Source organism: Excalfactoria chinensis, chromosome 2 (assembly GCF_039878825.1).
Source record: "Excalfactoria chinensis isolate bCotChi1 chromosome 2, bCotChi1.hap2, whole genome shotgun sequence".
In the NCBI taxonomy this organism is placed as follows: domain Eukaryota; kingdom Metazoa; phylum Chordata; class Aves; order Galliformes; family Phasianidae; genus Excalfactoria; species Excalfactoria chinensis.
Genome location: NC_092826.1, coordinates 76,780,355 through 77,032,382, shown reverse-complemented (window position 1 = coordinate 77,032,382; position 252,028 = coordinate 76,780,355). Strand labels below are relative to the sequence as shown.

Here is a 252,028-nt window from a genome sequence, read left to right as displayed (position 1 = left end):
GCTATTGTGAGAGCCCTCGTTTTTATATGCACAGAGTCGCGAAGGTCAGAAAATACATCTAAGCTCATCCAGTCGGACCACCAACCCTTCCCCACCATGCCCACTAACCATTCACCTCAGCTCCACATCCACACGTTCCTTGAACGCCTCCAGGGATGGGGACTCCGCCTGTGCCACTGCTTCACCGCTCTTTTTCACACAATTTAAAGCCATTACCTCTCTTTCTATCACTGTTACTCGGCATAAGATGCTGTCCCTTTCCCTTCCCACCCCCACCCCGTAGCCAGAACCTCCTTCCAGGTCACAGAGAGCGATAAGGTCTCCCCTGAGCCTCCTCCAGACTGAGCAATCCCAGTTCCCTCAGCCACTCCCCATCAGACTTGTGCTCCACGCCCTACACAGCTTCATTGCCCTTCTCTGAAAGCGCTCCAGGGCCTCAATGTCTTTCTTGTAGTGAGGGGCCCAAAACTGAACTCAAGGTGCGGCCTCGCCTGTGCTGAGTACAGAATGTATCGCTGCTGTTACAGCATCATGCAGCTTTCTGTCTGATTTGGCAGTACGGAAAAAAACAAACAGGGAGTATTAATAGAAGAAAGCATGGCAAAATGCCCTTAGGGACAGTTGGTCCTGAAACAGCACGCTGGATTCACCCTCATTTTGCCCCTTTTGTTACCAACTGTTGTGACCAGAGGTGATGGAGAGCTTAGAATTACACCATTAGGCATTAGTCAATAAGCAGAAAGTTGTGGTGCCTCTTGCTCCAGTTCCCACATGTTTAGAGAAAGAGTATATTTGGAAACAGACTGAAGCCCATGGCTTGCAGAACACCACAGCGAAGAATGAAACGTGTTTTAATTAGAATTATGCAAAACAGCATCCCTAAACTGTTTACAGGAAAGAAAAGTATGAGCAGTCAGTGCTAACACCCTTATCTATCTGTCCAGAAGCTGATTGTGCTGCAATGAAAGAGCCTATTTATTAACCAAGTAAATGTCATGCAGATTATGATAATCTTGCATGCATCATTCAGACTTGCCACAGAGCATCGGGCTACTCTTAAATGTTGCTTACAGACTAAACCATATCCCATATCCGTGTGGTTAGTCCATGGCATTTCGTTTAAAAACACAATAAACTTTAAGGTACGATATGTTACGCTTCTACTTTCCTAATGGCCATTTTGTCCTCTTCTAGTAACACAAATGGACTTGAACCTGAAGCAGCAAAGCTTTCCTCTTTCATTATAGTTACGGATAGCAGAGAGTGGGAAATTGTTTGAGTCCCACCACATCATCCCAGGTTGTTAGCAGTTCTCTGTCAGTCCCAGGACAAGGAAGGTGAATAAACCCGCAATAAAGTCCATAAGCCCATTTTATCCTTCTTTATTTTACACTGTTCTCTCTCCCCTGCTTAGGGCCTGATGGGCTCACGAATCATTCCAAATCCTTGCAGTTATTAGTCAGAGCAGTTATAATAATACCCCAGAATAATATTTTCTCACATTGTCATTGTGAAATAGTAATTCTAGAATTACAGTAATTCTAGTCACGTTGTTACATTGGTTTTTGTTCCCTCACACCTCCCCCCCCCCAAAGAAATTACTGTGACTATCGTAGCAGATATGCCAAACTGGAATCACTGAATGCACCAAAACAAGGCTCAAGGTTTCTGCTTAATTGGAATGTAGTTTTTTTTCTATCTGAATAATATGTACCGGATCAGAATTAAATGGATGCCGAAAGTAACGTTTCTTATGCTTGAAAAAACCGTGATTCAAATGAAATGCAATAGTTCCAAACAGGCGACACTGCAGAGAGGCAAAAATGAATTTAGTTTTGGTAGAAGGGGATAAAGGGAGTGAAAGTCTGCTGATTCATTCCTGAGTCCAAAAAGGTGGGATAAATAGTGTGCACATGAAGGTTATGGTTGAAAGTACGCTCACCAAGTCTAGAAAATACCTGAGCTTGTGCCTACATCCATCCCAATTTGTGATAGTTCCCAAGCTGATACTTATTATTTAAAGAAACTTAAGAATCAGATTAACTCAGCTCTTCTTCGTTTCCCTTTTTCTAATGGTTTAAATTGCGATTCTTGAGGAAAACAGATTTGAAAGACAGGAGAAGGAAAAGCAGGAAAGCAAATAGTGTGAAAAGGGGAAAAGAAAATGAAGAGCGTGGAAGTATTTCTGTAGTTCAAGGAGATGGTAGCAAGAAGAGTTGGGACAAACTGAAATGAGAACTGAAACTCTGAGTGTCCGGGGGAAATGAAAGTGAAACTCAGGGCTGTGAGTGGAAGAAACAAGCAGTGGGGAAATGCATGACTACTGATGTGATAAGCTGACCTTGACAGGTCTTAGCCTGATTTTCATAGTGGCCTGTTAGAGGAGATGAGAGAAGGAACTGTGACATTGTGTGATACACAGCGTAGTCTCGAGGGAAAACAAGGGCAAACCTCTCAAAGCAGCTCAGCTGGTCATGGTGTGGTACACACAGAAGGAATAACGTAATTAGAGCAGGAAATACAGATCTCTCATAGAGGTCTGAGCAGTTTTGCTCACTTGTGATTTGTCACCTACCTTATGACAGATGGCATTTTTTGAGTATCCTACCCTTCATGGAACAGGCGTTCGTTACCATTTAGCTGTGAAAACAGGAATAAGAAAGCCTCGAGAACACGATCATTTGTAATCCACTGAAAACAAAGCCCAACAAATCAACAGGTTATTACTTTCTTTTTTCTCATTGCATAGATTTTGAATGCTTGAGCTCATCTGTTCTTTCCTGTATCCTCTTTTTCAGCGTGAGCTGAACGAGCTTATATTCCCCTGTACATAACAAGCACACATGGGATTTAATGTCTTGGCATAATGCAGTCTGACTGTACGTGGAAGGCTTAGGATATCTGCAACACCTCTGAGGTTGGCTCCCTCAATCAAGAAACAACTTGACGGAACAAATGGTGGCATTTACTTCGCTGTATTCCCAGCTACACTGTTTGTAGCCTAGTTACGTTTTCAATAATAGAAGGATACATTTAAGTGCTCATTTTAATTACGGATCCTCTAAATCTGAGATCATATTCCTCTCGAAATAAAACCAGCACTGGCAGGACATTTTATTACTTAAGATTAGTCGTGTTGGATGGACCATGGCGCGTTATAAGGCAGTTTTGAAAGCTAAAGTTATGTTTAAAAATGACTTTTTTTCCCCTATACACACGTGGAATGAAGACAGGTGCTGCTACGACTTAATATGACCAGTGAAATGCAAATGACCCTTCGTCCTAATCATGTTTGCATCCCATGCAGGAACGAACACAAGGTTTTAAATGTGGTTTCAATCACTCACACGTCGTTTTTAGTTTCAAGTTACTGAAAAATACATTCGGTGTAGGCAGAGGGTGTGTCCCTGGGATTAACATGGTTATGAAAGACAATTTCTGAAGTCAAAGTCGGTTACTGATTTGCAAAGGTCACCTGTCCCAGGCCTCTGTGGCAAGCTGGCTAATAAAGGTACTGTTACGAAACACAGTCACAAATTTCAGTTCACCAGTCAAGGAAAGCTGAACCGAGGCTGCAACCCCTTTTCTTTATCTAACTATCGAAGGTGAATTATTACTATTTTAAACTGGATGTTGATCTGAAATGTATGAAAGATTGAAACGTTACGAAACTACAAAGATTTCAGCTTATGTGTAGATGGCTACTTACCTGCACGGGGTTACAACCCATGGTACAAATGACAGTCCACGCTGGTTTACTAGTCTCTGTGTAAAATGGTAAATGACAGCTAACAAGAGAACTTAGGGAGACTGAAGAACACAGCAGCATTGGGATATTTGTATCTGTTGGCTCTTCGATCCAGCAGTTTCTCTAATGGAAATTCTCACTGTGGCTTCACTGCCACAGATCACAGGCTGTGCTGATTTAGATCACGATGATTTCAAGCAAGTACAAACTGTGCCAGAACTGGAATTTGCAGAGAAAACTGCCTAACGTAGGTGAGAATTCATCCCGGGGAGAACAAACACAATTTCCAAAAGCATTCAGCTTTGGGCTTTCCCATTTTGCAGAGGACAGTGGAGAAATGCCAGTTAGTGTGGGAAATAGCAGGAGAGCCCCATTGCTGTAAGCTTTCACAATGCACGTGGACAATCTGCACACACAGTTCAGCCAAGGCTGAGGTTTTGCTGTCATGGGAAGTCCTATTGAAACCATTCAAGCACATGCCTAAATCAGCCCCTGTTCTAGTTAGCAGCAGACTACATCCTTAAGAGTAAAGCAGTGAAATTTAAACACCTACGCATAAAATAAAAGACCGAGGCCACCTTAAACATCTGATCACAGTTAATTGAAATCTGTTCTCAAATGAGGGCCTGCAGGAGGAATGTAGGTGCGGCTCAGACATGCTAGAGCCCAAGCACGAGGCCTGCTTGGTGTTAGTCATGTACATGATAATTATGTGTGCATTTAGGACCCGGGAATCAAACTCCCCTGAGAGATTTATTGGCTAGATTATTTCATCACCACTAGGCTTGTGCCAGCAGGAGAAAACTCCTGGTTAGACCATAAGGAACTTCTGTGTGCACCAAACGTCCTTCAGAACAAAACCTCATCAGTATGAACTCAAAGGTTCTTGGAAAAGAAGCATTATATCCTGACCTTTAAAATGTGCAGTCACGGTTAGAAAGACCAATTGATGCCAGCATGAGCTGCAGAAGAGTCATGAGTCATTTGTGAAATTTCTGCTGCAGAAGGAACACATTATCCCTTCCCTCTGCTGGTAGTGCCAGTCTCTTGCTGTCTTAGGAGCCCCATCTGCTGCTGCCCAAATTAGACACATAGCTCTCACCATCACTGTGCAAAACAGTCGCTGTCAGTGCTCAGAGCATGGCATTCTACACAGCCTGAGCATCTTAGCTACAGCCAGGGAAACCCCTCTCCTGCCACGTGTGGTTTACGTCCCATAGGAGGCCTCAAGAAAAGAACGGCTCCTGCAACTACCAGAGCTGATTTCTCAACACTGGGACTTTGCAGGTTTTAGCCAGCAAGCCAGGCTGTACAACAAGATGAGAGATCTTCCTTCAGGCTGGGAGCTGCCATCATTTCACAGTATTACTTGAGGTGTGGAGCAGTCAGTTGTTACTGCTCGCTTGACTCCAGCTCTGCACACTTCAGCTGGCTCAGGGCACACCGCTGTTGCTGTTGAAAAGAACCTCAAGCTTCAGCTGACCTCGGTGCACCACTGCTGTTTGAATCCACAGCTTACATCAACCTGAAAATAATTCAAGAATGCTTGCCAGGCCAGACATTACACACTGCCATTCAGTTAAAGTAGGTTGTGAAAAATACAGAAATCCAAAGAAGAAACCCTCACTTTCTCCATGCTGTCTCCTTCAATATACGTGTTTACGTTGAGAAGTTCATAGTTCAAATGATCAGTCCTTGAATACTTTCATGTTTGCTCTCTGGGGACATCAGGTGTAAATCCACACTACTAACTTCTCTATTTGGCAATCCTCTTGAAAACAGAACAAAGAATTGGAAATCTCTTGATGAGTAGATGTTTCATGCTGGAGATGCTTCTCAGTTTCTAATTCTGAAGGATGAGTAGGCTGCACTGAAATAACGATGCTTGTGTAAGCTTTTTAAGTCTGATATGTATTTATTAGGACTTCGCAGCACATAAGTGGGATGGCTTACAATCTGGGATATTCGAGGGAAAGCAGCACAAAAATCATTCTGGTAAAAAAAATAATAATTAAAAAAAAATAAAGGAAATCAATAAAAAAAAAGATAGAGTTGATACCTTCTAAGGTATCATGGAATATCCCAAGTTGGAAGAGACCCACAGGAATCATCAAGTCCATCTTCTGGCTCCACACGGCACCAATCAAAATTCCAACCCTATGTTTGAGAGCATTGTCCAAATGCTCCTTGAACTCCAGCACCTGGGGCCATGCCCACTGCTCTCTGGTGAAGGACCTTTTCCTGTCATCCAACATGACCCACCCCTGATGCAGCCCCATGCTGTTCCCTATCACCAGAGCACAGGGATCTGTGCAGCCCCTCCGCTCTCCCTGTGGGGAGCTGCAGGTTGCCATGAGGCCTCCTCTCAGCCTTGTCCTGTTGAGCTGAACAAACCAAAGCACTTCAGCTGTTCCAGGGCAGGGCAGAGCAGAGTTTGAGCATATGTGTACCTCAAACTTACTTGCATGTAAAAGTGATGATGCTTGTACTTTGCTTAGCAGAAAGAGACATTTCAAGTGGTTGAAGCCCAAAGCCTCACTCATTTCCTTTATCCTCAGTTATAGACTATCCTTAATAATTGAAGACAAGTGAAGGGCCATCAATGTACGCCATTTCACCCTGCCTCTATTCCATCCCTACCTCAAGGGATGTTTTTAACAGGATATAATTATCATCCACAACCATCTACTAACTCTTGAAAATAATAGGCTAGTCATCCTTGTTTTCTCTAGAATATATTGAATGAGCAATCAGTATTTCAAAGAGAAACAGTGTTTTTTTTGGTTGCTTCCCCTCCACACCCCCCAGTGTGGAAAGTATTACAGGCTCTGAAAAATCTAGAAAGCCTGGCTAAAGAAGGATTGGTCAAGGGCTTTAATAACTAATGGTTTTAATTTATTATTATTATTTGTCAAAAGTACTCTTAGCATCTTCCTCTCCATTAAGCTAATCCCAGGTTTACTGACTTTATCCCTTTTTCTCCCCTTTATTTCATTTGGTACATAACTACTCTTACTCCTTAAATACTTACCATTACATACCAACGTGATGCCTTTTGATGGTCTTTGAAGGGCATTCCTTTAATAAATCTTAGCCCAGATGATGTTTCCTTGCTGTGACTTGTACCAGATATCTTGGTCCCTCCAGTTTCAGCCTCAGTGTAACTTAAGAACAACCCTGAAGTGGGCTAGAGAACAGCTATGCCAGTTGACTGTAAGAGGCCCATTTTGGTACTGAGGAGAGCCCAGACCTGCGTTTGAAGAAGGCTGATACCCCGGGGTGCAATTCAATGCACATCTACGCACAGCAGTGACCAGCTTTTGCAGGTCTCAGGGGGCTCCATTGCCTCCTGTCACTATAACCTTTCTGCTCCTGCAATGTTGGCCAAACAAGGTTGCTCGGTATCCCCTCCCCAGAGGTGATAAGATCCACCTGCTGCAAGAGGAGACATCATCTATAGAAGCCAGGCTGCTGAAAGGACAACAATGGATGAGGCCTGCACTGCTTCCAAGATGGACAGTAATGCTTCTTCCAGAGCTGGCTGGCTCAGGACTGGCATGGACTAATATGTTTGCCAGAGGTCTCTATTCAAGAGCTTCCTTTCCTTCCACCCTACACCTGAACCATCCGTTTTGGAGGTAAACTCACCTGTCTGTGACTGATCCTTCCTCTATATTTGTGCAGTGACCAAGGCATTGATCAGGGCCTCTAGAGAGTAATAACATACAAAATGAAATAGTAATTACGAAATTCTCTCTTAGTCGGGGACACATTTTGCTTTTGTATCTTTAATATGCCTGGTGTACATTGAGATGCTAAATGAATAACAAACTGTAATACATTGAGTTTGCCTAGGGATGATGAAAAAGCCCCAGCGATAGAAAGCTTAAATTGGAAAATGCTGTGAACACGCAGTCCACAGCTCAGCTTTCTTATCTGACTTGACAACGAGCTTTATCGCTTCCTAGAGAAAAGGTGGAAAAATCAATTAAACCACCTGAATTATGCTGCTGAAACCTTTTTGTGGGATCCCTAAAAAGGCACCCCAGCTCCTTGGGAAGGGATGTTCTGTACCAGGATTTTAAATCCTTTCACAGTTTAGTGTTTTACCAATTTAATTGGTAGTCTGCATTGGAAACTAGCTGCAAGACAGTTTGGCCCAATTCTTTTTTTCTTTTCCTTTCCCATTTCTCCAGGGATCATCATTCATCAGCTTCTGTTTAAATGCTTCAAAAACAAAAAAATACCCCCAAACCCTTTGAAACGTGAACGCCTAGCTTCGATATGTAGCTTAAACCCAGCATCTTATCAACTCCAAGGGGTTCCCAAGTCCATAAATACCTCTGAAAACACACTCTGGCTAGTTTTAAATTTATGCTGTCCAAAGAGCTCAGGTTTTTTAAGCACTTCAAGAGCACAGTAATGAACGCAAGACAAAAGCCAAAGCAATGTGACAGATATGAGAATTTCAAAGTGGGAGTGCCAGAAACGTGAACATGTCTTCTCTTTTTAAAGCTCACAATCATAGAGAAAAAATAAATCTGCCGAAGCCGATTTGAGACATACAGCCTAACGAGAGGTTTCCTCTCACCAGAGCTCTGAAAATACTTTGGCTTCTTTTGCCATCTGCCAAGTGCTTTTCCGACACTGTTTACTTAATCTTAACCCTCTCCTGGGGGACCATTAAGAAATTACCGAGTTCTTTTCCAAGGTGCAGAAATTGAAATAAACATATTTAAGCCTCATCATTTAAGAATTTATCCCCAGCAGATGTAATCTTTTCAGCAATTCCATCTTCAGGAGTGATGGCTGAAGGAAGCAACTGGAGAGGACAAGAAACAGGAGGTTCCAAAGGAAGCAAACAGGTCTGTATTCCTAACCTGCATTGCTTGACCCCGTGAAGAGTCAATATGAAGAACCCTTGTATAGACCCGTACCCATATAAAAAGGAGTTTAAAATGAAAACAAAACAATTGGAGCAGTCAGAACTTCCAACAAAATGTATCTGCACTGAAAAAAAACATTGTTTTGCCAAAGCTCAAGTGACACGTAGTTATATATTGTGATGAAATCCTTGGTGATGTCTGAAAACTGGCATTATCTTCCTACTGTCAAACAAGTTGTAGGGACAAATAAGCCATCGGGATTTTTCAGTCTTGCAATAGATGCTTCAACTCAGTTCTGTTGCGCATAAAAAATGGTTACCTAGGATGACAGCAAGAGCTGCACCAACCCTGCTCTGATATGTCCTTCCTTTTCCTACTTCATTTAGGTTCAGGCAGGTTCAGGCTGCTTTCTTTAACTTTGTAATTATAGTTTTGCATCCATTACTTTTCTGCTTCACACTTTAAACTGTCTCATCATTGGATAAACTTTATGTTGAGGCAAAGCAAGCATTTGGCTAGGACTGGAATTATGCTTGTTCCTCCTCTGATTTACACCAAACTGTAAAGGACATGAATCCTAAAGGTTTTCTAATCTCCAGGCTTGGGCCAGTGTTGTCCACTTTCGAGCTATTACTAGCTATACCCTAGGGACCTCTACAAGGTCAAAACTTGCTCTTTGTAGAGACCACCAAGCAGACATCACAGTCATAATATTAATTAGATACTACATTTGAGTTTACTTAATCTGGCAACTTATTTGGTGCAGACCTCATCTCCTATTACACATACTTTGAACTACTCAGTCTCTGTTTTCAGTGTTCTTTGCTTAAATCCAAGCAAATCCAGCGTCTTTCCTGAATCCCAGCCCACCCGTGATACAGAACTATAAAAAACTTTAAATATTTTCATTATTGCTCCCTTTCCAAAGAAACAGAGGAACGTAGATGTGTACCATACTTGTATGTGCTAACACTCAAAGAAGTTGTCCTGCTCTACTTAAACAGCTGCAGAGGCAGTTTCTTGGTTTGGATTAGTAACTTATGTGCAGACATCCTTAGAGGTGCCCACTCCCTCTTGGTTGGCATCATACCACCACCTGTATCCTTCTCTGAACCACCCCTTCCACTTGCTGGCAGCAAGGGATGCAGCACAGCAGCAACATGGTGGGGTTCAGAAGCAGATGGTAGGACAGTGAAGTGCTCTCTGGTGCCCAGTAGACACGTCCCACACACCAGGAACAAAAGTAAACAGAGTGGTTGCAAAAAGGCCATGGATATATCCCATGGAGATGGAGGGTGAAAAACACACAAGGCAATGAGGTACAATGTAAAAACAGAGGAAATTAAGCAATCTTATAGCTTGGCATAGTGTCACAAAGGTGTTGTGTCCCCATCACTGGTTTTCACAGGTTTAGCCGTGCAACATGAACAGCAGCAACCATTTTGTGCTCATGTTGCTTACTTCTAGACCAGTTATTAACTAGTGTAAGTGCAATTGGTACAAAAAAGTAGTTTGCTGATCCCATAACAGCACCCAGAAAGAAAGGATGTGTTCATGTAAGACCTTATAGAACCACAGAATATCCTCAGTTGGAAGGGACCCATGAGGATCATCAAGTCCAGCTCCCAGCTCCACACAGGACCACCCAAAATCCAAACCCTATCTCTGAGAGTGCTGTACAAACACTCCTTGAGCTCCAACATCTGCCTGGCAGAAAGCCATGTCTTCTGTGTCCTCTGTGGCCTCTCCAGCTGCAGGAACCAACCCACCCTGATTCTGGGCTGCAATGTGTACCCTAGATTCCTACTGGTGTCTGGTGTCAGCAGGGAGCAAACCTGTGGGAGACGTGCCCAGGGGAGAAGAACTGCACAGCTTGGAGATGGAGCTCCAGGGAGGAAGTAGGCAGGCTGAGGGACATCAGGAAATTGTAATGGATCAACTGGTGGGATTATGCTCTACCATCCCTGAGGCAGATGTTTCGTCTGTTCACAATACAAGAAATGAAGAATCCCCTACCTTCTGCTGCTAGACGGGAGGGGACCTGAGAGACAGACAGGAATGAAAGCAGATGTCTGCCTGGGACAGCAGGAAAATCCTCTCCATACCTACCTCACCCTCCGAGGTGTCTTTATACAAGGTACAAGGATGTGGAACTCAATAGATGGGCAAACAATCATGTGAATGAAGATCCATCTAGGTTGGAAGGGTCACGCAGGGTCCTCCGTCAGACTGTCCTCTGTACCATGACTACCTCTGTCAAGAAAAAAAAGAAGAGTTGTGGTCACAAGTGACTCTATTCTGAGGGAAGCAGGGAGAGAGACTTTACTGAGAAGTTCATTATTATGGTATGTCCCACTGATTATTACCCACTATCTGGAGAAGTCCCGATCAATTGGAAGCCAGTAAATGTTGTCCCACTTTTCAAGAATGGCAAGAAGAAAATCTCCAGCAATTACACGCCTCTCGGTCTCACTTCATTGCCTAGAAAATTATAAGGTTATTCTGGGAGTTACTGGAAAACACCTGGAAACAATGAAGTCATTGGTCACAGCTGTGTTCACAAGGGGAAAGTCCTGTTTATTGAACTTAGCCTCTTTTTATGACAGTGCTACCCACTTAATTGACCAAGGGAAGCCTGTTAGTACAATCTTTTTGGATCTCAGCAAAGCTTTTATACTGTTTGTCACAGTATCCTTCTGGAAAAATGGTCCAGCATACAATTAGACAAAACCAGAATGTGATGGGTGAACAATTGGCTGACAGGTCGGGCTCAGAGGGCTATAGTAAGTGAGCTTACATCAGGCTGGTGACCAGTCGCTGGCAGGGCTCCATTTCAGGGCCAGTTCTCTTTAATTTTGTTCTGAAAAGGACACAGGCATCCAACGTACACTAAGCAAGTCCATGGACAGCACTAAGCTGGCAGGAGCTGTTAGCTGTTACCTGCCTTGCTGAGAGATCCTGATAGATTAGGGAGCTGAGCAAACAGCTCTGTAACTCTTAGAGTTCAAGGAGCTTTTGGACAACACCGTCAGACAGTTTGATTTTTGTGCTGTCCTGTGTGGAGGCAGGACTTGGAGTCGATGATCCACACGGGTCCCTTCAACTTGGGATATTCTATGAATGCAGTGAACAAAGATGGCTAAGGATAGGTGGTGGAATTCAAGTGAAGAAATGTTCTCCTGCTTGCCATAGCAATAAACCATCTGGCAGAAGCATAAAGAAGCCTTACAGGATGTGACACAGACAGGCTAACTCCACTCTTGGTAACAACAGCAGCACAAGTATGTCTGTACAGGCTGAGGATCAGGACAGGTGGGTGCTGACCCTGCTCCAGTGAACCCCACAGGGCCTGGCGCTGGAGTGGACACCATGTGAAGGAACATGGCAGGTCTTTCATGGCACAGCCTGAGTGCCCTCCAGGAAGTGGGCTCAGGCCCTGGCCTGGATGGAGGAGATTCTCACTGCAGGACAGGCTGGGGAGAAACTCCAAGCTTGCTGGACAACAGCTAAAATAAATGAGCAGCTTTTTGGTTCTTTTTTTCCCTCCCTCCCTATCTCTGAGGAAGAATCTCTGCCTGTTGCTTTTAATTAGCCAAATCATGGCCCTCATTGTATTCTACAGCTCATTAAGTACTAGCAGTCCGCCTCAGACATTACAAGGAAATTACAGAGCCAGACTTGCTAAGGCTCCTTCCAATCAGAAGAACACACCTCCCCAAATCACATTTCTGTTTCATCCAAGCTCATTTGTTTTCTCTTTTGCAGTACACCTTTCTAGTAATAACTAAGGACTTCCACATAACAGTGCTTTTATCATGATAAATAAGGATATAAAATACATGAAAATCAAGAGGCAGACAGACCTCTGTTACCAGGGCTAGTGACCTCTCACTCTTATGTCCAGGACAGCTGAGTACTATGTAGGTTTTCTTCAAGATACCTTTCAAAATGTCTTAATATTTTCCTATCAAACCACAAAGGCCGCACATTCCTGCAATGGAAGATCCTCTCCCTGACAGGGCCGAATGAGATTTTGCTTATAAACGTGGCACATGTCACTGTCGTAATTCTTCCCCTACATAATGATTTATCTGTCTATTGGAGGCAGTTGTAGGACAGGCTGCAGTTCAAACACAGCACGTTACAGAAACAGGCCGTGTCTTCCCACACTCATCATATTTTTTCCTCACCCCGTTGTTGCTCTAAAAATATTATAGCTCTGCACCCATCTACACCATTCCTACTAGAGCACACAATTACATACATAAAGCACAGGAAGAACCACTGAACGAAAGGCATCCATGTTTGAAACCTGTCTTGAAATCTTACTGTATCCACAAAAAGGGTTGCTAATGAGGAGATTTCAGCTACTGGCACTCACCTTAAGTGTTTAATTACAGCCTTTGAGATCTCAAGCGAGGATGAAGGTTCCATTATACTCAGCACAAACAGAACAAAAGGATGGCTTGCATGCAGCTCGAGTGTAAGGCCGGACACAGCGGTCAGTCAATGGGGAAAAGCACAGAGGCAATGAAGAGATATTCATCAGTGCCAGATGTCCCGATCTCAGTGTCCTGGTGGCTTAGCCGTCCTCATTTCTTTCTATCAGCATCATAACAACACAGGGTGCTTTGAGGTGGCCAGCGAGACAAGGTAAGAAAACAGCCTGACGCGTGCCTTCTTCAGTAAGGAAAGCAGCATTTGGATAAGACCTGATGGTGCTCATTTCATGGGCTGCTCCAGAAAGTGGAGGCAGCAGCACTTATGGGGATGCCAGCTTGACCATTTTGTTGGGGACAGGGCTGATGTGGCTGAGCATGAGCACAGGAGATGGCAGAGGGAGGGAAAAAGCAGTTCTGAACCAAGATCAAGGAAGACAGAGAGTTTGTCAGTCTCTCATGAAAAACAAACACACTCCTTGCTCTCTTTTCCTTCAAAATACCAAGTCTCCATGAGAAAATACAGTTTCTTTTATAAAACCACCACTGTGCTGTTTGGCAGTTTTAGCCCCATCCGAGTCCTGTTAAGAACTGGACCACGTGCTTCCTGTTAAAGAACATCACCTTGGAAGATAAACTCTGTTTCAGTGCCTGCATTCAGCGAGGTAAATTCATAGGTCTTGCGGGGTAGCAGATGCAAGACCTCTGCTATGCTGCCCACTGATTTACCAGGTCTGCAAACAAGATACCGACCTGTCAATTAAATACATTTCAATTTCATTTTCTTCAAGGCAGAAAAAACAAAAGGAACGTCGTCGTCCTCCTCCCCTCCCCAGAACAGACTTTTGGTGCCTGAACGTCTGGCTGTTCATTTTCAAAATCTGCTTTTATTTATCCTCTGGTTTGCATTGATCTCTAGTGATAAACATGCCAGCTGAGAGACTTTAATTCTAACAAGGCAGTCCTTCCCTCTGCCAAAAGTGATTGGGTTTCTTCTCTGGATGGCACTCAGAAGCCTTAAGTTCAGTTGAAATACATCTCAATGCAAAGGGTTATAACCAAATTAAGTACAGCTTCGCTCTCAATTACTCTGTATCATTTTTAAAATGACCTTCAGAGTTTATTCTCAGTCAGGTTTGTGGACAGCACGTTTTGCTTTCTGAAACGCGATGCAAGTTTCTCACCACACCTTCATGTACCACAAAGCCTCCTCCTCTTCCCTCAGCCTGCCTTCCCGCCTCACCCTCCTTGGCCAAGCACCTCCTGCTCTCTCTCTCCTCTCACTTTCCATTGCTGTTTCTGTATCCAAATGCTCAGGCATCAGCCTGTTGGCACAGTCACCTCCACATGCTCACAGGTCCTTAGCATGTGGTAGAAGACCTTTATCCTGCAGCTGGAGCCTGCAGGCTGCTGGGTTGCTGCTCAGAAGCCCCACACCTGATCTGTATGAAGTGAAAATTAACTTCTCAAGGCCTTAAAAAAAAGAAGAAGACCAGCCCATCTCCTCCTTTCTGCTGCTGCTGAATCCCTTTCTCTGCATTCTCTGGTTTGTTTTCCTCCTAGCCTCTCTCTATGTGTATGTACCTGCATGTAGCCATCCCCATGCCCCACTAATGAAACAACCCGCAGGCTCAGTGGCTGAAATGGCTCAGTGCTGCACACCGTAGTGTGTCATATTTGCGATATGGCACTTTTCATTTTGATGCTGGGAACAGGGAGCCCACGTATGAGAGCTCCCACATTTGCATACTGATACTTCTGAGTGTTCACACTGGGACCTCTGAATTTCCCACCTGACTGAGGCCTACGAAGCGTGTGCGCATGCACAAAGGCAACTCTTGCTGTGAATGTATTTCTACGTGGGGTTTCCCCAGTTTCTCACTTCTCTGTCTGCTGTAATGCAACCTCCGAACCCAGTTAAGACAGGGGGTCAAGTAGCCCAGCATATAAAGCAGTAAGCCATATAAGCACTGATTGTGCTTCACAAAGTCAGGAACTATTTGAGGGTCATTATCTAGCAAAGACCCAGTCCTTATTGAGGAGTTGGTAGTTTGGACCATGCAGGGAATGAGGACTCTTGCAGCTCTATTACAATTATTATCTAATAGCTAATATAATTAGTAGCTTAAATCGAATAAATTTCAAACAGTAACGGTGAATTAATGCATCTGTATATAAGGTTCAATATCTTATGTAAAAAAAAATACCTATTTTTAAAGGATATAGCATTTTACTTTTACTAAGAAATTCAAATTTCATTGCAGAAATTCAATTGTAATGTATTGGTAAAAACCCATCAAGAAAAGCTATGCAATTACTATGAACATGCTCCTGAAATTCCTGTGACACCACCAATTGTTTCAGTTTTAGAAGGGAAATGTGTTCAGTTCACAACTTGACCTTCTCTGCTTCTGGCCACTTAACACCAACATGTGAATGTCACTCGATCAGGGTTAATGGGGCTTTCTGTATGCAAATTCACAGGGCTCAAGTAAGAAAGTGAGAGTGCACCCAGCCAGGAGCACTTGAGCAGCACAGGGGAGAGCTGAAGCCCAAAGGCTTGATGCCAGCAGAGGCTGGGCATAACAGGGGTCACTGGCCCCTGGATAGTGAGGATCTGAACAGGGCATCCTGAGCTCAGCTCACGTGGGAGGGCAGCTGCTCCCCATCATGTTCCTGAGGAGGAGCAGGAGGATGTGGAAGCAGACGGACATTGTTTAGCTTGGCCGTCCTTGCCTCCCACTGCAGCCGCTCTCTGAGCTGCCTCCTTTCCCTGGCTGCATCCAGGCGTTCCCACAGTAAGCCCGGTCTGGGCATGGGATGCTTGTGTTCAGCTATTGCTTTGGGTGTAACACAAGTTTTCCTGAGGAGTTCAAGTCCATACTTCAAACCCTTTACAGCTTTGGCCAGACAGGAGCAGGTTTCCCTGGCAAGGCTGTTAGTGGCTGTCCAGCATCCAGCCCTCCTCCTTGCCGAGTGGTGGAGAGGCAGAAGGTGCGAGAGCTCTTCACAAAAACCCACAAGAATCCCATGGTGGAAAGCATTCAGCAGCTGGAAACACGGGATTCAAGCCAGTTGCCCTGGATGTGAAAACAGTCACCTAGTTTCATACCCTCCCTTGTGTCTGTTTGTATGGCCTTGTGGCACAGGTGGGCTGGCATCAGCCCCACTCCACAGAGAGAAGTAGATAGTGATATCCAAAAGCGTACAGCAGATCAGTGAGCCACATTCAAAACAAACACACATAAATCCATAGAATAAAAGAAAAGCACATTTGTCTGTAGCAATGTTTTCCTAGGATCGCTGTGTGAGCTGTGACTCCAGCTGATGATTTCAGGTCTGTGCGCAGACAGTGGATTCACAGCAAGCCTTCATTTCCTGCTGAACCTCATCATGGAGAGATGCTTGGACAGAAGGAAGCAGCTCGGATACCAGCTACCTGGCCTTAAATGGGCTTCCTCTATTTCTTGTTTCACAGTGATTTAAGACTTTGGAGTTTCATAACAATTGGCTCGTAACTTGTTTTATGTAAGTCACCACGTCTCCACCTCATGTGAGAGATGCAGAAGACTCCTTAATGGTCTGTCTTACCCTTCCTGAAAGGTAGAAAGGAGGAGGGAAAAGTATTTTGCCCCGTTAAAAAACAAAACAAAACAAAAAAACTCACAGCCTCTTAAAATAACATTTCATAACATATTAAACAATTGGTAGATTCCCACTCTTGTTCCAAATCCCACCCAGACAGCACCTGTATATATGCAAACCTGTGAGATGATGCAGCAACAGAACCAATACAGATTCTCATCAGCAGTGGCTCTGAACTATCTGGGGAAACATATGTCAGGATCACTCCTAGGGCAAGCAGCCCTGGCTGCTCTGCTCTTTTCATTACCAGAAAGGAGTTTGATGGCAGAAGAGGGAGCTATGCTTTTATCGTTTGTCGCACAGATCCCCCAAGCACTGTTTTGTGTAGCTGTCCTCATTAGGTTATGTGCAGAGACATCGTATCACTTGGCTTAACTGCATCTTCCAGCAGCAGAAATATGCCTGTAGGACAGAAGCCATAACTTCATTAGCTCAGCCAGCAGAGGGAACTGCTAATCAGCACTAATTGCTCACACAGGTCTTAAGTGCATCCTGTCCAGTCTGGTAAACACCTAAGAAGTCATCATTCTTCTCACATTTGCTGTGCATCAGGCCATGCCGGTGCCTGAACACCCTCCACAGTGCCCCTGCTGCCCTCCTCTCCCCTCACCTTCACCTCACACTTGAGGCGTGACGAGCTGTGGAGCCAGCTCTGCACAATGACATTTCTGTGTCTCTGATCGCTTGAGAAGTCAGCCAAGCTGAAATCCTGGCTAAAACATGCCATGTCCTTTTCCTCATCCCTCCTGTACTGCTCCTTCCCCTAATGCATTTGGTGACCCAGCAGTTCTCACTCAGCTGAAATTCTGCAGAGCCAGAAGCAGATCTGACATACGTGTCAGAGGACATGGCCTGGTGATGGGACTCTGTAGGCCGGGCAGATGGCTGGATTTCAGGATCATACAGGTCTTCTCCAACCTGGATGGTTCTATGATAACAGCGTGCAGCTGGGCTGCCAAGCTGGTGCCATAGCAGCCCCAACTCCATGGAGCTCCGTGCCACTCCATTCCCTTCATGCAGAGCAGAGCAAAGAGAAGGTGTTGATGGGTTGGGCATCCAGCCTGCTGCATGCAAATAAAGCCAGCGGGGAGCTCTGTTTGGAAGAATATAATGAATTAACCTGGAATTGGGCCAGGATTCAAGTAACACTAATTAGGGCTTTAAAATTAACGCAATACTAAGCACCTGCTTCCCTCAGTGGTGAGAAAGGTTCCCTGAAAAGGTGTTGTGCCTGATTTGTGCTTTGACAGCCTTAGGAGGGAGGGTGCTTTTACTACCTGAATTAATTGCTCAGAGCTCTCTTTGAGACCTCACGTGGAGTCGGAGCCTTTGTAGGAGGGAGGGAGGTGCAGGAGAGCAGCAGAGTGATGCTCCCGTTGGACTATGGCAGCACCTAAGGGTGCTGTAGATCCACTGTAATTCTCCTCATAATGTAGCCATGCTTAGCTTAGGAGTTTTCCACTCTTTTTCCTCCGCAGCTTATTTAAACAAAACGTGCTTCAGCTGCTCCTTTTCTAGCTTGGATTTTTTTTTACTATTATTTTTTTTATTTATATATATTTTTGTATCTTTTGTCCTGCAAAAAATTGCTAAGGATGGCCACGTGCTCCAAAAATCCCTTCACAGCTCTTCAGAGATCCCTTCCTTGGTGGGAATCAGCCCTGGGCAGCTTAGTTCTGGGCAGCCAGTTACAGCACTTGCCATCCTCGCACTTGTTGATGCTATTTCAGTGCCTTCGTCTGCAACATCTGGTTGCCTTAGATACATGAGGTAACTACGGCAACTAGATATTACAGGGAGAGGGATGAGAAATGCATCAACACTGCTGAATTTGGCAGGGTCTAAAATAGCTTCGCTGTGAGGCAGGGTAGGAGGTCCGGCAGCACGGGGCAGCCACTCCGCTGGCCTGAGAGCATCAGCAATGCTGGGGATGCTCAGAGAGCGGTGCCCAGCAAAGGGAGGAGTTGGGAGCTGCACATTTCCTCCCCAGTTTTCTAAGTGAGTGGAAGTAGAGGAGGTGGAAGGATTGTAGTGAGCAAGATTGCTGTAAACCTGAACATGTTCGCATCCCAAATGCCTCTGCTTTAATGGTGCCGTGGTGGCAACGTAATGCTGCAAAGCAGATCCTAAAAGGGCGCACAGTTGTCACTTGCTGATTATTTTGAAGCTTTGTGGAATAATTAGTTGATACGTGAGAAGGTGAGCAGCTCTCGGGCTGTGCGTGGCGGGCTGTAGTCATGCAGGCGGTTGCTAAAGTGCACTGAAACACCCCCGTGGCCTCTCTGCTCCAGACAGCAGGGAGGAGTGGGTGTTCTCAGAGCGAACCACCGAGATTGCCAGAGACGTGTTTATGCCCAAAGTGTCTGTCTGACTCTTGATGGTTTTTTTTTTGGTTCCAGGAAAAGCTTTCTTAATAAATCCATGTGAAAATTTGGATCTGTGCGCTGCGTGGATATCCTTCACCAGGATTATTCCTACACAAAAATCTGCTCTATGTGGTTAGGAGAAATCCTTCGTTTCTTACTTGACTCGGTATTGGGAAACAGAAGGAAGCCAGCACTGTGGTCTGATGCGTGTCATTACAAACACCTGTTGTTGAGTTGGGTTGGGGTGCTCAGACAGTTCACCAGCACCAGCCCTGCAAATGGAAGTCATCCCTCATTAACACCGGCGACATCACCTTCAGCCACAAAGGGTGCTGCTATATTATGTTGCTTGCACATGAAACCTGAGTGTCTAAAACAGAAGGTTCCCCCCTTCTCACCTTGGCACTCCGAGTAAAGTCTGCATGGACTTTTCCTTAGGACATCTTCCTCATTACACAGGTTGGTTGGTAATGAACATAAAGCCATACTTCTCCTGGTAAAGTGCCCTCTAGGAATTCTTTGCTATTATCTTTGGAGACATGAACTAGTTAGATGAACAGAAATTAAATTCGGTGTCAGTAAATGTAAAGTAATCCAGGCTGGAGGCGTAATGGGAGCATTTCAAGCACCTTAAGGGCTCTAAATTAACTGCCTCGGTTTCATGAAGTGACCCAGGTGGCAATGAAGAGCTAAACAGGCAATCAGAAACGTTGACAAGACATTACGAAGTTTAAAGAGTGGGCCAAAAGATAGAAAAAAGAACAGATTTAAAGACATTTCAAGCAACCAGGCATTAGGCAGACCCAGGAATAATACTGTGTATTCACTGCTTGATGGATTTCACAGAAGGTATCATCACAAGGCCTTGGGGAAGTTCTTAAACGCAACAAATATGAAACCTTCCCAACCAAAGAGATTTGAAGGAGTGAGACTGCATGCCCTGCGAGGCAGAGAAGTAGGAGAGGTCCTGAAGGTGACAGTGGGCAATGAGAAATGATGAGGAGAAGAGAGATCAGGGGCTTCTTGTTTTCCTCCTTTGCAGAACAAGGGGATATTCAGCAGATTGGTAGATGGGAAGTGCACACAGAAAAAAGGAAGTACCTTCTCATAAACCTTGCAGTGTAAATCCCTGGAGATGGCTGAGAAGGAGGTTACCTGGCCATCCTTTCCTCTTTGGTACCTGCAGCACAGTCCCACACGCTGGCTCCTTGGTAACCCCACATCACAGTCTGACTTCTTAACTTGAAGCCAGGATGAAACTGGCCATGTAGCAAGGTACATGAGCTCTGGCAGCTCTGCTCCGCTTAGCTGTGGAGCTGAAAGCCGCCGGCAGAGGTGTAGTAACAAATATGTGATGATTAAGGGCTGTAGCTGCTGGCTCAATGAATGTAGGTCAGAGCTGCAAAACCTTAATCTAGAGAGGAAGTATGAATGTCAAAAACAATCAGATTCATGCAGGATTGCAAGTTGTGTGGGTAGCCTGCACCCTCAGAGCTCACCCAAATGAACTGACAGAGGATCTATCTGTTCTCAAGCAGATGTGAATGGACTGAGCAGCACGGCCTTCGGCACACACACTGACCTCGACAGGTACTTTGTGAAGGTTACAAATGTCTTCCATTACAAATGTCTTCCATTCATCTCACAGCACATGGCCTGGACCTTTCAACAGTGGTGCAGCAAACAGACTTCTGCTTTATAAGGCCTTTATGAGAGCATTTTTCCTGACACGTGCCAAACTTCATATGTGATTCCGTCACATAACCAGCACAGCTGGGTGCAGAACATCTAGTGATTTCAAAGGGGATGTCATGCTTGGGCAGCTTGCACAACCTGGGAACCCTGAGCTACACACAAAGTCTTTGGTCCTGTGTCAGCCTTAATATGGGATAAGCTGCTCTAATCAGACACCCACTCAGGGAGGGAAAAAAGAGCCTTTGAGTCTTGCTCTTTGCAGACATGTATCTTTCTCACTGTTAATCTGAAAAGTGACATTGATTATCTTCTCTGTGTGGTGCCATCATTGCTTCATTTATATGTATTGAGGTCTACAGCAAAAACTTTTGTGAAAAGAGCCATCAATTTCAGACAAGACTTGAAAACTGGCATGGGGAAAGGAAGAAAAAGATCCACGTCTATTCAAAACTTAGGGAGAATTTGACATGGTTGTACCCTACTGGGATGAAGGACTATGAGCTCTCTCAAGGAACAAGTTGATGTAACAGTTACGTTTATGGCCTCAAGTTGCCCCAGGAGGGATTCAGGTTGGACGTTAGGAAGAATCTCTTCTGAGAAAGAGTGGTGACGGGTTGGAACAGGCTGCACAGGGAGGTGATGGAGTCACCATCCTTGGAGGTGTAGATGTGGCATTGAGGAACATGGTTAGTGGGTACGGTGGGGATGGGTCAGTGGTTGGACTAGATGGCCCTAGTGGCCTTTTCCAACCTGAATGGTTCTATGATTAAGTAAGGTTTTTCATTAAGTAGGTTTTTCTCTTCATAGTGCCCCTACACGGTGATTTGAACACTGTTCTCACCTTTGGTCATTCCCTGATATCAAGGACATTAAGCTCTGTTTTTGTCTATTGAGGCAAAAGCGTAGCCTTGTTTTGCATGATGGGACCTGGCCTTTGTAGGAATAGATTATGGTTTGAACTCAAGGAAGGCAACCGGTTTGTTTATTTCTAACCTAGAAGGTGACACAAGCAGAACTGTAAATACTCCCAATAACCTCTTTTGATTCAAGGAGGTCTGCAGTGGTTCCTGCAGACTGCACAAAACAGCCCATGTATCAGAGCATGAGTGTGGTTGTCGCTCAGGTGGCTCCCATGCAAACGTGCCCCATTCCAGAAGCCCATAAACACTGTAAGTTGGGACCGGTTCTGTTAGTGATTGGGATGATGCTGGTTCATTGAGGGGCGGTTTGCTGTATGTAAAAGAAGACTAAGGGATAATCTGCTCTGAAACCAAGCGCTGTGTAACCTCAGCTTTGCTCAGCTATTTTAAAATCGATCCTAAGCAAAACCAAGTCGTGTCTGTGGTGTTTTCAATCAGCTTTGAATCTGAACACAAGTGTTCTACCTGTACCTGACGCTGTGGTAGCTGCTCACGCAAGGGAAGTCCATAAGGCTATCAATCACTCGGCTTCCAATCGTTGCTTTAAAAAAGTACATTTTTACAGTAGCTGTGTCACATCTACGTGCTATTTTTTAATCTCAGTAAGTCGTCTTTGCTCACAAATCAACCACCGTAGATCAACGCTTTTTTTTTAGACTCTGAAGTGGAAAAATGCACACAAGGACACTCCACCTCTCATACTGTAAATGTCATCATTCAGACTCCGCAGATGTTATGGATGGTATTCCATAAGTTGAATTGTTTTCGTTGTATCGAGTGAGAGTTGCTTTCTCTTCGGGGAAGGATGCACAGGTTGGACTTGGTGAGTGAAACTATTTCCACATTGTAATTTTCCATACAGTCTATTACAGGGTTCCTTCTTCTCTTTTAAGTCTCCCCTTCCTCCCCACACACACATATACAGAATTTCTGCTCTCAGAGGCAGCTCAGAAATGAGAAGACATCGAGGAAAGGATTTCAAAAGGAGGCAGCTCTCGCCCCAGCAGAACAAGAGCCAGACAGATAAGAACACTTTAATACCAGCACAAAACAGTCTTTGACTTCAAAGGTTTAGTTTCTAGCTGGCACAAGATGGATAAAACCAATCATTTCCTCCTCAGATTTTGTTTTCTCCTAATTGAATGTCTGCTATTGCAAAGCGTGCTGCTGAATGGCACTCAGTGCTGCCTGCAGCCCAGATCGCAGAGCTCCTGATAAAACAACCGCATGCATTGTGTGCATGCAGCCCAAGGTCCCACTGACTCTGACAGCGAGTGAGATCTCTTTTGGAGACCATCAGCATCTGTGAGGGTGGTGAGACAATGGAACTGGTTGCCCAGAGAGGCTGTGGATGCTCCTTCCCTGGAGGCATTCAAGGTCGGGCTGGATTGGGCTTTGAGCAACCTGGTGTAGGGAGGTGACCCTGCCTATAGCAGGGGGTTGGGACGAGAGGATCCCCGCCAACCCAAACCATTCCTGTGCAGGCGCTGCCCCGGGGCTCCACCTAGCGGCGCCGGTGCCGGCGGGAGAGGAGACAGGATGTGCGCGGCACTGCAATCGCAGAGATGGAGGTTTCCTTTTGCTCTGTTTTATTTAAGGTCCCCAAACCTGAAGAGTCCTTCTGGGCAGCCTCACAGCCCGAAGCGATGGGATCACCCCGACGGCCGGGGAGGGACTGCATAGTGGATGCCAGCCTGGAGGAGAGAACTAACACCCCGTGTGTGCACATGGATGGGGCTGTTAGGGATGTTAATGCATCATGGAATCACAGAATCACTAAAGTTGGAAAAGACCACCCAAAAGGTGACCCAGTCCAGCCATCAGCCCTATACCAACACCATGCCCACTAACCATGTCCCATAGCCTGCTTATTTCAACACAGCCCTATGGGGGTCTTGCATGCTTTGGCGCACAGCTCATAAGCAACCCTGCATGGTGCTGCTGCTGCTCAGGACAGCAAGCACATACCTCAACACATTCCACGCACACGGCCTGCGGGGAACACGCACTGCACGGGGACTTCTGTGCTTCCACATTGATCACATTGCTCAAACATGAGACTGAGTCACCCACCGCACTGACAGCCACGACCTTTGTATCCGCACCCGAAAAAAAAGGAATGGTGAGCTTCAGAGAGGGAAAGAAAACTAGTAGGAAAAAAAAGAGGGAAAAAAAAGAAGCAAAAAAAAAAGAAGGCCAAGCTAAGCACCGCTTTGCTGTTTGAAACACAGACAGCTGCAGGTTAAGGAAGTTGCTGTCAGTGGGTTTGTTTGCTGCGCCCACGTGAGCTATGGGGGCTCCCATCAGCAGCACCACAGTCCCTGCAGCAGCCGTGTTCTGGGCACAGTGAGGCAGAGCAGAGCTGCGTGCATCCGTCTGGTAGAAGGCTCACACGGGTTTCATCCGGTCACACCTTTACCTTACAGCAGTCCTGCCCTCCTGCAGCAGAAAAGGACTGTGAGGGGGCAAAATGGTGGCAGTACAGCGATGCTCGCTGTAAGTGTAACATCTCAGCAAAACACAAGGATCCAAGAGCTATCAGATCTTCAAAGCTCCTTAAAACAGTCAGCGGCAAAGAACTCGTGACTCTGTATTCCCCACGTTCAGTCTCTCCCTAAAGAATAAGAATATTAAGCTGATTTCTAATTTTTATTAATCAAAAGCACCAGCTGCAGTATTTACTACAGAGCAGATAAAAGTGTAACGCAGTGGAGACCCAGGTGAGACCTGATAAAGAAGACAGCTCTGGAAAGGAAAGGCTGTGGCAGTGTCTACATGTGGCAGGCTGACCTGGCTCACACGATCCGAGCACTGAAGCAGATTTACTTCCATGCATCTCTCTATGCCATCCATGCAACATCCTTCCAAACAAAAGAAACAGCTCCTTGCAGTGACCGTTCGGGTAAATGACGATGATGAGCTGGATGAGCTTGTGACTTGCAGAGAAGCGCTGCCTGCCCAGCAGACCTGTCGGCTCCACAGGGTGAGGATGAAAGGAGTGGGGCTGCACTGCAGGACGCCTTTAGCAGCAGCCCACTGCGGAGATGATTAGAGCCACTTGCATCCATCCCACTCCGCAGTGCTCTCAGAGGGCGTTCTCAGGAGGAAGTTTGGCTGCACACCAGCGAGCAGCTGCATTTTTAAGTGGACGCCCCTGGTAAAGGACTGCTTTCCACATTACAGAGAGAGCTCTGCCATCTGTTGTCTGGCTCATTTATCACCAACTAAGCTTGCAAAAAGCCCAGCGAGGAACTGAAATGATGCAAAAAGCAAATGTCCTTAGGGAAACGGTGCTATGTGTTCCCCACAGGGAGCGGGAACTTCTGTACTTCAGGATACTAAACGAGAGAAATAAATGCTAGAAAGAATCAAAAGCAGAGAAGGTAGAGGAAACGAGCTGCTTCATAAAGACTAAGTAATTAAGAACTTTAATGTCTGGCCCGCGTGCTGAAAAACACCTCCTAAATCCTCATTTAAGGAGCTTCAAACAACTGAGACTTCACTGAAATGGCCCGCCATTAAAATCTGGTGCAGATCAATAGGAAAAGCCTATTAGGGCTGTGGTTTCTGCATCTGAAACGGCTGGTCATCCGTGCTGCCCTGTGATTTTGTCTCTCCTGCAGCTGCCTATGACCTTTGTTTCTCTGATGCTGATTTTTTGAGAGGCACAGATGGAAATCTGAGCCACCTGCTGGCTGCTGAGCTCCTTCCCCAACAGAGAGGGGGAGCAGCTCTATATGGGCTTCACCTGGTGTCAAGCACTGGGGGTGGCAAAGTCAAAGTGGTGCTGCCACCTGCTCTGCCTCCCTGAAGGGTGAAACGTGCACAGAAACCAGCATGGTTGAAGAGTGAGCTGCTGAGAGAACTCGGCTGCAGAAAGGAGTGTAAGAGGTATGGGAGAGGGAACAGGCTCCCAAAGGAGACAAGTGCTGCTGAGGCACGCTGAGATGCAGACAGAAGCCCAGCCGGAGCCCAGACCTCCAAGAGATGTCAAGAGTAGCAAGGAGGTAGTAACGTACTGTATGCATGCTGTCACAAAGGTCCAGGAACAGGCAGTCAGGTTAATTACAGACGACAAAATAGGAAGGTTTTCTTTCAGGCCTTCTTTGCCCTCCTCTCCATGAGTACAGTCAGCCTCGCAGGCCTCTCCTGAAGCAATGAGAATGCAAATGGTGAACTCTGACAGGGGAAGAGGTCTGGGTTAGCTGAGACAGGCATTAGCTTCTCTCAGTCTTCTTGGAAACAACTTTAATGAGAATCTGCTCCATAATTTTTCCAGGGACTCAAGTGAGGCTGACTCATCTGTAATTTCCCAAATCTTTCTTTGCACTTGTAGTAGATGGGTGTAACATATGCCCTATTCCAGTCATCTGGGACTTCCCCTGTCACAAATGTCGAAGCGTGGCTTCGCAGTGACATCGTCCAGCCCTCTAAGCCCCCTCAGACACGCGCTGCCATGTCCCACTGACTTGAACTCAGCTTGTACGAGTGGTCCTGGCACTCCTGAGCTTCTTCAGCCTCCTTGGCAGCTTTCCTTAGGAACAATCTCCCAGTAACTGGGTGCAGTTTCCCTGAAATGGGGTGCAGTTCTGTGTATGGACACCAGCACTGGTAGCCACCAACAGCTTTGACACCCCGCAGAAGGCAAAACCAGGCAAGCGCTTATAGAATTGAGAGCAAGGGGAAATGCAGCTGCTAAGGAGAGGACCCTCGTGGTGTGACTTCTGAGGGTGCCATCACTGGGTGGTAGCAGAAGTCCCCAAGGGTATGCAATAAACCTGCACACTGCCCATCACCAGCCACTACATTGCCTCGTAGAAGGGGTTTGAAGGCGTAACAAAGACTGCAAATAATGTTTACTCAGCTTAAGTAAATCATCCCATATACAGTGGAGCTGGAAAGGAAATATGAAGTATGAAAAACCCTTTAAGAATGGGAAAAAAGATTTTTTCCTGCACTATCTCCTCTGGAAGGGATGCCACATGCAATCAGCAGTGCCATCTCAACAGCAGCAGTTCCTCCTCTTGGCTCGAGGGGGAAATGCTGCTCTTTGATTTGTCCCTCACAGCATTTTGCTGATGTGGACTCAGCAATCGCATGTAAAGAAACACTTTTTTCACTATGTGAACCGTTTGGATAGACTAGAACTACAGGGAGCTGTGTGAATGCGTCTTCCCTACACCGATCTTCCTACTCAACAAGATGACTGACAGTGCAGCACAGAGGCAGAGTAAACTCATATGGCAGAGCTCTGGGAGAAATAATTCATTGTATAGAAACAACTCACTCTTCATTCTAGACAGCACAAAGGAAGAGGTGGAAAGGAGAGACACAATCCCATGGCAACCTTTCACTCTGAAATAGAGCTTATTGCTTTTGGTGCTGGGCATCCAGGTGCCCACTATGCCACTATGGTCTCAAGCAGTCTGATTTTCCAAGAGATACATGAATGCATGTTGCAGACATTCCGCATCCTGGGGAGGCAGCGGGTGAGAATCCCCCATGAGACCAAATTCTGCCTGACAGAGCTCTCCCAGGTCCACATTTGCAAGTGAGAGTGCTGCCCTGGGCAGACTGTGGGGAGCGTGTGCCTTTCAGGTCAGGGGGAAAGACCCCCAGTGGACCAGAAGTATCCCCAGGCTACCCTAAAGGGTGAGAGCCATCCAGAAGGAGGCTGAGAATACCAATTTGTAAAGCTCAGAGCAGTGCAGCCTTCCTCGCCAAAACCTCAGGCGACGTGGTCAAATACACTTCCATCTTACGGTGGCTATAATTAAGTGTCTATTAAGAACACATATATTAGATGCTCCAGAAATACCTTTTCCACACAAAGAATTTGCAGCAACTTACCGTGTCTGCTGGCATGTGCTGACAGAAAGGAACTCTCCAAACGCTGTGGATGGATGGTTTTTAAGGCTAATCTGAATGGCTAAAACAACAGTTCTATTGAAATACCTGATGAGCGTAAAGGCAGCCTGCAGCGGGGTTCCCTCTTGTAACAGACACAGTGGTGTAGTTGCTGAGGTACCGTCGCTATGGTAAGGAGACCTGAAGGAAGGGAATGGGCAGGTAGAAATGTCAACACTTTAGCAATGCTCCTCCCAGGTGTGCAGTCCCCTCACAGAGCGATTTCTCACCTGTGTCTGAATGTGCAGCAAAGCACAGATTAACAGCAGTTCTTGTGCATTCTGATCTTAATCCCATACTGATTTTCAATGGGGATATGAGTGGCTGATCCAGTGCCCTTGAGCACAAGCCCACTCCTCGTTTTCCAATGGTAATACAAAGGAAACATATTAATATATATATAATATATAATATTATATATATATATATTACGAAAGCCTATCCAGGAATGTTTTTATATTAACAATTTTATTTTTGTAAAAATGAGCAAGGGCAAATAATAACATATTTGATTCTTTCCGTTAATTCAAATCTTCACTCGTTCTCAAATAGGCCTTAAGATTCGTATCACCATTAGTTATGTGTATTACAATAGCAGCCAGAAGCCTCCAAGTTAGTGCCCGACGCACAAGGCCCCGTTGTACAAAGACATGTTAAACACCAGCCCTTGCTCCAAGCTGACAATGTGTGTGAAGTCACAAAGGTACAGAAGCCCCTTTTGGGGTCCAGGCCTAAGCAGCCAGGCAGAGACCTGAGGAACATGCGGCGCACTGCTAACTGTGATTGGGCTTCTTCACTTTTGCATAGACTCTGGAGGAAGACCAAGAATTGGACCTTTCTATGTGTTGTGTTTCCCATAAGGGAGCAGCCACAGTGCTGTGATACCGATGACTCTTTCCTTCATGCTTCCTGTTGATCCCAGTTTCAAAACCCACATGGACCATGGCATGAACCTGATGTGCAGTTCTGCTTCCTTGTCCCTACTGCATCAGTGCCTGGAGGATACAGACACAGGCCTGAAGAGGCTACAGCGAGGTGGTTACAGGATCCAGCAGGTAGCACAGAACAGTACCACAGAAAGGGCAGACTCAATTGCACACCTCCTTCAAAGAGGAAGAGCCTGTGGCCATCACTGAATGGCACAGCCTTCCTGCCTGGCTGAGCCTCAGGCCAGACGGCCTGCTTTCTTGAAGGCCACACAAAGGTGAAAGGGAGTCAAATTGGTTACATGCCCCCTGCCCCAGCAACCCAAGAGAGTCTCGCACAACTACGCTGAGCTTTCCACCCCAGCTATATAAACAATACAGAATTATTCTCCTGAGAGATGAGGGAGGCTAAAGCCATCCTTTTGTCCTGTGGATGAGAAGTTCACCATGACAGTGTTAGCTTCACGGGTTCTCTTCACCCTCAGAGCAGTTAACAGAGCAGCTATGCCATAAGCCTCTCAGCTTTACCACCTTTCTAGAGAGGAGCCCTCCGTGCGGAGATCTTTTCTGTCAGAGCAGCTCAGAACACACTTGACCAGAGATCCCTTCACTCTGGTAGGAAACAAGCACTGATCTTCCTATACATTCAGACTGAAGAAGGGCTCCTGCAACACTTGCACATGCAAGAGAACATCAGAAAATAACCCCTAGTCAGGAAACGTAAAACATACCACGATTTCTTCTTGGGGGTTCCCTGAGGCTCTTTTCCTTTCACCTTTCCACAGTGGCTGGTGGAGGAGGCTGAAGGATACAGGATCTGAATCAAAGCCAACTGAGTAGCTGACACTCCACTAACAACTGCTGTTACTCTTTGAATCCAGTCCCTTGGTCCTACAGCTCTAAGTGTGACAGTGGTTACGCTGATTTCAGCTCAGACAGGCTGAGCTCTGGAAATCGTTTCATGCTGCCTAAATAAAGCGCTGCTTATTAATGAAACTATCAGTGGGAATGACAAATTTCTGGGGGCAGATGAAGGAACATGTGCCTGACCCTGACCAAATTCTCCACCTTCAGGCACTCTCTCCCTCTCCTGCCACTTGGGAAATGTCTGCAGCTAGCTGTCCTAGGTCCTTCCTCCACCCGCTAGCCATTCTGTAGCTTCATGTCATTGACAAGATTTGTGCAACAGAGCACCAGGCACACACCGCTCACCTTCAGCTTAAGGGGCTTGCGTTCCTCTGAGGAGATGTAGTAAGGTGGCGGTGAATCAGGGTTCAAAACTATAAATGCTTCTTGTTCAGGATTAATCTGATACACTTTCAAGGCATATCAGTGCTAATTTGCCTGTTATTGTAACCCAAGGCAGTGCTATACTCACTCACACCCACAAGTTAGCAAGGGGCAGACAAGGATCTTGACTGTTGTGCTGGTTTAGGACCGGAGCTCCAGTTCCATTTTGATAGGAAGGGCTGGAGCCACCTACTCCATCCCTACCTTGCCAGGTGGGCACCAAGCTCAGCAGCAGAGGTGACCATTGCTTCCTTCCCCCATGGGAGGTATCGAGGAAGACTGAGGTCCCAGTGAAAGGGATAACCTACAGAGCTACTACATTCCCACCCAGTTAAAAAAAAAGCAACACCTTGGCCTGGAGCCCCTTCCCGCACACTGCCCCTCTCCAGGAGGGGACAACTGGTGATCCACGTCCTCCCTCTTGCCGAGTCCCCCAGACTGAGGGGTTTCTCTCAGCTGTCCCTCGCTGCTGTTTGGGAGAATCATGGAGAACTTGCCACCCTGTTGAGGAGACAGGCGGCCCGCAGGGCCTGGCCTCCCAATCCCAAGTCTCCTGGGGGACCCCAGGGCCAGCAACACTCTCAGAAGAAACGAATCTGTCCCAACAACTGGGATTTGGGGACGACCCCCTTGAGGGATAGTGTCTCACGTCAGTTCAACACCTTCTCTGAACTGTGCCCCAGCCTGCCCTCCTCTTGCACAGGTGGTGAGGCATCGCTGCGTCGGGCCAGGCTTGGCACTGGGGCTGTGTGGTGCCGTGTCCCTCCACTGCCCACTGGGATGGTGGCATGCAGCTCAGCACACTTCTCCTTGTAGTGCTGAGCATTGCCGGCGAAGGTCTCACAGCGGCTGGAGTTCTCCTCCTGCACTGGGCTGCTGACGTTCTCCTCGGCTGCCCCCGAAGCTGCAGCTCCCTCCTGGGAGTTTTGGCTAAGATAGACAACGATGATGTCTCCCTTGAAATTCATTACTTGTCCGCTGGAAATAAACGTGGAGTTACTGTTTCCAGTCACATTTCCTGGGGAAGGAGGGGGGAGAAAAGAAGACATGCATGATTAATATTTTCTCTCATGAGGAGGATGTTTAGCATGGTGAATTCAATCCGCTGTGATAGCTCTGCTTTTGTTCCATGATTTTTCCCTCGTGACACAGGGATGCTCTCGTAATCAATGCCTTCCATGGGGCTTTCTCATGACTTCCATTTGTGCCTCCTCAGGATGAAGCCTGTTGCTCCAGGGGGGCTGTCTGGGGCTTCTGGAAAAGCTGTCTCTATATACCACACTCCCACAAGCAAGAAAGCATGATAACCTCACCTTCACCTTAGAAAGGAAACAGCTATTAGCATGTTGTTTTCCCCCTTGGTAAGCCATCAGTCCTACCGTGTGGACAAATCAGCAGGTTTAATCAATAAATGCTGGAAGACTTAACGTCAGGCCATGCGGTCACAGTGCCCACATGGAATGGAGCTTATAAGATTACTGTTCACACACCACTGCTAGATCAGCAGAGCTGAGTGAAGACCTCATACGTTACCCAACTGAGCTTGGGCAGTACTGGAGCATCTAACAGGTCCTCTCAAGTAATCCTACTTCTTTCAGCTAAACCATCACACTCCTGGCTCTTCGCTTTCTTTCCAAGCACTGCCGATTAACACAAGGTGTCAATCGAGCACTTTCCACAGGGAATTTCCCTCCTAGCTTTTTCCCCTGTGTTCAGCCTAATTGCTTGCCACCAACACAACTCTGTTAGGCACCATGGGGATACACCAGTACCTGTTTGCCTTTACACGGATTGCCTTTCACTCATAAAAGGTACTGTAAAAGTTCACCTGAGCTCAGTACAAAATCAAGAAGAGTAAATGGACACAGGAACTCCCTGTGTCGCACTAGGAAATGTGCTTCCAATCAGAAAAGCATAAAGGATGCCCTCAGAGGATAAGTGAAGGCATTGCTCCCTGCAACATTTCAGCTTTTCGATCTCTTGATGATGTTAACTAGAAAGACAAATTTCTGTGGTAATTATTCACTAGGAATGGGAACAATGCATGTGATTAATTTCCTCAGAGCCATCTGATGTTGCTTCTTGTAGCTGAACTGGGATGGTGTGGGCTCTGAATGTGAAGGCTCTGCAAAGCCATCCCTAGCCATGAGTCACCAAAGTCCTCCACCACTCATGCCTTACGCTGAAGTCCTACACAAGGTCTGAGGTGGCCGTGATCCAAAGTTCCACATTCTGACTGCTTCCAGGCTCTGGGGGATCTGGAGAGGTTTTTGAAGGCTCATATCAATTGCTATCCATGAAGCCTGGAATGGTACCTGTCCAGAGGTTTCCTTTGGTGCTCTAAGCTTATTTCACAGCAGGGGCAGATGTTGCAATTTCTGTTGTCATTCTGAGTACTAAGAAACTAAAATCAAAAGTTCATGGAATTACCCACATCATTCTTCTTCCCATTTTTTCATCCACCCACTTTCACACAGTTCTGCCTTAGCACAACTGCATCCAAAGTGGTTGCTGGAAGAAGCTTTATTATGCACACATATTTATTCCACCTGGGCATTTCACAAGGCCCAGCAAAATGGGTGATCAGCACCACAGCTCCATCGGCAGCCCCAGCATGAGCTGAGGAGTGACACACCAGGGCACCACCACTCCACAGGCAGGCAAGGCCACTCAGCAAGGGACATCAGCTCCGTGCTGACTAAACCCACACTCTTTCACTGCCTACAGCTCAGCCAGTACCTCCAGGCAGTTACACCAAGGCTGGGGTGAACTAGGAACTCCGTATCTATGCTCAGGTTTCACCAGGTATCACTACAGCAAGTACACAGCCAAAGGTACTGACACAGTGAAAATCATATATAAACAATTGTGGTGCAGAGCGAAGATGGCATTTGCAAGCGCGTCACTTAAACCTGCTTGCCCTCATGTTCCTTTATTCTCTCTTCCTCTTCTCGAGCGACTCAGAAAGCAAAGCAGCACTTCTGCAGTGCCAGAGATGACTTGAGTTTCAGTAGTACCCCAGAGTCACCTTCCACAGAAACAAAATCCATGTTCTCTTTGCTACCTCTGAATTTCGTACACATCCAGCAGCGAAACTGCTTAAAGATTTCAGGAAACTGAAGCAGCAGCAGGAGTGCCCGCTCTTAGAAAGATCACTGCACACTCTGAGATTCCCGCACAGCACTGTATGTTTAGGAGGGAAGGGCCTTCAAAATTTCACTTGCGGGTCTTGAAAGTGTCACTTTTGGTCTCTGGCACTCTGACAAGAATGTCTGTGTAAGAAACGTTAAGGCATGATGTGGTTTTAAAGCAGGGCAACTGCTTATGATCGCTGTGTGTATTACAGTAACGCTGAGATGTCCCAGACAAAACTAAGGTCCCATTACGCTTGGCAGTGCACAGGCAAATAAAAACAGGGCATCGGTCTTCAGGAGATTATCATCTTGAATGACTAATTGGATACGACAAAAAGATTGCAGGCTTTTAATAACGAAGAAAAGAGACGGAAGTTTCATCCAGAAAAGGCTCATAACTTCCCGCCTTCAGTGGTTTTTATCCCGGCTTCCATTTAACTATTTTGCTGTATTCACTGAATTAGTAACTTAGGAGCCAAGCAGTAAACTGGATGCATCGGTGTTTCAAAGTTTAGAGACCGAGTGCTTATATTTGGAGAAAAAACATCAATTTGAAATTATTTTTAGGTCAATCACAAAATTCAATTATTTTTTGTTCATATTATACATACATATATATATTTATATATATAATTTCTAATGGATAAACACACACACACATATATATAAATTTGAAATGAAGAGGAAGAGCTAAAAGCAAAAGAGATCGTGGTCTCTCAGACCCAACTGTGACCACCAGGTTACAGCTCCAACCAGCTTCATGGACCACCACGTGATTGTAACTGGACCACATCCTAATGGCAAGGACAAAAATACACGCGCAGGCTGCAGAATGGAAAAACGCCCTTCGGAGTTATGCATCTCTTCTCACCTCAGCCTTTCGGTCACTACTCTCTCCTCTTTCTAAGTCTTCTCCTACAGAGATCCCTCACAGTGCTCATGCTACATGTGAAATTCACTATAAAAAATGAGCTTCCTCTTTCAGCTCTATCTTTCAGATTAGCTTCAGGGCAACTAAGAGAAAAAGCATCACTCTGTTCTTCCCTTCTCTCAGCTCAGACCTTCTGAATAATACTGAATTATTCAGAAGAAATTAGCACCAAAGTTAGCCCTACACGACTGTGTACAAGCCAAGCCTAATGGGCTTACCGGATGCTGGAGGGAGGTCTGAAGTGCTGCTGTTTGTCCCTGAAGTGCTTCTGTTTGTGTTCTGGTACTTTGCGTTGGTACCATCAGAACATGCATCTTCCATACCATGGTCACTTGCTAGAGGGCTCTGACCAGCAGAGAGAAAATTCAAGCCGCAGGTGCACTGTGTGTAGCATCCAGTTTCTGGGGAGGTGGAGGCACCATCGACTGCAGCACAGCAGGGTCTGCTCTCCTTTCTGGGAGTCTCCCTATATGAGATGCCACACCTCACACAGATCTTCTCTGAGTCACGGTTCATTGCAAAACAATCTGTGTCTTTGCTGTCAATTTCCTTTGGGCAACCGTGGGAACGCTGGCAAGATTTCTGGAGATATTTGTCCATGGTGGTGTGTACACCATCTGCATCGGAGGAAGGGTCGGAGCCCTGAGGGATGGACACATCCTCTGTGCTCCCGATCCCTGAAAAGCACTGATTTAAGCTATCGTTCTCCCCTATCTCCACTGGTTCTGAAAACAATGACAAAGTTTTACTGTCAGGTTGACTCAGTAAAGGTAAATAATCGGCAGTATTGAGATCTTTATCCATATATTCATCTTCCGTGGGAACGGGGGAGAAATGGTCATCATTGGTCTCAGTCCCCACGGAGATCTCTTGGAGGGTGCCCCCAGCCCTGCAAGGCGCCGTGCCTGGGCTGCCATGCCTGCACGAGGAGTGACCACAGGGTGAGCTCCCAGGGGCAGGGGAGCCAGCAGGGCCCAGGAGATGCATGTCTTCAGAGAGCTGCGGGATGGTGGTGCTCGTTATATTTACAGTAACGTATGCATCTCTAGATGGCTCCTGAAAGAAAGTTGAAATAAAACTGTATTTAATAAAGAAACTGGCTGAAGCTTATTTTCTGAACGATGAAGAAGCAGACATGTCTGAGTGCTTCCTCAGTGTGGAGCTCGTGGGATTGAATGGCATTGCTGAACTCGATAAAACTTAATTTCGGATAATCCAGTTGGCTAGCTCTTAAGAAGCATAGAATCATCTTGGTTGGAAAAGACCTTCAAGATCACCAAGCCCAACCATCAACCAGTCAAGAGGGCACCTGAGAATCTAGAAGAGCTGCTGGATTCTGCTGTTTCTTGTGGACACTGGTTAGAGCTACCTAACTGCTTAAAAGGTTGGTAACTCCCCTGAATAATCTACGTCTTTGAAGGGCTGTTGATCTGTGAAGACCTCACTGTGAGCAAAATCTCTATTAGTAATAACAGAATAGCTATAGAAGTAATAACTGATTCAAATACTGGATTGATGCAGAGATGGGCTAGAAAAATAGAAGACAGACAACGTTGCTTTAACCTCCAAAACTTTCAGACAACAAATGCAAACGCCTGTGACATCTCTTTGCCAGTAGTTTTACAGTTAAGTTATATTTTTGGCTGAAGCTCCATAAAAAAATAAAGGTTTGGGAAATACTTCAAGGGTTCCCTTCAGTTCCTGCCAGTCATGCGTAATGATGGGTATTTGGGAACCGCTACCTTTCATATCTAGCATCTGTTCCCTTCCTCCACAGTGGAGGACACAAAGCAAATGCTGCCAGCCACTAATTGCTGTTGATTCACTCCTCTGTCCCAGAGGATCCGAGCAGCTGCCAGTGCAGGACATTGCAAGAACACTTATGAGACAAAAGAGTAACTGCCTGCTCAAAAAGTTGCTGGGTTTGTTTTCTTTTTCGTAGCAATGAGATGTTACCACATCTAATCTAGACAGAGCTCTTAGACTGGCAGGTGGGGCAATGGAAGAGCATACACCTGGGAGCTCAGGGGGACCTCAGTCCATGTCCCTGGTGTCAATCAGACAGTGCATATGCATGTGAATCCACGCTCCCAACCAAGAGTTTCAAGAAAGGCCATCTGGGGCTGTTTCAGAGCAAAACCCTTTGGAAGGTCATATGCTCTTCACACACAAGGTTTTCAGTGACTGACAGAATTAAAGGGCCTTGTGGCCATTTCCTTTAGCTGATGGCTCCGTTCTTAGTTCCTTATGTGTTCAGCATTCTTGGTGCTGTTTCAAATCTAAGTCTCCCTCCCATGAGGACTCTGGTATGTAAAAACGTGCAACTCAAGTTAAGCTTTTCCCAGCCTTAGAATTCAGAAAGGCTGTCTCCTAGGTGGGAGTCTCAGGTGTTCACTGACTTGGGTTCACATTCAACTTTCTCTTCTTATGGATATTTAATCATCACAGAGACTGTTACCACTGTTAAAACTGGCTGAAACCAGAGAGCAGGTTCAGAAGCTATTTGAGAATGGTGATTTCATAAGCCTCACATTTACAGAAAAACAGAGTAAAAAAGACAAAGCTGTAAGTGGCTTTTGAGAAGCTCAAAACTCATTTTCTAGCCAAAGACTAACAAGAAGTCTAAAGTAAAGAGGGGGTGTCAGGAATGCTTTGAGGAAAGCATAAAACAGAGGGAAAAATCTTAGTGCCGCTGACTTTACCTTTGTTCCTTTTATCTGGCTGCACACCTCGTTAGCCCAATTCTGTAGATCTGCTGTAGGGAAAACAAAGGAGTAGCTGTAACACAGAGAAGGCACTGAAACTAGTCACAGACCTAAACACCCACAGTCATTCATGACCCATAATATTATAGTAAATGAAAACCAGCAAGACCGCTTTTTCTGACTGTTCAAGTGTCCCAGCATCAGGCTAGCTGAGGATTCATTCTAACTGGAACAAGGATGTATTTCTGTGGAACAAATGTTTCCAGTCTCCTAAGATAGATCACATTCAACTGTGTTCCACATCAAATGGGGTTTCTTTCCTCGTCACATGTCACCACACTATGACTGGCCTGATACCGACCCACTTGGAACTGTGCATTCTATTTCAAGATAAGTCACATGGATGGCACAAAGACCATTCCCAGACAGGAGTGAGGAGACCAGAGAGAAGAGGGTAAGCCACTGAAACCACGGGATGGCAGGCTCAAGTACAGTGTGCTCCACTTGACAGAGATGTACTTAATTAGGAAACACAGCTTATCAAAGTATCTCCTACGGAAAAGCTTCAAGACAAATCATGCTTTAAAGCTGTTTTATAGTGTTAGCAATTCTTCTTGCTTTCTATTTATGCATTCAGGAGATTGTGCAGGGCTTAAGTTCTGCTTTAAGCTTGTACTGTATTTTTGTATATCTGAAGATAGATAAGCCACTTAGCCCCTGTCACTTCCCAGCAATGATTCTGTACCTCTGATGTTAGGTCTGCATGTTTACAATCAGTCCCCAAGCAGGCAGAGTTTCTTCCTGAGCCTGCAAGTCTCTGGGACTCTAATTAGAAGGATCTACTGCGCAAAGGCAATGAAAGACTGTCACTGCAGAGCAGCAGGTCAATAGGAACATTAAGTAAAGAGCACTCTCCCCTAACCTGCTCTGCATCATAAGTATTTGCTTTGCAAGGAGAGTCACCATTTCCTTCAGCCCATCCCAGGAATTCCAGATTTAGCACAACCCATGTTTAGTGTGGTAAAGACAGCATATTTCTAAAACATGGGCTGAAAAATACCTTACAAGGGTTTCTGCCTTCCCTTCCACTGCTCCCAAAAGATTTCATAGATTTCTGGGGCTTGGGAAAGGAGATCAAGGGAAAAAATACAGTAGGAAATGCTTTCCATGTTTAGGGGAAGAAAACAGAAAATGAGGAGAACATTAAGACTATGTTCTTAACTGTGAAGACCCAGATCTTAACACAGATTTGAGTAACTGAAGGAGATTTTTCTGTCCTATTCACAATATATTAAAAATCCAATGTTATCCAGTGTATAATTGCTAGATTTAAAAAGAAAATATATACATATACTATTTAAGCTACTCCTCCTAGTATTCTGCTAAAAACATTGCCTCTATCACATTTTAAAATACAAATCAGTCTTGAAGTCTACATTTTAACCTATCCAAATGTGGGGATTAGGGGAGGAAAGAAAGCAAGGAGAAGGAGGCAGGAGGTGGTGAAGTCTCTCCCTGCTTCCCTTTGGCCATGGGCTCTGCTATGCCAGGCAGCACAGAGTTACCATGCTGATACAAAATCCCCCATTCCCCATCATACATGTTGTGGCTACATCCACCCTCAAGGCGCTCAACTCCCTGGCACAGTTGGCTGCAGGCAGAAGCTGAGCAAGATGCATTATGCATAGGTGTAATACACTCCCTGCCTATAGGAAAGATTTTCAAGCCTGGCTTTGTGCTAGTCAAGACATCCATATGGACAGGAATTCAAAAAAAGCTCCTGAGTTTCACATCTTGGTGGGTACCCATGAAAACAGAGTACACAAAGGGACACGCGGCTGTCACATTCATACATAACATTAGCTATCACGTACCTGTCAGCTTTTTTCCCTTATTCTTGTAGTATACGATGAAGATGACAATGCCAATTAGTGCCACAAAAAATGAGATGACAATCAACACATACAAGATCTTGTTTGTTCCTGTAAGGTGTAAGAAAGATAATCCCATCAACATGTTGCTGTTCTCAGCAGTATCACAACCCTCGCTCCTGTCACCTGCTTTTCCACAGGAGAGCCATTTTACTCTTCCTAATTGATTTTCAGTTTCTATAACAAGGACCACAGCTCTAGCGCTTATGGAGTTCTGCCACAACCAGTCTCATTAAAGGTAAATGGTACAGAGCCATCTCACTATTTACTGCCTGAGAAAGGTGTGACTCAGCCACACTCCTCTAAAAATCCTCTTGAATCCACCAGCAGACTATGGGCTGTGCTTGCTCTGCCTCAAGATGAGAGGGACACATAGCTTGTGGAAGCTACAGACTTCAGCCAGCAAAATTTTGCCTTCATCTAAGAACCTCTGCATGCCTCCTGGGATAGAGAAGAGGGCAACTGGCAAGCAGAGAGAGCTGAGAACATCAGGCACTGCTATAAAGGAGACACGAGGAGAAGTTGGTGGCTTTTAAACAGTTCACACATACAGAAACTGGCAGGCTGACAAATGAAAGAGCAGTAAAGGTGATGGAAAAATCATGGATGCATAATAGCAACACTGCTCACCATGAAGCTTCAGAGAGAGGTGTGAAGCACTGCTTAGCACTAGGCAAAGGCCCTCGAGCTGCTAGGCTTCAAGAAGTCATTAAAGGTAAGATTTCGCAAGAGCTCTGTCTTGGTCTACAGCTGCTTCCCATTGACTCATCCACAGTGGGAAAGGAGTTAAGTCAGCCAAAAACTCTAGTAAACATATACTCCTCCTCCCTGCTACTTTCTAATAGATAAGCTCTATGAGGACACATACCATATTCCGGTTGCTCAGTCATCTTCTGCTTTGTACAAACTGCATCAGACTTATCAGTCCCAGGGACTATTTCTGCCAATCCCAGAGCTGAGCAGCTAAAAAGGAAAGACAAAGAAGCTAGAATCCCAAAGAAGGAGCTCATCGTGGCTCCTACACTTATGCAGAGTAATACTTTCTGTTGTAAAGTACTCTTGCATTTCTCCATCCTGAAGCTCAGACACCTTTATCTTCACCTATGCCAACTCAACAGTTGTTGTCCTCGCTGTCTTTCTCCCAACCCAAAAAGACTTGTGATCCAGCATGCGAATGCCCTTATTGCTATCCTACCAACCAACATCTCTATACATGCCACTGAGAAGCAGAGACACTCCACTGAAAAGTGTGTTTTCTCAAGCTTCTCACTGCCTTGTGGCCATAATAAGCTTTTTGGAAGGCAAAGTAACTTACTTGGTCCAGGATTTACACTCATCAGTGGATGAAGCAACCTCTGAGAAGTAGCCTCTGGGACACGGCATACAGTGTGTGTCCTTGTCTTGTTGCACTGTGTGTAGCAGAGGAAGAAAAACACAACAGCTGAGTTTATGTGAGTTCTTTCCAAGCGAAGGGAAGGTGACTATGCTCCCACACCCTCCCACTCCACCCCCATCCCAAAAGCTTCTCTAAGGATAGAAAGATCTAAAATCATATTAAACCAACAGTGACGGTCACACATAGACATAAAGAAGTGCTCAGGTGAGATAAGCACATTCCCCTGCACGGTCAGAATAAAAAATGACCGGGCACCATTTCCAGCTATTGCAAAATAACGCACTGTTCTCACATGTATCTGCTTCCACTAACTTCCTCTTGTCAATGCTACAACACAGGCAGTGACGTTAACTTGTGTTGTCACTTTTGTGAAGCCACAGTAAACGAAGTGCTGTATCAGGGTTTGCTAGATTGCAAGGAAAACACCACCACTCTGCTCCAGGCCCATGCAGCATTTTGTCCTCTACTGCTCTACTGTGTGCTGAATTTTTGGTGGTCGTTATGCTTGGTACAGCTGTTTCCAGCATCCATTACAGCGCTGAACTTAACCATCTCCATTTTCCACCCACAAAATACCTGCATTTTGCTTGAACTAAATTACCTGCATGGACTAAATTACATGTTTGTAATAAGTTTTTGCATTGCATGTCACCTAAAGCAAGGAATACTTGCGCTATCTTAAAGGTGTTTATTGCTTTTAACTCATAACATCACAGAATGGCAAAACAGCCATTCGATAAAAACTGATTTCAAACCTGACCTCAGCAACAACAACCACCAGTGGACCACTTCTTTGAACCGGGGGGAAATGCATAAACTAATGATCCACACTCAGGCACCTCAGCAAACATTAGAAATGCACTGAAGACCTTGCCATTATTGCCATGCCCATGTTAAAGCTGGCAAACCTCACTTGATCCAAGATTTTACTTTAACTACAAAGGCAGAAGCCTTTCATATGCACATAGTCCTGGAGAGCTGTACACAGTAGTAATGCTCTGAGATTCTACAGTATCTCACAATGCACACGATGCAGACCAGAGCTGGATATTTCATTTGTATGTCCCCTCTCTGTATCTTACCAGGATGCCCAATTCCAAACCCCGGAGCACAAATGGTGTTTCTCTGACAGCAGTCACAGTCCTCGTCCCAGTGGTAACCTGTGGTACAGGCACACTGCCGCTGGAACGTGCTGTTTCCCGGGTTCACCTCTTTCAAAGCTTTTCCTAGACAAGAAAGCAGATGGCAGTAAATAACAAGCCTTGAGTTCATAAACATCATGTTCTACCTATTTGCTTTGCTTGAATGCCAGAGGTGAAACCATTCGCGTTAGAGAAATCTTTCAAGAAGCGTGGGAGGCTCTTGATCAGCATGGGGCACCTCACTGATTGGGCTCCTGAGCAATACTATTCCTCATAGCAGAAAATAAACAAAGCTTTTGCAAGAGTTAGACAAGGGCAGAAGTGAGTGCAAAGTATGCTGGGCAAAAGGACAGCCATTAATATCCAAGTCACAGGGAGTGAACGGCCTGACTGAAGATAATCTTATCAGGATCATGAAGACTATAGCTGCAGTGTTCAGCAGAGCATAGAAGCAAAACTCTCTGGTGTCTGGGGACTTCCCCATCCACCAGGGTCTTGTGCAAGCTCAGCCTTCATTGCCACGTATCCAAAAGGAGCATATTCCCTAGTCCACTTGCCCATCTCATTCTTCACTAATTTGGATTAAAAGGTTCTTCATTATGAATAGCTCACCTTGATCACATATTTTATGTAGCAAGCATTTATCTTCTTCGTTCCAGACATCCATATACTCGTTCGGGCCACACGGCTGGCACACGCTATCAGAAGTCTCAGTGCATTTAGCAGACATATACTTTCCTGTGAAGGAGACAAGGACAAGCAGATAATCTGCAAGCTGCACACCATTTCTCTGTGCACAGGGAAAATGAGATGGGCCAACACTGCTGCACTACTGGGGACAACCGTTTCATTCCCACTCATTTCCTCACTCAGCTGACAAATCAGAGTGGCACTGTGAAGCTCATGACATGGGAGCAATCCCATGTACATGCATGAAGACCAAGCTACTTTACACCATGTGCAGTAGTAAAATGTTATCCCAACAAAAAAATTGCTATGGCTTTAGCTGAGGTCAGTGGGACCGCTTCTACACTAGAAGGCACTTGTGGGCCTGAAATTACACATTTGCAAGGGTATGTGCAAATAGATTGGCGGAGTGATGAGAGCAAGTCGCCCTATTGACTTCCACAGCTGTTTCTAGGAAGCTTTCTGATTACCGAGGCAGTACAGCCCAGTACTCACACACCTGGCTCACACTTCTTGCAGCACCGTCCAGAGTATTCATAGTGTTGTTCACTTTCACATGGCTGAGTGCTTTGTAGTGACAACTGGAGAGGGGAAAAGACAGAGAGGACATGAGACTCAATATATACCAGAAAAGCTTCAGAGCTACCTCTTCACAATGTTGACAGAGAGAAGGAAAAATTTCCTCCAGTGTAGCATTTTGGGTAGCTGACCAATAAAGCATAACACAACAATGATGACCTCTTCATAGAAAACAACATGTATGCGCAGGGACTTGCGATACAGCCAGGTGCTAAATCAATAATATCACCATCTGACAATTGTCACAAACGTTGAGCATGCTATTTAACGTGTTTTGTGGTGTGTGTTTTTTATACAATACTCTATCATTTTGAACCTATGACCTCAAAACAGTTGTAAAAAAAAAAAAAAAAAGGAAAAAGAAAATAGATGTTGACATAATTCTGTAGTCCCTTCCACATATACGGCCTCAGATCAAGACCTGGGCCACTGACAGCTTTAAAATATGGTATTTGGCGAACAAATACAGTGAATTATTTACACCCTTTGAAAAGAAGAAGTTCTCGGCTTCCCACCGGAATACACAACAGTCCTGGCTAGTCCCACAAAATGCCGGGCCTTAATTCTCCAGCTTTTTATGGCTCCCAAGCTGTTCTGTAGAGGTGACCTCATTTAACTGAGGCAGCCATCCACCGAGGCGATACAAACTAAGCCGACAGCCTTCTTTCCTCTCCAAATCCTAAAAATCCAACACAACCGATCCCAAACTAACCAGGTGAAAGTGCTACACGTGAGGCCTTCACTTTGGGATTCTCCTGGCACTGGTGCTCCAGCCAACCTCCACATCTTACATCCAGTTGTTGATCTTCCAATTGGTCAAATGACTCCAAATCAGCTCATAGCAAGGAATTCATTACTCATTACAGCTAACCGCCGCTACTGAAATCTCATTTACTTGATTTTTTACTTGGAGAAAGCTGCACCAGGACTTCTGCTGCTGCTCAGCAAGAGTTTTTGTTGTCTAATAGTGTACAAAAGTACTATGCCTGCTGATAATTGGTTTTATTCCACTACTGAGTGTCTTCCCCTGTTTTCCTCCATGTCTTTCCCTCTCCTCTTTCCTCCTTATCTAATCACATCCACTGCAATATCTTGAATAGAAACTATTTTTCTCCGAGCACCTTGACAACTTCTAATGCTGGGAACAGGTCTAGTGACTTAAAAATGACCAAACAGGAACACCACCTCCTGGCTTGGAGTTTGAGCCATGAGTTGGCCCATGACTTGTAAACACAAAACTATGCCTGAAACAGAGTAAGTATCTCAAGTCAGAGCTTTTGAGTTTTGATGCTTTCACTGGTTATAAACACCTTATAGCCATTTTTTTTTAATCACAACAACAATCCCACGTGATATTAATCTTTTGTCTTATTGCTTTCTTGCCTCTTTCTTTGCACTCATAAGCAGTATCCTGCTTTTTGATTAGATCATATGTTTTTAGGAGCAAAGATTGCATTTCATGTTTGCACAGCACCATGCACAAAAGGGTCACCGACCCTATGTGACATAAATAAGTTCTTCCATACTCCTAAAAGCTTCTGTTCTGTTTTATTCCTGATAGCCACCTTGTTCATCTTCCCGATTACCTGGACAACAACCAGTGCTGGTGAAGTAACAGGTGGTCTAGGAACAGAAAGCTGGCCAGGCTGGCAGCTGAATGGTGATGCTGCTCAGCACCCCAGGAGACACTCTGAAAATGCTCCAGCAATCCAAGGAGCTAAAAACAAGCTCAGCAGAATGGGGCTCGTGCTACACTGCTGAACTGAGCAGCAGAGAGAAAAGATCTTGAGCAATCAATTCCTATTCCCAGCAGTCTGAAGCGGCAAGAAAAGCAGTGAGGCCAAGGATGGATCCAGCCACTTGCTTTATCAACAGAATGTTCTTTTCTTCCTCGTTTGCCCCAGATTGAAAGTTCCTCTTTATAAGAAAAGGCTAAAAACTGAAGTGTCAAACAAGGGCAAAGTTGTCCCGTTTAAGGAAGGATATGCAAATCTGCTGAAGGGCATTCAGCAGAAGGGTTTGGAATAATTTCTGAGAACCAACACTCATCCTGAACAGAACAAACAACCCAACCTCCTCTGCGCGGAGGCCAGCAGCATATGCTAATTGCTCACTACCTTTTGTAAACTGCTTTGGACCTTCCTGCTCTGTAGCACGAAGAGGGCTATTATTGCAACATACTCCCAGCTGCAGCTGCGTAAATCTAAGCTCTGTGTCAATAAGCATTCTCCTCTGTGACTGCGTCCTTCCCCTTTTCAGACAAGGCAACGCATTTACAAAGCTGCAATATTCCCTTCTTTCATTTATCTCAATGAAATAAAGACAAAGCTATCAGTGTCCATTTGCTAACTCCCTTGTGAGCTCACAAAGGTGAGAGATGCCAGCCAGACACGGACTGGCTGGACCTGCTGAGCGTGAAAGCAGAGCATGGAGAGGATGGGAAGGGAAACAACAGAACCTTCACATGGTTCATTGGGTAGATCCAGTGGTCACGAAACCTTTTGTTAACAGAGCCCCATTGAAGTTAGGTAGTTCCATGTTCAATCATCTGCTAGAGGACTGCAGTGCACTGTCAAACAGGACATCAGCTTTCTGTAGGGTGCAAGAATCCAATACTAAGAAGCACATGTATCCAATACATTCCCAGCCACAATGTCCATCCGAGATAGGGAAGTGCAATTCACTTCATAGAGGATGAACTCAGGCCTAGAGACCAGATGGCTTCAAAAGGTGACAGGAAATTAGTGGCAAAGCAGGAAATGGAAACAAGTCTCCAAAGTCTTAAGCTTGCCCTGTAAACCCTAGGACACCCTTCCTCTCATCAGGCAAGGGTGATTTTGACATCATGGGGCTCTTTAGTGAAGGGGTCTTTCTCTCAATTGATTTTGGGCAGCATGTTCTAAGGGTCCTTAGAAGGAGGGCTGGACTAGAAGAACTCTGGAGGTCCTTTCCATCCTCAGCCATACTGTGATAAACACTTCCTCGGAAGAGTAATACAAGAATACCCAGCAGGCGAAGAATCCAGAGAAAAAGGAAAAAAAACCAACAACAAATGTCCTCTGGGCTCAGTGGATTGTCAAAGGCTGTTTGGTAAAGCATGCCAACACCTGCTTACCTTCAAGCACATGAGTAGCACCACTGACTTCCTTGGAGAAACATGCGTGCTCCTGTCAAGGTTTGCAGGAGGACTGTTACAGTGCCAAGCTCTTTTTTCCACCTATTTGTTGAAAAGAATGCTAAGCAAGAGTGTGCTTGTGCTTGTAGGGTCAGAGAACTTCAATGAGTCAGCTACAAAGCACAACCATGTTACTCAGACCTTGAAAAAACACACACACAGGTGCTTCTGAAAGGGGAACCAGCAGCATTCAGATTCCTGTCCTCAGGCTTACGGAAATATTTATTCTCGGTGCTGTTGAGCAATCGGATGAGAGCAGAAGCTGTGTGTCATGGATGCTAAAATTACTTTCTCACTCAGATGAATATTCAGAGAAGATAAAGTTGCACGGGCCTCTTTCTTTTAAAAGAAAAAATCTGGAAGAACAAGCTCGGGGGTTTCCACAGCCTTTTTCCCATGTCATTTCTGAACAAGAACCTGAGGCCTTAATGGGGACTGCTCATTAGCGATTATCTTAGTTTAGAAAAGCTGAGACGTAAATGGACACGCCAAGGCCTAACTACCTCAGGATGACACCTTTGTGCTCGGTGTGGTTGATTCTGGAGAGCATTCAAGACGTCCGTCATCATTTCACTGAACAAAGCACATTCTTTCTCCATTTAGTACTGCAGACCCGAAGTACCTGTGGGAGAGCAAACTCAGGTGGCTCCTGCCTTGCACACCGCTTGTTTGGTGAACTCTGGGACATGAACGTACCCATATGACTTGCTTTTGAGATTCTTAGCCACACTTGCTTTACAACTATAATAACTCTATGGCTCCCTGGGCTTTATCTGCCTTTGTCAATAGGGCTGAGCTCTGACCAACAGTTTCTCGGGTAACCTGAAGTAGACCCTGCAGCCTCAGCACCTCGGCCTTCAAGCAGGGACAGGCTTCCCTGCCGATATAAAAAAATGAAATTAGGACAGCACGCAAGTCACCACCACACAATTCCAGTTATTCACTTGCAGGTCTGTAATTCAACACAAAAATGTCAGATTGTGAATGAAATGCTTTTGGTGATGTCAACTTTCCAGTGACCAGTAAACCACATCACAAAACTACCATCACGTGGTAAAATATAGCCGGGAAATGGCAACGGCTACCGACTAAATATTATTTCAGTCTTAAAAATAGGTCTTTGAAACCCTGCTAGAGCTTGAATACCTACGGAGACCATAATGAACACGAAGAATAAAACAGATAATAAAGAGATTAAGAGAAAAATGTAACTTGCAACCAGAAAGTGGATAAGCAGTGGTCAAAGCCCAATCCTGACTATTCGCATTGCCTTTTGGTTTTCACGTGTGGCAGAAAGCAAACATCTGAGCAGCAGGTCATGCTCCATGGATGGGGAAGGACCAGCAGTCAGCGCTGCTTTGAGTGGGCAGACCATGCAAAGAAGTGCCACACAGACCACACTGGCAGCAGCATGCTGAGAACCTCAGGGATAGCAGATGGGAGATGGCCGAGAAGATAGATGGCAGGGCTGAAAGCAGCCAACTGAGCACGTCCATCACACAGCTTTCTTCTGCAGGCTGAAAAATCGCCATCACATGCACAGCAGTGGTCATCCAGTTTCAAAGTCATCTCCACACAACAAGCTCCAGGCTTGGACCTCTGTGTATGGTGATGTGTGTCTGTCAACACAGGGCAAACCTGAATGCCTCAGCTTGCAGGTCCTTGCTGCCACAGTCACTCAAAGACCGGCAGCTACTAGGTAGGGTGCTTTAAAGATGAATCAGAGAGCAGAAACCCAAAAGCCAACCAAACCAAAATATTTAACAAAGAAGGTTGGTAGCAACACGGCAGTCCCTAACAAGCAGGAATAAGAACGTCAGAGTAAGGACATAACCAAAGCTTTGACGTGCTTGTGAGAAGAACTGCGAGGTCTCCCTTCTAAGTGAAACAGGTGCAACAGCACCGCTTACAAGGAGAGCTCAGCAGTCTCAGCCCTACAGGCACAGTGTCAGCATCTCACTGCGAGTAACCTTTCACCCATTCACACTTACAGTAATAATAATAATAATGATTACATAAGGCACTAGAGACACATTTACAGGAAGTGCTTTCCCCTTGCATTTTAGTTCAGAAGATTATTTTTCCACGCTTGATCAGCTGAAGTTGAATCTTAACGCAGAAATAACCACGAGAGATTTCCAGGGTCCGTCTGTACTGCCTTCATCAAGAAGGGATCACTGCATTTACAAAAGGATGCAGGATTGGGATGAGAAATGGTTAATTTACTCTTTTAGTGTCACCATGAAGAACCAACTGTGCCGGGGCTCAGCCAAGTCAGCAGGAATACCCCTCCCTGATTTAATGGGGATCTGGCTGATTTCCATGATAAGCCTGCTTTACTACACGCAATACTATAGCAGGGGAGAGCTCTTTTCTTCCTGTGAGAACAGATTCATGGAATCATCTCATTGTTCTTGCTGCAGAGCAGTGAAAAGTTACAGAGAACACGACGCTTGTAAGGCAAAACTATCTGGTGCAGCAAAATAACAGTCTCAAAATAGATTCCCCTGTGTGCTACATAAGCAATTTTTAAGACTTCATATGAACATAGTGGCACATTTTTCCCTATCTGTACTCCAGATTAATAGGTTGCTTAACAAAACTTCGCAGTATTTTTTTTTCCATGTGAGACTTTTGCTTTTCCCTCCATTTTGACCGCTGACTAAATATACTCTGCACCAATCTGCAGTCACAAATGTTGTTCTTTGTCATTCTTGAACAGATCCTATACACTTCTTTTTCTTTTGGAGTAGCCACAAAGTGGTCAGGGTGAATGACCTCACTTTTTTTTCTTTTACCCCTCCCCAGCTAATTGGCTCTTGCAGGGTGGATTAAACCAGCCAGCTTGGCTCTACTACCACCGGCCTCTCTTGGTCCCTGCCATTGGGGTGGGGAACAAGGACGAGGGTTCGGAATGGTATGGTGGCCGTGGGCTACAGGATGTATCTGCTCCCTTCCCAGCAGGCCTTCCTGTGACTTAGGTGAGAAGTGCACGGTGCTCTAACCTGCTGTGATTAATGAGTCTTCAGCTGTGTTTGCAGCCATGACATCCTAAGTGCTGTACAAACAGAGAAGAAAGCCAAACCCTCCGCCCAGAGAGCTCATACCCAGCACAGACAAACAGAAAGGTAAGTAGTAAAGGGAGCAATGCAGAGCAGCTGAGGTAGGTGTGCAGGCATAGGACAGAAAGCAGAGTGTTCCGGGATGCCTAGCAGCAGTTAGCATGGCCCTGTGGAGTGGGGCTGAGTCCAGCACAGTGCCCACTGCCATTAAGACACCATGTCACAAGCACGATGCCTTGGTGTGGTGACAAATGGGGAGTGACCCACCAGGGCACCTGCACTTCCTTGGAGCCCTGACACGTAGCCAAGGCCACCCCTGCAGCCCACCCTGCAGCTTTCAGGTTGCTCCATCCCACATCTGTGTGAACTTTGGGCTGTGTTTAAAGAAGTGTAAGTCATAAAACAGGGCAAGTTCTTGCAGGCAGACTATTGCATTACACAGAAAGAGGCCTACCCAAGTCCATAGTGCAACCTGGTTAAACAGCACTTAATTTTTATACTGCATCTATAACACACGAATGTTTGCCTTTGTGCTTTCCATCGGTACTAATGAGCCATTCTCAGAGCAGCTGCAGCAGAAGCCAACAACTCAGGGGCTGGCACATCAAGCTTCCAATGAAAAGAAAGGGCAGCCTTTGCAAGAACACAGCTGCAGCTGAGGACTCGAGGAACCATACAGCCCAGTTTCCCTCTTCTCCCCACTGCCCACCTCCAGTAAGCTCACCAGGTTCATTTGGGTTGGAAAGAACCCTTACAGGCCACCTAGTCCAACTCCCCTGCAGTGAACAGGGACATCTACAGCAAGATTAAGTTGCTCAGAGCCCCATCCAGCCTGGTCTCGAGTGTCTCCAGGGATGCAGCATCCACCACCGCTATGGGTGATCTGCTCCAGTGCTCACACCCTGCAAACAGTGGGCTGGATGAAGAGCTGGATTCTGCTGTGGTGGGAATTACTGTACTTATTTATTTGGAATACAGACAGGGAACCTTGCTGTCTTGGTCACTGCAGATGCCACCAGAAGCCCCGGTCACACTGAGGGGAAGTGGGCAGGGAGCAGCAGGACAGCACGTGTCACCCCTTCACCGCATCTACATGTGTCCCTGCTACAGCGGGGTTTTCAACATTTCAGTTCAGAGAGACAGACAGGCGCATGCAAAGACTCCTCTGAGCAGTGCTAAGGCATAAATGCCAGAGGGCGACGCTCTGAGGTTTCTGTGACTTTCTGTGCCGTAAACGACAAGGGCTAGTATTGCTACAGACAGCTGACAGGCTCTGAATTCTACTGACTTGTGGAATGTGGTGAAGGTTTGTTTTGGTCCTGTCTGTGGGAAAGTAGAAATTACATCAGGAAGATGATGCTGAACATGAAAAGAGAAGCAACACCGGTTTCTTAAACCATGCTTTGGTTTGGTTTTCTATGCAGTGCGTTATTCCTCTTACATGTGGTACTGTAAAATGTTTTTCATAGGATCCGGGAGACCTTTAAAGCAAGAAAAAGTTCTCAGGTGCATTTCCAGCAAAGGCATTTGGGCAAATAAACTACAGAAACGTTTACACTGTTAACTCCAGAATAAACCCAAGGCTTTTGATGAGTTGTTATAGGAGAATAAGACTTGATGTTACATCAGGCAACTGGGTTACTGCATATTTGCAAATGGACATACTTTAGGGCTTTAACCCCGCCTGACAGAAACAATTAAGCTGTTCCTTGCTGTGAAGCAAGGAAAGGGATGTGACAAAGAAGACAAGCAGACTGTATCTCAGGAAGCCAAACCCCGCGTCCTCTGACAGCCACCCAGGATGCATCACTTGGAAAGATCATCTTGTGGCTGAAGCACAGGACAAGGAGGGTGAGCTTTGCTCCTGGCAGTTCTGCTCCACGCTCGGTGTGTGACCTACAGCAAGTCACGAATTCTTTGTTCCTGTTTCCTCTTTGGCGAAAATGATGACGATGATAATGTCTGTTCTCAGCAGCGCTATGAGTACCCATTAACTTACATGTGCAAGTGTTTCTCATTCCTTACAGGAAATACACTGCAGATTTTACTGTCACCACCCACCCACCATATTAATGGTTCTGTACTAGCACGAGTGCATCAGGCAAACTTCAGCCCAGCTGCACTGATTTCTCACAACCGGTTCCATCAGAAATGCCCACCCCTAAGGGGATCACAGTGCCACCGTTCAGCCCAGTCAGCCAAAGGAGAACCTGGAGTGCTGCCTTCTGGACTTGCCACCTCTGCTCCCAGTTGCAGACAAGGTATTAAAGTCAACCAGCTCTCCAACAACGTATGGGTTTGTTTTTTTCTATGCAAACTTAATGCTACAGATGTCCTGGAAACCCTTATTATCTTGCTTACTTGTCTGGAGCATTGGCTCTGGAAAGATGCACCCCATACACTTTACAGACTCAGAACTAAGCACATGTTGAAAGCAGAGAAAAGACTTCACTTATTTGTCCCAAGTAAATACAAGTTCCCTGTTTTGCATCCTCCGAAAAGCAATGAATCGACAGACCTACTGGCTTCTACATCAAGGTATCTAAAGCACGGGATCTGAATTTCCAAGGTTAGAATGCAGCAGGTTTTAGGCAACCAGGAGATTCCAAAGGAACAAGTGCCCCAAAACAAAACAGCTCCAGAAGGAAGAAAATGTCACGCGAGCAAAAACACAAAGACCAGTGAGGTCTGCTCACCTCAATGCACTGATCACAGTTCTGAAGAGCAGGCAGAAAATAGGCAGACAGAGGTTACAGATAGGAGATGGGAGAATCCACCCAAAATCTATGATGGGCAAGTCTCTTTTGAAACATGCAGGCTTGTTCACATACATATGGAAGACACCTGGGAAGCAGCAATTTAAGAGAAGCCTAAGGGGTGAGAGTGGACAGAAAGAAACATATATTTTGGCGGCGAAAAAAAAAGGCTCGTGTGGTTTCAAGGCAACATATTTAGGAACAGAGATCCAGAGGGAAGGCTCTCAAGGCTATGTGGTCAGACATTAAATTGTAAGCTGCAGACAGCAGAGGCTTTTTTCTTCCTCTGTAATCTCTTTTCCTTGAAGCTGCACCTTGCTCTCAGGGAGCCCAACCACGACCCATGTTGAGGGAGGCACTTCAAATGACACTCACACCTAATCAAGACTAATGAGAGAGAAACTGTAGAAGTTCAAATGAAAGAAGAGCACATGGCTGCCAAACAATGATTAATGGGGGAAATAAAGTGCCTGCAGCATTAAGCGGGATGAAAAACCTGCTAGCCTAGAAGGCCCTGAATAACCTGGAGAAAGAGGAATTATTTTTAAGTAGTTTAATTAAAAAAAGGTAAAGTGAGAGCACCTCCCTAATGAGGAAAGGCTGTGAGACCAGGGACTACTGTTCAGCCTGGAGAAAGCTGAGGGGGGGATCTTATCAATAATTACAAATACCTAAAGGGTAGAAGCCAAGTGGATGGGACCATGCTTTTTTGGTGCCCTGCGACAGGCAACGGACGCAAACTGGAAGATAGAAAGTTCCATACAAACACGAGGAAAAACTTCATTGCCATGAGAGTAACACAGCACTGGAACAGGCTGCCCAGAGTGGCTGTGGAGCCTCCTCCGGTGACACTGAAAACCCACGGGGACGCTTTCCTGAGCGACCTACGGTTGGGAACTGCTTTTACCAGCGGGCAGGACTGATGCTCTCCAGAGGTCCCGTCCAACCCCTGCCGCTCCGTGAGCTCCTCGGCACGGCGCTGAGGAGGCTCAGCTCCAGCAGGAAGGGGTCTGCGAGAGCGGGGCGATGCCACCGACCCCACACGAGACGCAGCCGGCCCGCGCTTCGGGGATGGTCGCGGACAGCGTTCTGCCCACAGGGTGCCTCGCTGCCACCCTTCCCCTGTCGGCACGGAGGCTGCCCGCTGCCTCCGCACTCTCAGGGCCGCCCGGGCCGTGGGCTCCATGCGAGCAGCCGGGCCACGGCCCACGCCCGATCGGCGCAGCTCGCAACGGCGGGGGCCAACAAGCTCGCTCACGCTCCCCCGGAGTAAATCCGAGCGGCAGGGTGGAGCCTGCCTTATTTTTCGCTCTACGCGTAAATGCGACCCCTCAACAGCAGCGGGCTGCCCTCCCCGCCGATCCCCTGCCTTCGTTGGAAAGTATCAGCGTTTTCAAGAAGCAAAAGGCGCTCGAGAGTTGCGAAAAAGAAACCACCACCACGAAAGAGAGACAGAAAGGCAGAGAACCGAGGCGGGCGGGGGTAGCAGGGCACTGGGGAGTCATCCCGCCGTCTCCGCGCTGCCCTTACCTGCGGGCGTCCCGCGGCGGCCAGGCAGAGCAACGCCAGCCAGCCCGGCGGGCCCGGCATGGCGCCTGAGCCGCGCTACCGCCGGCCGGCACAGCCCCCGCGTCCCGGCGGCGCGGCCCGGCGCATGGGGCTGCCTACTTCTCCTTCGTGCCGCCCTTCCTCTCAGCTACGCGAGGGGAGAAGAGAGAAGAAGAAGGAGGGGAAAAAAAAAAAAAAAAGGGCCTGGCTGTAGTTCCCACAGCATTTCCTCAGACTTGACATGCAGGTTTTTTTTTTGGTTGTTGTTGGTTTTTTTCTTTCCTGGTTATTTATTTATTTTCCCCTCTCACCCCCCCCCCCCCTTCTCGTCCCTCCCTTTCCTCTCTCCACCCCTTTTTAGTCACCGTGTCCCGGCCTTGCTCCTACCCACGGCTGTCGGCATGGTGCCCACCTGCCTCCCGCTGCCCACTGTGCTGTGGGGCGGGTACTGCCGTGTCCTTCCCAACGCCCGTCTCTCTCAACACCATTTCAACTCGTGTGATCCCTTCCACTCGGGATGTTCTATGTTTCCTTGGTGGTTCAAGACTTCGCTATGCCTCCAGCCTCCCCCTACCCTCTTGCCCTCATGCAGCCCCATCTGCCACACTCCAGTGCTGGAGTGAAAAGAGAGAGGAGCGTGCTTCTGACTGGAGTGAGGAGATTCTTTCACACGTCTGATTAGATTTAATCACTGGCCAGGAGGAAAAGAAAAAAAAGAAGAACAAAATGAATCTGGACACAGGCCAGCAGTGTGCTCTTGCGGCCTGGAAGACCAGCAGTATCCTGGGCTGCATCAGAAGAGGACTGGACGGCAGGGAGAGGGAGCTGACTGTCCTCCTCCAGAGTCCCATCTGGAGTCCTGCATCCAGCCCTGGGGCCCCCACTACAGGAAGGATGCAGGGTCGTTGGAGAGGGTCCAGAAGAGGGCTGTGAAGATGATCAGAGGGCTCCAAAGGCTGTGAAGCCAGGCCTGTTTAATCTTCCTACAGCTCCTATCTACGCTTCATACACCCGTAGTGTCCTCTGTGAGCATTCAGCCTAGTGTGTGTCCAGCAGGCCTCAGTTGCCTGTGCTGGGCCCAGGTGCCATGTGGCCACTTGGGCACTGCTTACCTGATGTGAGTCTGGTGTTCCACAGGAGGACGTGGGGCAGAACAGGCCACAGCTCTGCTGCTGAGCAGAAACAAGCGTGGGGACAGGCAGGAGGCCGTGTGTCAGATCTGCCTGGAGGGCAGTGCCCAACGCCTCCTTGGCTGGGTGCTTTGGGAGGCCTCAGTGCTGCGGGTGCCTGGCTGCAGGAGGTGGTTCTGCTCCCATGGATGGATCCTGCTGCCTGAGCTACCTTCACCACCATGGGCAGCTTGCAGCCCTGGGCTGGCCAATGCATTTTCAAGCATTCGAATTTGAGATATACAAGGAAATGTTTCTCTTTAAACAGAACAGCTTTATTAAGGCTCTTCCCCTTTTCACATTTAGCACAATACCAAGGCTATGAGCAGTGTTTATCTACCAGCTGCTCTCTAACCACAGGTTTACAGGATCAAGCTGGCTGCTGTTAGCAGTCGGACGCGTTATCCTGGGCCTGGGGAGGTGCTGAGCACAGTGCTCTGTGCAGAGCTGCTCCAGGCAAATCTGTGCTGCACAGCAGCTGCAGCATTTCTGCACTCTGATCCCTAATCCTGCCTGAAGTATGTGCTGTTCAGGCTGGAATTTCTCTCTCTCTTCACCCCCCCCCCCATGTCAAAACAGCCTCTTTTTGAAAATTCAAACATTTTCCTCTGAGTTAAATGTAACGTTTCTAAGCCAAAACCCACAGAAGCCACTACTGGGTGCTTTATAGTCCTGATCGTGTACTGCAGCAGATCGTTAGAAACTGAAACGCGAATGCTTGGAAATACAAACTATGGAATGGACAGCAGAAAGTGCAATCAGTGCTTTTACATTTATTGCATATATTGTTCTATGTAGTGCAAGCAAAATTTACTCCCAAACTGTCAGCTTTCCTTTCACAGAAAAGATAGTTATTTTCAATGATAGAATAGTTGTGGATTTTTTATTTTATTTTTTTTTTTCAGCCGTATTTGCAAAAATATCTATTTTGAATAAAACTAAAATGCTTGAAATCTGAAAGTTTTGAACTTCAGATGGTGTCTGAGTGTGCCCTGTTTCTGTTCGCCCCTATGGTGTTCAAGCCTCACCTGGGACATCCCCCTTGCGATGCTTTGCCTTGAGAAGAGATGGAAAACCGTGGGCAGCCTTACAGCTACAACAGAACTGAACTGATCAATGTCAGGATCCCTTCCTTTGTGAAGCCCTCAGTAGAACAAACAGTGACAGCAGTTGATAAAGCAGTGCTGTGCTCTGGATGGATCTCTTCTTACCTCCATCCTAGTGGGAGAAGTGGAAATTACAGATGAAAAATATGTCAAGGAAGCTCAACAGGCAGGTCCGTGTGGTAAGATCTGCACAAGATGGATGGGGTGAATGCTTTGATGTGTTTCACAGCTGTCACATCTGCAAACTGGCTTTTGTGCTTTGGTTTGTATGTGCTGAGAACCACAGGGCACTAAGGAGGCAAACAGGGTCTGGCTGAGCCCCCAACTGCACATCTGGGCAGCTGTTACCCAGCAGCATGGTGCCTTGGGCACAGGCACAACTTAGGCAGGACTTGGGTACCACTTCCCCACCGTGCCCAGTAACTATGTCCCACATAGACGCAAAGTTAAGCTGGGCAGAGAAGCCAAACTGAAAGGTACGTGCTTGTTTCAGGGGATCTCTCTTCATCCCGCAGAGAAATGCTGTGGAAGTGCTTTGCATATCAGCAAAGGGGAATCTGTTGGATCTAGGTGAGGGCTTTTCCTACATTCAGCGTAGTAAACCTTGGTTGGGACTCCATGCTCTGAACTACACACAAGCGCTGTAAATAGGAGAACCTGTCTCTCAGTTGGGACAGGCGAGAAGCCCAGAGCACTTGCAAAGCTGCCGGAGCAGCAGCAATCCATGCAGGGAAGCAGGGAGAAAGGGCACGCTGGCTGCTCCACCACCCACTGAAGGGAGACGCCCTGCCATATGGTGCAGGGTGTGCGCTTGCTAACAGAGCAAAAGGAGCAGCAACAACAACAAAAAAATAGGCATGTCTGCACATGTTTAGCATAGAATCTAATTTCAGTTGTGGATTCTGCCTATTGAAATGAATCCATTAAAAAATCGTATTATTTACCCTCCAGAAACCCACGTACAAATAACGCCATCAACTTGCAACTGTCTTCTTCCCGTGTAGTGCGTGTTTGGACAGCAGATGGTTGCCCAATCAGCACACTGTGTGTGCTTCATAATGTCACAACGGAGCAACGTGGGTCACATCAAACACACTTCTGGCAATGCCACAAAGACGTAGCAGTGCTGAGTGCCTGTCAGAAACCTTTGCTGCGTTCAAAAGAGTAAAAACTCACAGCTCGCCACTGTGAACGTGCTGAGTATCCCAAGTCCGTGCAAGCATGGATTGAGCTGATAGGTTATCAGCAGCCTCTGTGGCGATAACAATGCTCACATAGTTCTGGAATACAAACATTGTGGTGAATTTTTAACTTCCAATATTTGCTCGTGCTTGTGAGAGACCAACCTGATGATGTCCAAGACTTGAGTCGCACAGTCATCCTTAGGGCAGGAGGAGTACTGGGGAGCTTTCCTAGCACTGCTCAGGGCACCCCTCAATCCGTGTGCAGCACAGAGCTCTTGCCAGCCCACCCCCCCTGCTCTGAAACAGCGTGCTGTCAGTTCCACAGAGACATCTGTCACCTGGTCTGTCAGCGCACTGAAACTATGGCGAACTTTGAAATTTCACCTGAGGTGACCCATACCCGGATCAATGAGCGCATTGATTCCTCGGCAGAGAATCAAGCTGAAATGAAACCTTGTCACCTATTAAATGCTACAGCTTCTTCCCTGTCCCCACCCCAGCCCCCATGCAGCACACTGAAAGGGAAGGTGTGACAGGCCCAGCAGAACAACACACGGGATCCTACATCATGATGCCTGCACCTCTCCAGCTGCACCTGAAGCCATGGAGATTTCTCAGCTTTGGGGAGATAGGAAAGATCTCCAAGGTCACAAAACGACTTTTGGAACAAATGCATGGCAGGCAGACTTGCTTGTATGCAAAGTATTTAAACATTGGAATAAAAAGCACGTTTCTAGAATGGAAATGTTGGAGGTTGTCCTCCTGGGGAGGCTGATGTTCCAAAGGCTTTCTCACAGGTGAGGGTACAGACCGGCCCAAAAGGCAAAGGACGAGGGAGACACTGAGGGGTGCATTCAATGCACTTCAGCCAAACAAAATCTATACTGGAAGAAAGACACAAGTTCCATACAGAGTGTGGATGCCTCTAAAGCACCGCACTGTTCACCAGTGATGTGTGTGTCTTTTGTGATCTCTGTAAGCAGAGCCATTTCTTACAGCTTACCTGCGGCACAGGAGAGCATCAAACCTAAAGGCACACGGCTCTTTAGAAACAGCATTCTTGGAAAATGATTACTCATTCACAATTATGTGCTGATATTATCATGCGGTGCTAACATCCAGGATCTCCTTAGCCTACATACTCAACAGCAGCACTACGCCGTATCTTTGTTGACTCATTTTGTTGCCTAAACCAATCTAGTAACTCTTGTTGTCTCATGATTTCTAATTGCTAGAAGTGTTAACCAAACTTACTCACTAAACCAGCAAACCAGTTTCCTTCAAGTGCTACTGCCTGGCTGTGATAACAGTTAGCATCCAATCCGACTCAATGCATCAAGGATCATCATCATGCCAATCAGCCTGTTCTATCAGCATACCAATGACTTTCCTGCTCAGTTGGGCTTTTTTTGTTGTTGTTGCTCACTGTAATTAGAACACCCTATACAGAAACATTACTTGCTGAACGCAAGACTTCCATTTGTATGCGCTACATTAAAACTCACAGGAGAGAACGATCCAACTAGCACCATCACAACAGGGAGTACAGAAATATTCCACACTCATTTTTTCCACAGCATTTTAAATCTTATCTGCATGTAGCAATAAATTACCACAATATTACAGAATTCCCCCCTGTTCTTCACAAGAGATATCGAAAGAAAAACGAACCGTGAAATCTTAACATTTTAATTTGCAGTCATTAATGCCACGTTCCTCATTTTCTCTAGCCAGGAACTCATCCAAACACTGCTTTCAGTTCTCCTAACCAAACTGTACTGTTATGCACAGCAATAGCAGATTTTTTCCTCTTCTCGATGGGGAGTGGGAAGGGGATGACTTGAAGAAAGCACAGCTCCTCAAAGAACTCCCCTTGTTCACACTGATTAGAGGATGGGAAAAGAGCAGTTTGCCTTAGAGCGTTAGAAAAGCATCTCTTTCAGAACAAAATACGAGCATATAAGAAGTCATATGTGTATTTAATCTGTACAGAACATATTTAGATCATGAACTCACACTCGCGCAGCCACGTATTCTCTGCTGGGTGATCTTTACTTGAGAGCACAAAAAAATACATAGGTTTTGAGATTTCACTGAGGGCAGCACGAGACCTCCAACATATCCCCTGTTGAAAACCAACACACTATGGTTCATGCAGAGCTAATAAAGCCAAGGATTTCATAGAAGACTAAATGCTGTCTGTTGGGTATTTCTGGACAAAGTCATAAGCAATTGAAGATAACCCTCTGAGGATGAATCGTGTTCCATGCTGGCTATCCACCTGTCTTCTTCCAACAGCGCATTTTCACCCAAAAGCTTTACTTATTTTTTACTTACTATTTAGTTTTTACAGTAGCAGGAAAGATAGGTCTTAAAATTAAGGAAATCACAGAACTTTTATAAAGACATCTTCATTCTTTCCTACTCCTGAGTGCTGCGGTGCCACAGCTCGGAGAAAACAAAACAAAAACCAAACCAAGAAGAAACATGAAAAATTCCTGCCATCTTCTTGGAAATCTATCAACCTCTGGTAAACTAACAAGCATCTTAAAAACTAAACCTCCCACAACCAACGTATACTAAAAAGAGACACGAAATTAAGAAGCTGAAACTCCTGAAGGCTACTCACAGAAAGTTTGTTGAGTACACAGCAGGATTTTTTCAGCTTGGGTTATTACAGTGGAGCTGGTCTTCCTGGGGTTTCTCAGCCCGATTCCAACTTGAATCAGCTTGTAGACGGTAAAACATTGACTACCAAAAGCTGAACTCTGCAAGAGGCTGGACAAAGACACTACATTTACATCCATGAAACAAAAGACTCTCACGCCACACTCACCACGGTTAAATTTTTGCTTACTCAGATCAGCAGGTTTCCAAACACTGGTGGAAGCTCAGTGGGGGTAGGAACCACACTTACAGACGGGCTGGATGTCACTGCCCTCCCATTAAGAGCTTTGTCATAAGAAGTCATTTGGTCTCAGGACTGCAGCGCTACCACCTGTGGCACAGCAACTACTGGCACAGATAATGACAAAAAAAATCAAGGCTAAAGACATTCTGTGTATCGGACACACACACACATATATGTATATATATATATAAGGGCTGTTCTGACCCAATTCTCTTTTTGGAGAAGACTGGAAGAAACAAGACGAGGCAGGTATACAAAACTTTTTATTGACAATGGAACAATAGAGAGGAAACATCACCACTTCCCATTCCTCAGGAATGTCTCCATTTGACAGTCTGCTAAAAGCATACTTTCGTGGTAACAAGCAACAAGAATTGTCTGTAATCTTGAGAATAATGTTTCAGTGCAGTGTAAAGGGACTGACAGTGTGCAGCAGGCCTTGTCACAACACAAACATGGCAGGCAACCGTTTACGCAGAGCCAGCAGGCACAAACACAAAGCAGTCCAAAGCCTCAGATGACCTCCATTACTTCTGAGGGCGTTATGTGAAGTGTCGCCATCTATATTCTGTCTTGGGAGATAGTGATTTCTCCCAACACTTCTTTTGCTTTGCTATTCTTGAAGATGTTTACACATCCAACTGAAGGTCACTGTATCAGAGAATGCCTGATCTTTTACATCTTACCACGTCTTAACCAGTTTATGCACGCACTTGAGTTTACTCTCAGAAGGTTACACTGACATAAAGGAAAAAAAACAAATAAGTGCTGCATAAAATTGAATAAATTTGGTTCTTAATGCTTCCTTGCTAACAAGAACATCTGATTACAGGATACTGCCTGTAATGCTTTTGTAAAGTACGTTTTCGGTCTAGCTAACGCTTGAAAGCAACGGTGTGGGTCAAACTCCCTTAATGTAGTTTCAGATATTCTGAAATGAAATTTGAACTGAAGTTTAAACTAAACAACAAAACCTCCTAATTTCAGCTTTCACAGTACACAGAACTGCACAGTGAGTGCAAGATGAGAGCGTTCTTTCTCCTGCATAAGGTCACTCTGCCTGCAGTACTGCCTTGGGACCCCTGTAGTAGCTTATAAATTAGTATTATCCCATTTGTCCTTTACTCAAGCGTAGGTGTCTCTGGATGTGTACGCTGGTTGTTAAAGTGCTTCAAAACAAAACAAAAAACTCCAACAAAACAAAACGTCATCCCTCAAAAAAACCGCAACGGGTGTAAGAATTTTATCTGAAGGATTTTGTACAGCATTTACAATGTCAGCATAAAGCATCTGAAACATGAGCATTCCCTGCAGACTGATGCAGTGCAAGCAGTCCTGTACATTAGATACCGCAATTCCTCTCGATTCAAGATGCACAATCCTTACAAAAACACCCCTAGAAGCACAGACAAATGCTGGTGGCTCCTCCTCTTCTTTTTAGAAACATGATAAAAAAATCTGCGTTACTCTTTCATAATTTAAATACATAAGTAATCTTCACTTTTATTACTTCATGACAATGACTTCAAATTTACATTATTTTAAGTACCGTCATAATAGCTCCATGTATAATACAGATATTTGCTGATATCCTGTTGGAAAATGAGAATAAAAAAACAAAAACAAAACCCTTCCACTATATATATATATATATTAAAAAAAAAATATGCTGGAAAGACAAGAACACAGAACAGGGACTTGATACAGACTATGATTTCAGTTTTATATCAACCACAGTTAACCCAAAATTAACAGATACACAGCGATATTCAAAAGCAGTGCAAATATCTTTGGAGGTTAGAATAAAATTATACTACAAGAACATAAGACAGAAGAAATTAAAAGGCAAGTACTTCAAGTACAGGAACCAGTCTCTGTGAGGTCCATCTTAGTGTTAGCTGGGGGCTCCTTTTCCCACCTTACTTCTTCCTCTGGAACACGTTAGCCAACATTGCACCTGATGTTGTCAGCTGGCCCATTTTGTTCAAAAACTTGGTCTTTGTATCCTCGCTCACAAGGCTCGCAGCGATGGACATGGAGCTAGGAAAGCCAACAGTTTAGTTACATAAGACTACAAACAAAAAGAACACTGTGATCTTATTTAATAAGCGCCTGAATCGTCTTGGCATGTTAGTGGTTTCATGAGCACAAAAGGTCACTCCACTGAGAACTGAAAAACCAACAGTAAGCCCAAATGCATACCATTCAGTGAGTGATCACAGCAGCAAGAACAGTCCTAGTGGGAAGTTGTTGCAAAATATTTCTGCACGTGCCACTTCCTATATACATATATATTTAACCACCTTCACAGCTCCGTGTGGCAAGGGAAATTATTTCAAACAACAGTACATTCCAAGCACTGGCAACACTCAGAAAACAGAATAGCTCACTTCAGAAAGTCCCACAGCTGGTGTCAAACCTGCAGTTTTAAGCAGACCGTGTTGTCTCATGCACTTGAGTAAACCTAAGGAAAACCAGGTACTGCACAAATGACTTCTGAAACATAGTTTGTCTACTATTGTCCTCATGCTTGATAACATTTAAGAATGGGAACTCTAGTTCATGTTTTCCACCATTATGCCGCAATTATAAACTGAATATTTAGATGAGCTACAGCACCGGATTACTTACAAGTATGTCCAAAAAGTACTTCTTTTACTATAAAAACTGCCTATTTCAATGTAGTAACAAAATCAACATGAAATCAAATTGTTTGAATCTCGCGTCTTTAAAAACAGCCACAGAACCTACAGAGGTCTTGACATGCCTTGTCTAAAACAAGTACTCCTATAGGAAAGTCCTTGCATTTACATGATTAGAAGAATTAGAAATGATAATGTCAGAATGTTCTTTGTTATTGCTTACTGTTGTTGAGATGGATTATAGGCTACACAGAGTTCTGCCTCTTCTATGAGGAAGCTCTGGGTCAAAACAAACATTCATGCTGGACATCTTGTAAAAATCAGTTTGTAACGAGTTTTTACCCATGCTTTAAGTATCTCGTTTAATTTCAGAAGAAAATGTTTAACAACAACAACAACAAATGCTATAGAAAAGATCCAGCTCTTAAAAAGACAAAGTTTAATCTTTTAGCAAATCAATTTTTTGCCATCCCCTATTATTTGACATAGCTTTTCTTACAGCAAGGGCAAAGATGTGATAATAAGCAGGATCTTACTGTTGCACCAAGGTTTTTTCAGTACGTTATCTCCTAGTTGCATTTCAATCTTCATCAAATATATACTTAGGTTAAAACCAGGAACTGAAATTGGCAAGGGCTTAGTGATGAAAAGAAGATTTGTGTATATGAAAAGGTTATTTCTCCAATGCTAAAGTATTGTGCATGAAAAGGCTGCAACTGTAGGCTCCCTTTGAAGGAAGAGGAAAGGCCAGGAAAGAATGAAGCAACAGGAAGACTAATCTTTTCCAAGTCTTACAGTCTGCAGCAATTGCACTCTAAAAGAAAGTAAACTGGAAGTTGTATCACATTTGCATTTATCTGTATCTGTAATGGCTTGATAGTACTGTGGTTTCAAAATATTTTCATAGGTGGGATTCTAAGTAGTAGAGACCTCTTGCATTGACCCAACTACATTAATATAAGTGAAAGCCAGGTAGTTCAAACTCTGCAAGAAACAAAAGTTGATCATTCAAGCTGTATCCATGTAGAGAACAACTCTCTGAACTAAATAGGTTAAAGCATTTTGAGAGAGATGACAGCACACACACTCAATAACAATCCTCCTCGCCCTTAGGCTTTTTGGTATGAGCAAATAAAAATGAAGGAAAAAAATCCTGGTCAACAGAATTCAGAAGAATTCGCCCAGTCAGGGCGCATTGTTTGATACCTTTGGTTTTCCCGTTCAGTTAATACAGGTTAGATAATATAACTCTTTGGGTTAAGATTAAAAGTTCTTTAAAGAGACCAGCTTGATATTGTATACATTTGGCACAATCTGTGAGAGAAAAAAGTAGTTCCTCAGAGAAGCATTCTCAAAGAAACATTTAGTATTTTCAAATGGGGTCTCCTAAAGGGCTGTCAAGAAAGTGCTTACAATTTGATGAATTACTTTACTTTGGAAAACATTTATCAGGCATACTCAAGTTTTATCCTATCCCTTTAGATATGCAGCCTGTTTCTAGTATTTTTCAAGTCTAGTCAAGGTCTAGTGGTTTTTTTATTTTATAAATAAAACAGTAAAAATGAAGAAAGAATGCTGGCGAGTCTGACTGTACACGAGTCCAATAAACGAGTCCATAGAACCCAGGCAAGGGAAATATTTGCAGAGTAATAGATTGCTATATACACAGCCAGTTCTAATGACTCAATCTGTTAGTCAAAGTCACTGCTTAGGTGGAGGGATGTCCTAGCACAGACTGGTTGGCGCGTGCCTACAACAACCGTATGATATCTGCAAAGCCTGAGATTCTTTATCTGGTGCATAAGAAACCTACTCTTTTTTGTACGCTACATCTCCTCTGTTCCAATTCTCATATGCCTTTCCCACTTCAGCACTTTGGAAACCAATACTATTTACTAGCTGTCCAAACTCTCTAAAGAATTATATTCTATCAATTTGTGATAGTTATGCGAGTGTGACAAACATGTTTCAGTGATTGCCTTGATTTGCACAGCACATTATCCCTTTTTCAGGTATCTGCAGTTTCTTCTCAAACTCCTGTCCACATTGTTAGCAATTTTATTGAGTTATACAATAATCCATGAGAAGTTCTTGCTCATATTCCATTCTGTGCAGCAAGCAGGCAACGGGATGCATACAACTCATCACACCAAATTTTGCTTCCCAAATCTGCAGGACCATCGGCTTCTTTTGTTGTCATGGTACCATCAGTACCACATGAGGCAAAATGATGTGCGTTCATCATGGGTGTGATGCCTCTCTGGAGAGCTGGATTTATTGTGGCTTTGTGGAACACATTGTTTTACTGAAGTGCTCCGTACGTGGCTATTTTTTTTTTTTAAAGCTAATTCACTAAACAGCATATTCAAACAGGTCAGTTGGTTTACACACTGGAGAAGCTGTTCTCATGCACTGGTCACGCGCAAGCAAAGACAGCAGCCCAAAGCAGGCTCTTAACACTACTAGAAGAATTCCTTCCACCTGCAGGCAATCCCCATGAAAAATGGCTCCACTGTGCATGCTACATGCATTGCTCTAAGCTTAGGCTAAGCACCTCCTGCTCTCTCAGTGTATGGGAACTGTTGAGTCACAGCCTGAACCACTGATTGATCACCTGAGGAAAGGACCGGGTCAGCCCTGGGAGCACAGGTGAAGGCAATTTAGCTGTGTGACCAGAAGGGGTTGAGCCTGGATGCACCTCTCCTAGTCCCTATTGAAGGGCTGACTGCCACTAGGGAAAGATCTCTGGTTGTAGATCCTCTTTGGTGGAGCTTTCCCCTATAAACTTGGAATCTTCTGATTTGAGTAAGCAATCTTCTTCCCTTCTCTTATGGCACCTTTCTATCGCACCAGTCCTTCCATCATTATACCTCTGGTGAAACACCTTTTCTCATCATACCAATCTGTCCAATTGCTACACTCAGATTCAAGACAGAGATTCAAGTGCTGTTTTCTACAGTTCAAAACCTAAAAATAACGTATCATGGGAAAACAGGAACTTCATTATTGGGATCCAAACAGAAGTGTGTTGCCTTGTGCTTTATGCTGGAAGCAGAAACAACCACAGACTGAATAAAAGTTCTGAAGATGAGCATTAGTGTGGGATTTCTGGTCACAAGCACTGGACACCGTTCTGGAAGACACTTTACAGAACATTATGCTGAAGGCACAGAAAAAAGAGAAGTGGAAGTCTTACCCTTGTGGTTCTTGGACGGTCTTATTTTCCACTTTCTGTTCACACTCTTTTATCATGGAGCTTAAAATAACCTAGAGCACATAAGGAAGACATAGATAGGATGTTTTTTTCTTTTACACCAACAATTGGCACCAAATCTGCTCCCCAAGTAATTCTGACACCAGCAGAATAGTTTTAGAAGATTCTCCTGTTTGTAAGTGCATATAAGTTGCAACTATTTGATAATGCCTTGTGGCTAGAAACAACAAAACCATTCAAAGTACTTTAAGGAAGAAAAGGTTTTTGAACCCGCTACAAGAGTTCAGAACTCCTTCCCATCCCCCACTTATTTATTTTTAAATAGGGTCGAACTGAACATACTTCTGTTATACATCTCCATATCTTCCCTTTTTTTAAAGCAATAGTTTTATTCATTAGCAATTGGCTTTTATATACATCCATGTGCTCCATATTTTTAAGTACAGTAAAACTCTTGTAATTGCCAGCACTGTGTATAAAAGCAATGAAAGGAAAGGAAAAAATGATGGTGTGTGGAAGCAACATCTTAATGGAAAGGAAGTGCTAAAGCAAACATGAAATATCGTTTCACTGACATCTTACAGGGCTTGAATGAATCAAGATCTTAAAATTTTACTTTAGCAGTTCCAGTATTAAAGGTTTCCACAGAATATTGAGGCTAAACTTCCCTGTGTGAAAGACAGACACTGGAACTAACTGGGTCTCACAGGTCTCTTGGAATAATGCCTGAAGATAATCAGTCACAGTGAGGAACAACATGATAAAAACCACTCCTGATCTTCTGTTATTTATTTATTTAAAACCTATTTAAGCTTTCAGTTCCTCCTCTGGCTATAAGACTCAAACTGAATCACATAGGCTCTTTTGTTCTAATTTTGAACTGACTAGGCCTGCAAATCTTAGAAGTTTCATTAATTACGATACAAAATGAAGCATTAATATTTTTACCTTGTTAGTCAATATGACAGAACAAAGAAAATTAAGCTACATCCAATTTTTGTCTGCTGCAGCTTTCAGGTATATTCTTAGACTTCACAACTCATCTCCCAATTCTCCCTGAATACAGAGTATTAACCTGCATTTGGTGGATGCTTAGACCACAATTGCTGCATCTGAATGCTCTCTGAAACCATATTTTTTCCCTCTAAGTTCTTAAAGTCCTTCAAATTAGTTCACCCTCAGTTCCACAAACCATAGATGGTTTAACAACATAACACAGAGGGAAAAAATGAGACTATAGATCAGTAGATTAAAAAATTCAACTGGAAGAAGGGACTTTGTAACCAAGTATAAGAATTTAGGACTCATGGAGAATACAGTATAGTTTAAGTCACTTTGCAAACAAAGAAATAATCCCTGAAAACGTTATTAACCTTCAAGATATGTCCATATAGAAAGACCTTTCTTTACACACTTTGATTGAATTTCTGCTTCCGTCGCTTGAAGCACTCAGTCTGTCAAGCTTTCCCCAAGATGCAACCAAATTACTTATTGTCAGCTTCATTTCTACACATCAGTCCCTATCACTGTTCATCATCCTTAAGTGCTTGCAAAAAAGAGAGGCATAAGGTCAAAATGTTCAAGTTTCTCAAATTAGCTTTTCTAGCTGCCTCTTTCTTTTACTACTTTCTGGAACTTCATTTACTAGAGAAAATCTTCACAGCTGCTGTGTTGTGCTGTCTATTTATGGGACACCATCTGGTCCAATTTCTGCTCCAGCAGGACCACCCAGACTATGTCCTTTTGAATACTTCCAAGGAGACTCCGTGACCTCTCTGGGACCAGTGCTTGGTCACCCTCACAGTGAGAAGTGTTTCCTCATGTTCAGAGGCACTGCCTGTATTTCAGTTTGCGTTTGCTGCCTTTTGTCTTGTTCTCCTTTCAGCCTCCCTTCAGCTATTCATACACACTGATGAGATGCCTGCAGTCTTTTCCAGGTTGAACGGTTCCAATGCTCTCACCCTCTTCTCACAGAGGAAATGCTGCAGGCCATCATTGTTGTGGTTCTTTTCTAGACTCTCTAATATACCCTCTCTTGTACTAAGAAGCCCAGGACATCTCAGTAGTCTAAATATGAAGTTCACATCACATATTTCAGGACTATGTTTTCCTCATCCCTTGTCTTTGCTGAGCTTGCTTGACATTTTTCTTCTGTGCTCCATTAATTGTCATTTCTATTTCCTTGGACATATTGTGGCTACGTATTTTAGTATTTTCTTGCTTTAATGAAAAATGAGATCATAAAAACATTTTATTTTTCTTCAGTCTGTAGAAACTGAAAGTAGGAGAGTCTACTTGCATTTCTGACCTTTCAGTATTTCTTTTCAGTTACTCAGCCTAAAAACATATTCTAGAAGATTTTACATGTTGGAGATTATCTCTTGTTCCAAATCCCTTAATGCTATATGTTGTGCTACTATTTTTGAGTAGCTCTTCTTAACTTCTAGTTTTAAATACCATGACATTTTAACTTGTATTGCCACTTCCATCTCATACTCAGTAAACACTGCTGCTCACCTCATGCTCTGGTGAGAGATGTTCCATGTCAATTCGTAAACACTTAAGTCCTGGTAAAAAGTGATTGACCATTAAATCCTCTGAAATAACTGAAAAACAAGTTGTTAAGGAATTAAAAGATGGCCTTTTGAAATTATGTGTGTCTTTTTCTTTCTTCTGATACTACACAATTTTGTTCTACAGAACACAGGGACTAGCTACAGCAGCGATACCCAAGAAGACAGTGTTTGATACTTCACAACAAACAACAAAGATGTCTGAAGCATATTTAACTTCACATATTTCGTATGAGATATGATTTTTTCATATATATTTATATATATATATATATAAATACACACACATACATATTCACCTAGAGGTACAGTTTAAATTACTGTCTAAGATCAAGGGATTTTTTTTTTTTGAAAGCACTTACAACTTCTACCTTCTGTGAAAATCTCATCTTTATACTGAGCAGATCATACTTGAGATTCCACATTCAAACCCAAACCTAGTGAATTCTCCCCCTGTAACAGACTCAACTAATCTTTGTCTTCAAAAAGGATACAGCAACATGAAAGAGCACTGTAGGCTTCAAACAGGTGGGTAGCAATGTCCAGTCTCTTAGAATCCACAGACTGCTGGTTGTTGACCAAGGCTAATTTGTGCAAGTGTGGAATAACAACTGTAAAAGCAAATACTAGAGTAAGTATTTGAAACTGCTTTTCCATAGACTTGATTAGCATGAAGAAGTTGTTAAGTGATAACTGCAGGCATCTGAACCATCACACATAAACATGGGATAAAAGCTGCAAATAATGGCTTTTGATAGGACTGCTCATGCAAATTTAATTGACTAATGCAAACTTGAAATAAAACTGTAATAAGAATATCTAAAATAAAAAAGATACCTCAGAGTAGCAACCATTACAGAAAACGTTTTGTGAAGTTATTATTCCCCTGCTGCTAAAGTCATCTAAAGTATGTTTCTACTAAAGGGTTTAGCCTGCTAAACTAGCTGCCTACAACTGTGGGTATGATAGGTCCTCACATTTTGTTTACAAGCATCTCTTAGACAATCTAAAATTACCTTTGTTTGTCATTTTGTTTCACATTACAGGGGCATGGAAAAAAAAACAAACAAAAACCCCACAACCCTGTCTTGCTGATCTGGGATACATTCACATTCAAGATGTGTGGGATAATTCATATTTATCATGTGAGAGAGGCTGTGGTGAAGAGGGAATAGTGGAAAGCATTTTACATGTCGAATAATTAAAAAAAAATAAAAAAGGCAAAGTTGCTGGATGCCGGTGTTCTGATGTACATCAGTGTTAGGTGAAGTGAAAATTTTATTGGCAAGGTCAAAAATCAAAATAAAAATGGGGACACGGGCACACCAAGCTCTGAATACAAAAGTGTTTTCATTAACTTTTTGTTAACGACAAAAATCAATATAACCAGCCAATGATTAGATCTGGGACAGAAAGAAGAAGAAAACATCCTCCCACCAATGTAACTTACATTCATCTCTAAATCTGGGCTCAGCATTAGGTCCAACTCTTCCAAACGTTTTTATGATTTCTGTATGAAGAGAATGTTGGTCTTGATATTGAGGGTCCTCCAGGAAGGATGCTAGTTGCATTTTTACCCTTTCCAGAAGCTTAAGTATTAACAGAGAAATAAGTACAACAAAGAGGGAAGAAGTGAGAAATCATTAAGCTCAGAGTATGTCTATAAAGCTTATGTATGTCAGATGATAAGCCTTAAATTTTCTGTTAACTTACAATCTTTTCTGACAGGATGCTCCAACCTCTTTGGTTGCAGTTCCATGTTTCAAAAACTTAACAGTGTCTTATTCTAATCTGTCCTGAACCACTATACATGTGCTCCCATATAGCCAGTGCCTTCCTGAAGTTTGCTTGGTTTTGATAATCACACTTTTTTTTACCTACTGTAACTTCCCTCATTATTGACATCTTCGGAGTTTTCCTGTTTAAATAGCACTGAATTCACACGAGTTTCTTTGTAATGCATCTCAAAAGTGTCCTTTATTTCTGCAGAAGGCAGATAGATAAGCATCACAAAATCAAGGGAATTAGAAAGGGTTCTAAAGGCTAGAAAAACTGAAACAATAAAATGTAAATATGTTTAAGATGACAAACATTTAATTTGCATTCACAGTTGTTAAAGTAACCTTTTCTAATACATTTTGGAAGCAGCTGTCACTTCTGTGCTCTGATGCTTATTATAAATAGTGCAGTGAGTACAGTAATTTGTGTGGTAACAAAACCATATTCTTTCCAAACTGATTATAGGCATGCAATCCAAGCTACAAAATGGTAACTTATCCACCTTCCAAGTACTTGTGAGTCATCACAGACTTATTAGTCACATTTCCTCAAGCGCATTCTTTTAGAATATATTGAGATTACAGGAAGAATGCAAGCTCTGCAGAATGTTGTGGGGACTTTACAAAGAAATCTGATTATCCAACTATTACGTAAGACAAAGCACAGTACTGCTACTATTTAGAGCAGAATGCCCAGTGCCGTTTTCAGAATTCTGATCTATTAGCAAAGTTTCATCATTTAAGAAACAAGCAGACAGTGCAGATCTACGTTATTCTCAAGAATCACTTCAGTTACTTCTCTATAATTTCTTTTAACTTCATCTTGGATGTCATGAGCTATCTGAGATGGCTGCAGAGAACCAGCAGATGTGATATGAACTTCAAGTGATCTGTGCCCTCCTAAAGCAGTTGGAAGCCAAGCACGATATCCTGTGCAATCTAAAAATGGTATCACATATTCATGTGGAGGCAAATGATTACCACCATGACTTTTTGATTAGCGCATTAAGGTTAAGTTACCAATTTAATTTAGAAATAATGGATTTAGATTTCTTAACTGACTGTCCAAGGAAAATATTTTATTCATGTTTTTCCATCTTCTAGCATAGGCCTCTACCTCCACATATCTTTATTTTTTTAAACATTTAGCTTGATATTTATAAATAAATGTCTTTCTTAGTTGAAAGAGGGCTTGTGTGATTTTTAATCACAATCAAAACAAAGGAAAAAAACAACAATACAAACCAACCAACCAAAAATGACCACTGCAGAACCAGGAAGCATTTTAGACAAGGATACAACAACAACGAAATGATTTACAAACGTTTTTTTCTCCTTTCTTTCCCCCCAAAGTTAATTATTAAGTTATTGAATGTATAAAATCTCCCACTTCTTTTACTGCAAAACAAAAGATGATAATAGCACTGTTACCTCTCGTTGTGTAACAGTTTCCATGATGGTGCCAAAAGCAGGAATTGTTGCAATCCTCACTGAACTACAACAGAAAAATTTTAACTTTAATTGAGCATTAGAGAATAAAATTGGTTAAAAACAGAGCAAAACTCAAAAGATTAGTACTTTAAATTACATTAGTTTCTAATGATAACAAAACAAAAAAAGCAGACCAGGAAAAAGACAGACAGGATTAACTCAAGGTCTCAATCTGAAACTCACAATTCAGGATCACTGGACAAGGTAACAAGAGCCGGTGCAACCCGCTTGTCAACTAATGCTTCACTCATGCCTCGAAGAGTCAGCTGTAAACCAGTCAACATGCAATAAAAAATGGTTTGGTAAACTGGAAGGAGAACTGGATTAGCTGTGGCTGAGGATGGGCAGGCAGACTCTTGGAATTTATCTCGGTTTAGTCACCACACGATACATTAAAATGATTAAAACACATCATGCTCTAGCATTTATTGGTAATAACCTGTTAGTGAGATTAGCAAAGCATCCCTCCTTAACTCGAAAGAAATATCACATCAGAATATTATAGCACAAACACGTCCAAGAATTGAAATATTAAGGTTGTCTATCAGAATTTAAGCACTCCCAAGACTATGTCACATTCTGATACCGCTGTGTTTAATTTTAAGTAACATAACTGGTAGAGTTGCAGAACACATTGATGTGCGGCTTTCTACTAGAAATGATATAAGCAGATTTCAAAACTGAAAGTATAACTTTATATAATGTATATATATTTTAAATAACACTGATTTAGTTTTCTATTTAAAATTTATTCAGCCATTTAATCCTCTTTAGTTCTAGATATTGCAATAAATCTTTGTGATTACAGACAAGTGACTTTATTATTTTTATTCCAGCTAGGATAACAAACACAATTGATGGTTATTTCTTCCTAAGCATTAAGAGGGATGCTAGGTGTACAAGACAGTCAGAAAACTTACATTTCAGGGTCACTGGAGAGAGTAATGAGAGCAGGAACAACTCTCTGAGCTACCAGAGTTTCATGTACCCCCTTCACCAACAGCTGAATGGTCGGAGCAGGGGGGGTATCACAGGTGATGCACGGAAAGAGCGAGCACAGTATCATGGGAAGAAGAACGGCACAACCAAGAGAGAGAAAGAAAAAACACAAAAAGCAAACCAAAATTAGAAGCTAAGCAAATACTGCTACACTAGTGCTTCATATACGCAAAGGCATGAAGAAAGCTGAAGTGGTCTGGTCATCAGCACAAACCTGACAAAGTTAATGACACAAAGTTGTTTGCTCTGCTTTCAGCTATTTTGTAACTCAAACTCTAGAAAGTTTAGCCAGTCATTTATGTAGCATAATTCAAACCTGTTAAAAATACTAACAAGATGCCAACAAGACTTTGACAGTCTAGTCTAAATGGTACTCTACCTCAGTGGAAAGGAGTAAGTTACTGTACGTGAAGACTGTCACAAGCAAAGATTTCTTTAGTCGGGCCAAATACACGCAGTTTTCCAGCACTGAGTGACACCTTCCAGACATCACAAAATGACAGAAAGTACCTCCCCAGGGGCCACTAAGCTTTCCTCAAAGTCATGGTGAACTACTTTAGATTTAACTGCCATCCATGCAGTCTATATGTGTTAAACAACTCAAGCTACATTTGCTGGTCTATGCAGGTAGAAAATGGATAATAGCTGACTTACCCATTATATTAAAAGCTGAGATCACATTGCAATTTATGTCATCACCCATAAATATGTGGAAATTACATTTAGAATTGCACTGCTCGTGTGTTTATGTATATATAACTACATGTGAAACAGATGCCCTTTAGATGTTTTCTACATTTAATATAAACCTAATTTTCAGAAAGAGGCAAATTCTAAACTTCCCACTTCAGGGCAACAAGTTGGAGGTTGTTGTTGCTGTTTCTTTTTTATTTCTTTTTTAAAATCTGCACTAGTTCAAAAAAGAAAGCCTTTGCACTTTTGTCTTGTATCTCAAGTAAGAAAGGCTGAATACACTTGCTGTTTTGATGCACAGGAATAAACGGTTGGTTAGTGAGTTCTGAGTGAAATTTGAAATACGGTCTCACTATTTAAGCTGTATTCTAACAACTCATATTCTGCCATGAACACTAATTAGGATTCTTTTCTTATTCTCCAGAAGTGTCATGAGAACATGCAAGATCCAGATATGGCATAGAGAAAGCAGCATCTCTTACTGTATCATGCAGTGCTAAAACCAGGCAGTAGTTACTCTCTAACCGGAGTTTTACATTATGCTATTTGAGCATTCCAGTGTTACAGATTGTATTTATAACATGAACATTATGAAAGACTTCAAGAAGCCTGACTTTCCAGACTTGCTATATAAAACAGTGATATCTACTAAGCAATATTTGTATGTGTACGTCTGTGTATATGTACACAGATGCTGTGAATACATCATACTCTTACAAATAGTGACTGGACAAGGAAGTACAGGGGTGAGAATTATTAAGCTGTGTGTTACTGTTGCAAAATACTCAGAAGTAGAAAGCTGCAGCTTCCTACACTCATAACTCACAATGTATTAGCCAAGTCAGTTACTCTAGTACATTTTAATATTAATATAGTCCTTAATTATTTACAGTAGCAGCAACTTATAAAGCTTTGTATTCACCTTAAGGTTGATGCACTGTCTGGATGGATCAACATAAGGCTGATGTATTCATGTTCATACTGATGCTAAGATCATAGTACTCTGTTCAGCCATGACAACCTTACTCTCGTACAGTTTTCCCATTGACTAAACTAGACCATGTTCACTGTTTTTAACTGGGGACAAACAGGGACATGAGTTTTCTTTACCGGTCTTTGAGAAAAGTCTGGAGGCTGGAATAAAAACTCTCTGGATTTGTGTAATTAGCAAACATTTTAGAATGACCTCAGCTCCATGACTATGTGGGCTGCTGCACTTCGAATCATGGCAAAGCATGGTAAATAGCATCATTCTGTCTTAAAGAAAATAAAAGCATGTATCATCATTTAAGAGTCATTCTGAAGAAAAGAGTTCCTAACCTTGAACAGACCAACAATGCTTGTAACTCAGCTACACGCTTCATTGTTCAAACCAGCAGCAGTCAAATCTGTTTGCATCAACATTCAAATGGGAAACTACTGACAGAAAACATTAATGCACAGGCACAAAGGAAACAGCTGTATGAGCAAAGCCACGTTGCAGCGTTTAAGGCTAGAGTGAGACAGACAACACAAACTTTTATCCTCTTTTGATTCTTAACAAGGAATGCATGTTCATTACTTCATATACACCACACCTTAAAAACCATAGCACAGAGTTTCCTGTCCCCAAGGGCAAGCAAAAATACATTGGCTATAAATCACTTATGTTCTCCTAGTCCAGAACAGGGTTTCATAACATGATCTGGCAGGCCTAAATCACAGCAGTCCCCGAGCTCCTGCAGCTCGCTGTACTGTTCTAAAACATTGCAGTACACGTATAGCTGTCCAGCTCATGATGCATTCTTCTATCTTATTATCTAATCGTTACTGTCTGTCTTATGAGAGAATTGCTGTGCTTTGCCAGTGAATAATCTCTGAGACATCAAAAATTCCTAACATAAAGGAATCCTCCAAAATAAAATGAACTACTACCATCTTCTCCTGTAGCAACTTCCAAAATTCACTACTGTCACGTATAAATACGTAGACTGCAGCTACAAAGTGGCAACATAGTAAAAGTCAGTTTTCAAGTGAGAAAAATATCTTCAATGAAGTTGCCTATGCAGTAGTAAAAACTGAAATATATTAGAAAGCGTGCAGAACTATGCCAAAATTATCAATTTGCAGTACAAAATAAATTGCAACCAAGACAACAGGTTGTATTAACTGAAGTTTTTTAATGTACCGGGCTAATGATTACATGAAAAAGGAAACAATATTTTTACAAATATGAAATATAAGCCATGCGCTTGTATTTTAAACAAACTAAGGAATGCTTTATGGGTGACTAAAATTGTCATCACCTTTTTACAAGCAAAATAAACCCCACAAAGTTGGACACTTTCAAGGGAAGTCACACAGTATGTCTGAAAGCCACTGTGTAGTGCTTTATCTGCAATGACTTGCAGAGTTGCAGTAAACTAATGATAGAGTTAAGCACTTCCTTCCTCAAGGCAGACTTGGGATTTGTTTTCGGAAATGGATACAACCTCACCTAGAGGTCCAAAGCAAAGCTACCACCAAGTGAGTCAAGCTTAACAGAAATGTAAAGAAAATAAAAGAGAATGGAATTTGATTATAAAAAATTACTCTCAAAAATACGAAGAAAAGATGCTCTTTCTTCAGCAAGTTGTGTACACCTCAGTCTTTTGGTATGCCTTTTCTTATTAATGCTTGATGAAGAGGAACATGGTGTGGAAATAAAAAGCTTACTGGTAAAATTTAACAGTCTAAATCATCTCTAAATCTGTTCCAAATAAAAAGATGAATTTGTCACATTGCGGCATATTAAGAAATCCTATATTTGACCAATTATTTATTTTTTGTAAAAATTGACATTTTTACCGCTCCATTTGGTGCCAGTGGAAACTTGTTGGAGTTACAGGTACACTATTTGTATACTGAAAAAGGCATTGAAAATTGCTAGCTTTTAAATAACAATAACAAGTGTTAAAACACACAGAGAGACACTTGCTTATGTTTACCTACAGACCTAAGCAAACACATTTGATGATGTATTTTGTTCTGGTTTGAACACAACTTTGCCACGAAATTCATTTTCATCTGAAAATGTTTTTCAGCATGCAATAATCAGAATGCAACAGTGAAGTCAGCAGTTGATCATAGAACATATACACAGTCACCACAGAAACATCATGCAAGTGGCTAATGACAAATTACATGATGGGATGTGCTGAAGAACACAACAGATAAACAACCGTACAACTTCTGCTCCATCACACAGTACACAACTTAATTAAGTCATGCATAATTTTTATGAATGTGTCCATTTCATCTGAATCGGTGTTTAAAAATATACTGCCGTTTCAGAAAAGCACTAGAAAGAAGTTCAGATGTCACTTACCTCAAACATTCTGGCTGCTGTGCATCGAACAAGAGCTGAAGTATGGACAACTCCATACCATAAGACAGTTAACAGCAACTCATGATAAGCTGGGTTTGCACTAAAAGAAAACATTTGGGCCATCAAAAAAAAGGAAAGAAAGAAAGAAAATGAATTCCTCCAAACCTCTTTTGCTTACAAAAGTCTGTCTCAGCAAATCTAAAACACCAATTTTTATCCTTTATGAAAGATATATAACGTTTACTCCATTCCCAAGGGCACGGAACACGCTGCTGTCTAGAAAACAGGTTGCATTCTGAGGTCGATTTTAAAAGTTGTTCAGAATATAGATTTCAATGTATTACAACAGTGAACTGAAGGAAAATACGGATAAGAATGTACAGTCAGAATATGGGAAATACTAAATCAATGTTGATTTTTGTCCTTAGTGAGGATTTTTTTTTGTATTTATTTTTACTCCCATGTGTGAGTTTTACTTGGTTTTTCTTCATTACACCTGAAAGGTTTTTATTTTATTTTTTTAATCACCGTATTTTTCATCTGGGAGATGATCACTGAGGAAAAACGTAAGCCTACTCATTTTCTCCCTGAGGCAGCACGGATAATAAAATTACAGCCATATTAGGATGTTTTAATAAAAGCTTCTAATGTATTCAGATTTAATCAGCCCCAAAGGTTCTTTACCCCAGTTCCACAAAGGAAGCTTTCAGGCTATCAAGAGGAGCATGGGATAGTGAAAGCATGGTCATGACATCTTCCAAGAATCCAACTAACAGTTTGCGGTCTTCTTCCTGAAAGAAATACAATTTTAAACGTAGTAGAGGTGCTATGGTTTGACGACATTTGGCTATGAAAAAGACAAACTCCAAGAGAGAGCGGATTAGATTTAGCACTTCATTTTCTTAAAATTTCCAAAACATGCTTTTAGAACAAGAATGTTTAAAAGGAAACACAAGACTATTTCTATATTTTATCAGCTAACTACATACTTATATGCACAAAATTCCCCAAAGATGTTTACTAAATAAACTTAAAACCTGTTTTCCTGACAGTTAGTGATTGCTTACAGTCCACTGTGAGGAATGCAAGCCCATCTGTGAGATTATGAAGGGTTTAGTTTTCCTTGTAAGAACTGTATATGTCAGTTCATAATTGCTGCTTACTGGAGGATTAGGTGGTGTTATTTATAGGGTGTTTATTTTAGTCCTAAATAGCACTAAGATTTTAAGACTCAAACTGCCCAAAATAGCAGCTTATTTATTTCAGAGATTGTTGCAAAATTATGGCTTGCAAGGGCCACTGCTAAAAGGCCAAGAGCCCATTTAATGATCATAATTAGTATTTTGGATAAAGGCTCAGGGAGCTGTCACCATCTGAGATTTAGCAGCGCTGACAATGCCTGATGTCATCTTAAGATTTACTGAATTCGATATCTTTTAACACTGATGGCTGTCACCTAAATGCAGTACTTAGGAAACTTAGTTTTTGAATAGGTTTAAGCCTGCTTATCTTACTTAACTTCAATGCATGAGAACGCTAGACGTTTACAAAGAGAATATTAAGATGGTGTGGATTTTTTTTTTCTTCGTTTTTTTTGATAAGAATAATATGTAAAATTTAAGAAAAGAAACATAAACACAAACCTACCTGAATATAACACGTAAGGACCCCTGTTGCATAGATGGGAACTGTAGCTTTTGTTAGCACTCCGTTACCTGCTGTGGAATCTAATGAAACGCATTGAAGAATTTATTTTTCATTTGTATGTATATGAAGTAAAGTATACATATATTTACATTTACATAAAGAATGTATATATATAGGCATACAAACAAGGTAAAATAATGCTTAACTAATATCTGGATTAATGATTTTATTTTTAATTTACACACATACACGATGTACAACTTAAGAGTGTTCCATTCAGATTATAATGAAAGAAAAGTGACAATTTTGAGAATTGTGGTCTAAAAATGTTACTTGGACAGGAGAATAATATTTTTTACCAGCTGCTATTAAGATCAATTTTATTCATGAGAATATTACTCACCTATGTTCTCCTCAGACAGTCTTAGTATTTCCTGGAACTGTGGTTTTACCTACATAAAGGATTATGAAACCCACATGAGTAAGTTTATTGATATCAATTAGTTTACCAAAAATTAAGACAGAAGACATTTTGAAGATACAGAAAGAAAAAAAAAAATAGAACCTTTAAGAAGAGCAGCTGTTCCACCAAAATTCAACGTATGGCAGAGAACAAACATTTCTAATGAGTACCCAACCCAGTAGTGATCACTGAGGTAACAGCATTTAGCACTCCTGCTAAGAGTTGAAGCCTTTTGTCAGTTTGCTCAGTTGGGTTTTATGACTCTCCCATGCTCGATGCAAAAAACAATCAATTGGTAATATATTTAGGTTGCTTCATGTCTTTGTTAATGAGTGCTCTCTTTCAAAATAGTGTTGTAGTAAATTTTATTGAAGGAAGAATCATAAAGATAAATTACAGACAGGACTTCTAAAGAGGTTTTCAGTCTCTGCTGAAGCAGCATGCAGTAGGTTGACACAGAATGCTAACTTTGTTTAATTTTATCTTTAGGTAATTCTGTAGTGTGTTAGCATTTCTCTTTAGAATATTCTCAATGAATATTCAAAACTATCTTATTGAAAAAGAGTGACGTACATCCTTGACAAAAATATTTAGCTATAACCTGTGGAGAATATTTTTGGCAGGGAATATTCATTTTAAAATTAGCAATGAAGTGCAGAGTGGAGTACAAAAACTGGACACAATGTTATTCTGAAGGATGAAAACTGAAATCACTAGAATTAGAATGCTCTCTCATTAAAGCATTAATGCAAAAGGATGCACATTAAGGTTTAACAATACTTATGGAAAAGCACCAATATGGCACATAAATACAAATGTCACACAAAACATGAGAACTCAAACATACCATAGAATCTGAGTAATATATACTTATTATCAGCGTACCACATTGGTGTAACATTTAAGGTACTACCTTACCTTAGTGTTTGTAAAAATTTTCCCAAATGTTCTACAGAGTCGCCAGAAAAATCTGGAGAACTCATGGACACACGCAGTTGATGCTACATTGATTTTGCCAACTATTTCTATAAGCTGTGGTAACCTGCAAATTGGGAAAAAAAAGAAGGGTATTAGACACTATCCTGCTCTTTTGTTTCTCTCCAGTTATATTAGTACAGATTTATGTATACGTTAGTAAGTATATATATAAACCACTAATAAAATTATCTAAACGTTATGTACAATTCCTAAACCTTGAAGAAAGCAAGGTTTAAATGGAAGGAAAGCCTGACATACAATTACAAACATCTGTTACTGAGAAACAGCATATCTAATGAAATAATCAGAATACAAAACACTTCCCTTTAATAGAGAATTAACTACATTAGAGCAAAGCTGAAAAAAATTTTCTGGAGTGAGCAGTTGTCTATACATTCCACTAGCTAGACGGTATCTTCTGAATAACATCAGTAAAGTCAATTCAGAATGATATTTAAGAAAAACCAATAAAACCCAATCTTCTTCTCTTTAAAATTAAGTAATTCCTAAACACAGCCATACTTATAACTGTGAAGTTCAAACACCGCTTACCATAACGATTTATTAACAACTATTTGTTGTGACAACTTTTAGGAACTATAAGGTACAAATTAACTCACAGTTGATTGACTACCCATAGCAAAGTCTCCCAGCCTGTGGTCCCCTCATGTTCTAGCTGATGGTTGTAAAGTTGCAACAGTACTGCCAATTGTTCACGGCTTCCAATGATGATAGCTACATCCTGAAGAGGTGATGCAGGTCGAGGAAATCTAGTGACTGCAACAGCAGAGAATAAGCAGTCATGAACAAAACAAGACAAAAATGGCTTGGAAATCACGTCAGTAAAGACAGTTAAGAAAGTTTGAAGCTCTTTGGTGAATTCTGTGTAAGGTTATCAAATTGCCTTTTAAAAATCCATGAGTTAAATCCAACCGCAAAGAGACTACATATCCCTCATTCTTAAAAAGAGAAAATGCAGAGATTGTGGATGAGCCCAGAGATCATGCTGTGGATTTATTGTCGAATGAGTACAAGACTCCTGACTTCTGCTACACTCAATTACTTGGATCAGCAGAAAAGAAACATTTACAAAGAAAAAGCAGGAATTAAAGATATCCTGGGGTCAAAAGACTGCTACACCACTATTTCTTTTATTACATTCAGTTTATGCGAAGTATACTTAAAATTATTCAGCAAAGATGTGAAGTGACAAATACGTGATCATCTTTCCTGCTGCGGAATTCAAGACAAGCTTGCAGTTCCAACAGTGCTACAGTATTAGTGCAAACATGGAAAGTACAGGAGATTTGTTTCCTCCACTTATGTTGAGGAAGCAACTGTCACACTACACCGAAGGCTGAAATTTTTCAATTCCTTATTTAAACACTAGCAATTCAGGGAAAAAGTGCTCATCTTCAAGTGACTCAGGTCAGCTGAAAGAGCTTCCCTGTGGCGTGTCTAACCTTTTTACATTCACGCACATAGCACAACTTGCTCCTTTCCAAATTTCCTTTTGAATGCAAGGTTGTTAAACATTCTTTATCTCCTGATATACAGAAATATTACTAGCATGTAGTGGGGATTACCAAAAAAAGCCTTTTAAAAGTATTTATATAAAAGAAAACATTAAAGAAGTTGGGAGTGCTGATGTAAGAATTTAACTTCACTTAGAGATCATTCTGTTTGCCAAGAGAATTACACAGCTGCATAACAGATATTGAAGCTCCTGCACCAGGATGTATTTTTTCCACTTCTTACAAATAATAAATAAAATTGTAGTAATTCCCTAATTCTATAGACAGCCTTCTTGAGCCATTATTGTCTATTTGTAGAAAACAGCTCTTCAAAAATCTTTAGGAAGTCTAATTAAGGACTGTGTTGCTTTCTCAAAAGTTTCTTCTGCAAAGCAGAGAGAAGTATTGAGGGATGAAATGAAGAAAAACATTATTTTATTTATATTTATTTTGTCATTATTGAAGTGGCTCAGATGCACGAGAGAAAGGAATTAAAGCATTATTTAAGGATTCACTAAGAGAGATCAATATGAAAAAAAATTCCAGGGGAAATAATAAGGTAAACATTTATTTTTCCATCCACAATTTATATGGTGTATTAGGGCAACAAAGTGCTTCACTGCAAGACTGTCATAGGATTATATAAGCTGCTGGGCACAGAAGACATTTTGCCTTTAGCTGACAGTACAGAATGCCGCTAAATAAACACAGAAATTTTAGCCAAAAAATTCTAAAAGATACCACCTAGTTTTCCTTTGTAGTACCAGCAGTCACTTGGTAGATGTTCATGACTTACATATTTCTTCACTGTGAATTACCTTGTAATTGCAACTTGTGACTTATTTCTTTCATAGGAACAAAATTGGACAGGGGGTGAAGAAGGGAAGTAGAAAGATTTTTTCCCAGAAAGGAAAAAAAAAAGGAAGAAAAAAAAAAAAGTTGTGACAAATCTTCCTATGTTGGAACCTAGCTTAAAAATAATAATCGCAATAATTCTCTCCGTCAAGTCAGTCACACTGAAGGAAATTCACAACATGACAGAGGTTCCCTGAACATCTTTCTCTGTTCTTGCTACATCTGAAAACATAGTTTAAAAACGTTGCATTAGAAAAACATGCCGGAGCACAGGAGCTTAAATTATTATTTCATAGACATGTTTTTTAAAAAATATAAAGCTTATATGTGAATCCTGCAACTTGTGTTTATCCAGTAACGAGAGGTATATGTGAGTTCCAGGTAAACATGGACTATTCCTTGAATTCTTCCTTTGCATCTAATACTGATTTGAAATTTGTACCTGAATTATACCCGTGTTTCCAAAAACTACACTTAGCAGAAATTAACGTACCTTCTATTTGTGGTACTTCTCCCTGAAGTTTAGCCTTGCTTGTGAAAGGTGCGTTCTGTAGCACCAATGCAAACAATGATGGAATCAGTGACTGCAAAGCAGACAGATACATATGGAGCTTATGTTCATCCAAACCATGTTCTCCTTCCTGAAACAAACAGGACATTCAGTTAAAATTTTCAGTTTGAAGACATTTGTGATGAACTACCCAGAAATACTAATTCCATGGCCATTTATCCTGACCACTAGCATACTTGGCGTTACAGTCCAAACCACCTTGTCATTCTTAAGGCACTTCTCAAGCAAAGCCAGCAGTACAATCTTTGGCATTCAGTGATTCATGTTACTGAACATACTGGTACTCTGAAAGAGCAACTTTAAGCACATCTTGGAAACAGTGTTCCTTGGTCTCAAGGCTCAGTGTATCTAAAAACTGAATGAGTCAATCGTACTGTGAAAATAAGCATCTTGGTTAAATCATATGAGATAGCCTACTTTCAAGAACTTTCCTGATACCTACCAAAATAAGCGCCTGCAGCGGAATAGATGCAAAACTGCATATCATTTAACTAAACCATTCAACTACGTTTTTTCTTATGCGCAACAAAGGCTGCACTTTATTAAAAGCGACACCATGTGACACTTAAGAAGCATTCTCAAAATGTTTTCTGAACTGTACATTAATTAGCTATGAAGCAATATACTATTAGAGAAGAATCTGATTTGTTTGGTTTTCTTTGGTTTGTTTTCTTCCCCCATCAAAGCAAAGTTATAAGAAAAATCTCCAGAAAAATTCTCTCTCACAGAATTCATATTTAATAATGGTACAAAGAGAAGCCTCCAATGTAGAAACAACTTAACACATACCCTGAGCAGTTTTTCAATCTTACTAAGCAGTGTAGGTATAAGATGGAACTGTAAGTTTCCCAGTTCTGTTGTCCAGGCAGCATAAGCAGGTAAAAATACTTGATGTGTTGCACTAACTACACGTTCTGAAGGGTCTCCTAAAGCTGAAAGCAGCAGTTCAAAGCCCTGGAAAAAAAAAATAACAGAAAATCAACTACTTTTCCTACAGTTTATCCTGAAGATTACTGCTCAAAGTATACACAGACTGGACTTTTACACTAATAAAAATAAATCAAAGTAGTACATGGAGGCCTCGCAACATACATTCCTATCTCATCCATAAAGTTTAAGTTGGTGGTCCAATGATTCTGCTAGCATTTCTCTAACGTAAAGTTATCAGAATTAATACAAACATGTTTTTACCAATCCACTTTCAAAAACTTAAAGAGAGGAAGAAAAATGTTCACTTTCATGAACCTGAAATACCATTAGCTGACATTAAGGAGAACTATTAAGAAGAACACAAGTAATCTTTATTGTAGTAGATGAATCTGTTAGCAAGTGATGACATCAAACTGGCTAATAGGAATGTAGGCAATGAAGTGGAGGATACTTAAATTACAAATAATTAAAGAAACTTCTACCCGAGGCTCACATCTGAAGTTCTAATGGTATTTGAAAGTATCTGCTCTCTTTTCAGCCTTAGTTGACACAATAAAAAACATTAATACAAAACCATCAACATTTCAAGCATTCAGGAGTTTTTAAATATACACATGTAAAACGACATACCCTCCTATTCACAAAGTAAATATAAAGCACACTCCATACATACAGAATCCAACTCAAACTGTACCTGTTGATATTTGTCTGGATCATCAATATATCCCATAATGATGCCAAGGCTTTTGATCACAGCTTCTCGTACCAGATCTGCCTTATCTTCCATTAGCATTTGTTGCAGCATGGAAAGTACCAATGAACTACGAATTTCTTTCTGCGTGTAAAGAAGAAAAATACTCAGTTAAATCCAATGAAACCAGATATGCTGGTTTGTATCAATTTTTATGAACGATCTGCATTTCTATTAGTGCATACAAACAACAATCCCTTTCAACAGCCATGGATCTTCTAATGAAAAATACACAGTCAGCTGTGACAATGGTAGACGAATGAAAATGAAGTGTTAGTAGCCTCATTAGAGTCCTTTGTTCTACTAAGTAAAAAACTTTAACTAATGTGGAAGCATATATCAAGAATAACTAACAGCAAAACGCTGCTATAGGCCCAGACTTGACATGATTACTTAAAACAGAATCTTTAGTCACTCCACTGCTACATTTGAGAAGTTTGCTTTTAATTTTGGTTATTTTCATCTTCCTCTGAAGCTTCAGATTCTGTTTTGCCACCGACTAATCTTTGCTGCTGCTTTTGACTAGCAGCATTCACTTTAAACATTTCACAGTATCTGAACAGCTTTGTTACTGCATGCCAATTATTTTTTCAGAGGTGATTTCCCTGATTGCCCCCAACTACCTTTATTTCATTTTTACTGAAACTATGAAGATTTACTCAAGCCACACAGGTCTTTAAGACATTTTATAGCCAGACTAACCTGCCTTCCTTTGTTATAATCCACTTCCTCTTTATTGAATTTCATACATGTGACAAAGTAAAACATAATGTTCCTGTCTACGTATAAGCACCACCTTATTTGAAAAAGCTAATGGATATTTAAGTTATGCAACAGGTTTAACCTTGGTATAAAGAGTTAGTACTAATACTTACTGGAAGGTAAGGTGCTAGTGCTCCACAAGATTCTGCTACCAGTAGCCGTCTCTCTGGGTATTTGTGGTTGATCTGGTGAAGAAAAAGAGAATGGCTATTCGATTTGCACTGACCAGTGTTCAAAATGTGAGTAGTATGAACTACAGTAGAAAGATGTGTGTGCACCTCTTTGATAAACATTAGCTGTGACTGTAGAAGCTGCACACGCATATGAAGCGGCCTCAAATTCTTTACTGATGCATAAAGGCAAGGCAGATAGAAGCTTTCTCTAGTCATCCTGTAAATGAGAGCTTAAAATAACAGAACATTCCAGGAAGTGTGTATGTATACAAAGTAAAAATGTTCATCTAAGAACTACACGAGTGCCCTCTAGTGATCTGAGCCAACCATTGTAGCGCAGTTGCCCAGGTCTTGCTGAGCATTAAGGGTCAAGAGAGGATACAGGTACTAAGCCAAAAAGTATTTGTATTGTTTAAAGTTCTGTTTCCAAGTCTAGACTAAAGATGTTTCCATGATGCGCCTGAAAACAGCTCCTGTTCTTAAGAATCTCTTGTTCGCATGCTGTCTGCCTCCCATTTCCACTCAGAGGCCATACAAAAATTCTGCCCATTTTGAAAGAAGTTGACATCTTGGAAGTCAGCCTTAGCGGTTGGTGAGAGAAGAGTGCTAATGGTTGTACAATAAAATACAGGTGACATGTTTCAATATACTTTGTGAATTAAAAAAAACATAGGGACAAGAAAGAAAACAAGGAATGAAAATTGAATGGTTTGATCATGTCAGATAAAATAGGCTATGCATCAGGCAAGACAACTACTTTTCATCTTGCTATGCAGAGAGTCAGCTATCTTACCATAGAAAAAGACAAGCTAGTCATTGCCTTCTTTGTCTGGGACTTTACTGGGGGGACTTGTCTTCAGCAACCTTAGGTTCCTAAAACACAAGGGGAAGTTTGGAGCAAGGAAGACTTATCCTTGGTAGGGAATTATCAGATTTGGAAGCATTTAAACAGATGGGACACACATGAGTATATTGAGCCTCAGTGGAATGATAGCTGAAAGAGCTGTGGCAATGTCAGAGCTTCCCAAGGACAAGAAATCAGATGTGACTGCTATCTTCAAGAAAAACAAGACAGAGGAGGGAGGCCAGTGCACCAAGTGCAATGATGTGCACCAAGGGTTGCTCCTAGGACATGGAGAGTCTACTGGATATTAGTAGTGGAGCCAGTAATGTACCCTTACAGTCAAGAACAACAAGAATACAGCAGTAGCAGTATGATGAGCATAATCCATAAGTAAAGAAAGTGATTATTCTTAGAGAATCACAGATTCTGAGTTGAAAGGGACCTTTAAAGTCACCTAGTCCAACTTTCCTGCAATGAACAGGGACATCCACAGCTAGATCAGACTGCCCAGAACCTAATCCAGCCTGGCCTTGAAAGTCTCCAAGGACAGGTGGCATCTACCACATCTCTGGGCAACTTGTTGAAGTGCCTCACACCACCCTCACTGTAAAAGACTTTTTCCTTATATCCAACCTAAATCTACAGTCTTCTAATTCTAAATAATTTCCCCCGTCCTAATACCCACAGATCTTGCTGAAGAGGTGCCCCATGAAAGGACAAGAGGAAACAGACATAAATTGAAAAACATGATATTGTGCTTTACTAGAATGGTCAACAAACTCTGGAACAGACTGCCCAGAGATGTCATGAAGTTCCCACTCTTGAACATATTCAAAGTCAGTCTGATCTCAGTCATGAATAACCTATAGTTCAGATGACTCTGCTTTGAGCAGGGCTTTACACAATGTCCAAAGATTCCTTCCCACCTCAGCCATTCTGTGGTTCTGTCAATTCTATTGATGTGGGAAAAGCAATGAACAAACACTAATAATCAACTTAGAGTGACTTCTTACTCCCACCTTCTTTGCACAGCATGCTGCACAGGAGTATCTGAAAACTGACATCTATTGATGCCTTCAACTTAACACTTTTCTGGTCTAAAATCACCAAGAATTTCTCAAGAAGCTACTGCAAGGACTATTTGAAGGACACCCAGATGAACAAACCATGAGCCTCAGAACTAAACGGAAGTCTGAAGGATGAAAGAACCTTTGGGTCTCTCTGATGATTGTTTTTTCTGATTCATCCATCAACAGGGCAATTTGCAATATTTCAATATGGAAATGCAGCAAGGTGCTTGAATAGCTGTTATAGCCTTATGTGACATCTTACCAAAATGAAAATACAAATTCACTCCACTCCCTCAACTTCTGCCTATATAAATACTGTTCCAAATACTGCAAAGACATACTGATGTAGAGGAAAGAAAAAGGAAAGACAGTACACAAATCTCTGTAAAGCTTCACATTCAGGGAAAATTATTAAGTCTATGAGAATGTAAACATAATGGTAAATTGATTATCGTTCATTTTCGTTTGTTTTTATTTAGCAGTATTGTATTTTTGAGATGCCAATTAATTGGCTACAAGCACTTAGGATACTTTTACCATCCACACTCTTAACACAGATGAATAAGCCAACAAATTCTACATGTATGTGAAGAGCAGGTAAAGAAAAAAAAAATGGCAAAGACTAGCTTGGTTACTCTGAGCTTCAGAACATGTAGATAAAAAGATAAAATTTTCTGACACCCTAGTCCTTTACATCTGTGAGTAGATTTTGACTGGGGTCCAAGTATACTAACCCCGTCATGATTAAAACATCACTGAAAGATGGCAGAAAATTATACTGTACTTTTGAGTTCTTTCTACAGACTCAGTTTTGTGGCAATAAGATTCAGCTGGTATTTTGCTAGAGAAAATGCTGACCTGGTTTCAGTACTGCAAACAAAGCCTGGCACAAACTGTATAAAGTAAAAGCATGATGTCATATGGCTTGGCAGCTTGATAGGTGGCACTGATACAGTTGGACTGGTTTCTCCTGTGCATCAGCAATTATCATGAAAATGTTATAATGAAGATGTGCTCTTCTTAAAGTGAGATTAGTTCATTTAAACTCTCTTTAAATGTAATGTGAATAACTAAGAAAACAAACTGTGGCTTATGTTCAACTCCTATAGGTCTTATCTTCAATCAATAGGTACATCAGTCAAACACATAATGAATCTAATTACACAAATGTCACACAAATTATGCACTTAATATGTAACTTGTACAGCCGGAAAACATTAAGGCTATTAAAGATTGAACTTCATTGCAAAACAAAAAAGGCTAAGTTATGCATGTGGAGAAACAGTAGACAAGTACCACACCAGAAAGACTGTGTAATCAGAGCAAGCACTACCACTTCTGTCATAGTTTAACTGTTCAGCATCTTTTCAACAATCAATTCCCTTTTCTTCTTCATTGCAGGAAAATAAAGATTTTTTACCTGAACTACTATTGGTTTCTTTCTGTATCTCAGATGGAAGAGAACAAGCTTTTTAGTTTAGTTGTACAGTTAATTCTATTAATTTATTATACCTGTGGAAAAGGTGACTGGGATTCTGGAATTCACATGTAAGCTTCAGGCTTACATTACATTCATCTACAAGGGACTTATTTCAGACTAATTTGACCTTTAATTTTCTGCTTAAGAACTTAAGCTAGCTGAAGTGTGGATGCTGCACCAAAGACTTCTCACAATATAAAAACAGTAAATGACATCTTTGAATGACAGTGGAATCCAAGTGGTCTGGAAATGACTGTGTGAAATTTATAAACACTCCTGCTTGGCAGTAGGTTGGGTAACACTGCTGACAAATGCACAAATAGCTGCATTTCAATATAATGCATGCAGGTATGCAACATGCAAGTAAGTGCAACCTCCAGATAACCCTATGAAATTTTCTGTTTCCGAATTCTTTTCCATGCCATGAAAATACGTATATAATGAAGTCAAAGAGCATCCAAACATCTTTCTGAAAAATACCTAGAACAGCCATTTATTGCAAAACAGAACTGAAACAACCCCCCCTTAAGTAAACAGAACTCAACATGTATGAAGTTGTAACAAATTTACTAATGTAAAGCACAAAATAAGCTGTTACCTGTTCCCAACACTGTGGTAAAAGCTCAGCTTCTACACGTGTTGGTCCAACGTGCCGTGCAAATGCCACACAACCGGTCAGTATCATCTGCCTGAAAACATGAATTTAAAACTTTAATTTGCTTATAATGTAAAGTTCTATGATATATGATGCCTTAACTCTTTATGTTAGGGAAAGCAGATACCATCAGGCAACAGGTAATCATTCAGATTCAAAATCTCACACCATACACACTGACTACATTTCAGATTGGAAGCCAATGTACTCCAAGCTCTCTTCTTAATGTGTCTTTCCAGAAACTTGGAAGGTCCAAAACTCCATGAACCAGAGCTGAGAATCAATAATTTGGGATTCTCTGAGCACTTATTTCCTAATATCTGGGGTTGGGAATTTGACTAAATCTCTCATTTAAATGTTATTTCTAAACAGTACAATTTGCCATGCAATAAATGGATCTACGTTACTTAACACCATCTGCTGCTTCTACTTAGAAGTACCTAAGTTGGATGTAATGACCTTTAATTCAAAGTAACTCAATTCTTTTATGAAATGGTTTTGCAATCCTAATGTGCAAGTTACTGTCATCTCTTCCAACATACTGAAGCCTAGTCAGAAATCCTCTAAAGGAGGAAAATAATTAAAAAGGAATGCAATTAATCAGTAATATCTATAATCACCTGAGTAATTTTATTTATATTCTTGCTTTTTATATATTCTTTTAATTAATAAAAGAAAACTTTCCTCAATTTTCAGGAAATTAGATATATTTATGTATGTTCAACATTTCAACAAATATTTAGGAGATTAAAAAAATACTGACTCCAATATATTATTTCCTGCTGAGATCCAAAAGCCTTAAAATATAAATTGACTGCATGGCAAGTCAATGAAAGCAGCTGAGTAAGAAATAAGTGAGGTGAAAAATCCCTCGTTATTTTTCCCATTATCTTATCTACACTTAAGATGCTTGAGGAACCGCCTTCTTCACAGGCAGTTACACATAAAATGTGGCTCTATTTACACTACAGAGTGTGAAATCATACTAAAAAGTGGATGTATACAGAAAGATTAGAAACAGACCAATTTATTGCAAAATACATAAGGCAGGAAGTTTGAAAGGATGGGAGGATGTTTGTTTTACACCCACTGAGGCAAAATGAGATCAAACTACAGACATCTGTGGAACTGCACTTTGTGATATTTTAACTTCTATTTAATGAGTGTTTATTTTGCAAGGGGTTTTGAGTTTGGTATTTCTACTGTTAATAGAACTGGAATCATGTCAACTTTGCATGCAGTTTACCATTCTATCTAGTTTTAGTACTTACATCAGAACTTACATAAACAGTTTTCAATGATAATATGTGGACTAGAGACGCTCATTTTATCATCTCTGCAGTAAAATTAGAATACCACTGTGAATTTCTTCATTATTACTTCATGGAAACTAAGTTACAATTAATCTGTTATCATTTTTATGTCACGTCTTAACTCCTAAATATTACTGCAGCTAATAGTATGCCCTTAAGGTTGAAAGGCAGAGATTGTGCTGGTTATCCCTTAACCAGTAACACAATATATTCCATCAAAAAGAGATAAGTTCACTTTCAGAGTATTTTAGAGGAGAAATAGCCTACCTAAAAGATTTTTCCAGCATATTTAAAACAAAACCAAACAACTAATTACATATTTTTCCCCTTCTCTAACATATGCAGAGAACTAGATCTTCGAACAAGGTAAAAAGGTTCAGGGAAAACCAAATAGATGATTAGATAAGGCTCAAGAAATCAATCAAAATCAAAAGCTGATTTGTGATAGCAATATGGAGACAAAAGCTTGTGGCAATTGCAAATTCTACAGCATACAACAGAGACACTCAAGTGCCTTTGGTTCTTGATCCACATGCTGCACCTATTCCCATAACTGGGCAAGTGAACATACTTTCATAATGTATTAATAGCAAATAGGAGAATACAACAATCATCTGAAATCTATTGCATTAGAAAAAGGGAAAGAAAATTCATTGTTTTTTTTTTTACACTAAACTTTCTCAAAACCATCTAACACAATCTCCAAGTTATGTCAGTTTTTTGCTGTTGTTTGTTTCCTTTTTTTTTGCCTTGCTGATGAAGTTGGGAACTTTTAGATTTTACAAAATTATTCAAAAATAATGCTTTAAATATTTTACTGTAACCATCCTAGAAGCAGATGACAACAACCAGTACTTCAGGGGAAGGGAGTAAAGTTCTCAGTGCTAGGTCATTGAAACAAAGTTTGTTAACACCTAGCTACTGCAAAAATTGCAGCCTAGACTAGAGGAACACCTTTCTTGTTACTGTCACGATGATCCTTCTCGTTAACAAGATGCTGAGAAGACATTCCTCAAATAGCTTTCTTCAGACTACGTACTTACAACCTGCTAAACAGGAACATAAAGCAAATCAGTACTACTCAGTAGAGCACTACTTTGCTTCATCAGCTCAGAAAACAAAGCAAAATCAATAGCAAAACTAAAGGAACATGGAAGGAGGTAGAAAAAAAACACAGGTTAATAATTATTAACTCTTTCTAGGTTTTAGTTAATAGTGCTGTTTCTACATATATTATCTTCAGATCTTCTCAAAAGCTCACATTACAAACTATGGATTAACCTTCTCATAGAAGACTCTAACAATAGTCTGCTTTCTCCATGGCTCCCCGGCTTCCAAAAACAAAGTAATTGTCCAGAAAGAAGAAAAACTATGACATATTTGTTCCTTTTCAGAAGAGAATTTTATAGGCATGTAGAAAATCCAAATGGTGCATTAATGACCAAAGCCCTCAGGTTAAAAGTGGGCTTGTTATGTGTAATAAGCATAAAAAATATAGCAAAATGCTACATCTGCAAGCACCGAAATGTCTTTCACAAAGGCAAGTACAACATAAGTTTTCCACATAACTGTTAGCGTACTTTACAAGCCAAACACTTATAGTAAGTTGAAGGCTTATTTTTTGTATTGATTATTATAAACACAATGCCACATTTCAGTCTCTTGTACATAAACTAGAAAAGTCAACTTTATTTCATCTGCTACTTTAGTATAGAATGTAGGCCCGTACAGCATGGCAAAAGGTGACTGAGTAATGTAAGAGCTTATTAACATAATGGTTTTGGTGGTTAAACATGAGTATCTTTGCTCATTTCAGTGCACAAGACTGCTAAAACATTACCTAAACTTATTTAGATAAAAAGCAGGAATTCATTATATACTTTCATACAAATACATGACTTAAATATTAAAAAAAAGGGCTGAAATGAGTTCTGAAAAAGTATTCTCCACGTTTTATTCAAAATTTCTTTTATTTGACAGAATGTTACTTACTCTCAGTCAGGTGCTATGGCTACACTAAAACAAACCACAATTTCTGTACATGTAAACTACATTATGCATATATGGCATGTTCTGTCATAATCCCTGGAATGTATGGCAGAACATTCTTCCCAAATTTCTAATTTCTAAGCAGGTTATTCTTAGATATAAATCTCTACTCACAACAAGGAATGAACAACTCTGAAGAAAAAGCACTGGATTTTCCCCTTTCTTAGCTACTGGACATAACAAGCTCATAAGCAGCTTAATAGGTAAATCTAAAAATCAAGGCCTTGTGACAAGTAAACTACAAGAGATTGCAAGTGAAATGCAACTTCCCTCTTCTTTCTCTTACCATGGAAAATAATTTAGAAAAAGATCGGAACACTTGAGTTGCCGAGAATCTTCAAAAGAAACACTTTCCATTTATTTCATTCAAACCAGTTTTGTCTGAAGATAGAATAGAGCAACAGTAGATACGGATGATTTGCCAAACATCACGTAACAAAAATAATGGAAGAGCTGTACATCTCCAGATAGGAAAAACCTTTTCACAAGTAAAGATGACATACCAGCTAGCAAACTGTCTTTCAACCTTAAGAATAATCTAGTCAACACTGGTATAAAATCAGACTTCCCGACTAAAAGAAATAACTATATTTATAAAACACAATAGAAAGTATTCTTTGTTCCAAAGTCTCAACTCAAGTAGAACAAAGCTCATAACACATGTCAAAGTTTAAATAATTGCCTCAATCTACTGAATTTTTATTGCTGCTGTAGTATTGAACTACAGATAGAAAGAACACTATTTTTTCAAACCATTTCCCGACACTACATGTGGTAGTTAACTTACCATATAGGTAAGTAAGACACACTAAGACAGCTACTTTGATTCCTGTAACTACAGTTACTTAAAATTACTATTTTAAAGCTTATTTTAACAGAACATCCCAGATCATCTTTAAGCAAAAGAGACATTACACTGCAGCTTACCGCATCCTTGAATTTCAGTAACTAGAAAGTAGTTTATGAAAATGCAAAGTCCCAAAGTCCACATAAATTTATAAGCATCATACCAGTGAAACATCAGCTGAAGATAAACCTGTTTAAAATCATCCAATAAAATCCAGTTTCCATTAGTTCTGTTTCTTTGACAAAGAAAAAGAATGTTCCTTCTCATCCCGCAACACAAACGCAAACACACCTTTGCTCATCATCTGGTCGTTTGATCAAATTGAACAGTATGTGTAGAAGTTGATCTCTCTCTTTGGGTTCAGGATGAAGGCAGGCTGTACACAGTATGAGTGGGATCAGTTCCTAAAAAGTTGCAGGTAGGGGAAAACCAAACAAAGTAAACACGCTTTGGGCATATATTCATTAACGGCAAAAGAAACTAAGAAGATTAATTTAGCCACATAATATCAAAACAGTTAGAGAAGATATTTTGGAGTCTTGACCTCTTATAAAAGTGACCTAAGCAAAGTGAAGGCCTGTGAAAGTTAGAATTATTTTCCTGCTAGGAAAGATTTTTATATAGACAAAAATTCTGTAAAAAATTACAATTAACATACATAGGTCACTTTTAACCATAGTTAGAGGACCATGGTTTATGTTTCCGTACTACCTAATGAACTAAGAGAGCTCCACAGACATCTACAGAACACAGCTAACATGGAGTTAAAGGTAAAATCACCAGTTAAGCATGCACACAGTTTTGCGCACAAGTTTGAATAAGCACTGGCAAAAATACATTGGTAAAAATGACTGCATACAAATGCCCCCTTAGTTTGTGTTGACTGAAAAGTACATTATTAAAAATGTTCCCCTCGTTTGTTATCATTTCCTTTTTCCAATAAAGAGACAAGATTCAAGACCAAATTTTGTTTTCAAAGCAGTTCAATTTTCCTACTGAACAAATTACCATTGGAACACCACGTGAAGCATTAATTTAAAACAAAACAAAACATTGTTCATAGCAGCAAATATCTTTTTCTCTGTATGTCTTCAAAGTGAATGGCATTAATTCCCTGAAGAAAAAAAAATGTTTGAAAACATGGTCTGGAAGTCTCTATCAGGACATCAGGAAAAAACAAGGTGTCTGCAGAGAAAACAGGCAAGGACCCAGAAGACTTCCCAGTGCACACTTTGAGCTGCTTTCAACAGACAAGATTTCTGCAAATTAATTAGCAGTGATAAGCAAGGAGGTGACACTGGAAAACGCTTTTTAAATCACCAGGAAAAGTTATACAAAGTTTAGAAAAATATATAGAATCTGTAAGAACGTCACCAAATTCTGCTTGCACACATTCAAAGAGACCTATTCTTAATGCTCTGGAGAAGTAAGGCTATTAAACAAGCTCAACTTTGATTTTCCTAAATACCCAGTGCTACATTTACTATAAACACAGAGCAATGCTCTGCATAAGATCCTGCCTTTTCCCCCCCCCCGCTGAAAACGGTCAAGACATGTCATAAGATGTATTTCAACATTCTAGGAGATATTCTGGCAACATTTAATGCAACAATGGTATGGATTAGGGAATTTACAATCAGACAGAGGAGTGCATGTAGAAACATCACACTGATCACTTGAAAAATCTAGAAATACAGAAAGAGAAATGAAAAATACATTTAAGCAATTTAGACAGACCTTCTTCCCAGTATTGTACCCTGAACTGGTGTTTTTATATGAGTTCAGAACAACATAAAATAATGTGATCTGAAAATCTGTATTAAAGCTAAACATTACAAACGCTACCGCAAAAAGACCTGAATAGTTTTCTTTGAGTGAATGCTCCCTTCCTTCTAGAATTCAAATGTTAGTTTTACTCTCTGTATACTTAACGCTCAGTATTTGCTCTCCTGCTTAAAGTTCTGAGAAGGCAGGTAGTTTAACCTATTTATTTTTGTTTTCTACTTCACAGAAGCATTTTCTCTCTTGCAAACACTGTTTTAACTTGGAAAGATTCTAAAAGAATTAAAAAAATAATAAATTTTTATTTTTTATAATTTTTATTTTATTTAAGAGAGCTGAGGAACACCGTAGAAAATTGCACATTTTCTAATAACACAGAACAGAATTAGCATTTGTCTGATTAAGGAAAGGTGTTCCAGTGCTATTTGAAACATTCTGCTTTTCCTGGGAAGGAATAACAGTTGTGCTCACGGTTATACACTGCAAACTTAAAATCCCCTCTCCATTTAATGAGACCATTCCTAAACATCCAGTTCATTCCCTTTCCCTTTTCCTATGACTCAGGAAAACCATTATTAGCTTCTGTTAGTGCTGGTAAACAATACCAGAAGGAGTGAGTCTAAGAAATGAGATACTGTTTTCTCATCAGATGCCAAGGTGACTGCCACTACGTCAATCCCAGAATTTGTGACTTAACAAATAAGCCTGGAAATAAAATACCACACACTGGAGGTCTCACTTCCACTACTGAATAGTCAAGTCTGCATTTGATGCAGTTTGTATCTGTGAGATATCCAATTATAGAAGGGAGAGGAAACAAGTTATTTTGTTTTTACAGTGGAATGAGCCACATACAGGGACATTCAGAGAAGTCTCCTGCACTCATTGTTGAAGTCTATTTGTTGACTTTTACATCAGTAAAATAACTATCTCAATGAATAAATGCAATTCGCATTAAATGTCAAGATCAGTTACTTTCATAGTTTGGACTTGTCATCTTTTTATTATTTCAAATGTTAAATGCAGTAATATGGTAAATAGGTGAAAGCAATGATAAATAAACCAGGATGACATTGTGATCATTTCAGAGTGCTGAAGCACGAAGAGAGGCTGAGAGCGTTGAGGTTGTTCAGCCTAGAGATGAGAAGGCTCCAGAGAGACCTCACTGAGGCTTTTCAGTACCTACAGGAAAACTGGAGAAAGACTTATGAGAATGTAGTTATAGGACAGCGGGTAATGACTTTAAACTAAAAGAGGGAAAATTTAGGTTTTTTGAAGAAATTCTTTACTCTGAGGGCAGAGAGGCAGTGGCATAGGCTGCCCAGAGAATCTGTGGATAGCCCATCCCTGGAAGCACTCAAGGCCAAGTTGAAGGAGGCCCTGGGCAGCCTAATCCAGTGGGTGGCAACCCTGTCCACAGCAGAGGACACTGGAATTGGATGGACTTTATGACCTCTTCCAACCTAACCCAAACAACAATTCTATGAATGTGTTCTTTTTAATCTCCATTTGTCAATGTTTAAATTGTGAACCAGTGCTACATGAAATCTTTTTTGTAACATAACAGCTTTACCAACAGCCTCCCCTCACGGCCAAGAAGGTAAACGGCATTAAGAAGAATGTGGCCAATATGTCAAGGGAGGTGATCCTCCCCCTCTACTCTGTGCTGGTGAGGCCACCTCTGGAGTACTGTGTCCAGTTTTGGGCTCCTCAGCTCAAGAACGACAGGGACCTCCTGGAAGAGAGAGTCTAGCAGGGGGGCAACAGAGATGATGAGTGGTCTGGAGCATCTCCCTCATGAGACCTGGGGCTGTTCAGCCTGGAGAAGACTGAGGGAGGATCTTATCAGTACGTATAAATACCGATAGGTTGGAAGTCAAGTGGATGAGGCCAGGCTGTTTTTGGTGATGCCCAGTGACAGGACAAGAGACAACCAGCACAAACTGGAACACAGGAAACTCCACATGAATATCAAGAAAAACTTCTTTCCTGGGAGGGTGACAGAGCACTGGAACAGGCTGCCCAGAGAGGTTTTGGAGGCTCCTTCTCTGGAGATATTCAGAACCCACCTGGATGCTTTCCTTTCCAAGCCACTCTAGGGAACTTTAGTGGGGGGGTGGACTCAATCTCCAGGGGTCCCTACCAACCCCTACAATTCTGAGATTCTGTCTCTGAAAGTCAGTAAAGCAAATCAAATTTTGACTGAAGCAACTGAAACAGCTGCAGATACTAGCGAATAAAAAGATACATCCTTACACAAGTGACTATATACTCTGAATTCATCCTTTTAGACTGAAAATGAAAAAAAAAAACAAAAAACTGTAGGATTAATATGTGACTTGAAAACGTGTACTAGTTAATAATAAAAATAATTGTAACTCTGATTACAGTTCACGGAACGAGACTATTATACCAGGATTCAAATTAAGACATTAATGGATCTCCTAAGGATGCTGTTGCATAAGAATCAATGCAGATATAAGCATGCTAAATAAACCCTGTAATTCTTTGTTTATATCTGTTTATTTGAAAAGCTGCATACTGTAATAAAAGTAGTAACAACTGCAATTCAAGTCAGAAGATTAAATACAACTGCTTGAATCCATTAATTATGTATATTTCATTCAAGGATATAGTGCTGAATGACTAGAGATGAAGAGGATACTTGGCAATCTTCAGTTATTTCATTCTAAGAAAACTACCTCACCAATTCATATCCTGAGATGGGAACTGAAGGAAAATGGTTCTGCCTCTCTTTTACATGGGGAGACAGAAATGAAAAACAAAACGCACATATGGGAAAAGAACCAGCAAACAGGCTCAGACCAACTGTATTTCCAGAAGCACCATCTATAAGAGCCTCAGTCTAAGTTGTACTAATTACTAGAAAAAGTAATTGCTCATTACATTTTTCTCTTCTATTACACTTCTTTATCCCAATCCAATTATAATTCTCCCCCCTAAGAAGAAAGACTTTTGGAAGAAACTGATGGCTCACAGTCTTCACACCTGGGAATTCAAACATATACATTTATCAATACGCAATCAGAACAAACAGTCATTACATCTACTTGGTGCAACTTCTGCAAACATTCACTTAGGAGGACTGTGAAACACAGCGCTGTTCTTCTGTGTCTGTGCTTGTTTTAAATTTTAAGTACTTTTTTTTTTGTTTTTGTTTTTAAACAAAGCCAGTGTTTTATGATTTCAGAGGATAAGACTGGTGAAAATCAGCACAATTATGTTCCAAGAGACAAATACCTACAAAACCTGTCAGAGAATAATGGTACCACAGTAACACCTATGCATAGCTACTATATGCTAGTGAAAACAACTTTAGATCCACAGCATTACTTTCTTCTTGCAGTGAATGGCACTCAAAGTTTGCATATTCAGCATTATCTTTCCCTTCAACCTTGAAATCAACAGCCCAACTCTGTTCTTAGTATATTTGATTCTACATAAATAGAAGTTTTCCAATATAAAATTAGTGGAAGACTTTTAGAAAGCTATTACTGTTATCATCTTGCTAAGTTTGCATTACACTAATGAAAGCTTTCAAGTTAGACAAACTAACTTTGAAACAACAATGAACTGAAGGGTAAGAATAGTCACGGAAGAATGTTTCTTGAGAACAAGATCCTGATACTAAACCAAAAACTTTACTGTGGCCTAAATTCGGCTCAAGGACTATATACTGCAGAGCACAGAACACGAACATAGAAGCAAAGTACTTCCTATTACATGAGAGAAAGACATTGATTCTTACATCTCATTAAGGTTGACAGATCAGTTAAGAACTGATTATTATTTGCAGATGTGAACTGATTGTTACCATAAAAAATTAAATGACAGTTTTTCCCTAAAGTTTAGAAAAAGGAATCTTTATGTATTACCTCCAGACAAATACAAACAAGGTGACTGTTTTACTTTAAATAAATGTACTTCAGTTTTAAGTGGTAAACATATTTCAGGAGTGAGATTCTAATGCAGATGAAATTTTATTACTTCAGGCTGCTCATCTGCAAGAAGCATTATTGCAAACTACATACTCAGTTGTTTGGTTTTCTTGTGTCTTTTTTGAAGAGCTTTAAACATTTTGCTACTTCTCATTCCAGTAAACATTTGGCTTGCAATATCTGTTCCAGGTGATTGCACGTACAGATTTAAACACACAAACATATTTTCTTAGCAGTCATGAGAAACTGGGATTTGGACTTTTGAGGGATAAATTTAAAACTAAGCTTTATGTCGATGCTTGGAATTTCCATGACCTTCATTGTGTGTCTTTTGTCAATTGTGATCTTACCCAGTCAAACTGGTCTTTCATAAATGACTAAAATTATCTCCACAGCTACCCCTGTTCATTACTATGTTTTTACTTCTTTCTGATCTTCCATCAGAACCTAAACCACGGAGGTCAAAGAACAATTAAAGCAGCACCAATACACAGAGTAAGTCATTTCAGGAATATGCCAGCTATTCTGACACTAAGTAGTTGCTCAGATGTCAACTATCATATTCAGTGGATCATACTTACTTACTACCATGTCAGCCTCTAACTTTTAAGAGGGTGAAAAGGATTGGTGAGATGGTCTCTAAATCCCTGACTAGGGACAAGACCTATTATGAGACTGTCATCCTCCACTAGATAGTTTCTTCAAAACAGAAATAAACAACACATGTTCAACTTCAGATTTTGCAATGAATTACAATGTGATGATGCTTAAGGAACAAGGATGAAGGGGGACTTTAAAGATTCATCACAAAACTATGTTTAATTCTCACAGTAAACACAATGACAGTGTAAGACCTTAAATATTACCACTATATATTTTCAGCACAGCCTAGTGATCGCTTATAAAGTATATTGCTCAAATTGAGGATTTTTACTGCATTTTAAAACCAGTTATCAATAAAATTCAGCTAAGAATCTTTAACAATAAAGCTATACAGAGAAGACCCAAAAGAGTGCCTTGTTGAAGGGAGCCAAGATCTTAGTTTGGCTTTTCATAAAGCTAATGTTTAAAAACACTAACAGATGGTCTACCCAAAATGTCCTTCAACTTCTGTAACTACACCTAAAGGAACATTATAACATTTCTGCCAATGAGTAGTAACTAAGAGTAACTGTTTTCAAATAAAATTTCAATTCTCGGAACGTTAAACATTCCATGCAATCCAGTTACAAAATCCTCAATTTTGATATCGTCAGTCAAACTGAAACAGATGATTAATCCAAGGCAAAAATATATGTAATCAAACGTATTTCAACTGTAAAACAAGGTAAGTAGAAAATTAGCCTAAAAGGTCATGGAAAAATTAAGTGTACCACACAGATTATGCTACAAGCTGTAATAAGCCAAAATATCACGTCCTGACAAGCAGAAGGAAGGAGTAATTAAGGAATCAGAAATTCAGCACTGATCCTAGAACATCCATAGCACGTTTTCTGAAAGATTACTAACTAAATCATTTCCATAAACATAAAAGTCTTGCTGCACTCGCCCCTCCAAAACCCCTTAATATAGTTTATATAGTATGACACTTTCAAATACAGCACGTCCGTAATCAAAGCATAGAAGATGTCAAATTGACCATATCAACCACTAATAACTGCTTGTATGCTGCTAAATTTTACACTGTAGGATCAGTACAAGTTTCTAAAGGAGTACTAAAAGCCTTAAAACAAATTTATGCAATAAGCCTTACTAAATGTACTGCACTGTATTTCTCCTCAACAAGGACTACAGCTTATTCAACAAAATATGCTATTTTAATCCTCCTTTTTAGGGTTAAGTATAGGGCAGCTGAATTTCCACTTAATTTTTTTTTCTTACATGCTTTTAATAGCATGCAATCCTTACAGCAAAGTATAACAGCGTTTCTTTTCCCCAACCTCAATCACCCCCTTCCTTTTCTATGTCATGCAGTGTGAATGACTATACAGAACACCTACTTCATTCAGAATCAAAACAAACATCACATTTTCTTAATTTTATTTAGTTTATTTTAGAAAATGCATGAACAATCTTGGGAATCTTTTTAACAAAAAGGTGCTTTTGATGAACATTGTCTTGGCTGATACACGGATCTTCAAGAAAAAGACTAAAATTTTTTCAAAAGTACATGCTGCAAAATAACCTGAGCATCAATCCTCTTTAAAACTGAGGAAATAAACCAAATTTAGCTTTTGAACTTCATCCTCTGTTCTTTGTGACACACATCAACAAGAGCCTTCTCTTATAAAAATGCTTGTGCTACCGCAGACAGATGGACCTACAGTAGGAGTTAAGGGTATCTTAAGCAAAGGAAGAAATATTAAGATATCACCATGCAGGTTTACTGAACTCACCTGACAGAGATGTAAAACCATTCTCTAGAAGCAGAGATGCATGCACAAAAGTAAGAACATGATTGCAAGTAACATCTTCAAAATGAAGAAAGCATCCTGGTTAAAATTAAAAGCAAAATTCCCAGGTTCCTCACCTCTCGCTTTGCAAGCAGCACATTAGGAACAATATGAGGCAGGCAGCGTCCCAACATTAGCATGACACTTTTCTCACTGTCTGCAATTCGAGATACCTAGAAAAAAAGAGTATATATTTTTAACTGAAGCACAGGAACAGAAAAAGGTCCTTTTTGATTGGTTACTAGTAGTAACTTGTATGCTTGGGCTTGGCAGCTAACTTCAAAGCATGAATCCACTTGATGAAACTCAAAACTTCCCAGTAATTACACAGCTGTAACTAGGTAGCATATTTTAGCTAAAATCCTTTTTTTCTTAATTTTCATGCTCATAAACTTACCTTTCCACGTAGCTTGATAAGTCTTGAAACTAAACAATTGTTGGTTTAACTGCTGCTACCATATAGAATAAATCTTCTAGTTTATGCCAAGTGAGAAACATACCTCTGATCCCAAACGACTATCTGCTGACATTCGACAGAAAGACAGTAGTGCTTGATGGAAAGCTGGTGACAATTTCCTGAAATATCATCAAAAAGGGAGGGTGAGGGAAAGTAAAGATTAGAAAGGTAACAACTTTCACGCTGATCCAGCCAGCTAGATGAAATAACATTCAACAGCATGTTTTCAGTGAAGCACGCAGTAAAAAACTGCTTAAAATTATCTTTTGCTTTTATGATTTCCAGTTTGTAACTAAAAAAACAATAGATGTCCTGATTAACAAGTTACTTTCAGTTCCTAAAAATGTAATATCTTTCAGACTGCTTCACAGACAAAAACAGGACCAAAGCATAAAGAGAAGGAAGTTTCAGCAATACAAGAGGAAGCATACCCTTTTGCAAACTGAAGGAAAAAGTACTGCAAGCAACCAGCAGTTTTTGCTCAATGCTGATTTTGTACATTGGATAAAAAAAGTTTGAGTAGTCTATCACTTACAAGCTTCAGCATGAAATCCAGACTGAACTGCCACTCTAGAATCTAAATGTTGGGTTCAGATAGATAGCAAAGGCCTGACTTAATTTACTTAAGTTGTTGTCTAATTCCTGATATTTATCTCTAGAAGTACCACCTCACAGTCATGCACAGAACCAGCAAACACAGCCCAGTTACTCAAAGCCTCAAGAATAAACATAAGACTCTAATAAGAGTTTCAGAACTACTTTGTCCAAGGAGAATAATTTGGCAGAAATGATCTCAGGTAACCAGTATTGATCATTACATACTACAGGCAACTTTTGGCAGCAGTATCCTATGCTTTTATCTTCTGTATTTAAATGCTAATTTAACTGCTTCATCCACCAACCACTTCAATAGAGGAGAAGCATTTGTCCTCTGAGCAGGGGGCAATTTCTTTCTTATGTGGGAAATAAATCTTTTAATACTTCAACTCTTAAAACTGCTATTTTGAGAGCTTGAGTGAACAAAAGCCTACATAAATGTGACTGTACATGTATGGACATATATATTATTATTCAATGGGTTGAAAAGTTACATTATCTTTGGGAAATATATATAAATCTTTTCTAACCAATGAAAGAAAAACATGGAACACCAATGTTGAGAATCTAACTTCTTACTTAAAACTGCCTAATCTAAACCAGAAGGATTTAGATAAATAAAGCATAATAGTCTTCCTCTTCTCTTTCAGTTTTAATGAAGTCATTTTATTTCAATTCAAATCAGCTTAATTTTGAAGAAGAGTTCACTTAAGAAAAATAATAAAAGATCCAGATGGTAGTGAGTGGTAAAGGACCTTGGTTTAATAATATGCTAGCCCTTACTGCATAAAAGCATCTCTGAATGCCATATTTGCAGATGCTACCCTAGCCTTTATTTACACTGGGAGAACTGGAACAAGTGTTGCAAAGCAGTACTGTAACATCAACAGAATCAAAGCCAACCTTTGTCTTGGCTGTTCATTTTTATCTTGGCACTCCACTGAACGTTAAATTCTTATCCACCTGAAACCTTAATTAAACACTCAAATTTGGGCCAAGTTCTATCCTCATTTTGCAGAGAAAGAAAACCAAGTGTGACAACGTTTCTCTTGAAATTCCCTAGTGGTTAATTAACAGCAAGCTCTGGACAACGTGGATTCCACGAGTCCTCCTGCCTACATTTACATTCTAGAAAGCTTTTCCTTGATGAAATGTAATAGAGCTTCTCCTCACAGAAACAGTGACAAACCCAGGCCTCTTGCACCAAGTCAGTAGAAAATCTTCTCAAGGACCAACAGATGCCAGTAACAAAGAAGTTCAAATATAAGAAAGCATGATGAAGACAAAATGCAAGCACTACTCTTTTCCCTACGTAACTATGAGAAAAGAGTCAATTTACTAAAAAATTGACTGCTATGTAAAGAAAACACCTTGTATTTGCTTCAAATTACCAAACACTTAAAATGAGTTGAATAAATATATGCAATGGAGTCTATTTAAACTATTGCTAGTGCTGTCTCCTGCAATCTGTTACAGAAGACACTTCTCCAAGGATCCCCATGTCCTCATTTTTGGGCATGTACACACACCTGCTCCTATTGCAGTCACATCAAGCAGGCTCACTTGCTCTCCCATCATCATTTCCCATCTGGTTAAGATTTATGCCAAGAATCCATCCTCCAGCTACAGCAGTAACAGTCTTGTCTTTGAGAACCATGTCCTAGCTTTTATTGCAGCTTTTTAACACCTCTTGAATAAACTGTAGAAATTGTTTTCTATGAATAACTGCCTTAAACTGAATGAAATACATATGCAGAACATAAGTATCTTGAGATTTGTGGGAGATGCAGCGTTAAGAAATAATATAACTCTTTCATGAAGTCAGCTCAGAGATAGAGTCTATAAAACACTGTCAAATATTGTTCCCTTTGATCCTTCACACAGACATGTAAAATAGGAAATTCAGTACCAAAATAGTTACATATTATATACACATTACTGATGCAGCAAACACTGCATCTGTGGATCTCTGAAATTAATGGACTCCATGTAGACTGAAGATTTTATTCAGTATAGATGTTCTTCTAAAATAATGCTGCAGCAGCCATACATCATTGCGCATGGATTTTAAAGGCCTGTGAGCCAGCAAAACATGCTAACTTCGCTATTCTAGAAACTTGTCACACTTTCCTCTGTAATTCCTTCCTTATTCATAGATCTCATCCTATTTTAATACCCATCCTCTACTATCTCCAAACCATCAATCTACCATCTGTGTTCTTAATTCCTACCAACACTCCCAACTACTCTGAACAAAAAGAAACTTGCAAGAAGACAGAGATGAAAGCAAGCATGCACATTTACAGTCATAAATGTATGACAGGCACAAATTTTGATTATTACAAAGCCTGTGTTCAGCCAGAATATGAAAATAATACAAAAATAAACAAATCCTGAAAATTTAAGTGGAACCACTGAAAAAAACTTAGATAAGTCTCACCTGAGTCTTACTTTCTTACTAAGCACTAATCAGTTCAATTAGAACAGATGAAATTAGAAGTAACACTAACCTACTATATTCAGAAATGAAATACCTTTCCTGATGCTCCATTCTAAAAAACCTGCCTTCATCTCCCAGGATTAATGTAAGAACTTATGATACACACAGAATTTGCAAGCAAAGTTTATTATTAGCGAGGGTAGCTACTCTTTTTCTTTTTTTTGGAGGGGAGTGAGCAGGGGAAGTAATTTTCAGCTTCTATTCATTTTTCTACCTGCACAAAATACCGCACATGTACATTTCTGCTTTGTACTACTTTCCTATGCATGCCCTCCGTTGTACACACTTTACTATCTTGGCGGCCTACAAAACTCCTAATAGTACACAGTTGTTTACTTATTGAATAAGTTACTTCCCCTCTTCATTATAATGCTTAAAAAGCCTGGATATATTTGAGAGACTTTCCAGCACTCAAAAAGCACAGACTCATAGCTTACAAGTAATAACATGAACACTTTATTTTAATTAAAAGAATCATAATGAAGACAAGCCTCAAATTCAAATATCAAAAAGGAGAGAGAATATCAGTGGATACTATTTCTGGTTAGAAAAAAAATAAATCTTACCCTAGGAGAATAACTATTAGACCTGCATCTTCAGCTGGAAAAAAATAAAATGTTCCCAATCACTCTTCAAGTGGAATAGAAGAGATTTCATTACAAAATTAAAATGTAATGGAGAACACAAATAACGTGTTTTCTCATTCACTGTTTTAATTTTGGCTTTTCATTTTTGACAGAAGGATTATGGCAAGATTTAGAAACAAGTAGGAGGTAAAAAGAAGCACTTACAGTTGATGCTAAAAATTGTCTTCCCTAAAAATCAGTAGGAACACTATGTGAAAGTATGAAAGTATCATCAGTGTTAAATAAAGGCATGCTAAGCCTTTCATTTATATTCAAAACACAAACGATTTACACCTGTTGCAGGGCTTTGTTAGAAAAACATCTATGCACCTGTTAATTTTTAAAGCATTTCCTTTTAAAACTAATCACTCACCTATTCGGTTTATCAAAGTGCACTGCAGATTTAGTTGATGGAGCACAAGAGGACACTTTCTCTGTGTCTTTACAGGGCATAGAATTTAGCGTATCATCTTTAGAAGTCCTTGTATCATGTTCAGCTGATGAAGAAAGGCTTTTTTCCTCCGTGTTTCCATGTTTACTGTCATTCTCAGAGCTCTTGATATCCAAGTACCGTCCGTTGTCCTCTGAGACTGCGTGAGGCACTTGCTTTAAGGAAGGATGGGGTTCTACACCATAAACTGTAGACACGGCAAAGTTTTCATTCTTGAGGAAATCTATTTCACTGAAAAAGTTAAAACCAAGAATGATGTGTTTCTGTTACCTTTCTGAGAAGGTTGCAGGAACCACAAAACAAGTACAGAAATAAGGACAACATACTCAACAGTTCCTTCTTCAACTCCAGTATGTTCAAAGTTGCCTCTTAATAGAACTAATTTATATCAAACAAGTTCTTCACATGAGTACCTGTTCACCAGAGGTCTTCAGTCAACAAATAGTAGAAGAAAAAATGCCGCATTCAGAACAAGTGATTCAATGTTATAAATGAGTGACAAGAGCTAGCGTTATAATGTTTCTGGCTGAACTCTGAGTACTGAAACATGCTGTCAGAAGAGAGATGCTCATCTGGGGTACAAAACTCAAAGTACTATGGAAAGGATTAGTACATCGTATCCCACCTGATTTTGAAATGGTAAGCGTACAAGTCATTATCATTAAAGTTACTGAAAAATAATGCACTTGCCCCAACATTCATTCTCCGAAGAGGAATGGTATCTTATAGTTTACAAAATCACATTTAGAACAAACTTTTAAAGACTTTTTATTATCTTATTATCATAGTATCATAGTATCGTGCGAGTTGGAAGGGACCTTAGAGATCATCAAGTCCAACTCCCAGGATTCGAGCCCTCTAGAGTAGCAAAGCGGCACTTCTACCAGTTGCGCCACAGGGGGGATTCGAACCCGGGCCCTCCGGTGTTGCAAGCAGCGGTTCTAACACCACGCACCACCGGTTATTGTTGCTTTTCAAGATCTTGTCATTTCTACTAGTCTTGCTTTATAGGAAGAAAAACTGTATTAAAATAAGTTATTTAAAATACAACCTTGAATGGCGTTTGCAACCTGTACGCAGTGCAGAATTGCAGAGTGAAATATAACTGAGTGAAGAGAGAAACCTACACAAAACACATCAGAACTGATGCTATTTTCAGTTAAGTAAATATAGAAGTTGCACTGAGGGAACAAAGCTAACTCAAAAATTAAACAATGTCAGTAATCAAGAGAAACACTCAGTTTGAAGTCTCTTGATTTTTTTTCCCCCCGAATCAAATATCACATACTAAAAGGAAAGACTGTTCTACTCCAAAGAACTCCTAGTAATTTTAAAGGTAAAAACTGCTTCTTTTGATAACATGTGCTAGAAAAACACTGAAAAGCTATTCCAACATTTATTAGCGGTTAAGCAGATAGATAAATACATACCTCTCAAGTCTTTGGATTTGTTCCATCAAAGACCATTTCTCATTGTTTAACACACTAATTTGATCTTCTAATTTTTGCACTATTAAACATTGCTAAATACAAGATAGAGACAAAAGAGTTTAGTACAATGAAGTTAAGTAGTGATGCAAACAGTTGAAATTCCTTTTGTATAGCTTCTTACTTCTATTGATTGCGGTGTTGTTTCAAATACTGGAACAGTCCCAAGTATAGGAGTAGCAGCCTCCAACTCATCATCATCTACACCAACCGATACATCCACCACATCTCTTGCTGTAACATGATGGTTTCCAAAGTCACGATAGAGTTGTAAAAGGTCAGGAGGTTTTGGAATGTTCAGTCCCACGTCATCCCACAATTCAAAATCCTTCAAAGGAATAAGAAAAACCAAACCACACAATAGACTTTCTTTTAGCACCTTTTTTCTTTCTCATTTAACTTAGGTCTGCATTCATATAACAGCAAAAAAACCATGTCAAAGCTGCACTGAGGTAATAAGGGCTCATTTTGTAACCTAAAGCAGTTCCACCCTAAAGACAGTTCTACTGATAGGGCTATCATTTTGTTCCCATCTCATTCACAAGTATAATCTTCCAGAAGAAGACAGTCAAATAACTCTGGAGACAACTGATACACAGAGTGCATATTTTCAGCAAAATCTGGATATAGCTGTATTGAATATACACTGATGAATACAATAATACAGCCTTCTATCTCTACCTGTTGCTACTCAACCATGTTTTTTTCACTGATATGTAACTATTCTGCAAGATTATTTCACATTCGCACACTGGAGAGAATGGAGAAGATGGGAAGAGCCATGAACATGGTGAAGGGACTAGAACATCTCTCCTATGAGCAGCAGCCAGGAAAGCTGAGACTGTTTAGCCTAGAGAAAAGTGTCTCAAGGGAGAATCTCATCGATGTATATAAGTGCCTAAAGGAAGGGTGTAAGGAACAAGGAGACAGGCTCCTTTCAGTGGTGCCCAGCAACAGGACAAGAAGCAGTGGGCACAAACTGGAACATCGGGAAACACTAATTTACTGTGACAGTGAACAAGCACTGCCACAGGTTGCTAGGGAAGTTGTGGAGTCTCCTCCTTGGAGAGGTGAGAGCTGTGCGGACATGGACATGCACAGCCTGCTTGCAATGGCACTGCTTGAGCAAGAGCTGGACCAGATGAATTGCAGAGGTGCCTTCCAACCTCAGCCTTCGATTTTATGATACTAAGTAAGTGTTTGGAAACTGGCTTCCTAAATGTATAAGCTGAATACTGAAATATAATTTGAGATAGTTAGCATCACATTCTTCTGCTTCCTTTACAGAAAGCAGACATTCTCATCTCCTTCCAACAAACTCTGAGAATGTACTTCTCAAATGGCTTTTGAGCAAGCCATGCTTTTTATGTGAAAATGCTAACATTTAACTCTTAGAATACTCACTGTAACATCACTTAGGCTCACCTGAGCTTATGAAAAGATCTAAATATGGAACATGCACATTTAGTTAAAAAAAAAACCTTACCTGATCGTGGTTTTCATCTGAAAATGTTATTGATGTAAGCTTGTAACTATTCTTCAATAAAAATTCATTAACTAGGAAGTTTAGAGCTCTTTTCTCAAGAGGTCTGATTGGCTCCTGGAAAATAAAAAAAGAAAACAATAAACTGCATCTTTGGTTCATGTCGCTGCCAGCTACTGAAGGATATCTGTATTAAGGCCCATGCAAAGCTCAGTTTTTTCCAGCCACCTACCTGAATTTCAGGACTTGATTTATAATTTTTTCGTTCCTGCAAAGGAACTTCATTTTCTGGGGAGGAAAAAAAAAAAAAAGTTAACTAAATTTTACTCTTTCAACCAGGCTGAGCTCAGCTACTTCTACATTGTTCAAAGTAGAGGCTTAAGAAAAGGTTTATGTACACCACCTGCAGCCTGAGTCAGGTTGGCTCGGAGGGCCTGTATGGTCTCCTTGGCTTTCCGTAGTTCAAACTCCAGGACTGGACAGGGATTTGGATTAAACACACACAGGCATCCAACCAAGGCAAGGGAAACAAAAAATAAAATATAAAAAGCAAGGATGGGTATGAAAAAAAATATACAGTTTGTATTCAACAGAAAGCATGCAGTCTTCATGGAACTTATGAACACATGCAGCAGAGTTGGTCTGAAAGCAAACTGGTGAATATTTTCCATCGTTTCACTGAGATTAATTTGCTAAACCAAACTTTCAAGCTGTCTGACAAGGACTCGCTGTAGGCAGCCTTGTTTTTATTTGGCTGCTTGTTTTTAACTTTGTATTACTGGAAAAAGTTTGTTACTTCTTCACTTATGGTCAGCTGGTACCATCAAACGTTTTAATTTCTAAGGGGTAGGGGACTACAAGGGCAATCAAAGATCAGATCTAAATAAAGCACACACACGTTGGTGGCAGTGTTAGCTGTCTGCATGGAGCAAAGCTGAAACCCTAATGGGAATGTACTGCCCCAGTGAGACTACTGATTTTTTTTTTTTTTATTTGAAAATAAATTTATATACTAAAACTTCTGAAATATTTATACACTGAAATATACTACTTTTAGTGACAGAATTTGAAGCTTATCTCATTTTCTTACTAAAATGAATCCCTGCTTTAAAAATCTTTTTCTTGTATTATATATATTTTAAAAATTTTCTTGTATTATAATCCTGAAAACACGTAGTAAAACAAGTAATTAAGACTTAAAATTCCATTGAATGCATCTAAGAGATGCAAAATTCAAAAAAGAAAAAGCAAAATCTGCAGCTCCCAAAAACGTCCAGCCAGGAGTGCTTTGCTTGCACTGAAATGTCACATGTTTTAAGCCACATGCTTACTGTTTTGTCAAATTTTAACATCTTGTACTTTGCAAAACATACAGTAAGCGTCTTGATAGTCATTTACAGCTCCCATAAAGAATGAGCTTAGTAATGAACTAGATGAGAGAAACAGAAAGCAGCTACTGTACCAAAATGTTAGAACATTCTAAATGGATGCCTAACATCTATTTCATCTTGACTTCAAATCAAAGCTAAAAATACTGTAGTTTTTTTTAATAAGAATATATTAATAAGACTTTTAATCATTGCCTGGAAGTAATTTAAAATGGCATTTTGAAATACTTGCAGAGGACAGCACAGTGCAGAAGTGCTAAATAGGCTCTTGCCTGTAAGAAATGCTACTGAAGGCTACAAAAACTGGTTTCCTTTTTGGAATACCTGACTAAGAACTTTTTGATCAATAGCATGCATGGGAAAAAAGATTCACTCAGTTTGCATTTTTCCATAAAAACTGAAGGAGTAACTACAGTACACCACATTTGCTACATGAAAGGAACTTGTTTGATGCACAGAATTTTACTGCAGCGATATAAAAGCACAACTGAGGATATGATGAATAAAATATGCAAAATCTCTAGTATTCAGCAATGCTGATCTGCAAATACTTCTGTGCAACAAAGTTAGGAAATGCTCTCGCAGTGAAGCATCTGATCGTTTTATGGCTTCCTTGCATTCACGGTTAAGATTCTAAGTTGAAAGCTGCTTGTTTTTCAGTTTTTGAAAATTGGAATGAATTCAAATTGACTAATTTTTTCTGATGGAAATGACTCTTAACATTTTATTCTCTGAAAGTATTATCAATGACCAGAACAGTTGCAGATCAGGAGTGCCCTGCACTAGAATGATAGAAATTTAAAACAACAACAAAAAAAAGTTAGAAAACCAACATAAATTAGAATAACTCAGGTATCTCATCAAGGAAAATAGGAATAAGACATGACTGAAGGTATAGAAAGCCAAAAAAAATAAAATCATGTCAGACAAACCCATGTCAGACGGCAAGAATTACTTCTTTATAGTAAAGTCTGATGGTGCTGAAAATTCTTAGAAGCCATTAGGACTTCACCCGATCAACCTTTTAAGATTACTCTGCTGCATGTTTCTCTGTATACAGTGGAAGATTCTGAACGTACCATATTTGTGAAGAACTCACTTCACAGCCTGACACAACAGCCACAAAATTCTGCTACAAACAGTACGCTCATAATTGTACCTCATTTCTCGTCTTAGGAATGTCAATTATAATTGTCACTATACAAACCATAGTGCATCTGGAAGACACAAATTCAACTTTTATTTGAAGAAGTTTGTCCCTCGGTTTTAGTTAAATTTCCCAAATATTTACAATGCGACTTTAATAGAGTTTTGTATTATGATTAGAAGCTCTTTATTTTAGAAACTATGCTGAAAAGCAACGTTTTGCCAAAATATACAAAGATTTTTAATGCATACACTAATGAAACCAATATTGGAAATCCCCATTTGTTAATGATCTGACTTTCTTTGTAACCATTTGCCAACCACTGGCTTTTAAAATATATCACCCGGTCTCTCTCTCCCCCTTCCCTCCTTCCCCTAATGTTTACCTACCTTAGAAAGTTTAACCTTTCAATAACATTGATAAAGTCAGCTGAATATTAACTTAATGCTTGACTGAATTCATATCACATATAATGCATTGTAGTACTTAGTGAATGAAGCTGAACTCCCTGAGAATGATGTACGGAAGAGTTTTGTGACAGCTAGGAAAGTAAAGAATTAAGCTAACTCTCTATTAGAAAGGCACGGAGCTACACAGTTGTGTAATCTTCCTAGAAGAAGAGTGCATTCTGAATTTAAGGGGCTCTCTTGCTTTTTCTTTGTAAAGAAAAAACATTTACTGAGCCTTATTTAAAAGACTTGAGTCTTCCGAGAAAGCAATTAAGGATTAGAACAATTCAGCACTTCTGTTTTTCTGCAGCTACTCAGATACACCTCAAAAAAAGAAGTGCATATATGAAATGCGAAGCTCATCTGCACAGGTTAGAAATTTTAAAATAAAGCTTTTTCAAGGATCTCATTCTATTCATCCACATATTTCAATGACTTCAGAAGTTACTGAACCACAGACCAAGAAGTTAGTTATAAGGTGCAACTTGTGATTTAGGATACTGAACAATGAGATGTAAATGAACAGCACTCTTGCTGGTCAAAGGCAATAAATTGAAAAGCAAACATTTTCAGCACATATTTCTACTTACACAACAATAACTAATTTTATTATCACCCACAGAACAGTATCACATTTCTAAAGCGAGCAGATTATCAGAACAGTAGGAGACAATGATCGGTTGGCAATACTAAATATTTTAAAATACGGAGAGTTTTTAGGTCACAAACATACCTGTGCAATCAATTTAAGATGCGGTAGAAGATTCAGTTCTTAGATTGAATGTCAGATGACCTATTTACACTGAATACTGCAGGTATATGACTTCAACTAGGTTTTCCATTCTCATGAAAACAAGTATTTGGAGAAGGTTCCCCAAGCCTCATAAATCCTTCAGTACTGGCCTTATCTTTATACCAAGTGGTTCATCGCTTAATAGTCTTACAGAGAAAGTTGTTTCATCTAGTACACTGTAAGCACCATTGATACTTTTTGTTCTTGTTAAAACTTTGTGGATCATGAATGCATTATCCAGTTTGTTACACAGTTCTCTACACCTTATACTAAGATCCAGTAGATGTCAGGTAGATGAGGAAGAAAATAGATGTTTTCTACTACAATTAGTTCTGTAATGTTTATCCGCATTCTGACTGGCTTCTGTGAATTACATCTGTTCAGACACACTGATGACAGTATTACAAATGAGAGTCACTTAACATCCTTTGATCAGATTTCCCAAATGACAAGTTCATGCAAACTCTTCCAAACACTTTTGCTTCCGGGCTTTTTAATGTCAGATGGAATGAGCTGGACCGACCGAACTGAAATACTGAAATCCACTTAAAACAATAACCCTTCTATTTATTTCCAAGAACTTTTGGACTGCCATAAGGAGAAATCTGTCAGCCAACTCTACCAACACCCATAAGAGTAAAACTAGAAACATGATGGCTTTGGACGATCCACATAGACATTTTTTTTTTTTTTACATTTGGCTTTTCCAATGTAAAAAAAGTATTAGTAACTGGGTACATAATAACTGTATTTTAAAAGTACTTCTGACCCAGGATTCATTACTGACTGACATGCATTTATTTTTTTTTTATCCTTCATTTGACATTTGCTAGGAAACAGATTAAAAGAAACCTGAAGATAACAGTGTGACAAATGTACTTTAATAAAGAAACTATTCTAATCTAACTCTGGGAATTATCAAAAGAATATGTGACTATCAGATCGCAGCCTGCAGCTTTTGCCATACATTATAGCTTTAACGCCTACGCATCAATGCTCTTTGCTGAGGAAAGAAAATAGATGGTAAGAAGCAGGGTAGACCTGCATTTCAAAGCACGTTTGGAGCTAAGGTTGACTTCAAAAGCAGAAGTTAATAGCCAGTTTTTGTTCAAAGAAGGAACTGCATCTATAAAGGTATTGCAAACCCTACTGAAATGCTTTTTGTGAGCATATTGAAGACTTTGCAGTTTTCTGAATGGACTTCCATGCGACAGTTTAATGCTTGGATAGATGGTTCGATACAGAATTGATGCAAGATATTTTAAGCAATCACAACTGAGCTAGAAATACGATGTTTTGGAAAACTTCAAGACTGTACAAGCAACCAGAAATCCTATCTAGTCTTGCTTTGATTCTTACATTGCTTTTAGCAACTTGTGGAAAAACCTCTCTAAAGAACACAGGCACATAATTTAAATATTCTGACAAATAATTTACTTATCTATTACATGACAATAATCAATTACTCTACTGTAGTCTTCCAAAATCTTTGTTTTAGGAAATGATTCATTACATTTGATATTTCATTTTAGGATGTATTCATTTCATACTGTAAACAATCAATATTTTGTCATTCACGTTCCACCAGAAGATGGTTCTGTTAGGGGTCAGTTCTGTCCAGTTCTTACTTTCCATAATCCAATTCAATTAGAAAGCACAGCTCCAAGCTAAGATCAAGCCAGCTCTCCCAATAGTAGTACTGTCAAGAAAGATTGCCCAGATATAGAAAAAAAATCCCATCGAGATAATGAAATTTTAAAAACTCTAGAAAATGTTTGCTTTTGCATTGTATTCCAGAACATGATACTGAAATATCTGGGTTCATTACATACAGTTACAGGCCAAAGTATCAAAGTACCTGAATATGGCTTGCATTCATGTATTTCGCCATGATGGAGCATGGTGATTTGAAGCAGAGATAGCAGTATGAAGCAGAAGCAAGGCAACTTCCATCACTTTAGGATTCATGACAATAAGCAATGTGAACAAAGGTCACAGCATAGACAAATTCCAGGTGCATATGATACTGTGAGTGGTACTATTTCAGTGGAAATAAACTGAGCAGCAAGTTCTACTGAGATTTTAGGGTTTTGTCTAGACAAGCTGTGAATAGCTAAATAACTAAACTCAGGAAAAAAGCTGGATGATAGCAACATGGCTAACATGCAAAAAAAGATGATAGTAGCAATTTCAAACATGAAAGAATGGCAGTCTCTGCCTTCTGTAACTGAAAATCCTGAAATTAAAAATTCCCAAGATTCTAAATTGAGAACTACGAGAAGTAAGAAGCCCTATCACAAGAAAATTTTATACAATCTAGAAATCAAATGGGAAGAAAAGTGCTGCAGTTAAGATTTGTATCAAAGACGATTTGTGAAACTGCAGAAACCCAAAATTCCCCATGGGTTTGGCAATTCATATTTGATCTACACATAAGCTACATTTAACCAGATGTTTCACTGCAAATATTCACATTGGAAAGCTGCTACCTATGCAGCAGCCACAGACTGCTACACAAACTGATTTAGGAAGTTTTTCAACTATACACTAGCAGCCAATAGGCAGTACCAAAATACTGCTTCATTGTCTGAAATTGGTCCTAGTTTTCAAGTATATGCCTTGCTTAAGTCATAGAGATTTAGTTACGTCATTGACAATCATTACAGTACAAAGTCTGAAATCTAATGCACCATTAAGTGACTAGACAAACCATCACAGTGAAGTCTTGCTAACTTTGGCAATATTTAAATATGCCGCTGCTAGAAACAACAAGCCAAATGGTAAAGTTGGCAATCTGTGATTCCTAAATCATATGAACTTACCTGCCACTCTTTCGTCCGTTTCCCTGTTGCCGTCGTCGGAGTATCTTGCAAAATCTAAGGAATCAAGAGTACTGATGCTTCCAGCACGATCTTAAGAGAGAAGAAAGAACCAAAAACCAAAACAACTTAAGTCTTGAATAGTCAACTACTTTAATAAGACAAAGCATCTCATTTCAAAAACTATTAGTAAAAGGTGAACTGTGCTGCATGACCGGAACTTCATGACATTTTCCATAAAGTCTGTCTCAAGACAAATTTCCCTTTTCCACTTGTAAAAGACAGCATTTCTGCCCTCACCACAGTGCAGCAGGATCAGCAAGCAGTAGCTCCTTCCCTTTTCCACAAGGGCTAGAGACTTTGCTTGGATGTAAATGAGTAAACAGTAAGAAATAAATAGATTCAAACCACTCTGTAACAAGTTGCAAGCAGTTCTGTTCCCCTTTTTGGTATTTTAAGATACAGCCAAATGCTGTATTAACTCTCAACTCTTATCAATTAAATTCAGTACATATCCACTTAATAGAACTTTAACCAAGGACTGTGTTATGGGGAAAATAAAGCAAGTAACCAGCAAAATGCCTTGATCTTGCCTCTACCTTTTCCTTTTAATCTCCCCCTTCTTTCATTAGAAAAAACGTGCAGAAGAATTGCTCAAATAGCAACAGAACCCAAAATAAGTAAAATACATCCATAATTTGCACGTTCCATTGTGTTAAGTACTTTAAATTGCACCCCTCCATTCAAAATTCATCTCAATGTAGCTCTCCTGAAATAATTTTAATTACATTAGAACTGTTGTCACTTGAGCAAAGAACAAATTCCACTTGGCTGCCAAAGAAAAATGAAAAAGCAACTGCCAGCAGGAATAGAAGCAATTTCATCACTTGTCAGTCACATTCTGTCATGACTAACACCATGGAAAACATTTTAGATGAAAAAGAAGTAATTCTACACTGTGTCAAAAATTAAAGAATCTATTAATGTTTGGGGTTTTTTTCAAACATTTAAACCCTTCACTGACACGTAAGGTCTCGTGATACCCTCTGTACACAAAAACCAGCACTAGAAGGAAATCAGAACATCTGGATATAGACTGCTTTGCTTACTTGCAAAACTTGACAGAGAAGTTTCCTAGCTCATGTAGAATTACACAGCACCAAACTGAAGTGCCTGACAAACATGTATATAAATACATATACGCACATCACAGTTAGAAGTGATTATGCTGAAAAGAAAACATGAATTTTGAGTGCATGGCATGAAAGTCTTCAGATCTGATATTTCAGAATGCCTAATGCTGTTCAGTAAGTACTGTTCCAATTCATTTCATTTGAGACTTAGACAAAATTGAATTCAAGGCTCAAGTTAAACAAAGGAACAGCATAAAGATTCCAATGACAAAAATGGTATTCGAGATAGGTGACCCAGTCTTACCTATGCCATTACTTTGGAAAATGCACAGCATCATTTGCTATGCCTCTTAAGCAGCAGGTAACATCAGAGAAACAACTCCCAAACTTTCAGGCAGCCAAACACATAATAATTATCAACTCATCCACAGCTGTTTGCCATCCCAAAGCTCAAAAAAGAAACTCAGCCATGAAACACAAACCTATCTGCCAAAACAGCAACCAGAAATTAAAAGAAAAAAAAATCCATCTTGCAATCTAAGTCTGTGACAAGATGTACACAACAGAAATCATTTAAGATTGTACCAGCAGCTGTAAATCCAACAATTCCCAGACAGCAAATATGCATCAGTCTTGTGTGATAAAAGGTCCTTACAGAAACAAGCCATGCCTCAACAACCATGCGTTTTGATGATTTTAACATCCAGAAGGAGCCTTAAGCATCACATTTACGTACACATTGGCAATTTTTAAGTTTGAAATTTGTACATTCATTATTTAAACTCCCCCTCACCATCTGATGCTCACCTTACATATGAGTTGGTACACAGACAACTTATCTCTCAAACAGGTAAATTAAACTTGGTCTGTGTGCTTCAACAGTGTGGAGCTAACAGAGTCTATCTGAAGATAAGATTTACAGTGAAAACCATCTTTTTATCTGTCACTGTGGTGGAACCTGAGTTTAGACTGAGAAAGGTGTAGCACATGCAAGCAAACACCGAAGGAAAAACACCGTAGCAGTATATACACACAGACTGAACACCATCTTCTCAGTTCAGTGTCTCTCTAAGCGATATATATTGCAGATGTAGGGAAACATAGGGACTGGTGAGGTGCTGGCATAGGCTGCCCAGAAAGGTTGTGAATGCCCCATCCCTGGATGTGTTCAAGGCCTGGTTGGATGGGGCCCTGGGCAGCCTGGTCTAGTATTAAACGTGGAGGTTGGTGGCCCTGCCTGTGGTGGGGTGTTGCAGATTCATAATCCTTGAGGTCCCTTCCCACCTGGGCTATCCTGTGATTCTGGGAAATTAAAGCTTCTGCAATGCAACTCAAAGTAAACGCTTAGCTTGAATAATGTAACAAGGTTTCTATTACTACTTTGCTACAGTACACCACCTTTAAAATATATGGTGTGGCTTTAATACCAGTTCCTGCTACACTGGCAAGAGGCTGCCAGTGCTGAAACACATGGGCTGAGACACCTTGTGGCCAAACAAGCTACAAAGGCATCAGCAAGTCATCCAAGCTGAGGTTAATGGCCCTGCCAAGTGCCAGCTATAGAAAAAAAGTTAGTCACCAGAGGCTTCACAGGGCCATAGCTCCCCAGTGAAGGTGCTTCAAGCAGCAGGTAACTTGCTTCTGCCACTCCCTGGAAAGATGGCCTCCCACCGCAGGTGAGGTGAGGCCCAAGTGGCAGCTCTTCCTTCTGCTCTTGCTGTAAATCCACCAATGCCAAATGAACCCTGGCTATGCTGACAGTTTCTGCCCAGGGGCACAGGTGCCACTGAGCCAAAGAGAAATTGGGCAGGAAGAGGACCCCTTCTTTCCACAGCAGCACCAGTGACCACTCTCTTCCTGGTACTGGGACTATGAAATGAATTTCGAAGTTATTTTACATGTTGAAATTGCTAAAGAAACAGAACCAAGTCCAACACAAATGTAAACAGTAGGTTTGAACAGCAAAAAGGTATTTTGGATAGAGGCTGAGCCATCAGCCTGCAAGATCACCTGGGATAACAAAGTGGAGGGAGACAGCTAACTGAAAACGGTGCCCAGGAAGGTGAGGGCTTGCAAGCATGCAGCATCAACAGCAAAGTGCTGGAGGCTGCCCAATGCTAAACAACAACATGCCTGCCCCACTACTTCACCTACTTGAAATGCAACTGTGCAAGAAACTGTTGTCTCACTTCCTCCCACTTTCTTTGCATGCAGTGATTAGTGGAGGCTTATCTCTAAAGACTAACACCAGCCCCCAGAAAACTATGGAATAACATTTTACAGCCTCAAGGTGCGTGCTTCAATAAAGGATACATCCACACAAAGAAACGGACTGAAAACAGCACTTCCCTGCAGGCAACACATGGCTTCACTCACTGAGAAAACTAGCAGGGCTGTTGGAAGGAGAAGAATTAGGATAGGAAGAGCTGCGCTGAGCTCATGCAACTCCAATGAGAACTATGTTCTGAGCTGATAAGAAAAAAAAGCACCAATTTATTTCTTTAGATAATGTCTTTTTAATAAGAAAGAAAAATGTTACGCTTATATTATTTGACAAGGATAGTAAAGGCAGAACCTTGCAGGGAGAAAGCATGCTGTGGCTGAACACTGATTCTGCTTTAACAAAAACTGAAGAAACACGGTAGTAGGAAACCATTCTGCTGTTATAGTAACATTGAATGGCCTGGGTTGAAAAGGACAATGATCACCTAGTTTCAACCCCCTGCTATGTGCAGGGTCATCAGCCACCAGACCAGGCTGCCCAGAGCTACACCCAGACTGGACTTGAATGCCTTCAGGGATGGGGCATCCACTGCATCCTTGGGCAACCTGTTCCAGAGCATCACCATCCTCTGTGTGAAAAGCTTCCTCCAGATAACTAACCTAAACCTCATCTCAGTTTAAAACCACTATGTCCTATCACCATCCACCTCATAAACAGCTGTTCCCCCTCCTGTTTATATGCTCCCTTCAAATACTGGAAGGTTGCAATGAGGTCTCCCCAGAGCCTTCTCTTCTCCAAGTGAAACAATCCCGGTTCCCTCAACCTTTCCTCATAGGAGAGGTGCTCCAGCCCTCTGATCATCTTAGTGGCCCTCCTCTGGACATGCTCCAAGTGCTCCACATGCTTCCTGTACTGGGCGCCCCCAGCCTGGATGCAGGACTCCAGATGGGGACTCACATGAGCTGAGGGGGACAATCACCTCCCTTTCCCTGCTGGCCACTCCTCTTTTAATGCAGCCCAGAACTTAGAGACTTCTTACTAACAGTTTGTGTGTGGATTTTCCATTCGTTTCTCTGGCATTCTGAATCGAAACACCTTTCTCTTTAGTCAGTAATTCCCTATAAGTGATTAGTTTTTTTGTTTGTTTGTTTGTTTTAAAAAAAAAAAAAAAAGAAAAAAGAAAAAAAGAAAAAAAGAAAAAAGGCATTGTCAGTTTCGTGTTTCAGAACATCAAAACAGTGCAGTAAGCATTGACATGTGGGTATGAAAAACTCTATGAAGTGCAACACTGCAAGGTAGCGAGAGAGAGCCATAGGTGTGCAAGCAAGATAGAAAGGGGTTTGACTTTTCAGATCTCCTCCTAGTGAAATGCTACAAAATAGACTGGGATTGTAAGACGGAGCCTGTGCAAGTCTGAGGCATTTGGAAAGGGATTAAGAAAAATCAGAAAGCTAAGAACCACATTTGACACTTGATCAAAGTTAAGAAGTGTTTTTTTGGAAAAATGCAACTACTGTAATTACATTTGTGAAGATGAAAATCAGGTCCATCACCACATTTTGCTCATTGACTTATTTGTTGAGATACTGCCTCATTCCAGAGGAAAATAACTTTGATTCCCTTTTTATTCCCAGAGTTGTTACTTGTGATGCATGCAGATTCCACATGACAGCTTCCGCTCTCCAGGCACATTCACCACTTCCTTTTACTGCAAGGTGACTGTAACTTTCTAAAGGAGGAAAATGTAAAACAAACAAACAACAAAAAAAACCCCAAACTCAAAAAGTGGTAGTGCCTTCCAGTGACATATATAACAAGGAAAAGAATAGCAGAATCATACCATGGATGGAGTAGGAAGGGACCTTAAATATCATCTAGTTGCCACCACCTCATCCAGTTTCAAGCACCCCCAAAAAGATTAAGTTTCATTTACGTTGATGATAAACAGTTTATTTCCATCTGTTTATCTAAAGGGATTCCAACAAGAACCGCATTAAACACAGTTCTAAAGTGCATTAATTAAACAGGAATAATTTGCTGTCTTATGTGTAGAGGTATTTCTTAAACCACCTAAAAACAAACTATATCGATGAGAAGGCTCAAGGAAAAAAAACAAACAAAGAATCCACTACTTTCCACACATACAAAAAAGCCCAATAACCCAGAAATAAAAACAAAACAACACAACAACAATCCTGGAAGATATTAAATGTAACTGTTAAAAGAGTTTTACTTGTCATTTATTGTAGCCTTATTAAGCAGGAATACAGCCTAGAAACACGTCAGAGACCTGAAAAAAACATTATGGAATACTGTTAATTCTACCGGACACTAGAAAATATTTATACTGACATATTTATCTTTTACTTCAGGTCAAAGTGCTCCAACATTGGCATTAAAAGTATTGTACAAGCAACCTGATCCACCAGAAGTAATTTATTTGACAACAAACTCTCATCGCTAAATTAAATTTTAATGACTTAGGATTTCAAGTTTAACAAAGCCTCCTTGACATCAGAACTCTAAGTTGCACTTCTCTGCAGCTATGGATTAAAAAGTTATCCTTCATTTTTGAAGTGATCGTAGAAAATAAGCTTTGCAGAAATAAAAGAGGAGAGTATAATAGGGAATTGTTCATGTTTGATATTCTTATGAATTAAAAAGCTATGATTATTCAACCAACAGACGTGCTTCACGTTAAAATGTAACATGTTAACATATATATAACAGTAAATGAGACTCCAGATTTTATTAACTACCATATGAAGTAAGCAGTTGGGAATTACAGATGACAAAACTATGCAATGGCAGCTGTGCTTGAGAGAACTCAAAAAATCCAATATAAGTTACTCTCAGATTCATGAGAAACAAAAGGCTTAAAAAAAATACTCCTTACTAGAGTGAATTTCAACCTACAGCCCACAGACTACCATCAAGACATGCTTTGAAATTAGTAAGGGTGTGATTCTATGCAATTTTAACAGCTTATCCAGATGAGTCGTGCTATTGTTCTGAGTAAACTCTCCCTCCTCCCAGTACATACATGCAACCTTCCTCGCACGGAAGAACCTCTGAAGTCAAACTCCACACCCAAAGAAAAATTAGGTCATAGCAGAGCACAGTTGGTTTTTTTTTCTTCTGTCGTTGTTTGTTTGTTTCTTAGGGGTATCAAAGACATTGGAAAAACACTTTGCTTTCATCTCAAAAAGAAGCTGTACTCTAGGAAATGTCATACTGTTGCTTGATATTAAGCTTAAGATATCCAAAGTAATTTTTAAGTAAAAAGATATAGGCACACCAGCAAGTACTATCGTAACATATCCTAACTGATGAACTTCCTTAGAAGCTACTTGGATCTGTTGCTTTTATCCTTTTCCCCCTGTGCTATATGTACAATACAACAAGTTCCGGCCTAAGAAAATTCAAGTGTACGAATACACATTTTAGATCTGTTTATGTTGTTTCTAAAGAAGCCAGAAGACTAAGCGTATCTCCCACCTTAAGTATTCAAAACCTAGACTAAACTAGCCATAACAGTCATGAAATGGATTTCTTGTTTTCTTCTAAAGATACCAGACTACAAAAACATGTCCTTGAATAATTTGCATCTTCAGCTGTCCTGCACAACAACACAGGCAGATGGGAGCAGAAGCTGAAGAAATTGGAGAAAAAGCCCATCTGGGACAAGGAATAGATTTCTTCCTTTATTACTTCCCTGTGTTTGAACTCCTCACCAGCACCCAAATGCAAATACATCCAAGTGAATAAACCAACTGGCAAGAGGGATTAGCATTCACAGATGTGGAATGAAACTGAGACCTGTTTCATTGTAGGATTTTCTACATTAAAGAATCAGACTTCATTAACACTTCAAAACACAACTATCAATTCACATATTTAAGGTTTCATTATGGAGCAAATGAAATAGATTGCATAATATATTGTGCAATACAAATGAATACATTAGTTAAGCTATTTAATTCTCCATAAGTGATACAGCAACTTTTTTTTTTACTGTAAGCCTTACTAGATTTCATAATACAAACATGGAGCAACATTACTTTGAAAAGTCTTAACTAGATGCTGCATTTAAAAGTTCTGACATGTTTCAACTTGTTCCAAAGCTCAACATTGCTGGATCACTCAGCAATGCAAACCAGATCCATGGCAACAGATACATCACCTAGCATAAAACCCAAGGAAGAAACAGACTTATTGGTAAAGTTTTTAAAATCAATTTGAACTTGCAGAAACGTACAGCAGATTCACATGTTCCACACTGCTATACTAACTCTGATATGAAAATGGGACCCCGTAAGTTATGTATCCCATTGAGCACTGAACTGCATGCACCTAGCCTATGAGCTTTGTTTTGCTACTGTCAGCATTTCTTCTGCCCTCTCCCAGACTCTCTTGCTAAACGAGACCTAATGAATTTTCTAAGTTGCTATGTGCTGGAAGGAAGTTCTCAGACAATCATCACATTAAATGGAAAGAAAATTAAACAAAGCTAATAGAATAAAATTAACTTTCAGCTACTAGAGCAATTAATTTACAAGATAACAAGAATTTTTAACAGGTGTTCAGATCATAGTACTCCATACAAGGAAATCCAAACCAATTTGAAAGCTACTTCATATTACTAATGAGCTAAGAAAACTTGTAGAAGATACGTAAGGGTAAAAACCCTAAAAACTATTTGGGAAAAAAAAAAAGTCTATGCTTCCTGAGCAATTTAAATAGTCAGTATATGTAACAAATACTTTGCTAGATACATTACAATAGTCCCATGATGGAAATACAGCAGAAGCTCATGAGAAGGAAGAAATGCAAGTGGAAAATAACAGAACTAACACATTCACAAGTGACTTGGGCTAAGGCAGACACAGGTGCACCCGAGCTGACCACATGGAGAGCCATACTGACAACAAATGTACTGCTTCAGTGGGTAGCTTAGTGCACAAACTTAGCAGAACCCAAATTATTTGAGTTTCAAAGAATTAAGCTGGCCCTGTTACAAGCCATTTGAGCACTGCTGCAGCAGAGTGATCCAGACAAGATGGTTCCCTGGGGAAAACACCAAACCCAGCATGGCTCCCTATGGTGTGCTTGAGCTACCAGAGCTTCCCAGAACAAGAGCTAAGGGAGGAGCATGGCACAGGGGCACTTCTTTCAGCTCCAGACCCCAGCTGGCTTCAGCAGAAATTAGAAAGCATCAAAAGAATTGAGTAAACTCCATATGCTCAGCTGCAGCACTGCCTGGCCTCAAGCATATTGATCAGGTTGCATTACAAGGATTTTTCCATTCTCCATAGTAACTCAGATTCCTGTTATATTCTCTGGCATCAAGCTAAACTATCTTACATCAATTCAGCTTAGAGAAAAACCAAGACTAAGGCTGGATCTCATAACCACATACAAAGACTTGGATGGAAGATGCAAAGACAACATTGGCTCTTCTCAGTGGCGGCCAATGCCAGGAGCAGAAGCAGTGGATACAACTAAAAACACAGGAGGTGCCTCCAAACATCAGCAATCATTTTCTTACTGTCAGGGTGACTGAGCACTGGCACAGTTTGCACAGAGGCTGTGGATCTCCTTCCTTCAAGGTATTCAATAGTTATCTGTCAAATGAGAATATCTGCCAGTCCTCCCCCTGTCCCACCAACATCAAACCTACATGAAAAGCTACTTACTACATAAATAAGAATTTCTTAAGCTCTTGAGTTTTTATGTAATAGTACTTCCCTCAATTGAAAAGCAAAGTTTTCAGTTGCACCACCATCATGCAGCAGTATACTGCAGGAAGGGAGGAAGTAAACTGTCTGTCCCCTGTAGTGCACAGAGGGGAAGAGACTTCAGTATTTCTCAAAAGCTTTTTCATCTTGGACTATTTAAGATGGAACAAGGAAAACAAATCTTGTCCAACAAATTCAGCATACATTTATATCGTGTCTCAGGTATGTATATTGTAATTAAAAGGCCTGAAAGCTTAACTGCAATTTTTAGCTTATGTGAGAATGTCATCCAATGCAGCTTATCAAACCTGCATCTTCACAACCTATCTGAAAAGCAAATACAAGCCATACATTTAATGCATATAGTTGCAAGATAGAACACAACAGCATAAGACTTAAGGATATCTCTACCTACTGATAGGAAAGATACTTCTGATGTTATATTCAAAATAGTCCCATATATAAATATGCCAGAATATGTTAGAAATCTTAGTTTAGTTTGAAAGTACAAGAACTTCCTGAAAAAAAAAAAAAACAACATTTCCCTATATTTTCATTGATTCCATATTTACAAAATACACTAGTTACAACATTTAAATTGATCACTATGGACTTTGCATACAAGCCAGTTTCCAATACCCTTGATACCACTACCTAATTTATCATGGCTTGCCTGCAAACACTAGATGAATCTTTTTAATATCAGGCAATGAATCTTGTATAGATTTCTAGCACACTCTCAATGGAATAGAATTTACAAGTGATACCTTCTACCACAAAACCATTAATTCTCAGAGGAAGAGAAACTACAACAAACTCCATATACTTTACAGAGAATTGAAATTACATGCAGGGAAGCTTAAGAAGCTTCCAAAAGCTGCTCTCAAACACAAAGCCCTCGTTAATCTTCTTGCCTTCTCCCTTCTCTCCACAAAATAAGAGCTGGTAGGAAGAAGCACTCACTGCTTCAGTGCAAAGTTTGCTCATTTTGCTGCAATCTTCAAGCAAGGCACGGTTGAATTCGTGCATAACTGAATTAACTACAGCACCAGCTTATGTTCACAGGTTCCCTTCTGCTCTCCCTGCACAGAACATTAGCAGCAGTTCTGGCACAGGAACAGAACAGAAAGCCCAGAATCATGCAGCTATGCTCCCTAGGGGGTATCCGTAAAAAACTAAGAGAAGAATACTGCAAGGTAAAGTATAATCCAAACATAAGGAACACTTGCTACTTGGTCATAATATGATACAAACCTGCCCCTGCTTTGCCCAACACTGTCCCACTTACTTTGCGCTACCTTACTTCTTTGCGTAGCTACACCATTACAGATACTAACCTATCTTCAGGTCTACCAAAGTATCCTAAATCACTCCAATACAGATGCCAGCCAAAAATTAAACTATCCACTCACTGACAGCAGCCATCAAAAACTCCACTCCTCTGTCTTTTGGCATTACTTAGAAACATCTTCCTTTTTGAACAGCCTTCTGTACTTTAGAGACAACATTTGGTATCTCCCATCTGTCACTATCAACAGTTTCAGTTCACTCTCTACCTACACCCTTCTATCCTGTCCTTCACAAAGGGAGCACCTTCCCTAACACAGGCATTGCAGCCACCACCTCACCCACAAATCATCACATGACCTAACAGCTCCTGTAGGGGTAGCTAACAAGATCACTGGTGTTTTTGGTTACTTTCATAAAGAAACCAGCAAACATTTTAACATAACAAAAGCAATAAATTGAACAAAACCAACTATAACCCAGAAAAACAAAACAAAACACAAAAACCAAACCCTGCCAACCAAAGAACTAGTCACTACAACAACATATTTTACCTTCTTCCTAACTTCCAATCTTAAACTGCCATTCAAGCTGAGTGAACAGGTATCCCTGTTATGATATCTATTCAAAGCAAAAATCTGAGCGAAACACTGATAATGACAAGAGCCCATACACAACCACACTGTCACAGTGCCTGCAACTCAACATTCAGGGCTGCTTGGAAGACACTCCTTTCCTATGGTGGCAACAGCAATAAGCTCTTCCCACGTGCTAGACCCAACTGAATTTCTAAGACTATAAGCAAAACCAGGGAACTACTTCACTATAACTGAATAAAACAAACAAAAAATGCCAAACCACAAACAAACCCTGGAATTTACTGCACAGTAGCAGAATTAACATATTTGCATTTGCAGATAATTTAATATAATTAGAATCAACTCTCTAGAAACTTGCAAAGAACTTCACTTTGGAAGTACTCAGGGAAATGCAGCATCTCAGGAAACACAGTATCCAAGTTTAACTTGTTTCTTTATGACTGTCATTAAAGCTGCTTCAAATTTTAAATGAAATTCTTTACAAGGAAGAAATTAAAAGGCAGATTCTAATCTGTCTTTAGAACTAAAGCTACTTCCAGGAGTGTAAGTTGCATCACTTCAGGAAATAGCATTAACCAGGCATAGCCCACGATGCTCAACTCAAACTAAGGCTGTCAGCCTCCAGGATTTACTGGCACAACTTTGAGTCCGGGCAACAAAGATGAGACATTCAAGCCACTGAATTATTTCTAAACTTTAAGTATCACTTTTTATGCTGTGTAAAGGTGAGGGAAAGGGAACGTGAATTTAAATTTAAAACGTAGGTGACAAACAAAGTCTTGCAAGAGATCTGCAATACTATACAAAGCAGGAACTTTCAAATTATACCATTCACATGACTAGCTTTAGAAAAGGAGTTTCAAAACAGTCTGGCAAATGTGGGTGACTGCTATGAAAAGGCAAACACGAAGTTCAGGAAGATCTGGCTGAAATAGACGATATAAAGGATGCGTTGTACAACCAAAGGAGCAGCACTAACTCCTTCACAAAGTCAGTTTGTTTTAAATCTGAAGAACAGAAGCATCCTTTCCATGTTTTTCAACATCACATAGCTTAATCTGTTTGCAGCTGTGACACTGCTGCTATTGCAAAATGAAGTGGTATTTTTTTCCAAAAATACACAAAAATCTAGTCATCTGACTATCAACTGCCTCATAAGCAAGTTCTGAAGCATGGTTCAAAGACAGAACAGCTCCTAAGTCCCTACCTTGCCACATGATGCTAGTTGTTTAATTGCTCTAATATTCCATTACACCTTCTTTGTAGCAGCCTATAAACAAAAAAAATAAGGAGAGAAAAAAAAATGCCAGTATGGACTCGTATTTAGCTTGCCAATGAACACCTGCACTGAAATTCTCTCCTTCTGTACATGAATGAGCATACACTGCAAAGCTTCTAGTTGCTCCATGGAAATCCTAGGGCAGCATTCCAAGCATGCTTTGGATCCACTTAGAATTGCCAGTCACTTTTTATACAACCTCTCAAACTATTAAAAAATACCTCAGCATACAAGCACAAAGACTCACCTAAGTTGCTGGGGACAGGTACAGTGCTAGTGCTGAGAATGAATTCCAACCGGAGGTGTCAACAGGACTTCTACTATTACATAACAGTTGACCACATGATTAATTTTTTCCACTGAGGCATAAAATTTGAGTGACCTTGAAATGACAATCATGCCTAATTCCACTACTTTGTACATCTACAGTTTCTACGAAGCAAATTACTGTTTTATTCCCAAAGCCATTAAGGCATACTGAAGTGAGAGAAGGTAACTGCAACACCCTTGCAGAAATTCTCTTCAAGTCTCCACAAATGCAGGAATTGCTGTCTGCACCTCTCAACAGAATTCAGCTTCTTAACTGAGGCAAACAGACACACTTAATGCTGGATTTGATCTGTGGCTAAATACAATACCAGATGCTGAAAACAGAATCATAGAAACGTTTGAGTCGGAAGGAACCCTTAAAGGCCATCTAGCCCAACTGCCCTGCAATGAACAGGGACACCTACAGCGAGGTCAGGTTGCTCAGAGCCCCATCCAGCCTGATCTTGAGTGACTCCAGGGACGGGGCACCTGCCACTTCTCTGGGCAACCTGCTCAAGTGCTTCACTGCTCTTACTGTAAAAAACTTATTCCTTATATCCAGTCTAAATCTTCTCTTCTAGTATGAAGTATCTAGTATGATACTCTTCAAGTATTTCCCCTTGCCCTATCACAACAGATCCTTTTAAAAAGTTTGTCCCCTTCTTTCTTATAGCCCCCTTCCCCCCCATTTAGATACTGAAAGCTGCCCTCAGGCCTCCTCGGTGTCTTCTCCAGTCTTAAGACTGCCAGCTCTCTCAGCCTGTCCTCATAGAAGAGTTGGTCCACCCCTTGCAAAAAATCTTTGGCCATTTTCTAAACACGCTCCAACAGGTTTACGTCTCTTCTGTACTGAGGACTCCACAACTGGATGTAGTAGTCCAGATGGGGTCTTACCAGCACAAAGTAGAGGGTCAGGTGAAATAAAAAGCACTCTTGCATGAATCTGATAACATCCAGCCCATCAGTCTTTTGCAATCTATCTATCTATATATATATTTTAACATTTGCAAATTGACTTAAACTCAGACAAGAATCCTTATCAGTTCTTGTTATCACCAACCAGGCTCAGGTAGAACAGCAATGACACAATTGCTAGCTCTGTGCTAGATTCCGGATCTCAAAGAAGTCTAATGATGACCAGAAGTCATTTGACTTTCAGTATCACTCAGTGTTAATTGCCTTTTGATGCATTTTTGAGACAAAGAAGGACACTCCAAAATTCTATTATAGACAGCAGATTTCAATACGCTTATTCATAAGCTTTAACCTAAGGTCTAACATAACAGTAACTTTTATTATGCCTCAGTACTATCACACAGCACCAAAAAAATTTAGATCCTCTCCTTTATCCTTTGATAGCAGTTCTTTTTAGTACAGGCAACCTCTCCTTATTTATCATTCAGCAGATTGGCAAAGCGATCATGAAGATGTTTTCACATAGACATACACTAACCTAGAACTCCACAAAGTCAATATTATTGAGTGTGTTAAACTCCACACATATGCAGGCTGCTGTTCTAATTCTAGTAGCGGTGTGACCAACAACTGGAAACAACATACACTAAGAAAGCACAGAGAATGTTTAGTCAATGGGGTGAATCAATCGGAATCTCTAAGGCTGCTGTTTTTAAAGAAATAGAAGTTAATGTTGGTTTATAACCTTGAAACAGAGTTTTTTCCAATATTCACCAATCTTATCAAGAAAAGAACCTTACTGAAGGACAAAGCCAAGCGTGAAGTTCTAAGTATTTGTAAACGAGATAAGTGCAGTATAAGCAGCAAAAATTAAAGGAAAAAAAACACATGCCCTTTTAAAAATGCATTAAATGATTACAAAAGCTGAAATCATCTCTGATGCCTGCTGCCCAAGCCATCTAGATACTACCAGTTCTCTCCATATTCGATATCTTAACATCAACTCTTTGCGACATTCGAAACTTTTTCTAAAGCAAAGGAACCATAGGACTGTTTACCGAATGCCTCTAAGGTATCTCAGAATATACACATATATTAACAAGTCTTTCAATATGACCACAGCTCATCTCACATCAATACTGTCATTGAGTTCATTAAGCCCTCAGAAGTCAGGTGGTTGGGCAGCTTCTGTCTCTCAAAATGACTTCCATAAGCTACCAGATTATTCAAACTTAACTGGTCTTGAAAGTAATATTGCTAAAGTACACAAGCAATTGTATTCTAAGCCATCTGCTGTATTAAAACCCCAAAGCTTTTAAGGCCAGCTTCATGACAGTTTTTCAAATAACTTCAATACTGCAGAAGCTGTACTTAACCATCCCCACTGCCCTCAATCCCACGGTGGCCAGCACTTGGGAAGCAGGACAGCACCAGCTACTGGACTTACTGCGTTGCATATGACCAAGTAATACCTGTGAAATTCAGCACCACTTCTGGAGCACTGAACCATTCCAGTGCACTGACGTTCCATTTTTCATCGCTTTTAGACTTCAAATGTATATGCAATGGGTTTAATGGTTAAGCTCAACTCTCTTTCCTACTAGGGCACGGATTTATCTTTTAAGAATGGGCGCTAAAGGCACAAAAGCGCCCATTTCTAACACTTTTCCACGCCTGCCACACGCGTGACCTTCACGGGAGGCCCGGCCCAATACAGCCCCGGTCCCAGCCCCACCGCCCGAACTCCGGCCAGAGGAAGGCACTTACTGAGCTGCCCGGAGCCAGGCTCCCTGCCGCCGGCTCCGCCGAGCACACTGCCGCCCAGACTCCCTCCGGCGGGTGGCGTGCCGCTCTGTCGCTCGAAGTTGCCCGGGTTGGAGAAGAAATCCCGCAGGCGGGGCAGCTCCCGGCCGCTCTCCAGCAGCTCCGTGTGCAGCTCCAGCGCCGTCAGCAGGAACTGGTCCCGCAGGAGCTGAGCCGCCATCGCGTCCATCGACACCCGCGGCGGTTCCCCCGCGGCGGCCCCGCCGCCCGCCCCCACCGCGTCGCCCGCCGCCCTCAAGCCCGGCAGCTCTTCGGGGCTGCCCACAGCCGCCGCTTCCTCCCGCCGCCGCGCCGGGTACGCCGGCCCTCCCGGCTCGGTACTGCTGCTGCTGCCGCCGCCGGGCCTGGCTTCTTCGGGCTCGTCCTCCTCCGAATCGCTGAGAAAAGGGTTCACGCTGCTGCCCCCGCCCGCCGCCGCCATCTTGCACCCCGACGCGGCGCTATCGAGGCGCTGCCGCCGTGAAAGCCGCGCAGAGCAGCAGCCGCTTCTGGCGGAGCCGGGGCCGAGTCCGCCGCCAGCTCCCTCAGACCGTACGGGCGCTGCCGCCGGCCGCTTCCCCCGACAACCACCGCTTCCCCGGACTCCGGCACCCGCCCCGTTGCCGCTTCCGGATCACGCCTCTCGCGAGAGCTCTCCGACCAATCGTAAGCAAGTTCCGCGGAGCCTAGGCCCCGCCCCCCGGCCCTCTCCGGGAGGCAGGCGGCAGCTGGGAGAGGGCTGGGTGCGGAGGGCGGGAACGCGAGCGGAGCAGGGGAAGCGGAAGTAGATGCCGGCGGGGTTCGCGGCGAGAGGCAGTGAGTGTTGGCGCCTGCGCACTGTGCGCTCCGTGGCCGTGCGTGGTGGGTGGGGGTCTGGGGATGTTCGTGGGGCTGCGTGTGGGGCCGCGCTTAGTGGCTCAGGGGGAGCTTTCTGCGGCTTGGTGTCGTCCGCACGTCAGCCTCAGGGTTTTTAGCTGTCCCGTGGCCTGCCAGGCGGGTTTTGTGTGGATGTGGGGCTGCCTGAGGGTGTGTGGCAGGATCAGTCCGGGTCCAGGTGGGAGGGAGGACGGTTGCGTGGGGTCCTCCTGTATCAGTCGGTGAGGAAATGCAGGGTTTTGTGTTGCTGTTTTGTTGGGTTTTTTTTCATCTTTTGTCTTGAGCTTGAAGAAACGTGTTGTTTTAATTTTGTTTTTATATCGCAAGCCAAATTTGGCTTTAGCTGTCCCTTCCTGGTCCCCTCACTGTAGACCCATCCGTATCGCTTTAACGTTCTCACGATACGTATCCCTATCTGCCGTTCCTTTCGATTTTGAGCTTTATCTTGCCTCGGTGCCCTGACTAAGCTGTGCTGCCCTCCCCTGCCCGATTCCTTGCCCGTCAGGGTCTAGAGCTCTTGTGCCTTAAGAGAAGTGTCTTTGAATAGATCTCAGTTCTCATTTGTACCTCTGTCTTGTGGGGATCTCCTGTGCTAACACTCTTAACAACTGAAAGATTGCTTTTCTGAGGTGTCTTTGCCTACCTTGTATTTATGAAGACTGAGAATTAGAGTAGCAAGGAGCCATATGTCTGGAAGCATGTTCTTCCCACTGATAAAGCCATGCTGTGAAGATGTTACCTCTGGTGTTTCCTGTCAGGACTCTCCTGTTATGTGTTATCTTCAATATGTATTTCCCAGCTGAAGTGAGTTCAACTTGTAAATGATACAGAGTAGAGTCAGCATTGGTTTCTGTTGTTGCTTTGAAAGCACCGAATTTCTGCTAACTCAAGAGTTCTCTGTGTCAAGCTGATTCATTGGGACGTCTATGGCTAGATCATGTTGCTCAGAGCCGTGACCTTGAATTTCATCATCATGGGTGAGGCATCTACCACATCCCTGGGCAACCTGTTCCAATGCTTCGCTACCCTCACTGTAAAACAAACAAAAACACACAAAAACTTAGCCATTATATCCAGTCTAAAGCTCCCCATTTTTAGTTTAAAACCATTTTCTCTTGTCCTGTATCAACAGACCCCAATAAAGAGTCTGCCTCCTCCTTGCTTACAGCTCCTATTAATATATTTAAACACCAGTCTCACTGGAGCCTTCTCCAGGCTGAACAGTCCATGCTCTCTGCCTGTCCTCACAGGGGAGGTGTTTCATCCCTTGTATCATTTCTGTTGCCCTCTGGTTGGATTCCAACATGTCAATGTCTCTCCTGTACCGAGTACTCCACAGTCTTAACATAATGGAGTTTACTAGATAGATAAGCAATATTTACTATCCTAATTGCAATCTATTGACTTCATATTAGTATGCTATAAAAAGATACCTTTTTATTTTTATGATTCTATAATGTTTATATCACAGGGAAAAGAGTAGTAGAACGTGAATGTGTTGTAGCCTGAAATAAAATGCAGTATACTAAAAAGGCTTGGGAAGTTAACTTAAGCCACGATAAAATTAGTAAAAAAATATTCACTGTCGGTACTTTGGAATTAGGAACCCGTGAAGAAATCTTAATTCTTTTCCTTTCCTTTTTGGAGAGTTAAAGAGTGCTCAGTGTGAGCTTGCTACAAGTTGATGCGCTTGTGATCTGCCTTGTCCCGTAGAGGCAGATTTACTCCCGTAGAGTTACTGATGTCCTGTAGCAGCCTCTAGTGGTGATGTGCGATATTTACAAGTGATCTGAAGTTAAGGGTGATCTTTCTTTTAAAGCGTGGAAACAGAAAGTTGTGAAGGTTAACAGTTCGCTTTTTAAGATGGCATGCTTATCCATGCTGAAGGACAGTATGGGTAGAAAAGGGAAACGGTGAGAATCAAGTATCAAAACGGTCATTATAAAGTCATTCAGAGGTTTAAAAGTAGTGAACTCACACAAGAAGCTCTGATGCCTGAATTTATTAATGTGTCTTTTATCAAAGCTTTCTGGAGGTGAAAACAAGGCTTGACATTGAATTTTTTTTCCTATCACTACAGAGCCATGTACCACCAACTTGCAAATATGCTACCATAACTGATGCCATACAAATGCTTTCATTGTTCAGCCTGCTGCTTTTCAATCAAGTATTGGAGGAAAATGTGATGAAAGGTGTTTAAGTGAGCCTGTGGTGGAAGTTATGCATTGAAGGCTATAATATGAATAAGTGGAATACAAGTTGGAGAACAGAATAGGAATCTGAGGACATGCTTGGAATGTACTGAGTTAGTACTATTGGAAGATGTTCTGTTCATCTGGCGCTGTATGGGAAATTGGTAATCACAGCCTGAACCTCTGATTAATCAGCTGAGGCAAGTGTCGGGTCAGCTGTGGGAGCACAGGTGAGAGTAATTTAGCTGTGCTCCCGGAAGGGGTGGAGCTTGACTCCATCTCCTCTAAACCCCTTTTAAGGGCTGACCACCACTAAGGCAGCATCTCTTGGAGATTGCTCCCCAGTGGAGATTGCCTCAGCATTTCCCAGCAAAGGCATCCATATTGGTGAGTTTTTCCTTATAAGTAACCTTCTGAATGTCTGTTACCATCTTTTTATTGTTCCACCTTACAGGTGCCAACAGAGTTTTATTTCTTTTTTTCCTTGAGGTTATTTTCAGTTGAGAGCTTTCCAGTCTGCCTCACAATGAAGACAGCTGGGCCAGACAAAGAGGGGGCTTGGTATGGGAGTAGATGTTTGTAAGAAGGGAGCAGGGCAACTCTCAGCAGCAGTACTTAGATTTTCTTGCAGTATTTGTAACTGTCAGAACCTCTTGGTCTTCTAACTGCTACTCCTCTGTCAGGTATTCTTGTAGCAATACAAAGTAAAGGATTTCATCTGCTGATTTTGTGTATTTGGGAAACAGATGCTTTTAATTACAGAAAAGTTCCTACAGATGGTGGGCACAGGTAAATAATTGCTAGACAGTTTAATAGTAGGCTTTTTCTGTCATTATAAAATCAGTTGTTTTCTCTTTGATAGGCGATACATAATGTAGGTAAAGATTGCCTTCGTGTTCTTAAGATGAAACAGTATCCATCTAATAATAAGTCTACTCTTTGTAATCACCTTCTTAACAGTGTTCCCTCAGTTCCTTGTTTTGCCAGCAGAGAAATTGGGAAATGGCAAATAACTATCCACTTGTGACAGAAATACATTGTACAACTTCTTTGCATAGACATTTTTTGATAAACCTCTCAGTGTCCTTGATGAAGTACTGTATATACTTGCATTACTAGTTTAGAAGTCGGATTCTCTCTGGAAGGTGTTGCAATCCATCCTTTAAATGTTTTTCTCCTCATTATAATTTGACTATTGCAGATTATTTCCCCCCTTGTGCTGGTTTCTTTATGATAAAGCTCTAACTACTGAAAGCCTATTTTAAGATGGATTTCCCTGGGGACTTAAATCTGTAATTGTGTCCCCGTGCCGCTGGAGCAGAGGTCAGATCCTTCTGATGGCTTGAGAAGTCTGAGAAAGACATGTAGGTGTCATGACAGTAGGATAATAGAAAGAAGGAATTTCCCTTTCAGAATTCCCAACGAGGGAATCTTGGAGTGAGGGAAGCAGGCCGTGGGCAGGGATAGGTCCCTCGGAGGCTTCGCCACCAGTTCAGCACCTTGGAGAGCAGCTGACCGCTGCCTGGCATCTGCCGGGCGCTCGGCTCTTCCTCGATCGGCGTTGCTGTAACAGGTTTGTGAAGTAAAGAGGCATAAGATATCGATTCTCCTAGCCAGTTGAGTTGAATAATCGGATACAGTGCTTCTGGCTAGTGCGTTGGTTCAAATAATGCTTTTGTTCTCACGAGCTCATAAGTTCTTTTAAGAAACTCTACTTTGAAAGAGTGGAAACCTGTGAAATTGTAATTTGATATCAAAGCATTGAGTAAATACTTTAAGAAATAAAGACATAGATAAAGTTGCCTTGTTGCTCTTTTTTCTTTGGTCTGAAAGTATTCGTAAAATAGGCCTATATGCAAGATCCAGCGGATGAGTGGCTTTGGAGGTATTACATGTTTTTCATTGACAGTTGATAAGAAAATGTGACTTAGTAAAACAAAACTCTTTCGTGTCAACTTTTAAAATCCTTACTTTTACTAGCTTCTTTAAACACCATTTTCTTTGAATGTTTTTCTCTGTATATGTACAGAACAAATTTGCAAGGTTGTCCTCTTTCCTCTTTCCTCTTTCCTCTTTCCTCTTTCCTCTTTCCTCTTTCCTCTTTCCTCTTTCCTCTTTCCTCTTTCCTCTTTCCTCTTTCCTCTTTCCTCTTTCCTCTTTCCTCTTTCCTCTTTCCTCTTTCCTCTTTCCTCTTTCCTCTTTCCTCTTTCCTCTTTCCTCTTTCCTCTTTCCTCTTTCCTCTTTCCTCTTTCCTCTTTCCTCTTTCCTCTTTCCTCTTTCCTCTTTCCTCTTTCCTCTTTCCTCTTTCCTCTTTCCTCTTTCCTCTTTCCTCTTTCCTCTTTCCTCTTTCCTCTTTCCTCTTTCCTCTTTCCTCTTTCCTCTTTCCTCTTTCCTCTTTCCTCTTTCCTCTTTCCTCTTTCCTCTTTCCTCTTTCCTCTTTCCTCTTTCCTCTTTCCTCTTTCCTCTTTCCTCTTTCCTCTTTCCTCTTTCCTCTTTCCTCTTTCCTCTTTCCTCTTTCCTCTTTCCTCTTTCCTCTTTCCTCTTTCCTCTTTCCTCTTTCCTCTTTCCTCTTTCCTCTTTCCTCTTTCCTCTTTCCTCTTTCCTCTTTCCTCTTTCCTCTTTCCTCTTTCCTCTTTCCTCTTTCCTCTTTCCTCTTTCCTCTTTCCTCTTTCCTCTTTCCTCTTTCCTCTTTCCTCTTTCCTCTTTCCTCTTTCCTCTTTCCTCTTTCCTCTTGTAGGACTTTGAAGAGTTCTGTCCTTCTGCCCTTTATTAAGTGAAAAACTGTAGTGCTTGTATCTTATTTGTATCTTACTGAGTAGTTTTATTGTAAATTTATTTAAAAATATCTTGGGGGTGCTTTCAGCCTTGAATTGTCAGGGAGGTCCCCACTGAGACAGCAAGACTTCTATGGCTAGCTGTCATCATTGAACTTGTGTATTTTTAAGTACTTGTTTCTTGATTCTAACAGTCCTGGTGGCAGATATGCTGGTTTCTGTTTGATGTTCCCAGCTATGTGTAGGCTGGCATTACAGGTAACTGATTTACAGATAAGTTCTGTTGATTATTCTGCCTTATAATCTGTAGTCAGGTTTCTCTTTGGAATGCTTGCTTTAGCAAAAGAGATTTTATTGTGTTGTTGTTGTTTTTTCTTTAGGCAGAGCAATTTTGATTATCAAACGATGTTAAAAAGAAAATTAAATATTCCTTGAGTTCTTTGCCTCAGTTTTGCATCTACTTTTGATGAACAACATTTAAAATTTAGGACACATATCATTTGCTATTATAATCCATAAAATTAGCGTAGGTGTTGAACATAAAATAATTTTAAACAGATGGTTTAAATTAGCATAGTCACTTCAATGCAGGAGCAAGAAAAAATACTGTCATTGCAGCTCCATTATCTGACAGAACATATTATGCCACACGGAAGAGAAAATGGAGTTTGGGAAAGGAAGAAAAGGATGTTGATCATTATCTCACTTATTTTCATTGTATGTGTGAAGTAAAGATGAGGCTTTGGGATCTCCTTTGTCTATGTATTGTGTAAAGATGCAAGAAGGCTTAATCTGAGACTGGCCAATAAGTCTGTATAAATTTGTGTAATCAATAGATATACGCTTTGACAGCAGGAAATAGCTTTTATTGCTGGAGCAGTGTAACTCTTTAAAAATTGAAATTAGGAGAAGAATAGCATAAAGGCTGCTTGTGCTGTCTTGGTTGATATATAATTGCTACACCATTCAAAATACTGTCATACAGCAAAATTTCCATTTTGCTTCCCTACCCTGAGCAAAAGGATCATGTTTTGTATGTGGGCAAACTGTACAGTCACAAATTTGACAGTTTAAATTATCTAGTGCACTATACTGTTTAGCTGAGAAATTTATTCATCAGCCAGAAACATAGCAGACATTCCTGTCCATTTCTTTTTTTTTTTTTTTCTATAAAGCATTCTTACCAAGGCCATCAATGCTTATTGAAAATGCCTTTCTAATGGATTTTTCTCATCTTGCGCAACAGACTTGACAATATTTAGTGAGGCATGGTGTCTCTAAAAGAAATGACTAATGTGTCTTGAGCTCCTTCTCTTGACGTTTTATTATCCTTAAAAAATATTCCTGCCAATGGGGCATATTCTGTGTAGTATTTTGTGGTTGTTTTATTGCATATTTTGGGGGGGGGGGGGGGGGAAGCAGGGAAAGGAAATGTGACATTTCTCACAAAGAACTATACGATGCAGTGCAAATATGATTTTCTTTGTCTAATTTATAATGCTGAGAGATTATATCTTCAGGGAAATATAATTTAGATGTTGGTTCCTTTGGAGAAAGTGCTGCATTTCCTTAATTGTATTATATATTATAATTATATATTCCTGTTAAGTTTTAAGAGCTCTGATCTTGCATGTGGCTGTGGATGCTGGTTGTGTGGTAGTCAGAACTGACTGGGAAGGTAGCACTGGACTCTGGCTTAAGTCAAAATACATCTTGTTAGGAAGATACAGATCAGATTGAAAGGAACAAAAAGCTACTGTGAAATAAACTGCCTGCTTCTCGTCTTTGATGGGGCTTTTGTGGCTCATTGTTGTTGTCTTGTTTCCCTACTACTGTCAGTTTTCTTTATTGTAGTTCTTGCACTTACATGACCACTAGTGAGGAACTTGCAACTAAAAGGGGGCTTTCTGCTGTGTTTTTGATAGATGTGAGTACAAAGAAGCAGGAGGTCTCTTTTGTTCCTGGCTGATGCAGATGGGGTGAGCTTTCGCTCTGAGGATTCTTTTAAAACAAACAAACCCTTTCATCTGTTCAAATAATTCCCTCTCCCTTCCATGCCCCTCCTCCCCCCCCCCCCCCCCCCCTGAAAAATAATTGCAGCCAGGAGTTTTTTGCTGCTTGTCTTTAATCTTGTAGACTTCAGGAAAGGTGCCTGCTGATTCTGTCTTATCTTTTCTTTCAGGACAAGTGCTCCCCTTTCATCTATGTGCTCTTTTCTCTGCTCGCATACAAGATCCAGTAATGACAGAAGTGGTAAACACTGATGAAGCCCACAGCATAGCTCAGAGCAGTGCTAATTTCCTATTTGCTCTCTTCCCAAGTACAGCTTATATTGCAGGCAGTGAATGGCATTATGAATCTTAAGTACTTTCCAGTCAATATCTGAAAATCTGTTGTTTGTTCCAAATTGTTTGAAAAAAGTACTTTAAGTGTGTGGTTTAAATTCTGTCATACTGGAGGCTGGACAGCATCATTATTGGCTCTATATTTAGTTTAAGGAGGTGGCAATAGTAGGAGGAAAAATATAGAAATAAAAAAAATCTGAGTCTGAGATACTCTTTACTACTCTGGATGGGTCTGTAGAGGAGATGAATTGTCTGGCTGACCTGTATTATTATAAGTAGCATTTTGGAGGAACAGTAAGAAATAGCATGTGACAAATAGATAGCAACGTGCTCCTGACCCTCTGCCTATTGTTTTCAAGACTAGAAGCAGTGTTTTTTTCTTCCGATATATGACAGGTGATGACTAAACAGAACTATTCTGAATAATGCAATCAGGGTTTGGGCGAAGATTACATCTTCAGATTTTGGGTGGTAGCATACTAAGTCACTTGATTGCCTGAGAAAATATCAGAGGAACAAAATGCTGATATATCTTTGACTTAGGTTTTATTGACAGAAAGTTGTAAGGTATGTCTTCAAGTGTCAGCTTGCTTAACTGCTTTTTGGCTGACCAGGCCCATGAGGGCACAGATTTTGCATTACTAAAAAGTGCTTGGATCTGGTCACTTTTTCTCCAAAGTGAAAAGGGCTTTATGTGTGTCTAATGTGTTTTTGTTTTTTTTTATTCTCTTGACATGTTTTGGCTTTAGCTTTTTATATAAAAAAGCTAATGCATAATCTACTTTTCGTTTGATTCTAGTTCTTCCTTTTAGCATGCCTTGTATGGTTTCTGCCTTGAACCACCAAGCACCAGACTCTACAGACAAATTTGCTTCTGATGACCTTTGCAATAGGTGGAGGGGGAAGAGCAAGGAACTCTTTTCCTTTGTGTGGTTGTCTAAAAGCTGGATTACGTTTCTGTATCTCTTGAGATGCAGAGGCACAGTGCTTAGCTAAGCATGCTTCCTGCTAGAGTACATGCATAGATGCATGTTCCTGAGAAGTGTTATCTGTGCTCCTCTCTCCCTGGAAGGCATGAAGGCTGTCTCAAGGCATGCCTGAGTTCTTCTGGGATAGATGTTCCCTACCCTTCCTACCAAGAAAATCATGCTAGAGACTTGGTGGGCATCAAGAAATTTAATTCTGAAGCTGTACGACTAGTGAAGCTGTCATCTGATGGTGATGAGCAGTTAAATATGTTGTGACCAGAACAGTCTACTATAATATAATCCAACTTTTGCAAATGAAAAAGCTTTTTTTCATCATTAGTTTTGTAGATCTGATGATATTAACTTGAATTGTGTTGATTGCACTCTTACTGCTTCAAGCTTGGTCTTAGGCCTGGGGAGAGTTGAAGCAAAGAGAAATATCTAGTGGTGAAAATGGTTTAGGTTACTTTTACTGTAGTTGGAACTTGGAATATGTTAAGCTATGGAATTCTAGCACTGGAAGCACCCAAGAATCTGACTGAAGTAATATACTTTGTTTAGTAGGGTATTTAGTAGGGTATTTATTTAGGTTTTAGGCCTCAATAGCCTGGATTCTCTTTTCAAACGGCACAACTACATCAAAAGAAGCAGTCCTGTGGAAAATAACCTAAGTAAAATGAGATCCCATGTTAGTGGTATTTCTGTGATTGTGGTTTTGTGCATTTAATTTCATGAAAGAACTCTGACTACTTATAAAAGCAATAAAGAACAGATGCTTCAAAAATACTCTAGGTCTTTATTGGAATCGCACTTGCAGACGCAGAAGTATGCAAGTTCCTGCTTAAGTGATCAAAACATACTCTTTACTGAGTATGACTACCAGATGTCTCTTTGAAATGCTTTATCTATTTCAATCTTCTTTATTCTCTCAATCTCTGAAATTGGAAATTGCTGCATTAATTATTTTGATTGGGATGGAGGTTGTTGCATCTGTATTTCAATAGGCAAATTTAAAGGAACTGTAACTTGCAGCTGAGCTGTACTGAGGCCTGAATTTTATTGTGGCAAGTTGTACTTAGTTTGGATTACTTATCTATAAAACTTTCAAATCTTTTCCAGTTGGTGGATTTTATCCTCTGTGATTTTCCTGGCTCTTTGAAGTTTTTATTTTATGAAAATATTTCAGTTTTTATCAGCTACTTATGTGGTAGTGAAGCCTTTTCCTTTGCTTGATGATAACTCCATGTGACAAATGGCTGTCTGTTTATGTTTCTGACTACTGAAATTTTGTAAGCAGCAAGATAAGAAATGTTCTCACGTGGGAACATGAAGTAGGTTCTGGATAGTTTCTTCAGGAGAGAGGTGTGTTGATATACAAAGTTGAATGTCTGCTGCACCTTCCAGGCTATTAGGAAGGTCTGTTTCTAAATTAGTAAATTGAGGGTCTGATTGAGTATAGCTGATAATTAGCCCATTTATACAATGAAGTTGTCAACTTTGACAGAACTAATAGTCTCATTCAGACAGTCTCCAAGCTTACTTGAGTCCTATGTGTTTGCATTGCCTTCATTTGGCATCATGTGAAACTCTGTGTGGTAGATGCATGTATTTTCAGTGTATCTAATGTTAAGCATATTTGTGTCCCTAACTTGGCTTCTAAGATTGAGAGGGTAGGAAAAGCACTGTCTTCACCTGTTGTGCTTTTGTTATCTGTTTTAGAAGAGCGTTCTTCACTCACACAAAGCATCTTTGTTCATTTAAAATAAGATTTGTGTATAAGGAGAGTGCAATTGATGGTAAACTTAGAAAAAGCAGCTTTGGATGAGTGCTTGCTATAGGACGGCTTTCCCTTGCTGTCTTTGGTCTGTTCTTGCCTTAACAATCGCAACGCTGATATGCAATCTGCCAGTAGAGGGTAGTGTATTCATGGAGACGTCGCATTGTCTCGGTCCACTGTCACTGCTGCAGTTAACACAAAGCCGATGCTTGTCACAGAAGCTGGCCTGATTTTATGGTCTTTTGAAGCCATCAGATATCCCTTTAAATGCCAGAGATGTATTGCTGTGATGTAGCTGTCTGACAGTCTGAATCAACAAGGTGATGATCAGAACCAAAATTTTTCTGAAAAAGCTTCTTTACGTAAATAGAAGTTGGTTATGGGTCTGGGTAATCAGTCTAGTAATAGTACTCCTATGACAAACGGTATAAGTATATTATAATGGGTAAAAACCAAGTTTCATATGACTAACTGTATTTCTTATTCCTTTCTAGTGTTGGGTTTTGCCTTGCTGGCTTCCAGATACCATGGGTGTACCAGTTTTCATACTTGCTGGTCTCCTTGTGCATTTTGTCTTCTTGGCCTCTATTTTTGACATCTACTTCAGCTCCCCTCTGGTTCATGGTATGACTCCTCAGCAAACTCCACTGCCACCTCCAGCAAGGCGCCTTGTACTCTTTGTTGCTGATGGTCTGCGGGCAGATTCTCTGTTTGAATTGAATAGCAACAGTATTCCCCGAGCACCTTACCTGCGGTAAGTCCATCCAAAAATCATTTGGATCCAGAATGCTTAATTTCTGGAGGTAGTTATTTGTAATGCTGGAAAGAGTTCTCAGAGGAACAAGAGAAACAAGGACAGCTGTGGTGTCTTGGTACTTCTTTCTGCATTTGAAATGACAAATTTTTGCAGCGAGTCTTTTGCAGCATCGAGAACTTGTCCCCATCTCTAGGAGCACTGGTATATAGCAGCTAGGAAAGAGGATATATTTGCCATCACGTGTGTTCAGTTTAGCTTGGTAAGTCTGCACTTCTACTGGATTTGTTTTACTTTGTCCTCTTCTAAAATTTGTTCAAGTAAAAAAAATTTCACTAGTGCTGAAAGGATGTGGGAGAGTAGAAGAGAAAAGCTGCCTTAAAAGAAAAGATGCTGGCGGGTCTCTGGTCATAGAATCACAGAATGGTTTGGGTTAGAAGGGACCTTCCAGATCATCTTGTTCCAAATCCCCTGCTATAGACAGGGATACATCCCACTATACCAGGTTGCTCAAAGCCCTGTCCAACCTGGCCTTGAATGCCTTCAGGGAGGGGACATCTGCAGCCTTGCTGGACAGCCTGTTCTAGGGTCTTACCACCCTCACATTAAAGAATTTCTTCCTGATATCTAGTCTAAATCTACCCTCTTACAGTTTAAAGCATTTTTCCTCATCCTGTTTCTACATGCCCTTGTAAAATGTCCCTCCCCACCTTTCCTATAGATCCCCCTTAGGTACTGGAAGGCTGCTATACAATCCCTCTGGAGCCTTCCCTTCTCCAGGCTGAAGAGCCCTCAACTCTCTCAGCCTGTAACCGTGTGGGAGGTTCTCCTGCCCTCAGATCCTCTGGATCTGCTCTAACAGTTGATGTCCTTCTTGTGTTGGGGGCCCCCAGAACTGGACACAGTATTCCAAGTGGGTCTTATGAGAGCAGAGAAGAGGGGCAGAATCATGTTCCTTGACCTGGCCGTGCTTCTCTTGATGCAATCCAGGATATAGTTGGTCTTCTGGGCTGCAAGTGCACATTGCTGGTTCATGATGCCTTTCATCAACGAGAACTCCCAAATCCTTCTCCTCAGGGCTGCTCCCAAGCCATTGTGTGCTTGGGAAAAGTCTGTGTATGTGCTTGTAATTGCTCTGACCCAGGTGCAGGACCTTGAACTGGGCCTTGTTGCACTTAAAGCCTGTCCAGGTCACTCTGGATGTCATCTCTCTAGCATGTCAACTACACTACTCAGCTTGGTGTCATCTGCAAACTTGCTGAAGATGCACTCAATTACACTGTCTGTGTCATACAAAGATATTAAGTAGCACCGGTCCCTGAGGAATGCTGCTTGTTAGTGGTCTCCGCTTGGGCACTGAGCCATTGACCTCAACTCTCTGGGTGAGACCATCCAGGCAATTCCTCATCCAGTGAGTGGTCCATCCATCATATCCATTTTTTTTTTCCAATTTGGTGACCAGTTCAATACTTGTGTGGGACAGTATCAAATGCTTTGTACAAATTCAGGTAGATTATGTCTGTTGTTTTTTCTTTATCCATTGAGGCTGTGATTCCATCATAAAAGGCCACCAAGTTTGTCAGACGTGACTTCTTGTGGATGAAGCCATGCTGGTTACAACCAATCATCTCATATTGTTCTCTATGTGCCTTAGTGGGGCTTTCAGGAGGATCTGTGCAGTGGTCTTGGCATATGGAATGTTATGTTTTCCCTTTTCCAATCAGTGGGAACTTCACCAAATTCCCACGACCTCTCAAATATGATAGATAGCTGCTTGCCAATGTCATCCACCAGTTCCCTAAGAACCTGTGGATAGATCTCATTGGGTCCCTGAAGAGGTCAAAGTCTGCTCTCTTGAAGTCCCGAGTAGCAAGCTTGTTGCACACCTTCTTTAACACCCTAAGGATCTTCAACTCCACCATTTTGTGGTCCCTGTAGCTGAGGCTCTTTGAGCTTTACATTACTCACCAGTTTCTCCTCATTGGTGAGGACAATGTCCAATATAGCATCTATTCTCTTGGGTTCCTATACCGCTTGGAAGAGGAAGTTATCATCAATGCATTCCTGGAACCTCTTTGATTCTAGTGCCCTCCTGTGTTTTCCTTCCAAGGATACCAAAGCGGTTGAAGTCCCCCTTCAGTTCTATCTTTTATGAATGTGAAGCTGCGCCTACCTGTTTACAGAAGGACTCATCCTTCTGTGGCAGACCTCCACTACAATGTCCCCATCCCCTGCCTTCCCTTTAGCCTTAAACCGTAAGCTGTGTTAGCTCCTCATGCACCGCCAGGTGGAGCTCCACAAACTCCAACTGGTCATTGAAGTAGAGCTGCATCCCCAACGCTTCTCCCTTGCCTGTCTTTCCTAAAGAGTTTAAACCTATCTATTTCTACATTCGAGTTGTGAGAGCCATCCCACCATGTCTCAATGATGCCATCATAGCCCTGTAGGCATGCACATGCCTGTAGCTCTTTTTGCTTGTTCCCCATGCTCAATGTGTAAGTGTACAGACAAATGCTATCTGTATATCTCTAGTTCTCTCTCACTTGTGTATTAAAAACAAGTGTGAGTGTGTACATGTGAGATACTGAGAAGAAATTGTTGCAGTGTGCTGTAAAAGGTAAGGCAGTCCAGGGCACATAGTCTATTTTTTTTGCATGTTTGTTACTAAGTTCCAAGTGTTCATTCTCTTCTTTGCTTTAGTTTGGGGCATAACAAGCAGATAATTTCTCTTGCAGGTATTTTGTTAAGGAGGAAATATCACCTTTAAATGAACAAGAACTACTCATGTGGCAATATGCTATAAATAAAAGCAACGTTTTTTAATAGGTATATAAAGTTAATAAAGACTCTTCCTGTTCAGAGCAGATTGCTGGTTGATGTGTGCTAAGTACCCAGGCTTTTCTTCTGCAAATATTCTTGAAAAATCTGTTAGCTATCAGTGTTCAAGAAGCTGCAAGGGACAGCAGGTGGTGTGTTCTGAACTGCTGTGCTGCTGCTGCTAAGGACTGCAAGAAAAAGATTTTAATCCTTGTCAGTTATGTTTCATATGTATTACTGTATCATATTCATCACTGTTACGGGAAGCTAATGTTTGTACTATCAAGGAAATTATTGTGACTCTTTTGTTTTGTTTTTTGTATTTCCTCTCAATGAAGGGCTTTGAAATAATTCAAAACGACTAAACGAATTTTGAGAAGGTGTTCTGGCTGTATTCTGCCTGCCTTGTGTTATTGTTAACTTCAGAATTGGTAATAGAACCTCTCAGAAGCAAAGATAAAGGATTACTTTCTGACTTTAGCGAAATTGATTTGGGAAGTAATCCAGGAAATAGAAATCAAAGTCTAATTAAAACAATTTCCTACCTGTTGTGACAGTGAAGTGAGAGGAGAGCCAAAATTCTTTTATCTTTGTCTTAAGTCTTCCGCTAATGTAATACATCTTGATCAGTCTCCAGTGAGAATAAATTAGCAACCACTTTAGCTGATACTAAGATCCTTCTTTTCAAAATAGTACGCGTTTTCAATATGACCTGTCTAAAAACCTGGATGAGATGATAGTTAGGAATAACATCAGAACATTGTATGACCTTTTTCATTTGTCACTGTAATGTTTGAACTATTCCAATTGGTCTGTGAACTTTGAAGTAGGCCTGAGAATGTGAGATCCAATATGAGTTTTAAAAAAAACAAACAGCCATGAATCCTATGAATTGAAGCCTTAAATTTTAGCTTTTGGTAAGATTCTTATTTCGTTAAAGAGAAATATGTTTGAAATTTAGTGTAACAGTAATCAACAGTAGACAAATTCTGTATTTATATGTGTGTGTATATGTGTGTGTGTGTGTGTATATATATATGTATATATATATATGTAATGTGCTTTACTTCACATTATTGTATCTGCAAGAATTCCAAGGTTTGCACGTACTTTGTGTTGCTCCAATGATTTGTACCTTACATTTGCATTTGGTTTACATCTTTTTGTTGCTGGCTTCCAAGATCCAGCATGGATAAAGGAGTCAGACATGGTGACAAGAACTAATTATAGCTGAGCATATTTAATGAGCAAAAGAAGATTGGACTTTCAAGCTAAATGGAAAGAACAAAGAAAAGGAACGCCAGACAGCAACAATCTGGATGTTGAAGGGGGGATTACAGTCAGATTAGAAAGCAGCAGAAAAAAAGTATACATTAATTCTGTATGCTGTAAGACATCAGATAGTTTCTTTGAAGTGCTGATGGTCCATACAGTGGCAGTGATGTCTGTGGAGTATTATAACACAGAGCTATTTGCAAGTTAGTGTTCAGATTGTATTCCTGCCCAGCAGGCTAAAGCAAAAATCTGTTTTTAATCTGGACTTTTTATATTTCCTGCCTAGCATTTACCTGTCACTCCTTCTGTTTGCAAATTGTTTTACTTGCAAGAAGTTACAAGCATTAACTGCCTTGTACCTTGTTTTCAGTGCTATTCTGGAGAATAATGGCAGCTGGGGCATCTCTCACACCCGAGTCCCAACAGAATCCAGACCAGGGCATGTTGCACTGATAGCTGGGTTTTATGAAGACGTCAGTGCAGTTGCTAAAGGTATGTCAGTCCCAAAGGTTTGAACACTGTCCTCCAAATTAAGTATTTTAGTGATGTAAAAAATTTCCTATTGGATGTTTTTTTCACTGTTGATAGTTATAAAAATAGATTAAATAGGTTACAACAACACAGTAAAACTTAGCAACCTAATACTGAAAGCAGAAGAACCTTCTGGATTCTTCTTACTGTTTTAAATGTTGAGATGTAAAAGGTGATGATGAAACAGATGTTGCAAACAAATAGAAACTGCAGTGTTTTAGCTGAACTTCTGTTAAGTGGAATTAGCAAATGAAAAACCTCATCTGACAGTGGTTGCTGTGTGCTTGGCAGTTAATAATGTGATACGAACCTTCAGATTACTGACTTGCTTTCTTGGGTGCCCAGGAAAATCTGCAATAATGTGGGATTTTTTGTGAAGGAATTGACTGTGGCTACTGATAATGTAATACGCATGTGTGTTACCGTATAAAATGTTGAAAGCTGCAGTCAAATAAAAGAGAGTTTAGAATTCAGGAAAATTATTGCTTTGTGGGTAGTAGACCAACTGCGTTCTATGCTTGAATCCTTGCATAATGAGATTGCCTTAGGTTTTCAGCTTATTTCTTGATGAATGGGAGTCAAATGCAAATAACAGTAAAGAAGAGTAAAACAGACCCATAGGTGGAGTTTGTTGTGTACAGGGAAAACTCTAGAACTAAAAGATTGCATGGACTATTAGTCTTAGCTGTCAGTGAGATCTTTTGGCAATCCCGTTAAAATCCGTGTATGCTTTTTTAACAGGATGGAAGGAGAATCCAGTGGAATTTGACTCAGTTTTCAATGAAAGCAAATACACATGGAGCTGGGGAAGCCCAGATATTTTGCCAATGTTTGCAAAAGGTAGGGTTTAAACTTCATGAACTTTCTTCACAGTTATCAGATAATAAAGTAGACATGCTCGCAGCTCTTAAGTTAGAGGAGAAGTTGAATTGCATATTTCTAGTTTATTTTATATACCTACTTTCTAATTTGTGAAATCAGGACCAGGTGGAGAAAAATCAGAATTTTAAGAAGATATCCTTATTTATTCATCATTTAAATAGATTTTATTTAACTCTGTCTACACACTGAAGGAAAAACACCCATAATTTAAAAAAGACTTCATGGTTTTTCTTTGGTATAAAGTTCTTACTTGCAGGTCTACAGCTGAGGCTTTCTTTCTCTTGCATGCAGCACCCAATGATTCAGGTGATAAAACTGGAGCCATACTTTATGAGTGTCTGTGCTGGAGAAGTGGCTTATTGCAGGCTTCAGTTCCAGAACAGTAATGGATAAAGGGAAGAACTGTAGGCAAGGAGGAACTGCATGGTATTATTCCTGAAACTTGAGATCTTTTTAGTGTGCAGAATGTTAAAAATCCTGTCAGCCCCATGGACTTGTTCTCAACATACTGAGTGCTGAGCAATATTTCAACAGTTTGAAAGGTCTCTGGATTTGATTTCATTCTTCTCTTGGAAAAATGAGGAAAAGCTAGTGGTATATGCTGCTGTTTTGTTTAAATGCTGATATAAATTAGAAAAATATTATTGTGAGGATAGCAGTGGAATCTAATATTGGTTTACAAAAAGCATCTGTCATGTTTCTCATAATGATTATTGAACTTTTTCTGAACTCGGTCTCTCTCCATTCTCTACATATCGCCTTTGCCACACACACACACACACACACACACACACACACCTCTTTTTACTGTTCCTGGGTTGATCTGTATAAGTTTATGATAAACTACTAGGAAATATTTTTACAACTTTTGCTTTCCCATGACCTCAGATTGCAGCTTTCATTTAGAAATATTGTGATGATGTCTGGGGAGCGAGGAAAGATTGTACACTGCCCTTGCACAGACTGTTTATACTTCTACAGATGTCTTGGGAAAATATTTGAGGAATTCTAGAATTTCCTCAAAGCTCTGTCCTTTTGTGGGTTTGCTTTGATAAGCGAGGGACTGGAAGCAGCTTTGTTTTCTGCAGTGATGTGCAAGGGTAATGCCATATAGTTACCTTATGGCTCAGTGTGGCTTCTGTGTGGTTCCAACATAATTTTTTTTATTCCTCTGAAGGTGAACTGTCTAAGGCCTATGACCACGCTGCCTGAAGAAGGTTTAGTGCAGCACTATCTGAGAAGTAGATGCTGTTTACAAATTAGCTTGTCACAAAAGAAAGATGGTTTAATTTTTAGTGGCAAAAGGTATTTTTACTCTTCTTCCTTCCACTGGTGAGGCTGGACCTCAGGTATTGCCTTCAGTTCTGCGCCCCTCACTGCAAGAAAGACATTGAGACCCTGGAATGCATCCAAAGAAGGCAATGGAACTGGTGAGAGGTCTGGAGCACAAGTCTTATGGGGAGCAGCTGAGGGAGCTGGGATTGTTTAGCCTTGGTAAGAGGAGGCTCAGAGGAGACCTCATTGCACTCTACAACTTCCTGAAGGAAGGCTGTAATCTGGCCTCTTCTCTCAGGCAACAAACAGGACCTGAGGAAATGGCCTCAAGTTGTACCAGAGGAGGTTCAGATTAGACATAAGGAAAAACTTCTTTTGTGTTCAAGAGGAGTCTGGGTGAGGAGCTACGAGATATGGTTTAGTAGCTTGTGGTAGCAGTGGTAATGGGAGGATGGTTGAACTAGATGATATTGTAGGTCCCTTCCAACCTTGTGATTCTCTCCAATATAAACTTTATCTGTAATCAATCTATTTTTGATCATGCATAAGCTAAAGATATTCACTGTTCCTTTATAATGAGCTTCTGAAATAGTGAGACAACTCTTATAACACAGAAATGAATGGAATCAAATTTTTATAAATGTCTAAATTTCACTTTTTTAAGTTTAAAAGATGGGAGAAGCATGGCTTAAATTCTGCCCCTCTTTCCATGCTGGAACTTAGTAGATCTTATGAATTTTTGTGTTGGTTTTGTTATCCCATCAAGATGTTCAGAATTCTATTAAGTATTACGCCATTTTCATTGGACGGTGAATAAGGAATACATGACGCAACCTGAGTTTCTTCATGGAGTGAAAAATCCTGCTTCCTGTCATAGTGCATTGTTGAGTCCTTTTCCTGTCATAAATACTTCAGTCAAACAAATGTAGATTCTATAGAGAAGATAAAAGCATTTGCTCATGGATCTCTCAGTGTAAAACACATCCACATCTGAATTTGTGAAAGACTGTCTGGTTAGAGCTGTTCTGAGAAAAAGACTGAAATATCTTTGGAACTGGCATGCAACTTATTTCATCCAAAGTAGTATTAGAAAGTGTTAGTTTCCGATGTTTCTGAACTATGCTAATTCAGTGTTTTAATCTTTTTTTTTTCTAAGATATTTTTAGATTGAGCTTGACATTACGTGAAAATAACATACTTTTACCATTTCTATTTCCAAAATGCCCTTTAAAACTGAGTTTTTCTTCTAAACTTGCCAGACCTGGAGATTTGATCTGCAGCATGCCAGGTCTGTACTGTTTTGTCATGGGTTTGGGCAGCTGATGTTCCATTGCTCAACCCAGAGCAGAGGAGCTGAGGGGAGGCCTGATGGTGGCTGCATCTCCTCACAGGGAGTGGAGGGGCAGAACTGAGCTCTGATCTCTGTGACAGCGACAGGGCCCAAGGGAACGGCATGGAGCTGTGCTAGGGGAGGGGCAGCTGGGGGTAAGGGAAAGGGTCTGCACCAGAGGGCTGTGAGCTGGGAACAGGCTGCCCAGGGCAGTGGGCATGGCCACAAGTACTAGAGTTGAAGGAGCTTTTGGACAGCGCTCTCAGCCATAGGGTTTGGATTTTGGGTGGTGCTGTGTGAAGCCATGGATTGGACTTCATGATTCTTGAGTACTTTTAAGCTTGGGATACGTTATGATTTGAAGGGATCTTTTTTTCCTCTTGGAAAGCGGGAGCAGGACTAGGGTTGCTGGTTTTTCAGCCCTGAGAATGGCATCATAAAGACCAGGAGGACAATCAGGACAAAGCTTTGTTGGGGTTATTCTGGAGAGTTTGGATTGAAGCTGACCTGTCAGTTTCCTCTTCTTGGTGTGCTGCAGGAACAGTAGAATGGAAGAAAGCCACACTTCTCATATTGCTTATCTGACTTTGTGACAGTTCTCTTAATGCCTGTGTGCTGTTGGCTCAATATCTAACTATTTTTGCAACTTTAATGTGTTGGTGTTTTGTTTTGTTTTTTTTTGCCTCTTTTGTGCATATAAAAATTGCCAACAGAAGTCTCCTACTAGCATGGATTCTGGTGACTCATAATAGACTTATCAGACACAGAAATGGTCTTGGTAGTGGAATGATAGCTTTGATTTCCAAAGGATGTAATTTTATTGCAGGAGGAGAATTTTGTTCCGAACTCTAGTATTTGAATCTTGATATTAAGGGCTGGAATGCCATGCAGAATTCTGTAGGAGGAACAGCTGATAATCTGGTATGGGAGTTTTTCACACCTCCAGTGGCTTTCATTAGTGTAACCTCCAAACAGTTGAGCTCTGTACTTCTAAAGAATATTTTTGCCCTTGGCTGCTATCTGTTTCTCTATCCCATCTTTTCTTCCTTCTCTGGTGGCCCCTGGTTTCAGGCATATTGTTGCCTACTACTTTTTAAAATACAGAAATATGTTGTGAAGTATACTACCTAGTAGGTTGTTTTCTTATTTCTTGAAATTGTTTTATAAAACTTGCTAGGCATGTGGAATCTTTCCTGGTATGGCCTCATTTTTACCACTGTGTTTCTCCATCGAATGCAAGTTTGGTGGTCTGCTTGTTTGTTTGTTTTTGTTTATTTGTTTTTCTCTGGTAGAAACTGAAATAGATAAGTAGTTGATGTGTTCCTTTACCTGTTTTGCAGATGGCATGCTTTGGTGTTGTGCTTCGCAAAAACACATCTTCAGATGTCCTGTAGTGCTGTGGAAGAACAGTACAGAGCTCTACTCTCCTTAAAAATTAGTCATTCTTACAGTGATTGCTAGAGCTTATTTCTTCTTTTTGAAGTCCTTTAATCCACCAAACTGAACTCCATAATTCATTTTTAAATGCCTTGGAGTATTTTTATTTTTTATTTTTTTTTTATTTTCAGATTGAGAACTGCAATGGAATGTTCTAGTTTATAAGCAGTTGTAACATCTCTTGAGGGGCAGCCTGGGGGAACTGCACCAGAAGATCTGTGCTGGCTTTCATCTTTCTGGTCTGAAATACCTGTATCAGTTGCGTGGGTTTGGATGTAATCTTAGTTAAACAGCTCCCTTATACTGAGATGTTAGTCCATTCACAGGCCTGGAAGCTTATAAAATGGTATTATATAATTGTAACATCCAGAAAATCAGCTAGAAGCTTGCTGGCCTTCAACTGATAGAAGAACATTTCCCCTTTGGGACTTTATGTAGTAAAAGTACAAATAGCATCCCCAAGCTGTAACAGCTCAGCCACTGACAGAAAGATTTCATTAAACTGCACCTAGTTTCAGGTCTTTCCAGGACTTTAACTTCCTTCTAGGTCTTCATCATCTTTTTTCCACCTCTTTTTCTACTTTACTTTTTGGAAGTTATTTTGTCCAGATGCTGTGTTCTCGAATCAGTGGGTATTGTGCTGTACTTCATGTCGGAACATAGTCCTGTACTTTTCCCCTTCGGATTTTTGAATCCGTATTTTAAAGATGTGGACTTTGAATACTTTCTTTTTGAAGGTGTTTGTTGAAATTGACCACTTTGTTCTCTACATTGTCTTCAAGAACTAATATACAGCAAAGTTGCATTCCTCCTATTGTCTGCCCTGTACATAATGTGTTATAATTTCCTGTGCAAAAGGCCCAGGCATTTTGCTGCTGTCTGGTATGATTCAGTTTAATAACCAAAAGCTAAGTATGACTCCTTAAAGAAGAAACAGGGAAGAAAAAAAAAGCACAGAAGGTGAGTTGTAGTGGGGCTTTAGATACGTTGTTTCTTGTGAGAAGTTTCTTAGTGAAATTCCTTGTTTCAAAACTAATTTGTTTTACTTGCTTTAACTGGAATTTGTTCAATTCCTATTTGCTTTTCCATGGCTTTTTTTTTTCCTCACCTGAGTATACTAGATAACAGTGTTCCTCACCCCCTCAGTGATGCTGATAAGCTAATGTGTTAAAATGGTATCCAGTCATAAATATAAATATAGGAGTAATTTAAGGAGAGATCCTTTGAATTCTCTCAGGATTGTCATTCTTGATGGATTTCTGCTCCTATATATCACTGTTCCTGTATTTTTGACTGACAAAAGGAAGAAAACTTTTCTCTCATCTCCTGTTCCATCTGTATTGTTTTTGCAGGTGCTACTGGAGATCACGTTTATACATTTTGTTACACAGCAGAAAGTGAAGACTTTGGAGCACAAGATGCAGCCAAACTTGACACTTGGGTTTTTGATCATGTTAAGGTGGGCAAAGAATTTTTTTAATAGTTTACCTGTGTATAAAAAGCACAACTGGATAACTTTAACATAAATAATGTCAATTTTACCCTACATCTAGAAATTGGAAATTTTTTGAAGACATTATTTAAAGCAGTGACTATTAAAACAATAACAATGAAAAACCACCACCAACAAAAAAACAACTTTGATTAATTATCATGAGCAGTAACAGCTTATAGTATGTCATGCAGTGCAAATTAAACTGACAATAAGCCTTCTGTTAAGAAAAGCCAAGAATATTTTTAAATATGTATTTGCATGTTATGTGAAAACTATCATTTTAGAGTACTACAAGGAATCTTGTGTTTTAGTTAATTTCCTAATGTTTATCCGATGTCATAATACCTAAGTGTTTATTAAGGAATCAAATGGACAATATTACTGACTTAAATTACGTCAAGATTCTATCTATCCAATATGACTATAGTGTTGCGTGTCCTGATGCATGTAGTTGAGTTCTGATTATTTGCTGAGGCTCACGGTGTGCTGTGACTACCAAAGGAGGCACAGTTAGTTTTATGGAAAAGGCAAATCAGGTCCTGAAGCAGGATAACTCATTCAGGTGATGCTCTGCTCAGCTCGACAGACATCTGCAGTACTATCATTGTTTGCATTAACATCCAGTGCACATCTGTATCTGTGTAACTGTATTGCAGTATCTGTGAATTCCTGTATTCATGTTATGCTCTGCTACTTCACCAGTCCTGGATTAAGAAATACTGATGGTGGCTATTTGTGTATAAATAGTTATTTATATGGAGTAATTAGGGGAGGACTTTTAGCTTTCTGAATCGCGCAATAACGTTAAATGTGTTTTAATAAACTTCTTCCACAAGATATTTGGGCTATATGCATTAGCTAACTAGTGTAAATCAAAACAAAACTGAAACAATATCTTAACCAGATCAACATCTATCTGCATTAAGAAAGTCAAGGCTATGTCTGCTTTAAACTATGATGTGAGGTGAAAAAGTTCATTATAGTTCATTTGTTTTCAAAGAAAGTGCTTTGTTTTGTTTTTTGTTGTGGGTTTTTTTCCTTAACTGCCATCTTTTCTGAACTTGCACTTGTATCAGGCTGTATAATCGTATGAATGGTGAGAGTCAAATTAGTCTGTCAATTACTCTCAAACAGTTGTCTTGAAGTTACACCCTGCTGTCATTTGGAGTTGCACAGGTTTATGTGAGTGGTGCTTCAAAACACCTAATGGCATTTCAAACAATGCCATTACTGATGACTTTCCTTGGAAAACAGCACCGATCATTATTTTCATGACTTACTTGACCTAGCTAAATTTCTTGCTATGAATGGATAGGACTTGATTGACTCTTGTAAAGTGCTCATTCCGTTAATCATCTCCTCGGTTACACAACAGCGATTACTTCAGAAGTGAGAAAGTTGAGGCTACTTGAAACCAGCGTCGTTGCTATTATAACTCCAGCAGCTGTCTTAGCTATGCTGGTGACAATATATAGGTAACAACAATAATTTGCTGAAATCTGATGTCTGTTTTTTTCTACGACATTTTTTCCTCACTTTAGTTTTATCTCAAATACTTAATGCATATCATTTGACTTTGTCCTGCATTTCAGGTCCCCGCATTTCTGTCTTGTGCTCTAGGAATTAGAATGAAAAAGTGTTCTCCCTCTTCATTATGTAGCCAGCATGTACCAGATGACATGAGGACCTTCTGTGGCTTCCTCTGCCCCTCAGAAAGATGGAGAATGGCTTAGGCTGCTGACTTGCTTTCTGCAATTGATCTTTTCTTCAGAAGTGCTAAGTAGCAGTAACTCACTTGGTCAGGAGATGTTGAAACTCTAGTCTTTGTGTGTAATTCTTTGTAGTTCCTGTCACATCTGTTCACTGGGGTCCGAGTCTGAGCACAACAAGATGATGTGCATCTGTAATCTGCAAATGCATTGAAAATTTGTGAAATTTTAGTTTGTGGTAGCTTGTGGGTGGCCCAGAGCCACACAGTAGGTATAGGGCTGCTGCTTTTCTCTTTTTGGTTTTTTTTCTTTTTTCTATTATTTATTTATTTTCAGAACTCTTCAAAATAATGAAATGCCTGAGTGGAATTTGGCAGGATGTGATCCATCAATTAGTTGGGTCAGTTAACAACCTTTATGTGGGTCACACTTGGACTTTATGCTGAAAAGTAATTAGGGAGCAAATATTGTAAGATTAGCTGTAACTGTAAAAGAAAAAAATGATTTATTTTTTTTTAATTCAGTTCTGATTTTTTTTTAAAAATAATGGTTAAAGCAATTTCTAGGATCCAATTGACATAGTTAGGAGTAAATGATTAAAATACTTGAGGTGAGATGAGTCTCAATAGTCGTCTGACTACAATTTGTTAAGATCACAAGGTAGGAAGCACTTCTAAAATATTGAGTTGTCTTCTGGTATGAATGGCCATATAGATAGCAATCGTTTTGTTTTTTTCCTGATGACTGTTGTACTGCTGTCCCCTTTCTGCTGGAAGCCTAGTCTTCAGATTTGGCCTTATGTGTTGGGGACATGTATAATCTAAGGGTTGATGTCAGAACCTGATCATGTTGAACTTTGAGGTTCTGCAGATAATGCCATGACCAGGTGTGGATTTCAGTATGAACAGCTTTGCTCAAAATAACAGTGGCTGAATGATTTATTTCTGTAGTGCTCTTGCATGAGCATGCTCAATTGATACAAAACCAGCAACAGTTTGTCAGCTCTATGAATAAATTGTGTTTCCAAGGAGGGCTCAACCTGGGGGAATAAGGTGTCCCCAGCAACTTGCTAGACATCAGTTGAGTCTGTCTTTTGTTCAGGCATCAGTAAATTGGGATTTGCTAGACCCTCTAGGTAGTAGTCATCTTTTTTTTTCTCCTCTCCAGGAATGGATATGATACTAAGATTTTTGTCTGATACTAATATTATGGGTGTGATAGCCATTTTTTTCTTGTAATATTTTAATTAGTACTTGTGTTACAAGCAACTTTTGAGCTTAGTGAGAATGTTTTAATGGGAAATTTATTACTAGTCTCACTAAATTGCATATCAGTTGTAGCCAGGCTATTTGCCATAAAAGTAGAAGGTTGGTTGGATTTGGGAAATGGATGTATCTACCCCTTGTAAAGCTTTTCGTAAGAGTAACTCAGAGGCACTGGAAAAAATGAGGTTAAAAGAGAGTTTTAGTGGTAGCTCCCTGCATGAAGGAGGTTCAGTTAGAGTAGGATTCTCAAGCGTTCCTAATCACATTTGGGTACCTGTTTCAAGGTCTGACAAACACTCGTGGTTTCAAAACCAATAAAAGAAAATAAGTCTCCTTATCTTATTTGAATTTCCCATATTTGTTTTGAATTGTCTGCTCCCTTATTGTCTGCCATGAAACCCTTCTGTGAGTCTGGCTCCATATTCTCTTCAAGTCCTTAGTAGGTAGTTGTGGACAGCTCAGAGATCTCTCCTTAGACAGTTTTTTTTTGTTGTTGTTGTTTGTTTTTTGTTTTTTTTTGTTTTTTTTTTTGTTTTTTGTTTTTGTTTGTTTGTTTTGTTGTTTTTTTTAAAGCTTCATAGTTTATTCCCACCCCAAAACATCTTGAGGATGTTTAAAGATAATATCGCTGAATGGAGCAAATAAAAGTAAGTAAATAAATCAGAGGGACAGAAATATATCATTAACATATAATATTAGCTTGGCAATTAGTTGCCATAGGTTTTGAGTTTCGTGATTGAGTACCAAAAAAAAAAAAAAAAAGGGAAGTATTTTAGCAGGCAGTGAAGACACAGATGCAGGGCACACAGTTTGGCAACCGCTATTGCAAGATTAAGTGGTTTTGCTCCAGCAGTTTAATGTCCTGCTTATCAACTTGTCACTTTTAGCAGCCTAGGATAACTATTTGCAGTGATCTTCCGATTTACATTTTTTTCAGTATGCAATTTTAAAAAGCTTCCATGGGAAAAAGTTTGATCTTTGCTCCTAGAAAAAATTCTGCATCTCAAGTTACCCTTCCATTCCTCTTGTTGTCTTGTTCTTAATAGCCTGAGGTCAGGCAAACTGTTTTGGCTGCTGCTGCTCTGTGTTAAGAGGTGGCTGATTCTTGAGAGTGGGGTATTTTTGGAGTAATGTGGGAACCTCTCTGGGGAGAGAAACTTCAGGCCTTGCTTTCTTCATGAAAGTTTCTTTTGCTTGCTTGGATTTGATATTCTCATATTTATCGATATTTCAAGATGCAATTTCAGGAATTTCCTGTATCTGTCCTGATATGTTATTTAAATTAAAAATAACAAAACAGAATTATACTGTCTCCTGTACATTATTGGTGTGCGCTTGAAGACTTCTTTAGTTTGCAGTCAAGTATGTGCTGGAAGACAGATCCATGTGGGATGTGAAAACATCCATCAAAATAATTGCATTACTTTTAAACCAATGTAATCAGATTTTTTTTCCACCTGTCTTTATTTAAAACATCTCTGTATTTAAAACAACAACATGAAAAAAATTGCATAAGATTTTATTTTATTTTGTTTTATTTTTATTTGAGAAGCACTGAAATTGGCATCATGCAAATACGAATCTGAAACTTCAGTATAATCAGGGATAAAGGGTGAAATTAAGTAATATCATGGTATCTTGACACACCTTGCCAATAGGACTCTTGCTGCCAGCTTGGTTATCTGCTTCCTACAGTAATTTTTGTTTACACAAGGTATGAGCTTTTGTTTTTAGCAGTTTCACCATGGTCATGCAGGCGTACGGTAGGTTGCTTCTTCTTTTGGTGGCAGAAATGGTTCGTTCTGCTAGCATTTTCCCTAGGCTCCTGTGTGAAATTCAAAAACACTTTTCTCTGTGTTACTGTTACTTTGAACTAAAACCTTACCCAACTTTTTTTCCTTGGGCACTTCAGTGACTAGGGAGATAATGTTGAAATAGCTGTCTGCCTGCATTTTGCATTGCTGTAACGTGCCTGGTCTAACACTGAATAGCCATGTCAAGACTCATTCAATCTCAGGAGAAGATCCCAACCCCCTGGCATCTGCCTCAGGGATGCTTAAGTAGGACATATGCAAGGCAGATGCATGTTCTGTAGTTCTTGTATTTCCAAAGCATGTCTTGTTTTGTTTCAGTTTGATTTCTGCAAATGAGTTGTAGCTTGGTATCTTAGTCCTGTAGAACCTGCTTCCAAAGCAAGAGTATTGAGAACTTTGCTTGAAGTCAATAGGTATATAAAGCTGTATGTGGAGCTCAGAAATGGTGCATGTTCATGTTTACATAAGAGGCAAAGAAGGGATTCTGCACAGTTATCTGGTATTTCTACCTAATGAGAGTGGAAGGAAAAAAAAAAAAGCCAACAAAACACTTCAAAAGTGTTTTCCATCTTTGGTAAGTTGAAACTTCGGACTGATTATATTGATGGTGGCTGTTCTCCAATAAGTTAAGTAGGAAACAATCTTTCTTTCACAACTACCAGCATTATGACACAAAACCAGCTGTATTTTAGTTTTAGTAAGCTGCCTGTCATCTTTTTCCACTGTACTCAGATTGATCTCTTATTGGCTTATTCCATACAGAGCTTCTTTAGTTCTTCCAGAAGTAATCAAACGTTGTTCTCTGCACTAAATGAAGAAAAAGTGGTTCTATTCTTGCATTTGCTTGGCATAGATACAAATGGACATGCTCATCGGCCATACTCAAAGTAAGTGGGGAGGTTAGATTTATTCTTCTTATTAGTGCTGGGTGCATATAGTAACTAATTTTTTCTGGAATCTTGCTTTTTATAAAAAAAGGCTTGCAGTCTCGAAGGTCTCTTCTGTAGGCCATGTATATCACCGTGGTTACTTTTGGGTGGGTTGTTGCTTTAAGGTCTTCTCTACAGAAGTGGCTGATTATTTTGCCATATGCCAGGTTATAATTCTCAGATCTGATTTTTTTAGCAGGTTCTCTAATTCACACTTAATATATGATGTAGAGGATATGTAGGGACTTCAATTTTCACTTGTAAAATTTAAACACTTACTGAGTTTCATGTAGCTGAAAGACTAAGGTTTGCAGAAAGATTTATAGAAAACAGTAAGTTCAGAAGAACTGATACCAGAATTTGTCAGCCGTGGATTAGATTTTGCAAGGCATTTGAATAAAAAGTTTAGATTGTCAGCAGTATTTATCATTGTTTCACCTTGAAGTGTGGTATTTGAGAACTTCTGCTTTTATGTCTTCACGTGCATTGAATGTACCTTTTTGTACCTTTATTTTCTCTTGATCCTTGCACGCTTCTGAAATCCTTGTTCTGATTTCCTGCATCATTCCTAAGCTTATATTTGCTACATTCCTCATGCTCTTCTTTTGTTGTGATACTAAAAGATAAAGTTTTCAAATTGACTTTAGCAGCAGCAATAAATAGAAAACTGGTTGGCCAGAACTTAATCCTTGTCACTGTCTCTAAAAAGAAAACATGAGTTTCTTGGTTTACCCTGTCTCAGACTCAGGGATCTGTGGGTAGTCTATGAACAATTTCAGGCCAGATCTCCTTAACTTTGAATCACATAATGGTTTGAGTTTGGAGGGCCATGTATGGATTATCCAGTTCTAGCACCTCTAACATGGGCAGGGCCGTGTCCCACCGGATTGCTCAAAGCCCTGTCCAACCTGGCCTTGAATGCTTTCCAGGGATGGGGCATCCACAGCTTCTCTGGACAGTCTGTGCCAGTGTGAAGAATCTCTTCTTTATGTCTCATCTATACCTACTCTTTTTCAGTTTAAAACTGTTTCTCCTTATCTTGTCACTATGCTCTCTCATAAATTTGCTTAATTGCTCTGGGTAATAAATTGTCTACAGTCAAGAACAGGTCAGATATGTAATAATGATAAAAATCCATTGAGACTGTAGTTAGTTTCAAACAGCAGTGTGTGGTTTTCATGCTAGACTTAGAGGAGGAAAGATTTTACATCTAGGATGCCTTTTATTTGCTTGAGGTTCTGTGAGGAGTGAAGTTGCATAAAAGCAAGGGATGGAACATAATTTGTATAACTTACTTTTATACCAAATGCAAAAGCCACCTGGAATCGAATAACATTTTATTTTATTTATTTATTTTTCAGGGAATACAAGGAGAATATTAGAAAAGTTGATGAGGGTGTAAAGGAAGTTGTTTCAATGCTCGAAAGCTTCTATGGAGATGATGGGAAAACTGCATATATCTTAACTTCTGACCACGGAATGACAGATTGGGGTGAGCATTTTTAAATTTTGATAGTCTGCTGAGTCTATGGTGTCTAGCTGGGTTATGTGTGAACACTCTAGACACCTAAAAGTGCCAGAACATGCGTTACTGTGCAATGTGTGAATATGAATTGAACACTCCACACGCTTGAACAAGCATAGACACACCATACATGTGAACATGTATTGGTATGAAATGGGGGAGCACAGGTGGACATGTGTGAACACATATGGACATACCATTCCTTCTGCTTATTGTTGATATCAAGCGACGGAACTTCTTGGAGGCTAGGATCATATGAAGAATGTAAAAACAAACAGTAGACCACATAGCCGTATATTTTGACAGAGGCTTGTGAGGAGTATAATAAATTCCAAGAATTTTAAATTTAGATACATTCATTATTATTCAAGTTTTTTATCTTCTATATGTCATTTTCTGGTGGCTTTTTATACATACAGCTGTACATATAAAGCCTGTTGTACACACATTATTAATTGCAGCATCACAAGATCTTGTTCAAGCCTAAGTGGAAAAGAAATAGTTACCACTTTGTGCTATGAAGTGCCTGAGAAAGGTGGTGAATCTGGGAGCTGGTGACAAACTTCCCTTGAGCCGTCTTTCCTCCCATTTATGCTTTTAGACACACCAGAAAGGAGGGGCTGCTATAGGATCCCTTTAGAAGAGACTGGTGCTGGAGAACAGGAGGAGCAGCTGCAAGTACAGGAGTGAAGAAGGCAGCTCAGCCAGGCTATTAGCTTCTGAGGGCACAACCATAGCTGCTGAGTGACTTGAGGCCATTCTAGTATAACTATACATAGGATGGGGGAGGAGAAGGATTTCCTGTGGTGAACTCCTTTAAACAAATATTTTTCCTTATTTTTTTTCTCCAAGAATTTAAAGAACATTCCTGTCCTTGTGTGCTACCAACAAAAATAAGTCTGCCCTCCTATGCTGTGTTTGTAGCTATTAATTGGGATGCTTTTGAATCAAAGGATGCTTAAGATGTGGTAAAATTCAGCATCGTATTGTGTGTGAAATCTTAAATTTTCTAAATGGATGGCATGCCATCTTTTTATCAGAGATGACAAAACTATTCATATTTATTCAAAATCAGCCTAATTATCATCTGCAAAATAGTTTATTCTGATTATTATTTACTGTTGAGCTGGCTGTCACTTGCTGTAGTATGTAAATTCTGATGCAGCTTTTTAAGTAGTCATTTTTTAATATACATGTATACTTGTGCAAGTGTGTGTGTGTGTATATATATATATATCATGTATGTGTGTGTGTATATATATATATATCATGTATGTGTGTGTGTATATATATATATATATGATACATGATCAAGAGGACCTTAGGAGGTCCAATTACTTCCTCAGAGGAGAGCCAGCTTTGGGATCAGGCAGGGTGTTGCTTGGCTTCTATCTATTAGGGCCTTGAAAATCTCAAGGGATTGAGCCTATATATCCCCTTTGGGCAGCCTCCTCTATTTCTTCCCTGCCCCCATGGAGGGGGAAAAAACTTCCATCATATGCAAACTGGCCCTTTGTTTCAGTGCATGCGTTTTGTCTCTTATCCTCTACGTGTTGCACAGCAAGATCCTAGCTCCATCTTCTTGCTAACTTGCTTACACTGGGGTACAGGCTGGTTGCTATTAGGTTCCCATTCCTCCCCAGAGCCATCTCTTGTCCCACCTGGACAAGTCCCAACACCTCAGCCCCTCTTCGTAAGAATGCTCCTCTGACCAGTCTAGCACCTGTGATAGGACCACTGGGCCTGTTCCAATTGGTTCTCTTCCAGGTGTCTACTCTGTTCTGGGAGTTTCAAACTGGCTGCAGTACCTAGTGGCTGTCTCACATGTCCAGCATGACCAGACAAGGATAATCCCTTTCCTGGATCTCCTCTCTTTATTCTTTTTAACAAAGGCCAGTGTGCAGGGTCCTTGCCTACCATACTGTGCTGCTGATTCACCACCAGCTTGCTGTCTGCGTGTCTTATGTGCTTTTCAGCAGATACATGTGTAAATATAGACTGATGTCATATTACTGTATTCAGAGAGCTTTCATCTGCATCAGCCTGGGTTAATACACAAGTAGGTAGGCCTGTATTTAAAAAAAAAAAAAAAGAAGAAAAGGTAAAAAGTATTCTAGGTGTGCTTATTATGTACTGAAACCTCTGAAGGGGGAATAAAAGGTGACAGGAGTAAGTCTTCAGGCTTTAAGAACTACTGATCTGTCATAGTTTTGTCGTCACTTTCTGTCTGAAGTGAAAGCTTGATTTTTCTGCCAGAAGCATCAGTGACTTTAAAGTTGACTTAAATGAATACAACAGCAAACCTAATACTTAAGTCCATAGCTGGTCTTCCGAAGGCTGTTTCAGTAGCTTCTTATTCAAGTTTGTAGTATCAGCAGCTGTTGTGGTCTTTTGCGGACTATTTGCAGAGTTGGATGGGGCACAGATTTAGATAAATAAGAGGATTAGGAAGATTTCCTTAGAGAAGGGAACATGTTCTAAATTTTACATGATTAAAGAAATTGTGGTTGTTAGCAAAGGTCAATAAAAATCACTCGCTTTCCCAGTCTGACTTCAAGATTCAGCTAAAAGGGCTTTCTCACCATCAGCACAGGAATTTTCACACTCATGGCTACCTGATCCTGCTACCTTACTTGTATAAATAGTGTTGTGATGTGTGCTGGACCAGAGAGCAGCAAACTAAACAAGCATCACTATCTTCTTCCCTTTCTCCTGAAGATAAAGATGTGTTTGGGGAACAGACCCAGCTGAACATTGTTTCTTCCCCTACTGTATAGTTTGGATTAGGCTGAAACCTGGCTTTTAAACTGATGAGAATGGATACAGCTGCCTCCCTCAGCTGTGTCTGTTTTACAGAGTTAATGGAGTCCTGATCTCAATAAAATGCTGATAGAGTTGGTGGCTCAACTAAAATGAAAACTCACCAAAAATTGTACTTTCCTTCTATAATAGAAGGAAATAAGTGATGCCTGAAGGATGGGTAAGTGTGGTCTCCATCTGTTCTTTTCCCAGACTCTGTGAAAAGGTATATTTGCTGCTTTCAAGCCCACAAAACACCTTACTAAGGATTTCAGTGTGTCTGAAATCTTATTTCAAGACTTGTACGCTCTTAAGCATAGAGGTGGCTTTTCAGTTCTGTCATAGTAGGTGCTGCACAGGCAGCCTCTGTTATTTCCAAGTTTATACCCGGTTATTTCTTAATAAAGTTGCCCTTGAACCAATGCATTATTCTTTGTCCTCTACAATGTTTGAAATATATATACAAACAGGATGTGTGTCTACACACATGCACAAAAAATATAATATGCATTGTTTTAGAGCCTTTTAGATCAGCATAGTTTATATAACAACCTCATTGCCTTCAAAACTGGATTAAGTCCCACTGTGGCACCTCACCCACTGAATTCAGTGACCAAAGCTGCTTTCAAGCTTGTGTGGCTTTTGCTTCAACACAGCTGGTATGGAGATGTCATAGTTCTAAACATATTCTTTTTTTCTTCTTTTGGCATCTGATATGTTAACGTGGAGGGAATCTAGAATGCTGTTTCATCAGTTCTTAGTCTGCTACCAGGCTTTTAAAGCCATAAAAATGAATTTGCAGAATGGCAGTTGCTCTGTATCTTCTGTTTTGGAAAAGGAAGTCTGATGATTATTTGGGTACCAGAGAGATAGGTGATTTCTAGGCACTAACCTAATTGCTAAAATCACTCACTATTGATTTCTACTGAATGCTTTAGGGATAGGCAAAATGTTTTGAACAAGCGACTCCTTCCTTCCTTCCTTCCTTCCTTCCTTCCTTCCTTCCTCCCTTCCTCCCTTCCTCCCTTCCTCCCTTCCTCCCTTCCTCCCTTCCTCCCTTCCTCCCTTCCTCCCTTCCTCCCTTCCTCCCTTCCTCCCTTCCTCCCTTCCTCCCTTCCTCCCTTCCTCCCTTCCTCCCTTCCTCCCTTCCTCCCTTCCTCCCTTCCTCCCTTCCTCCCTTCCTCCCTTCCTCCCTTCCTCCCTTCCTCCCTTCCTCCCTTCCTCCCTTCCTCCCTTCCTCCCTTCCTCCCTTCCTCCCTTCCTCCCTTCCTCCCTTCCTCCCTTCCTCCCTTCCTCCCTTCCTCCCTTCCTCCCTTCCTCCCTTCCTCCCTTCCTCCCTTCCTCCCTTCCTCCCTTCCTCCCTTCCTCCCTTCCTCCCTTCCTCCCTTCCTCCCTTCCTCCCTTCCTCCCTTCCTCCCTTCCTCCCTTCCTCCCTTCCTCCCTTCCTCCCTTCCTCCCTTCCTCCCTTCCTCCCTTCCTCCCTTCCTCCCTTCCTCCCTTCCTCCCTTCCTCCCTTCCTCCCTTCCTCCCTTCCTCCCTTCCTCCCTTCCTCCCTTCCTCCCTTCCTCCCTTCCTCCCTTCCTCCCTTCCTCCCTTCCTCCCTTCCTCCCTTCCTCCCTTCCTCCCTTCCTCCCTTCCTCCCTCCCTCCCTCCCTCCCTCCCTCCCTCCCTCCCTCCCTCCCTCCCTTCCTTCCTTCCTCCCTCCCCTGCATTCAATATTGTAGCTTTGTAGGCTTGACCCAAATTATGCAGCTTTCCCAAAGTGGGCCCTTGAGTTCTGCCCTCATTGTTAGTGACAAGGAAAAATAAATAAATCTGAGAAGCTGGAATAGGTCCTCTGTAAGAGGATCCTAGTATAGTATAATAGAATCTATTTGTGTATGTGTGTTTATATACGTAAATATATACGTATATAACTTATATTTTTTTTTACTGTATGCATTTTAAAATTTACACTGTTTTTTTCTGCGCGTCTTAGGATCCCATGGAGCTGGTCATCCCTCAGAGACTTTAACACCACTGATTGCCTGGGGTGCTGGAGTGAATTATCCACAGAAAGTCACATCCCAGCTCTTTGAAGACAATTTTTTGAAAGGTATGTAAAATATGAAACAGTCCGAGATTTTGGTGGAATGGAATAAGGTTCAACAGCTATATCTGTTAAGCTTCTCTAGCATCTGTTCCATTACTCTAAGTATGAATTGCTTTTTGCAAAAAAGTGTGGAAAAAAAAAAAGTGACAATGCATGCACATGGAAGGGACGGTAAAACTGTGTAGATAATATCAGAGCAATGCCCTGTGAGCCATGGAACTGAGGACTTTAGGTATGGGAGAGTATTTACACTCCTGAAACTTGGTTGCAGGGGAGATATAATATTTATGAAGACACCTGGAAGTTAAAATCTATTTGTATAGAAACATGATAAGTTGTCATGGTGTAAGACCTCTTGCTAACTCCACAGTAGTACCCTGGGAACTTGCCAGGGGAGTCCTATCTTGCATTCATCCTTGTGGCTGTTGTTGAAATGCAAACAGTCTTTCTCAATGACAAACTGTGACTCTTCTATTTTTCCCCTATGTACTTTAAGAAGAGTAAACATTCATATTTAAAACTTTTTTTAAAAAATAAAATTTAATATTTTGTATACATAATAAGTATCGTCTTATTGGAATTTTCTTGGGATTCTAATACTAGATATGATAAAAAGCACTAGCTCTTCTGCTTTCATGTGTTTCACTCTCCCTTCTCCTTCTTAAGATACCTTGATTCTCTCAGGTTGTTACTTGGGATCAATGAAGTAATGACTTCCTATTTTGCTGGACTTTTTGTCAAGGTATGTAGATTACTCCAAAAGTAATGCCTCCTATTTATTTTAATGGAAGTTGTAACAGGTATAAGGAGGATAAAAACACCATCTGATAGAGCAAATTCTTAGCTATGAAACAGTGTTTTTCAGCATAAATAATACCATTAGCTATGCATTTTTTTCCAGAAGAGCCTGCATGCTGTGCTTGTGAAAATCTGCATGGCTGTCCAGAACATGGCTTGTCTTTCATGTTGCTGTCGCCACTGCTGAAATGCACCATCCATCACCTCACTGTGCTCAGATGGTGTTGATGAATGTCAATGAGTAGAATTTTTTCTGCATGGAGGAATGTGATGACACACCTTTGCTTCACCAGCACTTCCATGTCAGACACCATTCTGTCAGGCTGCCCCTCTGCTGCCATTTCTCACGTGGCAATAAAATGTAATGGAGTACTGGTTGGCCAGTTCAATCTCTGTAGCCCTGTCACTAACGTCTGCCTCTGACATCATGGGCCAATAAAATAGGAGGCATTACTTTTGGAGTGGCCTTTGTACACTGGAAAAGAAAAAAGGTGCAAAAATAGTTTCAAATGTCAGATTTTAATCCCACCTACTCATGAGAAGGTATTTGGAAATAAATAAAACTGGACCTGTCAAGTGTGGATCATGCACACATTGTGCTCATTTATCTCTATTACAAATAACAACACCTCTGATAAAACTGAAAAATAGTAAAATAGAATAAAATCAGTAGAGTCTGGAGCCCATGACAGTTGATCTTCAAGACTTCTAAGGACTCTCAGTGTCTCTGTTTATCCATAATAGCAGATTTTTATGACTGTCAGTTTTTACTCTTAACTTTAGTATAAACATCAGTGTCTGACTTGAAGTAACGATAAAAATGATGTGAGAGCACTTCAAAAATATGAGTATTGAACTGATATCTAGGTATACAATAGGAAAAGAGACTTGGCTGTCACTTGTTAGGAGATGTTTGTTTTCTTCAAAGCAAGGACTATGCCTGCACCCTGCTGTGCCTGCTTCATATTTTCCTTGTACTGGTGTTTTGGTGTTGTGTTTTGTTTTGTTTTTTCCTTTGTTTTGATCTTATTAAAGGCAAACATCTGATGCTGCCCTTTGTTCTAGACTTGCTTTGCATCTTTCCAGCTGAAGAGCGTGGTGTTAATTTGGTTTAGACACTCGTTACAGGTTCTTAATTGCCAGGAACGATCTCTATTTGAGCTCTGAATTTGTATGAATAAAATGAGAGTTTTAATCTCTCTTTGCATTACAAGTACTCTGTGGTAGCATATTACACTCCTGTCATTACATTACAGCTTCTAGTAGGCTATGTAGCTCAAATGTAAAGAAAAAAAACTGTTGAAATGGAACTTGATGCTCAGTTTAGTTATTTTGTTAAATTACAGACCTATATCTTTTCATAAAGTCCAGGTATGTAAGAAAAAAAGAGGCAAAGAAATCTCAAGAAGAGTTCTCTAGGATTGACTCTTCTGCTCATTTAAAAAAGAGAAAAGAAGGCACCATGTGTGGATGTGGACTACATTTTCAAGATTGCTTCATTACACATCTATGCTAGTGACAGATTTATATTTCTGATGGTGTGTTCCAGTTCTTGCCTCTACTGACAAAATCCTTCCTAAGTGCTGAGTTACAAGTTCATGGCGGCAGCGCTGTATTTTCAGTGTTGCCAAACTTAGGCTCTGCTCTGTGCAAACAGGCTCTAGGCAGCTCAGTGAATCGTCTCTTTCTCATCATTGCCATCAAGGGTAGATACCCCCAGAGGCAGTGCTGACAGTCAGGACTCAGTCCATCCAATTTGTCATGCAATGATCAGTGTATTTCTTCGGTGCCTGAGGGACACAGTGTCTGCTCCAGAATGACAGCAGTCTCCTTATCAGTCCCTTCACCTGTGCTTTGCCTTCCTTTGAGGCTATCCATGCAATTGTTTTGGAAAAATTTGCAATGGCAGAACTGCATCCTGTGGGCAATGCACAGCATTACCCATTTGGCTATTGGCTTGACCCTTCAAGGCAGAGAAAACACAGAGCTCCTCAGCACAGACCCTGCTGGGTGGCCTTGAAATACCATTTCAGCAGCCTTAAAATGTGATGGTGGCTTTCATCTACAGACTGGGGTCTGGAGCACAGGCCTTGTGAGGAGCAGCTGAAGGAGCTGGGATTGTGTAGTCTGGAGAAGAGGAGGCTCAGGGGAGACCTTATTGCTTTCTATAACTACCTGAATGGAGGTTGTAGTGAGCTGGGGGTCAGCCTCTTCTCTTGTGTAACTGGTGATAGGACTAGAGGGAATGGCTTCAAGCTGTGCCAGGGGAAGTTCAGGCTGGACGTTAGGAAATACTACTTCTCTGAAAGAGTGGTCAGGCAATGGAACAGGCTGCCCAGGGAGGTGGTAGAGTCACCAATCCTGGAGGTTTCAAAGAACAGTTGGATGTTGTGTTGAGAGACAAGGTTTAGTGAGAACTGCTGGTGATTGGTGGATGGTTGGACTGGATGATCTTGTAGGTCTGTTCCAACCTTGGTGATTCTGTGACTTACCTGTTTCAGATGAAGTTCAGCCTGATTTGCTTCACCTGATGTAGCTCAGTGTATCCCTTTGCTGTTTCTGCTTGTGTGAGGTTTTGTGTGAGATTTCCTTTGGTTCATGTAGCCTCATACTTAGCCTTTCTTCTTGCACTGGCACTTCCCTGGAGTTCCTTTAGATTGTTTGCATCTAACAGCTCAGTGGGCTGCAGTAGTAGTGTGGCAAGATACCATACAAGAAACCTGGACAGCAAGCTTGAAACACCTACAACAATAAAAGTAAATAAATCGAGGACAACAACTAGATCTACCCTGTCTCATTTCCAGGAGTGTAGCCCACTTTGGTCAGTTTGGAGAAGTGTCTCATTCCTTGGGAGCAGTTGGATCTAATGTGTTATAGCTGCTGGTCCCGGGCATGTCTGAAATCCATTTCATGTTGAAAATATCTGAGTAAGGAAAGCAGAGATGTAAAAATTCCTAGGTTTAACAGAAGCTTCTCCAGCAGAACTGCAGTTCCTTCTTGCCCCAAGCGTTCTTGCCCATCTATGTGTAAGGATAATTTTATCACCTTTTTGATTGGAAAATGTTACTAAAGGAAAACAAGCATTGCTTTTATATAATAAGAATATATCTGAGAATATATCTCTAGAAATAACTATAACCCTGCTTCCGGTTCTGGAAAGCACAAGGAAACAACCATACTCACTTTGGTGCAAGTTTAACACAGACTTCGTGATTAATACTGATAATACTTCCCCTCTGTTGCCATGGCAACTCATTTTAACTATTTCTTGCTGTTGTTAAAATGCATCGCTGCTGTTCAGGATGTTCTTAGTACATAATTAACAATGAACTTGCAGCTTGCATTGCTACAAGTTAATTGCTGAAACTTGAATACATGCAATACTCAGATCAGAGACTTTTCCCCTCCTGGTTAATTTTCAGTTTAGGTTTGGGTCTGATATAGTCAGGGCATACTGAAAGTCTGAGAAAGATTGCAGCCTAGGATTTGAATGCAAACTGTTGTTTGGAAAATAATGAGGGTGTGCCAGAACTTTGCATTATGCTTTACCACTGCTTTCAATGAAATCTGTTTCTCCTGTTCTTAAACTTTAATTCAAGACAACCCAGAGGTTGTTAGTTTGTTTGTTTGGTTTGTTTGCTCCTATTGTTGCTGTAGGTATTGGGTTACCTAATTTAATCACTGGGAAAAGACATGAAGAAATAACCCTCCTAAACTCTGTTTTGAAATAGCTTTCTGCTCCCATAGAGAAAGAACTACTACTTCGTTTCCTTAGAGATTAATGGTGAACAGGAAAATGCTGTTTTGAACCAGCTTTTTGAATAATGCACCACAGCTTCAGGAGTTTGTACGTTTGGCTTTGTCTGTCTTCTCTGTAGTTGTTCTGATTGCTAAGTTGTTGAACTTTTCCCTTTAGCTCAGTTTTAGCCAGTACTGTGTGTGGCAAACATGAAGTGTATTTGTATTAGTCTGTACCAGTATTTGAGGGACCTTGAGTTAACCCTTTCCTCAAAAAAAAGAAAAACAACAACAAAATTAAGCAGTTCTTCTCCTGAAATCGAGTTTTGATCTTTTAGCCAATGCAGGAAATTGTGTTATTTTCTGTGCTGTACTGGAAAAAGAAAAGCTTGGACTTTCCTCTACTGATCTGGGTCGCAGTTGCCAGCAGCAATTTATTCTGGTGGGTGAAAGAAAATGTGAAGCAAAATAAATACATTTTATTGTTTCTGCCTGTTGTGCTCTCTGTAACCCCTCTTGAGCTGGCATCCTGAAGCCAAATTATACTTTTCTTTAGTAACACCAATTTTCAGAAAGTGGCGACAAGATATTAAATGTCAACTGAATTATCCTGTTCAAATCTATTTGGAGTTGCTGTTCATGTGCTCTCTTATCTCTTTGCAGAATGGAAGCTGGAGAATCTGAAGAGAATGGATGTCAATCAGGTATCGAACATACCTAATTTAAGAACTCATAAATGTTCAACTTGCATTTTGTGAGATTTAAACTAATTGAGGGAACTTGAATGAATCATTGCACTCACGTAGTGTTTCCTTGGTAAATGTTACTTAAATCTTAATTCAAGAGCTTCAGGAACTGCCCTCAACATTTATAATGCAGTACAACCTGTCAGGTACTCCATGGAAGCTCAGTACCACTTATATGAAAGTAACTTGAATAGCATTTAGTATGTTTTCAGGGTGGAATTTGTTTTTGCAACCTTTAGCAATGAGTTGTGATTCTATGTCAGGGCTTGAACCAGTGACTGAGTGCCTGGTAGAAATGCAAGGCCAACTCAGGGTAGCTCAGGTGCAAGCAGTGCAGCTGAGGGACTGGAAGGGGTAGAAACTGGATGCACCCCGTCCCATACCTCATTGAAGTGTTGGCACTGGTGACCCATTCCTGGTGGAGGCCTTCCAAAGGTTAGCAGCTTCTTTCCTTTATTTCTGTGCTCCCAGTGCTTGCATTTATGTAGATCCTCACTTGCTGCAGCCTAGGATCTTCCTACTGTGTCACTGCCACACTTTCCACTGTATTATACCTACCCTCTATCTTCTACATGTAAAATACTCTGGTGTTGAACTTAATGCCTCCTCCCATGAAGACACCCAGCTAAACACAAACAGTAGTCTGATGACTGTGTTTCTGAAGTTAGTGCTGTGTGGTTTTTGCTATGCTTAAGGTGTATTTGTTTGTTTAGTGTTGTTTTTCACAGCTATTTTGAAATCTGTATTTTTTTTATTATTTTTTTTCCAGAACTTACTATCACTATTGGAATAAAATTAATTCTTGCTATATTGTAGAACTGCTTTATTTTATTTTTTTTTTCCAACAAGGTCTATAGTTATGGCCCAGCCACTTGGGTGTTTAGACAAGTATGTAGCATTGTACTGTAAAGAAAAAAAAAAGATGGGCAACTTAACTCTTTGTTACTAAATCAGTCAAACTTTATTAAGTCCTGGATATGATGTACATTTGTGCACTGGCAGCTTGCTTCTCACTTCATTCCGTTCTATGAACCCCAATATAAAAATAAAAGACTCCAATGTGATAAAACAATGGAAGGATGCTTGTGCTAGAAAGTTAAGTCTGGGCAAGTTCTTGATCAGCTGCTCTCAACAAAATCCTTGCATGAAGGTAGAGCTGGATTTTCATCTTAAGGTTGTTAAAAGTTACAGGGATGTCATTTTAAGACTGGTTTTTAATATAAATAGAGAGTCTTAAGTCACTTTGTTCCATGTAATGGACTCCTCAAAGACTGCTTTCTCCAGCACTCTGTAGTATATGTGGAATTATAGGTAATAATAGCAAGCTGGATTCCTGCTTTTATATTGCAGTACGTATGTTTTGTCCTCTAAAAATAACAGTTTGGAGACCGCTTCTGCACAGCTTTGCAGCAGTGCCTTGGATTTCAACACAGTTTCTTCAGATTTGTAGTGGAGGAATTTTTATGTGTAGTTTTATACTAAAGGAAAATAAAACCAAATGAGATAAAGTGGTCGTCAGTGCAGATAGAAGGTAATGGTAGTTTACTTTCTGAGAAGCCTTGATGTAAACAAAGAGGCTTCCTTGAGGATTAAGCATCGAGTGGAAAAAAGAAAACTCCTAGAGTCCTGCTTTGAGGGGGAAGAGTAATCCTCACTGTGGAAATACAGGCAGAGGAGTGTTTTGAAAGGCAATATACTCCATGTATTGTCTAAAGGTGTAAATATGACATTCTTTCTTGGTATTAATTGTCATAAAAATGGTATGCTTCTGAGTGCAATGTAGAAGAAAGATACCGAATTTCTTCAAATAAAAATGATGACATTTAATATATTGGTTTTTAAGCTAAATATATTTTTGAAGCTTTGTCAGTAGTACAGTTTTGCGTGTTTTGAATCTAACAATTTCATGATGACTACTGGGAACTGTAGAAGAAATATTAATAAGTTGTTTAAGTTAAAGCTTTACATTATGATATCATGAATGTATCTACATTTGTAAAAGTTGAAAATAAACTGAATTTATTAGTTCTAGAAGCTTTAATTATGTTAAAATGAGGATGCTTCTGTTTGCACAGGCTGACATAGCACCACTGATGGCCTCCCTTATTGGTGTTCCTTTCCCCTTGAATTCCGTGGTAGGTACTACAAACACTTCACCATATTGCAGCAATCTGCTTGTCTTAGAGGAAAGTCTGTTGGGATTAAGACATAAGGAGAAAGATTAAAAATCTGAGAAATTAATAGAGGGGGTATAAGGCTGCTCATAATTGCAGTTCTATGTGCATGAGTTTTCACTTTGGTACATAATCTTTTATAATATTGTGTAGTACTTGGAAAGGTGGCTGATTGTTTCATAAACTGCAACTTTACACTGTTAAGCGAGAAAGTTTTTTGTATTTTTAGGGATGTTACAAATACAGTATGGTTTGAATAACGTTTGATTTTGATCGCAAAGCAGGCTAGTTCTTGCAAATTAATGTTTAAGTACTTGTTTAATTTAGTGTGGTGGGTTTTTCAGATGATATATTGTTCCTTTAATTTAACAAACAGTGGGAGTCCTCACTGAGATGGCTTTTTCTTTGAATTTGCTTTCTTTATTTCTGGGTATTCCAAGGTTTCTTTAATAAATACCTGACTGGCAGTTAGCATTATGCTACTGTGTGCCTCCGGTGGCGCAGCGGTAGAATTCCCGTTTGCAACACCAGGGGGCCCGGGTTCGAATCCCTCCCTGTGGAGCAGGGGGTAGAAGTGCCGCTCTGCTACACAGAGGGCTCGAATCCCGGGAGTTGGACTCGATGATCTCTAAGGTCCCTTCCAACTCGCACAATACTATGATACTATGATGATATGATATGATGATACTGTATTGTCATGCTTCTTATTTTGCATTAAAAACATCTCTTTACAACACATTTTCATAATGCTTTTTCTACAAACTCTGCTCAAGAGCATGTACTATACTGAAGTCCTTGCTGGACATACAGACTGCAAGGAAAGAATGATGGTGGCATATGAATTGTTCACTTGCTCATTGCAAGTGCTGGGCAAGTCAGGACCGAGTGTGGGTTTGGGCTGAAAGCTTCTAGGTGTTTTTAAAATGACCTCAGATTAGTGGCTGAGGTCTTATTACTCTATGCTATGTTGTTTAGTAACAAAGTCCATTACTTACCTTTTTTATGTTTCTGTGGGAATTGGGGTGGTGTGGACAGTCTGATGTTGGGAAATGATGTGGAATATTTAAAAGCTATTACAGTAGTTATTTAAGTAGTACTTTGAAGCACTCTTACTTCATTTTGGCCTGCCGTTCAGTGAGAAAAATTCTTGTTTCCTCTTACATTTTTGAGTTATATATATGCGGAATATATATTTATATTATAAATATAAATAATATATATATATATATTTGTTTTCTTTCCCAGGGAACCCTACCTCTGGAATATCTGAACAACAGTGATCATTTCAAAGCAGAGAGCATGTTTACCAATGCTGTTCAGGTTCTTGAGCAATTTAAGGTAACTAAGCATATGTTGAAAAAGAAGAACGTGTCTCTGAGTAACAATTATTGCTGCACTGTGTAAAATAGTTTTCTGGGACATGTAGTATATGTGGCATTCTGTAATTCAATGGGCTAAAACTGTGTGCATGTGCCATATAGGTCCTTCTGAAAATAATGCCTCTCGTTTGTTTCTATGGAAACTACAACAGATACAAAGAGCAAAATAATACTATTTAATAGAGCAAATTTTCAGCTGCAACATGCTGTTTCTCAGCATAGTCATCACCATTAGCTATGCATTTTTGCAAACAGTGAACAAGAACCTGCATACTGTGCTTGTAAAAATCAGCGCTAGTGGAGGTGACCTGCTGTCACTGCTGCTGAAACGCACTACCCACCACCTCCCTATGCTCACATCCACTGTTTGGTCTCCATAAACATTCAGCAAGTGTCACTGAATGTCAATAAGTGCCATTTTTAACTCATGGAGGAATTCAGTTCCACACTTTTGCTTCACACGCACTTCCATGTCAGTCATCAGTTTATCAGACTGCCCCACTACTGCCATCTGTCACATGAAAACAAAATAGAATACAGGTGGGAAGGTTAAACCTCTACTGCCATACCACCAACATCCACCTCTGATGTTGTGGACCAACATAATAAAATAGGAGGCTTTACTTTCAGAGTAGCCCTTGTGGGTGATTCGCTTGATTAGTGGTGAGAAGCATATCTGAAGAGGTTTGAAAGACTTTAATAAGCTTTTTCTTTTAATGAAAATAAGATTTATTTTTTTTTCCTCAGTTCTTAACTTAAATACTCATGTTTATTGATATTAGTGTAAACTAACCTGTAGGCAGGATGTAGGTAGGCTTCAAACTGAGTACAAAGTTCTGCAACTGGAAGAGGAGACATCTCTTCTGACAGTGCTTGGGGAGACAAGGCTCTCAGAAAGAATCAACAAACAAATCAAAAAGTAACAAGCACGTTACTTAAAGAAATGAAATTAGTGGGTTAATTAACCTTTAGCTTATGCTGTAGTGTCTGTTGTTTTGCTTTAGCTTATCTCTGCTTTCTATCTTGTTTCATCTCATATTTGACATTATGAGAACATGTGGTCCAAGCAAACAAAAAAGGTTCTATTTCACTAGATGCTGTTTACTTATGGAGTAAGAAACAGTCCAAAATCCCAAAATCTCCGTTTTGACACAAAGCAGAGTCATGCAGAGCTGTCAAGAAATGCATGTGACAGTAGCAGAGCAAGGAGCTGATTTGAGATCACCTGTAATGTGATGACTAGTGCCTTCAGCACTTTCTGTCCCTTGAATACATGGCTTACCAAACATAGTTTTTGGGGATAACAAATGGGTCATGTCAACAGCAGAGTCATTTCCAAATCTGTGATGGAGAGCTGCCATATAGCAGAGGAACTGGCCGGCTGGATGTGAAGCTGAAGTGTGCTGGTACGGCCTCCATGTTTGGAACAAAGTCTGCTCTAAGTATTAAAGATGTAACATGGCTTTTTGTTGTTGTTGTTAAGTATTGTCTTGGGGAATACTTAAGAAAAAATCATTAGCTCTTGTCCTGCTTTTCTGTAAGTTAATGTTTATTCTGTAGTTTTAGTGTTATACTATTTTCTTGTTGAGTGGCTTATTTCGGAAGAACTGTTTGTGAATTTTGCATTTCATTGCTGAAGCAGAAGTAGTGTGTTGGATTAGACATGTGAGTTTTTACTTTTTCTGTGATGGAGTGACCTGATCACAGATTGTACTCCCTGGAGAGAGTATGTTGTATTGCATGGATAGAATGAGACATGCGGGTTGCTACTTCAAGCTGTCAGATTCTGAGAGCACTGTGCTAGAAAGTTCTCTCTGCTTTATGCCATCAGTCAAACTCAAGTCAAACTGGTGCAGGAGACCTTAAAGATGTTTTGAAGGGCCTTGGGCAAAGTGACTCTGTCATCAAAATCTTCTATTTTTATCCAAGCGCAGGTTAATCGATCTAATAGTATTGTTTGAACACTGTAGCAGCTGAGTATTAGTTCCTGTCTGGCATAAATAATGGCACTTCCATAAGAGACTGTTGGTGAATTCATTTAGTATTTCTAGCTACATCTTTCGTTTCTCCTAAGAATTGTAGAAATCCTTCTATAATAATCACTGAGAGGAGGAGTGGGGATTGTGTTTTACCTATACCGGAACAGCTTTGGTTTTCCAGAAACACTGATTCAGTGCTCAGAGGAGTTGTATAAATGATATACTGACAATTTGATTTCATTCCTTTTCCTATAAGAGTCTCCTATGGAAGAGTCTTTTCTATGACTTAGTTTAATGCCTCATACAATTTTTATTCTTGTTGCAGCTTGCATCTAATTGTTTATTTTTTTTTAATGCAGGTTAAGATGAGTCAGAAAAAGAGAACTACGTTATCATTTCTGTTCACACCATTTAAGTAAGTGCCTTTAAAACTTAACTTGATTGCCCTAATGCTTTGTTATTCCAGTGAAATGCAACAACAGACAGATCTGGTCTCTTCAGTCTATATTAAATCATAGTGTTCATGTGACTATGAAACTTTGCATTAGAAAGAAGACTGTTGAATGAATTTATATTTCAAAGTTCTGATTAGAATTAGATTAAAAAAGAAAAAAGTTTAATTCCTTACCGTTAAACTTTTTTTAAGGGCTATTTGCTTAAACTTTTTGACAATATACCTTTATATAGACTTCGCAGTAACTTTCACTGTGGCCTTTTGCTATGTTCTTTTAGCATTCTTTGGGAGATTAAAGTCACTATAGGGTTAGGGAAAAAAAAATCTGTTCTCTTTCTTGTTTGTATGTATATCAAGGTTGGACTAAGAATTATTTCTTCTGCAGTTTAAGTTCTAATGAATAGCCAATAAGCAAAATGCTTTACAGCAAGAAATGAAGTTCAATATCTTTAGAATTTGTGCTGCCTAGTATTAGTGTTTCCAAGTTCATGAAGGAGTTCTCAAAGGGATTTGTTTAGCTGTGAGCTCTCTGTTCTAGTGTGCAGAGCTGTTAGTGACCTTCTCACCCTTCAGTTTTATCCAACTAAAGCTGCTTTATCCTATTTCCATCCCCCTGCCCCAGAAGGTCTGAGAAAACTTTGCTTTGGGTGCACAGGATCAGTCCTGCTTTTACTGTGTGCTCCAAAAATGCTTTGTCATTGAGCACGCTTGTTTTCCTTTGAGACTGATGTTAATTAAGATCTTTATATCATAGGAACAGTAAAGTACTTGAATTGTTCCCTGTGAAGTGCATTTAACTGCTAAATAGGATTGCTGTCTTTCTGAACAGAGATTTATAGTGTTATTTTATACCACTAACTTCTTCAGAAGGATAGGTTCTAAGACACTTAGTCTCTGCAACCACAGCTAAGTCAATCTTGAGCATATAATGAATGTTTTAATTAACATTCTGATTAAGAATGACAATAGTATTATCAAGGAACTTACTGATTATATGGAACAAAAATGCTGTATGGAATGGATGGTCAGTCGTCTTTGGTTCTGTGGGGAAGACTTTGATTAAGTCAATTTCATCTTTTTACAATAAATATCTTATTCAGTAAAATAGTATGAGTTTCTCTTAATAGTAGATTTATCTTTAAAGGATTTAACTGCTACTAATTACCCTATGAACTGGGGTTTTCCTCTTTTTTTGTGATATGTTGTATTGTTCAAAGTTGAAACTCTTGAGACGTTAATCACTTTGAAAATAAGACAAAAACTTGTTATAAAAGTATGGTTACTTTTTGGCATGGTACACTGGAAAAAATAAATTGATTTTACTCTTTCAATAATTTTAAAGTAGTTACTGAATGAGAATTTGAGGTAACGGTTTCATGGCAAATGTTTTTATGTGAGACCAGATAGATTCCTTGGGTCTGTGAATTACCTTACAGAAGTTATCAATGGTTGCATGTTATGTGAATAAAGACTTTATTTGGTTCCTTAAGAAGATAAATTTGTATCTTCACTGTAGGAAAATAGAAAAAGTTTCATACCACAGGCCATCACACATTAATGCAAATACTCATCCAGCATATATTGTACAGGGTTTCCCTGGGTGCTAAGTAGTATACACAGTACTCCTTCATTTTTGAAACTTGGTTTGTGTCTGATAAGCTACCGGGAGTCCTTTTGTGTGGAGGTGACTGTGAAAGCAATGAAATGTAAGCCTGAACTTCAGCTTTAGCTGATGATCTGCCATGTTAGAGTAAGCCAACTTTCATCAGTGGTTTAAGTAAATTTTGCTTGAACCAGAGTGAAATGCTCAGGAAACCTATCCCTTTCTGATGCCTTTCCTGTGATACTGTAAGTCAAGTTGTATGTATTTGGTAGCAAGGAGATGTGCATTTCAGATCTTCACAGCTAGCTTTGTCCATGTTAACAAATCCAAGGGTTCTGACAGTTAATATGTCTAAGTAGGTTTTTGCTGTGTGCTACCAAGCATGTTTTGAAGAATAGAAACCCAGATGGCATCAGCATTACGGCCCACGTGATCCAGTTTGAAATCTATTAAATATTTGTTGTTCGACTAATACTACGGCACTGAAAAAAAAAAAATGTGTATCAGGGAGTCTATGTAAAATTGTCTATGTATAATTTTATATTAGCAACCACTTAGAAGGCAAAATTCTCTCCAGATACAAAGTAGTATTTATTACTTAGTATATAAAAGGGTATGGAATGATGCAGTTGCTCTACTGCTCTTAAGGTAAATTAAAAAGGCGAAGCTTTGAATGGCTTACTTTTGTATCTGAAGCAGGTGATCTCCTGCTATGCTGTTTCTGAATAATTTGTAATTGTATAAAGGTTTTATTTATGCACAGGTATGCATTTTTTTGTATTTGTCAGCACAGTTCTGGAGAGTTAGCCCACAAATTATTGTTAATCTGTGATTGACCTTGCCTACTGCTGAACACAGTTGTGTGTTCTGGCTACTACTATCCTTTCAGTAAGGTGTAAGTAGTTTCTTCTACCACTGTTCATTTATTTGAATTTTTGTAGAAGGGAGTTAAATATACTTTTAAAAATATTTCTGGTGCTGTAAATCTGTAACTTGAAGCTTAGAAAGCATAATGTTTTATTACACCCCAGTTTATTGGAGGTTAGTGAAGCATACTTCATGGCTTTTGGGACCATCAACTTTATGTGGAAATTTAAAAAGTAACATTCTGTTTTCGAATATTAGAGATTCTCTTTCACTATCATGATAATGGAAAAATAAACAAAGATGTATGAAGAACTGCCTTTCTTAAATTATTTAAATGATGTAATTGAATAAATGTTGTTTAAGTCTGTATAACAGAAATGGGAATGAGAGTTCAAAGAGGTACATGAATCTAAAACTTCTGAGACATTCAATTTTCAGAGAAGTGGGTACAATTACTATTAAAGTTTTATATATCTACGGGGAGAGAGATACTTTCACAGATAACATATTCTGTAGAAAGCAGAATATAGCGAAAACCTCAGCTTAATTTTTCAGCATGTAAAAAAACATTTGTATATTCTGTGGTGAAAATCCTGTTTCTGAGCTTGAATTTTCAAGTGTATTAATATCAAGTGACTGGAAAACTGTTTGTGTCCTCAAATGCAATGACTTAAAAACAAATGTTTGAATTGTATGTTAAATCGATCACAGCAAAAGCATTGAACTATTTCTTGTGTATTACAGGGCTGTGTTTGTCTTATGTAGACAATATTGTTGACATAGAGGAAATTTCTTGAGTTGATATAAGACTGATTTCCATAAGGAATCCATCCTCTAATGGAGGTATGATTAGCTGAGTGGACAGGGGATGAAGGAGACCATTGGAAATGTTCCCTTTATTACGTGGATCCAAATTGCATCCCCTAAACTATGTTAAGTTTATGAAGATGGGGAGGATGGATCTGATCATTGTTGTATAATGAAAACTCTGGTAGTGTCTTCTTGATCACATTTGAAGGAAGGTAAGAATTTGGGTAGTTAATGAATGCGTATGGCTGACAAGTAGTTTTGTTTACACTTAGTCAAAGTCCCTTCATCAAGGAGCAAACCTTTCTAAAAGTGTATTCTGAGGCTACCTATTTCACAGGTATACCTTTTGGAAGGAAGTCAGCTTCAAGTGCCTGCTGATTCAGCAGGGCCAGGTGCACAACTTGCTCCCATGGGAGCAGATTGTCCTTTATATGCAAGTTGCTTGTGAGGCTTACATTGAATAATTGCTTATAGTATTTATTCCAGTGGAGTGCCTGAAGAGATTTACTGTCTGAATTGAGTTTCCTTCCTGCTTCCTTCCACTTGCTACTTTTTTTCACTATTTATGAAAGGCAAGTGAGTCTTCAAAAATTACTTACTTAGCAAAATCGGAGGCTTTTCATATTGGGAAGCTGGGACACTGGCAATGTGTTTTCTTTTTATATATATAATTAAGAAAGGCAGGTACAAAAATGCCAGATGCTTTGCAGGAAGAGAGAGGGAGGACAAACCTTTAGACTGCTGACAGAGAAAAACTGATGTCCAGGATAGTGAACTTTTGTATTAGCATTCTGACCACTTGATGTACCTTAAGGCAACTGCATAGCTGGCATAGTTTGAAGAGGTGTATGCCAAGGGGCCAGATGCTACTGCTGCAAAAGCATTCCCAAAGCTGGCATCTCTGGGCTGTGAAAATAATCCTAAGAGGAGTAGAAGGGGAGGACTGGCATAGTGAAGACAATAGAGAGGACATCAGTGTTGCATGGAAATTCTCTTAACCAATTAAAGCTATTTGATTATTCAGATAGGTGCAAGTGATTTAATATATTAAATTACATAGAAGCGCAGGAGTGATTTTTGCATATAACCAGTGCATACAGTGCTTTTGGGGAAAGGCTGCTTCCAGCTGTTCAGGTTCAGATTTGACACACAGCAAGATGGCAAGAGCAGTAGGTTAAGAAAAATCATATACAAAGAAGATGAGCAGCTGGATTACAGTCAGTGCTTGTTTTCCTCTAGCTGTTTGGTGTTTTTTTTTATATCTTCAGTTTTAGATCAACAAGGCATTTTTTTTGTTTGTTGTATTGTTTTTCAGGAAACGGCTTAAGCACTGTTTAGTGTCAGATCAGTATCATTTCATGTATCCCATCCCATGTTGATGCTACATCTTTAAAATAACTTAATTACTTGAATACAACATCTTAACCATCCCAAGGACTTACTTTTTGCATATAGTCAAGCCATGGCATCCATAGCTATAGCTCTCTAGAAAATCTCTGTTTTTAACATGTGCAGTGTACAGCTATTAAAACATTCTTCTCTGCTATATTAAAATGCAACTTTTCATTCTCCCTGGTCTCCAAGATGAACTGAGGTATGACTGTCTTAAAAATTTGCATGGGTTTGATGCAGGGAAGTATCAGTCAGATAGACTGAGTCCTTCCACGTGGGTATACATCATGTATTTGTCATGGTGATAGAAAATAGTTCTTTCCTAATGTCTCTGAAAATGTACAGCAAATTCAGAAAATGACATACACAGATACTTTTTTTTCTTCCTTTTTGTGACTGAATACACAGCACTAAATGGCTCTCTCTGTCTTTCATAACTGATATTTTCACAAAGCTGACGTTTGGATGGAAGTGCAACAAGTAATTTCTCCTCCCTCCATAAAGGTTAGGGTCCCTTAAGGTCGGTAAATGTAGTGCATCCTTTAAAGCATCCCATTCTTTTTTTGTTCAAATAAATGACATTTATTTTGGAAAGTTGTAGTACCTGAGATGTAATGTGCTACTTAATTCACAATTAAATATAAGGAGAAAAGGGTGGAACTATTGCCATAGGAAAGAGTATTTCTAACAGTGTTTACTCCCCTTGTTCATTTGTGTGAATCCTTTGTGTTTCCAGAGGAACCTTGATTTATCAGAGGCACTACTAAATTAATTGGGGAAGAACTTTCAGCCTCTTTATCCTGTGGTCAAGAATAAGGGACAGCATCTTCTGGTAGCAGCTAGTGAGGTCTGGCAAGGCAGCCAGTCTTTTCACTTTCTCATGTGGTCCCCACTGTGTTAGAAAATGGGGATCTCAGTGCCTACTTTCTTCTGGGGTAGCCAGTATAGGCAGGTGAATAAGGGCACCTTTAGCCTGTTGGTTTCAGGGAGGTAGACCACTGCACTTTCTCTGCAGCTCTTAGTTTTAAGAACCAGTGTAAATATATATGAAGTTATAGTGAACCACTAAAGAAACAAAAGTGCTCAAATGGAGAGAGAGAGAGGGGGGGAAAAAAGTTGTAGCACCAATTTGTTATACTGAAAAATATCTCCACTGTTAGATGTATGAGAAACTAATGTCCGTGCTATAAAGTGTATGTGCTTTGGCCAAAAGTGAGCTTCTGTTTCATTGAATGTGCTGTGTCTAGAATGCTCTGCTGAACACTGATCAGGGAGGATGCAGTCTTCTTAGAAGGCAGGCATCCTGCTGCTCTCAGGTTTCAGCAACGCACCCAGAAGCTTTTAGTTTTTATATGAAGAGCTTACTGGCAGTGGCTTCTGTGGAGAAGGACTGAATGTAATTGGATTTATTACCCAGTGGGAAGTAGGTAAGGTCTTTAGAAGAAGCTAAGAGTCTAATCTATAAGATAATATATTAGAAGATTTATATGTGTTTCTGTATTTTCTTGTGTAAATCGGTTTGGCCTTTTCTTGGAGTTCGAGGCTTCATGTAATGAGGATGGGGGTCATGTCTAGGACAGGCAGAGGCAGTGGCATGGGAAGGGCAGGGAATATTCCTCAGCAGGTGAGTGAGGTGAGAGAAACAGCACAGGGCTCTGTGGATTTCAGTAAGAAAGACAGAACAAATAGCTTAAAATAGCTGTTTTAATAAGTTAAAAAGCAAATCTACTGTCCCTTGGGCTGCTGGGTAAAATGCCTCATGCCTGTGTATGAGGGCTACTGTGAAAGTAATGCCTCCTATTTTGTTACGTTGGCCCGCAGCATTGGAGTATTGGTGGTATTGACAGTAGAGATGTTCAGCGTGAAGGATCATGGAGCAGAAGGAAACCTATGGCACAACGTAGCATGCCATAATACTGCAGATGCCTAAATGTAGCTCTGTGTATGGCATAGATCTGTCCACATTTCACAGGAGATAGGATTGTCTTGCTGTATATTGGGCTTTATCAGGTAGTCAGCGTGTATGTCCAGTGCTACTGAAAGAGAGAAACTGTAAAAATGGTTCCTTCGAGGATCTTCATCTTCCCAATTACTGTTTCCTTTTTCAAGGCTTCTGCATCACGACGTGCTGACTTTTCAACAGAACACCCTACCCCTGCAAGATCCCTGCTCCAGTTCCTTAATTCCCTGAGGGCCAGAGGGGCTGCTTCAGAGTTTGGCCTCTCCTTGTCTACACCTCCTGCAGCAGTAGTTTGCGTGCAGACTCATGCTGTATGCAGCCCAGTTATCTTGTTTCTTTCTGTTCGGTGAACTGGCAGCTGGCAGTTAGCTCTTTTTCTCTCATCTTTGCTATCTAAAGGATTTACATAAATATCCTAAGGCACTTTGCTGTTGAATGTATGAATATGCTTCATCAGGGATGCTGCACTGTGGGAATAAAGGCTATTTTAGTTTTTAGGATTTGGTAGCCCAGAATTAAATCACTAGCAGTCAGGCCTCTTCTTGTGTCTGTTGATGTCCTGTTTCTTCCTTTGTATGTAAATATGAATGTGAAAGCCTGCGTGTTAGAAATGTCTCAGTAACAATGCTTATTGCTACTCCACGGGTGGATTTGCCCTCTGGAAGAGTAGTTGGAAAACCTAGAAACCACAAAAACCCAGCTGAATTTTAGGCAGTACAAAACTGAAGCTCCTGACACTGGAGAAGTGGGAGAATAGAGAGTGCTAGATCAAGACCGAAGTGGGGATATTGAGGATCCTGACCCTTACGCAGATGTGATAGTGTTAGCCCTTTACTGTTGGTATACCTTTTCTTTTAAATAAGCACAGCTTTAGAACACTACAGGTTGCCATGATTTTTTTCACTTCTAAATTAGGTGCGTTTTCTGAATTATGAGAACTAAATTTCATAGGCCTTGCCTGTTTAGTAGCTTAGCAGAAAACGTTTCAGTAAACTGTTAGAATTCAGTCTATCTAAATAGATTAAGCATCACCAAGTTACCCACTGAGTCATTTAATCTTTGATATTTCACTGTTTGATCGCTAAAACATATGCAAAGGAGTTTCTCTGTCTCACAGTATGTGCTTTCAGCAGATCTTTGGAAGAATACACAGTAAAGCAGTTCTTTGAACCAGTGTATCTAGAGAACTAGAGCACAAAAAGCTTCTGAATGAATATTAAAATTAATATAAGTGTGTTGTTTGGTGAAGTCCATGGAACTGTAATACAGTCATTTTTCCTGATCATTGCCTCTAGTAGCATCATGTACTCTCTACTGTACAGCAAGCTCAATGGGAAGTAAACATCATGGTTCCAGAATGTGATTTTTTAAATATTTATTTGCTTGATTTTTCCCTGGTTCACTGAATGAACTCATGACTTCACATTGCTTGCAGCTTGCTTTCAGATGATTCTCTGCTCTTGATGGAAAAGTGGAAAGGCTTTGTATTATGTACTTCATTCTGCTCCATCTAAAAGGCTATCCACTACGCCTTTGAAAGAAATTTCAGATTGATAAGATTAGGCTAGTTAATAATAATTAATATTTAATATCAAATATCTGCTCCTGAAGATTGCTTTTTAGTGTGAGGTTGTTATGGATCAGCCATAAGCATGCAGTCACATTTGTATCAAACCGAACTTGCATTGCTCACTATCAGCATCTTGCTTTCTTCTTGCTCACCTGGAGCATAATGAGATGCTGTCTGTTGTACGGTGGGAATGTATGAAGGCATCTCACAGGAGACTGACTTTGTTTTCGAAGCCTGTTGCTGCTTTGAAAAGAGCTGTGAGAAAGTGTTCTGTTACTGGAATATCTTTTGAGTAGAGGCCCATCAAAACCACCAGAACCTTTTTATATCTGTGCTTTTAAGATGCCATTTTGCCAGCAGCAGTGATGTGGATCAAAATAGTAATAGTGGGTCCTCTAAGTATTATTTCAGCTGATTGCAGGATTGCTGAACTGGAAGCAATCTGTCCTTCTTGGTATGGTTCCCTCACAGTGGGGTAGTTGGTAAACAGCTTGAATATATTCCACTGCTTCTGTTGCTGGCTATTTTCCCTCCTGGTGAGAGCAGAGATTGTAGTGCTGACCCCTCAGTGCCCACATCACAGAAAAATGGGGGTGTCTGCCATGAAGCTTAGGTTGCTCTGTGTCTGGGATGGTGATGGATAGAATTTTGTGTTGAGAGGGGCAATGTTAATTTAGGGTAATTTTTGGGGGGTTGTAATTTGTCAAAATGCCAGGAATCATCTTGAGAAGAGGATTAGAATCTGTGGCTGCTCAGCCTTTTGACAAAAAGGTTTGTCAGGATTGTTTGGCAGGCACCTATCTGATGCCTCTTTACCTGCCAACTGTTTTAGGGTTAGGAATTTCATAGTAAGCAGATGAGAACGTCTGCTGTCTCACGTGTTCAGTATCCTAACAGGCTTTATTCCAGTTGTCCTTCATCTCCAAACTGGAGAGATGTGGGTTTGATGGGTGGACTACCCGATGGATAAGGAATTGGCTGAAAGGCCGCAGACAGAAGGTAGTGATTAATGGTTCTGTGTCCAGGTGGAGGCTGTGCCCCCCCGAGGAACTGGTGCTCTTTAGCTTTTTTATCAGTGACATCAATGACAGAATTGAGAGCACCCTCAGCAAGTCTGCTGATGACACCAAGCTGAGTGGTGCAGTTGACACAGTGGAAAGAAGGGATGCCATTCAGATGGGACCTCAACAGATTTGAAAGGTGGGCCCAGGTGAACTTAATGAGGAGAGAGTTTTGGAGAGACTATTAAATCCTCCTGCAAGAGATTAAAAGTTCTCAAGCATGAGTTAATTAATTTTACATACAAGGACATTTGCATGTATGTAAAGCAAAACAGCTGAAATAAGTTTGTTTTCAGTTAACAGTAATCTTTAAAAAACTTAGTATTTTTCTTCATACATAGCATTACCCTCCTGCATATACATCCTTGACTCACATAATTAAATCTGAAGCCTTTTAAGTGTTAAACTACTGCAGATCCTAAGGGGTTACTTTTTTATAGTATAATTCTGGAAAATTTACTGTATGAAATAATGACTATAAATCACTACTCAAATAATCAGACATAATAAGATGAACATACTAGTAATGGAGGGTAAAGATATAATTGCAAGATGTCTATTTTGTTCTGTGATTTTTATTTCATAGGTTGCCTGCAGTATGCTGACGGGGATGGTAATTTTTTGGCATGATGATAAATAAAGCTTACTGGCCAAAGAGAGGTTCTTCTGACATTGCTATGGTAGCCTTCATTCATCACAGTCTTGTTATGAGTGCTGTCAAATAGTTTAACTTATATAAGTCATGAATGATGTGTTGGAAAGATTAATTTTGTCAGGTACACTTAAGAGAAGGGAAGCTAACATCTCGTAAGGGATAGTTTATGAGCTCTTGCACAATTGTTTTGTTTCATAATTAAGTATGTTTATCCATGGATGAAGCTGGGATTTTTCTGTCTCGAGCTAGAATGCTATTTCTGATAAGTAATTCTGTTGTTTGTTTTTTTTTTAAGGTGGCTTTCTCATAGTGCTACCATCCTTTCCTGTGTCTCATAATGTAAATAGTATGTGACCACTGAGTTCTTAGTTGTTTAAATTTATGGGTATGCTTTACAGTACGTGAGTGATGTATTCTGTAATACTTCCTTGTTCAAATTAAGGAGAACAAGTTTGAGTTGACCAAATGCATTCTCTGTGTATTTTTTTAATAGAATAAAACTTCTTAAATATTGTTGTGTTATGGAAATATGCTTCATTTTACTGGTTGGGCTTCTCATTTTGTGTTTGGTAGAACTGGATTTTGGTGACGGGTAGCTGGGAAGAACATACACACCTATAACTTTGTTTCTTTGTAGAGTTCGTTATCTTTTTAATAATGATCACTAAATTCATTTTATTTCTATTAATATTAATGGCACATGTGCCTTAGATGACCTTGAGAATACATTAGCATAATAGTAGCGCCTCTGGGTTTTTGCGTGCTGAAACACAGGGAAATAACTGATCAGTTTATTCTTTTCTCTAACACTATCTGCTTAGTATTCTAAATCTTCTAAATGGTTGTTTTAGTTAAATTTAAGCTAACTGCTGTTATCTTCAAAGACTCACGTTTGCCATCCAAAACGAAAACCTACAAAACTATTTCTCCTGTTTGTATTCTGATAATCAAAACGAAGATAACACTATCTCATAACTTTGGTCTGTAAAATATGAAATTCTTATTGCATCTGATGAATTTTGTTTCATTTGCTTTCTTCAACTGAAATTCTGCGTGCATTCAGATGTTCCCAGTCAATCAATACACTTAACCATCTATGAACAGATGAGATATTGACTTAGGTATATACTTTTTCTTCTTCTCCATTCCTTTGTTTTTGGTGGCCTATCTCAAAAGGGTAGATTTCAGCAATTTGTGGCTTTGGTTTTTGTTCTCCACAGCCTGGCTACCTTTTAATTTGTAGTAGTATGTTGGTGGGGAACCTCTCATTACTGAATGCACGTGAGTGGAGCTGAGTCCTGTTTTCAGAATTGCATTGAATTCTCAGTGCATCCAAATGTTCTTGAATTCCTCTGAAGTGATATTTCAGTAAGTCTCTAGGTCTCTGGTGTTGTGCATTGTTCAGCATGTTGTGTTGTATATGTGATTTTAGTACACAAGTATTGCCTTTTTAAATTAATGATACCTGGGTAAATTCCAGGTGTGGAACCTTAGTTGTAGGCACAAATTCCATTTGTTCCCCTATAGGAAAGATAGTGTATGTATTCTTGACGCTGCATCAGCTATTTCTGGCTGGCAAGCAGTAGTAGTTCCTGAAGCTCATAGCAATCAATTGGGAATAAGTGTTTCAAGGCAGTGGTGGGGTGAGATCAAAAACTGCCTTGTGGTTCAACCAAGTGGAAAACCAGGTGATTGCCTGGATTAAAATAATAGGAAAGAGAATCCGATACTGGCTCTGTATTTGACACTGCCTAAAACATAGATTTGGGATTTCTGCACAAGGTCCGTGTGAGTGAGTGTCACACTGCTGAGCTGAGGGACGCAGTAGTGTACCTCAGTGGCATTGTGGAGGGTGTGAAGGAAAGCTATCCTGTAACTGTTGATGAGCTATCACAGCATTGTAATCCATGTCACTGTGTGCCTATGGTGCTGGAGGTTGGGGGTAGTGGCTGTCTTATGGATGACAATTTGCCTAGGAGATCTTCTTGCTCACTGCCATTCTAGGTTAACTAGAACAGCGTGGAATGGGACTTAGCTCCTGTCTTCTCTGATCAGTGGCAGTTGGCTGACTGACTTGTTTTTCCATGATGCTACTTGCTGTAAAGGAAGAATCATAGAAATGATTTAGGATGATAAATGAAACTCATTAAAATCAGATGTTTTCACCACAGACCTCAGTGCAACCAGGTAACTCTAGTTAGGGGGCTCTAACAGTTCCCTGTGGAAGAGGAGACAAGCTCTCAGATTTTTTTTAAGGAAAAGATTGTTAGACATCATCTAATTGCAACTGTGGAACCTGAACAATACATACTATGCTGATAAGCTTACAGACAGTTTACAATCATGACTACCAAATGAATTAAATGGCTTAACTTTTGTGTGTGAAGTGTTTCTTGTCCACAGCAATGGTCAATAATAATGCACAAGGGAGAGAATTTGCATTATCAAAATAGGTGGGATCCCAATGTTAAAAAAATATCTTAAGAAAAAGTTCTTGGGAGAAATTAGTTAGCAAAAATGTTGAATCGTGTGGAAAAGAAATGGCTTATTCCACTAATGAGGTCCTGAATACTTTTTGTTCCAGAGTCTTTCTTGATTATGAAGTAGTTTTTGTGCCTCTTCCTGTTTGTGAAAAGAAGCATTGATGTTAATGTTATCTGTTTTCTTGTACAGACCACTTTCTGATTCTGAACAGATCAACTTTTTAAAGAAAGCAAGACTGTATATTCAGCAACGAAAGTACAACGAAGCAGTAAGTGTCTTTGCTATGTATCTTCTAGAAACTCTGAGAACTTCTGCTACATGTAAATACATTTCAATTTGTTTAACTTGGAAGAAATCTGGAAATACATCCAATACATCTTACTTTTCAACAAAAAATCCTGTTGTCTCTAAAAATTTGCATTTCATGACATCAGTTCTAACAAATAATTCTGACTTACTCATTATTTTCCTCATAATTCTTAATCTTTTTGTTACCATTTCACAATATACAAGCACACGGTGTTTTATATTTTCCACTATTAAAAGAGGTATTCAAAGGGCTACTAAGGAGTGTAGTTCATAATCATTCTTCCTAAGCTGCTCGCTCCATGGAAAAGTATGTCTCGCTCCATCATAAACCTTGATTTGTTTTGCAGTTCTCTTACCTGAACCACCTGTTCATGTTTTTTATTTCACATTTCGATTTGTCAGAAACTGAAAGCCATATGCAGCATCATTCTGTGCTTCCCAGTTTTTAAATACCTTTCTAAGCATTTGCTGCCACTCTCTGAGACAGCACTTTGTGATGGCAGTGGGGACAGGGTTTGCATTTTGACACGCACAGAAGTAATTTCTGGGGCTAAATGGTACAAAGAAGTCTTCCATTTCTGCATTCAGTTTAGTTACCGAATTCTGTGTTAAAAGTACGTGAAAAAATTTAACCTGTGAGATTGCTTTTAACCTGGCAATTGCATGGAAGAATAATTCCATGAGGTGCTAGGGTTCAGCTCTTTTTTGTTTGTTTTTTCTCCCCTGCTTTCTCTCCCTTTCTCATGAGTGCCCAACCACTCTTTTGGAGAAGTTTTTCCTAATGTTCAACCTGAACCTCCCCTGGCACGACTATAGGCCATTCCCTCTCATCCTGTTGCTTGTTACTCTGGAGTGGAGGCTGACCCCACCTTGCTGCAACCTCCCTTCAGGTCATTGTAGGGAGCAATAGGATCTCCCCTGGGCCTGTTCTTCTCCAGACTGAACAATACGAGTTCCCTCAGGTGCTCCACATAATAATTGTGCTCCAGATTCCTTATCCTAAGTAATGATATGATTTTGATGGACTTTGTCCCTTGCCAGACTTCTGGTTGACGGAGTAATGACACATTATGGGTCGAGGTTTTCTCAAAATGGGCTGAATCTGGAACTGAAGTGCTCAAATTGAAAAGAGTATTGCTTCTACTGGAAGATGGATGTGAAATGTCCACTACTGTGCCTACACTTGAGAACCATGATGAGTGAATTCATAGAGTTGATAAGTTATTTAAAAAAATATATTAAAAAAATTACTGGATGCCTGGGCATAAAAGTAGCATCGCCATGAATAATCAGATTCTTATTATTTACATCCTCACAGATCTTTCCATCAACCAGAGAATTCTTTGTGTTCACAAAGCGTTCACAAATTGCATAGCTGAGTTTCCCATCTTCGGGAATATCCCTGGGGCTAGCACACCCATGTGTGAGGAATGATACTCAGTGGGAAACCAGCCATTTTTATCGTGGTGTCTCCTGAGCCATCACTAATTGGCAAGGGAAGTACTGAGATAGAAAGACCTATGGTTAGACTGAGTAAAACATATCTGCATTTGCTTCCATCCATAGTTCTCCACTTATTTAAATGTGGTACCTTCAGAAACTCAGGACTGCTTTTTTAATGACTCACCCCTGAAGGTAAAATATGTTCAAATGCTGGTGGGAAAAATGTGTCTTATAGTAGATGTTGTTCAAGATGTGCTGCCTACATAGCTTTCATCATCCTCACCAGTGTTGTGGCTCAGAAGGGTGGTGAAGGAGACAAGTGATGGTCGATTTTAAGTCCAACAAGAGTCTGAAGCAGAGCCTATTCCAGCAGTCAGTGTTGGCCAAAATGCTGCATCTGATTGCACACATGCCAAGACCATCAAAGCTGCTGGAGCTCCAGCTGCTATTGGTTAGGTTGATTTGTTGTGTGGAGCTTAGAGTACCTTAAACTCATGCTTGTATATTTTGTCTGCCTCTAGGTATCTCTGTGCAAAACCCTGATTAACCTTGCTTTGGAAGGCCTGTCATATTACCATACTTACGACAGGTTATTCCTGGGCCTAAGCATTGCAGTAAGTTTTGTGGGCTGGACAACTTATGTAATTCTGGTGATTATCAAGACTCACACCAATTTGATTAAGGCTACTCAGAGTAATAATAAGGTAGGTTGGAAATTTCTGTTATTTCCGTTCTCAGCATTATGTATACTTGGTCTCTTTGTGCAGGAAACCAAACTGCACACCTTCCACTGCTCAGTTCTCTTGACTGCACATGGGAACTGGGAAGCTGTGGAGCTAGATGCTCTCATCCTGCCTGGTGTCACTATTGGTCCATGAAGTAGAATCAGTATTCCTATGCGTTGTAAATCAGAACGTGCATTACTGCGTTTTCTGAATTCCTTTCCCACAGCTATGCATTTTACTAAAAGCCAATGCAAATGTAATAATTTAAAACTATTAGAGAGTCTGTCTTTATTACAATCAATGCAAGTAATTAATTTCTAGTTAGTCAGCTCTCTAACAATAATAATAATTTTTACAATAATACAGACTTTGCACTTCCATTTTGATTTTTGCATATAAATTCTGTTCCTGTCCTCTGTGCCAGTGAATAGTCAGCCTTCAGAATTGGAGCAGTTCCAAGATGGCATTTTTTTAAAATTTATAGCTTGTTTTAATAGAAAAGCGAACTGTGATTTCACAGATCAGTTTACTCCTTTATTTATGATTTGAAAGATTAAAGCAGAAGACATCAAATCTGAAAGAAACTTTTTTTGACAAGATTGGAGGCTTGATATTTCCCAGTGTACAAAACCCGAGGAAGTGCATTTTTGTTTCAGTCATTCATCAGAAAAGAGAGACTTTGAAAAGGTGAACAGGCAAAATACTGGCATTTCACTAGGGCAGGATTGAAGCCCTGGGGAAAAACTAAACCCCTCCCAGACTTCTAGAATTTTTGTTCAGAACAAACTGAATTGTTTAATTAGGTAATAGAAGGTGCACTCACGTAGCATCTTTACTGACTTCAGTATGCTACTCTGAGAAAATTCCTATCATGCTATCTCGGTGTTTTAGCAATTGGCTGAAATGAGAGAGTCTCAGCCTTTAGCGAAAATTATCAAACAAAATGGAATTGGAACATATTCATGAGTTTTGTGCATGACTTAGGATTTCTTTCATCAAATAACTGAGGATAGTTCAGGATGTGTGTTATGTGTTAGATACGAACAAAATCATCACAAAAAAAAAAAATAGAATAAATAAATAAAGTAAACCCATGATATTTTTAGTCACTGTAAATTTTTTTAATTCTAAACTAATTTGATACATACAGTTTTTTATATTTCACTGAAGATAAACTTTATGCCAGTAGTACTGGTGGAAAAAAGAGGCTTCTTATAGCCCATGTAGAATTCTCCTTTGACGATTTTAGCAAAAGACCCATTTCTTTAGAAACATATTTGTTTTTAGTGTTGCTGTATACTTATGGAGTCACAGTGTGAGACCAGTACTTCTTACATGGAAGTTATTTGGTTTATGGATAATAGTGGAGCTACTTAAAGAATATTGCTGAGAAACTAATCTACCACTGACAGTCTTCTGCAAAGCACAGCCTTATAAAATCTGGTAGCAGCCTTTGAATAATGAAACTTCATATCCTGTATATATCATCTATAAAAGTTTGTGGCTCCTTGTGCTACTTATGAAAAAACATTTCTTTCTTTTAGAGTAGCGTGTTGGTTTTCTTAGCAAGAAGCCTAACCTTTCAATCTGCTTTTAAACATTCAGGGGATATGCAAATCTGATTTCCATCTTCAGTGCATGGCCAATTATTGGATTGTATAATCTTCGCATCTGTATGAAATAAAACGTTGATTGTGTTTGTTTACCCATTCAACAATAAATTATGTTGTGTGCCTATCATAGCTATACATATTCATCTTGCCTACATGACTGCAAATGTAAAGTTTAAAACTAATAAAATAAAATTGCATTAGATCAGCATCTATGTGGCATTTTTTTCCTTAATGGCATATCTTAGCAGAAATTTTATTTTAAAAATCATTTAGAGCTTGCATTTGCTGTCAGTTTAGATCAGGGCAGTTTTATATCGGTTACAGTAGGGGAAAATAAAAAACTGCTAACTCATCAATGTGACCTGCTAATTGAGTGTCTTTTCTTCTTCAGCATATTTAACATTGTCGCATATCTTCCTAAACAGCTCATTCGAAGTAACTGATCACACAAAGAACGTAGCTCTTTCAGTCGCTGCCTACACATTATGCTGGGGGCTGCTGTTACTAAAGCTGCCTTTGCTGCCTTGAGTTGCAATACTGAAAGACAAAATTCTTTAAAATTGTACATAATCTTCTCTTACCTCAGTGTCCCTACATGAGGAAAAGTAGTCCAGTGACCAAGTGAAAGGTGGATGGGTTGACTGTTTAATGCTCCTCTTTGTACAAGTGGGAGGTTGCTGCTAACTGATGATTAGTCCCCATCAACCTCCATGGGTTCTTCAGCAGCCACCCCGTTTTTGCATCAGGAAGAACTGGCTTGACTTATGGAGCACCTCCTTCACTGCTGTCCTAGCTTTTGTCTCTGTTTTGTTTGCAGCAATTAGAATTTGAGGCTTGTTTAGCTTAATGCCTAAAGATGGAAACAACTCCTGTAACTTACAGGAGTTTAGCTGTGGAAAGCTAGTGGCAAGATACCTTCCATAGTTGTCCCTAAATCCTGAAGAGTTTATGTTTTTTAATGCTATTGTCTTGAACTAGAGAGGTTATGCTACAAGTCTCTTAGAACCTAAATTTAAGAGTTGATTTTTTTTCAAGCTGCAGAATTTTGTGTTCCATTGGACTTCAAGCATAAGTTGAACATATATAATGCTGCATGCATTAGGCTTCCAAGTGCTACAAGTGGACTTTAACTGTTCAGAGTTTCCTGCAGAACCTTATGTAGAAATATTTGGAATTTCAAATCCTACTGTCAGTTTTTGCATTTTGCTAGAGATAGCATCCAGAGTTGTGTTCATAGTCACAAGGCAGCTTGAGCAGCATTTTAGCATAACATTTGCAAGTGGGAAACAGCGTGTTGTTTAAACTGTTTTACTACCGTTTCAACAATGCTTGCTAAACTGTTTGTTTTTCAGGAATCTACTGGTCCCTTGTATGGTTTTACGTTTGTTGGGATGATAATAGCTTTTTTCCTGTTGATTCAAACGAGCCCTTGGACATACTATGTATACTGTCTGTTGCCAGTACCCATATGGTATGCTGTTGTGAGAGAGTGAGTAAAGATTATGTTTTACAATGAATGATTTATAAAACCAGATCTATGTTTCCTTTTTCTTGACAATTAAATTATTCTTGTAAGTTTGGGAGAAAAACAGATACAATTTTATTAAAATTGCTGAAATGTTTTCTGAGGTATTCCAAGGTACTCTGGTTTATATTTCACTTGACGTGTTGAGCAGTTTCCAAGCAGATTAATACAACTGCTGGTTCTAAAGATAGCTTTTCTTTTAAGAAACATAAGTTCATGTATTTCCAGTATGTTTTCAGTACTCTGGTAGCTGAAGCAAATGGGTGTTAAAAACTTGGGCAAATGACATGTAGCAGCTGACTGGTTTTGTAAAATGGGGTGGGTTGTTCCCTTTCTTCAGTTATTTTTAAATGGTGTGATCCTGCAAAGTGTTGGGTATGTGAACTACATTTGCTTTTGAAGAGGATGTGCCAGTCACGTTGAGGGTTGTGCTCTGGTATTGAAACAAACTTGTCTCGCTTGGCTCTCCTTTAACTTGACTGAACGCTCCATATCCAAAAAGATTTGTTACTTTCTGATTTCTATTGCTTCCATAATCCACTGGCAATTCTGTAGATACCAGCTAGGTATTATTCAGGGAAAATGAGACCAACTGCAGTTAGATAATGAGCTGCCTCATAAAACACTGGAAGAGCTAGCTGGGGATTTTTTTTCTGTCTAAAGCTTGTGAATGTTTCATCAGTTATGACCGACGTTAAGCACAGCATAACCAAAAATGTTCATAAACTCAGAGTCAATTTGGATAAAGAGCAATCTGAAGTTTGTCCAACTACTCGCAAAGATTTGCCAGAAATGGGAGGGAAAAAAAAACTGACAGGTTTTATTGTAGGTTTTATATCAAATTCAACTGGGCAGAAGGTGCCTCAGGCCATCACTCAGCCTGCTTCCTAGCTGCAGGCAGGATCAGTGATACCTTAATCATTTCTTGTGCTCTAACCCTTCACCCCTGCCTTTCAAAGCTGAAATTCTGTATTATTTCTGTTGTATTAAGATAGTCGTTGTCTTCTTCTATTGTTTTGAACAGACTTCATGTTATTCAAGGCCTTGCCGCAAATCTCTGGTCGCTTCCTATTGGTCAAGCTGTAGGCTTCTTCTTGACTTGTATACTGGGAATTGAACTACTAGTAAGTATTGCACTCATATGTATAAATGGAGCATCTAATTGCTAGTGTTTTATCTATTTGAAGAATTGTAAATTTTATTTAATGTGTGTGGTTTTCAGTCTTATATTGGATTTTCTTTGTTAGGTTTTCAGCTTTTTCTATCGCTCTACACTTACTGTGGGCCTTCTTGTCTTTGCTGGCTGGCCAGTGATCACACAGCTGTGGGTTCAAGCAAAGGTACTGTATTTGCTTTGCTTAACAACAACAACAAAAAGACATTTGATAAGGATGTTGCGTTCACTCTTTCCTGATTCTTGTTCAATTATGCACTTACTCTATTCTCTGTTGTCAGCAGCATGTAGCAAAGCAAAGGAACTTAATACAATCTGGATAGATTCCTCATAGACAAGACAAGCAAGAATGCAGCTTAGGTATCAAAACTGATTTGTCTGACATCGTGACTGACAGCTGACAGTCTAGTGTGGTGTTTTTATGCAAGAGCAGTTGTTATCCAGAAAGTCTGACAACTTTCTAGTGTCTTTTTCTGAAGTCATCTGTCGTAGTTGTCAGATATCATGCCGATGTCCTTGTTTCAGGATAGCGGTTAGCTATTTGTTTACTGTTGTTAGTGATAAATAAGAACAATAGTTAACTTAAAATGAAATGTACACTGTAGAATTGCCACAGTGACAAAAGCGATGACATACATGATCAGTGAAAGTTCTACCATTTTAGAAGAAGTAACTGAAAAATGCTTCTCCTGTCTTTATTGTCTGCAGTCAGCTGGCATATATTGTTCCTTAGAGGCAGGTTCCTATACCATTTTTCACAGGAACAAACTCCACTTCGGTAGATACGGATGTGAAGTGGTACAATCTTTAGTATGAGGCAGTTGTTCCATTTGTTCGTTTTAATTCTTACTTCACAGGCTACCTTAAAACCTAGAGGTCTGGGAAAGAATTAGCATTTTAATTGAAATAGCAATTTGGATACAAATTTAAAGTCCTCCTTTGCTAGAATTTTTGAGATGTAAGTTTTTGCTTGCTTATTTATCCTTTTTTAATTGTGCTTGAGTAATCAAGTAGCATGTCTTAAAGTGGAAGAGGTGTTTTGTATCACCAAAAATATCCTTTTAAGATCTAGAATCTGACTCGAGGTAGAAAAAATTTAAGTGATTTAGCTCTTGCTGACTTCACTGAGAACAAAATAGCTGGGATTCTTTCCCCATAGCAGAGTTTCAACAACTAGTTAGATGATTACGGTGGGTAAATCAAAGGATATTCAGATTCAAAAACTGGAAAATATTACTGTATTGCTAGAGAACTGGTGATTAGTTAGCTGCTGCAAAATTCTGATGAGATCAGTTTTACTGCTTTCTTCCATAAGGCTATTCATCAGATTTGTGGTGACTGCAGTGTTTATGAAGACCACGCTTCCTCAAAATGCTATTAAGTATAAGATTAGCTTTAATTCTGATTGTCTTTGATAGTATTTTGACATTGTGGAAATGAGATTGCTTTCTATTAAATTGAAGAGCTGTAATAAGAATGACTTTGTGCCCTTTTTCAGTTAATTTTAATGATAGACACGGGGTTGTGGGGGGTATCTGTTGGGAGGTACTTGTAGCAGTTGTTAGTTCGGTGTACATTTCTTTTCTGTTTAGACACTAGTCTGTCCATGTGACTTTGAAATATCCCATGTTTCTTTCTTTCCTTTAGAGAACAACATTGATCTGGACTCTTCTGTGTGTGCTCCTGGCAGTATTTCCTTTAATGCCTGTTGTAGGAAGAGAATCAAACATTCCTCTGGTGTAAGGATTTCATCTTGTTCTTTAAACTTTTCATTTCCTTCTTTGATATTCAGAATTTAGGCTGACTTGATATATGCGAGGAATTATATTATTGAAAGCTGGCTGAGACAGGTATTGAAATTCAGAATTTAAATAACATGATTATAGAGACCTCAGTTATTCGCTAATGTGAATGAGGAAAGACTTTTAATACTCTTGCAGTACTTCAAAGAAAGTTGCATCCATTTGCTCTTTGCATTATTCTGTAATTTCTTGTGGAGGGAAACATTTCTCATAATACCAAAATCTGCAAATTGTATGTGGAAAATAAAGGTTGTCATTAAAGGAGGAGCTTTGCTGGGGTATAAACATGGTAAATAGTGGTGACGTGAATAATAACATTTATTCAGAAGCAATTTACTTTGACAGAATCTTTCTGAATTCCTCCATCTTATTTTGAGTAGTTTGTTTTTAAATAGCATTCTGTAACTAATGAGTTATTCAGTGATATAGAACAAATAGGGTAACAAGAGTTCTGTCATCTGCTGCTCTTTCACTGTGTGGGCATTCTTTTCTATCTGGATGCAATCCAGTTGGTTGTCCTGAAGAAGTTTGCCTTTTGTTGTCTTTCTAGCTAATGCAGAGAGACCTGAATTAACCTAGGCTGCAACAGCTCTTTCTGCTCTATGACAGAGAATACTGTGCCCCATCAAAACCAGGGTATCTGGTGCCTGATCCTCAGTAAAAAATGGGAAGACAGCAGCAATATATGATTGCAGATAAAATTATGAGCCCAAATATTTTCCAAATTACTTACATTCTGCCTCAATATTTTTCACCGTAGTTTAAATCTTTCCATTGGAAACCCTTCCCATTTTGGTGCTTGAATGTTAGAAATATTCAAGACAGATTTGCAATGGCCATAGCACTTGTTCATGGCTTTATATACTGATTTTTGCTGGTTCAAACTGAAGGGTTTTTTTGTTCTTTATAACAGCCTAACACAGCTTAGAAATCAAAATGGAATTAAATTATAAATTACCTTTAAGTCTTCCTCCCTGACATTTCTTTACATTCACCTTACCCTGACTATACATCTTCCTATTTAGTCTTCTAATGAATCATTTTGCCTCTGAAGCAGCTTGTGCTTGTCTGAGTCTTGTCAAGAGAATTTTGAAGTTGAAAAGATCTGAAGTAACAATGAAAAATATATGTATATGTGATGCTTCAGGATATTGAAGATAAGGAGATGGTGGAAGAAAAGATACAAGAGGATGAAATTAGAATGCCAGTGGGAAATTTAGTAAATCTGTTCTTGAGCAGGGTCACTGTAGGTCAGACCAGGGCCTCTTCAGTGCATTAATAAAATTTATATGGTGTGAACAGGAAGCTCTTAACTGAACTCAGCAATAAAAAGGAAGTGTATGGGAGATGAAAGCAGAATCATACAACCAAGGAGGAGTATAGACTTGCAGTCTGAATATACAGAGTGAGTTTGGAAAGCCAAATCCGTACTGAGAGGTGTAAGGTGCAGCAAGACACAAGGGATGAAAGGAAAATTCGGCAAAATGTGGCTCTACTCCTAGCTGGGACAAGGGACTTGGTGGCAAGGAACACTAAAGAAGTTGAGGTCTTCCTTGCCTCCATCTTTAGTGACAAGCCTGATCTTCAGGATTCCCACCCTTTAGGCCCCTGGAACTTGTGGGAAAGTCTGGAGTAAGGAAGACTTACCTTTAGTGGAAGAGGGTCAAATTAGGGAATGCTTAAACTGGATGTGTGAATCTGAGGACGCAAGAATGCTGAGGAAGATGGGTGATGTCACTGTGAGGTCACTTTTGATGATCTTGGAAGTGGGATAGGGAGAGTGTCTTGAGGACTGCAATAAAGCAAATGTCATTGCTCTCTTAAAGAAGGATGAGGCACAGGATCCAAGTAACTACAGGCTGGTCAGTCTCATGTCAATCACTGGAAAACAACTAGTCCTGGAAACAAGCAGTTTTCAATTACATGAAGGAAAATAAAATGAGAGTGGTCGGCGTGAATTTATGAAGGGTACTGGGTGCTGGAGGTACTGGTAGATGGAAAGCTGGACATGAACCAACAGTGTACCCTTGCAGCCCAGAAAGCCGACTGTATCCTGGGCTGCATCAAAAAGAGTGTGGACAGCAGGGTGAGAGAGGTGACCCTGCCTCTCTACTCTGTGCTGGTGAGGCCTCCCCTGGACTACTCTAAATGTGGAATCCTTAGTACAGGATCTGTTGGAGCTCATTCAGAGGGGAGCCACAAAAATATTGCAAGGGATGGAACATCTCCCCTATGACAGGACAGACTTGAAAGAGCTGGGGCTTTTCAGCCTGGAGAAGAGCCTCATATAAATACTAAAAATATACAGACCACGTCAGTGGCAGTGGGATGGACTGTACACTGGCTCAACCCTGAGGTTCAAAGGGTTACAGTAAGTGACGTGAAGTCCAGCTAGAGGCCATTCAGTAGTGGAGTACCCCAAGGGTTGATACTGAGACCAATACTAAGTAAAGACTGATTCAGATTCTTGGCATCAGATTGAGTGGTATCCACTGAAAAGACAGGAAGAAATGGGCACAAATTTAGGTATCAAAAAAGAAAAATCTGTTTAAACATAGGAAACTTCTTTACACTGAGGGCAGTCAAACACTGGAACACGTTGCTCAGACAGGCTGTGGAGTATGAATTGTGAAGATACTCAACACCTAACTGGGCACTGCCCTGAGCAGCCTGCTGTAGTTGACTGCACTTTGAGTAAAGTTGGACCAGATTGTTCTCTAGATGTGCCTTCCAATCTCCATTCTGTGACTGAGTAGCCTGCAGTTGTGTTCCTGTATTTGGTAGATCATTAAATGAAAATTACCTTTGCAATACAGCTTGTGCAGACTGATTTTACGTATGAAATAGTTATACATTTTTGTTATGTCTGAGACAACACCAGGAGTAGAGTGGTCACAAATGGACATTTTGGACAGTAGTCTATCTGTGCTGAGGTCAAGTGACGAATGAAGGTAATTGAAAGTAGCTAAAATTGATGGGTAACAAAGCAGATACATGTCCAAAATGCTGATTTTTTTTTTTTGCCACTAAGCTTCTGAAAAACACGTAGGTGACACTAGATTTTGTTTTTCATCAACTGAATGTCAAAGTTTCTTTAATGTATTTTGTCTTGTTAACTGCACCAAATTATTCCCTCTTAGTGAAGAACACATCTATGAAAAAATCTGATTTGGTAGTTTTTTTTATCACATTTCTCATGTTTTTATTGTTCTTTTTTTTTTTTTTTTTATAGAATAGCAGCTGGTTTAACGACACTTTTGATCTCTTGCTTCTCCTTGGCATCTTTTTCCAGAGGTGAAAATAGATACCAAGGTAAAGAAGATCTGAAAGTATATTTTTATCAGGTAACTTGCTACTTTACAATAATTCTGAATGTTAGTGTTTTTATCTGTAAATTTTTGCATACTTTAAGAATCTTTTCCTACCAAAGCCACAATATTCAAGAATAAACCAGTAGTTGTCGAGTTTTCCCCTTTACTATCTTCTTCAAGAGGACCACGTGCTCATGACAATGTTCATTTTATATACTGTAATGCTGTGTTCCCCGAGCTCATGCTGTATATATTTATTCCCGTTGGTACATAGATGTGCATACACATTTTGATAATCTTCTCCAAGAATTTGAGAGTTTATCCTGACTTCAATTTGTGTATGCATTTCCCCCTGACCTTTGCATGAATCGTCTGTGCGCACTAAGGGCAAGCTTGTTGGTTCAAGGATTCCTTTCCATTTTCTGAGTGGGCGTTGAATAGCAAATGTGAGACTGATATTGAGCTGCTTTCCCATTTGTTAAATCTTCTTTCAGATGGAAGATGGCATTTTTCTTGGCAACTTCATGAAACAGTTAGATCTTCTCACAGCAGCTGCTAATTAAGTTCTAGAGGGCTTTTAAGATTATAATAATGCTTTGCATGTCTGCTATTTTCATTTAAAAAAAAACAAACAACTTGCTACAAGATGTTTTTATTTTGGGATTAGTAATGTTTCTTAAAAGCTTTATTGACTATTACTTATATCTTGGAATTACCCATTTTGTTAAGCAAAACATTCATTATATTTGTGGGGTTTTTTTTTAGAAATAGAATTCAGGTTGGTTAAGAGGAGGAGAGACATGAATAATTGAAGTTTTAAAATGCCTTTACTTGAGTGCCCACACATTTATAACATGATGGTGGTTTCTCTTAACTTTTTGAGCTTTCCTTGGAAAAGAGTTACCAGTTCCCATCCCATGTATTTCCAGTAAATACATACACAGCAGTGGACTCTTCTCAATGGAAAGCTTGGCAACAACTGATACTGGATGAGGGAGTGAGAGTTCCACTAGGTGGGCATCCGGCAGCCAGCCAGTGTCAACCCACTACATAACTGCTACAGCATCTCAGCAGGGTGACTCTGTGGAGAAACTCATAAGTAGAGAGGTAGAAGTAGATCTGTAGTAGAGAGTAATCCCAGATGCTTTTTGAGCCAGCTTCAGGGACAGAAAGTTCTGCAAGCCCTAAGATACTTAATTAGATGACAACATTTTGCCTGCTTGTTCAGGGAGAAACATCTTCCTTTTTCTCCCAACCTACAAGACGATCGTAAAGTTCAAATTTCTCCTTAATCAGGGGCTATTTTTACAATAGTGACATCTAGTTACTAGTCTTTATTAGGTTTTTATTTCAAAAGCTTTCTTAGGAGTGAAAAGGGGATTCCTCATTCACTCTGGATGAAAAAATGATTGGGAAGAAAGAGCATTTTGGACTCCAAGAGAGAGAAGAACATTATAGAGACATTATGGATGTTGGATGTTGATCAGTTAAGATCTTGTTTTACCATTAAAACGTTTGTGATTGCTCTGAATTGTTAGGAATGCAAAAGGAAAATGTTTGTCAGAAGACTGGTGTTTTTTTTCTAGACAACATAATTCTTTTGCTTTCCCTTTAGTTTTTCTTTTGAGTTGGAGTTTTCAGAGGGAGCGGAGTGAAGAAAATATTCAGTTTGGAGAATTTTGAACTCATGGCATCATCTCATCAGATAATACATACCTATTTTACAAAGACAGATGGTGACTGGGGCACTGATATTCATAAACATGATCAGGTTCCTGCTTTGCATCTGACGAGAGGTTGCTAAAGGATAATTTACATGTTACCCACATATCTATTTGTTGGAGGCTGTCACTGCAAATTATGCTTTCCTCTGATACGTTGTTACTACTTACACAGAAAAATAAGATAGGTTGTTTGATATCTCTCAGTTTAGAGACTGAAAGGGTAGTTTAATTTGCTACAGTGCTGCTGCTTCCTTGTGAGCTTTTCTCCTTTCAGTCGCTGACCGAAGGAGGAGGAAAAACAGAGCATCCTTTCCTTACATGTAATCATTACGGTATGCCTTGGGATTTCCTTAGCAACTTTGCTAACCCCTTTTTGTAGGGTCAACAATGCAGAAGGAATAGCTGATGGTTCTAGCTTTTCTTCTAAGTTCAGCCAAAAAAACCTGCTCTGATCTGGCCTAACTTCTCTTATCAGGATCCCCTGACTTGTCTTTTATCAAAGCTTTTGCTTTGGTAGTGTCTGTGTGCAAGAATAGACTTTTGAATCATTTCACCTCATCTCAAATTTTTGTATCTACTCATTTAAGATGAAATGCATTTTCAAATAATATTTTCCAAAGACTCAAGTAGTTCTTTCCATTTGCCAGAGTCATTCTACACGAGTTAATTTATAATTGCATCTGACTAAAGATGTTTCCCTTTTCAGTTCTCTTTGTATCTCAGTCAGAGGCAGAGAGAAGCACAGCATTACCTAAGCTTTTTGATGTGCTTATGAAGGCTCTTTTTGTCTTCAGAAGACAACTTTCTCCTTTCTTGCCCAAGTGAGCTTCCTTTTCTGAAAACTAGCCAGTAGTGAAGATACTATATCTGGTAAAGAACAAAGTCTGTTCCATTACATTAATTGCTCTCCTTTTGTCAAGAAGAAATATAAGTAACTCCTCCCCAGTGCAGATAAATCCCTCAGATCCAGTCCTGAACTGTGTACATTTGTGTTGGTTTCTCCACTGGTGGGACAGAACATACAACTTGGCAAATGAATATGAACTGCATACCTGTATGGATTTGAGTGTCCACTTACAAGCAACTTAGTAGTTAACTGTCCTTTGTACCTAGAGATTACAGATTTCGTACATTTTCTTAGCCTTACTGAAACAAGTTGCCCCAGACAACCGAACATCATGATTAAAAAGTTTATGTCAATGCAAGGGTATAAATAAGAAAGTAAATACACAGGCTTAACTAACTTAATTATGATTACATTTGCCTTTCAGTTTCAAAATCTTCAGTTATGTTTAGACATAAATTTGCAGTTTTGATATATGTCACTGTTTGCTTGAGGCAGAAGATACTAATTACTTCCTTCTTTTTCTGAAAATTGCCAAGAGATTTTCAGGTTTGCTTTTAATATTAAAGCAGGAGTAACGTTTTGCTTCTGAATTTTCTTTGCTGTGGCAAGGAGAGTGTTGGTTTTTGGTCAGTGCCACTTCAATCCTAGAGATGGCTTCGGGAGTGGTGAAAATTGAGTTTTTTTTATAATCCATAAGCTGGACTGCTGAAGAATTTACCATGTGACTTAAGTTTTTTTTGCTGGAGTTTATCTCTTTGCCAGCAGTTTCACAGTTGATGTCCAGTTTTTGTTGCACTACTGAAAACACTGCTGTTACCACTGGCTGATTTATTCTGGACCAAATTTAGGAGACATGTAAGTCATGTAGGTCCAAGGTGGCAGCTGATTAATTTTCTCTTCTAAATTACTTAAAGCCACAGTAGGAATCCATGCCCAAACTATAGATTTAGAGAACATAAGTTGTGTAACAGATTATTCTGGTTCTTATACTGTTCTTTCAATGGGTTGCTGTTATGTGTGGTGTTTTGGATAATTGCTGGCAAAGAGGTGCTGATGTCCCCCTCGATTTCCTCTTTCTAGCTGATATCTACAGGTGACCATTTCTCAGAAGCCAGCCCTTAAGCTGTTCAAGAATAATCTCTGAACTTCAAAGGAGGTGTAAAGGGGCAAAGAAGACAGGTTCTTAGCTGGAGATCTCTGCTTACACATCCAGCTTCCATACTGCTCCACAACCTTGGAGATGTCATTGAAGACTGAGAGCAGTTTGAATGTTAGTTAAACTGTGAACATGGAAGTCTCTGAAACAGATGCCAGGGTGCTGGCATAGAGCTAGCAGAAGTAAATGGAGTTTACTGACATGCTCTGATCATCATCATGGATCTTAAAAGGCATGAGTTATACTATCGGTGATGACTGCAAGTGCAAAATGGCTTCACCAGTGACTAGGATATAGTCGGGGATTACCAGAACTCATGACACTAAAAGAAGTTGAAAAGATATATCAAAGGGGAGAGAGATATGGCCACAATACAGCAGAGATCCCAAATAAGCATCAGAAATCTAAATGGGCCAATTCCCTGAGCTTTTGGAGGCATACTACTTTGATCTAGTTTATTAATGTCGGACAAAAATAGAACTTATGTATTCTTGAGCCCTGAAATTAAGCAGAACCAGCAGATGCTGAGCACCTTTGAAATTGAGCTGAAAAAGCATCCCGACTGCTCAGCGTGTCCTCTGGGCGGGGTACCGCTAGGTGTCAGTGTGTCTGGATGAGAAATGGCAGCTATTCGTATGGTAAAAAGTGAAGGCAGTGAACATAGTGTGGTTGCTTTTTAGAGTGTCATTTTAAAGCACATTTGCAAAGTGCTGTGTATGCTTCATTTGCCTTTCAGGGAAATTATGAAGTTGTGAACAAATAACAATAACTGAATTCTTGGCTCAAACATTTTCTTGAATAATTGTCTACTTAGGAAAATGGGGTAATTTCCCTCCCCCCTTTGTTTTTTTGGCTCATACTTGATGACTGGTTGACATCTCCTGAATTAGCCCAAAACAAAAACCCTTCCATCTTACTGCTTCTCCAAAGTGGAGGTTTCTGCTTGTGGTGGCTCAGACTATTTCATCTGAACAGTTTGCTAAGGTTGCAGCTTCTTTGTCCTCTGAACTACACCTCCAGTTTGTGCTGCTGTTATCTGTTCTCCCAAGAACTGTGTTTTGCCTGTGCAAAGCTTTAACTATGCTTACCCTTCACCCTGTACCTGATCTTGCATTGAAGCCTGAAGTTGTGCTGCTTCTTTGTGGCTGCCAATCAAGGACCTTTGCCTGCTTCATCTGTTCAGCTTTTTGTTTGGTTCCTTTTATCACAGTTGCACTTATTTCAATAAAAACCTGTGGATAGAAAAAGGTAGAAATACTTAACTTTCACATCAGAGTCTTTCTCAGGGTTCCTGTTCTTCTGTTGATTCAGATGGGGTGTTTATGCAACTTGAAAGCATATTTACATATTCAATATGGAATGGCAGAAATTTCCACACTATTTACATGTTTCTTTGATTTCCTTCTTTCTAGATGTTCAGTATTGCACTTTCAACGTATGTTGTGAGCAGTACTCATAACAGTCTTAAAAACAAGCAAGGATTGCCTGTATTCAATCAGATTATCAGTTGGATGACTCTAGGTAAGCATCTTGCTTCCCAAACTTGTTTTCTGTTATTTTTTAGAGTTAAGGGTTGTGTTGAGGAGCACTGACTCTTTAGTATCAACATCTTATGGTTCCACATATTTTGTCGCTTGACTTCTTAAAGTTTGATAATATGTTTAGTAAGTGAAGTTTTTTCTCATAAATGCTTTGAGAAGTTTTCTAAAATATTACTCCTTTTTAAGGTTATAATAAAATACTAACAACTGAGTTTACAGGTAGCTTTATCTTTTGTTTTGAATATCCTTTTTAGGGTTATAGTAATACGTCCTTTTTGCTTTAGTTGAAGCCATGTAAGAGTGATCTGAAGTTTCTTGTCCTTGTTTCTACAAACAAGCCAGTTAAAACATGGGGATGTGAGGAAAAGAATGTTGCTGTATTTCAGTAAGAAGTTACAGGTGCAGCTGACAGCAGAGATCCTTGGGTTACAGGATGTGCTTTTCAGAGCTGACTTAGAAATCGCTTCTGAACTAGTAAAATTAGTATATGTTTGATATCTGTTAGAAGCTAATTATTAAAGAAAAAAAATCAAGTCTGGATTTTTCACTGCTCTTAAATTAAAATTGTAGGATCATTAAACAGAGCAAATGTAATTATCACCGGGGTTATGGAATAAAGTAATTAATTTGGTATTTCAACTGTAAATAATTTCCGTATGGCTCCATTAGCAAATGTTAGGCAGCATTTATCCCTGTCTGATCCGAAATGTAGGACTTGTTTTAGACCAAAAACTCTTTAACGTTTGGAAGCAGTAATTTTCTAGAAGTCAGGACCTATAATTTAGATGTAGCTTAATGGAAGAATTGTGACTCCTGTTCTCTAGTTGCTGCACATTTTGTATATTGTGTGTACTCCTGTACTGGTGGCATAGCTGTAACTTAATCAAATCCTATCAGTTCGAGAAGTCTTACTTCTGTTTGAGCAAACAAGTTCAAGACTGATACAACTGTGATCACTGTGTGTGGGGAGAATACTCTTCATAATGTGGTTTACTTTCCATCACCCTTTCCATTGTAGCCTACTAAGCAAAGTGCTTGTCTCTGTATGGATGAATTCCTTGCAGTTTTAAAGTCAATGAAATCAGTGATGTCCTGCTTGGCTTACTGTAGCAGGAATTGAGGGTAAAGGTTATTGTTCTTTTATGTGTGACAGTGAAAGAAATGTGTTTTTTATCTATGAGATTATTTGGGAAGTCAGAGAAGTCTAAAGCGTTAAGGAAAAATTATGTCAGAAATTCTCTTTTCTGGTGCTGTTGTTTCTATGACAAAAATGAAGCTATAAAGAAGTAAACTATGTACCCTGTTTGCTGTCACGCTGGTATTGAATATTTTAGCAAAATTTTTCAGGCTGGAAGTAATCTTTTCAAATGGATATGATATTCAAGGTAGGAGCCTTATGCATTTGTTGAAGGTGCTTTACATAATTAAACACAGAACTAAGCAGGTAAAAAGCCTAGGGCATCCAATGGATTGTCCTCAATACTCCTAGTGAAGAGAGATTCCTTGTCATAACCACAACAGGCATCTGGCTTGTCATTAGCATCCACCATAAATGTGACATAATAAGAACTAAGGTACCAAGATCTACTGTAGCTTTTCCAGTATTGGTGACTCTATAAACGGTCAAATGTCTTTTCATCTCTTTGCTTACTTGTGGAAGATCAGTACTGTCCTTCTTAAGCTTTGCTCTTCTCTATTTATACAACCAGAAATATAGTTATTAGAATTTATTCATGATAATGCTAAGCTAGATACTTCTGAGGTTCTCCAACAAATAGTCATCCCCTCTTCATCCATTCTGATGAATATGAAGCCTACCATATTAATAAATAATAATAATAATAATTCTAAGCCTAAATTAAAATTAGAAAGAAAGACCGGTTTGGGAGGAATCGGGCAAATTACTCATGGGTGTGTGCCTGCAAGCCTGAAAAAAGAACCTGCTGGCTTCAGCTGTTAGGCTGTGTGGTTGTTGCAGTTCCTGTATGGTAACCACAAACATACAGAGGTAAACCCAGGAGGCACAGAGTGAGTCCAGCCACTTCCATGTTCTTCAGAACTTTCCTTTTAGCATTCTAAATCAACGTATGTTATGTTTTGAAGTTTTCATCGGCATACCATAGCAACTAGCCAAGTTTTGAGGAATGTCACATTATAATCCTACAAGGAACGTGCACTGAGACTTTGTAGGTCAGCCAGAAATGTGCAAGTCTTTTGACGGTTAATATTTCATGTGTCATATCAGAGTTGGAAAGGCTAATCTGCCACACACACATCTGTTTTCATCTGTGATTGTATACAGAGAGTGATGCACTGAGCATCATTCACAGGAGCTAGTTGCCACACTGAAATTTCTTTCCAGCTGCTCTGGCTTGCAGTTAGTGTCCCTGGAGTTCCTCCTTTAGCTGTGCCTTCAGTAAGCACAGAAAGCTATAAGTGATGCTAGAAGGCTGAAGCACTGTTGAGATGAAGTCCCTTATCTTGTTATTGTAGCAGTGGCCAAGGCTAAAAGCCAGGAGATGAAATGAAGGTTGCAGAAACTGCCTCATTACTGTTTCAAAGATATGCTACATAGATACTGTGACAATAAGCACAGCAAAACAGATGTACATGCTGTATATTATAGTTTCATTTCTGTTCCTTAATCAAATAAGTAATCATGACTTAATGCTGAAGTTACCTTTGAGTGTTATTGGATAGTGAGCGGACCTTGCCACAATGAAGAATGACACCAATGTTATTTGTCCACTCCTTTATAAGCATATTTGTCATGGAGTTATCTAGATCAGTCTGTGTCTGTGACGGGGGTGGCAGTAGGCCCGTGGGCCCCCTGGCCCCTGACAAATGGGAAGGGAAAAAGGGAAAAGGGGTAGGGAGATGGGAGCTGGGCTCAAGGAGGCAAACAGAGAAGCGGCAACGATCTAAAGAGGAGAACTTATTTTACTAACTATGATGTTGGAATACAAGATAACACAATATAATACAATCTAATTGAAATTGAGTCTAATAAGTAAAATAAGAGAGAGAGAGAGATTTCTGAAGATCGAGAAGCCTACCAGGTTTAAAATGGCCAAATCAGAGCAGTTCTTTTCCTTCTTTCATTCCCGACTTCAGGCACCTGGATACTTTTTCTCTACTTTTCTTCCTCTTTGAAAACAAGCTACTGGAAGAGAGTGAGCACTTTTCTGTTTTCCTCACCTCCCATGAGGCCCTGGGGAAGGGCTAATGAAAAAAGAAAAAAAAGCCAAAGTTTGGTCTTTCTTCAGCAAAAGTAACTTTTCAAAATAAGTAGGGCGTGTATGACCCATATAGAATTTTTGTACATAAAGCTGTCAAGATTTGAGGAATGTCATCTTGTTACTGAGGAGGAAATATTCTGCATGCATTGACTGACAGTTCGTCCTTTATTGCAGCATCTTCCTCTGCACTGCCATTACTGAGTCCCACGTTGCTCTTCCAGCGACTATTCAGCATACTGCTTTCACTGATGGCCACCTACCTGCTCCTCAGCACAGGGTATTTCTTACTCTTTTTCCTTTGTTGTTGCATATGAAAATCGGGAGCGAAATGTGAAATTGTCTGCCGAATCTCATGAGTATTCCTGTTAAAGATGTGATACTTGCTTCCAGCTTTAAGTCTCGCTGTTTACTTTTTTTTTCGGTTCCCTGAAGATTATTTCAGGGGAACTTCCGCAGTTCTCTTTGTATTTATTATAAGCTCTCTGTTTTGTTGACATTCCTTTCAGCTAGACCAAACGGAGACTGAAGGGATGCATATTCAAACAGTCGTGCACTAAAATAAGAAAATCCGTTTTGGTTTACATCTTCCGTTGTTTTAGTACATGCTTTTCTATTCAGAAAGAAAAGAAGTGAAAAAAGTAAAGGAGATGTGATGGGAAACAGGTAACCTTAAAATAAGGGAAGTGTGGAAAGTCATGGAGGTAATTTTTTTCCAAAGGGTGCTAAGCTCCCAGAAAGAACAGAGCTTGCTCTTCTCTGGGGCAAAAGACAGCCATCCAGAGCTTTAAGCAAAGAAAGCTCCATGTCAGCTAACCGACTTTTTGCCCACTCAGTAGCTCTTAAAAGCACAACTAGTAAGGAACATGGGAACCATCCCTTTCACCGCCCCTCTCATTTGTCCTCCAGACTTAATTACGCTGGGAAATTAAGTGGAATAAAATATCTTACAGCCGATATTTTGCAATAGCTGCCTCTTGTAGCTATGCTCATTTCTGATCAAGCACTGTTCTTGTTTTTATCTCCCACCTTCCTACCAGTTCACCATCAAGAGTGTGATCCTAATCTTCTGACAACACACACTCTTGCACTTGACTTTCTTAACCTCTCCTGGCTGATGGATAAAGAATGAGTGTCATTCTTTGTGACAGTGGCAACCTCCCTTTTTATGTCATGGCCCTGCACCAAACCACTTAAATGCTGACTGCTCTCTGGTGCTTTCCTACAGTGTTCATACAGACCAACAAATTCAGAAAATTATTTTAAAAAAAAGGAAGAAAAATCACAACAAAATCCAGGTTCTGCATTTATCTCCCCAGTGCTCTGTTAATATTCCAGCACCTATCTAGTTGTAGCTTGGTAGATGTATTGAAGCTAGCTGCAGAGCATAGCTGCTGATAAGTTGTCACTCACTCAGTTGAAGACATTCAGTTTGCAGGTAAGCATAGACAACTGTGAGGCTTGCGGGTACTTTTGCTGTTGACAACCCAAGCATCGTTATTTTCACGTTTCTTAATTGCCTGTCATTTTTTATAATTAAAACAGAAAAGCCCCAAATCTTTTGTTCCAGTTTGAAAGCACTTTGCAACTACACTAACAGGGAATTGTGTTATAGAGACTATACCAAAATTAAATATGATATTTTTTCTTAAATTTTAGACAAATCAGTAGTCTTGTCAGTGTTGCTGTCACAGCCTCTCTGGGTTTTATTATTTTATCTTGAAAGAAAATAATGATAAGCTCTGTGAAGTGCAACTGGAACATAAAAGGAGGGGAAAAGCAAGTTTTATCTGACAAAAGTCTATACCTCCAAGTTATCAGAGTGTTTTAATTGCTCAGATAAATCATTTCTCAGATAAATACGTTCATAGTTTGCTATGCTGGCTTGTTGTAGAAGCTAGCAATACCCCTCTGACACAGGAAGTCTATCTGCTAGAATGGCTGAGCTGCCTTGATTAGAGTTTAACTTAACACTGCTGTTGGAATGGATGTTGGCGTTAGAATAGATTGATACAGAGGAAATAAAGAAGGCGTTTGAGTTCAATAAAATGGGATGGTTTTTTAATCACGTGACTGCCTTTCTCCTGACTGCTGAATTGAAATCACCACAATGAGGTTGTTTGATGAGATCCTAAAGAGACACACTTCCTAGATCCTATGTTGGTCTGAACCTTCCCAGTTATCAGTAAGTCTTACTGCAGTGCTTTCCGTTTTGAAGAAAACAAGTGCTGGGTGTGACTTTTTCTCCTGTTTCTTTTTAATTTTATTTGCATCGATTTTATTAATCATACCAGTGGGAAATCAGCCAATTGTTGCTAATGGCAACAATCAGATAAAGAAATGGATGCAAAATACAACTGAGCAAAGCTGCAGCATTCTGCCTGTCCTACTTGTACAATTTTATTGCTGTGTGGCTTTAAACTTCACCAACCAGATGCGGGTGCTCCTCAGAAATGGTGGCAGGGAGAGTGCTGTTGTGGTTTCCATGTATGAAGATGTATGGGTAAAGAATGATAAAATAAATGTGATGGTATTTGATGTTAAATGATTGTTAGTGACTTCCCTTCCTATGATTATTATATTGCTAATCAGATATGAAGCTCTGTTTCCACTGGTGCTCTCTGGTTTGATGTTGGCGTGGATACAGATGGAACAAGAAGCATTGCAGCATTATGGTCTTTCACTCAAACCAAAGGTAACAGCCTCAGATAGTTATATCAGTTTAAATTATAAGAAGCATCTTCTTTTTCCTTTAGGTACAATAAATGTTCTGAGTGACTTTCACAGAGCAAGACTTTGCATTTTCTACTTTGGAGCTTGGGAGATACCAGTAACAGCTGTCTCATGAAATGGGAATGTGACCTTGTAGAAGATGTTTCACATCAGAGCTATTTCTAGGAATGCAGGAAATCATTTTGACTTAGCAGTATGTTCTGCCAAATACAAAGCTCTCTTCTTTGAGTGTAATGCTAATTCAGAGTAAGGTCCAGTAACTTTTCAGATCAAGTACAGTGTCACTGTACTTTCTTTATTCTGATGGCAGTAGTGAGTGTCCATGTAAGAGACTGAAAAGAAGTATTTTATTTCTGAAATGAGCCACAGGAAGTGCAAGAAATCTTGTCTGACTTTGTTCTGCCACTTTCTTTCTTCAAGAAAGGTGCTTTGTTTTTGATTAGACAGGCAAAGAACTGGAGACTAAATAGGAACTCATACATTCTTTGATTTGCCTGGAAAAAGAGTTCTGTAATAGATGTCAATGCAATTTCTTCTAACCCTAACATTTTTGAAGCTATTTTCAAAGCCCATGCTGCTTACACTGCTGCTTTTAAATTAGGTCAAGGCTTTTAGCAAGCTTTGGCAATGCCATCAGTTTGGTTAGAGCAAAAGTACCCATTACAGAGCTGTCTGTGTGCTCAGAGCCAGGCAAATACGCAGCATGGTTCTTCCCTGTTTCTCCCAGGTGTGCCCTCTTTGGTGATGCTCACGGAGAATCTGGGTAATAACGCCCAGGAATGGCCAGACAAGCTTGTTAAAGTGGTGGTACGCATCTTTCATGCCAAAGCAGTCACCGTCACCAGAGCAGATCTCACAAATGCTCTGATTTTGTTTCTGCCACAGGGGGAGATGATTTTAAAGCTTGAGAGAGTATGGAATTTACCAGTTTAAGGCTGGATATCAGAAATGAGAATGGGAATTGCTTTTCATTTTTACTATGTATACTTATTTTACTTGTGGATGTTTTCTAGTGTCTGAAGTGCTAAGAATCAGAATCTGTGTTGCTTACCAACCTGATGGTGTTCTGATCTTCTATTTGTTTTTCTTTTTAAATAAAATTCTATTAAAGCAGCGTATTGCATAGAAGACTAGAACAGTGATGAACACTTCATTAATCAAATGTGTGGTGCATGGTGTTACAACCGCCACTTGCAACACCAGAGGGCCCGGGTTCGAATCCCCCTTGTGGCGCAAGGGGTAAAACTGCCGCTCTGCTACACTAGAGGGCTCGAATCCCGGGAGTTGGACTCGATGATCTCTAAGGTCCCTTCCAACTCGCACGATACTATGATACTATGAAATGCAAATGAAAAGAATGGAAGTGATCTGTAATTAGTGTTTACATTGTTGCTATCTGTATGTCTTTTTGTTCCAAGTGAAACAAACGATAATGCTCATTCCTGCCCCCCACTTTTAGATTAGAAAAAGAATCTATCAAGTGCCTGTTAATACTCAGACAAAGTAAATCTTGTGCTTGAGAATCCAACTCAGCTTTCTGATGCGAGTTTAATTTTAATTAAGAAGTTGACAGTATTGAAAGTATGTTGTTTTATTTTATATTATTTTTATTTTTATTTTCTGCAATGAAAAGGAGTCCACTGGCTTCTAAAACTTTGAAGAGAGTTCTCTTTAGGTCAAGTGTTATTGTGATGAAAACTAAAGGAGATGGAGAATATTTCAGTGTTCTCATTCGCAGCATAAGTCAACTAAGAATAATTGTGGTCTTTTATTTCTGTGGGTCTTTTTTCACACGCTCATGTGAGCAGTGTTAAGTGTTTGTGTGTAGGAGGAAGAATATTTGTGATGGAAAAATATGATAAATCTAAGGCATATAAGTTCTTTTTTTTTTAGTGTAGATAGCAGAGGAAGCTTCACTGTTCATTTGATCACCTCATTTGTAGAGTCTTTCTGGCAGATTCATTAAAGCATAATAAGAAAAAAAAAAAAAAAAAGAAAAAGAAAGGTTGCAGTCCTCATCATAATAGCACTTTAATAACAACTGCTAGGGAATTAGGCTTATTTCTCATTCATTTCTGTAAAAATATGGTGGGTCTGTCAGAGTACATCTGTTATGTTAGGTATTGATTTCTTCTGCTGTCTTTCCAGCTTGCTGTTTTCAACTTCGCCTATGCTACTGATATAACTCAGTTTCGACAACTCCACCTAGACGACATCCGCAGGTCTTTCTTCTTTGTATCCTTTTGTTGGTTGCTGCGTTCCAAGGAAAAGATGGGTTTGTTTCAGTCAGTCAAAAGCTGTATTCTGGTAGTGGCTGGAAACAGGGAACAGTGAAGATTATTTATCTGATGCTGCTCAAAAGACAGTTGTCTTGTACGCTGCTTTTTGATGCAGCAGCAAAAGAAACCAACAAAACTGTAATGAACGGTGCTTTTTTGAAATCCATCTTCTTGGCCACTTTGTAAAGTTTGGCCTCTTATAGAATCACAGAATCGTTAAGGTTGGAAAAGATGACTGTTACAGTTGAGTTAACCTTTATTCTAAGGACACTGGTTCTCAACTTTGGTTGTGTTTTATTACATTTTGGCTGCAGGGAATTCATTCAGCCTTGATAAATTAATTGGAAAAAGTGATATTAAAATTATTCTTGTTTTGTCGTTTTTAGAGTATGATAGCGTATTAGGAAGAAACTGCTAAAAGGTAGGCATTGGCCATGTCCAATCAGAGGAGATGGGAAGAAAAGCTCCTGCAGACTCTAACAAAACATGTTGCTAGATTCTGGCCTAGAAAGGATGTGTGATACACTTAATTTTGCTGCTAGAAGAGATTTGTGCTTGAGGGGAAGGGCTGCTTGTTTATTAGCATTGCAGTTATTTTGCATTACTGTAGCTTCAACTGCTGATGGTATTTTTCTTTGTTTTCAGTACTCTAAAAGCTTAATAATATTACAGGGGTTTTTTTGTCATGGGACTACAGTTCAGTGAAAGCAATTTGGCAGAAAAGGTATTGAGTTTGCAAGTGGGAGAGTCTGGAATGAGCCAGACTGGAATATACAACTTTCTGTCACAGGTGGGTTGTCACAGATGGAGGTAGGAAGGAGCTGCCTCAATACTGCTACTAGCAAAAACAGGCTTTATGGTTTGTCCAATAACCAAATCTGATAGAGTGGATCAGAATCGCAGGTCTGTGGTGTTGATTTGATTGAATTTGGGAATCTGCAGAAGTGGAAGTGAGATAGTCACATCATTAGAAAGACAGCTCAGTGCTAAAGAAGGTGGTAAGACAACATCCTAGGTGTAGAACATGTGTTCTCTATCCAGTTTATCTGAAGAACAGCTTATCAAATCTTGCAGCAAGTTCATCTACTTTACTTGTTACTTTTCTGGGTTTTAAACAAAAAATAATCTTGTAGTGAAATTATTGCTGTTAAATCCTAAAAATTAACCAACCCCTCAAAAAACAATATGATTATCATAGAATCAGAGAATCACCAAGGTTGGAAAAGACCTAAAAGATCATCCAGTCCAACCATTCACCTATTACCAATAGCTCCCACTAAACCATGTCCCTCAGCACAACATCCAGTTGTTCCTTGAACGCCCCCATGGTCAGTGACTCCACCACCTCCCTGGGCAGTCCATTCCAGTGCATGACCACCCTTTCTGAGAAGTAATACTTCCTAATGTCCAGCCTGAATCCTCCCTGCTGCAGCCTGAAACCATTCCCTCTAGTCCTAACACTAATGACACGAGAGATTGTTTTTTAAAACTTCAGTATACTACCTCATAATCTCAAACACATAAACATAGTACTTTAATCTTATCTAACTTGAAAACACTTGAATGTATTCTGTTCAGGTCTTGAAAAGAATACACAATTTGCAGTCTCCTATGCAGAGATAAGGTATGATACATTCTAGCTCAAAAGGCATGGATGTTTGTTTGTTTTTTAAAATTTAGATATGTACAACAATTAGAAATAGTGTTATTAGAGGCCTTTTCTATTAGAACAATCATGCTGCATCTGCAACCCTGTGAGTTGTGTATCTTGAAAATAATCTTTCGGGCTTTGTCTATAGGGCCCAAAAGTCAGCCTGCACTGAGAGACCTTACAGCCTTATCTTCCAGAAGAAGATCCAGATTGCATATGCTTAGCATTTTGATTAGACCTATGTGTCACTGGTATTTTTTTTTCTGTTTTATTACAGAATTGTTGTTCTTATAAATCTCAACTGGCAGATTTGCGCTATGCTGTTAGACTGCTGTGTTACTAAACTTGAAATGATGTGATACACTTGGGAGGTATAATTTCTGTAGTTATGCTGACCTAATCTTTCAGAAACATTGTGTGCAGAATCACAACAATTCTGCTGAATAGTTGGTAGCAAGCTGTTTATGCAGAGACTTAAATGATCTGATGCGGTGGCTGTAACAGGAGCGGAAGGACCCAGAGGGTGTTCTAGCAGCAGGAGTCATTGTCACAAACTCTCTGCCTGGTGAAATGGAAAGAGAGGAGAGGAGAGGAGAGGAGAGGAGAGGAGAGGAGAGGAGAGGAGAGGAGAGGAGAGGAGAGGAGAGGAGAGGAGAGGAGAGGAGAGGAGAGGAGAGGAGAGGAGAGGAGAGGAGAGGAGAGGAGAGGAGAGGAGAGGAGAGGAGAGGAGAGGAGAGGAGAGGAGAGGGCAGTTAAAACCATTCTGTGATCAAAGAGGTGTGAGTCATAATGGGCCCCAATGATCTCAGAAGGTAGAAAAATCTTTAATGGGCTGCTATAGTGTCAGTCATCATATCTAGATGAACAGGGTAGGTTGGTAAAATTTCTAGCTGTACTGATTGTGCAAGAGTTGTCCTACCTCCCCTGAGTACAGTGGGAGTCCCATGTTGCAATAGAAAGGCTCAGCATAGCCTTTGGACAACAAAGTTATAGGAGGGATAGCAACCCAACCTTTAGTCTTATTTCATGGCGAACTGCCTCTTCCACATTTGATTCCTCAGTACAGCCACCTGTTTTGTTTGGTGATGCAAAATATCAGCAAAAATGCGTGCTCTTTTGTATCCAGGTATGTTCCTATCTTGCTAGAAGCCCAGAAAGCAAGCTGCTGAGTTTTTGACAGAGACTTTAGAACAGCCACTAAAACGTTACGCATGCAGCTTCTGTCAGTAAAATTTGACACAATCATATCTGAAATCTTGGGTAGAGCTAGACAGTGCTTTGATTGTCTTCTTGCAGTGGGAAACTGTAATAGGGGTCTGCTTATTGGAGTTTCATGACAGGATTTGGGGAGTAGATTGGAATGAAGGGGAAAATGCTTTGTTCTACTGCAACTGTTTCTGTGGTGTGTTTTCCTTAAATACATGTAGGTTTTCTTCATCGTGACAGCCTTTTTTGGCACTGGAAACATAGCATCTGTTAACAGGTAAATAGTATTCATTCATTTTGAGAAAACAGTAGGCTACAAAAGTTCATCCTATTTGATGTACCAAATACAAGTTTTGTCAGCAAAAATAGGGCAGCAGAATTAAAGCAATATTTGATGATTAATATTGATAACTAGTGATATTGTTTCTGCTCTCTGTAATATGTTCCCTAAGTGCTGACACTGGTTAAAAGGTCTTCTCAATTTCTATTGCATAGAAAGGAGTGGAGAGAACTCAATGGCTGTTGATAGCATTGCTCCCCAGAAGACACCAGCAAAGAAAATTGTAGTGAAAGAAAAGTGAAGTGTAAACAGTCCTTGCTAATTCAATACTCGAACAAGAGCAGAGAAATCTGGAAACCTTGTCTAAAAATGCATATGCACAGGATTAACTAAATGCAATGTTTTTAAATGCAGTGCCATTTTGAGGACGCTTTGTAATGTCTTTTTCATGTTTTTTCTAGTTTTGATCCTGCATCTGTCTATTGTTTCCTGACTGTGTTCAGTCCCTTTATGATGGGAGGCTTGCTTCTGTTGAAGGTTAGTAGTTCTACCGGAGTGAAATTTTCTCAAAGTACCATTTAATAAATGATATATCACGTACGCAGTTGTTACAAAAACCTATATCTTTGTTTGAGCTTCATTAGCCTTCTCATCCATGTGTGAAGCTTTCAGCCTTTATAGTGTTTCTAGAGCTAAATTCTGATTCCCAAAGGAAATAAGCTAAACTGGAGGGGAAGTATAATTTAACAGCATTAGTTTGGTTTATTGTATTAAACTGGAGGTTTCAGATGTTGAAAAGACCTCTAAATAATTTTTTTAAATGGTAAGTTTTCCCCATAGTATAATATCTACAGAAACATTGAGGGAATATATACATTTGTTTATTAGTTTCATCTATCTACATTACGTTAAGTATGAGCTTTGGGTGTTTTACTGACTTGACTGTCACTGTTACAATGAGTACTATTTTTAACATGTTTTTAATATCTTAATGATCTATTAGAGACGGGATCGCACTTCTTGCTTACAGGCAAGGTATGCGAGCTCTCTTCTTATCTGCCCGAGGCAGAGATAAAAACAGGAAGGAAAATAGGGAATACATGGATTTCTTTAAGATATGCACTAGTTCCTGCCTCTGCCCTTTTGCTTTTTCTGTCCTTGGGAAAGCAGGCTTATGTTACGTTTATACTTCAGGACACTGGTCAGTGAAGATCTTTGGGATCCTAGGGAGCAGCTCTTATCCTTTAAGAATCGTGATGCTTTTACACATCTAACTTAAGGAATGCAAGTCAACTTTGGAAGGAGCAAAAGGCAACACTCATGTTTTTCTTCTTAAATTACTGAACTGTTTTCATTCGCTTTACTTGGGTTTGGAGGGCAGTGTGAACTTTTCTCTTGCTGAATACATGCTATATTTTGTTTTTTAAATATTTTTTGATGGCTGAGATTGGCCTATTTTACATTGCTTGGACCTCTACATCTGTCATGTGAGATCTTATCTCAACAGTTTTTTCCTCTGGCCTTGCTGAAGTATTTATCATCAGTGCTAAAAAGGGTTAAATGAAGTGAGGATCATCAGGGTGTTTTAATTATAGTTTTCCATATTGCCTCATGGTTTGTTTCACTGCAGTTCAGCTACAACCACAGGAGGGATTTTCTGTTTGTTTATTAAACATACTTTTTGCAGAATATGTTTCCACCTTTTCTTGCCAATATTTTGTTTTTCTAACATACACATTCTGTGATAATTTCAAAATCTGGAAAATATTTCCACAACCTGCCAGGTTGTTTTGTAAATACAGTTATAAACAGAAATGTTGTTTGTGTTTTAAACAGGTTGTAATACCATTTGTTCTGGTATCATGTGCTTTTGAAGCCGTTCAAGTCACAACACAGCTGTCATCTAAGAGGTACAGTAAGTGCTGTATTGCTGTACTAGTAGGGGTTTCAAATCTGTTCTGCCAAGAATTCAGAATTGTCAAATCTCAGTCTAAATAATAAAATAATATGCTACGATGTTACTTCTACTTGTTGATGTGGTTTGTATTTTTTGTTCAGTGATTTTGCAGGCTCAGGAGTTCTTTTCATTGTGATAAATGATTATAAATGGAAGTGTGTGCTTTGTCTGAAGCAGTGATATTTAATACTCTTTCTTGACAATACACAGAAGGAGCACTTTTTTCCTCATAATGTAGAAAAATGAGTGGAACCTGAAGTTTGACTTTTGTTTTATATTGCAACTCTGCCAGTAGTAAAATATTTTAAAAATAACCTATTTCTAATGTAACCAATTCAGAGCATTGAGCTCATCGTGAGTAGCATTTAAAAAAAAGACAACAAAATATGTGACTTAGGTTGGAAGGGACATTAATACCTACTCAGTCCCAACCCCCTGCCATGGACAGGGCTGCTATCCACTAGATCAGGCTGCCGAGAGCATCATCCAACCTGCCCTTAAGCCCATCCAGGGATGGGGCACCGCAGCTTCTCTGGGCAGCTGTGCCACTGCCTCACTGCCCTCTGAGTAAACAATTTCTTCCTTGCAGTAGGACAGCCAGTTCTTTCTCCATCTCTAAATACTTTTTTAGAGAGAACGTGAGAAGAGTACCCAACTTCTGCTCATCATGGTGCTGACATGAAGGTGGTCCTGGTCAGCCATCTTGTTTTGAATTTGTCCTGGCAGGATCTTGTGTGAGGTTGACTGAGGGTCTCACTTGACAGTGGCAGGGGTACTGCAGTGAATTTATACCTCAGCTAAGCTGGGGGAAGTTGCCCATGTTGACTGTGATACCCTGTGCCTTTCAGTTTGTTCTCATCCCATCTGTGCCCTGCCTGCTGTCTCCCTATTATAAGGCAACCCAGTGCTAGGATGTACATGGCAACCTTAGACCACAAGGAAGTGGGGATGTTCAGAAGATCAGCTAGCAATTTACATATATAGGGATCAGGCATCATAAAGGTCAGTGTTTCCCAACTTAGGAATGCTTGTGATGCCAGAACTATTGCAGGCTTCTATGAAATGTCTGTGTGTGTGAGAGGTGACGTTATATAAACTGTGAAGTGCAAGTTCACGTTTACAACTCTGAGACTGTGACTGTACCTCAGGTTAGGATTTTGTGCTGGCTTCGTTTAACTGCTCAGGTAACAATAGCAAAGATACTGCCTCAGCATCCACTTGAGAACGAGACAGAAACCACAAGATGTGCCCAGGTTCCCTGGAGGAGTTGTGCTCTGATTGTCAGTGCATCCCAGAGCCTGCACTGCACTCTCATTATCGCTCCTGCTACCCCTGCTAGCTAAATTAAACCATCACAGGCAGCAGTCTTGTTTTTGTAGTGTTCTAAACATGCCCTGAAATTAGCGTTGTCCTTCCATTGTGAAAGGTTTCCTGCAGTTCAGAACAGCACAAAGCAGATTTTTGTGATTTCACTCAACTACTCCCAAGCTCCTGTTTATAGATAAAAGAATTACTTTTTTTTTTCTTTTCTTTTTGTTTGTTTTGTTTTGTTTTGTTTTGCTTTGCTGTTCATGGAGAATATTCTGTCAGGATTCTCCTGTAACTTGCCTGTGAAAACAGCCCTCTAGCTGAGTGCTTCCTAGACACTGCAAGATTGCAGCATCCAATCTGAGCCATAGGTGAGAGGAAGGAGGCCTTTCAGTGAGATGCAGTAGGTTTGTAGCATGCTAGTTCACCAATGAAACATAGCTGATTTAAGCAATAGCAGAACCCCTTTCTTGTCAGAAGACAATGGTATGGGTATCCCCCTGTACAAGATTATTCAATGCTGCAGCAGAACATTTCCTCTCGAAAAAGGCTTTGTGGATTTATGATGATACAACTGACAAATTAGCTGTATTATACTTAAAGACTTCTCTGCTAATGGGTCAGCTTCTTGCTACATTGCTTCAGTGTCATTAACTAGGAACTAGTTTTAACCAGTTGTAGTAATTGCTTTCATGCAATTTAGGATTTACATAGTTTAATGAAAAGAACATTAGGTTAATGGGGAAAAAAAATAGCTCTACGTGCTCCCTTCTGGTTCATTTTATTGGCTGCAGTCTACTTCCCAGAAGTAACCTGCTGCCTGGCAGGCTCTCAGGAGTCTGGGAGCATGCCACCAAAATGCTATGCCTTGCTTGAAGAGCTTACAGGAGCCCAGAGCTCTGAAAAGGAGGCATGTATTTTGTTCAGCAGGGAGGATGTCAGAGTAGGACCAATCAGATCAGTTATCTCCTTATCCAAAACAGTTCTGTTCACTCTTGAATCCATCCTCAAGCTTCTAAATCAGCTTTATTTGGCTTAGCTGCTGCACGAGCTCCCAGTGTCAGGAATGGACAGGCGCTGCTTCCAACATGCTTTTTTTTTCTTTGCTAAATGACTCGTGTTAGGTTTCTCTGTTGCAAAATTGAAACTGCTAATGTGAAATGCCTGTTTCAAGCAGGGTGGGATTATAAATACCAAATGTTCTAGTCATGTATTTTAATAGTTCTCTAATAAATGCAAAAGTAGCCGAGTGGTTTAAAAGGCAAGCACAAGAAATTGTGTCTTATTTTAATTTCTTTGTAGGGATTTTAGTAAGCTTTGCAGTGTCTGTGGCCGTGTATGTTGGATAATAGTCTGGTTCTGTTTTTTTCTTTGCAGCCTTTTCCTCATTGTTCTTGTGATTTCCGACATAATGGCTTTGGTAAGTTGTTGCACATTCTCTTCAAATAAGATGGAGCCAAGGGGGCTCTACTAACTCCATGTGGGGATCTAAATTTGTTTCAGACTTCTAAGTTTTTGTAGCTAGGGCAATGAATTGAAATCCTAGCATAATTCGGAGATAATACTCCTGCAGTCACCACTCTTTGAATTTTGTGTAATTAAAGCTTCTGAAGAAATAATGCTCTTATAATAGCAAGAGACAAAAAAGAAGTAACAACTTAATCTGAGTTTTTCATGTGCTTTCTGATCAAATTCTTAAGCAATGCTTAAATCAATTTTAGCTTTGTGCCAGGCTTAATTTTTCAGGAATGTGAGCCTCCTCCTCATGACCCCCCACTTTTCCTTGAAAAAGAGACACAAAGGAAAATATGTGTTACACATCATTTTCAATGTTAGTGATGCCAGAGTTCAGGAGATCTGCAACATCTGAGAAAAGAGATTTTGTGCCCTTCATAACAAACTCTTAAGCAATGAAATCTTAAGACAGTTTTGTGTCCACAGTCAAAGCTAATTGAAACAACCCAAATCTGAACAATAATAACCCAATATAGTTTTCACAGATTAAATGTACGTTTTTGTAGTTCTCCTTTAACTGTCTTCAACTTAGCAAATAGCACCCCTTAATATCTCATCCCACGGGTTCCACTTTGTTCTCATCAATTCTCTCCCCAGTCACACTGGTAAGGGGAGGGGGGAATAAGTGAACAAATGACTGGATGGTCCTTAGCCACCTGCTGTGTTAAACAGCAACAATATCATCAAATCAGCAGAGATCGTTTAAGAGTCTGTGTTTTCTCTTCATGTATGCTGGTTGAGTTTAGCCACTTTGGTATAAGTATTCCAGTTATGGTATCATTGTAAATTACAGTGTACAATATAGTGTGATCTACGGATCTCACAAAACCGAGTGACTAATTTGACTGTAGAGTAAGAAACTGAGAAGGTGTAGTTTTGCTTTATTCCAAGGACGTCTTTTTACTAAACGGATTCTTGATAACTTCTGAAGGAAAAGGGTTAAAATATTAGTCAATCACACTCAGTGTTTCACTAATAGAATCAGTCTAAAATGTAAAGAGGAGTACAGATGTGTGGAGTAGTTGTGTTTAGCAAGCCCCAGTATCTTGTACCTCACACATTCTCCTATATTGACTTAATGATTTTAAAACAATTAGTAAGTATATAGTTGGTGTACAAAGAAAGTCTGACCAAAGTGTTGTGATATGCAGAAACAGTGTGCATATGAAGCAGAAGAAGTAGTGGAAAAACATTGGTTTGTGGTCTTGAATCTTCCAAGTGTTTCATGTGACCATAAGCTAGAATTCACTAAAGGTTCCATTCTGTCTTTCATGGCTTTATTGCCATGTTAAAGATGAAAAACTGTTGGAGTTGCCCAACATTTGTGGCAGATTTCTGTGAAAACAATATACACTCTTCTTTTTGATACTAGTCATTATTTGGGAACCTGTTATTTTAAGCAACAAGGTGGACTGACTTATTGAAAAGGCTATCTGGTGGTAATCTCTGTTTCTTGCAAACAGGAAGAGAACTCGGTCCATCTTTAACTGCTCATATTTGATACCACGTTAAGTCTGTTTCTGGCTCTTAGAGTATTTTTCTGTTTGGTCCAAATGAGCATTCCTGGAAAGGTCCTGCCCTTGTTCTACTTGAATTAGAAACTTGGAGTAAACAACCTGAAAACACTAGTTTTGAGTTTGTTTTGAACTGTGCACTGTTGATGTACTAATGGAAGTTGTTTTATTTCCTAGCACTTCTTCTTTTTGGTTAAAGATTACGGAAGCTGGCTTGACATAGGAACAAGGTACAGTATTTTTTGCCTCTTTTGCATTTTGAGAAGGCTCAGAGGTTAATATTGTTGTTTATCTACTCAAACTCTTTGTAATTTTTTCCAATTACTCTCCTTAATCAAATGCTTCAGTGATGATCCCTGTACTTAAAACACTCATGCATGTGAGTGTCCCACACGTACATCCACATACGCATGTAGATATATCCCCAGCTAAAACTTGTGTCTTAAAATCTGTGCCAGAGCAACATGGAATAGGCAGTTGATCCAGCATGGCAAAAAATCCTGTTAGCAGTATTCGTTTTATTCCTAAAGAACAATAATCACACAAAAAAATATCTTAATTACTGATTTGCACTGTAATTAGTTTTAATTACTGTTAACGTCGTAATTTATCAAAGTAGTTAATTGTCTTAAGTCTGGTTAAACTTCCATATAAGATCCGCCGTGAATTAATGAACATTTTGCACGTATGTTGGTGGGTACCAACGCTTCAATTAATCCTACCCTCAGCTCGGGGAGAATAAATCTGTAGCATTTAGACATACAAATCATAGTTATAGCAAGTGGATGCGTTCTGAATAGCGAAGTCCTACAGTGTACATCATCAGCTAGATTTTCAACCATGCGTTCTTATTTGTGAGTTGCCCAGAAATAACAAGTAGGTATCAGACTTACCTTCCCTGAGTTATGGGAATAGATTATATCCTGTAGTAAGTTTAGAAGGGAATATGTAGAGAATAATCCAGCCCATTTGGTAATTTACACTGGTAGTTTAGTAAGGATATTAAAGACCTCAGAAGAGATCTGCTTAGCTGAGCAAGAAGCTTTCTAATTGGAAGCTGACAAGCAAAACCAAAAAAAAAATCACAAGTAACCCAAAACTTTGTTTCTGATGTACAGTCTTCATAGCACAGCCATTTACACCTGGGATAGATTGTTGGATCTGTTTCAGCTGGAGGTAGGCTTTGTTCCCGAGAGCTCAGGGGAGCCTATTACATACATATGTATTTCTGCCTCTCAATGTGTGTCTGAGCACTGAAGAAAGCATTGAAAGAATTCTTTTTGAAAAAGTGTTTGTGATTAATTTTTAATATGGTAATGCACAATGCTCTGGCAGCCTTAAATTTGCCATTAATTCACTTTTGAGTGCTTGACTTCACAACCTACGTTATTATGCTGTAGTCTCTTTATGTATAGTATGTGTGTGTGTAAGAACATAAGTTAAGACTGACTTGGCTGCATTAGAAAAAAAGGTGAAGCTTCAGGCAGAACTGAAGCAGTTTTTCTCTTCCTTAGCATGAGCAGTGTTCTGACCCCTGAACCTGAGCAGATTTGTCAACATGTGATCCTCAAGCTTTACAAAATCAGCGGGCAACAGTAGAAGATTCTGTTTTGTTTATTCCTGAAAAATGAACTTCATGGGGCTTTGGGCAATTCCCAAAATCAGCGGGAGAGAGAGATACTAACATGGCTCTTTCCTGTCCTCTTCTTACAGCCCCTCTGACAGCTCTGTGGCATTCCTCTTGCAGTGTTGTCTGTTGTTGCTTTGATAGCAAGGTCTGAAAATATCCCCTTGCAGCTGACATTTTAGAAGTTGCCAACATTTTCCTGAGAAGACTGAGAGTCAGTTAAGGAAATGGTGGTTGCTTTTTTTCTAGCCATTTCTACCTCAGCAAAACCTGTGTGGAATTTCATGGAACAAAGAATAGGAGCACCCTTAGGGACAGCTCTTGACAGCTTTTTCTTTTCCATTTTCTTTTCTTTTTTTCTTTTCCTTGTGGCACTGATAGTGGGGGAACGCAGTTTTCAGGTTCTTTTTATATTACTACTTTACAAGATGGTTGAAATCAGAGTGGAAAAGCAGCAATTTAGTCGGCTGGTGAATAGCAAGAGATTAGTTCCTTTGAAGTCCTCTGAAATGCTGTGCATTTTGCATTTGTTTCTGATGTGTATTTCCACTCATTCTTTTTTTTGTGATGATGGAGTTCTCTGAATTTTCTAATTACCACACCTCAAAATTTTTGAATGTATTCTCAGTAAGAACATACACGTTCAGTAGGAGATGCTCATTAGGTAATACCTGGGTTTTTCAGTAGCGGTGCTCGCTATTTTCATATGTAAAATCTGATTTTAAAAACCTCAGGGAAAACAAAAAATAAGGCTTCATTGCTGTTTTATGGCGGTGTTTTGTTTCCTAGGGGATCTCTCTTATTGTTTGGAAGTAGTTTTTGCTTGCTTAACTGATACATTTTCGTTTTTTAATTTCACTCCTGGCTGTTGCATCTCGGTCTGCCATGCCTCATATCTGCCTTAACAACGCCTTTTTTCTTCCAGTTGAATACAGTAGTACCTTTCAAGTATTGTCTGTCAGCGACAAGGGATTTTTACTTCTCCCTTTCTTCCAGATAATTAATGCAATGCTGAACAACAGTACACCTAACACACAGTCCTGTAGTACCATATTCATCAAATCGTAAACCTGCCATTGATTTCCTCTTCTCAGGAAACTATGAATTATCATAATTATTTATGGCTTCTTAGAAAGTGTTCAAGCCCCTCTGCCTAATAGTAGTACTAAAATCAACATGACCTTACCGGATTGTTTATTGTAGTTTAGATGTAAGAACAGGGTATAGTCTTGCAGTGAATGTAGAATTCACAGCAGTTGGTTATGCAGGCTTCTGAGATCTACTAACCATACCCTGTACCTGTATGTTTTAAGGTAACCCTAAATTGGATCATAAGCTGTACAAGAACCCACCCTTATGTTTCACAGATAGAATAATGCAGTCTTCCCAGTACTTTTAATTTATTAGTATTTAGTACGTGGTCATGGGGAGGTTTCTGACAGATTCTTATATTTTTGTAAAACAGATAAATGGCATAGCTAGCTTTTCAGCTTCTTTGCCACTCAAATAGATTTCTCTATGGCTTAAGAATTGTTTTATCTATCTAGCTCTAAAAAATGAGATAGATAGCCTTTAAAACTTACTATAGCTGTATAGTATGTGCGGTTTGTAGATAGCTGTTTAAGCAGATGGTAAAGATAAACCCTTGAAACTTTTTAATGTGACAGTATTATATAGTTTCATCCAGACATATACTGTACTATTTTCCCAATATTTTTCTATCAGTTGCTGGAAGATATAGATATAAATACAACTGAACTGCTCTTCTGCAGTTTCAAAGGTCAGTGGACATAAAGCTTTTACATAAAGCATAGATCAAGCAGTTTATGTTTTTGCATAGTAGAAACAGTTTTGGTTTTGTGATAGGTGTGTTCTAGGTCTGATGATTAAAAGAAAGCTCTTGGGTCTAGGAGGAAAATAGTGTTTATCAACAGTCTCTAAAATGAGGTGCTAGCACAGCTGCCCAGACAAGCTGTGGTGCCCCATTCCTGGAGGAGCTCAAGGCCAGGTTGGATGGGGCTCGTGGCAGCCCTGACAATGGTACCGGGTTGGGACTGGTGGGCTTTAAGGTCCCCTCCAACCCAAGCATTTAGTGAAAGCAGCACATCATGTAAAGATAAAGTCCTCAGACTCTTCTGGAAAGAGCTCAGCAAAGTCTTTGCATGAATTACTTTGTTCTACTTGTTTTAATTCGGTCCCAAGTGACTCTGCCTTCCCAGATTTCAGTCAGGTCTGCCATCACAGAAGTTAGCCTAACTTGAGAGAAGAGGCATGGTTTGATGAAAGATTATTTTTGCTCCTTTTGTAGTGATATTTGTTTCTTCTTTTCTTGGATTAGTATATCTTACCAATATACACTGTCACAAGCAAAACCAAGAGAGGATATTACCTCATATATTCTCCTTCTTCTTACTTGTGACTAAAATAGGCCTTTGGGATGCCAGATTTTTCTAGCACTAGTGTTGCCTGCTCACCTTGATCCATGTGTAGAACAGTCGCCTTCCTGTTGAATCATGCTGCCTTACCTTAGTTAGTCCATGTTCCCCTACACCAGCTACTGCTTCTTTTACATTCCCTATCCCTGCCCATCTTGTCCTTCATAACAATTGCCGCCACTGTGCTTGATATATTCCCTTCCTCTGCATGGGTCAAACTTGACAGGAGCCTAGAATCACACTCATTTTTGTTAGCTCAGATTTGACTTCCAAGGAAGGAAGTTGTTTTTGAGAATTACCTGTTTCACCATAACTACAGATCCAGGCAAGATTGTACACCTATGCTGTCCAGGGATCAAGTTTTTCACACTGCTGTTGTGGTATGTACCTGTAAAAGTCTTGCTTTGTTTGTTTGTTTAATTACAGCATTACCCCAGCCTGAGAACTAATTTACCAAGCAGGGCAGCCTGCAGGCACTGTGGTACAAGTTGCTGATAGCCCCAGAGATGCTGGCTGTTTGCAATTACGTGACAAGTCAACTGAAATTGTTTTTAATTGTGCTCTGTGGCATAGCATACACTTTTTTCTTTGCTCTGAATGTCTGATATTTTGACAAAGGGGTGTAGCTATTCAACCTTGTGCAGTATAGCAAGAGAAAAGTGTGTGTGGCACTCTGTTCTTTATAAAAGCCTGAAGAACCTGTCCCGGACAGGTAGCTAAGTGGAGTTTGCGGAGACTTTTTACTTTGAGAAAACCCCTCTCTGTCCCTGCAAATAATTGATGAGCACCCACATCTGCTAAAGCTTCTTAAAGGGCAGAGGGGAAATCAGACATCTGTGTAAGTACTGTACTGATGGCAGCAAGCCTTCAGCAGCAGCTTATCCTCTGTCTCAGGATGCCTGTAGGAATAAAAGCAGGACCCTCATTTGACTCCAGATTTTCAGATCTCACATTTTCAAGCTAGAATGTAAGTACTGCTTTTACCTATGTGAAAAACTAAAATTTTGGTGCCATGTGAATAGAGAAGGTGAGGTGTTAAAGTAGTGCATTGTATATTAAACCACACAGCTGCTCATCAGAGAGGCTGTTTCCTTAATGCTATGCAAGCTTCTGTACCTGTAGTGCTTGTACAGTTCCCTAGGGCACATTACACCATGAAAGCAACTGCAGCAAGGATTTGACTTTGTTGGCAGCATTATGTCCTTTCCCACAGAGCACTGAAACTCGGACAGAGTCTGCAGCACACCCAGGTGAACTTCCAAGGGCTGTTCTGGAGGGAGTTGTGCAATCACACAACACGTGGACAATCACAAATACATTGTGAGTTGCGAAGTCCAAAGTGCACCAACCAGCTGAGAGCATGTTTCGTGCTCTTGCTTTTGTATATTCCCCACAGAACAGAGTGGGAGTTGGGCTCTCGTAGCTGTGCTGCTCTTCTTAGCTAGTGCTAGAGATGGAGATATTTGTAGGAGAGGGACGTAGGAAAGATGGCTGCTGTCTGACAATTTAAATCTTCAGTCATTCATAGCAGGGAATATTGTCAGCTGCACTGTGTGCAAGGTGAGAGCAGACACAGATGCAAGCTGCAGGGTGCTGGGATGGATTGCACTTGCTGAGTTGTTGGTGTATTTGTGCTGGTGGATTTTTGTGACTGATTACTTAAATGTATGCATTTTGAGCAAGGTATTTGTGAGAAGATTATAATTAGACTCAATAGAAACAGAAGAATCTTACAGCATGAGCCAAGTTACTCTCAGCATTCTCCATCCACTTTGTTCAGACCAGTTCCTTTGGTTGCTTGTATCCTGGCTGCAGAAGAGCTCCTGCTCATTAGTGAACTTTTGGATTACTTTTATTCTCTCACACTGGTTAGTGGCCAAGCTTTGTTAAGAGCCAGTGCTTCTCTGCTTCACAAAACTAAATTACGCTATGCTGGTGCCAGAATTGTCACAATCTTGGGGTCGTGAGGATTGATAGCATCAGTTACGAGCTTTACTGCTCTTCTGTGGCTAAACTGTCAAACAGAATGAGTCCTCAGGCAGAAATTCCAGATCATTAAACCTGCAAGTACTCTTTGCAATCCTTTTTTCTAAATAAACTCAGGCTTCACCAAGTCTGAAGTTACCCTACTCATCCTGAGGAACCATCTGCTTTGAAACAGTGGAGACACCAATACCTCTCATGTCAGAGTGCCCAGTATCTTCAGTAGTCCCAGGAATGAACAAACATCTACACTAGTGGTTCTGGATGCTCTGATGCAGATGACTACAGCAGTGTTTCATGTGAAACTCTAGGCTGAAGTGTTGTGATCTCGGATACACCTTCAAGAGGCTGAGTATGTTGATGCTGGAAGGGGCAGACATGACCTCATAGGGCAAGAGTGCTCTGGGCAGCAAGATGGCTGGAATTGTTAGCAGAACTAATGATGGGGGATTTCAGTCACTCAGATGTCTGCTGAGAAAGCAACATGGCAAGCTGTAAGCAATCCAGGAGGTACCTGCTCTGCCTTTGTGAGGTCTCATCCAGGTGTACTGCATCCAGGCCTGGGATCCCCAGCACAATAAAGACATGGAGCTGTTGGAGCAGACCCAGAGGAGGGCCACAAAGATGAACAAAAGACTGGAATACCTCTGCTGTGGAGAAAGGTTGAGTGAGCTGGGCTTGTTCAGTCTAAAGAAGGATCTGGAAAGAACTTATTGTGGCCTTCCAGTACTTCAGGGGAACTTATAAACAGGAGGGAAACTGACTTTATATGATTTGATACTGATGGGACAAGTGGGAACGGTTTTAAACTAAAAAAAGAGGAGATTTAGATTAGATGCAAGGAAGAAATTCTTCTACTTAGCAAATTTGCATTTTCTGTTTTGTCTCCTCCTTGCAGCATTAGCCACTATGTGCTGGTGATGTCGTTGACCATATTTATGATGCTGATGAATGGACTGGCCCAGCTGCTAACTACAAAGAGACTTGAACTTTCCAGAAGGACTAAGCACCATTCTACGTGATAAAGCGATCAATGTTCCTGCCCTTAAGTTTACCCTCTGGCTTTCTATGAACCAACTTCCACTTCTGTATTGTAAATATAAGTTAATGGACTTGAGTGCCAAAATCCCATCGTGGATCAGAGTGCGCTGCTGACAGAGATTAATACTGTCGTGATGACTGAAATCTGCATTTGGAGATGGTCATATAGACATCAGTGGGACTGAAACGGCCTTGGCTTTATTCTCCAAGTGGACGTATTTTTTGAAAATAAAAACAACTATAAAGTCCTATTTAAAAGAAATAGGCAATCGTTTTTTGTTTGTTTTTTGTTTGTTTTTTTTTCTGGTTGTTAGACCTTTTTTGCCAGCTGTTAGTCTCACATACGTACTCTCATTAGGAGTCTGCAAAGTCCTACCTTCATTGCGTGTGTCTCACGTAAGTACCTCACAGACTAAAGCATGAATCACGTCAGTCTGGGCAGATTTTTGTATGTTGCCAGTGTGGCATATGCATTTGACCATCTCTGAAACTGCGTATAACTTCTGCAAGATGTGTAAATATGATGCGGGCTGTGTATGTGAGACGGGTTAAGACTGGTGTGCTGTGAAGCTCTTGCTGTGAGACAAAAGCTTTTAGCTGACCTCAGCCCAAACTGAGGCCTCCTATGCCAACACTTGGGCAGGCTGAGCACTAAGCCAGAACAGGCAATCAATCCAAATGAAAGTACCGCTGCAACTTCCTGAAGGGAGGTTGTGATGAGGAAGGACTTGGCCTCTTCTCCCAGGCAACAGGAGCCGAGGAAATGGACGCAAGTTGTATCAGAAGAGGTTTATGTTAGACATAAGGAAAATCTTTTTCTCTCAGAGAGTGGTCAGGCACTGGAATGGCTGCCCAGGGAAGTGATGGAGTCACCGTCCCTGGCAGTGTTCAAGAGGCATCTGGATGAGGAGCTACGAGAGATGGTTTAGTAGCTTGTGCAATGGTAAATGGGAGGATGGTGGGACTAGAAGATCTCGTAGGTCCTTTCCTACCTTGTGAATCTGTGAGTCTAATTAAGGAACTGTAGAGCAGTTTAAACAGATTCCCTGGTCTAGCTCATGATGGAGGGCAGGTAGGAATGTTAGGACTGTTGTTTCAGTAACAGACTAGAGTTAGATTAGCACAGAGGTCTTGAAACTGCAGCCGGAGCTGGTGGTTTGCACAGAGAGATGCTTATCATGCTGTACTGAGGATCTTTTTTTTTTTACTTTGTTTCCATGTTTTCCATTCAACTTGTGTTCTGGTCTCAGTTGCAGGTGTCAGCCTGGATAATGGTGGCACCATGAGAAAACACAGACAGAAATCTGCTTTTAATGGTGATTAGATGGGAGAGCACAGAAAACCTGGAGACTTACAGCCTCTGCTATCATGGGTGCTTCCGAGGACCCAGTAATTGTAAGCTATTGCACAAGGCTTTGAGAGGTCTTTCTGCTTCATGTCCTTTCCAACAGCAAACATCAGCTTCCCTGCCTCTAGCCCAAAGTTAATTAAGTAGCTCAAACTATAGTGCCCACCTACATGTTGATGCTGCACCATTCCTTAAAGTCGTCTTTTGGAGGAGTTAAACAGAAACAGTATTTCTTGCTCAGCTGGAAGCGATGTGTCCTGCTGCTGAAGCAGCATTTTGCATCCATACTATTGTTAAAGTGGCATCATAAAGCAGACCCCTAAGCGCAATGAAGAAAGTAAGGGGAAAAAAATAAGCTTTCTTCATTGTGTCATGGCCTCACCAACAAATTTTGCTGTGTAGTATCCCCATGTCACCCTTCCAAGTTGCAGCCAGGCCTTCCTCTCTGAGAGGTGATGCATATGGTGCGTGGTGCTGGCAGCCAAGGCTAGACGTTCGTCATGGGGCTGCTCCAATATTCTTTCCAGCCATCTGGCATTTGGCCGTGCTCACACGGCTGTTTAATGCGTTTGGAAACTAGTCATCCCTGCAGGAAGTTTGGCTGGGAGAAGCCAGTCACAAAGTTCCGTCTGCTTGCTGAGTGCTGGAGGATGTCCTGTCGTGGGCCTGCAGTCATCCACACAGTTTCAGAATGCCTCTTGAGAGTGCCTGAGCACTGGAGAGGGAGCCGTTTTTCCACTAGGTAGCGGTCCAGTGGCCCTTCTGAACATGTTGCTGGCACAGCTGGCCTCAGTCACAGAACATATTTCACATTTGTTACAGAACATACGTGCAGACTTGCGTGTCAGAAGGTGGGCATGTGCCTACTGCCAGTCACCACTGCTATACTACAAAGGCAAAGAGTAGCCATGAGTTTATCGACAGCTGCTGCCAGAGCAAGCACCATGTTAAGACTTGGGAACCTGCTGCACTTGTTCTCCTTAGATCCAGAATGTCTTTGCTGTGGAGACCTGTTCCCACCTCGGACCTGTATTGTGTAGCCTCAAACTATAAGGTGCACATTGGCTACCACCAGCAGCTTTTGTGGCTGAACCGAACTCTTGAGATCTGTGTCTGCAGCTCTGTCATTTCAGCATGCGCAGCCATAAGCAGCTGTACTGCTGAGTGTCCTAGTCTGTCTTGCTAGACCAATTCCTTTGTAAAGGGACTGTCTGCAGAGCAAATTCACTGATGGGAGCAGCTGAACAGCTGGCATTGCTCTGTCATGAAGGAATTGACTCGAAAAGTAGGAATGCTGGACCCACAGGGCTGCCGTCCTGCAGGCATGTCAGAAATGCTTGCTATCTGCAACAAGGCTAAGTGGATGCCCTACCTATCCAACGCAGACACTGGAGGTATGTGCTGCCTAGAGCTGCAGGCCCCCTGAGAGAGGACATGGAAGGTCAGGCCTGATGTCATTTTTTATTATCTTAGGGTATGGTAATAATACATTGGCTTACCCCACTGTGTCTGGTGCTGCTAATAAGAATAATCAACGTATGCTGGTGTGCAGGTGAATGGATATGGCTGTGTAAAGTATAACCTGCATCAGTCATCCTTTCTGCTTATGGCTTTCATCGTGTCTCCTTCTGCTCCTGTAAGAGCACAATGGAGATAATGAGCATTTGCGTCACACTTACTGTTTTTTTCCCTGATGCTTCTCTGGAAGGGACCATTCTTATTTGCCATTTGCTCTGGTTGGCCGTCATGGCAGCAACCTTATCTCACCTTTCCACTTCCCCTGCCAGCCCTGTGTATCTCTGCCTTTTGTACATTCAGTTTCTAGCAGAGGCCATGGGAGTGCTGGATAGGATCTCTGGTGGAGTAGTAGGGCTGGCTGTGCCATTCCTGTGCCTCCCCATGGGAGGCTCTTGCTAGAGTCTTGGCCTGCACATTTGGGTTTACTCCAGCACAGGGAAGTGTAAAAAATTCTCCCACTCAGCCACTTTACGCAGCCCCATGCGGTGTGTGATAAAGCAAGATCTCGCCTCCTACTGATGCCTGTTCCTTTCCTTTCCAGAAACAAACGTCGTCTGTAATAAAAAGTCCTCTCCCAGCTCTAGTAGCTGAGGTAAGGAGCAGAAGTTTGTACTTAGGTGAGTTTAGGCTTTCTTCTGCTCTGCTAATGGGTCTTCAGTCCCTCTTCAAGAGTGAGGCTCTGCACACAGATGCAGGCACACTGTGAGCCGGCAGAGTCCTGTGGGCCAGGGCAAGCATCAGCTGGTCCCCATGTTTTTAGCCAAAAATAGAGCTACCCTAAACCCTGCTGCTTTCCATCCTTCTCTTGCAGCAGAGCCGCAGGCTCTCTGACTCCTGGAGCAGGAAAGGCTCCTGGCAGTGGAAGTCTTGGACTGAGAAAGGCAAATAATTTGGGGCTGCACCATTGTTTTGGTTTTTTTTTGGACTATACTGGTAGTGTAACAATGCTTGCAAAGCTCATGTGTGCTTGCTTTCAGAGCTATGGATCCCTGAAGAACTGACTGTAAACCTGGAATGCACATCAGGTGTTGTAATGCAAGAGCAGATGATATAAAGATCTTGTAATCTTCACTGCTAGGAATTGTTCTCTGCTATTGTGTTATCAGGGCCGCACAAAGCCTTTTGATACAAGTTCAGGGAGTGAGCTGTTTCTTCAGAGATAGATGATGAAGCTTAGATTGTATCAAGACCTCTTATGACTCAAACCAAATGACTTCCTCTTCCCTCCCCACAGACTAAATCAGACTTTACAAGGTTTGGCAATTTCAATGCACACCACAGCTGTTATCTGAAGGCCGTAGCTGCCTTACAACTTCTCGAATAAGAACTCATCTACTCACCAGCTTTCAGGCTTTTACCCAAGCCTTGCTTTCTAGTGTCACCCTTGAACTCCTGAGTCTGGTTTGGTCAAACCTCGATACAGGTATTATTTCAGCCCTCACCTCCCATCTGACCCATAGGATTTTGTTCATCTTTGTTTCTCAGAATTTTCTATCCACCTGGATGCTGCAGTCCCTTTTGCCATGTCTTCCCCTCTGGCTGCTGAGTGTTGCTTCCCTCAAATGCCTTTGGCAAAGAGGAGAGCGTGGTGTTTTGGCATTTGGAGAGGACCAGAAAGGGGAAGGCTGAAAGCCTCATGACACTCATCCCATTCCTGTGACCTTTGAAATCAAGCTTGTCGATATTTTCTCTATTCATTTATTTATTGACTTGTGCTTGGAAGTGAGCTGCGTAACTTTCTAACTTTGACAGTGGGTAATATCAAATGGAAATCAGGGAAAACACACCATTTCATTTGCATTTTGTTCTGCAGACTAGATGTAAGAGCAGATGCCTTTGTTTCTTTTTATTTCCTTTGATGTGACATACGGTGAAGCTGGCGCCCAGCTTTGCTGTTTGCTCGAGTCATTATTGCTGACGAGCCTGCTAGTGACTGGATACATCCAGTGACTCCTCTGAGAGAGAAGATGACAAGCCAACGTGCCCAACCAGATGTGCCTGCAACAGGAACCACACAGTGAAAGAGCACAAATTTCATGCCATCTGCAGCATGGCTCCTTTCACCTCCATCACTGTGAGGTCCCTCTGGACCTCGGCCATTCCGTGATCAAGTGCTGGGCTGCCAAGTCCCGCTGCTTCATGCTCCGACCACTGGCCAACCACCGTGTGTCACTGCACAGAACTTTTTCCTTGCTGGCCTGCAGCACAGTTGCAGCAACCCAGGGCTGATCCAAAGGATTGCCATGCAGAAACATGCTGCAAAATCGAACTGCTGACATTTAGGGCTGGAGAACAGTCTGAGCCAGGCCTCAGCTCCTCTAATTAAACTCAGTTTATCGCTCTTGCACAAATGCTAAAGGCATGTTGGGTGCACTTCTCATATCGACCTTCTGTGGAGTAACCTTTTATGTATCTCAGTAGATACGTCCTTATGTGCTGGACATCATTATTCTGCCTTTTCGGCATGTGAGACAGTGTAAGAGAAGAACTGCAGTCATTTCAGCTGGGGTTGAAATCTGGTGTTGCTTGTCCTGGTGGGAATGCGGGAAGAGGCAGGCTTTGAAAATACTGCTATTGTAGTTTAGTATCAATTTTCATACAGAGTTAAGGGATGCTGGAACTTAATGTACAAAACTGTGCTCCCCAGAGTTATATTTAACTGGTCGGATGTTTGTTTCTCTTGATCTCTAGGAGTGAGTGGATATTTTCCATCATCAGCTTTAAATGTGAGTTGTATATGACATGCCATGAAAGAAGGTGTATCTGTGTAACCACTTTGTCATACAGTGGTGGTGTTCTGCATCTGTTCTAACCTATACTGACATTAGTCCTGTAAAAGCTACAGATTTGCTTGCTTTCATGTAACGTAGCGATTGACTGGTATTTACCACAGCAAGCAGAAACAAAATATGCACGTCATATTTAAAGGATGAAATAATGAAGGAAAGCCTCCTGGTACTTGGGATGACGGCCAAGTCTTTATCCAGGACTTAAATCAAACATAAACTTTCTGAAACATCATCCAAAGCTCCTGATTCCTGGGGCTTTACTCCAGCCCTCAGGCAGTATTGCTGTGAATCCTGGCTGACCCCTGCCCCGAGCAGGGTGTGCAACAGTTTCCCTCAAAGCTCCTGCTTGGTCTCCTACTGGCCGGGACCAAGCACTGGTGCAGATGCAGTGCCCATGGCTGGGGGATGTGCTGGGTCCCATTGAGGGGCATTGTGGTAGCTGGTCTGTTGCCCTGGAGCCTGTTTTCTTGGTTTGCTCCTTCAGTTTGGCTGTTCAGGATTGTTTTACTTCTTATTTATTTTATTTTATTTTATTTTCCCCAATTAATGATTGGGAGAATAGCTGGTGGCCTTAATTCATTTTCATATGACTCACCTGAAGAAGTACTCAAGCTTCCTCATAGAGAAAACGGCTGAATGCATTTATTTTGCAGGCAGTTTGCTTGGCAGGGAATAAATTCTTAAGAAATTGCTCTACTGAGCAGGGGAATGGACTCTGTCATTTTCCTTTCACAGTCCTTGCTCCTCGCAGAAGTGCATGATGTCTGGAGAGAAGCAGCCTTTACATTAGTGGATGCATGCAAAGTCCCACAGGCAGGAGCGCAAAGTAACCGGCTCTGCAGTCTGCAGGTGCACACTAATGGTGTTTTAAGGCTCTGTTTCAGCAAGGCCCTGCTGCTACCTATCACTCTAACACGATGTATTCAGACCGAGTGGCTGTAACTATTAATTCTTTGTGAAAAATCATGGCAGCTGTGAGCTTTCTGCATGCAAAGCAAACCAGCTAAGGTAAGTGGAGATGACCTCCCCCATAGTTCACATCAATTAACCTCAGCAATAGGAAGAATAATTAGAATGGTCACCGGCGTTTGGAGAATTACCTTGTTATATGTTGCAAATACCCTCACTCTTAAGTAGTTATCAAACTTAATCTGTGCAACAGTTATGCAAATATGCTTATCACAGGTGTGACAGCTTGCTTCCATCCTTGCTCGGGGTGTCAGCGTGCATAAGATGGATCAACATACGCGCTCCTAAAGGCAAAATGTGCGATGCTTGTCAGGTGAGAGCTAAATGTCATTATTTATTTGTGTATTTTGCAAGCCCATGAATGTGCCTCACTAATAAGAGCAGGAACGCAGTAATGATTCTGTTTAATTAAGGGAGAAGTAACTTCCTTGCCAGCCCTAGGTGCCGTTTGATCTATCTGAGATGTCACAGGATGGGAGAACTCCTGCAAAGGGCTGAGGAAGCACTATTTGTGCTCGGCGCGTGGAGCTTTATGAAAGCAATTTACATATTTGCACACTGAAGCATGACTACCAGCGCATAAGCAGGGTGATAAATGATTAACTATGAAAGATTGACAGTTTCGGCAAAAATCCAGCTGAGCACTTAGGCGTGTGCCTAACTTCAAACAAGCTGGCTCTGCTGACTGCAGTGGGGCAGGGTCGGGCCCTTTCCTGAGCTTGGGAAGCTGCTTGTGCATTCACTTAGATGTGGGCTTAGGGCACCTGGATTTGGTGCCCTAATTTTGGTGCCCAAGAATTTGGGCACCAAATCCATTTTGGATTTTGGTGCCCAAGAATTTGGTGAAGGGAACTTACGGGAGGGAGAAACTTCCACGTGTAACACCCAAATCAGGTATCCTCGTCCCATCGATGGAGCTGCCAGCTGGCTAGTTGCCCAAAAGACTAGTTGCCTATTTCAGCAAGTGTTTTGTTCTGTTTTGTTTATAATTTTGGGGAACAGAAGCTTATTAAATATCTTACTGTTGTTTGGTGAAAAACACATTCTGCTTTGGCCAAATACTGCTTTCACAAAATGGCTTAACTGGAAAGTGAATGAGGCCAAAAAAAGCCCCAGCAATGACAGAAGCACCAACCCCCCAACAGTGTTTTCATTTTGCAGTAGCTTCCCCCCAACAACTCACTCTCTTGTAATGTGTCTGGGAGTTCATGAAGCTGGAGGTGGAGATGGCAGCACTAAACCACAGGTGTTACTAAAAGCTGAAGGTCCAAATTGGGGTCATTCTGATGGCATTGCGTTTGGGCTCCGCTTAAGAAACTTCAAATTTCATGTGCCATAGTGAAATCCAGCAAACTGAACTCCACCACTTTCTCCCTTTCACTCTTCTGGGGTGTCCATGTCTCTCCTATACTGAGGACTTCACATCTGGGCACAGTGCTCCGGGTGAGGCCTCACCAGCACAGAGCAGAGGGGCAGAAGCACCTCCCTCACCCTGCTGGTCACGCACCTTTCGATGCAGTCCAAGGAATGGTGGCTTTCTGGGCTGCAAGGACACAGTACTGGCTCATGTCCAGCTCCCCATCCATGAGTACCTCCAGGTCTCATTACATTAGCACGCAGCAGTACCCCGCTACTATTGCATGGCCTGTGCTTTTTGGGAAGATTTTTGACCAATATTTTCAATTTTGTATTCTACTTCTGCTGATACCATATGTTACAATGTGTCTGAAGTAGATGCTGGTTGAATTAAACTTAAAACACTTCCATGTGGTTGTGTCTTTCAGTCAAGAAGCCAATAATCTCCCTTTTTGGAGAAAAAAATGAAAATGAATGGATTCAGTGCCCAAAGCATCGGCCCCGGATGATTAAGAATAAAAGGAAAAGAATGATATAAGGATTTTTCTGGGGCCCAAATTCAGATTGACACAATAAGGTACTGCTACAGGGGTGCTTTTTCCAGAGTAACCAGGAGACAGGCAGAAAAAGAAAGGAGCTGAAACACCCCGGAGACAGCCAGAAAACAGAGCTGTAAATGGGACCCTGAGAGAATGGCTGAAACATCTCTTTATAGGCTTGAGTGCTGGGTAGAAAATGACAAAGGAATTAGCTCTGATTTGATTCCAGTTATCTTGAAGGCTTTTGTACTTCCTTTTTTCTTTTGCATAAAAATACCTGATTGCATAAAAATACCTGAATCCGTCAGCATTTTCTCCTCCCAATGGAAACAACTTGAAATGACACTGTACAGTGATCAAACAGCATAACATACAGCTCCTTATGAAAGTAGCCATATTTTTGTAGTCAGAAGGGAGAGGGCCTTGAGCTTCCCTCATAGCTATTTAATGCGTCAAAAACAGATCTTATGTTCCTCTGATACATGGATATAAGCCAACAACCACCAAAATCAGTAGGAATTTCCCAAAGCCCATAGAAACCAATAGCAGTAGATCAGGGGGTTGATTGTAGATAGATTAATAGTCAAAATGCTCTCTCCAGAGCGTAACTTACAGGTTGGTTGTTTCAGAATTGAAGTGGTGTTAAAGAACTCAATCTTGAATGATAATAAACATGTAAACCTATTGCAGTTCCTTTTTATGAAGCCAACTTTGATATACTGGAGCTATAAGGAGGTGTTAGCTGAGCCTTTAGCTGGTATATTGACAACAGGGGTATGTTATTACAAGAGGCACAGTGCTGTAAGTCACAGTTATGGTTTAATGATAAGTCTTCTCATACGCAACCCATCCCCAGCAAAATCTACCTTTGGCTCTCTTGTTCACAGATCTGAGATCCTGACCTTCACTCAAAAACTCTTTTTGTACTGACAAACCCTTACAGACAGAGCATGGGCAGGGGCAATGCCTGATCAGCTGCACAGATTTCATAATCAGTTCTGATTCCTTGTGGAGAAAATTACGTTGGGGTGGATTTTATCACCAGTGCATTAACTTGGGATGTGGAAGAGGAGCACACAGCTCTTCCATTAACATTATTGAATGTTCTGGGCTTGCTACTGTTACTAAAGGAAACCATCTTTTTTTCCTCTGGCCTCTCAGGTGGTTCAAAAATCAGTAAATCACGTAAATCACATCAGGAGGGGAAGGTACGTTGTTTTCTTTTTTAAACCAGCTCTTCCGTGTTTTGTTTTGCCTGCGAAATGCTTCCTGCTTCTCAAATGCAAGATAATGTAGGCAGAAAAGATGTAATGATAGATATTTAACTGCAGTTTTCATGTCATATTCCTGAAGTAAGAATGGGGGAAAAAACAGATATGTTAATCATCTCCGATCATCATCACATCCTCTTCAGCTGGTATGGGAAGAGGACACAAAATTACCTGGACAGAGACTAAGTATATTGACTTCAGTTATTCCTCAGCTGAAGCTGTTTTTTCAGCGTGTGAGCACAAAAAACTTCAAGGAACAATGCATAAAAATGCTATTATCTTCAGGGAAATAATGCAATATTCAGCTGACTTGACCATTGTACAGGTGAAAGCACGTCGTGTACCAGGACTGTTGAGTATATTTGCATGAGATTAGTTAAATCATCTAAGGAAAATGCCCCCCCATCCGCCTCACCCTACACTCAACTGCTGAGGAACTTAGAAGCAAAAGCAGCAATGAAGATGCAGCACTGCATGAGCAATGCCATTATTTTACTGATAAAAGAAGTGGCCCGAGGAGGCAGAAGGAGGAAGATGAGTGTGGTGGGAAACACTAGTAGGGAAACGGGCAGCTGCGGTCACTGTTGCAGCAGGCAATATGGGGCAACTTGATGTTGCACTTGATTTTATCTTGAACAGAACATCACGGTGCCAAAACCCACACACTTTGCTGGGGGGGGTACAGCACACGTCAGAACTTCCCTATGAAACGGGAGTCATTTGGCAGGATGAGCACCCCTTGCCCCTTCTCCACAGCGCTAACAGCCTACCTGGACATGAGAGGCGATTTCCTATCTCTGCCTTTGTGCAGCGTGCAGCAGGAATCTGGTCACAGCTGGGGTCTCTGGGAAAGGCAGCGATGCCAGTAATAACTCCCACAGCATCAGCTAAGTGACATTACCCAGGTTTTGATTGCTGATAGGATACAACAATATTTGCTGGAGCTCAGGCAGACGCTGGCCTTCCCAGCGTAGCTTTAGTACATGCCTGTCAGGATGGATGGTGCCTTTTTGTGGACTGGTTTTGTGTTGTTCCAAAGCCTTCACAGGCAATTTGGAGAATATGTCCCCAGGACATTGTGCTTTGGAAAACAGGCATAGGGGTTGGGATGTGTTAGCTCAGCCGCAGTTTTATTGGCAATATGGGACATGAAATAACACAAAGTTTTTGTCTGGCTGTAGAAATGACTAAATAGAAGTACTTTACGACTTTAGGAAAGTTATTCTTGTCATGCTTCAGCATTTGCAGATACAGCAGATGAAGCAGATGAAATTATGCATGCACTAAAAGAATGCACTGTTAGCTGCAGCCTTCGTGAACTTGCCTGCAAATAAATAAACACAAGTGACTAGAAGGTATATCTTGAAGATTTGATAGATGTTTTTTTTGCTTTACGCCCACACGTGTGTATGTGTGTGCGGAGCTGCAGGTGACCTATCAGCCGTGCCTGCGGCGTTTGTTACCAGGTGGATCACACTGTGTAGGAGCAGCCGCATGACTGCACATCCCTCATTTGCATTCCAGTTGGATACAGCTTTGGCAATTTGTTTATGCAACTAAATGTATGCAATCATCAATAACATGGTCCGCAATAAGTCCCAATTAACGTTGCTGCAGGAACCTTTCTTCATGTTTGTGCTGGCTTCTGTAGATTTAAATGCTCAGCCTTAATGATGCATTAATGTTGTTTTCTTTCTTTCTTTCTTTCTTTCTTTCTTTCTTTCTTTCTTTCTTTCTTTCTTTCTTTCTTTCTTTCTTTCTTTCTTTCTTTCTTTCTTTCTTTCTTTCTTTCTTTCTTTCTTTCTTTCTTTCTTTCTTTCTTTCTTTCTTTCTTTCTTTCTTTCTTTCTTTCTTTCTTTCTTTCTTTCTTTCTTTCTTTCTTTCTTTCTTTCTTCCTTTTAAATGCTGTGCTTGCAGTATCAGGGTCCACCATTTATTTTGTTCTCCTCGCCCAGCGGGGACACTTTTTCCACCGACTATTTAATAAGAAGCCTTCATGAATACAAAAGCCATTTATCTTCATTAGTTGAATATTTTTGTTCATCACTTCTCTTATTTTTATGAATTAAATATTTATTGATTTTTTTCCACAAAGGAAAATGCCCCATTGCTCACTAAGAACAATTACACCAGCTATGTATAGGGAACAAGAACCATAAGCAAAGCAAACTTACATCTGTGTGTCATGTCAGAAGTGACAGGTACTGCGCGTCTTCCAATATGGAATCACAGAATGGATTGGATTGGAAGGGACTCCGCAGCCCACCCATTTCCAACACCCTATTGTGTGCAGGGCTGCCACCACCAATCAGATCAAGCTGCCCAGGATCCATCCAGCCTGGATTTGAATGCCTCTCTTAGTTTAAAGCCTTGTCCTATCACTGTGCAAAAAGTTGGTCCCTTCAAGTGCTGGAAAGCTGCAATGAAGTCACCCGGGAGTCATCTCTTCTCCTGATGAAGCAAGGCCAGCTCCCTCAGCCTGTCTCCACAGGAGAGGTGCTCCAGCCCTCTGAGCATCTTCAAGGCCTTGTGATACATGGAAGAAAGGTGAAGAAAGTTTTGTTGTTTTCCCCGCTTTTTGCTTGTAATATCATCAAGAGATTAGAAGTAGTAAGCACTCAAGTGTCTGTCTGATATACGAAACCTATTTAATTATAGCTGAAAGTGATTACCTTACATTTTTTGATTGATGTATTACTTTCAAGGCTTGAAGGACTGCTGTGGTCATCTGCCAGATATTTCTGCATCAAGCCTACAGCTCTAACTGGAAGTCAGTGAAGAAACATGTACTACCTCTGACAGAAAACTCTGAGTTTGTGCAGAGTACCAGCAACAGATGACAAGTCACCTCTGAGAATGCGCAGCTTATTTTCAGTCTAATTTATCTATCTACAAGCTATAGCCATGGAGTTTGATACAGAGTCTGTAGCTATGGCATAAAAACCCCCTGGTCAACTTGACAGGACATCCCTGTCACTCCATATGGGAGATATGCTCATGAGAACTACCAACACGATTAAGTGTTTGTGTAAGCACAGGATTGACTCCTCAGGTTTCATTTGCAAGCTGAAAACTGTCAATAACTCTAAAAACAGCTTCCCCTCCCCAGCAGTATTCTTTGTTGTTGGACATTATCCTACTAGATATTTAATTATCGTGAGATCAATTTATTAATAGAATTAATACAATCCTATGTGCTTCATGTTTGACACAGGTTCAGATTAGATATTAGGAAAGATTTCATCTCAGAAGAGTGGAGAGGCAGTGGCACAGGCTGCCCGGGGTGGTGGTGGAGTCACCGTCCCTGGAGGTGTCCAAGAAACATGGAGATGTGACACTGAGGGCCATGGTTAGTAGGCATGGTGGGGATGGGTTGATGGTTGGACTAGATCATCTCAGAGGTCTTTTCCAACCTGAATGATTCTGTGATTCCATGATTCTATATGGTCTGCAAATTTTATCTTTTACTCCTTTAATTCCCAAGGATATCTTAACAATGCTTTGGATCACTGAATGCTCTTGGGATAGATACTATTGGCCTTGTGAGAGCAAGAAAAAGAGAGCAGCTGTACCGAGAGCAGAAGATCTGATGCAGCCAGGGCTTCTGGGCAAGGCTGTGCCTTTGCCCCAAGTCCCCTGGGAGCCCAGGCAGGGAAGAGCTGGATGTGTGGCACTTGCTAATCCACCGTCTTGACTGTGTGCTCTTCCCCTGAATTTCCTCTTCTCTCAGGTCTCATCAGTCCTGTAGAAATTCAATTATTGCTGAGGCTTATACCTCTGAGACTCCTTTGAATTGAGCTGAAGTTGGCTTCGAGAGAGAGAGTGGCAGAGTGCAGTGGAGTAGGTCTTTTCTCCTTAGGACACAGGCTAATGATCCTGGCCTCTGCTTGCCCTTCCATCCTACAGATCTTGGCAGCTGAGATTAAAGAGGTTTTGTACCCTGGTAGAAATCATCTCCATGGATCACTTTTCCTCAGGCAAGTACTGCCTCTGGGGGTGCAGCCAGCCCTCTGAACCCTGTGATCTGAATTGGCCAACAGGAAGCTCATTACTGACTCCCTCAAAGCCTGCAGGATGCCCCAAAGACCCAGACTTTTGTGCATATTTTCAGGATGGAGGGAGCTTGGCAAAGAAAGAGAGCTTCTGTCCCTGGGCCCTGACCTCTGCAAGAGGTTCCCTCAGCTGCTATGGGCCCGCAGCTGGGGCTCGGCTGTAAAAGTTTCAGGTAGTTTCTGAACATCCAGCTGTAATTACTTTTTTTTCTTTAAGGAAGCCATGATAAATAGCTTTTTGGGTTGGATGGCTGTCAGTGGCACTGTCAGAGGGATGACTAATCCACTGCTAAAGACAAAAGCCAGGACCTTCAGCAACAAGGCAGGACAGTCCTCTCCAAACTGTCTCAGGGGTAAGAAATGAGGATTTCCTTCCGCTCTGGGCAACAACGAACTGTGCTGGAGGTAACTGACTGATCCCAGCTGGGCTTACACCACAGGTGACGTGGGATTGCCCTAAGGAAGGGCAAGCAGCCAAACCAGGAGGAAAGGGCCCTGGCCCCAAGCTGCTGGATGGCAGTGGGCCTTTGCTGGGCTCCATGGGGAGCCCAGTGCCTCAGTGCCTCAGTGCCCTGCTGGCAGAGCAGGCGGACTCCTTGGGCTTCTCACTCTATCCTTGCTTCAGTAGGGCAGCATGAAAACCAGTTTTAGGTTTGGAGTTTGCTTTTGCTTTCAACGGAACAGAAACACTGTTTACACAGTTGTAGTTTTCATTATCTGCGCTTTTTTTTTCCCCTGCAACTGCAGTAATGTCACCTCCCTCCCACTTCTCTGGGCACGGAGACATCCGTCAAATGCCCACAGCAAGTTCGTCATGAAATGCCTTCTGACAGGAATGGCAGCTTGCAGCCCACAGCTATGAAGGATGTTACGAAGATCAGCGTGAGGACAGTACACAGGGCAAATGCTGAGGTAATGGCAGGCATCAGGGCTTACATAATATTCTTCAAAATGCTCTTTAATCAACTCTTCTTGTGGGACTTCTCCAGCTTCGGTTTTGGTGCACTAATTTTTCCCCAGGGCTTGCGGCCGTGTCTGTGCTGTTATATCTCATTCTGTTGAAACACTCCTGGAACGATAATTTGCTCATAACTAGAGCCACACTTTATGGGAAAATGAAAGGCAGCAGATCTAGCAGGAATTTTCTATGTCCCCCGACAGGTAAGATTTGAGTTAACGCTTTCTTGCTGGACACAGGCCATCCTCTGATCACTCATGCTCTTACATCTAAGCTCTACTGATATTTCATCTTCCCATTACTGGTCCTGTGACAGGTAATGTCTTCCTCAGGAACATGCCTTCCTCTCACTGAAAGCACACACACCACTGTGGAGGTGACCACGCTGTGAGATGAGCACCCTGGCCCAGGGGTCCACTGGGAAGCATTGCTGCTATTTGGTGTTAACATCACGGCTTTTATGGTGTGGTGAGCAACTCTTGTGCAAAGTTGTATGTCTTCTTCCTCTGTCCTCCTCCTCTGGAGCCTCTAGAGAAACAATTGCCATGGGAAGACTAATTCCCTTGGCTGCCATGCTGCCAGCCTGCGCTGAGGTGTGCAGAACATCAGCTCCATACTGCTGCAAAACTGCTGCATACCCTGGGCAAAAACCCTGAGGTATCTCTAAAGTGCCTGTGAGGAGAGCCCAGAGCCCTGCAGCAGACTCATCGCTGCCAGCTGAAAGCAGCCCAGCTCCATGTGACAGCGAGTGATGGTGTATTCTCCTGTGGTGTCAGTCAAGACACTGCTTCACCCATGTTGTGTTCATGATGAAAGGTACTCTACTCCTGCTCCTCCTTCTCCTTCTTCTCCCCAGGAATGACTCTTTGAAAACCAGGGCTGGCTTTCAAGCGCTGACAGTTGAAAGAGATAGCAGCGGCACTGCCCGTGAAAGCTAACCCTTCTGAGTGAGCTCATGGGAAAATCTGATCCAACCTGTCTGTCTGAGCACTATTTATCAACACTGCTACCCGAGGATTAGGCAGCCTGGCCCCGCCGCGCCGATGAAAGTCAGTGAAAGCAGCTGTTTATATTTCAAACTTTCTGATGTAGCAGAAAGTCACAAGCTCATACCTTTTTTTTCCCCCTCTTTCTGTTTTTGGAAAAGCCTTTAGAGAAACAAACAGTACTTAAGAATTCAGAATGCTGCTGCTTGCATTTATGTCAACATTTCAGGATGCTGATGTCACGTCCTGCTCCCCATCCTAACCTCAGTAAGCATGAAGACTTCTCTTTTGAGCCATGAAGAACAGAACAGGAAGAACAGAATTCACACAGCAGACTGGTACTGATGTCATGGAAGCCGGGAAGATTTATGCCTGCTGGTGTGCTCGAACTGTGGGGACAACTCAGCTCACACATGGGTACGGGGACCACAGCCCTGATCCAAGCACTTTGCAGATGCAGCCTTCCAATGTAGACACAGCCCGGCCTAATTCTAGTGCCTGCTGGAGTGTGATTTTCAGCCAGGTTTGGCCAAAACACAGCTGACGTACCCCTTTTGTGTTGAGAACAATTCAAACACGGCATCCCTGGGCTGTAGGTTTCAAGTAGCCCATCTGGGTGTAGAGCTTGGAGGATGATGAGAGGCAGCTGGGGGATGTAGGGCTGCTTTAGACTTTGTGCTATCTGAGCCCAAGAGGTAGGATTGATGAGATTCTCCTGGTTACTCTCTTCATGGTAGCTCCAATATTGTTCCTCCTGCCCTGAGCTCCCTCAGATATGTGTTCTGAGTTCCTGCTGCGTGAGGGTTCTGTTATATCTCTCTAATCATGAAGTAGAAAGGCTTCAGACCTGCAAAGTAGATGTGTAGGGGTTGGGCAGGGGGTCACACCTGCTCTCTTGTTGCTTGTCAGAAGGGGCTCTGTGCCCGGCTGCTGTTGGAGGACTCCTCTCTACCCTAGTGGCTAAGTGGAGCTCTGTGCTGCCACTTTCACAATACCCCAGGGGGTGCTTTTTTTCAGCAATCACTTATTGCAAAAGCACGCTAATCAGCAGGTTCCAGCCTGGTAGGAATAGTAACCCGTGTTGCTTCATGTTACTTAAGAGTCAGCACTTTCAAAAGATGAGACTGAGAGATAAAGAATGTTTATTTAGGAGTGTGGATGTGTGGCATTAGAATAAAGTTTATAAAAGATAAAGGAAAACAAAAAAGCCTGTACTTAACCGTGGGGTTTTTTGTAGCTTCTCCTGCAGCCCCGCTAGCTCTTTAGGGCAGCACGTTAGCTGCATCTGACCGGGCTGCCATATTCTGCCATATTCTGCTGCCTGTTCCTCCGCTTTTAAAGGTGGCTGTTAGAGGAACTGCTCCAGTCACCGTGTTCCTTCTCTCTGCCATACAGAAGAACATTCCTCCTTCTTGCTTGGCTGCCCCTTTGTACCTGGGAATTATCTGCAGGAACTTTTATGGCTCTGTAAGGACTTCTGCCTCACCCTCCCACCCTTTTGGGTTACTGAATTTACATTTCTGTTGTATAAGTAATGACCTCATTCCTGGACTCGGGCATCTGTTTGCTTACAAAAACAGCACAGTGTGACTCCATAAGTGATATGAGAAATGCTAACAGTACAAACTCCTTATATGATTTATAGCTGATAGTTTGCCACAGTCTTTGCACAAGACCTAAATGAGTGGACACGGACAAAGGGTGACCAGAGCATGTGGTTGCCAACGCTGTACAGCATTTGGCTCCTATTATATTAGGTTTTTAGGACTCCACCCCCAGCCAGCTACAGAGGAGATGCTGGGTTTTCCATTGCCACTAAAAAGCAAATCCCATGCCCATTGTTGTGCCTGTTATTGCAGTGTGCTGCTGCTTTTGCAGGGATTTTTCTACATCAGCACCTTTGGCAAACGCATGTCCACAGAAGTGGGGGACCTCCAACACTTGGCTGGTGGCCTTGAGGAAAGGCTGCTCCAGCTGTGCCATGGTCAGGACCCAGCAATCCCCCACCATGGCAGTGGCATTTTGCTGACGTGAAAGAGAGGGCATGGGTTAATGGGCTCTGGAGGAAAGAGCTCGCTGTATCTGCCAAGCCTATTATTGCCCCTTGAGCTTTGCATGCAGATGGGTGTGTGAGTGCTCATATGTTCTCCTCCTCCTCCTTTGACGTGCCCCAAAGTGTCCACAGGGCTCGAGTGCTATAAGATTCAGCAGTCCCGTGGATGTGCCCTGCCCTTTGCTGAGGCTGCTGAGAGTTACTGTTCCTGATTTTGTTGCTGCAATTAATCCCTCCAGTGAGCTCAGAGATGCTTAGGGTGCCTCACCTTTATCCCCTGCCCTGCTGCCAGAGGAACCAAGTGACAAAAAATAATAATAATACTATTTACCATCAGCAGAGCCACAGTTCTCAAATCCTGTTGAAATGACTGAGGTCACGCGTGGGCCTCGGATGGTTGACTGGTTGTAGTAGATAAATACCTTCACAGAATCAGGGGGGTTGGAAGGGATTTTTGAAGCTCAGAGTCCAGCCCCCTGCTGCAGCTGGTTTCCTTACAGCAGGTTGCACACTAAAGTGTCCGGGTTTTGAGCATCTCCACAGAAGGAGAATCATAGAATCACAAGGTTGGAAAGGACCTACAAGATCATCTAGTCCAACCGTCCTCCCTTTACCATACCTACAGAAAACCCCTAAACCATATCTCCTAGTTCCCTATCCAGACGCTTCTTGAACACTGCCAGTGATAGCGACTCCACCACTTCCATGGGGAGACTTCACAGCCTCTCTGGGCAGCCTATTGCAGTGCCTTAAAGCATCATTTTTTTTCAAGAAACAAAGTTTGAAGAGCATGGAAACAAATTTCTTCTTTAAAATCTACTTGGAATCAGAAAAGAGATGGTGGTGAATCTGAAGGGAAGTGTGACGGGTTTTTTTTTCTCTGAGAAATCGACTTCTTTGTTCTTTTTTGAGAAAGAAAATCTAATGAAGCCCTTTTCTGCTCCCCCAGATCCTAACGTTTCTAGAGTTTACTTTATGATCTTTAAAAAGGTGGTTTTTGGAAGGCCGTTTTTAATTGAGAAGCAAGGCAAAAGAAAAAGTGTTTTGCTTAAAAGTGATTTATTTCAGAAGAAGTTGCTCTCCTTCACAGCATTCTATATTTAAACACTTATCAAAGAGAAAGCAATTTTTGCAGAAAAGTTTATGTGGAGAAATATGGTTCAGTGCAGGAATCAGGATCTCTACAGAGGGTAACTCTTTGCTCAGCTGTATTTCAAAACAAAACTCCAGTTAATTTTCTTGTTAATGGAAAATACTCCCCTTTCCTTGTTGAGCGCGCCTGGCAAATCTCAGCCTGACTGCTCTGCTGGGGCTAAAATGGGTTGCTGCATTGGTAAACAACTCATGACCTGTCCTTTTTCTCCTCTATCCTTACAATGGAAGCAGATCGGTGAGATTAATTGTCAAGATGAATTTGAAGGACTCATTTGCCATATCCCTGTACATACATATGTTGGCTCTTCTCAGGTAGGTATGATGTTCATGATTTGCAGCCAAGGTTCAATTTGGAGTTGATAACAAAGTTCTGCAGTGCATGTGTTTCCCTGATGCAACCTCTATAAAAAGGGTAAGCTGGACTAGAAAAGTTCTATCAGAAATCCAACAAAATAGCAAAGCCAATAACCTCATCTCCGCCAGGATGCCGTGCATAGGTGATCACCCAACATGTGCTTCCATTTTATAGACATATAAAAGCAAGCATCTGCAGTACAGGTCATGAGTTATTAAAACGCTGATGTACATCAGTGATGTTTTAAAAGCTTCAGTAGTTAATCCAAACATATTTTTGCTTTTTACAAGAGCACTCAGAGTAAACTCTTCTAATGGCCTTCAGGTTTTAAGTTGACTGTGTCAGTATGAGTAATAGAGCAGCAGTTTGTGTAATGGCTAAATGCTAATACTTAGCTTTGTGAGGGTAATCCCATTATTCTGAGTTATAATTATCAAGCCAATTTTCACCTGACACCATACAGTACTCCTTCCCCATAATCTCACACTACATTTGCAATTAAAAAGGCTTAAAATGAACTGCCTTCGGTTTGTGAAGGAATGGATTTGTGCTTTTTGGAGCAGCCAGAAAGGCTCATCCTGGTCACAGGGTTACCCAGCAATGAGCAGCTCATGTCTCACTCACTGCACATCGAAAGGGCTGAAGGGCAACAAGAAGGAGCAACAATCAGATCTTGAATCTGATTCATGCTGCTGTCATTCGTGTTGGATGTAAGGAGGGACTGGATTTGGAGGGGTACAGAGATAAATTATAGAAACCCTTTCCCTGGTAAAGAATGGTGACATCAAATTTTCATCCTCCAAAGTATTCAGGGATAGAATTTTCTTGTCCTCTCTCTTGATCAAAGAGTTTTCTTCTTCAATCCACTTGCCAGATTACTATTGGTAGTAAATTGCCCGTTCATCCTCATCAACCAAAAGTCATATAAAGTTCAGCTCAAATAGGCACCTGGTTCCGAAGTGTGTTTCATTATAATGGTTCTTACGAGCGTCTTCAGAAATGCCAGCTCAGTAGTTATTCACATAACTACTACAGTTATAATTTTTCACACTAGAAAACCTTGGGCAAACTTGCCTAAAATCAGCTCTAAGTTCAGCATAAGAATAGACTTCAGAAAATCTATTCAAGGCCTCCATCATTTGGCATCTCTTTCTTCCTAGCATTAAGAAACAGAACCTACAGTTTTTGATACTGCAGTCTGGGGGAATAACTCAGAAAAGGAAGGAGGAGGGTTCTGAAAGAATGTCTTTGTTTTAGGGTCAGCTCTGCACTTTGTAAACCTCAGGTCTGGCCACTGTCGTGTTTTTTGTTGGTTTTGTTTCATTTATTTGTTTCTTGGGAAAAGAGTTTTAATAAAGGGCCAGATTTACTACAACACTTGAGTGCTACAAATCATCAGTGTATTGTTATGCTCCATCTCAGTGCTAACGTGAATACATAAAGGCTTTTGGGGCTGGGCTTGACAGCTCAGGACTATTTTCTCTCTCCCTCTTCTGTTCCATACTCACTGATGCATTTCTAATAGGAAAAATGCAAAGTGTGCAAGTTGTCTTGGCAATGTGGCTCAACATCTTGTCATGTTGCACTATTCTGTTGACTCTCCTATACAGAGAGAGGGGGGTGAAAAAATCCCAGAAGTGCTGTTCTGATTCAGGCAGC

General features: G+C 40.7%; 3 protein-coding genes across 7 annotated transcripts; 1 reads left to right on the top strand and 2 right to left on the bottom strand.

The window, feature by feature from the left end:
• Nucleotides 1-28,062: 28,062 nt before the first annotated feature.
• TNFRSF11A (TNF receptor superfamily member 11a) lies at nt 28,063-53,006 on the bottom strand. The gene is made up of 10 exons (XM_072328587.1): nt 52,851-53,006; nt 42,248-42,329; nt 41,674-41,799; nt 41,002-41,145; nt 39,839-39,932; nt 39,392-39,486; nt 38,467-38,574; nt 36,590-36,642; nt 34,106-34,943; nt 28,063-30,840 (listed from the first exon to the last, which is right to left on the bottom strand). Exons 1-10 carry the CDS (start codon nt 52,908-52,910, stop codon nt 30,473-30,475), a joined length of 1,968 nt encoding a protein of 655 aa, XP_072184688.1. The 5' UTR covers nt 52,911-53,006; the 3' UTR covers nt 28,063-30,472.
• A 6,477-nt stretch (nt 53,007-59,483) lies between these two features.
• Nucleotides 59,484-131,181, bottom strand: RELCH (RAB11 binding and LisH domain, coiled-coil and HEAT repeat containing). 3 transcript variants are annotated; one of them, XM_072327788.1, is made up of 29 exons: nt 130,519-131,181; nt 115,271-115,360; nt 109,075-109,146; nt 108,904-108,959; nt 108,675-108,788; nt 107,313-107,516; nt 107,132-107,223; nt 105,624-105,932; nt 101,571-101,646; nt 101,148-101,243; nt 93,168-93,280; nt 88,611-88,701; nt 84,559-84,630; nt 83,627-83,767; nt 82,792-82,956; nt 81,925-82,072; nt 79,683-79,839; nt 79,003-79,126; nt 78,025-78,073; nt 77,622-77,701; nt 76,659-76,765; nt 75,975-76,074; nt 71,857-71,939; nt 70,877-70,940; nt 69,118-69,256; nt 68,162-68,278; nt 67,612-67,700; nt 65,077-65,147; nt 59,484-61,278 (listed from the first exon to the last, which is right to left on the bottom strand). In XM_072327788.1, the coding sequence occupies exons 1-29, from the start codon at nt 130,994-130,996 to the stop codon at nt 61,158-61,160; spliced, it is 3,618 nt and encodes a 1,205-aa protein (XP_072183889.1). In that variant the 5' UTR covers nt 130,997-131,181; the 3' UTR covers nt 59,484-61,157. The 3 variants fall into 3 exon arrangements, with proteins under 3 accessions (XP_072183889.1, XP_072183890.1, XP_072183888.1); XM_072327789.1 differs by lacking the exon at nt 71,857-71,939 and adding an exon at nt 71,120-71,202 and having other exon boundaries at nt 130,519-131,136; XM_072327787.1 differs by lacking the exon at nt 109,075-109,146 and having other exon boundaries at nt 130,519-131,136.
• Nucleotides 131,182-131,251: 70 nt separating this feature from the next.
• PIGN (phosphatidylinositol glycan anchor biosynthesis class N) lies at nt 131,252-231,294 on the top strand. Of its 3 annotated transcripts, none has more exons than XM_072327790.1 (29): nt 131,252-131,370; nt 141,981-142,240; nt 146,703-146,824; nt 147,605-147,703; nt 153,140-153,246; nt 158,833-158,957; nt 160,361-160,491; nt 165,302-165,418; nt 170,615-170,655; nt 172,773-172,832; nt 174,117-174,209; nt 176,589-176,644; nt 189,275-189,353; nt 191,359-191,541; nt 194,528-194,664; nt 195,725-195,824; nt 195,948-196,040; nt 197,522-197,613; nt 200,909-201,020; nt 206,127-206,235; nt 209,669-209,771; nt 212,084-212,186; nt 214,373-214,459; nt 217,582-217,637; nt 218,102-218,177; nt 219,477-219,550; nt 222,283-222,325; nt 224,112-224,164; nt 230,878-231,294. In XM_072327790.1, the coding sequence occupies exons 2-29, from the start codon at nt 142,014-142,016 to the stop codon at nt 230,999-231,001; spliced, it is 2,802 nt and encodes a 933-aa protein (XP_072183891.1). In that variant the 5' UTR covers nt 131,252-131,370; nt 141,981-142,013; the 3' UTR covers nt 231,002-231,294. The 3 variants fall into 3 exon arrangements, with proteins under 3 accessions (XP_072183891.1, XP_072183892.1, XP_072183893.1); XM_072327791.1 differs by having other exon boundaries at nt 131,368-131,415; XM_072327792.1 differs by lacking the exon at nt 131,252-131,370 and adding an exon at nt 133,985-134,009.
• The last annotated feature ends 20,734 nt before the right edge of the window (nt 231,295-252,028 follow it).

Bases quoted from the DNA above. Each gene is read 5' to 3' on its own strand.
- PIGN (XM_072327790.1), top strand. From the start codon at position 142,014: ATGGGTGTACCAGTTTTCATACTTGCTGGTCTCCTTGTGCATTTTGTC. The intron at 146,825-147,604 runs GTATGTCAGTCC...CTTTTTTAACAG, and splicing joins CGTCAGTGCAGTTGCTAAAG to GATGGAAGGAGAATCCAGTG. The intron at 195,825-195,947 runs GTAAGTATTGCA...TTTCTTTGTTAG, and splicing joins TACTGGGAATTGAACTACTA to GTTTTCAGCTTTTTCTATCG.
- RELCH (XM_072327788.1), bottom strand. From the start codon at position 130,996: ATGGCGGCGGCGGGCGGGGGCAGCAGCGTGAACCCTTTTCTCAGCGAT. The intron at 107,224-107,312 runs GTAAGAAGCTAT...TCTTGTATTTAG, and splicing joins CAACACCGCAATCAATAGAA to CAATGTTTAATAGTGCAAAA. The intron at 84,631-88,610 runs GTAACAGCTTAT...TTTCTTCACCAG, and splicing joins TACCACAGTGTTGGGAACAG to ATCAACCACAAATACCCAGA.
- TNFRSF11A (XM_072328587.1), bottom strand. From the start codon at position 52,910: ATGCCGGGCCCGCCGGGCTGGCTGGCGTTGCTCTGCCTGGCCGCCGCG. The intron at 41,146-41,673 runs GTGAGCTATTCA...TTTCTTGTCTAG, and splicing joins ACATAAAATATGTGATCAAG to GAAAAGCTTTGAAAGAGGTG. The intron at 39,933-41,001 runs GTAAGATACAGA...TGCTACACACAG, and splicing joins GTTTGGAATTGGGCATCCTG to TGCAACAAGACAAGGACACA.